Source organism: Podarcis cretensis, assembly GCF_951804945.1.
Source record: "Podarcis cretensis genome assembly, chromosome: 9".
In the NCBI taxonomy this organism is placed as follows: domain Eukaryota; kingdom Metazoa; phylum Chordata; class Lepidosauria; order Squamata; family Lacertidae; genus Podarcis; species Podarcis cretensis.
In genome coordinates this window covers 73,151,026-73,439,383 of record NC_137178.1, presented here as the reverse complement: position 1 = coordinate 73,439,383, position 288,358 = coordinate 73,151,026, and the positions used below count along the sequence as shown (strand labels likewise).

The 288,358-nt window shown below is 43.5% G+C and overlaps 5 protein-coding genes and 1 long non-coding RNA gene across 9 annotated transcripts; 3 read left to right on the top strand and 3 right to left on the bottom strand.

Annotated features, from left to right (window-relative positions):
• Nucleotides 1-71,649: 71,649 nt before the first annotated feature.
• Nucleotides 71,650-84,743, bottom strand: QDPR (quinoid dihydropteridine reductase). Its single transcript, XM_079991751.1, has 7 exons — nucleotides 84,575-84,743; nucleotides 83,571-83,663; nucleotides 82,460-82,556; nucleotides 78,758-78,898; nucleotides 76,541-76,649; nucleotides 74,497-74,580; nucleotides 71,650-72,836 (listed from the first exon to the last, which is right to left on the bottom strand). The coding sequence occupies exons 1-7, from the start codon at nucleotides 84,665-84,667 to the stop codon at nucleotides 72,731-72,733; spliced, it is 723 nt and encodes a 240-aa protein (XP_079847877.1). The 5' UTR covers nucleotides 84,668-84,743; the 3' UTR covers nucleotides 71,650-72,730.
• On the bottom strand, nucleotides 71,650-218,273 carry LOC307224693. Its single transcript, XR_013842689.1, has 2 exons — nucleotides 217,596-218,273; nucleotides 71,650-72,663 (listed from the first exon to the last, which is right to left on the bottom strand). It is a non-coding gene; the product is annotated as an uncharacterized lncRNA (long non-coding RNA).
• Nucleotides 86,284-94,211, top strand: CLRN2 (clarin 2). Its single transcript, XM_079991753.1, has 3 exons — nucleotides 86,284-87,257; nucleotides 92,647-92,826; nucleotides 93,611-94,211. Exons 1-3 carry the CDS (start codon nucleotides 87,005-87,007, stop codon nucleotides 93,874-93,876), a joined length of 699 nt encoding a protein of 232 aa, XP_079847879.1. The 5' UTR covers nucleotides 86,284-87,004; the 3' UTR covers nucleotides 93,877-94,211.
• LAP3 (leucine aminopeptidase 3) lies at nucleotides 101,657-128,825 on the top strand. 2 transcript variants are annotated; one of them, XM_079991595.1, is made up of 13 exons: nucleotides 101,657-101,807; nucleotides 107,959-108,074; nucleotides 108,250-108,304; nucleotides 113,867-113,972; nucleotides 115,676-115,835; nucleotides 116,816-116,980; nucleotides 117,826-117,984; nucleotides 119,473-119,597; nucleotides 121,791-121,879; nucleotides 122,989-123,091; nucleotides 124,344-124,423; nucleotides 125,545-125,654; nucleotides 128,283-128,825. In XM_079991595.1, exons 1-13 carry the CDS (start codon nucleotides 101,703-101,705, stop codon nucleotides 128,482-128,484), a joined length of 1,575 nt encoding a protein of 524 aa, XP_079847721.1. In that variant the 5' UTR covers nucleotides 101,657-101,702; the 3' UTR covers nucleotides 128,485-128,825. The 2 variants fall into 2 exon arrangements, with proteins under 2 accessions (XP_079847721.1, XP_079847722.1); XM_079991596.1 differs by lacking the exon at nucleotides 101,657-101,807 and adding an exon at nucleotides 104,632-104,755.
• On the top strand, nucleotides 131,140-140,186 carry MED28 (mediator complex subunit 28). The gene is made up of 4 exons (XM_079991763.1): nucleotides 131,140-131,354; nucleotides 135,225-135,291; nucleotides 137,339-137,451; nucleotides 139,000-140,186. The coding sequence occupies exons 1-4, from the start codon at nucleotides 131,169-131,171 to the stop codon at nucleotides 139,195-139,197; spliced, it is 564 nt and encodes a 187-aa protein (XP_079847889.1). The 5' UTR covers nucleotides 131,140-131,168; the 3' UTR covers nucleotides 139,198-140,186.
• On the bottom strand, nucleotides 139,265-217,589 carry FAM184B (family with sequence similarity 184 member B). 3 transcript variants are annotated; one of them, XM_079991518.1, is made up of 18 exons: nucleotides 217,409-217,589; nucleotides 181,262-182,017; nucleotides 176,578-176,713; nucleotides 176,137-176,273; nucleotides 172,954-173,154; nucleotides 165,876-165,986; nucleotides 164,094-164,195; nucleotides 157,476-157,588; nucleotides 156,945-157,074; nucleotides 155,726-155,938; nucleotides 154,214-154,367; nucleotides 152,377-152,477; nucleotides 150,253-150,437; nucleotides 148,728-148,874; nucleotides 148,470-148,587; nucleotides 146,702-146,809; nucleotides 145,188-145,393; nucleotides 139,265-142,717 (listed from the first exon to the last, which is right to left on the bottom strand). In XM_079991518.1, exons 1-18 carry the CDS (start codon nucleotides 217,547-217,549, stop codon nucleotides 142,627-142,629), a joined length of 3,150 nt encoding a protein of 1,049 aa, XP_079847644.1. In that variant the 5' UTR covers nucleotides 217,550-217,589; the 3' UTR covers nucleotides 139,265-142,626. The 3 variants fall into 3 exon arrangements, with proteins under 3 accessions (XP_079847644.1, XP_079847645.1, XP_079847646.1); XM_079991519.1 differs by having other exon boundaries at nucleotides 145,188-145,390; XM_079991520.1 differs by lacking the exons at nucleotides 164,094-164,195; nucleotides 165,876-165,986.
• Nucleotides 218,274-288,358: the final 70,085 nt, after the last annotated feature.

Here is a 288,358-nt window from a genome sequence, read left to right as displayed (position 1 = left end):
AAGCAAGAGAGAGATAAAATACTAGGCCTTCATTTTGGAAAATCACTTGTTATTCAAGGCATCAAGGCAGAAATCTACAAAGATATCCTGAAACAACTTTTGGACCTTAGAGATATTTATATAGAATTAACAAGACTACTGAGAAGCAACTCAATTCCCTTTAGGTGGGAGTTCCCTCAAGGACTATCCTTCAACTTCAAAGGAAAGAAAGTTAAAATCAAAACAGCAGAGGATCAACAAAAGTTTTTGAACGACCACGAAGAGGACCTACAGAAAGGAACAACAGGATCTTGGCCACCACCTCCACCTATACCTACACCTGCACCTACACCCTCGGGACCAGAGGACCAAAAGAAAGAGACGCCACCACAGGACTAACAGACTGATCCAGGATGTCTCTGCAGCTTCTTAGTTGGAATATAAATGGCGGAAATTCCCCAGAAAAAAGAAGAAGAATTTTTCATATATTGAAAAAAGAACAATTGGACATTATTTGCTTGCAGGAAACACATGTGACTAGGCTTCATAGAAAAGTGTTAATTAATAAAAGACTAGGCCAAGAATTTATTTCATCGGATAAAGTTAAGAAAAGAGGAGTGGTGATTTATGCAAAGGAGAGCCTGTCACCAAAACTCTTATTTAAAGACGAGCAAGGAAGAATTTGGGCAATTGAAATACAGGTCCAAGGAGAAAAGTTTTTAATATTAGGAATTTATGCGCCGAATGAGGGGAAATCAGAATTTTACAGGAAACTGCATGAGACAATTCTGGACTATCTGGACTATACCAACATCATTATGATGGGAGATATGAATGGAGTGGTCTCTACAAATATGGATAAGTCACAAAATCAAAATTTAACAAATGACGGCAGACTACCTAAAACTTTCTTTGAACTAACTGACAATATGGATTTGATTGATATATGGAGGACAAAGAACCCCTTAGGCAGAGAAGGAACTTTCTTTTCTGAAGCCCACCTGTCATGGACAAGAATCGACCAAATATGGATAACTAGAGGACTGGCACCTAAGACTAGAAAAGTGGAAATCTGCCCAAAAACCTGCTCCGACCATAATGCTATGAAAGTGGAAATGAGACTTATTCCAACCGGTTCCTTCAGATGGAAAATGAATGACACCCTATTAAGAGATCAGGAGATTGTCAAGAAGGCCCAAAAAACTTTAAAAGACTATTTTGAAATAAATTTGAATACTACGGTGGAAAAAAGAATAATCTGGGACGCAAGTAAAGCAGTTATGAGAGGGTTTTTGATACAACAGAACACAATAAAGAAAAGACTTTGGAATGAAAAAAAGGATAAGATTTTAGACAAGATAAGAGATGGTGAGAAAAAATTGAGATCAAAACCTAAATCACAGGAGGTTCTGAGAGAAATTAAATTTTATCAAGCACAATACGCTAAATTGATAAATCGAGAAGTTGAGTGGAAAATTAAACAGATGAAACAAAGATCATTTGAATCAGCGAATAAGTGTGGGAAACTGCTGGCATGGCAGTTGAAAAAGAGACAAAAATTGAACACGGTTACCAATTTAGAGATTGAAGGGAGGAATATCTAGAAACCAGAAGAAATTAGAAAGTGCTTCCAGAGATACTTCAAACAACTTTATATGCAAGGGCCGCAGGAAGAGACTGAGATAGACCATTTCCTAAAAATTTAGGGACTACCAAAATTATCCCAGGAAAAGAGAACAATCCTAAATGATAAAATAACGCAACAAGAAATTGAGGGCGCCATTCAGAATATGCAACTAGGCAAATCTCCAGGACCCGATGGTCTTACCTCCAAGTATTACAAGACATTGAAAGATTTTTTGACACAACCACTAATGGAGGTCTGTAACCAGATCATGGAGGGGAAGAAGGCGCCAGAATCGTGGAAAGAAGCTTTCATCACATTGATACCTAAAGTGGAATCTGAAAAGACTCAACTTAAGAACTACCGTCCCATCTCACTCCTAAATGTGGATTATAAAATCTTTGCGGATATTTTGGCAAGTAGATTTAAAAAAGTGCTAAATGAAGTAATTCATAAAGATCAGGCAGGCTTTCTTCCAGGAAGACATTTGTTTGATAATACCAGGAACATTATAGACATTTTGGAACTTTTGCAAACTAATATTAACACAAAAGCAGTGTTAATTTTTATTGATGCGGAGAAGGCCTTTGACAACATTTCTTGGAGGTTTATGAAGAAAAACTTGGAAGGGATGGGAGTGGGACGGGGGTTTGAAAATGGAATAGAGGCAATTTACTCAGAGCAAAAAGCTAAATTGATAGTTAACAATGTGGTGACAGAAGAGTTTAAAATTGAAAAAGGAACACAACAAGGTTGCCCCTTATCCCCTCTGTTATTTATTTCAGTCCTAGAGGTGCTTTTGAACATGATTAGGGAGGACCGGTTGGTGTAAGGAATACAGGTCGGAGTGAAACAGTATAAACTGAAAGCTTTTGCAGATGACTTGGTAATAACATTACAGGAGCCAGAATCTAGTACGAAAAGAGTTTTGGAACTGATATATGAGTTTGGTCGGGTGGCGGGATTCAAATTGAATAAGCAAAAAACTAAGGTTTTGGTAAAAAATCTGACATCTTCGGAAGCAGAAAGGTTTCAGAATGAGACAGAGTTAAATGTGGTTAAAAAAGTGAAGTACCTAGGGGTTAATTTGACTGCTAAAAATTTGAATTTATTTAAAGATAATTATGAAAAATGTTGGTCAGAAATTAAAAAGGATTTAGAAATTTGGTCAAGATTGAAACTTTCCTTGCTGGGTCGAATTGCAGCTATAAAGATGAATGTATTGCCAAAGATGTTGTTTTTGTTTCAAACTCTACAGATTGTGGACAGCGTGGAATGTTTTGGAAAATGGCAGAAAGATATTTCTAAGTTTATCTGGCAGGGCAAAAAGCCCCGAATAAAATTTAAAATATTAACTGATGCAAAAGAAAGAGGGGGGTTTGCCCTGCCAGATTTAAAGTTATATTATGAAGCTGCAGCTTTCTGCTGGATGAAAGATTGGTTACTTCTTGAGAACACTGATGTCCTGGATCTGGAAGGGTTTAACAATGCTTTTGGTTGGCATGCATACTTGTGGTACGACAAGGTAAAGATTCATAAAATGTTCAAAAACCATATTGTCAGAAAAGCAATATTTATTGTTTGGACAAAATATAAAGACTTACTAGAAAGTAAGACCCCGAGATGGTTATCACCAATGGAGGCTAAGGCCCGGAAGAGACTCAATATGGAGGCCGGCTGGCCGAAATATTGGGAATTAATAGAAAAAATTAGAGACAAATGGAGGTTGCAGAGCTTGGAGAAATTAAAGAATAAGGTGCAAGATTGGTTACATTACGCCCAAATCCAAGAGGTTTTTAAATTGGACAAAAAGATAGGATTCCAGGTGGAGAAGTCGAAATTAGAGACAGAATTGTTGGAACCAAAGACTAAGGTATTGTCGAGAATGTATAACTTGCTGCTTAAATGGAATACACAGGATGAGACTGTTAAATCAGCCATGAAAAAATGGGCTCAGGATATAGGGTATAACATTATGTTTGAGGACTGGGAAAGGTTATGGACCACCGGAATAAAATTCACGGCATGTAATGCTTTGAAGGAGAATATTATGAAAATGATATATAGGTGGTACATGACCCCAGTCAAGCTTGCAAAAATATATCACCTGTCTGATAATAAATGTTGGAAATGTAGAGAGGCTGAGGGGACATTCTTTCACCTCTGGTGGACATGCCCTAAAGTGAAAGCCTTCTGGGAAATGATCTATAATGAACTAAAAAAGGTATTTAAATATACCTTTGTTAAGAAACCGGAGGCCTTCCTCTTGGGCATTGTCGGCCAGAAAGTGTTAAAGAAGGACAGAAGCTTCTTTATGTATGCGACAACAGCAGCAAGAATACTCATTGCAAAGTACTGGAAGACACAAGACTTGCCCACACTGGAAGAGTGGCAGACGCAATTGATAGACTATATGGAATTGGCTGAAATGACTGGCAGAATACGAGACTTGGGAGAAGAAACAATGGAAGAGGACTGGAAGAAGTTTAAGGATTATCTACAAAAATATTATAAGTTGTATGAATGTTAAGTATTTGCACGATTTAGAAAATACCAGCTCCAGCAAATAGGCTTTGTAAAATAGAAAATTAAGTTATAAGTAAGAAAAGGTCAAAATTTAAGGCAATATTTTGTTTAATTTTAAGGTATGAGCAATTGATAAAAATTATTTTAAATTTAGAAGTATAATATTTGGAAAGTACAAAATAAGGTATGAAATAAGGTAATAATTTGCTGACATTCTGATTATAAATAATGCAGGGTAAGGAGATGCGAGGAAGCCCAGTTAGTTATATAAGAAAAGTTATATTGAATGGTTGGTTATATTTTTCTCTTTTTTCTTCTTTATTTTTTTTTTTATTTCTTTCTTTCTATATGGTTTCTTGGTGTATTTGTTCTGGTTTTTTGGTGTAGGGATCTTGTATTATGTATTTTGAAAATTTAATAAAATATTTATTTAAAAAAACCCAAAAACTAGGTGCGTCTTATGGTCTGGTGCATCTTATAGAGCAAAAAATACGGTATCTAGATGTGTTTAGTTTAAACGACAGAGTGATGTCGATGTATTTAATGTCAGCATGTTATTGATAACATTCAGTGAGGAGACTAGCAGCAAAGGGGCAACTTAGCAGAGCTCTTAAAGTTCATGCTTACTGCATGGTGTACTAATGCCTTCTTAAAAACGCAACTGCTCAGCATATCTGGCTCTGTGCTGAGCAAGAGATGTGGATTATTCGTTATAATTACAAAATGCTTGCTTACTGTCGGGAATAATGGAAAGAGCTGGAGATTATGTACTTGAAAGCCACCCTGAGGAGAGGATGTACCACTGAGAAACTGTTGTTGCAATGGAAAAAAATATTTAAAGAACAATAGACACCCAGAGGAGATACAGCAGCAGATACAAGATTGCCATTGACTCTGGCAAAGAGAGAGAGATAAGCAACACAAAAGAAGGGGAACCTCAAGCTATATACTGGAGTCATTCTAAATTGAAAAAACCTGCTTGTAGATTATACGCTGTACACAAAGGGGAGGGCAAATTGCAGCCTTGCAGATTATTTGATACAAAAATGAAATGAAATGAAATGAAAGAAATTGCTGGCTCCTGGTGTGGACAGGGGCCGTTTGTCCACAGTGCAAGAAATGGAAGGTCTTGTGATGGCAATCTGGTTAAGCACATTGCTAAAGATGCTTCTTCAATTCTGTACTAATCACTAGAGCAGGAAGGGAGCAGTCATCCCTCCTCATCAGAGGCATAAGAAGGTCAGGTGGTACCCAGTGAGAAAAATTTCTTGTCAAGCCCCCCCCCCCCATTGATTATTATTTTCTGCTTGCAAAAATGGTTTTACATTATTTCATATTTTCTTAAAAGGCACCATGTCTTCTCCTGGGGCTAGAAACAACAACAACAACAACAACAAGAACAACTTTTATTTATATCCTGCCCTCCCTGACCAAAGACGGGCTCAGGGCAGCGAACATCAAATACATAACATTGGTATAAAATCAAAAAATAATAATTATTATTTTTAAAATGCTTTTTATTGGTGTTTCATTTAATAAAACAAACAAAATACAGTAAAATTCAACGATCATTTACCCACATTCTTTCCCCACACTCTGCTGAGCATTGACTTCCTTCCCTCCCTTCAACAGGTTTTCTTATGTCAGTTACTTTTCCACAGTTTCTTACTGTATCCAATCCTATCTACATCGTAAGATTTATTTCAGTCCTACCAGAGTCTTCAGATTTCTACAGTTATTATTTATGTACTCTATAAATTTACTCCAATCTTTTTGGATTTTGGGGGGAATAAAAAAATAACTAAATTACCTCCTAAAAACATGTCAAAATCAAATTAAAGTCTAATTAGATGGCTTTCCGCAGGGTTACGTTTGAGAACAGTAAGTGCTCCACTGACTTGAAATTTCAGCCTCCATGACATAGGAAAACGGCCAAGTAAACAGCTATTTTCATGGAGGAGGGTCAAGATATTAACTGATATGCATGAAATTTCATGTATAGCTATATAATCCCTAGTGTAGTAGGCATTTTCAAAAAAAAGTTTTTTTATGAACCGCCCTAGTAGGGCAGTAATTGTTCCTTGATAATTTGTCACACACACCCCATGATGGCACCCGGGGCTGACCGACCCCCTGCAGCCAATCGGAAGCCGCACCTCTGTTTCCAAACATTTTGGAATTCGGACGGACTTCCAGAACGGATTCCGTTCAACTTCTGAGGTACAACTGAAGTGTTTGTGTGTGTGTGTGATTGCTTAAACATCCTTGATTCAAAGATAATATTGCTATTTGACCAAACCTTGAAGAACCAGTGAATTAAAGTTTATTTGGAAAACGAAAAGATCAGGGGCACATGGTGGGGTTTTTGGGGGAGGTGTGGACTCAGTTTCTCAGTTGTTCTTTAAGTATATCCCCTCCTGCTCAGAAATATCACACTCACAACAGTCTGTCTTCTTCACAGTTCTTTGCCAACACAGCCAAAGTGGAAGGATGGACCCCGAAGCAATAAGAACGGTAAGAGCAATGTGATTTGGAATCCCAGGAACCACAGTCTGTGATGCCCAGGAGGCAGAGCCTGGGACGTAACGAAGGGTATCTATCAGAAAGCGGTAGGATGGGGGCAGGGGGAAGCCTGTAGATATTTGGTAATTTTTCTAAAGAGATTTGAAGGCTCTCCTCTTAGCTGACCTACAGTGCAGGATCACTGCCTTTCCCCTCCTATTTTCAACCAAAGATTTATTATGCCTGGATTCCTACCCATGAATAGTTACTCTCTCCCACAGAAACGTTGCAATACGAAGGAACATGTTGGAAAAGGATTGTCTTCCTGACATCCTGCTTCCTTAACTGCATTTCAATTTCTCTCGGTTTCTCTTTTCTCTCTTAAATTTCCACGTTTGCAGTTAAAAAAAACACCACTCGTTTGCAAATATTTTTTTTAAAAAAATCACCTAACAGAATATGAAAAAAATAATGCAAAAAGAATATAAAGGATGCATTTTTTAAAAAAATGTACTTTCACAAATATATGCATTTTTGCATGCACTCTCTGGGGAACTGCGCTGCAAAACTGAGAGACGTGCAAATGTTAAAGGAATGCTGTGTTTCGGTTCCTGCACTCGTTCAGGAAGTGTGAACCCGTTTGCATTAAATGTTTGCATTCAAATGTGAACCACATCTCCTCCATCCCTTTTAATGGCAACCATCTCTCTGGTGGCTAGGTGTACGGAGAATTATTAACATTTCTTTTCCCAGGAGGACCACAGAATCTCATATGCAGTGAATTGTATCTTCATGCAACATAGGAGACTCTGCACAGATCGGGACAAAGAGCTGTAAGATTGTATTAGCAGTACTGTTTCTGGCTTTCCCTCACTCAGTCACCACTGCCGCTTGCCCTGGTAATGAGGCTCCCCTTCATATTCTAGCAATTGACCAGATGGGACACCAAAATTATTCATGTCCTAGGCTCCACTCTGTAACGCCTGTGAGCTGAATGAGGACATCTGGGCCAGGGAACTGCAGGCATCTATAGACCTCTGCATTGTTCTGTGGGAGCTGTGCAGGATTCTCCAAACACAGACATGGGAACTTCAAATTGGGAGGGACATTGTCCTTTTCAGCTTCCTTTATGTGATTCAGGTGTGAAAGGGGCCAAAACAAGGCTGCCCAAGTTCTTGGGCCAAGTGGGCCACAAAAGGGCTTCAGCATGTACTGGGCAACACACCGAATTAAATTTCCATATTGTCAGATGCTGGTGTGGTTGCTCGAGAGTAAACAGGCAAGACTCCGACCTGTCTTTTCCAGGCTTTATTCTTGGTGCAAACTATTTACAGTGAAGAGCGTTGTAAGTTCATGTCTGGCTCAATCGCTAGCAGAATCTGGGAGTGGTCGGTCTTTGTACCTCCCCCAACATAAAAGTCGTGTCACCCCCAGCCTTTTCTGCCCCTCCCTGCGCCGAAGCCTGCTGCGCAGAATGGGTGCTGGCAAGGGCATACTTCCCACCTCTCTGGTTTGCTGAGGCTCTCCCTAGTATCCCCTGGTCCCTGCACCTCTTCCCCACTGGAGGTGGGGCTTTCCTCCTCACCGGAAGAGGAACTGCTTCGCAAGATTTTCGGAGGCTCCCTAGAACACAACTGCCCTTCCATCTCTCACCTCTGAGCTGATGGCAGTTCCCTGACACATATCGTAAAGTGTGCACAATATAGTTAATATTATCTAATACACACAATTGCATGTGTTGTTGTTGTTTAGTCATTTAGTCGTGTCCGACTCTTCGCGACCCCATGGACCAGAGCACACCAGGCACTCCTGTCTTCCACTGCCTCCCGCAGTTTGGTCAAACTCATGCTGGTAGCTTCGAGAACACTGTCCAACCATCTCGTCATTTAATACTAGAAAAAAATTACCACTGATTCCCTGCCTCCACCTCAGTTCTGACTGCCACTTGCAAGGAGCAGGTAAATTCTGAGCATAAAGCAAATCCTGACCATTAGGTCCAGTCACGGACATCTCCGGCGTTGCGGCACTCATCTCGCTTTACTGGCCGAGGGAGCCGGCGTAAAGCTTCCGGGTCATGTGGCCAGCATGACTAAGCCGCATCTGGTGAACCAGAGCAGCACACGGAAACGCCATTTACCTTCCCGCCAGAGCAGTACCTATTTATCTACTTGCACTTTGATGTGCTTTCGAACTGCTAGGTTGGCAGGAGCAGGGACCGAGCAACGGGAGCTCACCCCGTCGCGGGGATTCAAACCGCCGACCTTCTGATCGGCAAGCCCTAGGCTCTGTGGTTTAACCCACAGTGCCACCCACGTCTGAGCATAATGGCATCACAAATGCAGGAGAAGTCAGGGAGCAGTGGACAAGCAGGCACAGAAACGTCCCATTTCAGCAAAGCTTGTTGTTTTTGAAATGTACGCATGATATACATGCTTCAGCAATATAGCACCCCACAGATATCAAGTTGGAGGTGCACAGTATATGAACCATTTCCTTTGGCTCGGCTCCGATTTTCGAAACTTGGGTACATTCCTGACTTTTGAGAATTAGAGCCATTCATCATTGTTCATGCACTAGCTTGGAGTGCACAAAGTGAAACAAAGCATTCAGCATTCACAATGGCATTCGGCTTCAAGCGGAGGTTCTGCAGCTCAGCAGATTGCTGAACCTTTTCAGTGGCGAGTTCCAGAACCCCGAAAACATACACTAGAAACAGTGAGCTGGATGTTGGGCGGGGAGGGGGGAAGCTAGTCCTACATATATATGCATCATATTAGCCACGAACTAATCGTTTCATAAATCCCATTACCCAGGTGCTAATATTTAGATTAGTTTTCGTATAATTTCCACATCCAAAACCCCACCATAGGTTATCAGAAATATGTACCATACTGTAGCTAATAGATAAATAAATAAATGGGAGGACAAGCCATCAATATTCTGGTGTAGTAAGAGAGATTGCCTTCTCCAATGACAATCAGCTCTGCATAATTAAAATAGCTTAGAGTGCTGAACTAATTTTCAGACTGGAGGTTTCTTCCGGTAGTGGTTCTTTACATACAAAGTTTCTACTGCGACTGAATTTAATTGTGAGTCTAATTACAATTTTAATGAATATCTTCAGCACTGCATGTAAAAATCGCACTCCACAGCAAAGCTATATTAGCACCAGTAAAAGCTCTTTCTGATCGCAAATACAGATGATGCAAAAAAAAAAAAAAAAGTGGCTCTGAAATCTAAATATATTTAGATGCAGTATTTTTTCTGTTTCTGAAACTGGCTGAAGCTCTGGGACATATTCCTTATGACATATATTTTGCAAGGAAGATACCTGTGCAATTTGTTTGCTTATACTGCCCATCAGAGCAGATTTTAGGACGGTTTACAAAAACAACCTAATTTTCAGTACAATGTAAAAAAACAAATTATTTGCATGGGTGCATATATTTCGAGTGCAATCTACATTTATTTATTATGATGTTGATATTCTGTCCTGCTTTTCTGACAAAACTGGCTCCCAGTGCGTCTTTCGACAAATTAAAATCCACCACAATGATAGCAACATGCAATGTCAAGCATTCGTGGGGGCGATAAGGTGGGGGAGAAGACATGGGAGGAAGAGATGACTGCAGCTCAAAATATCTTACTTCAAATTATTTGCTTCTTCCATTTTACCTGGCTGGCTGGTTCATTCCGCTTTCAGAAAGAAGGAGGGAAAAAATGGCTTTGCTTTTTGAACACAGTCAGCCCTGGGCAAAAGATTGGAGGGTTTTTTCTTCCCAAATAAAAATAAAAATTTACCCCCTCTTTTTCCTTCGTCATCTCACTTTCAATTAGTGTTTCACTGTTATTGGTTATTGCATGTTGCTGATCTTTTGGGTTCTGGCAGATCAGGGCTGGGAATAAACCTTGTTTATAAACACCACACTTTCAAGACACACACACACACACACACGCCGAAGGAGAGGAGGGAGGAAGTGAGACAGATAAATAAAATATTTATTTGCGTCAGCCACAAGCCATAGCAAAGGAATCAAATACAATAAAATACAGATATAGCTGGATGGTTGGCTATACAAAATACATTCTGAGAATTTACAACTATACAAATGAAAAGCTAATAACTGTCCTTGACCACAAATAAAACCTATGAATGAGTGGGTTTATTTACTAGACATTAAAGAGGTTAGTCAGATGGTAGATCTAATGCGAATTGTTCCAGCTAAAAAATTTGCCGCGTTTGGTGTCACCTGGTAATCTTGGTCTGCAAGAAGGAAGGACAATGTAGCAGTGGATGAACAACCTGGTTTGGATGACAGAAGAGAGGTAATAACCTTGTGATGCAGATCTTTACAAAGAGCAAGCTAGGAGTACATGAGCTACAGATTCGATACTGCCATCTCCACATGGGAACAATAGTTTTTCAAGCAGAATTTGACGGAAGCAACCCTCGAGAACCGCTGACGGTAGTACGTCCAATTTTGCCTAGGTGAAGGCAAGTCTGTAGTTTAAAACTTAAGTTTTGCAGATAGGATGTTGATGTTTGGAGGAGACTAGGTGGGAATTAATAATAATAATAATAATAATAATAATAATAATAATAATAATAATAATTTATTTATACCCTGCTTATCTGGCTGGGTTTCCCCAGCCACTCTGGGTGGCTTCCAACAAAGTATTAAAATACAGTAGTCTGTTAAACATTAAAAGCTTCTCTAAAGAGGGCTGCCTTCAGATGTCTTCTAAAAGTCTGGTAGTTGTTCTTTTCTTTGACATCTGGTGGGAGGGCGTTCCACAGGGCGGGTGCCACTACCGAGAAGGCCCTCTGCCTGGTTCCCTGTAACTTGGCTTCCCGCAGTGAGGGAACCGCCAGAAGGCCCTCGGTGCTGGACCTCAGTGTCCGGGTAGAACAATGGGGGTGGAGACGCTCCTTCAGGTATACTGGGCCGAGGCCGTTTAGGGCTTTAAAGCTCAGCACCAACACTTTGAATTGTGCTCGGAAATGTACTGGGAGCCAATGGACAAAAATTTCTTGCAGTGGCTAGATTATTCTGTAGCTCAATGTCATATAGGCACTGCCTATTTAAATTATTTGCTTTATCGAAGCCCAACGTTGGGGTGATAAACCAGATGTATTACAGTATTTTAAAAAAATTTTGGCAGCCGCCCAGAGTGGCTGGGGAGGCCCAGCCAGATGGGCGGGGTATAAATAATACAGTGGTGCCTCGCAAGACGAAAATAATCCGTTCCGCGAGTCTCTTCGTCTTGCGGTTTTTTTGTCTTGCAAAGCAAGCCCATTAGCGGCTTAGCAGATTAGCGCTATTAGCGGCTTAGCGGATCAGCTGATAAACGGCTTAGCGGCTTAGCGGATCAGCTGATAAGCGGCTTAGTGGATCAGCTGATAAGCGGCTTAGCGGCTTAGCGGATCAGCTGATAAGCGGCTTAGCGGCTTAGAAAAAGGGGGGGAGGGGAAAAAACCTGCAGGAACTCGCAAGACATTTTCATCTTGCGAAGCAAGCCCATAGGAAATTCGTTTTGCGAAGCACCTCCAAAACGGAAAACCCTTTCGTCTAGCGGGTTTTCCGTCTTGCGAGGCATTCGTCTTGCGGGGCACCACTGTAAATTATTATTATTATTATTATTATTATTATTATTATTATTATTATTAAGAAGAAAAGCTTTTGAGTAACAGTTTTGGTCCAAGCACTCTTGTGACAGTCTTGCAATATTGAGTTCAGATGAAGTCAATAAGTAGATTTACTAAATTTGTGATTCAGCTGAGGAGAGGTTGGCCTCCAAGCACAATGAAGTGTTTGGAACACAAGATGGAACTGAGAAAAATTGCCCTAATAACTTGGACTGAACGGTTTCTATAGAGTCAAGCATTAGACCAAATCTGTGCCCCGTATAGCAGCGGGGCAAGGAGTTTAGCTTTGAACACCAATAGTGCTACCCCCTTTCATGTGCAAAAGACGCGATAAAATGTAATAATACCTACGGGACCGCATCTCCTGGTATGCCCCGCGAAGGACCTTAAAGTCCACAAATGACAACACTTTGGAGGTCCCAAGTCGCAAGGTGTTTAGATTGGTCTCAGCTAGGGCCAGGGCCTTTTCAGCACTGGCCCCGACTTGGTGGAACACTCTGTCACAAGGGACTAGGGCCTGAGGGACTTGACATCTTTCCGCTGGGCCTGCAAGACAGAGCTGTTCCGCCTGGCCTTTGGTTTAGACCCAGCCTGACCCTTATGTTTTCCCTCCCCTTATGGTTTTGATCCATGAGCTACTTTTAAAATGAGGCTGCATTTTAAATTGCATTTTAACCTGTATTTTAAATTGCCCCCCCCCCAGGTAAAGGTAAAGGGACCCCTGACCATTAGGTCCAGTTGTGACCAACTGGGGTTGCGGCGCTCATCTCGCTTTATTGGCCGAGGGAGCCGGTGTACAGCTTCCGGGTCGTGTGGCCAGCATGACAAAGCCACTTCTGGTGAACCAGAGCAGCGCACGGAAACGCCGTTTACCTTCCCGCTGGAGCAGTACCTATTTATCTACTTGGACTTGCACTTTGATATGCTTTCGAACTGCTATGTTGGCAGGAGCAGGGACTGAGCAACGGGAGCTCACCCTGACATGGGGATTCAAACTGCTGACCAAGGCTCTGTGGTTTAACCCACAGCACCACCCACGCCCCCCCCCCATTATGTTTTAACTGTAATTTTACTGGTGTTAGCCGCCCTGAGCCTGGCTCTGGCCAGGGAGGGCGGGGTATAAATAAAATTTATTATTATTATTATTATTATTATTATTATTAAAGACTGCAAATACCAATGCTGGAGTGTTAATGGGAAGGGGAAACACCACCTTTACAAGCATGTCTGAGCCACGCATCTCTCCTGGGAGAGACGCGGTGGCTTGGGCACGCGCAAGCTCCGCGCTGCCCGAACAGTCTGCCCGCTGCCTCCCCCCTAGCTGTAGGGCAGCTGAGTGGCAGGAGGCAGGCAGACTCCAGAGGCCCTGTGGTGCACCCCACCCCTATGAGCAGCTTGTCCCACCCCCGCCCCTATGGGCAGTTCGTCCTGACCCTGGGCACACCACCCCAGGCACCCAAGCGGCTTCCTCCGCCGCTGTTTCCTGCTCATGTGCACCCAGCTGCATTGTTCTGCAAGGTTATGCAGTTTTTGTAGCCTTTTCACATGTAAGCAGACACATACGCACCAAGAGAGTGCAAGGCGTGCATACACACACATGCACATACATGGAGGCTGGAGACACCAGTTAAGCAGGTGAACGGAAGCGTCCCCGCACCTCCTGAGCACTGCCTGACCAGGGCCGTCTTGCCCATAGGTGCTAGGAGTGTGGGGCACTTGGGTGCCAGGCTCTCAGGATCTTTGCACCCCAGCACCGCATATGCTTAAGACCAAGCTTAAAATACCCCCCCCCCCGAACTCGGCTTGCTGCAATGCCCCCTTATTATAGACTGGCACAGCATACTAAACTCCATAATCCAGCCAATGGCTGACAAACCAGTAGACCTACAGCTTGCCTGGGTTCTTCAAGATGTGGATCCTTATATTACCCTACAGGTTGCTAAATTCCTAACAGCCGTCCTCTCATACAAGAGACGGAATGGAATGTTAGCTGAATATTGATAGTTATAAGAATTTTCTATAACGACATCAGATATTGATTTTAGTGTAGTGCAATTTTTTTTAAATTTTAATCTTAATCTTAAACTTTTCTTATGAATGGCTAATATTTGTCCTTGTGAGTTGTGAACTGTGTTATACTACTTGTGGCTTGTACGAGTCCGCTGTTTTATTTGATTTGTTTTGTTGTGTTGTGTTTCATGATGGGCGTAAAACCGAATAAACATTTTGATTGATTGACTGGCACAGTCATTTTCCTCCTCCACACTTCTCAGTGAGTTCCTGCATTTTTTTCCTAGGAAAAGAAAGCACCAGGTAAAAGGGGGGAAAAACATTTTGTTGCTGGAGAAAGTTTTTAAGGAAGGTATATGCTCAAGACATCCTAAGGGCAGACGCAGCTTGGGAAGAACAACTTTTATGTTCATGCTAAAGTTGTGAGAACAAGTGGTGGGGATCTAGCAGGATATTATGAAAACCTTGTTGTGCTTGAGAGAATATTTTTATTTCATTTTGTTGTTTAAAGGTAAGAACATTGCTACTAGCAATATATCACAGCCGGCCGGTTCTTTTTAAGCAGCAGTTGTTGGCTAGTGTTTGCAAAAAGGACTGGAAGAAAACAGGGGCAGGTTAACCAGTCCCCCCCCCCCTTGATACCCTAGTTGGCAGGAAGAAACATTTTTAAGGGGAACACATCAAGTAGGATAGTGATGAGTAGTTTGGCTACATATTTAGGCTACATGTTTAGGGAAGCTTTTAATGTTTGATGTATTTCTGTATTTTAATATTTGGTTGGAAGCCGGCCAGAGTGGCTGGGGAAGGCCAGCCAGAACACTGCAATCGGAAACGGAAGGCTTGAATTACAAGGGGGGGGGGGTGGACGCAAATTAGCAGTGCAACAGGAAACACAGGGGGACTCAAAGCAGAGCACATTTGGCTTCTGAAAAAGAGTTCGAAAACCGGTTTTGTAGTGTTCGGATTCCGAGTTATTCGTAAAACATTTTAAAACCAAGGTACCACTGTACTATGGGACGCAGGTGGCGCTGTGGGTTAAACCACAGAGCCTAGGACTTGCTGATCAGAAGGTCGGCAGTTCGAATCCCTGCGACGGGGTGAGCTCCCGTTGCTCGGTCCCAGCTCCTGCCAACCAAGCAGTTCGAAAGCACAAAGTGCAAGTAGATAAATAGGTACCGCTCCAGCGGGAAGGTAAACGGCGTCTCCATGTGCTGCTCTGGTTTGCCAGAAGTGGCTTAGTCATGCTGGCCACATGACCCAGAAGCTGTACGGCGGCTCCCTCGGCCAATAAAGCGAGATGAGCGCCGCAACCCCAGAGTTGGTCACGACTGGACCCAATGGTCAGGGGTCCCTTTACCTTTACCTTTACCACTGTACTATGAATCAAAGCCCCGGCTGTGTGTGAACCAAGTCTCTGAGTCTGACAGCAAACGTAGCATAATGGAAGGGCTGAGACTGCAGTTTCTTCGCACACTAACCTGCTCACAAGCCCCAGTGAACGCAATGGGAGGCATCTGGGAGTAAACATTCTCAGGGTTGTGCTGAATGAGCCAGGGCCAAAAACGAAGCCATTTCAACGAGACCCCTCCGTTTTATGCAGGCAGGATGGAAGGAGCTTTTATTGAATGAATCGATCTGATCTCTACCACCCATTAGAATTCTTGTCAGCAGCAGTACAATGCATGCCAAGGCTGGTTAAATAATAATTCAGTTGCATATGTTCGCTCTTGTCCCCGCCTCTTTGCTAGGCAAATGGTAATTTCGTTTTTGAAACCTCTTCTAGGAACCGTCATGACAGAAAAATCATTACCAATACTAGGAGATGATTCACACATGCAAATAACAACATTTTAGCGACAATGGATTACTAGTAGCTGCATGTGTGGAAAGAGTCCAATGAAAAGCTTGCTCTTTTTAGTTCCTCAGAAATGCTTTAAATTGTTGTTACCCTTCACCTGTCGGAGAAATTCAAGGAGTCGGTCTCTAAGTGAAAAGATAGGCCTTTATTGAAATACAAATGCATTTAGGGATAACCTCAAAAATAAGGAGGCTGAGAAAAGCCACACCCAAAGCCATGCTTCTTATACACTTCCAGATTATGCACTTGATTGCATTTCACCAGTCAAATTATCACAGCAATCTTAGCCATTGCAACTCAGTGTCACCACCCTGAACCTATCAAAATCATTTAGCTCTCCAGATCAGCCCTCAACATCTTTCTTTATTAAGACTTTGACTAATTTTCCTATTCATTAAATGTCTACCAGTGGCCTCTTACATTATTATTATTATTATTATTATTATTATTATTATTATTATTTTCAGTTTTAGACATTTCAGTCATTTTACAATCATTTTAACATTTGAAAACTCAACATCCTTCCCCCTCTTTCTGTGGTTCTTTAATTTTGTTTTTAATATTTTCTGCATATTCCAAATTAACTTAATTTACTCATTTATTCCTCTTCTTTAAATATACTCTTATAGAACTGCATGTTGTTACAATAATCCTGCCAATGTTCTTAACTGGTTGCAGTTTATTTGTAAATATTCACTAAACCATTTCCATTCTTTTATAAAAAGTTTGTTATCTTGATTTCTTATTTTTCTGGTAAGTTTCACCATTTCTGTGCAGTCCATAAGTTTCTGTACCCATTCTTCTTTCGCTTCAACTTCTTCTTTCCATTTTTGGGTAAGTAACATTCTAGCCGCTGTAATTGCATACATGAATAAATTTCTATACAGTTTGGGTAGTTCTGTCCCTATAATTTCCAAAAGGAAGGCTTCTGAGGTTGTTGTTTTTTACAAACGTTATTTTAAACACCTTTTTCAGTTCATTATATATCATTTCCCAGTAAGCTTTAACCTTACTGCAAGACCAATTCTTACATCTACCTGCAAACCAAATCAAGATTAATCAGAATTGCCAGGCCTAGCTGATTCTTTTCTGATGCATATACTTGCAGATCCTCCGAGTGTCCCTATTTTCCAGGGACATCCCTGATTTAGAGAAGCCATCCCGGTTTCTGATTTGATTCCAGAATGTCCCACTTTTCCTTTAGATGTCCCTATTTTCACTGGAGAAATGTTGGAGGGTATGGAGTTATCGGAACGGGTTACTTCCGGGTTTCGGGGGTTGCACATGTGCAGAAGCACTGAATCGTGCTTTGCACATGCGCAGAAGCGCCGAATCGCAACCCGCGCATGCACAGATGCGCCACTGTAGGTTGCAAACACTTCGGGTTGCGAACATGCATCCCGCAGAGATCACGTTTGCAACCTGAGCATCCACTGTATGCTGGAAACTGCTCAGAGTGGTTGGGGCAACCCAGTAAGATATGTGGGGGTATAGGAAGGTACATTCTTTCACCTTTGGTGGATGTGCCCAAGGATTGAGGCTTTCTGGGAAATGATTTATAATGAAATGAAGAAACCAGAGGCCTTTCTCCTGGGCATGGTTGGCCAATTGGTGCCAAAGAAGGACAGAACTTTTTTTATGTATGCGACAACAGCAGCAAGAATACTCATTGCAAAATATTGGAAGACACAAGATTTACCCACCTTGGAAGAATGGCAGATGAAGATGATAGACTATATGGGACTGGCAGAAATGACCGGCAGAATCCGAGACCAGGGAAAAGAGTCGGCGGAAGAAGATTGGAAGAAGTTTAAAGACTATTTGCAGAAATATTGTAAAATTAATGAATGTTAGGATGATGTTGGACAGAAATTAAGTGGTTTCCAGCTGTAATGCTTAAGAGATATGAAAAATAATGTTCAGAAAAAAGTATAAATTAATGGTGAGGATTTGTTGAACTAACAACTTGAATTGGAATACAAGAAAGTGAGGTATGAGGAGGTCAGGAAAATAAGTTAAAAGAAAATAAGTGATGGAAATTTTATGTGTTTTTAACTATTTCTGTATTTTTGTGTTGTTCTTTTATGTATTTTTGCTATCTTTTTATTTTTTCTTACTCTTTTTCAGTTTATTTTGTATTATTTCTTGAAAACTTTAATAAATATTCTATAAAAAAAAAGATATGTGGGGGTATACACAGTAACATTACAGTGGTACCTCAGGTTACAGATGCTTCAGGTTACAGATGCTTCAGGTTACAGACTTCGCTAACCCAGAAATAGTACCTCAGGTTAAGAACTTTGCTTCAGGATGAGAACAGAAATCGTGTGGCAGCGGTGCAGCGGCAGCGGGAGGCCCCATTAGCTAAAGTGGTGCTTCAGGTTAAGAACGGTCCTCCAGAACAAATTAAGTTCTTAACCTAAGGTAAGGTAAAGGTAAAGAGAGCCCTGACCATTAGGTCCAGTCGTGACCGACTCTGGGGTTGCAGCGCTCATCTCGCTTTATTGTCAGAGGGAGCCGGCGTACAGCTTCCGGGTCATGTGGCCAGCATGACTAAGCCGCTTCTGGCGAACCAGAGCAGCGCATGGAAACGCCGTTAACCTTCCCGCCGGAGCGGTACCTATTTATCTACTTGCACTTTGATGTGCTTTCGAACTGCTAGGTTGGCAGGAGCAGAGACTGAGCAACGGGAGCTCACCCTGTCGTGGGGATTCAAACCGCCGACCTTCTGATCAGCAAGTCCTAGGCTCTGTGGTTTAACCCACAGCGCCACCCAAGGTACCACTGTATTATTATGGAAATGTTGGAGGGTGTATATGCAATGGCTACCATAGAGACTAACAGTTTTTGTTTTTTTCCAGCCTTTCTACAACAAAAGCAGATTCTCCTGTCATTGCAGCACTTCCATGGGGAAAAATGTGCATCTTCCAAAATTCTCCCTTCTTCAGCCTCAGTTTCCATCTCCCGAGAGTGCCAAAAAAATTAGCACAGCAAAATTATCTTAATAAATAATAAATACGTTTGGCTCATATTCCCTCATGTATGTGATAAAGAAAAAAGAAAAAAAATCAAGGCAGTTCAGAATTTTCCATATTTGAAAGTTTAAAAAGTAGATAGGACTGACATTATTTTTATTGTGATCTCTACATTGCAATAGTTTGTAATGCGTATCTTGGCTGTGCTAATTAATGCATGTTAATTAACCTGCTGAGGAACGGGGCTTTGATCTACCAGTTGAGCCCTTGCAAATCATATCTTACTTAACCTAAATGTCAACAACATTGTTTAGAAAAGCCTCCGTTTAAAAATAATTACCTTTAAAGCACTAATCAGTATAAATTCAGACTACAAAGTAGTAAATGCAAGATTCAAATAAAGAAGGGGATAGAAAGCAGTTTTTGTCAAGATGGTTTGCAACATTTGGAGGTGGCAGCAGCAATTCAACAGGTGCATCTTTTGCCGGTGCATAAATGAGATCTAATGCTCAGCAAATCTGGAGACTAAAAAGAAAAGATTTTAGTTTTGAAAGAATTTGACATTTGATATTTCAACAAAGCATCAAAGTAGTCGTAATGGATAAAATCAGTACTTTGGTAGATTTCCTTACATTGCACTACACACACACACACCTTTTTTCTGTTCTTTTTTTTTTACTTTTCCCCATCTAAACCTGGGAGCATTCTACAAAGATAGATTGAAATAACGTGGGGAAATCAGACCCTGTTGTGTGCCCTGATAAATCTGAGTTCTTGAGTCATTTTTATTTCATATACACAAAAGAATAATGTAGTCATGTTGTTCTTTAAACCACATATTGGGGCACTATAATCTTTTCAGTGCTTAGACCTCTAAAGGTCTTAAGCCAACTCTGATGATCAGGGAAAGCTGTGGCCTTTCAGTTTCTGGTTGTCATAAGCTGTTAAATGCTTACAGGTTCTGCTGGAGAAAAGGTGTCAATGGTAGCAGGTTGGTTTATTCACCTCAAATCTTCTAGACTGGATATCCATCATTTTTTAATCCAGGGCCATCTTTAGAATATGCACCGTCTGTGTGCAAAAATCCGCCCAGCGCCCCCCCCCCCCAATTTTTTGGGGGGGTCATGTCAAAGTTGTTGAGCTTTTAAGGATGGGAACAGCGAGGACCACTGACATGGAAGAAGAAGAAGAAGAAGAAGAAGAAGAAGAAGAAGAAGAAGAAGAAGAAGAAGAGTAGTAGTAGTTTGGATTTGATATCCCACTTTATCACTTTTTTAAGGAGTCTCAAAGCAGCTAACATTCTCCTTTTCCTTCCTCCCCCACAACAAACACTCTGTGAGGTAAGTGGGGCTGAGAGACTTCAGAGAAGTGTGACTAGCCCAAGGTCACCCAGCAGCTGCATGTGGAGGAGCGGAGACGCAAACCCAGTTCACCAGATTACGAGTCTACCGCTCTTAACCACTACACCACATGGGGGGGGAGGGGAAGGCTGCAGCAATAACTCCATCTTCCATTTTTGCGATTATGCGAAAATGAAAGACAACACTACGAGGTGCCGCCAGATACATTGATTCTGCAGCTCTTCCGCAAAAGAGAACCGAAATGACCCATTCGCGGTCGACCGGTTGGACATCCCTGAGGTAGATAGTTAAGAGATTAGGCGGCTTCGGCACCCAGCGCCCCCCGGAATTCAGCACCCAGGTGCCATGCACCCCTTGCACCCCTGTTTAAAGATGGCCCTGGCAAGACTGGAAGCCTTTTTAATACACCTAAGAACAGATTTGTAAGATTTAACTCGGGTTTCCGTTGGCGAGGCTCAACTAAGTCTCATGAAATCAATGGACTTAGGTTACTAGGACTGCTGTTGGACATCTGCCCATGTCTTCATAACTTGAACTGATACGAAGAAGTGAAATCTGCTAGATTTTACCCACTGTCTGCATTTATCCATGCTAAGCTGCTGTTAAATGCACATGAAAGGAACCATTGAAAGAAGTTGGAACCTTATTTAGAATGACTTCAATGTATGCAATGAAAGTGAAGTGAAATGTGGCTATTAAAAATATGTATTTCTTTTAAAATTCCTGCTTTTATAAAAGATTTGTTGGAGTTTTTATCGACAGAGCAGTTGTAACTAGACACACTTCAGTTGTTGTTTTTTAATGTACTATTCTGTATTTTTTTTAAATGTACTATTTTTAAACTTACTGTTCTGATCAATAGACTGAGCTTTGTTATTCAAAAGCAATAATAAGTGCTAAGATGGAAGCCAACTCCATGCCAATTGTTTCCACTCCTTTAAAAGCAGTGGTTCTCAAACATTTTCCTCTGGGCCACAGTTTCTGAATAAAAATTTGCTTGTGCCACGCTGATTTTATAAAAAAATAAGAAATACATTGGGAAACATTGGGGGAAGAATCAACTTCTAGCAGTGCTTGACTTATAACACAAAACACAACTACTTTATAATATGATAATGGGACACCCAGAAAGATGATGACGATGATGATGATTTTTAAACTTACTATTCTTTTTTAATTTTTAAACTTACACCCATCAGGCTTACAACATATCTAAAAATATAATAAAAACATCAGTCCTTAAAAAACATTCCGATACAGGGATGCCTTCAGATGTCTTCTAAAAGTTGTGTATCTTTTTGACATCTGATGGGAGGGTGTTCCACAGGGATGGAGCCACTACTGAAAAGGCCCTCTGCCTGGTTCCCTGTAACGTCGTTTCTCACAATGAGGGGACCAGAAGAAGAACCTGGGAGGAGGACCTCAGTGTCCAGGCTGAACAACGGGGGTGGAGACACCCCTTCAGGTACACTGGGCCAAGGCTTTAAATTTAGGGCTTTAAAGGTCAGCACCAACACTTTGAATTGTGCTCGGAAACTTTGCAACGTTGCTGTTAAAAATGCAAACATGCAAAAAGAATGAAGAGCAAAAGGATTTGCCTTAAATTTTCCAAATATATTCTGGCAGAAAACATTTATAAACCCACACTATAAAACTCGTGTGTGTGTGTGTGTGTGTGTGTGTGTGTGTGTACACACACACACACACACACACAACTTCCTAAGTTTCCGTTTCAATATATATCCAGACATGGAAGGACAAAGTCTTTGATAGATTCCTATTTCACCAAGAGAGTGAGGACTTACTTTCTAAAGCTTAAAAGCATGTTCTGAAGTAAAGCCAGCCAACATCTACCCGTATATTTTTTTTGCTGCTACGCAGCTAGGCATCCGTCAGCTCAGAATCCCAGAAAAAAACAGCTTGACCTTTGATTTCCTGCCATAAAGGAGAGAATGAAATGAAAGGCCCCTTCCGTGCTGTCTCACCTGGTTGTGTCTTTAATTATCAACTCTCTGCACCTGCGGTGAGCAAGAGAAGAGAACTTCTAAAAGAACCTTCTGTAGTGTTTCAGCGACCCCATATCAAACGACGGAGTACTTTTCTCTGTTGGTTTGAAACACAAAAGATGATCTGTAGGTGCACAGATTTGGGTTGGCACCGTTTCCCCCGTGTTTATAGCTTTATGTCTGTCTTGTTCCAGGGTATGACCCATCATAAAATCATAGAATCAAAGAAATGTTGAGTTGGAAGGGATCCCCAAGGGTTATCTAGTCCATTTGTCCCATGTGGGACTCGAACCCACAACAGAAGCCTTAAAACCAGCACTCTATACTGGCGCAGCATAGCCTCCAACATTTCTCCGATGAAAATAGGGGTGTCCCAAGAATAATAATAATAAATTTGTATGCCACAACAGCCGCCCGAATATTACTTGCTAAAAATTGGAAAACACAAGAAATACCAACAGTGGAAGATTGGCAGATGAAGATGATGGACTTTTCGGAGCTAGCTGACCTGACTGGAAGAATCCACGACCAGAAAGAAGAGGAGTTTCAAGAGGACTGGGGGAAATTTAAGGACTATTTGAATAAATATTGTAATATTAAAAATTAGAAATTACTTGAAAGAAACAAATAGGCCTAGGATTAAACTAGCTTATTGTAATGGTTCTAGGGGTTGCTCGTGTGTAAACCGGTGCAACACCTGGCTGGGTTGCCTGAGTGAACCTTTTCTGTCCGGACAGCCACTCACCCGTGGCTGTCTCAATCGCTGGCAGAATCCGTCAGTGGGCGTTTCTTGAACTTCTTCCAGCAAAGAAGCTCTTTGACGCCTAGTCTCCTCCTACTCTCCCTGCGCGGAAGCCTTCTGCGCAAGGAGGGTGTAGGCAGCGGAGGACCCTTACTATCCCCGCTGGTCCCCAGCAAGGAGTCATGGGACTGCCTCGCCGATTCCCCCATCTGCCCCCCTTCTCCACTGGTGCTACGCTGATTCTCTTCCCCAGAAGATGGGCTGCCTCTCCCCATCCCGGGACGCTCTCTGGGACCCCTCCGGAGCCCGCTCTCTCCCTCCAGCCCTGATGGCAGTTCCCTGACAGTTATAATTAAATAAATGGGATTTGGAATATTAAGAAATGTGAATAAGATGGACTATAATTGGAAATTATTTTAGTTTAATAATGATAATGGAAAGCTGTTACTTTCAACTACAAGGAAACTCAGAAGGGAGGGACTAGAGGAAGTCAACCAAGATGTTTAAAAGGTTGGATTTGTAAAGAATTAAGTTTGTTGTTATTGTTTATCTGTTCATTGTTCCTTTTTTCTTCTTTTGTTCATTGATGTATTTTTCTTTTTTTCTGTTTTTGTGTGTCATTCTGCTTTGTGGTTTTTGTTATTATTGTGGAAAATCTAATAAATTTTTATATATATAAAAAAGAATAATAATAAAAAGGGGCGCGTTGGCGCTGTGGTCTAAACCACAGAGCCTAGGGCTTGCCGATCAGAAGGTCGGCAGTTCAAATCCCCGCGACGGGGTGAGCTCCTGTTGCTCTGTCCCAGCTCCTGCCAACCTAACAGTTCGAAAGCACATCAAAGTGCAAGTAGATAAATAGGTACCGCTCCGACGGGAAGGTAAACAGCATTTCCTTGTGCTGCTCTGGTTCACCAGAAGCGGCTTAGTCATGCTGGCCACATGACCCAGAAAAACTGTCTGTGGACAAACGGTGGCTCCCTCGGCCAATAAAGCGAGATGAGCGCCACAACCGCAGAGTCGTCTGCGACTGAACCTAATGGTCAGGGGTCCCTTGAAGAAGAAGAAGAAGAAGAAGAAGACTTTTAATAATAATAATTTTATTATTTATAACCCGCTCATCTGACTGGGTTGCCTAGCCACCCTGGGCAGCTTTCAGCATATATAAAAATATAGTAAACATTAAACATTAAAAAACTTCCACATACAGGGCTGCCTTCAGCTGTCTTCTAAAAGTTGTATAGTTAGTTATTTCCTTGGTTTGGTGGTTGCCTAACTTCACACCCTGCAACAGTTCTCCAATGAAAATAGGGACAACCTAAGGAAATAGAGATGTCCTATTTTAGGATAAAATAGGGACGTCCTAAGGAAAAGTGGGACATTCCGGGATTAAATCAGAAACCGGGATGGCTTCTGTAAATCCAGGACTGTCCCTGGAAAATAGGGACACTTGGAGGGTCTGGTGTAGCCCCAGTCTGGCCTCTGCTGATAATTCCAACTGCCTAATTAACAGACGGCAGGGGCATTAGATAACTAAACCCAGCTTCTGCACTTTCTCTTCTTGAACAGATAGTTGAAGCTATTGCCACCGGTTTCATCAGGTCAATTGCAATTCCAGTTTGTTTTTTTCATTGAGCTGAGAAAACATGCCTACTTCTATGATGTACATCCTAGCTGAGGTTAGGGTCGGGTATCTGTAGTGTTCCAGTTGTTGCTGGACTCCAGTTCCCATCAGCTGGACTCCAGTTCCCATCAGCCCCAGCTAGGATGGCCAATAAATAGTATGGCATGATGGGAGGTTCCAGTTCCATAACACATGGAGGATAAAAGATTCATCACTCAGGGGTAACCAACATGGTGTCCCCAAGATGGGAACCTTTGGCCCTCCAAATGTTGCTGGACTGCTGGGATAGCTAAGCTAGGAGAGCTCAGTCGGTCATGGGTTCGAACCCCACATTGGGCAAAAGATTCCTGCATTGCAGGAATGACCTCTGAGGTCCCTTCTAACTCTACAGTTCTATGATTCTCTTCTATGCTACTCCCATCATGTTGCCAACCCAAATCCGTACACAACTCAGGACCTCAATACCTTGAGGACCGCCTCTCCCCATACGATGACCCTGCGCTTGTCGTCTGAAGCCCTTCTCTGTGTCGTCTTTCCCTGAGAGGTTTGGAGAATGACAACATGAGAATGGGCCTTTTCTGTGGTGGCTCCCCATTTGTGGAATGCTCTCCCCAGAGAGGCTCACCTGACACCATCATCGCATGCCTTTACGCACCAGGCGTAAAACAATCTATGGCCTTTTAAAAGTGTGTGGGGGGGGGGACTTATTATGATTTTTCTTTCGATTGTTTTATTTTTATTTTGCTATGTACAGTGGACGCTCGGGTTGCGAACATGATCCATGCGGGAAGCACATTCGCAACCCACAGCATTCGCAACCCGCAGCACCGCATGTTCACATGTGTGGGTCGCAATTTGGCGCTTCTGCGCATGCGCAAGGTGCAAGGTGCAATTTAGTGCTTCTGTGCATAGAATCATAGAATCATAGAGCTGGAAGAGACCACAAGGGCCATCGAGTCCAACCCCCTGCCAAGCAGGAAACACCATCAGAGCATTCCTGACATATGGTTGTCAAGCCTCTGCTTAAAGACCTCCAAAGAAGGAGACTCCACCACACTCCTTGGCAGCAAATTCCACTGTCGAACAGCTCTTACTGTCAGGAAGTTCTTCCTAATGTTTAGGTGGTATCTTTTTTCTTGTAGTTTGGAACCATTGGTCCGTGTCCGCTTCTCTGGAGCAGCAGAAAACAACCTTTCTCCCTCCTCTATGTGACATCCTTTTATATATTTGAACATGGCTATCATATCACCCCTTAACCTCCTCTTCTCCAGGCTAAACATGCCCAGCTCCCTTAGCCGTTCTTCATAAGGCATCGTTTCCAGGCCTTTGACCATTTTGGTTGCCCTCCTCTGGACACATTCCAGTTTGTCAGTGTCCTTCTTGAACTGTGGTGCCCAGAACTGGACACAGTACTCCAGGTGAGGTCTGACCAGAGCAGAATGCAGTGGCACTATTACTTCCCTTGATCTAGATGCTATACTCCTATTGATGCAGCCCAGAATTGCATTGGCTTTTTTAGCTGCCACGTCACACTGTTGGCTCATGTCAAGTTTGTGGTCAACCAAGACTCCTAGATCCTTTTCACATGTACTGCTCTCAGGCCAGGTGGCACCCATCTTGTATTTGTGCCTCTCATTTTTTTTGCCCAAGTGCAATACTTTACATTTCTCCCTGTTAAAATTCATCTTGTTTGTTTTGGCCCAGTTCTCTAATCTGTCAAGGTCGTTTTAAAGTGTGATCCTGTCCTCTGGGGTGTTAGCCACCCCTCCCAGTTTGGTGTCATCTGCAAATTTGATCAGGATGCCCTTGAGTCCATCATCCAAGTCGTTGATAAAGATGTTGAATAAGACGGGGCCCAAGACAGAACCCTGTGGCACCCCACTAGTCACTCTTCTCCAGGATGAGAAAACGCTTGCATGCCCAACGTTGAAACCTGGAAGTAACCTGTTCCGGTACTTCCAGGTTCGGCATGGTGCGCAACCCAAAATCGCACAACCTGAGGCGCCTGTAATCCGAGGTATGACTTTTTATATTATATTATTATTTTTAATGTTGCACACCACCCTGAGATCTTTGGTTAAGGAGTGATATATAAAATAATAACAACAATAAAATAATAATAATAATAATAATACTGTAATAATCAATGCTTTACTATTGATCTCCCTGTTTGGGTCCGATGGGGGCACAGCCTTGACCTCTCTGCTGTACTCCTGTTTAGACATAACCTTCGTTCGGAAACATGGAACATTCCTGCATTGCAAGGGGTTGGACTAGATGACCTTCGCGGTACCTTCCCACTCTCCAATTCTATGACTCTGTGCCTCAGCTGCCATTGCATATAGTGCTGCAACATAGCAATAGGCAGGCAAAACCTGCCCAGGAGGGGTTCCTGTACCAAACGATGGCTTACCTTTGTGTTTCCAGGTGCACAGGAATATTGGGGTGTGAATGGGTGTTTCATTCCTCTCCTGCCTCCAGCAACAATTTCTGGAAGTTCTATACTAGCAACAGTGGCGTAGCGTGGGTTGTCAGCACCCGGGGCAAGGCAACTAATTTGCGCCCCCTAACCCGTGGATTTGCGCCCCCTAACCCTAACCCCCAGATGTTGTGCCCGGTGTGTCCGGGCCCCCCCCTGCACCCCCCACGCTACGCCACTGACTAGCAAAAGTGAGCTGCTGGATTGTGCATTCATGTGGGTGTGTTAACACAGCAGCTCAGCTCTCTGAAGCAGGCAACAGCGAAATAATTTAGGACTGAAGCATAAGCTTGCCATGGTTATCAGTGGCGTAGCGTGGGGGTGCAGGGGGGGCCGGCCGCACCGGGCGCAACATCTGGGGTTAGGGTTAGGGGGCGCAAATCCACGGGTTAGGGGGCGCAAATCCATGGGTTAGGGGGCGCAAATTACTTGCCTTGCCCCGGGTGCTGACAACCCACGCTACGCCACTGATGGTTATTCCATCCCAAATAGCTGACCTCTGATGACTGATCCTTCTTCCCACAATAACGTTTGAAATTATTTACCCAGTAGGTTCAGGTGACTATCCTACGACTTGGCTACCTCATCCATGCGATCAGTTCTTCCGAACTGAACAGCAGGGAAGGGGTGATTAGTCACCGCAGAGAAGCTAGAAATTTAAACCAGTTTCAACCTGTTTTGACTCATGAACCCTGGGAATTTTAGTTCCATGAAAAGGCTGGGGATCTCAAAGAAGGAAGTGCCTGAATTTCCTCAAATAAGGTTCTTTGGGGAAAGCTGTGACGTATCAGACAAATTTGAAATTGGTATCAGGGCTGGATACAAACATATTGGTCCCTGAAACCCAACTCAAACGACATCACCACCATAGGTCAACACTTTAGCATCTCTTAACGTTGCTGTTCAGATAACGCTTTCTGCCTTCATTGGCAAACACACACACACACCCCTTTTTATGGTGTTGTCTGAAGCAAGTCACCTCACTCTGCCCTGTGGCAGGGCCTGTCCGTTATGGTTTAGATTTGTTGTCAGGATCTCATAAAAAGGAACATGTACTAATTGATTATAAATGTGATTATACATTTTATTGCTGTAAGCCACCTTACAAAAAGGCTTTGGTCTTTCAGTCTTGAAGGATGGCGCAGAAATGTCCGAAACAAAAATATTAATTATATTGCAAATCCCTACGATCTCTTTAGTGGGTTGTTTTCCTTTGTTCCTCTATCTTTGGGCTTTGATCAATTTCTGCCAAGATTACTTCATTCATTTTCAGGCTTGAGATAGCCCAGTTTATTGTCTCATTCATCATGCTGCCAGCACTTTAGGGTTTCCCTTTGAAATTTTGCTAAAGCAGATTCATTCAATCTACCCTGAGTAATTGGGCCATTGGCAGCTCTTACAGTGATTGGCTTGTGCCATATATTGGTTTGGACTTCAGTCGTTTTGTTCCCTCCGTTCCATTTGTTGAATTGTGGGCGCCTTTCTTTGCTTAAAGGACTTTGCTGCACAGGGGATGGACCAGAAGAGCAATTCAGATTTGTTTTGTAACAGTTTTGGTTTCCCTTTGATCTTTAGCTTCAACAATCTAACTGCCCAGTTTATATACTATACAGGGGGATGCGGGTGGCGCTGTGGTCTAAACCGCTGAGCCTCTTGGGCTTGCTGATCACAAAGTCAGTGGTTCAAATCCCCGTGACGGGGTGAGCTCCCGTTGCTCTATCCCAGCTCCTGCCAACCTAGCAATTCAAAAGCACGCCAGTGGAAGTAGATAATAATAATAATAATAATAATAATAATAATAATAATAATTTATTTATATCCCGCCCTCCCCAGCCAAAGAGCAGCTAACAACAATAAAAGTAACACAGCATTCTAAAATCAATTCATTCTAAAATTAATTCAGAAACAAATTAATGGCAAACATTGGGCTGGAGTTCTATGAGGATTACCGAAGGAGGGGGTCAGACTGTGCCTTGGCCAAAGGCCTGGTGGAACAGCTCCGTCTTGCAGGCCCTGTGGAAAGATGTCAAGTCCCGCAGGGCCCTAGTCTCTTGTGCCAGAGCGTTCCACCAGATCGGGGCCACAGCTGAAAAAGCCCTGGCTCTGGTTGAGGCCAGCCTAACCTCCCTGTGGCCCAGGACCACCAAGATGTTTTTGTTTGAATACTGTAAGGTCCTCCGTGGAACTTACCAGGAGAGGCGGTCCCAAAGGTCCCTCAAATTGTGGGATGCTCCTCAAATGACAACAAAAACCAACCTCTTTGCATGTAATAAAGAATTCTGCATGTAAGAAAGAATTGGACTACACAGAAACATTCTTCCTGATGTGCTAGTTTACTACATACAAAGAGTTTCTTAGGGGGGGAAATAAGCAGGGACACTGTTGACAATTCTACCCCAGTCCCCAGTCTTCCAGTTAATTCTCCTTGACTAGGGATAATTATGAAGGCAGACAGAGACACCTGAAGGGGATTGTTATCACTGCAAATATTATTTCTTCTTAGTAGCTAATCACGCCTTTCCTCCTCCTAATTCCTTCAAAATAAAATATCCACTAAAGGAAAGTGTAGCAGCAATAAACAAGAGATGGTCTAGGAATTCTCTGCTTGTTTCTGGGGACTTCAGAATTCAAAGCAGGGCTTGGCCAGGACAGCAGAGTGAATGAAGCACAGAGCCTTAGCATCTAGATGCTTTGCCTCTTTGTCAAGCAACTTGCACTGTCCAGTTTACTCAATCTCATCCTCCCATTACTTAATTACTCAATCCTTTCTTTCATCGTTTACAGCACAATATATTCTCAAACTAATGTTGGATAAATAAATCGCAAAGCAATGAAGGAGCTTTGCATGACTGGTGCCCAACACAATGTCACTTCATGGCAAACTGAAAAGTTAGAGTCATACTGACCAGACGGATTTGTTTTTAAATGAAATTATTCTACTGCATTTCAACGCAAATTGGCCGCAATCTGAAAAACTAAATACGTAAAATTGGCCATTAATCTTGCCATTAATTTTAGACAGGTCTTCTTGTTCTCCTGTAATCAGTTCCCAGGAACAGTAAATGTATGTACTACACATTAAGCAGCAGAAATATCCTTCCCTCTTTTTATAACGAAAAACAGAATCGGCTTCCCGAGTCGAATTTCCAAAAAGAATTAATGGCTCCACAATATAGAACATTTCTTCTACTGCCTTGAAAACACATCCATTTGTTTAACAACATGTCCTTCATTTCTTAAAAAAACAGAAAACTTCAAGGCATCTTACAATAAGTTAAAACAAAAATAAATTACTAAAAGTATCAGAACGCCCACATCCACCTTTAAAGCAGCTATTTTAAATACGGGCATTTTCTAGTGGTCAGAAACAAGTACAGGGGCTTAAAAACCATTTGTAGCACAAAAGCCCACCCCACCCAAAAAGAAGGGTCCAGCCATTTAGCAGAAATTTGGAAGGGGTAAGATGTGTCTCCTCTGTGAGTTCCAGAGCCTGGCCACAACCATTGAACAGGCTTTCTCCCTGGTCCAAACTCAGTGTACTTCTGGGGAATCTGGGACACCCAATAGGGTCTTTGATGAGGATCTTAGTAAACAGAAACAAAAATATTCGATATTTTTTAACCCTACAATCCTGTGCCCATTTACCTGGGTGGAAGCCCAATGAGACCTGTGTGGGCTTGCAACCTTACTTTTTTATTATTACTTTATTATTACTATTACTTGGCTGTGGTTATGGTAGACCAGGGTAACATAAATGGGTTTCTTCCTGTTTTATCCTCACACAACTGTGCAGTAACTTAGTCTCAAAGATGCCTGTGGCGTTTGCCCTCCTAGGTGTGTGACATCATACTGGGTCATAAGGAAAGGGTTAACTAAGTGTAAAATGACTAACCAATAGGAACCCAAGGGGAGGAAAAACAAAATAAAAAAATTCCTTCCAGTAGCACCTTAAAGACCAACTAAGTTAGTTCTTGGTATGAGCTTTCGTGTGCATGCACTCCTCCAAGGGGAGGAGTTGGAGTTGTTAAGAAGTCTGTCTGGAGTTAGAGAAGGGAAGGAGAGAGGATAAGTGTGTGGGTTGGGCTAGTCTGATGTGAGAGAGGGAGAGAATCTGTTAAGAGGAGTCAGTCAAACAGTTGAGAAAATCAGTCAGAAGGTATTAGGAAGGTATAGGCCGGTAAAGAAACTAAAGTTAAGATACTGACAGGAATATTATCTGAGAAACCATAAACTTGTTAATACTTATAAAATAAACTTGTTTATTTGGTTCCATTTAAACAACTGTCTGGACTCAGTGTGTACCTGAGAGTAATGGGTTGGTGGCAGCGGGGAAGCGAGCACAGTGGTGGCACAGGGATCAATAGACCGTTAAGCGTCCAGAGACCTTGTGTGATCGCCACAACGCCCAATAAGTTTCAAGGCTGTGAGGGGATTGAAGCTCAAGTTAGCTCAGCCCAGATCCAGTGTGTTGGACTCCATTGTCATTCAATGCATTACATGATGCCTGTTTTGCACCTGAGAAGATGCAACAATCATCCCACTCTAATTGCACCTCTTTATTTAGTACAGTGATATCTTGGTTTACAACCATAATCCGTTCCAGAGGTCCATTTGTAAACCAAAACAGGTTGTAACCTAAGGCACACTTTCTCCAATGGGGCCTCCCAAAAAATTTGTTCGTAATCCCAAACAATGGGTTGTAAGCCAAAAAAAGGTTGCAAACCGGGACACGCACTTCCGGGTTTGATATGTTTGTAATCCAAAATGTATGCAAACCAAGACATATGCAAACCAAGGTACCACTGTATGAGTCTTCGTTCCTTTTGTCACCAGCCTTCTTCCAAAGCTCACAACATAAAGCAGGTATGGGAACCTCTGGCCTTCCAGATGTTCCTGGACTACAATTCCCATAATCCATGCCTATTGGCTATGTTTGCTGAGGCTGATGGGAGTTGTAGTTCTGCAACATCTGGAGAGTCAATGGTTCCCCAAGCCTGCCACGCCTTTGTGATAAAGATATCTTGATCTCTTGATAAAAGCAGATATTTTTAAGCTTAAGTCTGGATTCTTAGAACTATGCCCAAAGGCATATTCCATGTCCCCATCCATGCCAAACCTGGGACATAACTGTAGGGTGCAGTCTGTGGTGGTCCAGCTGCCTCAGACATACTTCTGATTCCTTTCCCGAATTTTCAGTTCTCAATAAAACACACGAAAGTGCTGATCTCTGCATGGAACAGAATGTTGTTGTTTAGTCATTTAGTCGTGTCCGACTCTTCGTGACCCCATGGACCAGAGCACGCCAGGCACTTCTGTCTTCCACTGCCTCCCACAGTTTGGTCAAACTCATGCTGGTAGCTTCGAGGACACTGTCCAACCATCTCGTCCTCTGTCGTCCCCTTCTCTTTCCCAACACCAGGGTCTTTTCCAGGGAGTCTTCTCTTCTCATGAGGGGGCCAAAGTATTGGAGTCTCAGCTTCACGATCTGTCCTTCCAGTGAGCACTCAGGGCCGATTTCCTTCAGAATGGATAGGTTTGATCTTCTTGCAGTCCATGGGACTCTCAAGAGTCTTCTCCAGCACCATAATTCAAAAGCATCAATTCTTTGGCGATCAGCCTTCTTTATGGTCCAGCTCTCATTTCCATACATCACCACTGGGAAAACCATAGCTTTGACTATACGGACCTTTGTTGGCAAGGTGATGTCTCTACTTTTTATGTAGAACAGAATAACGTGGTATAATTGTGAGGGAGTTTCAGGTGCAGGGTACCCCCTTGTCAGTCTTCTTGCATGTTTTTTTTTAAAAAATGCTATGGATCATTACAGCTGTAGGACTAGAGGAGGATTTCATTTTGCACTGTGACTGGAATGGCTCTGCTTCTGGGGAAGAGGCAGATGTGGCAGGGGCAAGGTTATTTTTGTTCAGTCTATAAGGGTGTGTTTGAAGGAGCTTCCAAATTTTACTTCATGATTGAAAAGCTGCTTGCTCATTAAGCTTCCTTTTCAAGACAAAGAGTCAACAATTTTGCCTAATCTTCCTTTTGCATCGTTTCTGACCACTAACTTAATAGTCTTTAATAGTCTTTGTTAGTTATAGGTTCCTAAGAGATTTTACTTTCTTGGGCTCCATGATCACTGCAGATGGTGACAGCAGTCACGAAATTAAAAGACGCCTGCTCCTTGGAAGAAAGGCGATGGCAAACCTAGACAGCATCTTAAAAAGCAGAGACATCACCTTGCCAACAAAGGTCCGTATAGTAAAAGCTATGGTTTTCCCAGTAGTGATGTATGGAAGTGAGAGCTGGACCATAAAGAAGGCTGATCGCCGAAGAAATGATGCTTTTGAATTATGGTGCTGGAGGAGACTCTTGAGAGTCCCATGGACTGCAAGAAGATCAAACTGATCCATTCTTAAGGAAATCGGCCCTGAGTGCTCACTGGAAGGACAGATTGTGAAGCTGAGGCTCCAATACTTTGCCCACCTCATGAGAAGAGAAGACTCCCTGGAAAAGACCCTAATGTTGGGAAAGATGGAGGGCACAAGGAGAAGGGGACAACAGAGGACGAGATGGTTGGACAGTGTTCTCGAAGCTACCAGCATGAGTTTGACCAAACTGTGGGAGGCAGTGGAAGACAGGAGTGCCTGGCATGCTCTGGTCCATGGGGTCACGAAGAGTCGGACACGACTAAACAACTAAACAACAACAAAAAGTAGCTGCCTGCGACAATAGCTGGTATTTAATTTTTCCAGGTGGTGGCTGGTTACATGTGCAATGGTGGAAAATGCAAATGTGGAAGTGTCCAAAAAATTTGGCAATGTATGCAAGGAGGCATCATTTTGTAATTTCATATCTTCTTTCATTTCCAGACTGTCTTCAAATGTATTCCCACAAAGAGCACATTCGTTTTTTTCATTAAGGTAGAGCTGAAAAGGTGCTGAGACAAAACCCAAAACCTCATGTGTAAGGCTTGGTGAATAAGCACAATACACCCCCAACTTCCACAAATAATCCTTTAAGGCAGGAAAGACAGCTATGTTTCTGTACTGAAAATCGCATACAAGGGCACAGTTCTACATAACAACCACAAAAACATGCCGAAAGGCACACCGCTGGAAAAACCATGTATTGACAATACAAAGAAGTAGACCAAATAGTGATGCAATAGCAAAGTTAAAAATTCCAGCAAGATTTGCAAAGAACCACGATTCTGTGATTCTGTATAGCACAAAGAATATATTGAAGAATACTCTCAGCAACTGAGAACAGACCGGCTTTCGGATAAAGTCCTGTTTCAAAGATCTTCCTCAGATGGTTCTTCCTCAAAATTCTTCAAGTGTTTGCAAATGATTGCAGCGTTCACAACTGGGAGGACTTTTCATAAGAGGCTACTTAAATTCCAAAAGGTTCTGCAAGTGTCCAGAATTATAGGCAGATGGGCAGAGGAGTACCAAGAGTCCCTTTTGCCTTTGGCAGGAGTATTAGCAACTGCAAAATAATATATCAAAAAATCACTTTACCACAATAGCCGCATTGGAAATTACTACATTTTATGTGACCCAAGTACTTGAAGCATCTGAAAATGATGTATAAATGGTATATCACACCAGTGAAAATGACAAAGATGTTTAGGAAAGAAAATAACAGGTGTTGGAGATGTAAGGAAAAGGAAGGAACATTTTATCATATGTGGTGGGAATGCAAATGCCTTAAGAATATTGGGAAATGATACACAATAAATTGAAGAAAATGTTTAAAATGAATTTTGTTAAACACCCTGAAGCCTTTTTGTTAGGTATCTGAAATCAGGATCTACCAAAAGAAAAATGGACATTATTTATATATGCTACAACAGTGGCAAGAATCTTGATTGCACAATATTGGAAGACAGAAGAAATACCATCAAAGGAACAATGGCAAGAAAAGCTGATGAACTATGCAGAATTGGCTAAGCTAACTGATAAACTATGAGAGAAGGACAAAAAGGACTTCAAAAGAGTCTGGGAACCATTTACAGTTTATTTGCAGAAACAACAGAATGGACTGGATTCACTGGCAGGGTTTGAATAAACTTTCACAATTTCATTTGAGTAACAGATATTTCAGAGAAATGATAAGGGATTTTACTTTTGTGTAGGAAAAGCAGGATACGAAAAATAAAACTAAATAACTCAGCAGAGGGGGAGTTGAGGGAAGTCCAGAGGAGGGGAGGGAGAATAATTGTAAATAATATGATGAATGAGATTTGTATCATTATTTGTTATAAAATTCAAAAAATATTCAAAAAACAACAACAACCAAACAAGTACTTGAAGCATCTGGAGTGAGGGTGAGGTGAGGAGGAAGGGGAGAAAAAATGCACACTTTTGTGCCACCGTGCAAGAAGGACAGGAAGATTGATCTCGCAGCAACAGTGGTTGCGTATCACACACACATACTTTGCTAGAGAAGTGCATTGCAAAATTCAGAAAAGGGCAAATTCCGAAAGATGGCCATTTTCCCGATTCACATAATTTTGGGAAGTATGACTGATGTAGGTTCATCTCTAAATGTGAAGCAAATCAGATTTATCCCACACGAGGAACGAATTCTCTGCCTATTCTCCACCACATCATAAGTTGTGGCATATTCACTTTGTACCACAAGATTCAGTGAGAGTCACTGTGAACCAAGCCAGTTCTGCATATTCTGCAGTTCTGTTTACAAATAAACAGGATGCCTGTGTTTCAACCATTCCTGTATGAATGAATGAATGAATGAATGAATGAATGGAAATATATGCTTAAAAGCTCTGTGAGCCCTTCAGTATATCATCAGAATAAAATCTGCAAAGCATTTAAACTATTTCTGCTTTACAACTAACGATGGAGCTATAACCCAGATTTTCTCTGGTTATTGCATTAGGTAGAAGGAGTTATGAAACTTCACGCCTTTCTACATTCTGTCGAGCTTGCAATCTCGGTTGAAGGGGAGAGCAAATTCTCAGGTGCTAAACGTCAAATTGCTGATTGGAACAGATGCTGGAGCTAGCTGAGTAAGCAAGACTTTCGAGGGTGGCGTTCCCAGCCACCCACCCAGCCCCATCAGAGCTGGTCAAGAGCTAGATGCTTTTAAAAACTATTATTGTTGAATGGACTTCTCAGGAGTCATGGTATGGTTGCTTCAACATATGTAGACGGACAGAAACCAGCAGCATGGTCTAACTAGCTCTGACCAGCATAGATGAGTAATTTCTCATCACATTTCAGGGTACCACAGGGTTCTTAGATAAGGTGCCCATATACTCAGAAAGAACAATCAAAAATTCTATACAGAATGGGAATGCATAGGTGAATACATGAAGAAATATGGTGTTAAAGCAGAGCTCTTAATAGGCAATTGTTAAGCTTGTAAGGACAAAAGGAGTAATTATAATTTATCAGTTTTCATGTTATTTTATTTTGTTACAGCAACTAGAAAAAAATATTATGTTGGGGAGATCTCACACAGGTGAAGGGAAGCAGTGGGGAAGAGTGGGGGTTAGGTTGAATTTGGGGAATAAAATAATATATGGGACAGCAAAGGATATAATAGATGCTTATAGAATAGTAATATATTGTAACCAGAATAGAAGTTTAAAAGGGGAAGTAAATGTATTTTTAGTATTTTCATTATTGTAATAATTATTATTATTTCCTATCGGTAGAAGGCAATGTTAACTTAGACTTCTTCGTTTGCTGTCTGTATAATTTTCTTAAGTCAATAAAAAAAAACCTCAGAAAGAACAGCATCTCTCGCTGTGCATGGATATTTGTGAAAAAGTCTTATTAGTTTGAGAGAGGCAAAATGGATGGTGATGGCCCTACTGGAATAGAGCTCCACTGTCAGCTATGTACTACATGTTGTTTACCGTTTATTGATTGATTGATTTTTTTAAAGGATAGAAATGGTTGAACAACCTTCAGGGGAAAACAGTTTGCCCAGCATTTTGAACCTTCTGGTTCCAAAGTAATAAAAAGCTATAGTTAATGTACGGGTGTGTTCTAGATCTCACTCTTCGTTCTAATGGCACAACACTGTGGTCCAACTAGCTGGGCCGTTGCTCCACATGAATTGAATGTGTGCTGTAAACTGTCCTAGAACCCTCTGCAATGATCTGGGATTCTGGGGCAGAGGTACAGGTGTTCCTCTTCAGATGAGTCCCTGTGGAAAAGGCTCCCTGAAAAGGTAGGCATTCTGAAAACCACTGGCATAGTTAGTTCTTCCAAGATGGAATTCAATCAATGTCACCTTATGTCAGGGACTGGGAAGAGGAAGAATGGTGGAGACCGCCTCCCCCATCCTGACCCTTCCAGGGAGGAGGAAGAGGAAGACAGTATAGATTTACAACAGGGGTTTGAGGGAGGTAGCAGCTCAGAAGCAGATGAGGGGGGGGGACTGGGCAATCATGGGAGAGCCAGAGCAACACCCAGAGCAACACGTTGTCATTAGAAAGCATTCCAAACCCTCCATCACCCTGAACCCGGTGAGCCTTAAAAGTAGGAGAGCAAAGAGCTCAAAGACAGAAGGCACGTAGCAGCACCCATGTTGTTGTTGTTGTTGTTTAGTTATTTAGTCGTGTCCGCCTCTTCATGCCCCACGGACCAGAGCATGCCAGGCACTCCTGTCTTCCACTGCCTCCCACAGTTTGGTCAAACTCATGCTGGTAGCTTTGAGATCACTATCCAACCATCTCGTCCTCTGTCGTCCCCTTCTCCTTGTGCCCTCCATCTTTCCCAACATCAGGGTCTTTTCCAGGGAGTCTTCTCTTCTCATGAGGTGGCCAAAGTATTGGAGCCTCAGCTTCAAGATCTGTCCTTCCAGTGAGCACTCAGGGCTGATTTCCTTAAGAAGGGATAGGTTTGATCTTCTTGCAGTCCACGGGACTCTCAAGAGTCTCATCCCATCCATAGAGGAGATGGTAAGAATGACGAATGAAGAAGTGAGAGAGACTGGGGGATGGAGAGTGCAATGAATGTATGGGGGTTACTCGTGCATAAATTGCCACCATGCCTGGCTAGTTAGCCTGGTTAAACCTTTCCTGGCTGGACAGCCCTTCACTTCGTGGCTGTTCAGTCGCTAGCAGAATCCGTCAGTGGGCGTTTCTTAAACTTCTTCCAGCACAAAAGCTCTTTGACGCCAAGTCTACGCCTACTTTCCCTGCACGGAAGTCTTCTGCGCAGGGTGGGTGTGGGCAGAGGAGGACCTGTGCTCTCCCCGCTGGTCTCCAGCGAAGAGTCCTGGAGACCCCTCTCCGATTCCCCCAACCGCCCCCCTTTATCCCTGGTGTTACGCTGATTTCCTTCCCCAGCCGATGAGTTCCCTCTCTTCCTGCTTGTCCCTTCTCTGGCATTGCTTGGGAGCTCTGCCTCCACTGCTGGCTCCGATGTCAGTTCCCTGACAGAGAGTCACTCAGGACAACACCATTATCCAAGAGGCTGTGTTCTATAGCCTCTCTCTGTAAAGATTGAAATAAAAAAGGGCGGTAAGAAACGTTTCCTTGTCTTTATACTTTCCTGGGCAACCAGCTGGGAGCTGCTGACAGCATCCTGACACCTTAGCTCCAGGCAGTAGCCCATTGTATACAATTGTCATTGTATAATATTCAGAATGATGGCTTGACAACATTCAACACTGGTATGCCATTACAGTGGTGCCCCGCAAGACGAATGCCTCGCAAGACGGAAAACTCGCTAGACGAAAGAGTTTTCTGTTTTGGAGGTGCTTCGCAAAACGAATTTCCCATGGGCTTGCTTCGCAAGACGAAAATGTCTTGCGAGTTCCTGCGGGTTTTTTCCCCTCCCCCCCTTTTTCTAAGCCACTAAGCCGCTTATCCGCTAAGCCGATAAGCCGCTAAAAGCCGCTAAAAGCCGCTAAACCGCTAATAGTGCTAATCTGCTAAGCCATCAATGGGCTTGCTTCGCAAGACTAAAAAACCACTAGACGAAGAGAATCGCGGAACGGATTCTTTTCGTCTTGCGAGGCACCACTGTACAACAAAGCAAGCCTCAATTACCTGCATAGGTGTCTCTGTGGGAGCTGCATGTAAGCCAATTCAGCCTTCCCTAAGGAAGAGTTTATATATAATGCTTAGAATAAGCAAATCAAAAACAGGCCATCTTAGTATACTTATTTGTTTGAGTATGCATTCTATGCAATCTAATGAATTCACAGTTTCTGAAACCATTTGCTAACCACAGCTAACCTTTGAAAGTCACACTCATTTGATTTTGCAATGCAGTTCTCCAAACAATGTTTCAAAAAATGCATGTATGGGTGAGAATAATACACAAAAATGCATTACATTAGGGGAAATCCCTTACAAAATGTGTATATTAGCCCAAACTGTGTTTATTGGGGAAAATTGCGCTGAAATCCAGAAGAATTTTCATGGTTATTTTTCTTAATCGCAAATTACTGCAAAATGTGGAGAGCTAAATTTAAGACTGGAAAAATGAGAAAACCAAAATTGGCAGGTCCTTCCATCCCTAGTTTTGACAAAGGAAAGTGAGTGTGTATTTCCCTTTTCAGCACAGGTTCTCGTGCATTCATGTCCATAAATCCCGAACAGAAGGTAAAATATTTATTTGCCTTCTCAGGATAATGGACCACGTGATCCTATTTTCTTCCTTTGTATGTGAACCTCAATATAAAAGAAACTGAAGCAGCATGAAATCAAAACTTTATTACAGAAAATCTGTATAAAAGGTTGATTTATATAAAACTACCCTATGCGTTTGAGGTATACATGTTGACTCCAGCTAAGGGGGAAAGGAGGCTTTGAACCCATGGCCCTTATGACACAATCTGAGGACATAATTGTGATTACACTACCAGAATTGGCACTTTTAAATTCCTGTACGGCCCATGTGCCATTTTGTTTGTTGTCATCAATGCCAAAGGCAAACATTTCCAGAAGGTCTGCCACAGTCCCTGTTGAATTTGTTTGCGTCAGTGATGTGTTGGCCCATTAGCACTTTTCTTCATCTTTAATGTAATCTGTCAAAGAACGTGGCAAAATGCACCGTTGATCAGTCTCTCTGGTTTAATTTAGCAAGACAGGTCGCAATGACTGTGTTCCTCGGCCAGCAAAGTCAAAATGCTGTTTCCCCATATTTAATGTGACACAACTTGGATGGCTGTAATTTCTATGACAAGATAAAGAGAATTAGTTAAGACTTAATTAAAACCACATGACTTGCAACTCTGACACTGTACATATTTAGTAACTTTAATACTTTGTTTCTGGTTTACCGAGAGGGGAAAGGGTCCATGTGAATTTTTCTTGGCATTAGTAGTGGATCAATTAAGGGAGAAAATTAAAACACTGATTCTGAATAACCAGATAAGAAGCAAAATTAAAATTAGGTATATGCTTTGGCTCATGGAGCAGTAATGAGCTTCCACAGGGATACTTGTTTGCTAAAGTAATGGTAAAGGTGGTCAAATATTTCATGTTATTTATTGCTTATCGCCCATTTTTTCTTCCTGAGGGAAGCCCATCACGACAAAACCATGGTCGTGCTACAACCCCTTTTTGTGGGATTTTTGGTGTCAAGTGAAGCCTTTTTTGAGTCACCTCAGACCTTTTATACTTATCTTTTGAAACAAGCTCCAGAGCCCTCACATTTTTAATGTGGCTTCAGATAAATCTTATGCTTTCAGTCTTTTAGGGTCTGTCCCTATTGAATATTATTTTGCTGTTAATCCACTCTCCCACCAAGGGCCGTCTTAATCATATCTGGCACCATGGTGCAAAGATCCCTCCGGTGCCCCCTTTCCCAGACTTGTTGACCTTTTCTTAGGGCTGGAGGAGGTGGGCAGTGGCTGGAGAGTGGCTCCTCCAGCAGGGAAGAGGCGGAGGCTGGATGTGGCGCCTCGTGGCTCAGCTAGTCGCTTCGTGCCGCAGTGGCCACGCAGGCAGCACACCAAGCGAGCAGGCCTACGCCAAGCGTCGGCTCAGCTTTTTCCCTTTTAGCCTTCTGTCACCCCGCAGAATTAGGAACCTGCAGACTAAAAGGGAGAAAACTGAGCCGGTGCTCGGTGGGAGCGGCGCATGCACCCTCGCTCACTCAGTGCGCTCGTTCAGTGTTCTCACCTGGTGCCCTTCAGAACATGCCACTCTGGCGTCCCGCGCCACTAGCCTCTATGGGTAAGGTGGGCCTGCTCCCACCATACATATCACAATGGTACCTCGGGTTACAGATGCTTCAGGCTACCGATGCTTCAGGTTACAGATTCCGCTAACCCAGAAATAGTACCTCGGGTTAAGAACTTTGCTTCAGGATGAGAACAGAAATTGTGCGGCAGCAGTGGGAGGCCCCATTAGCTAAAGTGGTACCTCAGGTTAAGAACAGTTTCAGGTTAAGAATGGACCTCCGGAACGAATTAAGTTCTTAACCCAAGGTACCACTGTACACCAGAATAGTCTATGAGGAGCAACTTGGGTCTTTCCCTTTCATACCTGTAATGGTTCTAGGGGGTTGCTCGTGCGTAAGTCGTCGCCACACCTGGCTGAGTCACCTGGGTGAACCCTTTCTGTCCGGATCGCTGGCAGAATCCGTCAGTGGGCGTTTCTTGAACTTCTTCCAGCAAAGAAGTTCTTTGACGCCCAGTCGCCTCCTACTCTCCCTGCGCGGAAGTCTTCTGCACAGGGAGGGTGTGGGCAGCAGAGGACCCGTGCTCTCCCCGCTGGTCTCCGGTGAGGAGTCCAGGAGCCTTCTCTCCGATTCCCCCATCTGCCCCCCTTCTCCACTGGTGCTACGCTGATTTCCTTCCGCACCAGATGGGCTGCCTCTCTCCCTACTGGGACCCTCTCCGGCATCCCTCTGGAGCCTTCCCTCCGTCTTTGGCTCCGATGGCAGTTCCCTGACAATACCCATAGGCGGGAAACCTATAACAGATTGGAAAACTGGGCCCAAAATAACAAAATGAATTTCAGTCAGGACAAATGTAAGGTTCTGCACTTAGGCAGGAAATATTAGTTGGGGGACACCCGGCTTGCAAGCAGTACATGTGAAAAGGAGCTAGGGTTCTTTGTAGACCAGAAGCTTATCATGAGTCAATAGCAGCAAGTGGGGGGGGAGCTAATGCTGTTCTAAGCTGCATCAACAGAGGTCTATTGTCCAGGGCAATGGAAATAAAAGTACCTTGGTCTATTCTGCCTTGGTCAGACCACACCTGGAGTACTGTGTTCAGCTCTGGGTGCCAGAATTTAAGAAGGCTATTGATAAACTGGAACGTGTACAGAGGAGGGCATCCAAGATGACCAAGGGTTTGGAAACCAAGCCTCATGAGGAATTCTTAAAGCAGCTGGTTAAGTTAGGATAGTAAAGGGGAGACTGAGAAGAGATACGATCGCCATCTTCAAATATCTCAAGGGCTGTCACATGGAAGGTGGAGCAAACTTGTTTTCTCCTGCTCTGGAGGGTGGAATTCAAACCAATGGCTTCAAATTACAAGAAAGGAGATTCTGACTAAACATCACAAGGAATTTCTAACAGTAAGAGCTGTTTGACAGTGGAACCAACTCCCTCGGGAGGCTGTGGACTCCTTGGAACTTTTTAAGCAGAGGTTGGGTGGCCATCTGTCATAGATCAGGCATAGGCAAACTCAGCCCTCCAGATGTTTTGGGACTACAACTCCCATCATCCCTGACCACTGGTCCTGTTAGCTAGGGATGATGGGAATTGTAGTCCCAAAACATCTGGAGGCTAAGTTTACGTATGCCTGGTCATAGATGCTTTAGCTGAGCTTCCTGCCTGGCAGGGAGTTGGGCCAGATGATCCTCAGGGTCTTTTCCAACTCTACAATTCTATGATTCTGCGTTTTTGTTGTTGCTTTCCCTGTCCTTCTAATCGGTTGATTCTATTGTGCAGGTTAAGTACTGACGGAGCCTTCTCAGCAGAAGTTAAAATGCTTTAAATAAAAAAATTGAATGACTTAGTTCCCTATGGTTCACATATGTTTTAAGAACATGTATTGTGTGTGTGTGTGTGTGTGTGTGTGTGTGTGTGTTCAGTGCCATACTGTAATTCAAGAGATCTTGAAGCTCTTCTTGGTTCCTTGAAGTGCTCAGAGTTGCTATTGATTTTTATTTATATTTTTCCCCCAGAATGAATATATGAATCACATTCCACTCCATTAGTGCCCTGAAATCAAGCTTGCTTTGCTTGTGGGTCACCCCTCCTTTAAGGCTGTCTGAAGGGGAACCAGGGAGTCAGACTGCAGCATCTGCTGTGCAAAGGCTCTTCTGAAAGCATTGGCTGAGCTGGCATGCATAGATCCCTTCTCTTTCCCCTGCCCGGCTTGCTGAGCCTTCTGATGCCCCTTGAGATTTCCCTTCAACAGAGAGATCCTTCAGCAAATCCGCAACCTCTTCCTCTGGCAAACATCCCACCCCTGGGACATGTGCTGGGATTTATGCCAGAGAAAGCTGGCAGCGATCCACGGAGAAGGCAGCTCAGTGTTTTCATGTGTCTCTGTTCCAGCTGAGAGAATGTGTTTTCCAGAAGCCTCTGTTTAACACGTTGAGGCTGCCATCCTATGCACCCTCCCCTGGGGGGGAAAGTCCCGCCCATTGAATTCAGTGGGTCGATATGCATGGGATTGCATTGTGTGGACAGGCAGAGTCCCCCCTGTCATGTGGAATAACGACTCGACAACGTGCTATGGGATTAAATTGGCCACAACTTTATTATATTTCAGATGTGGACAGACCTTGGCTCAGGCATTGGGCATGATTCCTCCCCAGTCCCCCGCCAGGGATCTGGGGAACATCAGGGTTATCCAGTGGGGGGGGGGATGGGCCGGCTCTGCAGAACATATGTTCAAGCAGAGATAGCCACCCCCGTTACGCCGCAGTCACAGGGGAGTGCAATGACGACCTCTCGGCATACGGACAAAGCCTCCCCTCAGAAACCCCTTTAATGGGGAACCCTGATATCGCCGCTACAAAGAGGAAGGGGGCGTGGGCCACCGCTGCAACCCCCCCCCCATTCAGGAAGATAGACTAAAGCATTCCACCCAAGGCCTGATACTGCCAAAGTTGTGACGTTTTGCTACAGGAAAGGCAAAACCTGCCAATGCAGGGGAATTCCTTTCCGGCTCTTCAACAGTGACCTTGACGTAGCAGTGCCCGCATACCTGTGAAGAAAAGGTTAACCTGCAAAATAAAACTTAACTGACGGTGGGTAGGGTGGGAGAAGCTCTGGAGCCAACTGAGGATTCCCAGGTAAGATCCTCCCTCTAATGTGTGGGCAGGTAATCCCTCCCCTACCTGGCCTGGTCTCCTTGGCAACGCTTCCCCCAGGTGGGATTGGACAACTGACTGAGGTAGGCGGAGACCTCCAGGTATCCCACCTGGGGGAAGGCGAAGCCAAGCCTGTGCTGATGGAGCCGCTCCATCCAGGGGCTCCATCCAGGGGCTGCGCGCGTCCACGCAGGTGAGTGGTCATTCTCAAATGTAACATTTTGGAGCTAGAAAGCAACTTCTGAGGCCACCACCCTTTAAAACGGGAATCATGTCAGAGTGAGAAGTTACCTCCATTATTATTTTTTCAGCCGCTCTTTTACTCACGGATGACCAACGTGAACTGCAAGAGCTGACTGTACCACATTTAATTACCTGAAAAGGCTGTCCTCCGGGCCATGCGAGTGCTTGCCAGCCCTGTGCTATGCAGAATTGGAAAACAGTCGATGGTGGAAATCTAACATCCGTCGTTACTTGAACTCTGATTATTTCCACAAGCTAGAGGAGATTATGTCCACAAACACCAATTAAGGGATTGGTGTCAGACCTGCCAAAGAAATTTAAAAATATTTTTATGTATGCGACAACGGCAGCAAGAGTCTTAATAGCACAAGGATGGAAGAATGAGGAAATCCCGACGAAATAACTGTGGCAAGGAAACCTGATGGACTATGCAGAATTGCAAAATTGGCACACAAACTACGTGACAAGGCAAAATAAAAGAAAAAAATTCCTTCCAGTAGCATCTTAAAGACCAGCTAAGTTAGTTCTAGGTATGAGCTTTCGTGTGCATGCACACTTCTTCAGATACACTGAAACAGAAGTCACCAGACCCTTCTATATAGTGAGAAGGTGGGGAGGGGTATTACTCAGAAGGGTGGTGGGAATGGGATAAGGATAACTGTGATTTCAAAGATGAATGGAACCTTTTACGAAATATTTGAAGAAGCAACAAAATGATCTGGACTCTTTGGCTTGAATAAACATTCAAGCGATCTGCAAACGATCAAATCCTCTAAATGCTCTCTCTCTTTCTCCCTTCTAAAAACGGTCCATTTTAGAGCCAGTTACCTGTCAAATCGCCAGCCAGCCTCACTCAGATTCGCTTTTACTGAGCTGCTTTTTCAAGCTATGCCCTCTACCTTCCTAGATGGACCATATAACAGGATACCATACAAAAACAGACTCTGTATATGTGGGCAACCGCAAATGGAAGACATCTTGTATTATTTGCTATATTGCCCACTATACATTGGACCCAGGCGGCGGTTTCTCACTTTACCATCCATATAGGAAAGATGTCTCTCCCTGGCAAAGAAAGTCCTATGGCTTCTTAGTCATATAAACACTTCAGTGACTCATAAAGTTGCTGTTTTTTGCTTTGGTGGCCAAAAAGATCAGAAAGACGGCCCTGGACAATATAGCAGTGAACTTTAAGGAAGATGCAGAGATCTCAATAGAGACCATTATTTGTGGCTCGGCATCCCTTTTGCTTGTATTTATTTATTTTATTCAGATTTGTCCTGGCCAATTGATAGCATAATAAAGTTATTTGGATTGGATATTTTTTTCAATGCCTATCACACTTTTCTCCAACTTGAGATGGAACCAAGGCAGGTTATAACCAGAACAAAGAGAATTGCTATGGAATGAGCAGAAATGTATACAGAGCAATATAAAGACCAGCATCTTAAAATATTTTCTCATACTATTTAAAAAAAACGTATTCTGGCCTCAACTCATTTATTTACTATTATCTCACCTTTCATCTTAGAATCTCAGGGCGCGATACAAATTGATTAAATTAAAAGCAAGCTAAGAAACAGAGCAGATAAAACATACCTAAAATTAACTGAAGAGACTAACCAAACCTTACAACGAGGAAAAAAAACAAAGACAGCGATCAGAGAGTGAGGGAACCCCTGGACAAACAGGTTTAACCTGGCGCCAGAATGTCAGGAAAGAGCACATATTGAACACGAATACACAGTCAAGTGAATACAAATAGGCCAAAGGGAAGATTTTCTGCTGCTGCTGCAGTGCAAACAAGAGAGAACCACAAGAAACCTCGGTGAAATATACTCAGAGTCAAGAGTGGATTTCATGCTCTTTATTCAGCTCATAGTGGTGAGGAGGAATGGAAGTTCCCCCACAGTATCTGCTTTATATACATTATTTACACAATGGGCTGCACAATTGGCTAATTCCGGAATTCTCCTGTAGGCCAATCAGGTTGTGGATTCACTTCCACCTGGAGCTGGATTGGGTGGCTCCTGCAGACCAGTCATACTGCTGCATTGTTCTAGGACCAATCAGACTGCTGCATTCTGAATCCTATTGTTCCAGGACCAATCAAACTGCTGCATTCTGAATCCTATTGTTCTAGGACCAATCAGACTGCTGCATTCTGAATCCTATTGTTCTAGGACCAATCATACTGCTGCATTCTGAATCCTATTGTTCTAGGACAAATCAGACTGCTGCATTTTGGATCCTATTGTTCTAGGACCAATCAGACTGCTGCATTTTGGATCCTATTGTTCTAGGACCAATCAAACTGCTGCATTCTGAATCCTATTGTTCTAGGACCAATCATACTGCTGCATTCTGAATCCTATTGTTCTAGGAGCAATCATACTGCTGCATTCTGAATCCTATTGTTCTAGGACCAATCAGACTGCTGCATTTTGGATCCTATTGTTCTAGGACCAATCAGACTGCTGCATTTTGGATCCTATTCAACTCAGTACATAACACTCGGAAAAAGAGCCAGGTGCAAGAAAGGACCACAGCCCAAGGTTCCTGACACATTTCTTTATCAAGGGAATCTATAAAATGTATATTAAAAAAACTGTATACTTGAAAAACGTTCAACCTCTAAGAATTTTCTGCAGCAGAGCTTTCTGAACTGCTCTTGTAGCAACCAGAGGTGCCTGTTTGAGAACCAAAACATTTGCCAAGAATGGAGCTTAAGACGATGGGACTAACTGAAATGCTACTCTTGGGGCATAATGTTGATTTACAGTTGTCTGGCCTCACATTAATGTAGAGGCAGCCGCATGAAATTCTCCCCGTCCCAGTGTTGTTCCACTATTTAAATGCAGTTTTTTTCAATCCTAGAAAAGTCTGGAGCAACCAGGGTTTATTTTATTTTAATTTAATTAAAAAAAACAACTTTTAAAGAGGGAAAGATCTGGGAAAATACTGGGATGGGAAATTTTTGTTCTGGTGGGGACAAGCCCTGGCTGAGAAGCAAAAGGGGTAGGGATAGATATAAAACATATGTTCAAAAATACAGTAAAGGTTTGCTATCTATGCTAGCATTTGATTGACGTTGGAGTGAGACTGAGTTGAGAAATAAAAATAAGAGCACATATTGATATAGGAATGTATTAGATAAAATGTAAAGAAATATACAATAATAAGAGTACATTCATTTGTAAAAAAGGAATATACAACGGGATAGACAGGAAGTCTAGTGTGTTGGTATGTATATGATTGGGGGGGGGTTGTTTTTGTTTTTTCTCTTTGTTTTTTTTTGGTTTCATTTTCTTTCTAGGTATATAAAATTTGTATATAATTTTTGCATACATGTTGGAAATTATATTATAGTAAGTCCTGTAATGTAATTTGACAACGTTTACTGATGTAATATAAGAATGTTAACAAATAAATAAAATGCAAAATCAAAAAAGAGAGAGAGAGGGAGAAGCAAACGAGGTCAAGATGGAGAAAGCTGTAATGGTAAATTCCTGGAAAGAAACAGTATTTCCTTATTACAGCCATGTTCTCCTAATCAATTCCATCTCAGACACCTATATGGTTCTGTGGGTGTGTACATCAAGACAGCTTCTCTACATAGCTGTCAAGCGTCCCTTATTTGGCGGGACAGTCCCTTATCATAGCGCCATGTCCCGCTGCTGTCCCTTATTGATGAGGCTTTGTTTGGCTGATGGCTGGGCTTTCTGCCTTTGGCTCGGAGGGGCTCAGAAGTTGAATATACCTGTGCCCGGAAAATCCCTTATTTTGACTGCTGATCCCTTATTTTCAAGGCTGCTGGTCCCTTATTTTCAAATCTGTAAGTTGACAGCTATGCTTCTCTATGTCACAATGTTATCTACCCATTTGTGTTTCATGATGTTTAAAATGCTAGGCTGAATTCAACACCTAAGGAGCAAGCCAGCCAGTTGCCTTCCAAACATGTGCATCTGCTTCGATGGCAATCTGCCCACTTGAAATGTACATTTCATTTTCATTGAAACCTTTTATTATATCCAAGGTACTAATGCAGCACACATTTAGACAGATGATCTGTATGTTGTCACGGGTGGAATTTCCTTCGAAAGAAGCCCTAAGTTTTAGACAATGGAGATGGAACAATCTTCAAGATCTCCCTTATCATTTCATCGCACTGACTGACAATTCATCACTTAAAAGGAAAGGGAATACAGAGGTTGACCCCAGGTTTCCAGAGCCAGTTCAGATGTCCCAGCTGCACAATATGAAACATGCCTTGCTAAGAGATGCTGAGGCGAATCCATGACACATAATGTTACATGGGCATAAACTAAATCAAGGCTAAATCATTTGCAAGGAGAAAGATTTCATAGGAAATCTGCAGTGTTATAAAACAGTTCTTTTCCCAATAAAGTCTTACAGGACTCCAGAGATTCATAATAGCTTTCCCATAAATTTCTGCTTTAAAAAGTGTGGGGGGGGGGAGGAGAAGGAAGTATTCTTCTCAGCCTTAGAAATCAGTATTATTTGCCTGTGTTTCTGTAAAAAAAAAAAAAAGTTAAAGAATAAGCACACTGCTTATTTTGAAATGAACTTGACAAAATTTCAGAGGTTCTTTTCAAGAGTGGCGTGGAGGACTTGCTGAGTTAGTTATGACAATGGCCACTTCCTTTCCCAAATAGGTATTTTAGGGAAACAACAAATGTGTTTGTTGGATGAGCAGATCAGATCAAAGAGATCACCTGTTAAGAAAAGTTTGTTGAACAAGCTGCTGAAGTCCAACAACTGCCAGATGTGATGCCGTATCTCAGAGACAGTCAATGTGTTATGCAAAACACAGTGGAAGAACTTTGGACTGGACAAATCCAACTCAATGGTGTAACGCTGGAAAATGTCGATCACTTCTCCTACCTGGGCAGGTATAATTCCCCAAGGGCAGACACTGATGACGAAATTCAGCATCACCTAAGCTCTGTGAGTGCGGCTTTCTCCCAGTTGAAGTGCAGAGTGTTTGAGGGCTGGGGCATTCGCAGGGAAACCCAAATGCTTGTTTACAAAGCTATTGTACTACCAACCTTACTGTATGCTTGTGAAACATGGACCACTTATAAACGGCATCACCAACCCCTCGAAAGATTCCATCAACGATGTCTCTGAAAAATTTTACACATCACTTGGGAAGACAGGTGAACTAATAACAGTGTACTGGAAGAAGCAAAGATCACCAGTGTCAAAGTGATGATTCTTCAATATCAACTTTGTTGGACTGTTTATGTTGTGTGGATGCCTGATGATCATCTTCCAAAGCAACTACTCTATTTTGGTTTAAAGAGGTTTAAAGACTGCCTCAAGGCAAATCTTTAAAAATGTAGTATAAACATCAACAATTGGGAAACACTTGCCTGTAAGCACTCCAATTGGAGAACAGCCTTTACCAAAGGTGTCATGGGCTTTGAAGACACTCAAACTCAGGACGCAAGGGAGAAACATGCTAGGAGGAAGGCACGCTTGGCAAATCCATACCATGATCAACTCCCACCCAGAAACCAATGTCCCCACTGAGGAAGGAGGTGTGGATCCAAAATTGGCCTCCACAGTCACTTACAGACTTATTGTTAAAACTGTGTTTATGGAAGACAACCTTACTCGGCTACGAGGGATTGCCGAAGAAGAAGAAGAAGAAGAAGAAGAAGAAGAAGAAGAAGAAGAAGTAGAAGTATAAAGATAGGTTTTTTTTTGTTATTTTAAATGTTAGTTCATATTTTATTGTTTTGGATGTTTGTATGTGATGCCAATAAAAGGTTTGATGATGATGATATTTTAAATGCTTTCCTTATAAGCAATAAACCAGCAGAGAGTAAGGTTAAGCCTGGATTGCTAAATTCCCCCCTTGGTTGCTAGTTTTCTACACACAAGTGACTTTTCTACGCAATGAAAGCATTCAAAAGTATGACACGTCAACTGCAAAATCTTATTGCAGTGTAGAAAATGAGAGGGTCTGACAAAAACTGTTCTGCTAACTGACTTGATTTTGAGGTTAAGCTTCTGAAAGAACGCCCCAGCTATGAGAAACAGGTACATCTCATTTGTAAACGGTGTGTGTCATGGGGCAGGGCAGAAAGTGGGGTGGAGAAGGCTGTCAACTGAGAAATATTGAAAGTTCTCTGCAGGCAACCAATGAGACAGGCCTGCCTGACTTAAGACCACACTAAGCCCAGCTCACCAGCAGTGGCGTAGCGTGGGTTGTCAGCACCCGGGGCAAGGCAAGTAATTTGCGCCCCCTAACCCGTGGATTTGCGCCCCCTAACTTGAGGATTTGCGCCCCCTAACCCTAACCCCCAGATGTTGCGCCCGGTGCGGCCAGCCCCCCCCTGCACCCCCCACGCTACGCCACTGCTCACCAGCCATGTAGGAATGGCCGCTAGGGATTTAACACAGAGTTCCTTGGCAAAGGCTCCTGGGTAGATGTAGCAGGATAAGCGGACAAGGTTTTTTTTTTTTCATGGATCAATAACTGCTTAAAGAACAGGAAACAGAGAGCAGAATTAAATAAATGGACAATTCTCATGATGGAAGGCTATATTAAGTGGTGTTTCCTCCCTTCCCCGGAACCTGATTTCAGACTATTGCATAGGGGTGTTCATCAGCCACAAGATTTGACTTATATCGGTATCTGTAGCTTGACATCCCATCCCATCAGGTCTGGGGGGGGGGGCACCTGCCTGCACTTGCTCCACAATGCACTTTGGTGCTTTTGAGAAATTAAAGCAAAAGAAAGAAGCCGAAATAAAAGTAGTAGGTGGTTAAGAGCGAATGAGAAACTTGCATCTCAGTAGTTTTTTGAAAAGTCAAGGCACAACAAGGATTGATTGTAAGTCAAGGCTAAAATGAATGATTCTGTGCCCTAGGCAGAATAACTCTCAACAATCCTTGTAAGTATATACCTCTATTTTTTTATTTTAAAAAAATATTTAGTTTTTTCATATTTTGAAATTTTCAAACAATTATCAAACAACCCAAATAGAATGAGAATTCCAAAGAATCTCCTGGATTTCCCTCCTCACCTTTGTGGGTCCTTAGATTAAACTATAGTTAAAGCCATGGTTTTCCCAGTATTGATGTATGGAAGTGAGAGCTTGGCAGGGGGTTGGACTCGATGGCCCTTGTGGTCTCTTCCAACTCTATGATTCTATAAAGAAGGCTGATTGCCAAAGAATTGATGCTTTTGAATTATGGTGCTGGAGGAGACTCTTGAGAGTCCCATGGACTGCAAGAAGATCAAATCTATCCATTCTGAAGGAAATCAGCCCTGAGTGCTCACTGGAAGGACAGATTGTGAAGCTGAGGCTCCAATACTTTGGCCACCTCATGAGAAGAGAAGACTCCCTGGAAAAGACCCTGATGTTGGGAAAGATTGACGGCACAAGGAGAAGGGGACGACAGAGGACAAGATGGTTGGACAGTGTTCGCGAAGCTACCAGCATGAGTTTGACCAAACTGTGGGAGGCAGTGGAAGACAGGAGTGCCTGGCGTGCTCTGGTCCATGGGGTCACAAAGAGTCGGACACAACTAAACGACTAAACAACAACAACAAGATTAACCTTTTCCTTCTGCATCTTGCCTATTAGTCCAAATCTATTAAATCTCCATTATAACCAAAATTCAACCTTAGACTACAAGTGTTATTCCAATCCCACTAATACTTTTAATTGTTTGCAATACGTATATACATCTATTCAGATGGTAAAGGTAAAAGTAAAGGACCCCTGGACAAATTCAACTATGGGGTGTGGCCGAAGGAACCAGCATTTTGTCCACATGCAGCTTTTCCGCGTCATGTGGCCAGCAGGACTAAACCACTTCTGGTGCAATGGGACACCGTGATGAGTGCCAGAGCTCCCAGAAACACCATTAACCTTCCCACCACAGCGGTGCCTATTTATCTACTTGCGCTGGTGTGCTTTCAAACTGCCAGGTTGGCAGGAGCTGGGACAGAGCAACAGGAGCTCACCCCATCACGGGGATTTGAACCTTGCGATCAGCAAGCCCAAGAGGCTCGGTGTTTTAGATGGAGGACAGCCTAACAGGGCCTTCGTATGGCTGCATCAGGAAAATAACACATTATCAGTGTAGGCTATGCCGCTTAATTTGTACTTTTTATATTATTACTATTATTATTTTTATTATTTGTTGAGCCAGATAGGAATGTAAAAAACAGAATGTATTTAAAAGCAACGAAGCATTTTTAATCGAAGAAAGATGGGGATTTCTTTTGTGAGACTCCAGTCTTGCATCGTCTCCTAGAAGCATCCCATATTCTTAGATGTGACGTTGCCTTGGCAACCACACTTGGTGACCTCGTTATTTCAACCTAATCCTGCTTTGAAATTATAGTTGCTCCACCCTTTTGCCTGGCTAGGCTGATAACATAATCATTGTAAATGAGGATGGGGGGGGGGTCACCAGCAAGATACCATTTCCCTTGTGACATAGGACTAGTCTCACGTTATCAAGAAAATATACCAACAATTAAAGTGCATAAATCTCAATGCCCCAGAAAAGGTAGCATTTGGAGATTATTATATTTTTTTGTGTGAAGTTTTGCCATTCTGCTTTGCAAAATGCTACTGCAGTGTTGTGTTGCTTTAATTGGAAACTAATATTCTTTTTCGTTTTGTTTCGTGTTTCCATTCCTAGAACCACAAATCTAACAGAATTAAAGTGTAGGCGTCCATTATGCATCTGATTGACTACGGATAAATACACGGTGCATGATTAAAAATATACTTTTGTGGGGAGGGTTGCTCTCCTTTATTTAAATTTTTTTTTTTAAGAAACTCACTGGCTACTTAGCTCTTTGGCCACGGTGGGAAAGAAATATATGTGCTCATCTTATGTCCATGTTACATGATGTTGCAGTAGACTGATTTGACTGAAGAACATATTTCATTGTTGTCTCTTTTTCATTTCTGTAATTTTTAGCTTGATCCCAACAAGTTAAAGACTTCTTTTTTTGGTAATTGTAAGTTTTTACAAACTGTGTTTAATGTTGTATTTTAAAATCTGTTAACACACCCTGGGAGCTTAGGATGAAGAGCAGGTAACAAATTGAAGTGAAATCATCATCACCATTCCAGGCAAAAAGAAAATGTTTACAATCTGATCCTATGATGAATTCAGTGAAACCAAGGGCCCTCGTGTTAATATGAATTGTGAAACCCTTGTGGCACATGAAGCACAGTGAACCAACACCAGCTGATGACATGGCTCCCCAAATCAACACCGACTGTGGAAACTTCACACTGGACTTCAAGCATCTGGCATTGTGTGCCTCCCCATTCTTCCTCCAGATTCTGGGACCTTGGTTTCCAAATGAAATGCAAAAGCTGCTCTCATCAAAAAAGAGATTTGGGGAGCCATGCCATCAGCTGGTGTTGGTCCACTGTGCTTCATTAAGTTCAGGGTCAACACAGCCATCTACCAGGAGATTTTGAAGCACTTCATGCTTCCTTCCACAGACGAGCTTTATGGGGATGCTGACTTCATTTTCCAGCAGGACTTTGGCACCTGCCCACACTGCCAAAAGTACCAAAACCTGGTTCAGTGCCCATGGGATTACTGTGCTTGATTGGCCAACAAACTCGCCTGACCTAAACCCCATTCTTTCTTTTTCTAGAGTAGGTCTCAGGAGGGCCTTAAAATTTTTTGGATCATACTGTAACACAAATTCCCTTACAATTAATTATGGAAAATCTAAGATCCTGATTTTCTCAAAGAGCCGGAAACTCCATAATTGGAGAATGGGAGAGTCATTGAACAAGTCTACAGATTCCAATATTTGGGAGTTTGGTTTCAACATAACCTCAGATGGAAGGCCCATGTAGCCTATGTTACAAATAGAGCCAAAGCTATCTCCTTGGCGATCTTGCGATTCTTCTTCACCAATGGGGCCCTTCATATCCCATCGGCGCTGAAAGTCTTCAAGGCCAAGGTGATCCCGACAATTGCTTATGCCATCTCTATTTGGGGGACTTTTGTCAACCTATCTCACCTGGAGATCATTCAAAATCAGTTTTTAAGAGGGATATTGAAACTGCCCAACTGTGTAAGTAATACAGCGTTACACATGGAACTTAATATTGTATCCCTGGAAAATGCTCTGTGGAAGCACATACTTTGTTACTGGTTATCTCTATGGCACAATCTCCCAAACTTGTACTTGATACAATGTATGTGGAGAGATGATTTCCAGAGCCCATGGGTAAAAAATTTACAGCTGAAAATCACGGCAATGGGAATCTCCCCATCCAAATTACTAGAGCAGGACATAGTCCCAGCTAAAAGATCAGTAACCTGTAAGCTAGAGGAGATGGACTTACAGCAGAAAATGGTCTTCGGCAATGGTACCTGCTCACCTCTAAATCTAGGTTTATTACCCCTCTTAAGGCTCCCAAACTATTTGAATTCCTTAACTTCCTCAGCTCATAGATATGCCTTTGTAAAGGCAAGATTCAACACCTTCCCATCGAACGTGCTGAGAAATAGATTCTCCAATGGACAGACATCGCTCTTATGTGATTGTAAGTGTGGGGCACCGGAATCGTTACATCACATAATTTTTGACTGTGCTCTTCACTTACCGGCTAGGAGCAAGTTTCTTGCTCAATATCTTAAGGGAATTGCCGATGATATGATTGAAGCCAAACTGAGATATCTACTAATTGATGATGACCCCCTAAGATCACTCATGGTTGCCAGATTCTTGATCAGCGTCCTATCCCTAAAGAAGAGAAACGGTCTCCTGTGTGGCTCGGATAACCCTTTTAAACCATGATCTATGTTTTAGGTGATATCACCATTGTTTTAAACCATGATCTATGTTTTAAGCGATATCACCATTGATATCCGTGATTAATTTATGAGCAGAGGGCGATGTATAGGTTACAAATTTACTGTAATGTATGATGGTCATCCTTGTTTTTGTTTTGCTTCGGTTCCTGTTTGTCTTTTGTAAGTTTAGGCGATTTTAAATCTGGAGGTCTAAGTATAATATGTTGGTATGGGAAACTGTCGTGTAACGGGCCAATGGCCGTAATAAAGATCAATCCAAAAACCCCATAGAGAATCTATGGGGCATTGCCAAGAGAAAGATGAGCGACATGAGACCGAGCAATGCAGAAGAGCTGAAGGCTGCTATTGAAGCTTCCTGGTCTTCCATAACACCTCAGCAGTGCCACAGGCTGATAGCATCCATGCCATGCCGCCTTGAGGCAGTAATTGATGCAAAAGGGGCCCAAACCAAGTACTGAGTACATATGCATGCTTCTACTTCTCAAAGGTCCAATATTGCTCTATTTGCAGTCCTTGTTTTGCTGGTTTCATTTAATATTCTAATTTTCTGAGATTGTTAATTTGGGGTTTTCATCAGCTGTACGCCATGATCATCACAATTATAACAAATAAAGGCTTGACATATCTCGCCTTGCATGTCATGAGTCTATCTCATATATTAGTTTCACCTTTTAAGTTGAATTACTGTAATAAATGAACTTTTCCACGATATTCTAATTTTCCGAGTTTCACCTGTAGGATTGCATTGCCAACCAGTTGTATTCATCTGCTCTGAAGTCTGCCATTTTGTTTCTTTACTTGTTTTGCTTTATTAATAGTGCTGTTACCATCATCATCATTGGGCAGGCCATTGGCATGGACTGCAAGGGTTATAAAGCAATTCAATCAAATCAAGTTCAGTTTCACTTGCCTGTTAGAACATGGGTCCTAATCCTGCAAAGTTTTATGTCCTGTTTTGTCTTACAGTAGACCAGTAGAAATTGTTATTATCTCCATTCAGTAAGGCTATGGTGGAAGACCTTCTTATGTGGGTTCAAGCAAAAATCATGTTAGTAATTCATGGTCAAACTGGATAATTTTGCTGGAGTATCTGCAGTTTTGAAGGAAACTGGTGGCTGCCTAGTAAGTAAGATACAGTTATTAAACTTGGAGGAACATCATCAAGCATACACCCTAGTAATTCATATTCTACTGGGACTATCACAGTTTTTAAAAATTCCCAGTTTTGCAAGTCTCCTGCTACATGGATTGCCTAGCTGTGGAAGACTATGATTCTGGTATCACAGAGAGGCTGACAAGATATTGCAGAAGATGCTGCCATCTTAATAAAACATCTCTAGGATTCTAATGTCATTGGAGCTATCCCAAGAAAAGCAGCAAAAGTGAAGTGAAATCTGGGACGAAAAGGTCATGGGGTAAAAAGCTTTTATTGCAAATATATTGACTTTAAAAAAAAAGTTAAAATGTTTTAAAATGTGCCTGCAAAAAGCATGTCACCTAACTTAGGGAGTGCCTCTTCTAAGATGGCTATCTCATACCCTGATTTGTCCCAGTCTCTGTTGTTGCATGTTTGCTTGAGAGCTGGCACAATTGTTCAACTGCTGTTGCTAACACGCTGCAAACTCATGGATCCGCAGAGCAGATTTAAGGAACTGCTTAGAATTTTTGAGTCACAAATTGTGAAGAGAAGTCAAAGATGGGGGGGGGATGGAGGAGGTAAGAATATCTTCTTTAAAAGAAAGTCCTAGTGTCTGTGGCAAGAGTGTACAGCACAAATGGGAAGTGTGTGTGTGTGTGTGTGAGAGAGAGAGAGAGAGATGCCTTCTTACAATATAAAAAGAAGCAAAGGTAAGGAAATTGTTGATGGGTGAAGAGCCAGCAGCACAAAGTACTTTGTATAAATTGGTACGCCAAGTGCAGCTGCTCCTAGCAAGAGGCTAACCACAGTAATGGATATTCTCAGGATCAGAGCTGGATGCTGGGACCCCTTTATCTTACCGGCACCCCTTTGCACTGAGAAAATCCAGGAGTCCGGAATTCTCTGATGCTGCTGCCCACCCAGTAAGCTTGGCATCAGCCTTTCATGTTTCCTGCATCATGTGAAGTGCTGCTCTTAGAAAGTCCAGAAACTGCAGCTGTTCAGAATGTGGCTGCTTAACATTTTAACAGAGAACGTATAATTGATCAGTTCTGAAAGGGCTTCAGCGGTTGCCAGTTCCTGAGTACAGGTACAGGTACCAGTGCTTATCCGTAAATAGCTCAGCCCTGAATAGTTTGGGATCCAGGAATGCCTGCTCTCGCATATCGATCTACTTGGCATCTGCCAATGCTTTCCTTGGGTGCTTCTGCCATTGGAAGAAAACAAGAGGACCTATTTGAATATTTTGCCTTAATTGTGGAATTCCTCACCCAGAGAAACTTGCCTGATCCCTACTTTGCTTTCCATTTTTGCCACTAATCAACTCTCAGGTCGTGTGTGGGGGGTGTGTGTGTGTGTGTGTGTGTGTGTGTGTGTGTTTAGTTTAATAACCCAGCCTGCTGTTTTTAATTACTATGCTGTTTTGTAGCTGCTGCTGTTATCCAGTGTTTCAGAGAGTACGCAATACCGGCACCTCTTTTGTGGCTCTTACTGTAACAACTTAATGGTGTGTGCTGGCACCTGTTTTTCTAGGGAACGAAAGCTCTACTGTTATCTTTGGTCCGTATTGTATCTTTTAATTTGTTGCAAACTGCCATGGGATCACTCAGATCAAGAGTGGTATACAGTACAAGCCTTTTTAAATAAGCAAAATAAGTTGTAAGAGAAGTTTTGAGTAAGATGGGAAATGTTTGTACAGTGTCAGAAATGTCAGCCTACCATGGCACAAAGACTCTCCTCCCTGAAAGAGAGGGGAGTGGTTGTGGGCGGGAGCCTGAACACCGCCCCTAGCAGGGGGCGTAGCCCCCTGCCTCCAGCTCACCTGGCTGGCGCTCACGCCCCCCCCCCGGTGGCCGTCCAACCAGGTGCCGTGGGGGGGCATGTCCAGCAGCCTTGATGCTGCAGCATCAGCCTCTCCCCGGCCTCATTTCTCTTCGTCGTCCTGTGCGAGTCACCCACCCTCCACTCCCATTGAGTTAGGGCTTAGGTCATTGGCCTTGCTATGGACCTTAGGTTGGTCACCCCGGTTGCACGGGGGGCCTGGTAGGAGTTTTTCCATTTGGCATTAGGCTTTTTGGTTTTTTCGCCTACCTCGTAGCAATCGTCACAACTTTTGTGGTATTGGTGGGTAGGTTAGGCATTGGAATAATGTGCTGTGGTGTGTCAAAGTGCTAGGTGTGGCCATCGCCTATGCCTTCAATGTTTAGGGGTATTCCGTTAAAGGAATCTGGCGGTCGTGTATTCTGTCCGATGCCTGCTTGGCGGGAGGCCATGGCACGACCCTCGGTGACAGCAGGGGTGAGCCTATAGTTGGATTAGCATCAACAGGTGATGAACCCCTGGTGAATAAGCCCACTTGTTTCGCGATCCAATGCCTAAGCCAATACCTTTTCATTGCTGTAATCAATAAAGTTGTGGCCTTTTCTAGCCCATTAACCTTATATCACGTGTCCCTGTGTCTTCTTTTCACGTCGCGGTGGTCGGGTCCTCGAACCACAAACAGATGCCGTTCTGTATATCAGCAAACAGAAAGAGAAGCTATGGATTAATTCATAGATTTTGGCTAATTGTCTCACCTTCAGTGTTTCCCATTTTGCAAAATGGCACAAACTCCTTAGATGATGTCTTTCACGTTCTTAATTCCACAACAAAAAATGTATATATGTGTAATCTGACAAATCATTTGTGGCTGAGCAACACATGCTTGAACGATTTATTCTGTGCGACTTATCACTTTCTGCTTTATATCTTTATATCCTGCAAAAAAAAAAAAAACTGAATTGGAAAAACATTTGTGAGTGTTTGGCGCCACTTTGGAGTAAATCGGACGATGTTGGGTTTTGGGTGAAATCTTGACCCTGCGCAGGTAAGGGTGTCGAGGGCTCATTTTGTGGGGCACTGTGAAACATAGTGTTTTCACCGCCAAATGTCGCAGGGAGCCTTTTGCCGACGTTTGGTGCTGCTTGGCAATGAATTGGATGACATCAGGTTTTCCATGAAACCGTGACCCTGTGGGTTAGGGGGCCGAGGGCTTGTTTTGTTGGCTGCCTTGAAACATGGGGTCTGTACATACTTGTAGGAGCTCCAGTATTGGAGACAGTGTGCTTCTGAATTCCAACTGCTGGGCAGCACAAATTCAGAGAGTGCTGTCACATGCCTGTTCTGTTTCTGGGCTTTTCTTAGGGCTCTGTTTGGCCACTGTGAAAATAGAATGCTGAGCCTTTGGTCTGATCCAGACAGACTCTTTAATGTTCTCCTAAGACCAGCCTATAAACAGTTATGTACCAGGACACTTTTGATGAGAAAGAATGCTGGCATCTGTCCATCTTGAGAGACAATGGAGAAGTGCACCTTTGGGAATGAGCTCAAGCTGTTGGAAGGTTGCAGTACCTTTAGAGACCAATGCAGGAGAGACATGTTTTGTTGCAGCTGGGAGAGCTGAAGGCGTCCAGTTGTGTTGCCGCAGCGCACTTGAGGTTGCAGACAATTTTGTCTACCTGGGTTCCACCATAACCAGAAACTGCTCCACAAAGCTAAGCTGGACAAGCATATTAGCAAGACAGCTACACAATGGATTGCCTCTCCGAAAGGGTATGGGAGAATGTAATTCAATTAAGCAGACAATTTGGTTGATTTTTATTTATTTGTTCATCTGATTTCCCTTGGAACAAATTGGACCGCTACATCACCCCCAATGACATTTGGTTTCTTCTCTCATTTTGTCTGGGCTCCCACTCCTCCATTATTTTAGTAGTTTTTAGTTTTTAGTTTTTAGTTTTTAGTTTTTAGTTTTTAGTTTTTAGTTTTTAGTTTTTAGTTTTTAGTTTTTAGTTTTTAGTTTTTAGTTTTTAGTTTTTAGTTTTTAGTTTTTAGTTTTTAGTTTTTAGTTTTTAGTTTTTAGTTTTTAGTTTTTAGTTTTTAGTTTTATCATACCCTGCCTTTTTCCCCTGACAGAGACTCAAGGCGGCTTAAGGATACGATAACAACAGCTAAAACACATAGGGGGGAAATCGTTTAAAAACATATTTAAAACGTAATTGACATAAAAACAGCACAGCACCAGCCCTTTCCAAAAGCCTGTTGGAATGAGAAAGTCACCTGCTGGAAGAAGGACAATAAGGAGCCAGTCTAGCTTCTCTAGGGAGGGAATTCTAAAATCTGGGAGCAGCCACCGCCAAGAAGGCCCTCTTCTTCATCCCTACCAAGCATGCCAGTGGGTGTGGTGGGACCAAGATTAGCCCCGTCCCCCAAGATCTCAGAACCCAGGCAAGCTTGTATTGCATGTTTGATCAGAATTAGGTGGCTATAGATCTGCAATGCTTGTCTGTTATAATTATGTATTTCTTTACATACATTTTCTGTTGATTTAATTATGACTAAGGGCCATACTAGACATGTACAGTGGTACCTCTGGTTGCAAACGGGATCCGTTCTGGAGGCCTGTTCACAACATGGAAAGAGCGCAACCCGCAGCAGCGTGTCTATGCACGCGCTGATTGCGATTTGTCACTTCTGCGCATGCGCGTGATGTCATTTTGCACTTCTACACATGCACAAGCAGAGAAACCCAGAAGTAACCCTTTCCGGTACTTCCGGCTTGCTGTTGGACGTAACCTGAAAGAGTGTAACATGAAGCGGACATAACATGAGGTATGACTGTACTTAAATGAGTAGCAGGTAAAAACGTATCTTCATTTATCCTTAAAAAATTTCATGCCATGGGGTAAAGGAACCAACTCCTATGGGCCAGGGTCCCTTCAACTCTCCTAATAAAGTATTTGAGAGGGCTTGGCTCCCCCAAAGTTGAAGGGCATTCCCGTTTAATTTTGTGTGCGCCTTGTGATCTATTATGTGAAGTGGGGCTTACCTGCCCCCACCCCATATTTAATTCAAGTTGGCACCCTTGCCTGCCCCCCCCCCCAATTCACCCTGTGAAGGCATTTCCTCAACAAGAGTGGAGGGCCTCCGTTCTTATCTCAGTGCAGGAGGGAACAGATGAGCTTCCCCTTTGCAATGAAAAATGAAACTCCCTTGTGCTTGGAACCAGTTAAGACACACCATAATTGCCTCACTACATAAATCATGTTCAGAATACCACAACACACACGTAACTGGCTGTAAAGTAACATAACATTACATATAATAAAACCGTAATCATCATATCAAAAAAATTGCAAAGCACAGTTCCTGATAGCAATAACATATCATATTACTTTTAACCATCTATATGTTTTTATTGTTGTGAAGTCCAAGGATAGTCAAGTCCAAAGATTGTCAAGTCCAACAATTACAATGTACAGTTCCTGTTGGCAATGCCATTTCATACTGATATCTTCCTTCTGCATCGTCCTATGTCTTAAAAGTGTAACAAATGAACTTGCCTTCTGCATAGTCTTATGTCTTGAGACTTTAACAAACAGAACTAGGTAAGGTAAAGGGACCCCTGACCATTAGGTCCAGTTGTTACCGACTCTGGGGTTGCGGCGCTCATCTCGCTTTACTAGTCGAGCTTCCAAGTCATGTGGCCAGCATGACTAAGCCACTTCTGGCAAACCAGAGCAGCACACGGAAACACCATTTACCTTCCCGCCAGAGCGGTACCTATTTATCTACTTGCACTTCAACGTACTTTCGAACTGCTAAGTTAGCAGGAGCTGGGACTGAACAACGGGAGCTCACCCCATCACGGGGATTCGAACCGCTGAACTTCTGATCAGCAAGTCCTAGGCTCTGTGGCTTAACCCACAGCGCCACCCGCGTCCAACAAACAGAACTACTTAGTAACAATAAGGCAGCTGATGATAGATCAGTTCTCAGGATACACCCTTGTTTTGCCCATTGGGCTTCTTCAGCAACAAGGTTTCCAGGAGATTTTTCAGCAAGTTTTTTCAGCTAAAATAGTCCACAGGAACGCAGAAGTTGCCAGTCAGAGACGCTCCGTATCAATGATCATTGAAACTAAGCTATACAGTGGTACCTCGGGATGCGAACGGGATCCGTTCCGGAGCCCCGTTCGCATCCTGAACAGAACGTAAGACGTGACAGTGCGTCTGCGCGTGTTGCATTTCGCCGCTTCTGCGCATATGCGTGACGTCATTTTGAGCGTCTGCGCGAGCGGCGAAACCCAGAAGTAACGCGCTCCGTTACTTCCGAGTCACCGTGGAGCACAATCTGAAAATACTTATCCTGAAGCGTATTTATCCCGAGGTATGACTGTATAGGAGCAATCCCTGCACTGGGGCAGGTGCAGGCAATTAGAATTAAATATTCTTAAAGAGACCTAATCGCAATGATACCCCAACCGATGGAAATCTAATATGTTAAGTATTCCACATCTTCATTTCTATACGCTATTAAAACTTTATCAAACTTATGCAGTGAGGCTTAATCATCAATGCATCCCATCTGGCAAATCGTCATTGCAGTCTCCACAATGGCAAACAAGATACATAGCCCACCACGCCAAGCCCACCAATTTATGCTGTGGCTGCCAAGACAGACAGAAAAACAGACAGAAAGACAGACAGACAGACAGACAGACAGACACACACACACACACACACACACACACAATATGAGTTAGTCCTGACCAATGCCTTGAGAGGGTGTTTGCCTTTGTTGACTGATGTTATTTCAGAGGGCACTAGCATATGGTATAGAAGGGTATCTGCCCAGTTTGCACGTCTAAGAATTATTTTTTTTAAGGTGTGTATGCAGGGTTTGGATTCATAAACATTAAATACCAGATCGGGTTAGCTTTTGTGAACACGTTGCTAACATTTTAGAAGTACATTTCTGCTTTAATAAATAATCAGATTTGCAAAAATCATCCAGCGAGTCGTTTTCCTTATTGACATTCTGGGGCTGTAGGACTAGAATAGCAAATAATTAAAAGAAATAATGATATTATTTTTTTAAAAAAAAAACCACCTTGCTTAGTACAGGACATTTTTACAACAGTGAGGATCGCAAGGCGGTTGGAGAAATTGTTATCTATTTGCTAATCATACAGTGGGTACTTGAAGGGGGGAAAGGGGAAGAGGAGAGATTTAGAACAACAGAAGGTCTCTGCTGTATTTTGGTAAGATGGAAACTATATATATATATATATATATATATATATATATATATATATAAAATCCTTCTTTTAGATCACTAGTGACTCCCAGTGGTGAAATTTAACAGCTGCACAGAAACCTATGAAAAAGAAATAGCTGTTATCACAACTGGACATTTGATCAGTGGGGAACCTAGCCTCTCCATAAACTTTTAGTGAAATAAGTGCCAAATATATGTTTCAGATAAATTAAATCATCTATTGAAATATACTCAGAGTCGAGAGTGGATTTCATGTTCTTTATTCAACTCATAGTGGTGAGGAGGAATGGAAGTTCCCCCAGAATGTCTGCTTTATATACATTATTTACACAATGGGCCCCACGTGATTGGCTAATTCCGGTATTCACCTGTAAGCCAATCAGGTTGCGGATTCACTTCCACCTGGAGCTGGATTGGGTGGCTCCTGTGGACCAATCAGACTGCTGCATTCTGGACCCTATTGTTCTAGGACCAATCAGACTGCTGCATTCTGAATCCGATTGTTCTAGGACCAATCAGACTGCTGCATTCTGAATCCGATTGTTCTAGGACCAATCAGACTGCTGCATTCTGAATCCTATTGTTCTAGGACCAATCAGACTGCTGCATTCTGAATCCTATTGTTCTAGGACCAATCAGACTGCTGCATTCTGAATCCTATTGTTCTAGGACCAATCAGACTGCTGCCTTTTGGATCCTATTCAACTCAGTACATAACATCTATGTTTCTCTTGTTGTGGTGGGGGTGGTTAGCAACAGCATTTTATTTAGTAGTATGCAAACTGCCATTTTCCTAGCATTGCCTGAAGACCGCAATACACTGGGTCAATACTTACCAACTTGCAGGGTACAGTATGTCTCCTGTCCTACTAATGCTGAACTGTCAGAGGGGGGCAGAGTTCCGGGGACAGGGCTGTGCTGACATCAGCAGGAAGGCCAGCAGGTATAGTCCATCTCATCCTTTCAATTTGGATTGGGCATACGTGTCGTGGCAAAGATCTGGAACGGCCTTTTATTTTTTTTTTATAAATATTTATTGAGATTTTTTTAAATACGAAATGCAAAAATGATAAACAATATAACATGTATCATAACACATTTTTCAAAACTTCTTTGGACTCCCTCACGTCTCCCACTCCCACTTACATCATTGTAAATTTTTTCCAGCAATTTATCATCTTATTTATATTCTTAAATCTTGTTCAATTAATTTAATCTAATCTCCAAAAGTTTTATGTTTTCCTCAATCTCACTTATCGTCAAATTCAAATCTAATTCAATGGTAGGCAATTATTTATGATCTAGCATCCTTCTTAGCATTCGACCAAATTACAATACTTTTGTAAATAAATCTTGAATTTCTTCCAGTCTTCTTCAACCCTCTCTTCTCCCAGGTCTCGAATTCTACCAGTCATCTCGGCCAGTTGCATATAGTCCATCAGCTGCATCTGCCACTCGGCCTTTTAAATGAGGCAATATCTCTTTTTAAAAAATATTTTTTATTACTTTTCCATTTAAACATATATAATCACATGATTATATTATATTATATTATATTATATTATATTATATTATATTATTTATTATTTATACCCCACCCATCTGGCTGGGCTTCCCCAGTCACTCTGAGCGGCTTCCAAAAAATATTAAAATACTGTAATACATCAAACATTAAAAGCTTCCCTAAACAGGGCTGCCTTCAGATGTCTTCTAAAAGTCTGGTAGTTGTTGTTCTCATTGACATCTGGTGAGAGGGCGTTCCACAGGGCGGGCGCCACTACCGAGAAGGCCCTCTGCCTGGTTCCCTGTAACTTGGCTTCCCACAATGAGGGAACCGCCAGAAGGCCCTCAGAGCTGGACCTCAGTGTCCGGGCTGGACGATGGGGGTGGAGACGCTCCTTCAGGTATACTGGACCAAGGCCGTTTAGGGCTTTAAAGGTCAACACCAACACTTTGAATTGTGCTCGGAAACGTACTGGGAGCCAATGTAGGTCTTTCAAGACCGGTGTTATATGGTCTCGGCGGCTGCTCCCAGTCACCAGTCTAGCTGCCACATTCTGGATTAGTTGTAGTTTCCGGGTCACCTTCAAAGGTAGCTCCACGTAGAGCGCATTGCAGTAGTCTAAGCAAGAGATAACTAGAGCATGCACCACTCTGGCGAGACAGTCCGCAGGCAGATAGAGTCTCAGCCTACGTACCAGATGGAGCTGGTAAACTTCTTTGGCTCTTTAGAGCCTGTGGACTTCCTTTCCTCCCACCTCTTGGCTTTCAAAACTAACCATTATATCACAGCCTTTTATATATTTTCCAATTCTAATATAACTGCAAAAACGCAAAACAAATAGCAAAAAACCGACAGACCTCGGCGTAACACCTCAAAGCGGAGCACGTTCTGCTTCCGAAAAAAGTTTGCAAACCGGACACTTACTTCCGAGTTTGCAGTGTTTGGTTTCCAAGTTGTTTGAGTACCAAGGCGTTTGAGAACCAAGGTACCACTGTACCCCCCATATGAATGGGGTAGCAGATTTTGTTAAAGACTTGAGCTTATTTCAAACATTTCACTAATTAACATATTAATCATGTAATAGTCTGCAATCCGTTTTAAAAATCTGAAGTGGCTTTTGTTGTGCATCTATAATTGCGGCAAACTGAACTGCAAAAAATGCTAAAGATTTCTTTCAATAAAAAACCAGAGGCCTACCTCCTGGGAATAACAGATTCAGATATTCCGCAAAAGAGGAAGGGTATCTTTTTATATGCGACCATGGCAGCAAGAGTTCTGATCGCGGCAAAATGGAAGAGTAATGAAATCCCCTCTATACAAGATTGGATCCAAAAGCTGACAGAATATGCCGAATTAGATGGTCTATCAGAAAAAAATAAAGAATAAATCAAAACAGGAATTTGTTTCAAAATGGGAGGTTTTCAAAGAATATCTGAAAAATAAATATAGTAGTTTAAATTCTGTTGCAGTCAAGGAACTTCAGTAATAGTTGCAAGGTAGATATAAGAAATTAGATTTATTAAGAATAACTTTAATTATGATAAAAGTGTGTATGGGCAATAAGTAATATGAAATTGAAATATGGAATAGACAGGAGGTCGGGTCTTTAGTGTTAAGACCAATATATGTTTTTTTGTTTGCTAAGAAAATTATGTGTCTATGGTTATTCCTGTGTGTAATTTGGTATTTGTGTTTTTTTTCTTTTTTCTTGTTGTATCAATAAAAATCTTTTATATATATATATATATATATATATATATATATATATAATAGCTGCAAACCACTTTGTGTGTATGCACGTGTGTATTTGTGGTATACAAGTATTTTTAAAGTAAATAAATAAATGTTTCTAAACCACCCTTCATCAGAACATAAGGAGATCCTTTGCAGTTTGTTCTCTCGGTGGCTAACCAGAAGAGTATGGAAGCCCACAAACAAGACCCGAGTACCACTGAGTCTTCCTAGCAACTAATATTCCGAGGCATAATGTCTCCAATAGTGGAGCCAGAACATAACCACCATATCTAGTAGACATTGATAGCCTTAGCTCTTCCAAGTCTTTTAAGTTGAAGTCTTCAGTTTGCATCTGTACCGGAATTGTTTAAGAAGTTTTTTATTGTTTTATCATTTGTTATGTGTCATCCTGGGCTCCTATGGATGGGCAGAACATAGATGTAATAAATTAAATTAAATTAAATTCGCTAGACTTAACAGCAATTAATTAAATGATGTTGATTTCCTTAATGAACGCAAGGGCAGGAAAGGGGGTATTTGACAAGGAAGGTAAAACAGAGGAGAGAACGAATGTTTCCTATCTGTTCTGTTGCACAGAAGTTGTTTGAGTTGTACTGTCAGTTTTCTGGTAGGGCGAATATCGAGTTTGGTTACCACTGCGCAGTTCTGACATCACTAGTGTCAGCTAGTGCTTGTGCCATCACTAAAAAGCACAAACGTTTTGCCACTTGGGGCTCCAACATACATGCAGCACAATCTTAGGAATGTCTCCTTAAAAAGCCAGTCAAATCCCACTTGTTCAATGGGGCTTAGTCCTAGCTGTGTTCAGAGCCTTAGGCTACTCAAATCCCATTGACTTCAGCCCATGTTTGCACATAATCCACATTCTGTTAGAACTGCTTTTGTTTTTATTTAAAATGCATTTTTGACCACAAGGTGTCACTGTGCGGTTTAACAGAATTCCTTAAAATGACATGGAAGGATCTGTAGTCAGAGAGAAACAGAGAATTGTAGAGCTGGAATGCATCTTCAGAGTCATCTAGTCCAACCCCTGAAGTGCAGAAATCTCAACTAGATCATACATGATTCTATGACCATTGGCTCAGCCCACCAAAGTCTGCACAGAGGGGCATTCGAAGGCTATGCATGCTTGCTTGGGAGGCTAGATTTAATCTACCAAATACCTACAATGTACCGTATTTTTTGCTCTATAAGATGCACTTTTCCCCTCCTAAAAAGTAAGGGGAAATGTGTGTGCGTCTTATGGAGCGAATGCAGTCTCCATAGCTTCAGCGAAAGCAACGTGAAGCCTCCGGAGCGGCTATCCCTCTAAAATTGCCCCTCTAAAACTAGGTGCGTCTTATAGAGCGAAAAATACGGTAATTATGGAACTTCCACTGCTCTGTGTGTGTGTATGTGTATGTGTATGTGTGTGTGTGTGTGTGTGAATGCACATTGCCCTTCTCCTCTTCCATTTTAAAATTTGCTCAGCCCATCTCCCTTCCCTTCAGAGGTATCCAGTGGTATTCAGAAGGCCAGATTTGATGAAGTGAAGGGCCATGAGGCCCATCAGGATTTTACCCCAGGAAATAAACTGCCACAGGGGCTGGATTAAACCAACCAGCGGGCCGGATTTGACCCTCGAAATTGACTTTGCACATGCCTGCCTTACTTAGATAACAGGAGTGAAACAGAGGTTCTCTTTCATGCTAGGGCAATTTCTGGCAGTGAGGCCCAAAATCTAGAGGCAATCTCTATGCAACATAGAGATTGGTCTCCAGTTCTCTATTACCATTGCCACCACTTGATTCGCTAGATGTGTTTTTTTAAGATGGGGTGGGGAGATTATCTCAGTAAACCCTACAACAGTCGTGTAAGGCAGGCCGTTATTAAACCCATATTACGTGGGAGGGTGATGTGAAGAGTTGTTTAGTACCCAAAATTATCTGTTGATTTCCCAGTTTACAGTCTTCACTGCTCCACACCACAGCTATAGTGACAGAGGTTGAATGCCCAGTAAAAACTAAATGTTGCCACTGGCTATTATTCTCTATGAGGACCACTCCCCCCACCCCCATCGCTTGGTAATGGCTTCCTATACTTTGCAATCTTGGGTGCCCTGCTCGGCATAGTTCATAGCTTCTCTGAGTTCTTCAAGCCCCTTCGCCACGGCAAGGCGAAGGCAAGGCCTGATCACCTCATCTGTCTCCTGAGAAATCTCTATGTGGGACAAGAAGCTACAGTTAGAACTGGATATGGAACAACTGACTGGTTCAAAATTGGGAAAGGAGTACGACAAGGCTGCATTTTGTCTCCCTGCTTATTTAACTTATATGCAGAATTCATCATGCGAAAGGCTGGGCTGGATGAATCCCTAGCCGGAATTAAGACTGCCGGAAGAAATATCAACAACCTCAGATATGCAGATGACACAACCTTGATGGCAGAAAGTGAGGAGGAATTAAAGAACCTTTTATTGAGGGTGAAAGAGGAGAGTGCAAAATATGGTCTGAAGCTCAACATCAAAAAAACGAAGATCATGGCTACTGGTCCCATCACCTCCTGGCAAATAGAAGGGGAAGAAATGGAGGCAGTGAGAGATTTTACTTTCTTGGGCTCCATGATCACTGCAGATGGTGACAGCAGCCACGAAATTAAAAGACGCCTGCTTCTTGGGAGAAGGGCAATGACAGGCCTAGACAGCATCTTGAGAAGTAGAGACATCACCTTGCCAACAAAGGTCCGTATAGTTAAAGCTATGGTTTTCCCAGTAGTGATGTATGGAAGTGAGAGCTGGACCATAAAGAAGGCTGATCGCCGAAGAATTGATGCTTTTGAATTATGGTGCTGGAGGAGACTCTTGAGAGTCCCATGGACTGCAAGAAGATCAAACCTCTCCATTCTGAAGGAAATCAGCCCAGAGTGCTCACTGGAAGGACAGATTGTGAAGCTGAGGCTCCAGTACTTCGGCCACCTCATGAGAAGAGAAGACTCCCTGGAGAAGACCCTGATGTTGGGAAAGATGGAGGGCACAAGGAGAAGGGGGCGACAGAGGACAAGATGGTTGGATAGTGTTTTCGAGGTTACCAGCATGAGTCTGACCAAGCTGCAGGGGGTAGTGGAGGACAGGAGTGCCTGGCGTTCTCTGGTCCATGGGGTCACGAAGAGTCGGACACGACTAAACGACTAAACAACAACAACAACAACATACTTTGCAATGGAATTATAGAAAACCAACTGTTCAATTTTAAGACCTCAATTGCCATAAAATCTGCCGTGGCATGTAACTCTAATCCCTCTATCAGATCTCATATTCTGGATATAAAGGATTCACTAAAATGCCACCATCTGTGTGATATTTGCTCTTACAGAAAGGTTCCATCAAAAAACACAAATGGTGTAACCGCCAGAAGGGAAGTTTTTAGTAGATGACATGTGAATGTGTTATCAGAGACTGAACGAACACAGGGACAAATTCACTGAAAACCCATGTTTCAGTCTGTGTAGGACAACATGGCAGTCCATTTTAGAAGGCCCAAAAAATCTCTGGAAAATGGTATGAGGTGGACTCTAACCAATGCATGTACAGTTTGAATACGGGCTTCAGGAAGCCATTCCCTTTCTTCTGGGGGTGGGGGAATCATAATGCCCTAATTTGCACACACAAATCTACTTTATTATAACAACATTCTTGTAGTTTGCTTCCGAAAAGATCATAGACATTCACCTCAAATACCATGCTTTTCAGCAGAACTGGTTCATACATTAAGCCGCAAGTAATCGAGGGATGTGGGATGCGGGTGGCGCTGTGGGTTAAACCACACAGCCTAGGACTTGCCGATCAGAAGGTCAGTGGTTCGAATCCCCACGACAGGGTGAGCTCCCGTTGCTCAGTCCCTGCTCCTGCCAACCTAGCAGTTTGAAAGCACGTCAAAGCGCAAGTAGATAAATAGGTACCGCTCCAGTGGGAAGGTAAACGGCGTTTCCATGTTCTGCTCTGGTTCGCCAGAAGTGGCTTAGTCATGCTGGCCACATGACCCAGAAACTGTACGCCGGCTCCCTCAGCCAATAAAGTGAGATGAGTGCCGCAACCCCAGAGTCGGTCACGACTGGACCTAATGGCCAGGGGTCCCTTTACATTTAAATCAAGGGATGTACAAGCCAACAGGCAGCCTTGGAAAAAAACAACACCCTGGAAAATTGGAGTAAACAAATTCAGATGTCAAGGAAAACAGCAGAAGAGGCTGAGCAAATCTAGTGTTCAGAAGCAGATGCAGTTCCTTAAGTGAAAATGAAGTTTTCCTGGAGAAAATGCCCTTTGCTTCAGTTATCTAAATCTTGAGGTCTAGCACCTTTGTTGCAGATTCCTGTACTAGACTGTCCATCTATTAAAAGGAGGGGTCAGTGAAGACCCACAACTTGCTTTGGAGACAAAAACTGACAGCATTTGATGTAAGAGTACATAAGAGACCACATAAAATGTACAACTTGCGGGCTTCTAAACAAGTTTATTGAAGACAAAATTCAATATATGTCAACATCCGCAACTGGGGCTATTTTAGAGCACTTTTAAAAATCACCGTATGAAATTACAAGAGGCATGATGTGCATGACAAGTAATGAAGCGATTTGCTGGTTGGTGCACACAGCTGACTGAAGGTGATGTTGCTGTACATACCATAAGCAAACATCCAGCTACATCTCTTTGTACAATAAGGCTTTGGACGACAACCTATGCCCCACCCCACAAAATCTTTCCCATAGCTTTGGTGAACTGGCTCCCTTTCGGAAAAGGTCTGAACTGTGCTGAATAGCTTTTAAGGCAAAATAATGTTTCCTCATTCAACCTCGTCACTTACAAACAGCTCCCTAGGCAGTTGAGAGTTGGGGATAAATGGCTGGATCTTTTCTCGAGGGAAAAGCTCTGCACACATGTGTGTTGTATAGTGTATTGTTTAGCGAGAAGTCTGTCCAGGTAGAGGAGCATTTCAACACAGCCGCCTCCCGCAACACAGACAACAGCTTGCTGTGGTACAGTTTACAACCAATACTGTCAATTGTATGTTTTTGACCCACAGATTTCTATGGATCTTCTTTATTTATCACACAACATCCAGAAGGAAAGACAGCAAGACTGCATGTTTGGTCTGTGTTAATGTGACGGTTCATAATTACACCTGACGTAACTGACTACCTAGGCAGCATTCAAGTGGGGGGGGGGGACCCCGAGGCAGCAAAACTTCCGCAACAGTGAAATATATGCATTTCATATAATTAAAACACAGTTTTACTGCTCACTGTTTGCTTTTCTTAAGACTCAGCATAATTCTGTAGAAAATGCTGCAGCGAGGCCATCAGTGAATCTTCAAATTCACAGCCCTGATTCACAAGACGCTTTGTACCTTTGGATAATTAAGTGCACCTGGTTAACAAGAAGCAACACAAATATGACCTCAGGACTTGCTCGACGAATAAGACCATTTTACCGGCAGAAGAAGAAGACTGCACAAACTACACACACACACACACTTTGCATCTCCACTTCACTGCTGTTTGCACGTGTGACCGCTCAGAGATGAGAAGCAGACAGCTCCGTCTTTCCTCCTGTGGTTACTACTTGGATCAGACTCCCAGAACATGGACGGTTTTTTCCAGTGATCCAGTCATAAAACGTTCTGTTAAAAACAGAGATCAACATTTTGTGAATTAATTCAATTCCTAAAGCAGGCTGCCTCAACCTCGGCCTTCCCGATGTTTTCAGACTACGATTCCCATAATCCCTGACCACTGGCCCTGCTAGCTAGGGATCATGGGAGTTGTAGGCCAAAAACATCTGGAGGGCTGAGGTTGAGGAAGCTTATCCTAAAGCTTCATGTTATAAATCAGCCTTTCTCAACCTGTGGGTCCCCAGATGTTGTTGAACTACAACTCCCATCACCCCTAGCTAGCAAGGCCAAAGCTCAGGGATGATGGGAGTTGTAGTCCAACAACATCTGGGGACCCACAGGTTGAGAACCACTGTATTTGAACTGCTTAAAAAAAAAAGTGTAGAAGCTTCTCAGTTCAGAGATTTTGTGTCCAACACTCCTCCTAAATACATTTCATACTGCAGTTCTATGCATGTTACCCAGAAGTAAATCCAGTGTTCAAAGGAGCTGGCTCCCTAGCAAGTGCTTAGAACTGCAGTCCTAACCTTGTCATTTTAGAATATTCAACATCTATCCATTCTTTCTTCTCTATTATACATTTATATCCCACCTTTCTTCTGCCACGGAACCCACCTGAGGCCCTGACCAAGCCCATGACTGGCCTGGTAAACTGATTACAGATAGGTAGCCGTGTTGGTCTGCCATAGTCAAAACAAAATAAAAAAATTCCTTCCAGTAGCACCTTAAAGACCAACTAAGTTAGTTCTTGGTATGAGCTTTCGTGTGCATGCACACTTCTTCAGATACCTTCTTCAGATACCTTCAGATACCTTCAGATTTAAATCACAAGTCAGTAAGACTTGATTTCTTTTTCTTTTTACAGAAATACTCGTTCTTGCTGGTATAATCTTAATATTTACAACCAGATGAAGGTTTCATTTTTGGAATAATAAATTTTCAGAGTAGTTTTTACAGTTATATCAAAAATTACTGATTTGGTTATACTATTATAAATACATAAGACAGATAATTATGAAATTATTGTGAGGTTTAATAAGTTAACTGTTTATGTTTGGACAACTTTTCTGCTGTACTTTATTGGAAGGAAAAAAATAACCATTTCCTTAATAACAATTTAAACAATTTATTTAACGAAAGCAATACAGTAACATTATATCATATGTATCCATGTTTGTTAACTGATGTGGTTAAACTTTTTTTTAAAAAGCACACACCTTAGACTGAGTTTTAGCACACATGAAAAACTTAAAACAAATCCTTATTTCCTGATGAATAGCCTTTGGACTATAATATAAACTAAACAGAAAACTATCTTTAGAAAGATTTTTCCTCCAAAAGCATTTTATTTAAAAAATCCAATTTAATTTTTTTTAAAAATCCGATTTTGGGGGATTTTTTTTTTAAAAAAAAATCATTTATTTTTATCCACTCTGATGCTGCCTATGCACAGGCCATAAAGGCAATTTTGAACTGATCTGGCATCCATCAATTCCCACAACCCATGCTTTCAGAATCACTCTCCCAAGCCATGTTCAGCCACTTCCACTTCACAGAAGGGCATTTAACTTCCAGTGACTGAGGATCTGCACTCCAGAACTTGAAGGCACAGGCAACCTGGACGCCCTAAAGCAGCAGCTGTTGAGCAAGGAAGCCTCTGTTTACTCACTCGGCAATGAAATCTAACGGTGTCCAGGAGCTGACATCCGCATCAGGCATAGATTTCCTGTTCATTGGTGTATCCAAGGTAACCCTGGGGCAAAGAAAGATAAGCTCTTCAGTTGTACACTGCTGCATCTGATAAATGTTGCCTGCGTTTCTTCTCCGTCACAACGCACGCAGAACGTTGAGGACAGTGGAAGGTGGAGACTGCTCTTTGTATTAAGATGTTGCCTTCTCGGTGACTACAGTGGTGCCTCGCAAGACGAAATTAATTCATTCCGCAAGTTTTTTCTTCTTGCGAGTTTTTCGTCTTGCGAAGCATGGTTTCCCATAGGAATGCATTGAAAATCAATCACTGCGTTCCTATGGAGACCGTCCGGGGACAGAGGGGAAGCGCCAAGCGCCTTCCCCCCTGTCCCCGGACCTGTTTAAAGCAAGGGGCGGCGGGGAGAAGATTGCTTCTCCCCGTTGCCTGCCCCGCAATCTCCGGGGACAGAGGGGAAGGCGCGCGCCTTCCCCTCTGTCCCCGGACCTGTTTTAAAGCAAGGGAAGGGGCAGCGGGGAGAATCGCTTCTCCCCGTTGCCGCCCCTTGGTTCAAAAGGGGTCCGGGGAGAGAGGGGAAGGTGTGCGCGCCTTTCCCTCTGTCCCCTCTTTTGAAGCAAGGGGCGGAGGGGAGAAGATCGCTTCTCCCCGTTGCCGCCCCTTGGTTCAAAAGGGGTCCGGGGACAGAGGGGAAGGCACGCTGCGCTTCCCAGCTATCCCCGGAGCTTGCGGGGCAAGTTTCGTTTTGCGAAGCAAACCCATAGGGAGATGCGTCTTGCGAAGCGGCTAAGAAAACGAAAAACTACTTTGTCTAGCGAGTTTTTCGTCTTCCGAGGCGTTCGTCTTGCGGGGCACCACTGTAAGCTGAAACTGACTGCGCACCTTTGAGCAATAGGTATTTCTCACTTGCGTGCAAGCATCTTTTATCCAGAGGCAAAATGGCGTCTCACACAAATGGTGGCTGGGAAAAGATTAGGCACCTCTTCCAACTGCTCCTGTGAATAACATTATCTACAGTGGTACCTCGGGTTATGTTACCTTCGGGTAACGTAATTTCGAGTTATGAATGCGGCAAACCCAGAAGTCTGTACTTCTGGGTTTCGCCGCGCGCGCATGTGCAGAAGTGCTCTATTGCACCGTGCGCATGCACAGAAGCGCCACCTCCAGATACAGACTTTTTGGGGTAAGTACGGGCCCCCGTGATGAATTAAGTTCGTATCCGGAGGGTCCACTGTATTTCCAAAGCTGCTTTGCAGCATCCCACCTAGGACTGTCTCTCACATGCATGCTTGCTACATGCAGTTTGACCATCAGATGGTCAGTATCATGTCACTGCCACATAAATACACCGTGGCTGCAGTCCCCAAACAGGTGGCCAGGAATAGTTGCCACTGATTTCAGGCGCTAATTAAATACCATTTTCAAAGGAAAGCATCAGACTGAAACTTCAACCTTATTCTGATAACAGCAACATACATACTCTAAAAAGTGTATTTCGAATAATGACCACCCAGGTATGAACAGAATTAACATATGCATTCATGGCCCGATAAACAGGACACAAGAATTTAAGCTGCAATCTGACCTATGCTTACATAATAACATGGTTGCCTAAAGTCCCGTGAAGAGTTCAAGATTCAAAGCAGGACTTCCCAATCTGTAGTTCGGTCCCTTAGCAACTATACCACTCAAATTATAAATTAATGCAAAACAAGAAAAGAGAAAGAGAGGGAGAGATACAGAGAGAGAAATCCAACACGTTCAAATTAAAAGTATTTGCTTTCAGCAGAGGGAAATTTAACGTTAATGAAATGTAAAAGTTAAATGGCATGAATCCATCCCTTGTCCATGATTCTCAAGCAACTGCAATTTCGAGTTGAAAGGCCAAGAGTTCACGTAGACCGCAAACCACTGATTTCAGAGGTTGCTTCTTCAACATGGCACAAACTGGGCGTATGAAAAAACCTAAAGCAAAGGGTGCTGTAGGGATTAAAATGCCACCACTTACGGGAGAATGGCAACGGCGGCAGACCCCGGTGGCAGCCCACTGTTTGTACCCGAGAGGCTCTGGCAAAGCTGGTGGACTGCTCCCTTGGCCATGCCATAACCTATCATTCCTAAAACAAAAGGAAGAAAACATCAGCTTTGTGCAATAAAAGGGAAGCAGAACTGTTTGAACGAGACACCAAAATATTGTCACAGTTTCACAGTGCATCAGGAGAATAAACCCAAACTTTTCTGGCTTCTGGAAGGGAGCCGTCTAATGTGGTACAATTGTGAGGATCCATCCCAGCAGTCCACGGTGTGCATATATCCACATGGGCACCTCTATGTGCAGTGGGACACCAGTGGCTGGCTCAGCTGTAATTTTGCAACAAGGAAGTCAGCCAAGAAACGGTGGGAGCAAAACCTAGTTGCCGCTGAAGCCCCAAAAGTCTCTGTCCCAGGATTGTACCACTTCAGACTGCTACGGTTGGGGGGGACTGTCAGGGATTGTTGGTAGGGGAAAGAGGCTCCTGACTCAAACTTTCCAGGGTTTAAGCTTCAGGGAAACAGTGACACAAACAAGTAGCAAGACTACAATCAGAACAATGTGACTGAAAATGACCACCCAGTTTATTAGAGCCAATAGCCTCTGATAAGGGACGTGGGTGGCGCTGTGGGTTAAACCACAGAGTCTAGGACTTGCCGATCAGAAAGTCGGCGGTTCGAATCCCTGCAATGGGGTGAGCTCCCGTTGCTCGGTCCCTGCTCCTGCCAACCTAGCAGTTCAAAAGCATGTGCAAGTAGATAAATAGGTACCGCTCCGGCGGGAAGGTAAATGGCGTTTCCATGCGCTGCTCTGGTTCGCCAGAAGCGGCTTAGTCATGCTTGCCACATGACCCGGAAGCTGTATGCCGGCTCCCTCGGCCAATAAAGCAAGATGAGCGCCGCAACCCCAGAGTCGGGCACGACTGGACCTAATGGTCAGGGGTCCCTTTACCTTTACCCTCTGATAAAGGAAATGAAGGGAACAAATTACATAACATCCCAACAAACAGAGATGCAATAATATAGTTCCAAACTATCCGTATTTGTATATCAGCAGAGAGCCACTGCTCTTCACAACTTTCGTCAAAGCATCTAACATGATGATCTATTGAAAAGGTTCGTCGCTGGAAACTCTCAGCAGTTTTAGTCTCCGATAGCCTTCAGATATGCCAACTATGGTGCACAACATGAGTCGTGCCTGTAGATTATAGGGTTGCCTTAATTTTTTTAATTCCCAGCCCATAAACATCCACCATGCCAGGGAAAGACCCCTTCTCCGCAGGATAGATTTTTTTATCTGCAAGGTTTTCTTGGAGGTGTGGGCATGGTATGAAGGAACATCCCATAATGCTGGCCTTCACATGCACCCAAACACAAGTTTACTACCTCAAAGAGAGGTTCCCATTGAAGCCCACCTCTTTACCTTCTTTCCCCAGTTTTCATTATATGTACAACGAAGTGTCAATCCCAGTGGCAGGTGGTCAGGTTTCTAGTCCCTACACTCTGCCACTTGTGACGATTGCCAAAAGCAGAATAAATTAAGCAACCCGTTCAGCTTACATAATTTATTCAGGTCACAGAATTCATCATTTCCAATGCAGAATTTGGATTCCATGGTTAGAAGTTTGATTTTTAATGCAGAGTACACAGATGTCCTGTGACTGACATCCAGCATACTCAGAACAGACTGATTTATATCAATAGACTAAAGTTCATTGATTTCACTGGGTCTGCTCAGATTATAGCTAGCAGTGAATATCCTCCAGTTTCCACACTCTTTTCTGTGTCAATAGTTACGAAATGGACCAGGAACATTCGTAGCTATTGACAGAGGTTTGAAGGTCATTGGTCTTTGAAGAAGGCAGGTTAAAGGTAGGATCCATTGTAAACAAGCAGAGCTGCCACTCATTTTGAAGAAATAAAACAGCAGCCTAGTTTTACTGGGTCTCACAACTTAGAAATAACAGTGTGCTTATGAATCTTGTGCTTTTTCACCCTCCAAATTTCTCTAGATTGTGGCTCTCAAGTGTGGATCCCCTTACTGGTGTCAAAATGTCCTCTGAAAAGACCTTAACAGCTAGTCAACAAACACACTGCAGGACAAGAGAATTTGAAAGACCCTCGGTTGGTTTTTCCTCAAATTGGAATAATTGACACCACAAAGAATACTGGCAAAGCACATGACAATATTTACCTGGAGTTCCAGCTAATGCTGCTTTGGCCCCTGTTAGGGTCAACAACCCCCCTTCCTTCAGGTGCTTGGTGGCCAAATGGCTAGAGATTGTTGACGTCCAAACACTTTGTTTCCACATCAGGTCAGTGTTTTTGTATAAAGCTGGTGAGCAGAGAAAACCCAGGACACATTAGGTATCAAGACAGAACCAGCATGTGCTATTCCTTGCTCAAAACTGCAAATCTCCCTTAGTTTGTCAGATTTCAGATCCTTGTTTTGATTCCTTGTTTTGCAGCAGAAACTAAAAAAAAAAAACAACCCACCCTACCCACTTCAAAGTTACCTTCTGAAGGCAAGATCCTCACTGGTCATCTTTTGTATTCTTTTCACTATATGCTTAAAACCTGGCGACTTAAGAGACCTATTCCTTAGGAATCTTGGTAGTAGTAGTAGTGGTAATAACAACAACAACAACAACAAATAATAAATAATACCCTGCCCATCTGGCTGGGTTTCCCCAGCCACTCTGGGCGGCTCCCAACAGAATATTAAAGCACCATCGAAGATTAAAAGCTTCCCTAAACAGGGCTGCCATCAGATGTCTTTGAAGGTCTGATAGTTGTTTATTTCCTAGACATCTGATGGGAGGGCGTTCCACAGGGCAGGTGCCACTACTGAGAAGGCCCTCTGCCTGGTTCCCTGTAACCTCACTTCTCACAGCGAGGGAACCGCCAGAAAGCCTTCGGAGCTGGACCTCAGTGTCTGAACAATGGGGGTGGAGACGCTCCTTCAGATATACCGGTTGGTTTCTTGTTCTCTTTAATGTTTTACTGTATGTTTGTTTCATTATATTCTTGCATTGGTTTATATTGTAACAACATGGTGAAAGTACGATGATGTTTTAAGGTGAGCTTCCCAGATAAAAGACTCCAAATTATCTGGAAGACTCTGATTTGAGCTGCCCTGAATCTAAAAAACAGGGGGCCCAACACTAGCTCCCGCTTCCCAAAGAGAAAGGGAAGAAATATGTAGCAATGTTCTGTTCTATACTTGCCCAGCTCGAACGACATATTTTTGGTCCAGCAAACCATGGTTTGCTGAAGGAGAAGTGAGCAATGAGCTTAAGTGGTTCCTCCTCTCTTAATCTACTTCTCTTGCACACCTGGCTTCAGAGGAGATTTCCTGGTTTGCTAGATGAATGGCATCCGAACTGTGGTTTAAGAATTCCCTATAAACAAGATTGAAGGGACGTGGGTGGCGCTGTGGGTTAAACCACAGAGCCTAGGACTTGCCGATCAGAAGGTCAGCGGTTCGAATCCCCATGATGGGGTGAGCTTCCGTTGCTCGGTCCCTGCCCTGCTCCTGCCAACCTAGCAGTTCGAAAGCACGACAAAGTGCAAGTAGATAAATAGGTACCGCTCCGGCGGGAAGGTAAACGGCATTTCCGTGTGCTGCTCTGGTTCGCCAGAAGCGGCTTAGTCATACTGGCTACATGATCCAGAAGCTGTACGCCGGCTCCCTTGGCCAATAAAGCGAGATGAGTGCCGCAACCCCAGAGTCGGCCACGACTGTACCTAATGGTCAGGGGTCCCTTTACCTTTACAAACAAGATCAGAATGTGTTTGGCAAATCCTATCTGGAATGGAGCACACAGACCACAATTGCCTGGTGGTGACGTCACAGGGAAGCTGTGGTTTATCAAACTGGGAGGTCTTCTCTGAAGCCAAGCATGGAAGAAAAGAGATGAGGGAGGTGCTCAAACTTACATGTGCTCCAAAAAACAATACTTTGTTGGAGCAGGAAAATCATGCTTTGAACGCTTTTAGACACAAAGCATCTCAGAAATATTACGCTCATAATTGAGACTTATGGAGCTGTTTAGGATCAGTTAGCTCTTTGAAGAATAGTCTCCTATTCTAATATGTTTCTAATATGTAAGTGAAAAAAAGCCTGTCCTGAAGTCTTTTATAATCACTGGAAAGTGCTTTGTAGTACCGTGCAAAAACCTGGGTTTCATTTTAGAAACCATTAAATCTTTTCCTGGAATTTAATGGAATCGACCACCAAACCACTAAAAAACAGAGAATATTTTCCAATGGTCTCCTTAAATGCCAGACATAACTGGATTGTAGAACATGCAGAACTTATGTTGCGAAACTCTGTGAAGCAGTATTTTCAACCGAAGTTTCTTTTATTTTGCATATATAGTACAGGCAACCCCCGTTTTGCACGGGTTCAAAGCGTGAACGACTGTGCATGTGTTGGTTGTTTCTGGAACAGGAACGGCAGAACGGGACAGAACGGAGCTGGGTGGGCTTATGCATGCTCCGCCAACACGTGCAATGACCAGGAATGCAACCCCCACACAAATAACTCTTAAAGACACAGCAAACAGGAACTTATTCACTTTAGGATCACTGGCAGGGTTAAGGCCTGGTTCAACAGAAGCCTAGTTCTCCATCTGAAGCAGCTCCAGGCCACAGCTGGTCTATTTGCTTTAAAGTCCACAATGCATCCTTTGGATGGAGAAAACCAGCTTCTGACCTAGTGCAACAATGGACAAGGTAGAATCCAGTCAATTACTTCCTCCAGGTGGAGGATTTTAAAGCCTTTTAACTGGGCTTTTTGGGGGGAACGCGGGTGGCTCTGTAGGTTAAACCACAGAGCCTAGGACTTGCCGATCAGAAGGTCGGCGGTTTAAATCCCCGTGATGGGGTGAGTTCCCATTGCTCGCTCCTTGCTCCTGCCAACCTAGCAGTTCAAAAGCATGTCAAAGTGCAAGTAGATAAACAGGTACTGCTATGGCAGGAAGGTAAATGGTGTTTCCATGCACTGCTCTGGTTCTCCAGAAGCGGCTTAGTCATGCTGGCCACATGACCCGGAAGCTGTACGCCGGCTCCCTTGGCCAGTAAAGCGAGGTGAACGCCGCAACCCCAGAGTCAGCCACGACTGGACCTAATGGTCAGGGGTCCCTTATCTTTTTAACTGGGCTTTAACAGCACAACCCTACCATTTCCCTAAAAAAGCTGATGACTTGGCGGTGGTGGTTAGGACTCTGCCTGGATTTTTTCTCTGCCAGGCTCTAGAAGCAGAAGGAGAACCGGGGGGGGGGGGAGGAGGTGTCGCAGGGCCCCTCCATGCCAGAGGTCCCAAGCTACGGCCAAGTGGGTGGTCAACTCCCCCTGGCAGTTCTTCCACTGGCAGTAATGTGCGAAATAGGGCCCTTTGGCCTTGATTCTCAAAATTGGGTCTGCAGCAGTTGTTGGGACTACAACTCCCATCATCCCTAGCCAGCAGGACCAGTAGTGAGGGATGATGGGAGTTGTAGTCCAACAACTTCTGGAGACCCAAGTTTGAGAAACACTGGTAGGGTATTGGTGGTTTTGGGATCACTGGAGATGACGTGCTGGGGGAAAACCTCCTTCCACCACCTTCTGAAAAATCAACAGGGTTGCCAAGGGTCAGTTTTGCATCTGGATACAGCCACTTGGGCACCCCCGGCTTAAAACATCATAAAATGAATGCAGGACAGTGACCCTTAGCAAGATACTAACTGCTTAACAATTTAACAAACTTCCATCAGGTTTCAATATTGGTTGGACACAGTTACTATACTCGATTTTCCGATCACACACAAAAAGGAAAGAAGCCGTTCTGAAAACTCTTATTGGAAGACAAAGAATAAATGATTTCTTCCCTGGCATTCAAGGGTTTGTTGCTTACATTTTGCTTTCGCGCTGCCTCCAGCCCATCCACCGGCGACACAAAGTATAGCATCGACTTTTTCTTCGCCCAGGAGTTTTCCAACATCTTCTGTCACCTTTAAATATGTGAAGACAAAAAAGTAGTGGGGGGGGGGTTCAGTTCCAAGAGATCCTTAATAGGATCCACCCGCATTAGGATTTGAGCAAGGCAGGCAAATCAACAAACAGACACACAACCACCTCTTGTCATGTCAAGTTTAACCTTCAGAACCAGGCTTTAGAAATCAGGGAAAGAATATATAATGGAATATAATGGAACTAGGCTTAATATAAGCCAGTTCTTGCTAGGACTAAATCCCGAATCCTGAAATCTGTTTCCAATGCACAACCAATGCGTGGGTTTGACCGCAATACGTGAAGATGGTTTTGGGTCGATAAAACCTCCCACACCTCAAATTAGAAGGCAGGGCTTCTAGAACAGTGGATACTGGTTCCAAGCAAATCGGAGGTAATAGACTCCTCTTTTTAGAACAGAACCAATAAATATGGAGGAAGGAAGAACAAGTGACAGAAAAACAAGCATGGGAGTTGATGTACCAAGATCACCAGTCCATTTTATCTTAACATGCATTTAAAATGATATACCGCAAAATATTTCAACAATATATATCTCTCTCTCACTCACACACATTCATGCTACCCAGGCCCTTTTGACTTGAGTTTGTTATCACACAACTCAGGCAGACCTTTAAAAGGGATAGCCAGCATCTTGAGCCAAGATGTTCCCACCTAAATGTTCCCCAGAGGTAAAGTTATTGCACCCCTGCCCTAATGTTGGCAGCTGAACCTTTAACAACTGTACGGCAGGCAGAAATTAAGTCAGTATGGCCCCTCCTAGTGATGGGGCAAATGGAAGAAAACGCACCGACTGAATTTTCTGCCTTTCATAAATAAAGCTGAGAAGCTGAAGAAACTGTCAGTCTTTCCCAAGAGGAAAGAACTTTTCACACACAAACAGGATCTCATTTTAGGCAACTGCTATTATTTTGCAACCCAGAAGCTGCCCGGACATCTTTCTGCTTTCATTTTAATTGCTTCCAAAATGGCACAAACAATACCATGCACGTTACCTGATCTGCTTGTTCAACGAAGGAATCACTCATTTTCACAACAACATTGGCACTCGCTTCATCGTTTTCTCCCAAGTCAATGCTGGCCACCCACTGATTTAAAAAGAAAAAAGTTTTCTGTTTAAAAAGCGATTTACTGTACTTATTTCATGTTTTTGTTTTTTGCACCAGAAAACAAAAGTATTTCCTAAAATCGTTTCAAAGGGAATCGGGGAGTAGTGTCAATGCTTTCATCGCAGATTTATTTCATGTATGTTGCCCATACAGTGGTACCTCGGGTTAAGCACTTAATTCGTTCCGGAGGTCCATTCTTAACCTGAAACTGTTCTTAACCTGAAGCACCACTTTAGCTAATGGGTCCTCCCGCTGCCGCCGCGCTGCCGGAGCACAATTTCTGTTCTCATCCTGAAGCAAAGTTCTTAACCTAAAGGACTATTTCTGGGTTAGTGGAGTCTGTAACCTGAAGCGTATGTAACCCGAGGTACCACTGTACTTCGTCAGGCTCAAGCCCAAAAGCAGGACAGCTTTTCCCCCAATTTCGAAAGAGCCTTTTGTTCCTTCCCATCTCCCCAACAAGTATTGCAAGTGTCCCCTTGCGATTCCTTAACGCGCTGCGTAAAATTGCTGTTTCGGGGACGCGCGGGGATAAGGAGCGCTGGCAGCGCCTGACAACCTGCAGCTTCGTCTACCGAGAGCTAAAGAAAACCTTTCAGGGAAAGGACAGGACCAAGGGCCGCCGGGCAAAGGCGTGGCAGAGCGAGCGGCTGCGGAGACGCGCAACCCGCGCGCCTCCTTTTGCAGCGAGGCGGATGGAGATCTTTGCGCACCCGCACGCGTTGCGCGTTGCGCGTTGCGCCGGGAAGGCCCGGAGAATGCAAAGCCAGGGGTTAGGCTTGGGAACGGCGCTCCGTGCAGACGCAGCCGATCTGCAGAAACGCCAAGCGCGCCTGGTTCCCCCCCCCCACCTCCCCCTCGATTCTTCCCCACGGGGCTACTGCCCTTACCCAGTTCTTCCCTCGGAAGTAGCGCACGCATTGGGAGCCCAGGGCGCCCCGGCCGCCATACACCAGGACCCGGCGCGCTTCCGCCGCCGCCATGGCTCAGCCTCGCCTGCAGCCGCCTTTCGCCTCCGGCCCGGGATCGGCGAGCGGCCGCAAACACTCCGCCTTCCCAAGAAGGAAGGATTTTGCGCGGAGGAGGAGGAGAGAGAGAGCCAAGCGCCTCCCTCGCTGCTGCGCCGATGGCGCAAGCGCCCCCTGCCCTGGAAGCTGGGAGCAGGGTTTTCCCGAGGAAAAGAGCTGCGTTTGTTTGGAAAGGGGAAACAAACAAAAAAGTATAACCGCATCAATGAGTTCAGAAGCGTAACAATGTACCAATATTTCCTTAAACTGATGCGACCCTTTTTTGTGTGTGTGAGACTGTGGAACCCACTTCAGCTACTGATTGTTTGTTTGTTTGTTTGTTTGTTTGTTTGATTGATTGATTGATTGATTGACTGAGTGAGTGACTGCAGTACATTGTTTATTGTCAGGGCCGGATTTAGGTTTGATGAGTCCCTACTGAAGGTAATGAGGCCCTTTATATGTCAACAACAAATTGTCACTTTTTTGTGTTGAATATATATTATATGGTAATTTATGGATCTAATAGGTATCTGAAGCACATGCAGAATGTAGGCACCCTATATATAGAAATGAGCAAACCAGTGATATTTTAGAGAGCAGGCTAGCAGGCAGGGCCTATTACTTACATCATAGGAGCCTACCCAACATAAAACACTGTTGCTGTATGTAAATTTTATTTATTTGTTTTTTATTTATTTTATTTATTGTTATTTTGGAAATGTACATCCAGTTTTTCCCCCTTTTAATTTTTTGGTGCCCCCCAAGAGAGTGGGGCCATAGATTATTTAGCTTATATGCCGAATAATTGGTGCTTTTGAATTATGGTGCTCTTGAGAGTTCCATGGACTGCAAGAAGACCATCCATTCTGAAGGAAATCAGCCCTGGGTGTTCACTGGAAGGACAGATCCTGAAGCTGAGGCTCCGATACTTTGGCCACCTCATGAGAAGAGAAGACTCCCTGGAAAAGACCCTGATGTTGGGAAAGACTGAGGGCACAAAGAGAAGGGGACGACAGAGGACGAGATGGTTGGACAGTGTTCTCGAAGCTACAAACATGAGTCTGACCAAACTGCGGGAGACAGTGGAAGACAGGAGTGCCTGGCGTGCTCTGGTCCATGGGCTCACAAAGAGTCGGACACGACTAAACGACTAAACAACAACAACATCCAGCACTGTTTATTGCTTTCATTTTATGGATCAGTGGTCTCGTTAGATAGTAAAATTCATGCTGAATTGCTGTTTTAGGGGTTGTTTTTAAAAGTCTAGAACGGATTAATCCATTTTGCATTACTTTCTATGGGAAAGCGTGCCTTGGTTCTAGAACGCTTTGGTTTTGGAACGGACTTCAGAACGGATTCAGTTTGAGAACCAAGGTACCACTGTACAGAAGTTGTATATGGTGAAGCAGACCATAACTCAGGCTGATGCTGTGCTAGCTGCCAACTGAGGCATATTCGTGCTACACCTATCAATTGCCAAACTGTTGTCTTCATTCCCATTCCAAACAGGCGAGGTGTCTTCAAAAGCTAACCTGCAGCCATAAGAGACATTGATGCTCATTAAGCAAGCTTCAGCTTTATGAGGTTATTTTGCATTTCCGAGCAATATGCTTGGGCTTGCAACTGTGCAATGCAGGAAAAGCACGTGCTTCTCCAAGCTGCAACCAATTTGCGTTCCCCTTTACGCCCAGAAGATTGTTCTAATTGCAAGCCCAGGCATCCAGAAATATTGTGTATCTGTTTCATTTAATAGTATTGGAAAGCAGAGTATCATTAATTTGGGAGAGATGACAGTAATGACATTTAGGAAATGCAAACAAACTCAAGGAGATGGCCGCTTGGTGCCATACAGCCAGTGGAATTCTGATGTCAAATTCTAACATATCCATCCTAGTTTGCTTCCTAGCAATAATTAGAGACTTGGCAACAAATTGAACAAGCATGTGCAATTGCACAAGCAGCTAAACATCTCCCAGGTCAGAAATGGAAGTCATTTGACTATTTAAAACAGGTAAAGAATTTGAGCCTTTGAATGAAACACTAGTCATGTAACAGATATGGTGTTTCTCTCTCAACAACAAGCACCGTTGCCGTGCAGAGAGATGACGCTCTTCTTTGTCATCCTTGTGGATTATTGTACAAAATTGATCTTTTGGAGCTGGTTTTTGATCTGCACATCTCAGTTTGTGAATTAGAAAAGATGCTGAGGGGAAAGGATGTTTTTGAAACGACAAGCGTTGCCTGAAAAAGATCCAACAACTATAATTACTGCTGGGAGATCCTGAAAGATGTTTTATTTGAGACATTAGAATGCCCAGCTACTTCAAATGGGCTGTCTTTGCTTCCATCGCGGTGTTGAGCTTTGCGTCTTTCATCTTGATCCTCGTTGCCATGAGCACCCAGAAATGGATGACTGGAAAAATCCTTTGCAAAACTGGAGCTGAGCTGGTCAATGCCACAGACCCAGAGCTAGTCAAATTCATGGGGGAAATTTACTACGGACTCTTTGCAGGTGGCAAAATACGCCAATGTGGATTAGGCGGGCGGCGATCCAAATTCACAAGTAAGTAACACTTTTGGTTCATTTCTCGAACGTGCGCGTATTGACCGTACATTTTATTTATGTTTTCTTTGTGCTAAACATTGGAATTTTACTTCTGTGGCTTGTTTTACAAGAGTTGTTTTATTTTTTTCTTCTCAAATTGGAGTAAAAAATGTAGGTAAATTTTAAAAACTGCTCTCCTTGACTGAAATGTGGGGACTTGAAGAGGACCCCCACCTTACACATGGCCCTTAGATGCTGAAGTAGGATCCTGATGAGGAGAGGAATAAGAAGATGGGGGGGACCATGTTGAGATAGGGGTCATGGGGGAAGAAGCAACTCAGGCGCTGAGGGCAAGACTGGTTCCCCGCTTTGGCAAAGCAAGGGGAGAATGAGTGGCCTAAAATGAGTCCTTTGGGTTGGACAAAGGTCTAGGTAAAGGTAAAGGGACCCCTGACCATTAGGTCCAGTCGTGGCCGACTCTGGGGTTGCGGCGCTCATCTCGCTTTATTGGCCGAGGGAACTGGCATACAGCTTCCGGGTCATGTGGCCAGCAGGACTAAGCCGCTTCTGGCGAAGCAGAGCAGCACACGGAAACGCCGTTTACCTTTCCGCTGGAGTGGTACCTATTTATCTACTTGCACTTTGAGGTGCTTTCAAACTGCTAGGTTGGCAGGAGCAGGGACTGAGAAACGGGAGCTCACCCCGTCGCGGGGATTCGAACCGTCGACCTTCTGATCGGCAAGTTTTAGGCTCTGTGGTTTAACCCACAGCGCCACCCGCGTCCCTAGGACAGAGGTCTACTTATAAGTAAAATCAGGACTGGAAGTGAGGGCAAGGGAGGCAGGAAACAGATGTGGTCAGTGGAGGAGAAAAGGTGCTTCCAGGCCACTCCTATTCTGAGAATCATATACTGGCCAATTGAAGCTGTGCAATTTGGAATTCTGTTGAGATACGGTAAATGTCTGGCTAGGCCAAAGAGAATCCTCCTTCTCCCACTACTTTCCTGACACACTTTGCTAACAAAAGACAAAAAACAGCCCTTTGATAAATTAAGGCTCTGTGTTCCCTTTAAATCTTCTGTAGGGGAAAACCTTTCACCTATTTCTCTTTTTAATAAATGTGTTAGCAGCTGCAGCTGTAAAGAGGCACACCAGTGGAATTTGCAAACCGAGATAAAAAGGCAATGATATAAAAATGGTTAAGAAAGAAATGGAATTTGGGAACAGGGGGGAAGTGTTGCTTCAGGGTAGCTTGAGAATTAAACTGTTGCACATGGGCTCTGCTCTTTGACACGTCCACAGAAGAGAAACTGAGTGAGTACAGTGGTACCTTGGTTCTCAAACGCCTTGGTTCTCAAATGCCAAAAACCCAGAAGTACTGTAAGTGTTCCAGTTTCTGAAATTTTTTTGGAAACTGGACGTCTGTGTGGTTGTCGGCTATTGTTTCTGGGACACCTGCACCAATCAGAAGCTGCTCCTTGGTTTTTGAACATTTCAAAAGTCTAACGGACTTCCGGAACGGATTAAGTTTGGCGCTTTTGTTTTTGCCATTTATTTTGCGTTTTTGAGGCTTTTTCAGTTAACTTGTTTTTGTGACCGTGTGGAACCCAATTCAGCTACTGATTGATTGTGTGACTGCAGAAATGGATAAAAGCCCCCCGTCCAAACAATGACTACCCTCAGTGTAGGAAAGTAAAAAATTAATTTTAATTTTTATCATCTACAACACTGTCTTTTTTATAGTACAGAACATTGATTATTGCTTTCATTTTATGGATCAGTAGTCTCGTTAGATAATAAAATTCATGTTAAATTGCTGTTTTGGGGGTTGTTTTTAAAAGCCTGGAACGGATTAATCCGTTTTGCATTACTTTCTATGGGAAAGCGTGCCTTGGTTTTGGAATGCTTTGGTTTTGGAACAGACTTCCGGAACAGATGAAGTTTGAGAACCAAGGCACAACCGTAATCCCACTCCAGTGGCATCAGCACTGGAGGGAAAACCAGGCGTAATGTGGTGCAGCAATAAAACTGCTACCACCTTTGCAAAGCTAAGGAGGGTCTAACATGGTTTCAAATTGGATGGGGGGACCATGTGTTGAGATTTCTGAATTGCAGGAAGTCCCACAGGGTCCATTCCGGCTCTACAATTCTGTGATTATGTTGTTCAGTGGCTCTACGTGGGATCTCCCTGACAATTAGTTTCATAGTCTGCAGGTTCTCCTAGATCCAGCTTGGTCTCTGGAGACCAAAATAGCCTATGGAGCTTCGGGGGGCTAAGGCTGGTGCAGCTGTGGCCCCACAGGCAGTATGGGCACGGTTATCTGTGCACTGGTAGCATCCAGGGTTGATTATGGCAATACCTTTGAAGATACCTTGGATACTCCAGTCAAAATACATCTGCTGGCTTACTCTGGGAATAGGTGTATGTTTCTGTTGGGGATAATTCAGACTGAAATTCCCAGATGTCAAAAAAAGTTATTTATGTCTGCTACTACTGCAGCCCGTGTTTTGTTAGCCCCAAAATGGAAAATGAGTGAGGTCCCAACCAAAGACTGGCAACTTGAGTTGACTGAATATACACAACTTGCAGACTTAACATATAGAATAAGAGAACAAGAAGAACCTACGTTTAAAGAAGATAGGAAAACGTTTATTGAACATATGGGAAATAATTGTGTACAGCTGAAAATGCTGGCAGCATTAAGATAAATGCAACAGTGTAAGCAAGTTTTGATGGATGCAATAATGGAATACTGAAAGGTATAGTTTTGGTAAAATATGCAGGAATTTATGATATGTAAAATGAACCATGGAAAGAGAAGAAGGGAAGTCGTTGATATCTCAAGGTTGTAAAATGAATACTGTATTTTAGATTGTAAAACAGAAAATTTAATAATATGTATATATAACTCCACTGGTTGCTGGTCCACTGTTGTGCATAATTCAAAATATTGTGCTTGCCTTAAGTGCGCTGCATAGTTTTGGACCTAGGTACCTCAAATAATATATGTTTCCATGCAAATGTGTCCATATATTAAGACAAGCCCAGCCCTATCATTAGGCAGAGTGAGACAACCACCTCAGTCCATAAATGCTGGGAAACACTGGAGACAGCCCTCCCAGCTTAGTCCCCTGGCTGGTACCCCTTTCGTTGGTCCTGAGGACTTCCTTGCATTTGCATATCTAGCCTGTTTCCTTGGGTATTGAAATAAGATTCAGCTGCCAACCCAATCAGTTTCCATACATGGAATTGGAAGTGGTGCCGTTCAGGGCCGGCCCAAGACATTTTGGCACCTGAGGTGAACTTCCCTGCCAGGGAAGAAGGGATGAGTGAGAATCTACACTGGGAACAAGAAGGGAATAAAGATTTACATTGGGAAGGAGGAGAGGAGGGCGACCAGACGATTGCAAAGCCACCTACAGAATTAACACATATGTGAATAACTTAAAAGTACAGTGAGGGGGGGGAGAGAAGTATTTGATCCCCTGCTAAATTGGCCCGTTTGCCCTCTGACGAAGAAATGACCAGTCCATAATTTTAATGGTAAGTTTATTGTAGCTGTGAGAGACAGAATAACAACAGGAAAAGCCCCAGAAACCCAGAAGACAAAAGTCAGAGATTGATGTGCATTATAATGAGTGAAATAAGTACAGTGGTAGCTCGCAAGACGAACACCTCGAAAGACGAAAAACTCACAAAACGAAAGAGTTTTTCGTTTTTTGAGTTGCTTCGCAAGACGGATTTCCCTATGGGCTTGCTTCACAAGAAGAAAACGTCTTGCAAGTTTGTTTCCTTTGTCTTGCAAGTTTGTTTCCTTTTTCTTAAAACCGTGCATTCACTTCGAGGAGCAACTCATAGCACGCGGCGTGGTAGCCTTTTTTGAGGTTTTTGAAGACTTTGGTGATTTTTGAAGCTTTTCCAAAGTCCGTGCTTCGCAAGACGAAAAAATCGCAAGACGAAAAAACTCGCAGAACGAATTAATTTCGTCTTGCGAGGCAGCACTGTATTTGATTTCCCTATCAACCAGCCAGATGTCAGGCTATCTGGTATCTTCACTGTATGTAATGAGCTGAGATTAGAAGGACCTGCTGTAAGGGAGAGGTCTTACTGCTTTTATATTGTTTTTATCTTTTTTTGTACACCACCCTGGGACATAGCTGTCAACTTACAGATTTGAAAATAAGGGACCAGCAGCCTCAAAAATAAGGCATCAGCAGCCAAAATAAGGGATTTTCCGGGCACAGATCTGTTCAACTTCTGAGCCCCTCCAAGCCAAAGGCAGAAAGCCCAGCCAGCAGCCAAACGAAGCCTGAAGCCTCAAGGGAAACCACTGTCACCTCTCCGCTGGGAAGCGCTGAGCAAAGGCGAGTCCCCAGGCAACGCAGCCGATTTGATTGGCACAAGGCATGCAAGCTCCACCCCCCAGTCGTTCTTAGACTCCTTATTGGGTGAGCAACGCAGCCAAGCAACACAGTTGGAGCCTCCCTCCTCCCTGGCCGGCAGGGAAGGAGGGAGAGGAGCTGCTTCCTTTGAAACCCGGGAAATTTAAGGGACATCATCAATGCGGGACACAGCGCTGGGATAAGGGACTGTCCCGCCAAATAAGGGATGCTTGACAGCTATGCCCTGGGAACAATTTGACAGAAGGGGAGCATGAGAAAGAGAAGGAAAGAAAGTTTAGGCATCTTTAGAAAGCTAAGATAGTCAAGGCATCTAACGAACTTTGGAAACCACACCCAAAAATGGGGGGGGGGCGGCATGGAGCTGTCAGTAGTAGGGTCCAAAATTGTGTATTCCTCCCCTCCACAGGGGTGACACACTCAGATTTGATCCTAGCTCCTGAAATATTTCATTGCAATGAATATTAATTCTAATATTTTTTGATACTTACTGCTGCAATCCTATACACACTTAGCTGCAATCCTAACCCCACCGAGGACTGCATTCAATGGGACTGAATTCTGAGTAGACATGGTTAGGATTGCACTGTTAGTGGATTAATAAAACACTAAACAAGGCCCATTATCATTTTAATTACTACCTGAAACTAGAACCTAAAAAGTTCACCTGACTTTAGTTGCTGCTTTTCAGGTCACTGAAAATGGGTCCCATTGTCACCACAGAAGCAATTGATCTATTACTCCACATCTCTGGTGCTTGGTTAAATTACCTTGACCTGTCATAAACAGAGCTTAAACATGCAGTCAGAGCACAGGAGCATTCTCATTCTCATGGTGAATAGCAAGTACTCTTCAAAATCTAACGCTTTTATATCATCTGAACAGATGAAACATCTTCCAAGGAAGGAATTTCCCATTAATCTTGAATGGAAAATCTTCACAGCCTTTGTGGGTCCTGCCACATTTACACAACCCAAAACTCAATGTTGTTTTCTTTTCCATGTCAGTATTTCCGCACCTGGTGAAGAAGTTGAACGCAGCTCTCCACGTGGCAATTATCCTTTTCCTCTGCGTGGCGTTTTCTTTTGCTCTGGTCAGTTTGGCATTCTGCATATTCAACATAATTAAAGTTCCCTATCGGGCTATTAAAGGCCCAGCTGGAATCGCCTTGTGGAACGTCCTTGCAGGTAAAATGTCTGATGGCACCCACCTTTTCCTTTTGCTAGATTAAGGGTTTGCTTTCCATTATCTCTGCATGTCACTAAATGCTCTTGGGGAAATTTCCATTGGCGTCTTTGGGTATGTATAGTCTGGACAAGAGGAGACTGAGAGGAGATAGGATAGCCATCTGCAAACATCTAAAGGGCTGTTACGGGGAAGATGGAGAAAGCTTGTTTTCTCCCATTCCAGAGGATAAGTTACAAAAAAGAAGATTCAGACTAAACATCAGAAATAACTTTACGTTGGCAAGAGCTGTTTGACAATGGACCAGACCCCCTCGGAAGGTACTAGACCATGGGTAGGCCAACTAGGGCCTGGGGGCCGGATCCGGCCCAATCGCCTTCTAAATCCGGCCCGCGGACGGTCCGGGAATCAGCGTGTTTTAACATGAGTAGAATGTGTCCTTTTATTTAAAATACATCTCTGGGTTATTTGTGGGGCCTGCCTGGTGTTTTTACATGAGTAGAATGTGTGCTTTTATTTAAAATGCATCTCTGGGTTATTTGTGGGGCATTTTTATTTTCATTTCATTTCATTTTTATTTTTATTTTCAAAATATAGTCCGGCCCCCCACAAGGTCTGAGGGACAGTGGACCGGCCCCCTGCTGAAAAAGTTTGCTGACCCCTGTGCTAAACTCTCCTTCCTTGGAGGATTTTAAGCATGGAGCAAAGTGACTCTACAATTCTCCGTTTCTAAAATATTTTGCGTTTCAGTGTATTAATGCCTTTGTGTTTTGAATTGTCTTGCAGGTGGCTTTGCAGTGCTGGGTGTGACTAGCTTCATGGCTGCCGTCAAACTGCACAATCTGACAGAAAGGATTGCCAATTTCCAGGAAAACGTCTTCCAGTTTGTAATCCTGGAAGAACAGTATGAACACTCTTTTTGGCTTTGCGTGGCAAGCGCGACCATTCACGGTGTGAACTTACTGCTAGTTGCCATCAGCACAATTCATTTCCCTAAGCGGAAGACAAAGACAGAAGAAGCAAATGTTGCAGCCGAAGACATCATGTACTGAATACCTAACTGGTGGGCCCACCACTTGGCTGGCCCCAAGCTTTAGAGTTGCATTATCTGTTTATCTGCACTATGTGAAAGAAGGGTAACACCACAGTGTGGAGAGGGGTGTGGAGGAAGAGCATGAGTGTGGAGGAAGTGCAGCAAGAGCCACAATGCCCCTGGAGGGTCCACCAAGCCAAGAAGAAGACCATTCCCACATTCCATTAAACTCCCGGGAAGCTTGAGTCCTTCCCACACTGGGTCAAAATTTCCTAGGAGGCCAGCACAAAGCAAGAACACCCCTTTCCATTCTCTCACTTGGACCTTGCCCATAGAACTCCAAAACCGTACAGCCCACCTCGGGTACAATGCTGTGCAATGGGTAATTTATCTCTGGACTCATTTAAAGGTAATTTAAAACACAGAGGAAAAAGCACATACCACCTCAGAATGTGGGTGTGACATTTTTCTGAATGCTCCCAGCCTAAAAATCCTTATGTGCAAAGTTAACATGGCGGGAGAAGGGCTGTGCAGAAATCTTTCTCCCTTGACCACCTGGCTTGCCACAAAATTTTTGATGTAGGGAAGCATTTAGAGTGAATGGGGTACTGCCCCACCAACCCTAGTTGGCCCAGGGGGTGGGATGCATGTGGCAATTAAAAATAATAATAAAAGGGGGCGGGGTTCCAGGAAAAATGACTTTGGCAATCCCACCTGCCATTGACAATATGCAATTTTGGCTTTTGGCACAATCACCAGAATGCAAATTGCGGGCTTACTGGGAGCACATTCTCATGTGATACCAACCTGTGGTTTGTGTCAGAAGCTTCTTCTGACGATTCAGACGGAGATTTGAGCTGATGGTGGTTGTTTCTCTGCAGGCTGGCTCAAGCTGTTTTGCTCTCCTATACAAAAATCATGACAGGCCTGGCACACAGATACTAGTCACATCGTACTGTATAACATGTGGGGAGGGCAATTGCGATTTGTCTGAGAGTTTTCCCACCCCCTTTTTCTGCTGCCCAGAAGTGAATGGAGTCAAGAAAAAGCGCCGTAATTGATGTGTGTGACACATTTCACAAGTCCCAGGCTCTGATAGTACAAGGGGTTTTTTTGCTCCATAGAAGTGAATGGAGCAAAAGTCTCAATTTACTTGAATGAAGCCAGGTTTTAAAAAGACTGCAATGGAGGGGAAATGTACATACAGTGTGACAAAGCACACCAGATATATTGTTCCAAAGGTGGGCAGGGGTGAATTGTGTGTTTCCAGTTATCTTGGTGCTCCTTGGTCTACTGCTCCAAGCAGTGGATTTTTGGCTGATATGGTATGTGCTTGAGAAAACATATTACCAGAATACTTGCACATTACCAGAATATTCAGCCAACAAAGCTTTGGCCATGGTGATTTTAAGGTGGGCGTGGTCTGTTGGTGTTACTTGATCTCTCAGCAGAACCAGCAATTAACATAAAATTCATTGTAAAATCTGTTTCAGAGAGGATTATTTCAAAATGGACTAGTAATGGCATGTTTTTTAAGATTGTTTGCAATTCTAAATATGCAACACAAATTGGAAGGAAAAGACCTTTACTGCTTTTTTTAAAAAATGGAAACATTGTATTTGGGCATGTGAGTAACTCAACTTCCACTGTTAAAAATTAGTATGAAAATATAGTGGATACAACATTTCTATAAAGACTATGAGACTGTTTTTAATTAGCTGCAAAAATAGGGTTGCCGTACTACTGCTCAACAACTTTGCCAAAAAAGGCACAACGACTTTTCTGTGCGGATTTTCACTTTTTGAAATATGGCAATTCTTTGCAAAAATGGAATGCTTCCAGGATTCAAGAGGAAAAACTTCCAAGGAAAACTTCTGAAAATAATTTGGAAAGCCTTTGAACCTTTGTCCATTCTGAGAACAAAAGTATTAACTGAAGAGAAAAAGTTTTAGGAGCAAAATTTGTTACCAAAAGGGGGATTAGCTTACCCATTTTTCCAAGAAGTTGGAATTTCCAGGGTAGTCTTTTTCAGAAGCTGATTCCTTGTGATGAGAGAGAGCACTTCCAGTATTATTGTATTAGCTGTTTATTTACAAAAATACATACACTACTTAGTAGAAGAAAACAGACTTGTACAACAGACAGCACAACTGCTAATCCTGTCTCACATTCCTAATGAATACTTGCATTCCAACTCAGTTTAAATTATCCATTCCAAATTGAAATTACCTTTTGATTGTCTCTCTGTCCTTTCTTCTCCCGCTGCCCCACAGTGTGACATTCTCAGGCCTGTAGATTCCAGACCATTAAGAACCACCAAAAGCTCCTGTTGGCTATACAAGCAGAACCATCATGCTTGGTAAAGGTGACCCCTGACCATTAGGTCCAGTCACGGACGACTCTGGGGTTGCAGCGCTCATCTCGTTTTATTGGCCGAGGGAGCCGGCGTAATGCTTCTGGGTCATGTGGCCAGCATGACTAAGCCGCTTCTGGCGAACCAGAACAGTGTGCGGAAACACCGTTTACCTTCCCGCTGGAGTGGTACCTATTTATCTACTTGCACTTTGATGTGCTTTTGAACTGCTAGGTTGGCAGGAGCAGGGACCGAGCAACGGGAGCTCACCCCGTCGAAGGGATTCGAACTGCCAACCTTCTGATCGGCAAGCCCTAGGCTCTGTGGTTTAACCCACAGCGCCACCCGCGTCCCTATGTCATGCTTGATAGTCTTCCTTATTGACCTACCGTAACTCATAACAACATAAAGAGATGATGGCCATTTTGAGAACTATAGTATACCATTGTGGCAGAGACAGATCTGTGTACCAGGGAAGTCCCCAGGTGACAATTTGCTTTTGCCAAAGACTCACTGGGTAAGTGTTTGAAAATCCCCCCACGGCCCCACCCCAGAACCTCCAGTGTGAGAATAATGATACGGACATACCCTATGGAATGTTATGGCAGAATGCCTTGAGGAGACTGACATAAATTACTGGCAGAGCTAGTTCCCACACCATTCCAGTATGATGGGTGACGCTCCTGCTGGCTCTACGTAGCAGTTCTCTAAACACTGCAAGACAGCAGTATGGGAAGTTGCCTTGGAGACCTGACCCTGAACCCATAGTAGTATTGTGGTATTCGTGTCAGTGGCAAAACCTTCAAAAAGCAGCTTCAGTAACGGATACCTTCAATTAAATGTGCTACATTTCGCCATCAAGACAGTGGAATATTTGTAAGCACTAATACTGGCGTCGGCGGTTCGAATCCCCGCGGCAGGGTGCGCTCCCGTTGTTCGGTCCCATCGCCTGCCAACCTAGCAGTTCGAAAGCACCTTCGGGTGCAAGTAGATAAATAGGGACCGCTTACCAGTGGGAAGGTAAACGGCGTTCCGTGTGCTGCGCTGGCTCGCCAGATGCAGCTTGTCACGCTGGCCATGTGATCCGGAAGTGTCTGCGGACGGCGCTGGCTCCCAGCCTATAGAGTGAGATGAGCGCACAACCCTAGAGTCTGGCAAGACTGGCTCGTACGGGCAGGGGTACCTTTACCTTTACCTTTATACTGGCGTACTACAAATTCACCTGCATTTGAACGAGCAGAAAATGGTGGGTTTGCAGTACGGTGTGTAATAAACAAAAATCTGCCCTTATTCCCTTATGGGGAACACAAGAGCTCTTATAGAGTCCTTTGTAGATTCTCCATTGGTCAGAGAAAATAACAGAGGCCAACCAGAGAATATTGAGAAGCAAAGCAGCTAGTAAGCCTGATCTTTATTGAAACTGTTGCAACAGGGTGCTCCCCTCACACACAGGAAAGGAGGAGGACCCCGAACAAAGGTGTGCCCGCCCTTATATAGATATTTTAAATTGCCTGCCCTGGAGTCCAAGACCACCCCCAGAAACATCATACATATATCACAGAAAGGACGGTCTACAACAGAAATCTGAGTGCGTTGTTTATCTCCTGTCTGGCAGGTTACCTGTTAATGCTTACTTGATTGGATACCCTGAGGAGCCTGGCCAGTCCTTTGTAATGACAAATACTTAGTTCCTGAGCCAGGTCACAGGCTCACCCTGTTCATACACAGACATACCCTTAAGTCCGGATTTGTGAAGGCAAAGACAATGGGGAGGCTTTTCCATTTTCCTTCGACCTTGCAGAGAAATATTTGAGGTCAATTTGGGAGGGACAAAATGGTTTCAGGACTTTTTCTGTGGGGTTTCAGACATGTGGTTTATATATGCAGTTATGAACATTTATCACACACACACACACACACTTTTTTATTTCAGGTGCTACACCATTTCTAGTGTGGCTGATCAGGTGTGCAGTGGGCAGGAAAGGTTTGGGATTGGAGATACCTTCCTTGTGCACATTTTGACAAATATTCACATGTCCATTTAAACTACTTGGTCATTAATCACTTGGTTACTCAACACTTATAGAATCATAGAATCATAGAGTTGGAAGAGACCACAAGGGCCATCGAGTCCAACCCCCTGCCAAGCAGGAAACACAATCAGAGCACTCCTGACATATGGTTGTCAAGCCTCTGCTTAAAAACCTCCAAAGAAGGAGACTCCACCACACTCCTTGGCAGCAAATTCCACTGTCAAACAGCTCTTAGTGTCAGGAAGTTCTTCCTAATGTTAGGTGGAATCTTCTTTCTTGTAGTTTGGAACCATTGCTCCATGTCCGCTTCTCTGGAGCAGCAGAAAACAACCTTTCTCCCTCCTCTATGTGACATCCTTTTATATATTTGAACATGGCTATCATATCACCCCTTAACCTCCTCTTCTCCAGGCTAAACATGCCCAGCTCCCTTAGCCGTTCCTCATAAGACATCGTTTCCAGGCCTTTGACCATTTTGGTTGCCCTCCTCTGGACACGTTCCAATTTGTCAGTGTCCTTCTTGAACTGTGGTGCCCAGAACTGGACACAGTACTCCAGGTGAGGTCTGACCAGAGCAGAATACAGTGGCACTATTACTTCCTTTGATCTAGATGCTATACTCCTATTGATGCAGCCCTATTGATAGTTCCTAGCTGACTGTGTGAACTGCCTTTAAGTGACACCCAAACAAGATGTTTACAGGGATGGTGAGGCTGCTGTGTCCACTGACCAATGTCACTCTGGAAATGTCCTCATCCCTGAGTTAAAGAATCTGAGGATGTGAAAGACCTTTGCCTACCATCCTGGCATTTGGAAACCTCTGCCACTGCCACTTAAAGTTGATGGGAGCTATGCAGAAATGGTGAAACTTACCAGAAGAATAAGAAATCAAGATTACAAAGGTTTTTTTTAATAAAAGAATACTGATAAACAACCACTTTTATTACAGACCTCCGACGTACAACGTGCTTTTCGGAGCATTAATATTAGGAAGGCAGCTGGACCGGATGGAATTATGGGACGAGTTATTAGGGACTGTGCTGCAGAATTAGCTGGTGTATTTACGGACATTTTTAATCTATCCCTGTTGCAGGGTACTGTCCCTACCTGCCTGAAGACATCGATTATAGTGCCAGTCCCTAAACAGTCAGTGGTGGTATCTCTCAATGACTACAGACCAATAGCCCTAACATCTGTCGTTATGAAATGCTTTGAGAGATTGGTGCTAGATTATATTAAGGCTGGTCTTCCATCCACTCTAGATCCGTTCCAGTTTGCATACAGAAGGAATAGATCTACTGATGATGCTATTTCCATCGCTGTCCATACTGTACTGAGTCATCTAGAACGACAGGGAACCTACGCAAGGCTGTTGTTTGTGGACTACAGTTCTGCCTTTAATACAATTCTACCAGACAGGTTATTCCTTAAAATGACCAATTTGGGTATACATCAGAAGATCTGCTTGTGGGTAAGGAATTTCCTGACCGATAGGCCGCAGACAGTGAGAATGGGACCTTACCACTCTTCTACTCTAGTATTAAGCACAGGAGCCCCTCAGGGGTGTGTGTTAAGCCCCTTCCTCTATTCCCTGTACACATTTGACTGCACCCCACTGTATAAGTCCAACAAAATCATCAAATTTGCGGATGATACAACAGTGGTGGGGCTCATTAGTGAGAATGATGAGGCTGCTTATAGGAAAGAAGTACAGGGGTTAATTCAATGGTGTAAAGAAAATAATCTTATGCTTAACACCAAAAAAACCAAAGAACTCATAATTGATTTTAGGCGAAAGAAAAGTGTATTTTTACCATTGCACATAAATGGCGAGGAGGTGGAGAGGGTTGGTAGTTTTAAATACCTGGGCACTTACATCTCTGAGGACCTCTCATGGACTGCAAATATTAATATGGTTGTGAGGAAGGTACAGGGGAGGTTGTATTTCCTGAGAATGCTCAGAGGATTGAATCTATCTCAGCACCTACTTCTGTCCTATTATCATAGTACCATTGAGAGTGTCTTAACCTATAGTATATTATCGTGGTATGGGAGCAGCTCTGGAATGGATAAAAAAGCCTTACAGAGAATAATTAAAATTGCCCAGAATGTTATTGGGCTCCAACTACCAACCCTGGATGAGATCTTCACGTCTCGCAGCTTGAAGAAGGCACACAATATCCTGAGAGATCCCACCCATCCTGCTCACAACCTCTTTGAACTGTTGCCTTCGGGCAGAAGATATAGGACAATGAAAACACGAACCACACGCCTTCTGAATAGTTTCTATCCAAGAGCTCTGATTGCACTAAACAATGATCTCAGGGCCAGTTGTAAGAAATAGCAAGCAGTGAGTAGTAAGGAATGAGATAGGTTTTAGGTTATGCTATGCTTCTAATAGGTTGTGTTATATTCTGGATTATGTATGTTTTAATAGATTATGTCTGAATAGGATGAGAGTGTTGGAGATACGTGCAAATGTGTATGTGAATCCGGTCTTGGGTGTTTGATTTTCGTTGTTGTGTATACTGTGTATATACGGACAATGACAATAAATTTATCTAAATCTGAAATGGTTGATTGAATATTTACAGATAAATTGTAAACAGATAAAAACATTGGCAGGATTATTGTAATGACCTGCAGTTTCATAAGATTATTTAAAGATGATGAATACAGTGGTACCTCAGGTTACATACGCTTCAGGTTACATACACTTCAGGTTACAGACTCCGCTAACCCAGAAATAGTACCTCGGGTTAAGAACTTTGCTTCAGGATGAGAACAGAAATTGTGCAGCGGCGGCGCAGCAGCAGCAGGAGGCCCCATTAGCTAAGGTGGTGCTTCAGGTTAAGAACAGTTTCAGGTTAAGAACGGACCTCTGGAACGAATTAAGTTCTTAACCCGAGGTACCACTGTAAACGAATAATGAAATGAAAAGATGAATAAATGAGCAAATTAATTTGGATATGCAGAAGATATTAAAAATAAATTTAAGGAACCACAATAAAAGAGGGAAGGAAGTCAATGTCAAGATGACTGTAAAACTAGTGAAATGTATAAACTTGAAAAGTATTTTTAAAAAATTAAAAGGGAAAAAAAATAAGGTTGATGGGAGCTAGATCAACTAACGCGCCAGGAATTGGACTGGCTACTAATCGGTGCTTCTTATTTTATTTCCCCTCTTTACGCGGAGGGAAAGTTGACTCTTTTTATTTTTATCATCATCACGATTTATTCAATGCGTATACCGCCCTCCAGCCGAAGATCTCCGGGCGGTTCACCGAAATACATAGCAATACAGAGACAAAGAGGCGCATCGGCGAAAGAGCCAGCGGCGCGCCCGGCCCAGGGGAGGCGCGCGCGGAGGAATGCGCAGCCCGCGGAGCCGCTCTCCTCGAGGCGGGCCTTCCTCCTCGCGGCGGCCCCGTGATCGCGGCTGGACGGCGGCGGGTGACCATGCTGCTGCTGGCGAGCGGGCGGCTCCTCCTGGTCCGCGGCAAGGAGCTCCGCGTCCCGGTGGCCACCTTGTCCTCGGGCGCCCGGCGCGCCAGGAAACGGCAGGTAGCGAGCCCCGGGCGCCCCGGGGAGATGCGGGGGGAGCTGGTGGGTGCCGGGGAAGGAGGGGAAAGCGGGCATGCCGGGAGCAGTAAGGGAGGGACTAAGCGAGGGGCGGAGAAGCATGGCGGAGCAACGGAGAAAGGTCTGGGCGCGCAACGCGGGGGTAGCGTGCGTCTTTGCGCGCGTCTTTGCGCGCTTGGGGTGGGGAAGGTCGGCTGGGGCGCGCGGTTGGTGGCGCAGCAAATGCTGGGCTTGCCCCGGTGGGGCGCCTTTGGCCTGCCCGGCATGAGAAGGAAGCGGCTTTATGGGCCAGAAACTGCGCTTCCGTGGAATCCTAGCATAGTTGGAGGGTCATGTAGTCCAGCCCCTTGCGCTGCAAGAATTTTGCATGCCAGAAATAACCCCTGCCTCCTATTAGTTGAATTAAATAGCTGCTCCTTCTCATGGAAAAAAAAGATACTCTGCACATGGCCAAAGACACTAGGGAGGAGGCAGTGCCTGTCCTTGGCTTGTCTTTGCATCCTAACCAGGAACCGTGGTTTGTAAGAAACTCCAGTAGTCTGTTAAGCAAGGCAGCTTCAGAGCTCACAGGTTGCAACTGCTAGGTTTTGAAATGGACTAGAGCAGGGCTGGGGAACCTGTTACCTGCCAGGTGTTGTTAGACTAAGGATACCAGATTTTTTTCCAAAGAATCTGGGGACAATTTAAAAAAAGGGGGGGGGGGGAATATTTAAAAAAGAAGAAGTAATATCTTCTCTTTTGTGGTCTCCTCTGCCACGTGGCCTTCCTCTGGGCCAGCCTGCTCTCTTGGAGTGCTAGCCACCATGGAGTAGGTTTGGGTCAGGCCTGGGCTCGGTCACATGTCCTTGCCGTCCTGGTGTTCTCCTACCTCTCCTCAGTGGTGGCGATGTGGCAAGGTTGGGGCTCCCCTCTTTTTTCTCCTTCCTCTTTCTCTGCCTTCCTTCTCCTCCTCCCTGCATTGGCTCTGGGGTTTTTACTGGCCTTGGAGCACCACTGGGCAGTCAGCCAGGTGGCCGGGCGCTCTCTCTCCTGGCTCTATTTGGGTCGTGGTGGGGGGGTCAGCGGTTCCCCCCAGTTGATGTGCCAGGCGTTCCCGGTTCCCCTGTGGCAGTGGCAGTCTCAGCAGCCCAGAGCCAGCCTGGTAGCGCAGTTGGCTCTGGCTGGCTTCTGGAGCTGCTTGCTGCTGTGGCGCCCGCCATTTTGCCTCGCCGGAAGTCCCCCATATGATGTGTCTTGTGCCGTTGAACCAATCACACAACATTCATTCCCTACTAATAAATATACAACACTTAAAATAAAAATCCGGGGACATTAAATGAAATCCGGGGACATTCCGGGGACGGATTTTTGTCCAGGGACAGATTTGTAAATCCGGGGACTGTCCCCGGGAAACAGGGACGATGTGTTAGACGGCACCTCCCATCCCATGAGGCACTGTGGAAGTCGTACTGCAGAAACATCGGTAACAGCCACAGACAGTTTCCCCACCCCTTGAGGTACAGTTTATTTTGAAATTTAAATCATAATTCCAGGTTCACACATAAAGACAACTTGGGAATCGGGGCAAGTAACATTGAACCCCACACCTGACTGCGTGGGAGGAGGTTAGGGTGAACTGTGCAAGTCTGCTGTCTCCATTTTGTTTCTGTGGGTAGTGCTAACCTTGGTTTTAGCATTTTGTGTGAATGTATCAACCCAAACAGAGGGTTGTATCCATTGCATATGTGGAACAATTTCTGTGAGCCCAGCGGAACTCCCCTTTATGCCCTAAGTCCCTCTGAAATGAATGGGGAAATAAGGCTCTCAATGGCTCCATGTCACAGTGGATATATATTACTTCCATTGTGCCTCTGAATTTCAATTACTGGGGATCATGCATGCTATTCTGCTCATTCCCACTTTGTGGGCTTCACATAGGCTGGTGTGATCCAGCTGGGCGCTTGCATTTTTATGTAATAAAGGCCATTCAGTAGCTACGGAGGGGCTTTTGTGTCCTGGGTCTCTGTAACATGAGCAGTATCCTGTGGGCCTACTGTGTCCTTGTCAGGAGCCAGAAACCTTTTGAAAATAATCCTGCTTGGTTTGTTCCATTTGGTTTGGGCCAACCTAAATTGAGATGAGGGACGCGGATGGCACTGTGGGTTAAACCACAGAGCCTAGGACTTGCCAATCAGAAGGTTGGCGGTTCGAATCCCAACCTAGCAGTTCAAAAGCATGTCAAAGTGCAAGTAGATAAATAGGTACCGCTCCAGTGGGAAGGTAAACGGCGTTTCCGTGCGCTGCTCTGGTTTGCCAGAAGCGGCTTAGTCATGGTGGCCACATGACCTGGAAGCTGTTCGCTGGCTCCCTCAGCCAATAAAGTGAGATGAGCGCTGCAACCCCAGAGTCGGCCACGACTGGACCTAATGGTCAGGGGTCCCTTTACCTTTACCTTAAATTGAGAGAGCAACAAGGTACAATCATACCTCGGGTTGAAGTAGCTTTGGGATACGTTAAGTATTTTCGGGTTGCGCGCTGCGGCGACCCGAAAGTAACGGAGTGCGTTACTTCCAGGGTTCACTGCATGCGCAGATGGTCAAAATGACGGCATGCGCAGATGCGGGTTGCGTTTGCTTCTGGATGCGAATGGGGCTCCGGAACGGATCCTGTTCGCATGCAGTTACCACTGTATATCAGAAACACAACACAAGGCTTTTGCCTGCCTGTTGGAAAGGAGCCAAATCTTCCCCCAAACTTCCACCTCTTGGTTGCGCTCAGCCTTAAAGAGCTGCGTTTATGGTTAATGAAGTGGGCAGGACCTGTTAGGAGACTTTGCAGAGGAGGGACTAAGGTTCCCTCTTCTGCTATAAAGGCTGCAGACTCTGCCGAGTGCATAGCTTCAAATACAGCTGGCAACGGATCAACACGGCAGTGCCATGGGTGTAAATAAGGTGCGTGGTAAGGGGGGAATTGTGGAAAGTGTTCAGTTAGCTGGTTGATGGCATGTTTGCAGAGGGCTGGAGAGTGGGCAAACCATGTGCATTATGTCCGTGCTATGAATAGGAGTTTTCTAATAATAATAATAATAATAATAAGAAGAAGAAGAAGAAGAAGAAGAAGAAGAAGAAGAAGAAGAAGAATTTATTTGTACCCCACCCATCTGGCTGGGTTTCCTCAGGCACTCTGGGCGGCTTCAACAAAGATTAAAAATGTGCCTGCTTGTTTTAGATATTTTCCTGAAGCATTGCTCTTGTCAGAAAGCTGGCATTTTATGAGCTGGCTTAGGCAGAGATGCACTTTTATGGGCAAGGCCATCTAAAATTGTGTTTTTAAAGGTACCCAAAAGGCAGCTCAGGTTAAAATTGATCTAGTAATAAAAAGTGCTTAGTTGGAACAGGGTCGTGCCTTTTTATTTTTATTTAGCTTGAAAAACATTGACTCAGAGAGTCTGGAGACGCAGGATACAGAATGAAGTGAAGGATGTGGAATGAGTGCTGGGTACACAGCGAAACAAGGATAAATTAAACCTTTTGTTCTGCAATTGCTTTCATTGTTTGTGGGCCCCTTGAGTTGGTCAAACTGGATATTACATTTCACCTGTTGTTATAATTGCTCTCTATGTTTTATATACATTATAAAATGAAATAATAAAAAACGACGAAAAAGAATATTGGATATTACAGGGCAGTCTCTCTTCCCTTTCCCAGTATAATGATTTTTTTATTTAATTTTTTAAGCAAAAGCAATCTGGGCAGGGGGCAAGTTTGAGATGGAGAGTCTGCTTGCTTAAGCTATTTGTCTCTGTAAAATATTCAGTCCAAGGATGTGAAAAGCAGCTCAGGGAGTATGATTTTGGGGTTGTGCCTCTTCAGGCTGCTTTTCATATCTCCCCCATCCCAGACAGGGAAGAAAAGCAAGTTGAATTCAGATTTTGAGCTGAATATTGATTGAGAGGGAAAAGCTCTTCCAGCCACTTGTCCTCTCTTCAGGTCTGTATCCTGACAAGGCCATTTTGATTTCAGGATACAAAACCGAGAGGAAGGAAAGAATAATGAAAGGACCCCTTGTAACATCTAGTTTGGACTTAGGAATGCTGCTGAGGCAAGCTGAACAGCTGAAGGGAGAAACCGGGTCAGATCAGATGATATTTTCCCCTGTGAAGGGGGCAGGGTGGGCAAGATCATGTCTTCTTTCCCATTGAGTGTGCCTGTCCTGCCAGGATGTCTGTGTCTAATGTTCAGTGTGCATCTTCCTGAACAGCGCAAAGAGTGTGGTACTTCAATTAGTTTGGATGTGTAGGTAAGTTCAGATGTGCAGATATACAGTGGTACCTCAGGTTACATACGCTTCAGGTTACATACGCTTCAGGTTACAGACTCCGCTTACCCAGAAATAGTGCTTCAGGTTAAGAACTTTGCTTCTTCAGGATAAGAACAGAAATCGTGCGGCGGCAGCAGGAGGCCCCATTAGCTAAAGTGCTGCTTCAGGTTAAGAACAGTTTCAGGTTAAGAACAGACCTCCGGAACGAATTAAGTACTTAACCCGAGGTACCACTGTATATGCCTTACCATTTCCCATCCTAAAGACTTCCATATTGCTTTACACGTTATATGCAGACTACTTGACTACTTGCAGATTAGCATGTTCATTCCAGAATAAGTTTCGCACAAAGGTAGTTTTTCAGTGGTTCATTCAGTGAAGTCGAGGTGTGTGCACAGACTGGTTTTCCAAAGCCCTTTAAGGCAAAGTGCACCATTTAAAAGTTGACAAGTGGCTTTTTCTTGCTCAATAAATAACCAAGCGGACTTTGGTATCATTCTTCTCATCATCTTCCTTGGTTTTCCCAACTGGTTCTTCCACTCATTATTTTTTCCCCTACTATACTTATCCATGAATAGCTAACTAGTTTAAACTTGTGCTGTTGCAGGCTGCGATATAGATCGCCCATCCAGTATTTGCCATGACACAGAATATTGCTACATAAGGAACAGTCTTTAGACCCACAAGGGGAACTTGCAATAGAAACTACAGTCTGCAGTCTCTGTTTTCTGATGAATCGGGGGCATGCAATAATAAATTAGTCAAATGGACCAATTAAAATCCATCTCCCTGATGTTACAATATCCCATTTTACATTTCCGTTGAGTTTCGTTTTGCCTGCAGGTCTTGGGTTCAACAGGATGCAGAATGTTTTATGTCCCAACTTGTGCAATGCTCTTCTTACCTGGTTTTCTCGTGCTTGGCTCAATCTCAGCGCCAGCCGCCTTAATTCAGCCACAGGGCTACGACTTTTTTTAATCACAGCCTTCTGCTATCTGTGCTCGAATCCAAATCACACCTCCAAAGGGACAACTTCAAAGAGTTTGCCGTCTTCGGCAAACCCCACTTGCCAAGGAACAATCAGGAGTGTGATTGAAACCTTTGCAGCTGTGTTACTCCCTGCCCCACACCTGGCTGTACATATGGCGGCCGGATGGAGCAGTTGGCCATGGTTATGGAAAAACTGCCTCTTGGTCCTGCATGATGGAAGTTGCCCCCCACTGTTTTGCAGTCTAGCCCAGCCTTTCTCAACTTTGGGTCTCTAGATGTCATTGTACTACAACTCCCATCATTCCTATCTATCATGGCCAATGGTCAGGGATGATGGGAGTTGTAGTTCAGGAACATCCAGGACCCGAAGGTTGAGAAAGGCTGGTCTTAGACTGTTTTCTGAATTGCTTTGTTCTGTTTCTGGGATGAGGAGCTTGTGACTCTCTGAAAGTTGTTGGGCTGCTTCTCCCCTAATCACTGACCATCGCATAGCTGTCAACGTTCCCCCTTTTTAAAGGGGAATTCCCTTATTCCGAATAGGATTCCTCGCAAGTAAAGGGAAAAGTTGACAGCTGTGGACCATCGGTCAGGCTGGCTAGGTCCGGGGCTGTTGATACAGCATTATAGTCCATAGGGAAGTTTTTAATGTTTGATATTTTATCCCTTTTTTTGTTCTGTTGGGAGCTCCCCTGAGTGGCTGGGGAAACCCAGGCAGGTGGGCAGGGTATAACAACAACAACAACAATTAAAAGCTCCTCCTTCATCACCCCACAAACCCCTGGAGGTAATTTGCAATTGCTTTGTAGGACAGCATCTAAAAAGTAACCCTTTTTTCTTTTTTAAGGGCCTTGTCCTAGGAGTCTTTGTCGGCAAGAAAGAAGAAGGGCCTGTCCAGTTTACCGAAGCAGGAGACGCTTTTGACAAAGTCGTGTCTGGGAAGCTCAGAGAGTTGCTGGCAATGTACGTACCAAAACAGGTTCCCTTCTGTTTATCTGGCAGTCATGAAATACCATGAGACCATCCAGGGAGAACCAAGACTTGTACATAGCTGAGAAGCAGGTACCTGCTTACAATGTGGGATAGCTCAGTCGGAAGACCATGAGACTCTTAATCTCGTGTTTGTTTTGTGTTCTAGTTCAGGACCTCCACTGAAGAAAGGAAAAACCCGCATCTTTCATGGCTTGCATCAGGTACGGAGTTACTGTTTCCTTAAGTATGTTCATCTAACTTATGCCTCCAAAGCTGTTGTTTTAAAATAGCAGTTCATCGAATATTTCAAAGTATTTCATTGCATTCAATGAGACTTATGAGTATCAGGTTGCAGTCAGCATTTTTTTCAACTCCCCAACACTTTCATATCTGAAAATTTTCGTGTTTTATATGATATTTCGCGTGACTTTTGGAATTCTAGTGGAAGCTAATGGAAGTTTAGCACTAATTTTCATGTCAATTGCTTCCAGGAAAAAACCCACTTGAAACCAAGTGAAGGGAAAACTCATATTAAGAAAGAAAGAAAAAAAATCCCTTTTACTGATGAGTTTCCATTTACCTTGGTTTTGCTGTGCTCTCTGTAAGTATGAAGGGAATGGCAGTGGCTTTGGTTAAACTGCCTGTCTGCTACATGAAGAATTTGCTATGTGCACTATTTCGCTAGTTATGTGAGGCAAAAAGGTGCAGAAGTAGACACTCGGATGATTGGAGTTCAATATTTGGGTAATGCTTGCTTAAGCAAAGTATGGTGAAATAAGGAGTCGCAATGGGCAGTTGTCTTTGAGATGGCTATAACTGCAGTTCCTGTGTGGTGTGTTGTTATTTCCAGCAGCGCTCTCACCTTTTGTGATCACAAAATAAAGTCTTTCTTGACTTAACCATCTCTCTCTTTGGTGACTGACTTTAACCCGGAGAATTGTGGGAGTTTTGTTGTATTATTTTCCCCTGGTTTTCATGGCTAGTATAGTCCATATCTTTCTAACTGACTTAATTGCTTCAAGAGTTGTTGGAACTTTCAGATATTTTGATTCTAATACTGCTCACCCAACCAAAGGCTATATTATATGTATGGTTGTCCAACTCGGGAGATTAAGAACATCAGCAGGTCTCCAGTGTTTGATACTTGTCAATAAATAAGCATGATGGTATCATTGCAGCTTTGCAATTCCAAATTCACCTTTCTTAATTTGTAATTGCATTTTTCTGCAATGATCTTCTCAGTACATTTTAAACCCAAAGACATTTCTTAAAGATGGGGTTTCATGGCCCACATTCGCATGTCAAAATTAGGGGGCAGTATTGAGGCACACAGTTCTTTCTTCCCATTCTCTTGTTTGAACAGGGGAACAGAAGCACACCTGCCCAGGTAAGGTGGTGACTTGTCTGAAGACATGCACTGCTGTGTCATGGGTGTGAATGGAAATAAGCATGACATGGCAGTATAGCAGTCAAAAAGCCATAGCTCCACAATTCATCAGGTAAAAGGTAAAGGTAAAGGTAAAGGACTCCTGAGAGTTAAGTCCAGTCGCGAATGACTCTGGGGTTGCAGCGCTCATCTCGCTTTACTGGCCAAGGGAGCTGATGTTTTGTCCACAGACAGTTTTTCCAGGTCTGTGGCCAGCATGACTAAGCTGCTTCTAGCGAAACCAGAGCAGCACATGGAAATGCTGTTTACCTTCCCACTGGAGCGGTACCTATTTATCAACTTGCACTTTTTGGCATGCTTTTGAACTGCTAGGTTGGCAGGAGCTGGGACCGAACAACGGGAGCTCACCCCGTTGTGGGGATTCGAACCGCCGACCTTCTAATCGGCAAGCCCTAGGCTTTGTGGTTTAGACCACAGCGCCACCCGCCAATGTTTGATACTTGTTAATAAATAAGCATGATGGTATCATTCCAGATTTGGACTTCCAAATCCATCTTTCTTAATTTGTAATAATAATAATAATAATAATAATTTATTATTTGTACCCCGCCCATCTGGCTGGGTTTCCCCAGCCACTCTGGGCGGCTTCCAACAAAGATGAAAAATACACTAAAATGTCACATATTAAAAACTTCCCTGAACAGGGCTGCCTTCAGATGTCTTCTGAATGTCAGGTAGTTGTTTATCGCTTTGACATCTGATGGGAGGGCATTCCACAGGGTGGGCGCCACTACCGAGAAGGCCCTCTGCCTGGTTCCCTGTAACTTGGCCTCTCGCAGTGAGGGAACCGCCAGAAGGCCCTCGGAGCTGAACCTCAGTGTCCCGGCAGAACGATGGGGGAGGAGACGCTCCTTCAGATATACTGGACCGAGGCCATTTAGGGCTTTAAAGGTCAGCACCAACACTTTGAATTGTGCTCGGAAACGTACTGGGAGCCAATGTAGGTCTTTCAAGACCGGTGTTATATGGTCTCGGCGGCCGCTCCCAGTCACCAGTCTAGCTGCCGCATTCTGGATTAGTTGTAGTTTCCGGGTCACCTTCAAAGGTAGCCCCATGTAGAGCGCATTGCAGTAGTCCAAGCGGGAGATAACCAGAGTATGTACCACTCTGGCGAGACAGTCTGCAGGCAGATAGGGTCTCAGCCTACGTACCAGATGGAGCTGGTAAACAGTTGCCCTGGATACAGATTTGACCTGTGCCTCCATGGACAGCTGTGAGTCCAAAATGACTCCCAGGCTGCACACCTGGTCCTTCAGGGGCACAGTTACCCCATTCAGGACCAGGGAATCCTCCACACCTGCCCGCCTCCTGTCCCCCAAAAACAGTACTTCTGTCTTGTCAGGATTCAACCTCAATCTGTTAGCCGCCATCCATCCTCCAACCGCTTCCAGACACTCACACAGGACCTTCACTGCCTTCACTGGTTCTGATTTAAAAGAGAGGTAGAGCTGGGTATCATCTGCATACTGATGAACACCCAGCCCAAACCTCCTGATGATCTCTCCCAGCGGCTGCATGTAAATGTTGAAAAGCATGGGGGAGAGGACAGAACCCTGAGGCACCCCACAAGTGAGAGCCCAGGGGTCTGAACACTCATCCCCCACCACCACTTTCTGAACACGGCCAAGGAGGAAGGAGCGGAACCACTGTATGACAGTGCCCCCAGCTCCCAGCCCCTCAAGACGGTCCAGAAGGATGTTATGGTCGATGGTATCAAACGCCGCTGAGAGATCCAGCAGAACTAGGAAACAGCTCTCACCTTTGTCCCTAGCCCGCCGGAGATCATCAACCAGTGCGACCAAGGCAGTTTCAGTCCCATGATGAGGCCTGAATCCCGACTGGAAGGGATCCAGTGCATTTTTGTAAGTGCATTTTTCTGCAGTGATCTTCTCAGTACATTTGAAACCCAAAGACATTTCCTAAAGGGGGTGTTTCATGGCTCACACTTGCATGACAAAATCTGGGGCAGTTTTCAGGCACACATTTCTTTCCTCCCATTCTCATGGTTGTGGTGTAAAAGGAACATTAGAAATCGAGATGGAAGCACTAGCATTGTAACCAGGGAAACTGACACAATAATCCCTGTGCTAAAAGGCACTATACCATATTAACACTGAGAAAGTGAAATCTCACCATTGCTTTTCCAGTAGCTATTGGTTTTTGATTCTCTGGAACCAACGGGATGCAGCCAAACTAGACAGGACTGTGGCAGGTCCATGTGCAGAGTGGGGTTTCCTGCTGAATCCTTAAAAGGTGGCACTGAACCTAGGATGGGAAAAAGAGAATTAAAATCCCACCTTCATCCCAAACCATTTCAGGTTCAAACGGATGTGGGCAGTGGAAGAAAATAGTTCCTCCAGGCAGCCCATGCTGTGTTTTAAAATCTCCCCATCCCCACTTCATGGGGAATTAGCAGAACCTACTGATGTTCATAGGGACGCGGGTGGCGCTGTGGGTTAAACCACAGAGCCTAGGACTTGCCGATCAGAAGGTCGGCGGTTCTTATCCCCGCAACAGGATGAGCTCCCGTTGCTCGGTCCCTGCTCCTGCCAACCTAGCAGTTCAAAAGCACGTCAAAGTGCAAGTAGATAAATAGGTACCGCTCTGGCGGGAAGGTAAACGGCGTTTCCGTGCGCTGCTCTGGTTCGCCAGAAGTGGCTTAGTCATGCTGGCCACATGACCCGGAAGTTGTACGCCGGCTCCCTCGGCCAATAAAGCAAGATGAGCGCCGCAACCCCAGAGTCGGGCACGACTGGACCTAATGGTCAGGGGTCCCTTTACCTTTACCTTACTGATGTTCATAGCTAGGTGCTCTCTGAGACAACCTCAAAAGTAAGGCTTCAGACATAATAAAGGGCTCTTGGTTGCATGTGGTGGTTCAGAGATAAGAGCAGTTGAACAGTTAATGCTGAATTGGCAAGATAGGGACAATTAATGCTGAGTGAGCAAAAGAAAACTGGAATACTGAGATAATGAGGGTTTAAAAAAATAATGAAGAGGAACTTGGCCTGAATGTCACTGAAACCAGCGTTTTATCTATTTATTCTGAGGTGTTCTACAGCTGCTAATCAGCATTTATGAGTAACAGTATTATGATGCAATCTCCTTTAGAGTGGACCTGAGGTGCTTAGAGCAGCATCGGGGAATCTGTGGCCCTCCAGAGGTTATTGGATTCCAGCTCCTCTCAGCTACAGCTGGCATGACTAATAGTGAGGAATGATGGGAGTTGTAGTTCAGTAACCGCGGGGGGGGGCACAGTCTTAAAAGTCCTGCACACATTGAAGACTAGATCTTTGGTGTGAACACAGAGCACTGCATTAAAGCTTTGGAGCAAGCGTTTTCTTGGCAGGGAATGTGTAACAGACCCTCAGGATCTGCACCGAGTTCTCCTGAAGTCATTTTTAGGAATCCTGTGCTTGGTGCTAATCTTTTATATATGACCCTTTGTGGTACATTTCATCATTGGGCTTACTGTCGTACTTCTTAAACATCAAATTGGGTGGATGTGTGTGTATTTAAAAACAGTTTTTATGTCCTTCCCACTATTCCTCTTCATCATTTTTGAAAGGGAAGAATCTTGCAAAGGGTTTCAGTTACTCTCTGTGCTGAGAGTTGCTTCAAGAGCCCAGTGGCAGAAGTTTAAGTAAATATCTAAAGAAAGGAAGTATGCATGGGTAATTTAAAAGTTTGGAAATCATGGCTGGTGCAAGATCATGTGATGTTTGTGTGTAGGAAAAAGTTTGGATGTGAAGAGTAGATTTGAGGTTGCTTGTGATCATGTGGCATGTTATACTTTGCAGTGTCCTGAATGTCTCTTGTTTCTTACCTCTTGTGATTTCCAGTTAAATGGCCGTGTCAGATTCTTATTTTATAAAATGTGTATCTCCTTTATTCAAGGTAGTTCGTCATTCAAACAACACCTAAATGATACAGATGAAAAGAAAACTCGAATCTTAAAAAGCAGTTTCTTAAATATGCTGAGTTACATTTTCTTAAAAATTAAAAAGGGAGGTGCTTTGTTGCGCTGCCTCAAAGTGACCACCTAAAAGCCAGGCCGGGGCTGATAGAAATTGAAGTCCAACATCTGGAACCCTACAGTTTCCTCCATCTCATCTCCAGGGATGGACTCTTAAGACATTCAGATCCCTGTGGAGCCTTAAATATAAGCTTCCCATTAATTTCAGTTGAGCTTCTGCAAGGGAACATTAGTGTATTCTGGCACGCTAATAACGAAAAAGCAACACAAACATATTTCAAAGTATTCTTCATAATTACAGGGTGCCGTTGGTTTTCCAGAAAGGATTAAATAAGTTTCTTTGCTGTTGGATTCCTGCAGGACTTTTCAAGCGTAGTTGTTGTTGGCTTGGGCAAGAAGGCAGTCGGAGTGAATGACCAAGAAAACTGGAATGAAGACAAAGAAAACATACGGGCAGCTGTTGCAGGTTAACTTTTTTCTTTTCCTTTCTTGTGAGTTGTTCTGTAATCTATTAAATGGGACATGCTGCATTCTGAAGATACTTGCTGGTTTCAGAGCTCGTGCCTCTTAGAGCTAGTGACCCAGGCTGCACTCCTGTACCTACTTGTTGTTGTTGTTGTTTAGTCGTTTAGTCATGTCCCACTCTTTGTGACCCCATGGACCAGAGCACGCCAGGCACACCTGTCTTCCTCTGCTGGTAGCTTCGAGAACACTGTCCAACCATCTCGTCCTCTGTTGTCCCCTTCTCCTTATGCCCTCCATCTTTCCCAACATCAGTGTCTTTTCCAGGGAGTCTTCTCTTCTCATGAGGTGGCCAAAGTATTGGAGCCTCAGCTTCAGGATCTGTCCTTCCAGTGAGCACTCAGGGCTGATTTCCTTAAGAATGGAGAGGTTTGATCTTCTTGCAGTCCATGGGACTCTCAAGAGTCTCCTCTAGCACCATAATTCAAAAGCATCAATTCTTTGGCGATCAGTCTTCTTTATGGTCCAACTCTCACTTCCATACATCACTACTGGGAAAACCATAGCTTTAACCTTTGTTGGCAAGGTGATGTCTCTGCTTTTTACCTACTTACCCCAGGGTAAGTCCAAAAGATTTCAGTAGAAATTACTTCTGAGTAGATGTGGTTAGGCCTGCGCTGCAAATCAAACCGCTCTCAGGCATTGCGTGCAGATGTGGCTTTTTAAAATGCCAAATAAGCATTATTAGCACCCAAGGTACTAATAATGGCATAAGCTCAAAATAATGGCTGCAGACTTTGGCCTGTTGTAACTGCTCAGTCATCACTGTGCCACAGGCCAATTGTGGGTGAGGCACTCTCTCACTCTTGCTGAATTGCCTGCAGGTAGAAGTTGCTTGATAAATGTATCCGAAGTGCACTAATGGGCCATATATTAATAAACCAGCTTCTCCTTTGAGTTGCCTTAACTGGTGACATGAACTTTACCGAGTTGCAGTTACAGATAGGTAGCCGTGTTGGTCTGCCATAGTCAAAACAAAATAAAAAAATTCCTTCCAGTAGCACCTTAAAGACCAACTAAGTTAGTTCTAGGTATGAGCTTTCGTGTGCATGCACACTTCAGATACACACTTCTTCAGATACTTCTTCATGCACACTTCTTCAGATACACAGTATCTGAAGAAGTGTGTATCTGAAGTGTGCATGCACACGAAAGCTCATACCTAGAACTAACTTAGTTGGTCTTTAAGGTGCTACTGGAAGGAATTTTTTTATTTTGTTTTTACCGAGTTGATTTGTAATACCGGATAGACGGAGCCAGATTAAATTTTAAAAATCTGCCTGTTCCCTTCCTTTCTCTTTCCCCCACCCCCTCCAGTTCTTAATGTTGCAAACGTGTATATTATTTTTCAGGCTCAGAATAAAAAATGTAAGCAATAACAAAAGAAAGAAAGAAAGATCAGACAAAAAATAATTTATTATAGAATGCAAGGGGGAAAAGGTAGAAAGAAATATACAGAAGTCGAATTGCTGTGGAGGGAAGTAGAGGGTGGGTGATGGGTTTTATAATTAAGTGTATAATTATGCAAATGTTGTAATTTAGACATTATATTTTATGTGAGGGAATCATTGGGAATTTTGGTTATTATGTATATATGTTAAGTTTCAATAAAGATATTTGAAAAAAAAATTAAAAATTATTTTCCAGCTGGATGCAGGCAGGTTCAGGACTTGGAGGTCCCTTGTGTGGAAGTCGATCCTTGTGGCGACGCTCAGGCTGCGGCGGAAGGAGCTGCCCTAGGACTCTATGAATACGATGAACTGAAGCAAAAGAAGAAGCCTGTGGTGGATGTTCAGCTCTACGGGAGGTGATTGGCTGAGAAATAACATTTGTATGGTGCTGGGATCAACGTGCCGGCTCCTCTTTCCCTTAAAAAGGGCTCATCACATGCTGAAAGAATATGTAAAGGGGGCTTGGGAGGGGAGAGACATGGATTAGCCCCACCTGCTGTCGGGGATGTCCACAACAGCCATGCCCCCTCCCCCAGTATGTGGGTTCTGTGTGTGTCGACAAAGGGGCAACCGTGCCCAGTCAGGCTGGCTTCTACATAAAGGAGTTGTATGTGCATATATTGGCATACTTATGGGCCCTCATCACATGCCAGCTTAATGCAGGGGGCACTGTGGGTGTTGCTGGTTCACACATTCTTTCATTGCATGGAGGGTGTAATCTGAACCCCCTTTTTTGAGTTCAAAAACAAAATGCACGGGTCTTATTTGTGAAGACTTCCTTTTTATAGGAAGGTGAGGCATAGAGGGACGCGGGTGGCACTGTGGGTTAAACCACAGAGCCTAGGACTTGCCGATCAGAAGGTCGGCGGTTTGAATCCCCACGACGGGGTGAGCTCACGTTGCTCGGTCCCTGCTCCTGCCAAGCTAGCAGTTCGAAAGCACGTCAAAGTGCAAGTAGATAAATAGGTACCCCTCCGGCGGGAAGGTAAACAGTGTTTCTGTGTGCTGCTCTGGTTCGCCAGAAATGACTTAGTCATGCTGGCCACATGACCCAGAAGCTGTCTGTGGACAAATGCTGGCTCCCTCGGCCTATAGAGCGAGATGAGTGCTGCAACCCCAGAGTTGTTCGCAACTGGATTTAACTGTCAGGGGTCCTTTACCTTTATCTTTTAAGGCCTAGATAAAGTAAGGTACTCTTTAATGAGATCTGTACGAGAAGTGAGAATCAAGCCTTCCAAATGAAAATGAATTTGCCAGTAGAAAGAGAGTCACTGATTTATGGCATTTCAGTTCTGTGATGATATTTTATTGATTATCCTCCTGTATTCCTGTTTAGCGATGGAGCTGAGGCCTGGCGGAAAGGCCTTATCTATGCCAAGGGACAGAACTTGGCCAGATCCCTTATGGAGGGTCCAGCCAACCACATCACACCTACCCGATTTGCTGAAATTATTGAAAAGAAACTTAAAAGTGTCAGTAGCGATGCAACTGTCCATATAAGGTGAGTTCAGTTGAAATAATTCTCTCACAATGGCATTGAGTGAGAACTCTTAGATTTGTGCCTGCTTTCAGTTGCTTGCTGTGAGCTAGTGATGGGTCAGCGCTGCTTCACAAACCTCTCCTTGGGTTATCTTTGCTGGTAGCATTAGGGAATTGGCGTGTATTGGTCCTCCATTGGAAAAGGATAAATTTCCTCACTTCAGCTACAGTAGTCCAAAAAAGTTTGATGCAATGTGTCAAACCACTGGGACCTGATAGCTGTTGTCAAGTTATCATTTTAAGCTTAAAAACCACAAATACTGCAGCAATTAAAATCCACCAAGCTTCCAACTGCTATGAAGTCTTATGTAAATACATCTTTCTCTGCTTTTTGCTGTCTGGAAAGTCCTGGCTTTCAGTTCAGTTTTGGTGGTTCACCCAATCAAAGCAGAATTTTTGGGACTGTTCTTTACTAAATTGGCTCTAGGTGGTTTGCCAGAAGCTTCAAAAGGGCAACTGCCTATGTTACTTTACCATCTATGTTTCTTCCCCTGCCTCTTTCCTTTCCTGCCCCAAGCTTGCTTATACAGAGAAGCTGCTTTTTTCATATACAGAACTGTATCCATCACCAACTTCATTTAAAGAGAAGGCTGTTTCGATTTAACTTTTGTGGTCAAAAACCACAGGAAAATCACTTTTAAAATGCCTTATAAACAGAATAGAGCAAAAGGTTAAGCTAGGTCTTTTGCTTTGTAATTGCCCTATAATTTGGGGGGCAGGGGGAGATACTGCTTTGCAGATAGACTGAGACTCTGCAATTGAATTTGTGCCCTTTTGCAAACTGGGGATGCTTTTCCATTGTTCCAGGGATAATTCCTGGATAGAAGCACAAGAGATGGGATCGTTCTTGAGTGTTGCCAAAGGCTCTGATGAACCACCCGTCTTTTTGGAGCTCCACTATAAGGGAAGCTGTGATGCCAATGAAGCTCCAGTGGTGTTTGTTGGGAAAGGAATTACTTTTGATAGGTAAGTATTGTGCATACCTTGGAAGCAAAATCTGAAAATCCAGTCAGGTGTTATGTTTAGTCAAGAAGGAAAAGAAGCAAACAGAGAACTGCCTTTTCTCCAAAGTACACATAGAATATTTCAGTTAGAGCTGTTGATTTATTTGCAAGGTTACTGGGTGATTAACCACCTTTAATGATTAATCAGTTAGGTGATTCAACATTACTTTGACCCAGTATTGGAAAAACTAATCATCCAATAGTTAGCATAGATGTTGGTTTTATTTGTTATAATTCTATCCCCATTCACACATGTTAATCGCTCAACCTGAAGCGGTGACTTGCATGTGTGAAAACAGATTTTTTTGTATCGCCTGGAAATCAATTCTTTATGTGCTGCCCTGAGAACTTCTGGCTTTTGTTGTATAGTTGAACACAGGCAGTTATCTAGTATCTGCTTCCAGATTTTTCCTGCCAAGTCTGTGGACTTCATAGCACAGTGGGTAGCAGTAATCTCTGCCCTTGCATTCCTGAAAGGCTCTTGGATCCAGCAGAGGCATCTGCCAATAAAAGGTGGGAGTTGGATTTTATTACCGTATTTTTCGCTCTATGGGACGCACCCGACCATAGGACGCACCTTGTTTTAGAGGGGGAGAACAAGAAAAAAAATTCTCCCCCTCTGCACAGCGCCCCTTCAGCGAAGCGGCAGGAGAAACGGAGCCCCTTCCATTTCTCCTCCTGCTTAGCTGAAGGGGCGCTGCACCTTAGCTGAAGGGGCACCTGCCCTTCAGCGAAGGCAACCTGAAGCCTTCGGAGTGCAGCGGGAGCTCCCGCTGCGCTCCGGAGGCTTCAGGCGGCTCTCTGGAGAGCGAGAGGGGTCGGTGCGCACCGACCCCTCTTGCTCTCCAGAGAGCCTCGGGTTCCTTTCGCTGAATCCTGGAGAGCAAGACTCTCCTGGCTTCAGCAAAAGGAACCCGAAGCCTCCAGAGCACAGCGGGGAGTGCTCCCACTGCGCTTCGGATGCTTCGTGTTGCTATCGCTGAAGCCAAGGAGCCTGCATTCGCTCCATAAGACACACACACATTTCCCCTTAATTTTTGGAGGGGAAAATGTACGTCTTGTAGAGCGAAAAATACGGTAATTCCTGTCCTCTTTGTGACCCCCCCCCCCATTTTGTTCCAGAGTCTGGGGGGACTCTTGGAACAGGAGAGGTGGTACAAGCAGCTGCAGGAGAAGGGGGGGGGGGTTGTGAAAACAGCTTCCCACCCTCCTTCCATTCACAGATGCCTCTGCTGGATTTGTAAATGGAGGGACACAGCTGCACACAACGCAATTCCATGTTTTCCATGGGTGTGCCTTTTTTGAAAGGGGAAAATGGGTATTTTCTAGCAAAGGTATATTTGGGCAAGATGTGGGAAGGGAGGTGTTGGTAGTTACAACCGTTTGCGTTCAGAAACCGGAGCCTTCCGTTGATACCTGGTTATGGTAATCTGTGACCGCTTCTCTCCAGTGGTGGCATTTCCATTAAGCCGTCTGCCAACATGGATGCCATGAGAGCCGATATGGGAGGAGCAGCTACTATCTGCTCTGCCATTGTGACAGCTGCGGAACTGAAGTTGCCCATTAATTTAATCGGTAAGTGGAATAGGAGGAGCAGGTGAAGGATGCGTAAAAGGAGCCAGGCACAGAAAGACCCGTGGGGATATTTGTGGGAATGTTTAGGGATGTTGGGGAGGATATATTGTCTAAGATATCCTATCCCAACTTGTCTTTACAAGTTCAACAAAATCAGCAGAGTTAACATTCCCCCTTTTTTTAAACACATGCACAGCAGATAGCTTGCTCAGACTTGTTAGGCGTCTCTGTAAATATTTCCTGGTATTTCCCCCGTTTAATCCCTCCTAAAATAAAATGCTACGCAGTCTTCTGTAAAGTATAAAACGTTTACTCACAAGTAATCATCTGTTCACACAAAGGTTCGCAAAAGGCAGACTTGAAAGGTTAGAACATACAGTGGTACCTCGGGTTACATACGCTTCAGGTTACAGACTCCGCTAACCCAGAAATTGTACCTCGGGTTAAGAACTTTCCTTCAGGATGAGAACAGAAATCGTGCTCCAATGGCGTGGCGGCAGTGGGAGGCCCCATTAGCTAAAGTGGTGCTTCAGGTTAAGAACAGTTTCAGGTTAAGAACAGAACTCCGGAACGAATTAAGTACTTCACCCGCGGTACCACTGTAGTTTAAATGGGGTGACTGTCTCTTTATGAGAGAAAGCCCCCCTTTTCTTCTCTTGGCCTGGAGCCAAGGCTGCATCTTAGTAGTGCTGTTATTAAGATGGCATCGATAGAGACAAGAGAGACAAGACGGTCGCCAGCCTGTGGTTCTGGTTGTAGCAGCTTCTTGAGAGGCTGCGCGCATCTCAAGTTACACATAGGAAGTTTCCTCTCAGTCCTGGAAAGGAGGAATTTCCGGCTGGAGGACTGAAATAACCTTCATGTCTACTCTAGCCATGTTGTGTTTGACTGCACCTGATTCTTACATCCCACAGTATTTCAGTAACACGCTTTCCAAACATGCCTTATATTTTGAGGCGTGCGGTAGCTCCACCTAGCCCAGATTTTCTGCTCTGACTGGCAGTGTGACTCTCCAAGATCTTAGACAGAGAAGACATTCCCTGATCTGCTGTCTGGAGAGCCTAGGGGTTGAGCGTGCACACGAACAAAGCATGCATTGCCTACCACAGCTATGGTCCTTCCCTGAACCTTCCTGCAGCCTTGGTTTGCCCCATGGCTGCTTGCTTGTTCTCCAACCTAACTGCAGTTTGTTAGGGGTGCTGAGAGTTGTACAGTGACCCCTGTTCCCCTCGCAAAGGTAGAGTTTCTAGAGTGGTTTAATGTGGAACTCTTGGAACTGTAGATCTCTGATGGGAATAGGGGACCCCAAGCAACTCTCAGCTCCCTTAACAAACTGCTTTTCCCAGGATTCTTTGGGGGAAGAAGCCATGATGGTTTAAAGTGTCTTAAGTGCATGGTACAGGTTGGGCCTTGGTTTCCAATAACTTGGCACCAAAGGATGAGCACATCTTCAAAATAAAATGTCAGTACAGTCAAACCTCTATTTACCTTTATCTTCTTATGGTTATTCCAAGCCACGACTGCGGAAGTAACCGGCGGGTTTGCCGTCATTGGCACATGCGCAGGAGCAACAATCGCCGCTCGCACATGCGCAGAAGCAGGCAATTGCCGCCCGCGCCTGTGCACAATGGCGCCTCTCCCAACGACCCGTTTTGACCTCTGGAACATATTATGGTCGCAAATAGAGGTTCCACTGTAGTAGAAAAGGTTTCATCAAAGCTTTGAGGTAAACCTTCAAAACAGGATTAAAGGTAAAGGGACCCCTGACCATTAGGTCTAGTCGTGACTCCGGGGTTGCGGCGCTCATCCCGCTTTATTGGCCGAGGGAGCCGGCGTACAGCTTCCGGGTCATGTGGCCAGCATGACTAAGCCACTTCTGGCAAACCAGAGCAGCGTACGAAAACGCCGTTTACCTTCCCACCACAGCGGTACCTATTTATCTACTTGCACTTTGACGTGCTTTCGAACTGCTAGGTGGGCAGGAGCAGGGACCGAGCAACGGGAGCTCACCCCGTCGCGGGGATTCAAACCGCTAACCTTCTGATCGGCAAGTCCTAGGCTCTGTGGTTTAACCCACAGTGCCACCCGCGTCCCTTCGAAACAGCATTACTAAGCTTTTAATAACAAACACCAAATAATGTCGGAGTGTGATGTCAAATTGCAACAGCAGTTGACTTTCCCCCCCAATCTCAGGCTTGACACCCCTTTGTGAAAACATGCCCAGTGGGAAGGCAAACAAGCCTGGAGATGTCGTGAAGGCCATGAATGGGAAAACAATTCAGGTATGTTTTTAAGATGCTTGTGTAAGCAAAGGAGGTTTGAGCTGCATTTGGACCAGTGGTATCACATAAGCTGAGCGAGACAATTAGTTTTTAATGCTCTCTTGTGCATTAAAAATTCAGCCCTTCCTGCAGCTGGAACTAGAGCACCAAGGAATGGGCTGGTTTCAACCCTTTCTCTCTGATGAGTTGGATTTCGTTTTAAAATTAGCAGTGAGTTTTTAGCGCAAGGGGATGCTGTAGAAGCAGCTGCACCCAATCACATGCAGTCTAAATTGACTCGGTCCCATTCTGCCACCTCATTTTGCTTCCAAGGGCCTATGCTAGGAGCCCTTAGGCTCTCCATTCACAGTGTGAGTGGAAAAGAATACTGGTGCTGGCCACCATTATAGGGCTACTGTCAGATTGCTAAGAGAGTATGTGTGAGGCATCTTGAACGCTATAAAGGGCTATTGAAATGCTAAGCTATTGGCTGGTTAATTAATTTTTTTATGGCATATATTACTTTTAATTAAATCATCAAAACCAGAGGCTTTCTTATTGGGAATCACATGATCGGATATTCCTCCGAATGCGAAATATATTTTTCTATATGCTACTGTTGCCGCGAGAATTTTAATTGCGAGTAATTGGAAAAGTGATAAAACCCCTTCGAGGTCAGAATGGCTACAGAAACTGGTAGAGTACACAGAATTAGCCAAGTTAACTGAAAGAATGAAAGATAAGTCCAAACAAGTATTTATTACAAAATGGGAACCTCTTAAAAACAACTGTGGAAGTCTAAACTCGGTCGCTGCTTTTGAATAACCTCTGTAGTTGTACTAAGTAAGAAATAAAGATACAGGAGAAATGATATTTTACTGTAAAATGAATAGATAGGTTTATGCAAATAGTTAGTAGACTGTAAATGAAGTATGGAGAAGATGGGAAGTCAATGAATTACAAGAAGATTTATTGTCAATTATATAAATTTATCTTGTTTGGTTAATGGTGTAATTTGTAACAAATGACGTAAATACTCTCTTTTTTGTATTTTGTTGGTTTGTAAGCACAAATAAAGCAAAAAAAAAATATCATTCTCTTATTTTGGGGTGCGTTCCTCATCTTGAAAGGTTGACAACACAGATGCAGAAGGAAGGTTGGTTCTGGCAGATGCCCTTTGCTACGCACACAGTTTTAATCCACGAGCCATTGTAGATGCTGCTACATTAACAGGTACCTATTTTTATTTATTTCTTTGAAGTTTCTGGCTTCCACATTCAACTCCAGATGTGGAATAGCATTGGGATGGTCCTCAGGCCATGCCAAACTAGTTTAGCGCTACATGTATGGTTTCAGCAAGCATGAAGTGTCCGTCACCCGAGCCTCTTCTGGGGAGGATAAAACCTAAACACAATGCAGAATTCCCCCAAAATAGACCAGAGGTAATAGTACTTCATCCAGCAGAGCTTTTACTGCTGCTGAAGGCAAATGAACATAATGGTCACAAATCCAGTACATTCAGGATTGGCACAGTCCATAAAAAATCCAGTTGCAGCACTTACAATGAAACTTAACAATACTTATAATAAGACTAAACCTTAACACTACAGCACACCAGAACAAAGAGATAGAAAAAGTGAGTGAGTGAAACCCAGGCTCCTTCTGGCCTGATTATTATACAGTAGTAACTCAGGTTGCATATGCTTCAGGTTACAGACGCTTCAGGTTACACACTCTGCTAACCCAGAAATAGTACCTTGGGTTAAGAACTTTGCTTCAGGATGAGAACAGAAATCGTGCTCCAGCGGCGCGGCGGCAGCAGGAGGCCCCATTAGCTAACGTGGTGCTTCAGGTTAAGAACAGTTTCAGGTTCAAAATGGACCTCCAGAACAAATTAAGTACTTGACCCGAGGTACCACTGTAGTCAACATGATCTTGACAGAAAGATAACAGAACCAGTTTAAAGCAGCTGTACTCAGCTTCCCAGAAGAAATAACCCAAACAAAAAGCTTCTGCCTGTTTCTTTCACACTTTCTGTAACCCTCTTGAATCAAGTACAATGAGAAGCACATCAGATCAGTACGAAGAAATGCAAACTGACAGTATCAGGCTCACATGCTCTGCTCTTCTCCCATGTAGCCAAGAGGATTTATGCCAAGTTGACTTTCTTCAACAAATCTTGACTTAGCATTACTCGCAGACCAAGAATCCTGGTTTAAAACAAAAGTTACTTAAACAAGCCAAGATTACAACCCATAATTCAGCGTGTTTGCAATTAAGCATTATTTGTTTTGAACTAGACTGTAGATAGGAATGCATTGCATCTTCAGGAACAAACCAAAGTCTGACACAACCGTGTATAAATATGTAAGATTATGCCTTCTGTAGGTCATAGAAATCTGTTTAGAAGCAGAGAGCAAAAGAGATTGTTGTCACTCCCTATGAAATGATGGGTTAATAACTTGATCCGTGTAATATTGTATAGGTGCCATGGATATCGCACTAGGATCTGCAGCGACTGGGGTTTTCACCAATTCACACCAGCTGTGGAACTATCTGTATGAGGTATGTTTGCAGCACAGATAAACAGATGTGAAGATGGCTACTAACTTAAAGGGCTTTAAAGAAAGGACTAGTGTTAAAACTTGGGTCTGCAGCTGTTGTTGGACTACAACTCCCATCATCTCTAGCCATCAGGACCAGTGGTCAGGGATGATGGGAGTTGTGGTCCAACAACAGCTGAAGGCCCAAGTTTGAGAAGAAACACTGTATTAGACCAATATTATTGGGAACCTGTCAACAACTGTTAGCCACAAAGGCTGAAAAAATGGAACCTTCTGTTTGGAAGGTTATAAACCTCTTGTGAACTAGGTGTTGGGAGCAAGCTCCAGGCTTGTTTTAGCCATTCCCAGAGTGTTGTACGAGATTAATCTTTTTCCCCTATTATGTTTTACTAAGTTTCAACATTCTAAACATAAACAATCAAAACGCAATTTTGTCTTTTCTGTTACTTTTATTGACTTCCCACCCCGTTTTCCATGGAGTTTTGTTTCTTTCCTTCGGCTACACACTATCTTCTATCAACTAATTCATAACCACAATGTTATAATCTAATTTCTTCTGTTGCTTATAGCTCAAACATGCTCACATCATTACTATATTTCTTTAAATAGTCCCCAAAAAAGGCATCCATTTTTCCACAAGGCACTCAATATTAGATTCTCTTAATTTTGCTGTTAATTTTGCCAGTTCTGCATAGTCTATTATCTTACTTATCCATTCTTCTTTGGTTGGAACTTCTTCCTTCCGTTTTGTGCTAGATTAATCTTTTACCTGATGCACAAGGCCATTCTAAAATGCTATGCAAGAACCTTTTAATTGTGAAACATAATTATATAGCACTATAGTATTAATTACAGTTTTTAAGGATGTTTTGACACCATGCTCAGGTCTCTTTGATCCTGTCTCATTCATTGATGTCGGGGATAAAATGGCAGTTAAAATCATTTTTAAATGTTGCTAAAAGTGTTTCTGTTTTTGTTGATGATTTTAATATTTCATTGTAAACTGCTTAGGTTTCATTACAACCAAGTAAGTGGTTTATGAACTTAAAGTGAAACAATCGTATCTGTTGAAGTTTTTCATGCTACTGACTTCCTTTACTCACAAGGCATTTACATTTGTAGGCTAGCATCTTGACAGGAGACCGTGTTTGGAGGATGCCTCTCTTTGAACATTATACAAAACAGATGACGGACTGTCAGCTTGCAGACATCAACAACCTTGGAAAATACAGGTAAAGGTAAAGGGACCCCTGACCATTAGGTCCAGTCGTGGACGACTCTGGGGTTGCTGTACTCACCTTATTGGCCGAGGGAGCCAGTGTACATGTGGCCAGCATGACTAAGCCGCTTCTGGCAAACCAGAGCAGCGCACAGAAACGCTGTTTACCTTCCCACCAGAGCGGTACCTATTTATCTACTTGCACTTCGTGCTTTCGAACTGCTAGGTGGGCAGGAGCAGGGACCGAGCAACGGGAGCTCACCCCATCGCGGGGATTCGAACCGCCAACCTTCTGATCGGCAAGCCCTAGGCTCTGTGGTTTAGACCACAGCGCCACCCGCGTATGAAATATAATCATCCAGTGTTGTTGCTGCTCCTACATTTAAACCACTCTTGCCAGTGCATACAATTTAGGAAGAAAAAGAGGAAGTGCATAAGGAGATGACTCTCTGGCTGACCTTTTATTCCACAGGTGAGGAACCTGTGGCTCTTCGGATGTTGGACTCCCAAGTTCCAACATCCCCAGCCAAACATGACCACATGATCAGGAATGATGGGAGTTGTGCTCCACCATTTCCCCACGCTTGTTTTATTCCTGCTCAGACTAGGGGGAGAGTAATAACTCCAACTGGGTCATGGTTCATGTAGGAATGAATTGGTGAGCAGAGGCAATGCAGCTGACCCTTTGAAATTTGCTCAGTACAAGAAGAAATGTCACTACACACCAGACCAGAGTTAAGGAAGCTAACTGTGGTTTTATGTCTGAATTGAAAACGGCTATACCAGGGGTCGGCAGCCCCGCGGCTCCGGAGCCGCATGCGGCTCTTTTACACCTTTGCCACGGCTCCGCAGATCCTCGGGGACCCTGAGCAGAAAAGCAGAAGCGCCAGAAAGAGGAGGGGGATGGAGCTGGGCAGCCGAGCCGGGCAAAGCAAGGCGGCGGCGGCAGTGGAGCTCGAGAGGCGGCAGCTGCTGGGATGGAGGAGGCAGCGGCGGCCGGAGAAGGGCTGCTGCTGCTGCTGCTTCTGCCGCCGGAGGGAAGTTCTGCCAGGCGGCTTCATGGCTCATAGCTTCCCCCGGGGTAGGACGGGCGGCGAGGGGGATGCCTCGTCTGGAGGCCGGTGAGGAAGCGGCCGAGCAGCTCACGGCGGCGCCTCTTCCCTCATGGTGCAGGGAGCGAGGAGGAAGAGGAGGAGGGCGGTGGCAGGAAGGTGTGCTAGGGCGCAGCGACGGTTCTCCCCTCAGGTGGACGCGGCTGCCACTGCCACTGCCACCGCCGGCGCGCTTGCTTTCGCCGTCGCGGCAGCCCGCCCGCCCTTAGGCCCCGCGCACCGCACCGCGCGACATCGAGAGCCGCCCACCCAGGCCACGCTCTCCTCAGCCCCGCGTGCGAGGCACCTGAGGCGAGGGAGAGAGAGCGCGCGCGCTTGAGGGAAATGGCGGGGCGGGGTTTTTTTGTGTGTGTTTGTGTGGGGTGGCGGCGAGTTGAGGGAGAGCACCTGAGGTGAACCACAAAATGGGCCCGCCCTCCCTGTCAGGGAGGAAGGGGTGAATTACGTCAGTGACGAGGAGGGGGTCCAGAGGTAGCCAGCAGGAGAGGCGGGGGAGCACGAGAGCAATTGCAGAGGGAGGGGGGGCTGTTAGGCACCAAAATCTTGCATGCGGGATTTCCCCCCCCCCTTCTCTCGTGCCTATGCAATTCCTGCCCTTCTCCCTTCCCCCTCGAGATTTGCTGCAGAGACAAGCAAATGAAGAAGAAAGGGAAGAGTATTAGCTGACATGTCCCCGGATCCCATGGAAAGCACCACAGATTCCTTTGCTTACCAGCTCTTTTTGTTTTAAGTTGGCTTCAAACCTGTAATTGTGTAGGTGTGTGTATGTATACATATACACACATTAATAATTCATATCTCTTCCCTCTCACCTTCCTTTCACCCAGTTTCTCTGGCACTGGTTTATAAATGCTGCTATGTAGAAATGAGGAGAAAGTTGAACTGCAGGGAGGGACAGACACTTTTCTATGTATTAATTTGTATAATGCCCTCTATGCACATGGTGCTTTGCAAAAAATGGATATGAGAGGTACCATACCCCTCTTTGCTATCTGAAATAGACTCAGGGAAAAGAGAGAGAATGGGGGAAGGGGAGCTTCCTGCAGCCAATCGGAAGCCGTGCTTTGTTTTCCGAACATTTTGGAAGTTGAACGGACTTCCGGAAACGATTCCATTCGACTTCCAAGGTACAACTGAAACTTGCAATCAGCCAATATTTTTTTTTTAAAAAGGTGTTTGAGGTGGGTTTGCAAATCATGGCTTGTGTTAACTATGGCCTGGCATCGTGATAAACCATAGTTACAGCTATTAACTCTGCTTCCGGAGGCTACTGTACCATGAAGATGAGAGTGTACTTACAAAGTTGAACGCTGAGAGAAAATGAAAGCAGGCAAACCAGTATTTCTTTTGCACTTTTGGAAGCACAAGTTATGCTTTGAATTTGAAACTATTGCTGGTGCAAACCATGGTCTGATGATATGTCTGAATTGAGCTTCCTTGGTGCTTTACAGTTTGGTTTATAATTCTTTACTCCTATAAGTAAACAGATAAAAGTAATCTACTCATATTTTATGTTTCTTTCCCATTAGATCTGGTGGCGCATGTACAGCTGCTGCATTCCTGAAAGAATTTGTGACTGCCCCTCATTGGGCTCACCTAGATATTGCAGGTGTGATGGGAAATAAAGATGAGATTCCCTACCTCCGTAAGGGCATGGCAGGACGGCCCACAAGGACTCTAGTAGAGTTTATTGCTCGACTGAGTCAAGACAAGCAGGCATTCAGAAAATAGTTAGATGTGCAATTATAGAACCTCCCAGCCTTAAAATCAGTTTGAGTTAATTTCAAAACTGCTGAAGCAGTGTGTGTATTAATTAAAGAGAAAGGAAAAGAAAAATATCCACAACATGGATTTTTCAGCGTATTTCTAAATGCAATGATGAACTGTAAATTTATTTTGTTTAAAAAAACCCTTACTGAGCAAGGATCTCTTATACTTCCCTTTTGTATGATGAACAGACATATGAATATTCTGTTTAGACATTTAATATTGAAGGAGAGATCACTTTGAACTATCATGTTTTGCAACTTGAATGGAAACTAAAATTGTCACAATAAATATCTATTTGAAAACGTCTTGTTGTTCATACATTGGGAAGCGGGTTTTGGGGAGGATGCGTTTATAGGCGTTATATAATACGTGGGGGGTGGGGATGAAAGACCTGTATTGAGAATTTGTATCGGCATCCCTCACAAATCAGAACCAATTCCAAAAGGAACTGCCTTTTCCAATAATAGGTAAAGGGACCCCTGACCATAAGGTCCGGTCGTGGCCGACTCTGGGGTTGCGGCGCTCATCTCGCTTTATTGGCCGAGGGAGCCGGCGTACAGCTTCCGGGTCATGTGGCCAACATGACTAAGCTGCTTCTGGCGAACCAGAGCAGCGCATGGAAACGCCGTTTACCTTCCCACCGGAGTGGTACCTATTTATCTACTTGCACTTTGAAGTGCTTTTGAACTGCCAGGTTGGCAGGAACATCCCGTTGTGGGGAAAAGAACCGCCGACCTTCTGATCGGCAAGTCCTAAGCTCTGTGGTTTAACCCACAGCGCCACCCGCGTCACTTTTCCAATAATAGACCCAAGTAAAATTGGATTCCAGGATTCCCAAGACATCTTTAATAGATTTCCGTAAGATACAGAGGGGAAACTGGTAGAGGACATGCTTTGTCTCCAGGTGGTTCCAGAATCAATCCCTGGCACTTTGGCAAAAAAACCCTCTGTTAATAGAGCTAAAAAATGCCTCCCTACCCAAGACTTTGGAGAGTAGCTTGCTAGTCTGAACAAACAGTACTTGTCTAGAAGGGCCAAGGATCTGAGCTTGAATAAGGCACTTTAATACACTAGTTCAACACTGGCAGAGTGGGGCACTTCTATTTTCTCAACCAAAGATTATTCTTTCCTCTGATCTCTAAATGGTTTGCATGTATCTACCTCATGAGTAAATCCTGGAATCTGTTGCCAGAAGCACCTGCTTTTATCTTGCTTGGTAAGGTATTGCAGCAGTCCAAGATAAAAGACACCTAGTAGCTACAACTTTTGCCATTGAGCTCACAGTCAAATACTTCCTTTAAAATATATATATATATTTATTAAAAGTTTAAAGGTTACAGAAAGAAAAAGTAAAAATACCACATTTAACAAAAACACATCACAATATAAGAAAACAGAAAAATAAAATCCATTAAACAAAAACAAAAACACAAAGAAAAATATATCAAATCTCCTCGTTACTTATCTTTCATTAGCTTATTTCCTTGACCTCCTCACACCTCCCTTTTTTGTATTCTAGGTTAATTATCAATTTCAGCAAATCCTTTCCCTCTTTTAAGATTTTAATCCTATAAATTATCTTAATATAATGTAACTTTACTTTTCGTCCTTTCACCAATTAACAGTCAATTATTCCCAAATCCTTTATATCATTTCTGCTAAAATCATATAATATTATTCCAACATTCTTCTAACAGTTATTAATTTTACAATGTTTCTGTAAATAGTCTTTAAATTTCTTCCAATCTTCCTCCACCGACTCTTCTCCCTGGTCCCGGATTCTGCCAGTCATTTCCCACAGTCGAATACTTCCATATGTGCATCATAACATGAATTGGCAGCCTGGCTCAGATGAGATATTATTTAATCTAAGGGCAAAGTGATGTACAATGTTGCATAAAGCCCCAAACTGCCAACTAGCTGCAGCTCCCTGAGAAAGTGATTTTGGAACTGTGATGGTGGCTTTCACTGAAAATAACAAACTAGCTGCATTGATCGAGACAAAAGCAAACTCCGTACTGGAAACATACTCTTATCATTACTCAGCGCTTTTAAGGAAGCGAACATATGCATGGAATTAAAAACGGACCCATTCAACACTGAAAAATATAGGGATGGGATTTAAAAATATGGATACTTGAAAGCTACTTGTATGTTTGCCTTAGGACCAATTAAAATTATAATTATACTCTGCCATTTCCCCTCGCAGTGACTTATGGATAAAATAAGAACATAGCTAAAACATGGGTAAAAACCACAGCAATAACAAAAAAAAAACAATATAAGCATGAATAGAAATAAATATACATAGATTTAATTCTATTAATTTTTTTTTTAATGATTAGCTAAACCATGGGTAAAAACCACAGCAATAACAGAAAAATATATAAGCATGAATAGAAATAAATATACATAGATTTAATTCTATTAATGTTTAATTTTTTAAAAAATGATTAGCTAAACCATGGGTAAAAACCACACTAATCACAAAAAAGCAAGCGGAGGGGGCGGGGCCTCCAAATCCAAGTCCAAATGCAAAGGTACCAAGGTCCCGCCCCCTCCGCTCACGTCACCCCGCCCCGAGCGTCACCGCGTTCCCAACTCGCGCCTGCGCACTGGCTACTTCCGGCCTGCGCTCCGTTGCCATGGCGGCCAGCCTGAGCGGGATGTTCGGGAACCAGGGCCCGGTCCCCCCTCCTCCTCCTCCTCCGCCGCCTCCTCCGCCCGTGGCCCCCGGTGTGTCGGGGCCAGCCGGCCTCCTCCCGCCGAACCCCGCGGGCCCGCGGAACCCCAACAGCACCCTCGTGGACGAGCTGGAGGCGTCTTTCGAGGTAGGCCGCGACGGGAGGTACCATGATTGTAAGGGGAGGAGGGGGGATGAAGGAAAGTGAGCGGGAGAGGGCCGTTGCCGGGTCCCTCCCTCGGACGGGGAGCGCTTTGAACAGGAGGCCTGCCTAACCATAGAGACGGGGACAATGGTAAACAGAGCTGGTCTTTACTTCCGGTTCCTGTTTCAACAATCCCCCCCCCTTTTAATACGGACATGTTTAGTCGTGTCCAACTCTATGTGACCCCCATGGACCAGAGCATGCCAGGCACTCCTGTCTTCCACTGCCTCTCTCAGTTTGGTCAAACTCATGCTGGTAGCTTTGAGAACACTGCCCAACCATCTCGTCCTCCGTCGTCCCCTTCTCCTTGTGCCCTCCATCTTTCCCAACATCAGGGTCTTTTCCAGGGAGTCTTCTCTTCTCATGAGGTGGGCAAAGTATTGGAGCCTCAGCTTCAAGATCTGTCCTTCCAGTGAGCACTCAGGGCTGATTTCCTTCAGAATGGAGAGGTTTGATCTTCTTGCAGTCCATGGGACTCTCAAGAGTCTCCTCCAGCACCATAATTCAAAAGCATCAATTCTTTGGCGATCAGCCTTCTTTATGGTCCAGCTCTCACTTCCATACATCACTACTGGGAAAACCATAAGGTAAAGGTAAAGGTACCCCTGCCCGTACGGGCCAGTCTTGACAGACTCTGGGGTTGTGCGCCCATCTCACTTAAGAGGCCAGGGGCCAGCGCTGTCCGGAGACACTTCCGGGTCACGTGGCCAGCGTGACATAGCTGCTCTGGCCAGAGCCAGAGCCGCACACAGAAACGCTGTTTACCTTCCCGCTGGTAAGCGGTCCCTATTTATCTACTTGCACCCGGAGGTGCTTTCGAACTGCTAGGTTGGCAGGCGCTGGGACCGAGCAGCGGGAGCGCACCCCGCCGCAGGGATTCAAACCGCCGACCTTTCGATCGGCAAGCCCTAGGCACTGAGGCTTTAACCCACAGCGCCACCTGCGTCCCAGGGAAAACCATAGCTTTCACTATACGGACCTTTGTTGGCAAGGTGATGTCTCTGCTTTTTAAGATGCTGTCTAGGTTTGTCATTGCTTTTCTCCCAAGAAGCAAGCGTCTTTTAATTTCGGGACTGTTGTTACCATCTGCAGTGATCATGGAGCCCAAGAAAGTAAAATCTCTCACTGCCTCCATTTCTTCCCCTTCTATTTGCCAGGAGGTGATGGGATATAGCCTTTCAAAAACTGTAGACTCGGACATGTCCTGTGTGCAGAGCAGCTTTCGGGCTCACATTGGAGGATTTCCACCCCCTTGTCAAATCCCAAGAGCCAGAAGGGGATCTTGCCCGTGCAAATCCTAAAAACGCTCTTTCTAGCTCAGGTCTTGCATGCCTTTTCTAATTCAGGCCTCATTAACGACTGACATTAAACATTTTAAGGATGTACGTTGTTATTGTTGCACATTTTAGTTTTTGATTATTATTTTTAAATTGGGTTTTATAAACAAGAATAATTCTGTACAGATAAGTAGACCAAGTTTTCTCATGTCATTTGTGTATCACAAAAATAGCATAATAAATGTGGAAAAATATCTGCAACATATGTTTCTTTATTAGTGGTCAATGTATAAATTCTTGGTTCATGAGTTGGTTTAAACAATTAGGAAGAAGAAGAAAAAGGGGAAAGTGCTCTGCCAAAGCAAACACGTGATCACTTTGCAGTGCACGTCGCTTGATGGCGGCTCTGCAGTGTTAACTACTTTCCGGGGGGGGGACAGCTGTTCTGGCCTGTTGCTGCCAAAACAACCAGCTGTCTTAGCAGCACCTCGAAAGATCAATATACTTGTGATGGCCTATGCTTTTGGGAACAAGGGTCCACTTCAGAACAGAATAATGTTTGTTAGCCTTGAAGCAGTGTTTCTTAAAGTTGGGCCCCCAGCTCTTGTTGGTCTACAACTCCTAGCATCCTGGACCACTGGTCCTGCCACCTAAGGATGATGGGAGTTGTAGTCCCAACAACAGCTGGGGACCCTAGTTTGAGAAACACTGCAATGCACCAGAAGACCCTTAGAATCATAGAATCATAGAGTTGGAAGAGACCGCAAGGGCCATCAAGTCCAACCCCCTGCCAAGCAGGAAACACCATCAGAGCACTCCTGACATATGGTTGTCAAGCCTCTGCTTAAAGACCTCCAAAGAAGGAGACTCCACCACACTCCTTGGCCGCAAATTCCACTGTCGAACAGCTCTTACTGTCAGGAAGTTCTTCCTAATGTTAGGTGGAATCTTCCTTCTTGTAGTTTGGAACCATTGCTCCGTGTCCGCTGCTCTGGAGCAGCAGAAAACAACCTTTCTGCCTCCTCTATGTGACATCCTTTTATATATTTGAACATGGCTATCATATCACCCCTTAACCTCCTCTTCTCCAGGCTAAACATGCCCAGCTCCCTTAGCCGTTCCTCATAAGGCATCGTTTCCAGGCCTTTGACCATTTTGGTTGCCCTCCTCTGGACACGTTCCAGTTTGTCAGTGTCCTTCCTGAACTGTGGTGCCCAGAACTGGACACAGTACTCCAGGTGGGGTCTGACCAGAGCAGAATACAGTGGCACTATTACTTCCATTGAATGTAATCACACCCTGATAACTTTTCAGGTGTGGAGGCTGCGGCTCCTAGCCCAAAATCCTCCATGCACGCATATTTGCAAAGCTAAGCGGGGGCTGTTTGGGTTCCATATTGGATTGAGGACCGCTTGATTTCCGCACTGCAGGGGATTGATTTCCGCACTGCAGGGGATTGGACTAGATGACCCTTGGGGTGCCTTTCAGCGTAGTCAAAAATGAGAAAAGGCATCATTGCTTGCAACACAGCCTGGATTTTTGGATGACTTTTAAAGTCCCTGCTTGCCCCTATTCCTATTGACAGAGAGTGACATTGATCTGAGATCTGCTGCTTTGCGCTGGGAAGTTGTCAAACCAGTTTTGGACTGGAAGTGGCCAGAAGGGTCATAGTAGTGGAGTGTGTTTCTAGACTCTAGCATTTGTTTCTCCAGTGGAGCAGCCCTCCCTCTAGGGGCCCTCCAGCTGTTTTGGAACTACAATTCCCATCATCCCTGACCACTGGTCCTGTTAGCTAGGGATGATGGGAGTTGTAGTCCCAAAACAGCTGGAGGGCCAAGTTTGGCCATGCCTGCTCTAGAGCCATTAACAAGAAGTGTGCTCTTGCCTATCAAGATATTTATTGTATCCAGTCCTGCTTGGTTGTTGAAACCAAAACTGTTTATATTGTTATACAGTGGTACCTCAGTTTACGAACTTAATCCGTTCCAGAAGTCCCTTCTTAAACCAAAACGGTTCTTAAACCGAGGCGCACTTTCCCTAATGAGGCCTCCCGCTGCTGGTGCCCTTCCACCATTCGGCTTCCGTTCATAGACCGAGGTAAAGTTCACAAACCAGGACGCTACTTCTGGTTTTGCGGAGTTTGTAAACTGAATACTTTGTAAACAGGGCTGTTCTTAAACCGAGGTACCTCTGTAGTATCTATTAGCCCTGAGGATTCAGTTGGATCTCGCAATACTACATTTCATGGCCCCTTCCCCCCTTCACCATTCCCCCCCCCTTCTATATACTTGTGTTTATAAAATCACAGTTGATGCCATTAAGGCAGATATAATCTCTGTCAGTCGAGGAGAAAGATGCTTCATTTATTGGCGTGTGAAATAAAAGCCCACGAGTTTTTTCCTAGAAAGCCAAAATGCATTTGATGGTTCAGCTTTGCTCATGGGAAACAAGAGGAAGCTGTATACTCATAATGGCATGTTTGTGAACGTCCTTCTGTTTCTAGTAATTGCTTGTATATATTTCTCTAATTACCCAGGCTTGCTTTGCTTCTCTCGTGAGTCAAGATTATGTCAATGGTACAGACCAGGAAGAAATTAGAACTGGTAAGCCTGTACCTCCATCTTCATTTTAACTTAGATTTTATTTTATTTTATTACTTACTTACTTATCAAACCTTTATTAGGCATTATGCAGGTAAAACCATAAAAGGAAAATAACATATAAAAGCCTTGAGATATATATAAAAAGGCAGGAGTTGGCTACATACAAATATAAATATATACATATAGAATCAGTGGTTTTCCTTGTTAACCTGCTCCTTGGAGGACTGCTGCCAAAAACTCGGCTACCCCCGCCGTTACCCTTTGGTCAGCGTCGGATAGGTAGAGTCCCACACATTCAGCTTGCTGGGGTTCCAGACCACCCGAAAGGGGGGACAGCACGCGTTGACGGAGCGTACTGTACAATGGGCAATGAAAGAGGATATGCTCTACAGTGTCCGGGACATTCATAGAACATCTGCAGAATCTCTTGCTTCTAGGAATGTTTTGATATCTTCCCCAGACAAATGCTGAGGGAAAAACATTCAAACGGGCCAGCATAAAAGCCCTACGTTGGGCTGGGATTATTAATTTAGAGACGTAATTGGCTCTGCAATCTAAGATATTTAAATCGTAGAATCTGGGGGAGCAAATTTTGTTTACAGCTGCCATAATATTTTGTCTCTCGACATCCTTTAGTCTAGTTAGGATATTATGGAGAATATATTGCTCATTAGAATTGTACAGGAGCTCCAGCTCGATGCCTAAAGATTCAATTTTTTTTTCAAGGTGCTGATACCATCTTGATTTATAAGGGTCTTTGAGCAAATCAGCGAGCAGACTTGATGGAGGGCAGCGAAAATGGCAGCGTAGCCAATACTTTATTGAGGTGGACCATGCCCAGTATTCCATTGTGTGTATGCCTATTTCTGCACACATTGTTTCATATTTGATCATAAGAGGGAGTCCAAGAATACGTCTCAAAAAGCTGGAGTGAATCTTTTTTATATCACTGTTATATGCTTGGACCCATAGCGGGATACCATAGAATATCTGGGATTGCACTTTTGCTTGAAATATCTGATTGGCCGCAGGAATAAATTGATTACCTTTCTGATAATAAAAACGGGCAACTGCTGATGAGATGCACTTTGCCTGTTTTATGGCATTTTGCTGATTTAGTTTTTATCTCTTGTTGCTTTTTTATGATGTTGCTTGGTTAAATGGTTTTTAAATTGTAAACTTTTTTGAGACTCCTCTGGACTAATCCAACCAATTATTAATTGCTTAAGGTAAAATAAATTAGATTATGCAAAATCAGCAGGGCTGGAAAGTTGTTCACTTAGTGTTTTCCAAACCATTGGTAGCTAGACCACATCTGGTGCTCCCAATTAGAAGCATATTTTACTTGGGCACATTTTACTGATTATCTTACAGGAGGGCTCCATCAGGGAATCCTGTTACATATTTATTATTGCCCTTGGGATGATGCTCATACTTACATATTGACATCCTGAGGGACATAGATTGGCAGATGCATCTGATATGCATTGGCTTAAGTTTTCAAGATGTTGTTTAGTCCTCTTTGTGATACAGTTTGTGATACAGTTTGTGATACAGTTTAGTCTGTGATACAGATGGTGTTACTGTGCACTTAAACTCCATTACTTGAATTCTATTGAGGTAAAACTTCTTATGCATGTGGTAAAATCACACATGTGATTTCTATTCAAAAACTGAAGGATTATTTTTCCTCTCATCCAAATTTTTGTTTTAATTACCTTTTTCACATGACTCTTTTGTTCAAATGGTTATATTTTTAGCAGACTATGTATACAACATGCAAAATCAAGGTTCCTATATATTCTTTATCAGCCCACTGCCTGACTTTGAACATTCTGTTTTTTCCCTTTTAAAAAAAAGATTGTTAAACTATGAACTACTTTATACAAACCTCATTTTTGCAAGTTTTTAAGAATGCAGTAATTTTAGCCAAAAAAATTCACTTTGCTCGTATCACAGCCTGGTTGGTAACTGGTTTGTAAAGTTATGAATGTTCAATTTTCCTGTGGAATAACTTTAAAATCTTGTTGCTCTCTCTGTGTATTAGGCGTTGACCAGTGTATCCAGAAATTTTTAGATGTCGCACGGCAAACAGAATGCTTTTTCTTACAAAAAAGGCTGCAGCTATGTGTCCAGAAACCAGAGCAAGTAATTAAAGAGGTACGTGCTGGGTTTTCCTCTAGGCTTGAACATGACATCTAAATCTATACACAGAGGTATGACAAAGTAAGCAGATATATGTTGACTGATACTTTGGTCTTTGATTCATTCGTTTAGTTCAGTCTTAAATGGATAAAAATAATTTAATAAATACAATGGAGTTAAATCCACATAGGGACGCGGGTGGCGCTGTGGGTTAAACCACAGAGCTTAGGACTTGCCGATCAGAAGGTCGGCGGTTCTTATCCCCGCAACGGGATGAGCTCCCATTGTTCAGTTCCTGCTCCTGCCAACCTGGCATGTCAAAGTGCAAGTAGATAAATAGGTACCACTCCGGCGGGAAGGTAAACAGCGTTTCCGTGCGCTGCTCTGGTTCGCCAGAAGCGGTTTAGTCCTGCTGGCCACATGACCCAGAAGCTGTACACTGGCTCCCTCGGCCAGTAAAGCGAGATGAGCGCCGCAACCCCAGTGTCGGTCACGACTGGACCTAATGGTCAGGGGTCCCTTTACCTTTGACTCCACATACAGTTTACTTGGCCAGTAACAGACAGATGAAGGTTTTTTCCTGTCCAAACAATCTCATAACTGTATGTGTTCAGATTAGTGCAGCACAATCCTGACCATGGTTTCCACAGCAGTAAGTCCTGTTGAATTCAGTGGGCTTACTCTCAGGTATGTGGGGTTAGGAGTGTCATTTTAGGGAACATTTGCGTTGTGTAGTAGTTTTAGAACTGCTGGGGAAAATTAATCAACTGCAAAATTTGCAGAAAACCTTGGTTAGAGCATGTTGAAAATTTGTTGTTGGGCCTCCTTCCTGAGGAGCATAATTTTAACCCTGTGACCACACTAAAGCAATTTATGTTTTAATCAACTTTTAGCAGGCAGGCGCTGCTTTAAAGTTGCAAGGTATGCATTCCAATATAGTCTATCATAGTTCTTGATGGTAACCAAGAAAAGGACAAATGTTCATTTTGTGTGGAGAGTTAAGTGCAATTGCTTAACTCTCAGCAGCTGAGCTGAGCACCAGGAATGCCCATGGTCCTCATTTTGCCTCTGCCATGGTCTCAATGTTGTAAAGATAACTGCAGGAATATGGGCAAAGTACACTAAATACTCAAAATATTATATATGTGCTGGGGGGAGGAAACATAACTGGATGTTGGAAAACACTGCCTTGCTCCAAGCACTCGTCCTTTATGTGTCTTGTCATCCTTCCCTTTTTCAGAGCTTTGTCCAAAGGTTGAAAGTCTGTTTCAGAGTCATTACAAGCGCACTTAAATAGTAACTAAAGTACAGAGGAAGTACAGAGGAAGAGATTGACACTTATCAAAATCCCTATAAGAAATGCATTGTCCAGAGAGGGAAATAGATGTTACTTTTTCTTTTGAAACTTGCATCGTACAAATATTTAAAAAGAATATAACCTCTTGTGACAACAGAAAGGATAGCTTGCTGTGAGAATTATTTCTTCAGTTGCATAGGAACAGATCTTAAATAAAAGAGATTCCTTGTTGCTTGTAATTTCCTGTGTACCTCTCTCTCCTGTAGGATGTTTCAGAACTGAGAAATGAACTGCAGAGGAAGGAAGCACTGATTCAGAAGCACTTGGGTAAACTGCGACACTGGCAGCAGGTTCTGGAAGACATCAATGTCCAGCACAAAAAGCCTGCTGAAATGCCTCAAGGATCCTTAGCCTATCTAGAGCAGGCGTCGGCTAACATTCCTGCACCGCTCAAGCAAACGTGAACAACGCAATTGACTTCCTATTGTCTGTACGGTGCAATTTCATATGGATATTTTTTAGGTGACAACAAGAAGCATAACAAAATGATGACAAAGCCATTTGCCCTTGCAGAGCTCAGAATGGGGGCTTGGTTTAGGTTTTGTACTTTTATTAATCACCTGGCCCAACAAATTACTTATGGGGCAGACTGAAAGCAAGCATATCTCTGAGCTGTTAAAATGCTTTCTGCTGAAGAAACGGCAAATAGGTGTTTTTGACATATCACATGGGTAGTTTTGTCGGAGTAATGAATAAGTGTGTTTTTATTTTAAAAAAAACCCAAACTTCACAGGTAGTGTGCCATGTTCCCAAAATATAGTGGCTGATCTGTGGAACAAAATATTGGCTGAAATTCAGAGGGTTACTTCAGGCATGCAGTTTGGGGCTTGTCTGCTTTTGAAATTTGCATTGGTGGTCAGTGGGGAAGGGGAAGGGGCTCTGCTGAAAACGGTAGCTGAGCCTTTGGATGTGCTCAAAATAGCCTTTTGGGTCGCTGCACTTGGTCCTGGGGTTTTTCTTTCTGCTACTGCCTCTTTTTCATGGTATAAGAAATTCAACAAAGGGCTCTACAGCACATACTCTTATTTTTTATGTTCCTTCTGCCTAAGGGAGGAGACTCAGAGTGGCCACTTTATTATTATTATTTTATTTTGCAACCTCAATTGCTTTCTTAATGCCAGCCATCACAGCTTCCTATGTATTTTTCTTTTGTGTCTCAAGCCATGTCTTTTTCTTTTGTCCCCGGAAGCATGTTGCTCTAAATTATCTCTTCAAAACAGCATCAGCGTTGCTGTTCAAGGTTCCTGTTTTATAATGGAAGAACAGAAAATACTCATGACATGTATGTAGCTAGGCACAATTTCTTTAATTTCATGGATCTGACTATAAATCAACAAACTACTTTCTCTAGTTTGAATCAACAAAATGATAATAAACCACACATGGGGGAAAATAGTGTACTTAGTTTTATTTTGATAGCATCACCAAATGAGTTTTAGGTTATGTTCATTTTTTATTTTGATCACGTAACAATAAGTTTGTTTTATATATACAAAGCACCCTCGGCTTATTTTATTCAGAAAATTGTTTGGCTTTCCTTCAAGTACACTGTTTTGCTTCTGACATTTCCCAAAGATTCTAGTTCCAAATGGGTTTGGTAATCTGACATAGGATATTGACATTGCTGGCTGAAATTATAGGTGTTCTTGAATTTGCTTCTTGAAAACTGAACAGTTTGAACACTAACACTTGGCTTTGATGCTGTATGTATTTAAATGTGACAATCCAAATAATGCAGATGTTCTGAAGTTAGCTTGATTTGATGTTAAGGTAAAGACAATAGAAGAACACTATTTCCTAACCAAGGAAAAACATATTTTGTAACCTGTCACTACAGGGCACAGATGCACCATGAAATATTGGCATCCAAAGAACCATAAAGCTGTTGGTGGATGGGCCTTTGGCCTGATCCAACTGGACCCTTCATGTATTCTTATGATATAGAGATACAGTCATACCTCGTGTTGGGTCCGCTTCACGTTGCGTCTTTTCGTGTTACGTCCTGCAGCAACCCGGAAGTACCAGAACAGGTTACTTCCGGGTTTTGCCGCATGCACAGAAGTGCTAAATCACGCTTTGCGCCTGCGCAGAAGCACCAAATTGTGCCGCGTGCCTGCACAGACGCAGCACTTCGAGTTGCAGGCATTTCACGTTGCGGCCGGGCCTCCGGAACAGATCCCGTCCGTAACATGAGGTACCACTGTCCTTGTGTTTCTCAGCTTTCTGGCAAACTGCTTTTGGCACAAAGATGTTTTCAGAAGCAGTTCATTACATGGTGTTTGGGTAGGTAGAAGACAACCGTTTTTAAAAAATTAAAAGCAAGCATATACAATGGGGAGCAGAAGCTTTTCCCGTATGCGGCCTTACTGACCTCGACTCACTAGACCAGGCACCCCCAAACTCAGCCCTCCAGCTGTTTTGGGACTACAGTTCCCATCATTCCTGACCACTGATCCTGTTAGCTAGGGAAGATGGGAGTTGTAGTCCCAAAACAGCTGGAGGGCCAAGTTTGGGGAAGCCTGCACTAGACACAGCAATATTTATGCGCCGTTTGTGCGAAATCAAGGTATTTATTTTCAAATGGATTTAATATTTAGGCTTCTGACAGATTGGTGTGCGCAGGCAGTAATGCCTGAAAGAAGTGCCTCATTACCAAGAGTCTGGTGGTGGTTTTAAATAAGTAACTGCCGTAGCCAGTTGACTATATTGTAAAAGGGATAATGCAGAGGTGTAGCAGGCGACAAGGGTACAGGACACTTGCCTGAGCCACTTGCCTGAGCCACGAAGAGTTTGGATTTGATATCCCGCCTTTCACTCCCCTTCAGGAGTCCCAAAGCGGCTAACATTCTCCTTCCCTTCCTCCCCCACAACAAACACTCTGTGAGGTGAGTGGGGCTGAGAGACTTCAGAGAAGTGTGACTAGCCCAAGGTCACCCAGCAGCTGCATGTGGAGGAGCAGAGACGCGAACCCGGTTCCCCAGATTACAAGACTACTGCTCTTAACCACTACACCACACTGGCTCTCATGAAATGGTGGGCTTGGACACCTGCAGGCTCTGCGATGCCCAAAACGGCAGTGTGGGGCTTGCGTCTTCCTGTCACTTCTCGGGCCCCCGAGAGGCTAGCTACACCGCTGGGATAAGGCTTCTGTCTCTGAAGTATGAAGTAGGGTAGCATTAAGTTTCCAGCATCGTGACCCTGGTAGGCTGCGCTGCATCTGTGACATTGTCCTCAATTCCTAATAGAGCTGAAGAACATTCTTTGGAGTTGGATATCCCTGCTATTTCAGACTGGAATGAATATAGAGCTAAAAAAAACCCCATCAGACTAGAAACTGAAGTGTGCCATCACCAAAAGCGCAATTTTCAGTGTCACCGTGCATTTGGTATAAATGCAAATACATATAATTTAACTTCTCGTCCTATGTTGCTTTCTTTGTTTACTGTGCTACCTAAATGTGTTTTAGTGTTTTGGGTTGTAATTCTTTTGTAAGCTGCTCTGGGAATCCTATTGAACTGAAGCTGATTAGAAATAAAATATTAAGAGGGGTCTTAAATTAACATAAATAAAATAGTATATACATGAAGATTGGTCATCCATGTAAAAAGCACTTATTTATTTATGGTAATGTTTCAACCATATGGTGTGTTTTTTTAAAAAAAAATCATGTTAATTTCTTGCTGTGTCAAATCAAATTTAATGGTTCTCTCACTAACAAACCTCGTGAGTTTATGGTCCTTGTGTTATCTTGCTTATCTTACTCTGCAAAGCACTATATAAATAATTAACATCAACAGTACTATCCGTGTAGGATATTCTATAAATAGTTTCTCTCAGAAAGAGAAGTATTTTGTAAACCACTCCTGATGGCGAGGGTCCGGTTTCTGAGCATCTTTGGGTTCTGATGTTTCATTACTTTGCAGCCTGAAGAGAAAAAAAAAATACAAATAAAGTAAAAAATGAGTTGGAAGATAGAAGTAATCAGAGGTAGCAGTAACTGGCACTCTGTGTAACTGGCATTACTGTGTAATATTGCCCATGAACTGGAAATCACTTGGAAGAGAGAAGTTTGCATTTTGAGTCCTGACCAGAGTCATGAGTGGAAGAAGAAATGGCTGCAGAGGGCAAGATTCTTCCCTCTATTCCAAAACAATGCTATTCCTAACTGCCAATTGCCCTGGGACTGCAGAATCGGAAAGGAGGTGTATGCTGGGCACATCTCTTGACAAAGAGGGCTGTTTTTTTAACACCGACACAATATTGTTGCAATCTTGTAAGCCACTTTAGGGACCATACAATCAAAAGGCAAGGCAACTCATCAAAATACATGCATAAACAAGGACTGGAACAAGGGTTTGGCAACTAAAGATATTCCGCAAAGCAGTCCAGCTCCACCAGCTTCGCTTTGGCTTGAAGTTCAAGCTACTGTACGTTGAAATATTCCAGAGAGCAAATCCCGTGAAATGAAGAAGGTACGCTGAATGTTCAGCTTGTCTTAAAAAATGACGCAAGAAAGACGTGAGGTTTTACTAAAGCAGCTTTAATATAATCTGTTTTCTGTCAGCAACTTCTTACTCACTGACGTCTTTATTTGAATTTTGTATTCTCAAAATATGTAATACATCTGTGCGTACAGCAGGAGCTAAGAAATAAATTCTGCCACATCAAACCACTATCCCTGTCAGAAAAATCTTATACCAGGAATTATCTTGATCTAAAATGCCACCGGATGGGACCCAGGTTAAAGCCTCAGCGCCTAGGGCTTGCCGATCGAAAGGTCGGTGGTTCGAATCCCTGCGGCGGGGTGCGCTCCCGCTGCTCGGTCCCAGCGCCTGCCAACCTAGCAGTTCGAAAGCACCTCCGGGTGCAAGTAGATAAATAGGGACCGCTTACCAGCGGGAAGGTAAACGGCGTTTCCGTGTGCGACTCTGGCTCGCCAGAGCAGCGATGTTACGCTGGCCACGTGACCCGGAAGTGTCTCCGGACAGCGCTGGCCCCTGGCCTCTTAAGTGAGATGGGCGCACAACCCCAGAGTCTGTCAAGACTGGCCCGTACGGGCAGAGGTACCTTTACCTTTACCTTTAAAATGCCACCACCAATGAAATGAAATATTTCATAGGTTGTAATCTTGCTACCTCCTATTTGTTAAAAGATACTGCTGTTTGCATAGGCCTTAAGTTACACTTAAGAGTTACACTATTGTCTATACTGACTTCCATTGATTTTAGGAAGTCTACTCAGAGCATGACATAATTGCTTGTGCCCATTTCTTCATATAGGTCATATAATATAAAACACCCAAAAAGGTCAGTCCTAGCACTTCAGAGCTCGCTTGAGTCTCTAGGAAGTTGCTATGGGGAGTTGTTATGGGGAGAAAGACCCAAACTCCCAACACTCAAATAAACCTTGTGTGGTTTGGGGACGGTAGCCATTAAACAGGTGCTAAACAAGCCTATTTTGCTGGGAAACATGTCTTTCTAAATAAGCTGACAAACTTCGTGACTATTTCGTTTCCTTTATTCCTGTTTACTCTCTCATCGTCGTTTCTATTCTTCCCCAAAATTCTGGAGCTCCACTTGGTATTCAGCAAGAGATTCTAGGCACTGCTGAACTCATTTTACAGGAAGTAACATTTTTGATCTTGTCCACACGACTCATTTTAGAGAGCATAGAATCTTAAGAGTTGGAAGGGACCCAAGGGTCATCTAGTCCAACCCCCTGCGATGCAGGAATCTCAGCTAAAGCATCTATGACAGATAGCCACCCAACCTCTGCTTAAATACCTCCAAGGAAGGGGAGTCCACTAAGAGAGTCTGTGTACTGGTCCAGTAAACGCTTCCGCTGCGCAACCAGCAACAGTTCTCTTTGCAGAGCATTGATTAAGTCCAGTGCAGAGATTCTTGTTGCAGTACAAGCTTCAGAGTCTCAGCAGCAAAGAAATAATGACACAGGGAAGCCTGTCTTTCCAAAGACAGGTTTATTGCAGAAAGATAACAGAAACACCTCCGGAGCTTTCAGACATTTTTGCTTCACGCCCCCACAAGCAGAGAAAACAAACACTCTTTATATACTGAGCAACTTAACAACTTAACGAGCTTGACTACTTAAAGTCACATGACATTGCTAACTTGCCAGCGTCTTAGGTTTCACACCCTAACATCCACAACCTCCTGAGGGAGCTGGTTCCACTGTCCAACAGATTAGAATGATGTTTTGTTATTGAAGTCTAAGAATACTTTGGTTAAATGAACAGTAGTGACTCAGAAGTAAATACCAGTGGGTTCAATAGGGCTTTACTTCCAGGAGGAACTTTACCAGGAGGAATGGTACAGGATTGTAGCTTTCTTATACAGGATCACAGCTTTCTCTCCGTAAGTACAGACTGATGACTTACCTTGGGGCTGGCTTGGTCTCCAAGGCTTGTACTGATGGATAGCACACTCTGACACAGCCAGGATTCTGATCCAAACTTGTAGATTTTGTAATCTGAGGTGGATTTCTCTTAGGCCTCAAGTCACCACTCAGAAAGCTTTTTGCATAGGAAGCTAAATTCGGAACGCTGACAATGCGGCTGGGAGCTTCATTCATTTTCTTCTTCTGCTTCATGAGGAGAACAGAATTGCTTATCTCATTATTATTAATATTTAACACTGTGAATTAATATATCGCCCTATACCCAGAGGTCTCAGGGCAGTTCGCAGAATAAAATAAAAATATAAAACCACAAGAAAAATAAAAACAACAACCCAATAACACCCCCCCGCCCCCCACAAAACCCCACATTTTATAAGGGAATAGGATGTCAATCAAATCAACCAAAGGCCTGGTTAAAAAAGAATGTTTTTGCCTGCACCTAAAGTGTATAATGAAGGCGCCAGGCAAACTTCCCTGGGGAGAGCATTCCACAGGTGGGGAGCCACTGCAGAGAAGTCCCTGTTTTGCCACCCTCTGGACCTCTCAAGTAGGAGGCACACGAAGAAGGGCCTCAGAAGATGATCTCAGCGTCTGGGTAGGTTCATACGGAAAACAGTGGTCTTTGAGGTATTGCGGTCCTGAGCTGTTTAAGGCTTTATAGGTCAAAACCAGCACTTTGAATTGGGCCCAGAAACTAATTGGTAGACAGTGCAGTTGGACCAGGACTGGTGTAATATGCCCAAACCGTCTTGCTCTGGTGAGCAACCTGGCTGCTGAATAGCTAGTGTTTCTGAACTGTCTTCAGAGGCAGTCCTTGTTTCCTTGTACCTTATGCTTTCTTGTCATTGAATATTATTAAAATAGGTTGTACCCTCTCCTCAAACCCACCTTCACTGCTCAGAATGTAATAACGTTCAAGGCACATACGTTCTTCAGCAATATTTACAACAGCCCAAGAAAGTAGGTCAGTTTTATCATTCCCCATACAGCAGATGTGAGATTAAGGCTGGGAAACTTGCCAAAGACTACCTCATGAGTTCATGGCTGAGGGAAGAGAAGATTGGACTTGGGGACTTCCCAGCTGACAGTATTTATTGGTTTCACCAATATGGAGACAGAGGCCTGATATTGTAAAATAAACTTAATGAGTTGCATGCAAAATTAACAGGTCCATTAATGCCAGTGGCTCTACTCAGAGTAAAACTTCATTTACTAACAACCCACAATGTGTATCATTCTTTATTGCCTGGCATTAGGCATATACCATAGCAAAATATGGCTATGAATCCATAACTACTGGTTGCACCCAATCTAATCACTCTGTGAAAGGAAAGAGATATGTGCTCAGAAAACAGGCAGTTGGCTGCAGCTCTCTGCAATTAATATCCAATGCTGCTCAAACTCATTGTCTGTTGATTTCAAGGGAAAGTATCACCCATGGCCTTTAATATTACCTAGGTATTTAATCATTTAATAGACTTTTGTTTGTATTACCTTTGCAATAGGAGTCAAACACGTAGTGGGGTTTGTGTTAAAAGAAAAGGACCGGTTGCGACATGGTTCTGTACTGGGCAAAAGTGAATGTTGAAGTTTGCTTCCGTCCTGTCAAGGAAAAAACACGTGCTGGTTATATAGATCATCCGCTTTAATATTATTTTAGAGCACTTAAATCAAAACCCCTGATGGAGTCTGAACCAAAAAATAAACACAGTCTGAAATGATTAATCGTGTCCTCCCTTAAAGAGGGCACGTGTTGCGGTGAGACCTGGCAACCAAACCCTGTGTTGTGGGTGGGTACGTTTGGATAGCCACAACATCCGGTTGGTAGGTCCTTTGATACAGGGTTCAATCAGGCCAATGGAATGCAGGCTAAATGGATCAAGGGACCTATATATACCTATGCATGTGACCCAGAGCTTCCTCTTTCGGTGCATGCATCAGAACACCCGCCCACCTCTCTCTACTTTTAGGGCTTTGCGTTTGACCTTGCTATGCCATCGTCTGTCGTCTGTCGTTGGGACAGGGGCACGGCAGGAATTTCCCCACTTGGCTGACTGGCTGGTGCCATTTGGGTTCCACCTGCTGCGTAGCAAATCATCACAACTTGTAAGGTTGTGGATAGGCTCTGGTTCAGGTGACAGGGATGGGAGAACGCTCTCACCATCCCTATGTGAAGAATATTCCGTTAAAGGAATCCAAGGACTTGATGGATTGGTCAACCTCTGTGAGGGGGTTGTGCCTGTGCCTGAGTCCAGGGGGGCATTTGGGTGGCAGAGATAGCCTGTTCCCAGCTTTCCGCTTATCCAGGTGTTCACCCTAGGCTGACCTATGCTGGAACCCTGGGTCAGCGCTACCTGCCATGGTGCAGGGAGCTAGTCGAACCAGAGCCTATGCAACCACTCACTTGCTGTAATCAATAAAGTTGTGGCCTAAATTCTGCCAAAAACCAAACCAAAATTTGAGTCTTGTGTGAATTTATTTAAGGGGGAGGTTTAAAGGTCTGAACACGCAAATCCTGAATGAGTGTGGGGCAAACTGGTAACAGAAATACAGAGCTGGGTGTTGAATGAAAAATTGAGGAGCATAGATTATTGCCTTCAGGTACACAGCTGGGCCTGTTGCACAGGGTTTAACAGAGGAGATCTATTCCCTCTCTCCTTCCCCCACTTTTCCATCATTCCTTTGGGCACCTCCTGGCAAATAGAAGTGGAAGAAAGGGAGGCAGTGAGAGATTTTACTTTCTTGGGCTCCATGATCACTGCAGATGGTGACAGCAGCCACGAAATTAAAAGACGCCTGCTTCTTGGGAGAAAAGCAATGACAAACCTAGACAACATCTTAAAAAGCAGAGACATCACCTTGCCAACAAAGGTCCGCATAGTTAAATATATGGTGTTCCCAGTAGTGATGTATGGAAGTGAGAGCTGGACCATAAAGAAGGCCGATTGCCGAAGAATGGATGCTTTTGAATTATGGTGCTGGAGGAGACTCTTGAGAGTCCCATGGACTGCAAGAAGATCAAACCTCTCCATTCTTAAGGAAATCAGCCCTGAGTGCTCACTGGAAGGACAGATCCTGAAGCTGAGGGGATTCCTCCCTCTCACTTCCCCTAATAACTCTAAAAAATTAAGATTGTTGTGTTGTTTGCAAGCAGGGCATTCAAAGAAATGTAAAGTTGTTATGGAAAGGAAGGGGGAAAAACATATCCAAAAATAGCTGCTTTATAGCATGTACTGTGAGTATTTTCTGGATAAAATCTCACCATTAATTCCTTGATCATCTCTTCTTTTTCATGTAATTTATCCCGCAGGCAGCCTATAAGATGTAGGTCTTCCAGCCTCGGCTCCCTCTTTCGCTCCCTCTCTTCTAATTCTTTAAGTCTGTGTCAATTACAGGATGAAAAGCACATGAGGAAGATCGCAGAACGCAAACACAAAGTCATATTATCAAAAATCACTATACATTAACATCTTCACTAGTCTAACACATATTGCACACTTAGGCACGTAGAGCCACATACTGGTTTTCCAAGGAGACAATCTTCGCATGAAGTAGGCCTTGTGAACTACTGAAATCAGACATCATGCTTTGAATCTCCTTGCGGTGTTCTTGTTCCAAGACGTCAATTTCCCTTTTATGTTTGATTTTAAGGTCCTCTTCCAATAACCTTAAATGGGGATATCAAAATGTATAATAAAAATAAATATCGAGGACACAATTGTTCAACATGCTGTAGCGGCTTGAAAATGAAATATGAAACATTCCATAGATCAAGTGAGATTTCATGAAGTATGATTGACATTTCATTTCACAGCTAACTATGCAATGAAAAAATGCACATTGTGTGTGTGTGGGGGGGGCAAAGGCTCTTCATTTGGAGAAGGCGAACTGAGCATTAGCTCAGCAATGCTTCTCTACTGCTGCAGTCACACTGGCTATGGGTGATCTACACAAAGAAAACTGCCAAGACGGAGCGAATCTTTGAAAACTAGAGTGTTGCGAAGGAAAGCAGAAACACAATTGCTTCATTCTTCCTGTTCTTCTACATCTCACTTCACATCACGTTTGAATATAGGTTTGGGATGACTCATGGGAAGTGATTCATAAAATAAACAATAGGTCTCATTTCAAATGCATAATAATAATAATAATAATAATAATAATAATAATAATAATAATAATTTATTACCTATACCCCACATCTGGCTGGGTTTCCCCAGCCACTCTGGGCGGCTTCCAACAGGAGATTAAAAATACATTAAAACATCAGTCATTAGAAACCTTCCTAAACAGGGCTGCCTTCAGATGTCAGATAGTTGTTTATTTCTTTTTTCTTTTAAAAATATTTTTATTAACAATTTCAACATACAAGCTATCTAAACATATCATATTCATTTTTTTTCCCTTTCCCCACCCCTCAAACCCTCTCCCCAATACCTCCCTCAGCTCCCCTCTCTGATTTCTCAGCACATATTATTCTCTGCATGTTATAAAATTATACATATCCTTATCTATCTATCATGTTATCAACCAATAATTTGTGTATGTTTATTCAAACCCTGCCAAGGAGTCCAGTTAATTTGGTTGTCTTTTTAGGTAATTTGTAAAAAGCTCCCATTCTTCTGAAATGTTTAAATGATTGTAATATTACTGAAATGTATAAAATTGAAAATCATAAAAAATTGTTAATCATCCCCCCATATCCACAACAGGGCCTTCTCAGTAGTGGCACCTGCCCTGTGGAACACCCTCCCATCGGATGTCAAAGAGATAAACAATTATACAACTTTCCGTAGACAGCTCTGTGTTGTGGGTGGGGTACAAGAAATAAATTACTACTGCTGCTACTACTATTGGTGTGATAGGCCAAAGTCTTACCTCATTCCACACAAAGGGCTTTCAGCTAGGCCTAAGGCCACATAGTCCTATTCCCACTCTTCTAATGTCCTACCTCAACAATGGTGGTTGGGGACGAGATAGTATTCCTGAAATTTAGGGGGTGGATTGGGCCCTAGGGTGAAAGCAGCAAAATATCAGTGGTAAACCTTCTCTGCTGGCTCTCCTTGTCTTGAAGCTGTGCAGACGTTTGTTTCTGTCGTTCCACATCTACGGTCAGCAGATCCATTGTGTCCTTAAGAAGGACATTCTCCTTTTTGAGCCCAGAATTTTCATGCTGACATTTTTCCAGTTCATCTTTAAGAGACTTCATCTGATTCTGGCAATTTTCTTCCTAAGGAAAATAGCAAAAACTGAGGTTTGCACATTATGGATGTGGACGATACCATTCCATTTAGAAAATGCAGAAAAGGATAAAGATCTGTTTCGGGGGTCTTTTGCTGAGTAACAGAAAATAGCTGCACATGTCTATTCAACATGCAGCTGTATGAAATTCCCCCTTGCCAGAGCTTGTCTCTCTAAATCAGGGGTAGCCATGATGTCCTCTATATATGTTGTGGTCATCCCTGACCACTGGTCATACTGATGGGAGTTGTAGCTAACAAACATACAGTGGGCACAGCGTTGGCTACACCAGCTTTAAATTATCAGGTATATTCAATGATTCCACAGCAGTGCAGAAAAGGGTGTGGTAATGGACACAGGAATCAGCTTCCTGAGAATTTGAGCTTTCATTTAGCAAAAAAAGCAGACCGTTAGCCCTTATGGAAGCGATGGTCAGGCTTGAAAATGTGGCTGCAGGCAATGGCTGACAAAATCCATGCAATTTCTAGTGCTTAGCGTTCTCTATGGCTTGTTGACTCTCTCACACAGTGGCAGCACCAGAAAAAATATCTAGGGGAGCACATAAGGGGCAAAGTATACTTCTAGGAGGGACACGGGCAGCGCTGTGGGTTAAACCACAAAGCCTAGGACTTGCCGATCAGAAGGTCAGCAGTTCGAATCCCCGCAACGGGGAGAGCTCCCGTTGCTCGGTCCCTGCTCCTGCCAACCCAGCAGTTCGAAAGCACGAAGTGCAAGTAGATAAATAGGTACCGCTCAGACGGGAAGGTAAACGGCGTTTCCGTGTGCTGCTCTGGTTCACCAGAAGCGGCTTAGTCATGCTGGCCACATGACCCGGAAGCTGTACGCCGGCTCCCTCGGCCAATAAAGCGAGAAGAGCACCGAAACCCCAGAGTTGTTCATGACTGGACCTCATGGTCAGGGGTCCCTTTACCTTTTTATACTTCTAGGCGGTGATATGTGTGCCACATGTTAAGATATTTGAGAGAAATATAACAGTATATGTTAATGACAGGAGCCCAGCAATGGGGGTGAAAGGGAAGGCAGGCATGTTTGGGGGGAGAATTGCCCCCTGCTCTCCATGGTGCTGGCTATGCCCGAATACCCGAATACCCTAAAAAAGCACTAAGTAAAATAGCAAAAGAGACTCCACAAATTTGTTTCAATTGCATAATGTATACAAGTTATAGTATGTCTGGATTAGCAATGATTTATGGGTGGTTTTTATGATTTTATTGTCTCAAACTATGCCAATAAGGGACGCAGGTGGCGCTGTGGGTTAAACCACAGAGCGAAGGACTTGCTGATCAGAAGGTCAGCGGTTCGAATCCCCGCGACAGGGTGAGCTCCTATTGCTCAGTCCCTGCTCCTGCCAACCTAGCAGTTCGAAAGCACGTCAAAGTGCAAGTAGATAAATAGGTACCTCTCCGGAGGGAAGGTAAACGGCGTTTCCGTGTGCTGCTCTGGTTTACCAGAAGCAGCTTAGTCATGCTGGCCACATGACCTGGCCACATGACACCGGCTCCCTTGACCAATAAAGCGAGATGAGCGCCGCAACCCCTGAGTCATCCACAACTGGACCTAATGGTCAGGGGTCCCTTTACCTTTTTGCCAATAAAGGCTGAATGAATGAATGAGTATACAGGCTAGAGAATTCTGCTCTTGATGCAGAATCTGGGTGACTGGTGTAAAATTTGACACAAGTGCATGTGGAAACAATCCCAAAGTACTGTCAACAGTGGCAAGCTTATTATAATACACAGTAAATATAAAGTACACTGATGGGCTTTTGAACTGAGAACTCTGTACCAAAAACAAACAAACAAACAAACAGTAGAAGCCATTTAAAATCTTAAACAGGATTTGTTGCAACTGATCAAGAGTAGTTTATTGGTGGCATCTGGTCAATAGTAGAGAAATAAGAAGTTTACCTGCTGCCTCTTCGCAGTCATCATAGCCTTCAGTTCCTCTTGGAGATCTTCCTTTTCTTTATTCTTTATCTGTTGCTCAGACAGCTCCCTTCTCAGAGATTCTAGAAACAAACGCAAACATGTGAAGAAATGCAGGAAAGCTCTTCTGAAACAGGGAGAAGCTTTTAGGTACTAGTATCCTAGTAAGTGCTAAATGGACATCAAAGGAGCAGAGAACAATGTGATGTACACATGTGCATGTGTACACAGAATCATAGAATTGGAGAGTTGGAAGAATCCCAAGGATCAACCCCATGCAATGCAGGAACACGTGGCTCAGTTTAGTGAACCCAGATGGATATGTGCATCCAAACATATCTCTGTATCAATGCTGGCTGAGTGAAGCTTGTTTCTGCACATAGATCTCTCTGTATCAGGACAATTACCGTATTTTTCACTCCATAAGACACACCTGACCATAAGACGCACCTAGTTTTTAGAGGGGGAAAGCAAGAAAAAATATATTCTGCGCAGAGCATGTAAGTAGCTCTTGCTTTTCTTGCTTTAAACCCTTCCGTCCCTCCTCCCGCTTCACTGAGAAGTCAGCAGAGCAAGGTGCGCAGCTCTCGCTGAAGCCAGCAGAACAAGAGCGATAGCTGCGTAGCGCCTCTTCTGCTGGCTTCCCAGCAAAGCGGGATGAGGGACGGAAGGGAGCCCTTACAAGGGAGCGGTGAGCAGAGCCTGTATGCATCCCAGATGCGAATGCAGGCGGGAGGCTCTGCTCAGCGCCCCCTTTAAAGAGCCGCGTGGAGCGTGTGTGCAGCTCTTGGGGGTTTTCCGCGAGGTGGGAGAAGGGACTGACAGGCTGCCCTTCTCCCTCCTCAGGGAAAAGCCCCCAAGAGCCGCACACACGCTCCACGCGGCTCTTTAAAGGGAGTGCTGAGCAGAGCCTCCCGTCTGCATTCGCACACACATTTCCCCTTACTTTTTAGGAGGGAAAAAGTGCATCTTATGGAGTGAAAAATACGGTATATTAGGGCTGCACCCATTATTATTATTATTATTATTTTGGGGGCGTAATTCTACTAAACAACAGCTGCCCTTTGGAGGATAAGCCTTTTCTCCAAAGTCACTGGGCTTCCTTGAGGCCACTTTTTTGCTGTATAATTGTCGTCCCTCCCTCTCTTGCCAACAGGGAGATAATCTGCCTGCCGTACATCACACTGCAAACCCGCTCCTGAAAACTGGTGGTTGCCACTTGCAAAAGGAGGCAATGCATTTGCATTCTTGTTCACCTGGCCCCAAAAGGCGGCTGAAATGGAGAAGAGGGCTTTTCTGCATGGGCAGAAGATTTTGTAAAAGGAAAAAAAGGACCCCACCCCAAATTCCGACGATTTATTGACTTGCATAGTTGTAGTTATTATTCACAGACAATTGGCATTTAAAACAACAGCAGCAGCTTCATCAAAGAATCGTTCTGGGGCCTAGTCTCACAAGCACTTGAACATATTGTGTGAAAAACTTGCCCAAGGTGCTACTTGATCCATAGTAAGCAGCAATTTCCAACAATTTCCACATGGAAACTTTGGCAACTGTTATGTGTTAAGAAGAAGAAGAAGTGGGGAAATGGATGCCTCCTAGCATGGCAGAGAGCCAAACCTTCCATGTGGCAATAGTTGGAAGTGGCAGCTTTCCATGGATCAGGTACCATCATGGGCAGGTTTCATTAGTTAAGTCCATTAATTTCAGTGGGTCTACTCTGAGTAAAACTTAGTTGAATACAACCCAAGGGAAACAATTGAGTGAATAATTGTCAAGTGCCCTAGTCACTATCAAAGTGACTTGTTTAATGTTGTACCTATCAGCAGTGACTGCTGCTTCTGTATCCTCTCAAGTTTGCTCTCCAACTCTTCTCTCGCCTTCTCTTCCAATGCCTGCATTTCCAGGCTGTGCGACTGCTGTTGGATATTGAAGCCATCGTTATATTTCTGCTTCCAGGACTCCTCTGCTTCCTGCAAACAAGGAAAAATTCAAGCCTTAAACTCCTGTTGTAAGTGGAAGTGTTGACTGATCATGGATTTTTAGCGGTGGAATGTTTAAATTCGAACTCTGTTGGCTCAATCCTTTTGGTTCTCAAGTTTACCCAAATAACCCAAGTCTATTCTAGTTTACTCTTCTGTAACGGTTGTGGATTTCTGTTTTCAGATTAATGGTCTTACAGCCCTTGATGGGGAGAGAGTCAGATGGATTTGATTTGACACCATTGATTCAATCCCGAGTTGCTGAGAGAGGATTTACCCCACAGACCTCTCAGCCTTTTAATCGTGGTTAAGATCAGACCCAACCATGTCTGCACTAGCCTTCTCTTGCACTGGTTAGTTAGGAGGAGATTGGTCTGGAGAAACCAGGAAAGATCAATAAGGCTGCAATCCTCCATCCATTTACTTAAGAGCAAGTCCCAGTGATTTCCACAGCATTCTGAGTAGACATGTAAAGGAATACACTGTAAACCATCCAAATCTCTCAGAGCCAAATTCTTTTATATCTGTTGCTAGCTTTCATGTCCATCTCTATTCAAGAACACAACTGCCATGCCCAGAAGCTGGGGGAACATTTATCTGCTGTGACTTTGATCCTCAAATGGTTAAGGCTCAGAATAAAGGAAAATACCGTATTTTTCACTCTATAAGACACACTTTTTCCCTCCTAAAAAGTAAGGGGAAATGTGTGTGCGTCTTATGGAGCAGATGAAGGCTGCGCGGCTATCCCAGAAGCCAGAACAGCGAGAGGAATTGCTGCGCAGCGCTCCCTCTTGCTGTTCTAGCTTCTGGCTTAGCCCCTCTGTCCCTTCCCCCACCTCCCGGAAAAGCCCCCAAGATCCGCGGTGTAGTGGTTAAGAGTGGTAGTCTTGCAATCTGGTGAACCGGGTTTGATTCCCCGCTCCTCCACATGCAGCTGCTGGGTGACCTTGGGCTAGTCACACTTCTCTGAAGTCTCTCAGCCCCACTCACCTAACAGAGTGTTTGTTGTGGGGGAGGAAGGGAAAGAAGAATGTTAGCCGCTTTGAGACTCCTTAGGGTAGTGATAAAGCGGGATATCAAATCCAAACTCTTCTTCTTCTACTCCCTTTAAAGAGCATGTGTGCGGCTCTTGGGGGCTTTTCCCCGAGGAGGAAGAAGGGCAGCCCATCAGTGACAGGCTCTACGCGGCTTGTGAAAGGGAGCTCTGAGCAGAGCCTGGGATGCATACAGGCTCTGCTCAGTGCTCCCTTTAAAGAATATTTTTTTTTCTTGCATTTCCCTTCTAAAAACTAGGTGCCTCTTATGGAGCAAAAAATACGGTAAATCAGCACTGGCAGTACAAATCTAACCTCAAGCTCTTGATTTTTGCTTTTCTCCAGGAGATTTATGGCTCTTTGGTGAGACACCTCCAGCTGCACTTTAATATCTTGGCTTTGCTTAATGGTGTCCTGAAGATCTTGCAGAAGCTTTTCTCTCTCCTTGCTGGATAGTAGCTCCTGTTCTTCGAGGGCTTCCTTGAAAGCATTTGCTTGCTGTTCTAAAGCTTCCTTCAGCTGCGCAACCTTCAAATATTAGAATCCAACAAGACACAGTCATTAATCACAGCAGTTACCTCCCATCACAAGCCCTTTCAAAGAACAACTTGTTCAAAAGAAAATATCCTTTATTATTCTTTGAAAATGTATTCTCAGGTAAGCTAGGCTTACTTGCTTCTACCAGCCTTAAAAGGTAAAGGTACCCCTGACCATTAGGTCCAGTCGCGGATGACTCTGGGGTTGTGGCGCTCATCTTGCTTTATTGGTCAAGGGAGCTGGCGTACAGCTTCCGGGTCATGTGGCCAGCATGACTAAGCCGCTTCTGGCGAACCAGATCAGCGCACGGAAATGCCGTTTACCTTCCCGCCGGAGTGGTACCTATTTATCTACTTGCACTTTGACGTGCTTTCGAACTGCTAGGTTGGCAGGAGCTGGGACCGAGCAACGGGAGCTCACCCTGTCACAGGGATTTGAACCGCCGACCTTCTGATCAGCAAGCCCTAGGCTCTGTGGTTTAGACCACAGCGCCACCCGCATTACATGACACATCCCCTTTTCCATCTGTGTTCAACTCTCCACATAGCAATGAAGCCAAGTTAACCTGAAAGTTTCTCTCCATGAGCAAAAGAGATCACTGCTTGGAGCATCCTCTCGTAGCCAAAATGGAGAGGTGCCTGCCACATTCTTATGCTCCATGGATCCTGCCTATTCTACAAGGAGCTTGGGGCAATGTATTAGATCTTATTCCATTTTTGTCCTTGCAAAAGCTCTAGATGTAAGTTCAGCTGAAAGCTGATGAGTCATCATTTGCAGCTGATCTCAGATCTGACAAGGGTCTTTCTTTAACTTGTAGAGGCAGACTTCTATGTGTGACACAATTATAGCGCGGCTGAAGGCACAGGGCTTTCGGTCCCATGGCTGAGGTTTACTGTCATTTCTCTATGCACTGGGCTGAGTTTTACATATGTAGCTGGCCTGCTGTTCAAAGGAATGCATTTGTCATGAAATAGCAATACAGAATTCGCCACTGTACTTGAGCTTGCAATTCTGTCTTTTGGTAGTACCATTCCTCTTGCAAAGCTTGTATTTCTTTGGCCTTCTCCTTCTGGAAACTGGCAACGGTATGCCTGACTTCTCTTTTTGGTGCACCTCCAGAGTCCAACCTTGAAGAAAGAGTATTTGTTGCATTACGAAAAGAATACCAGTACAGCGGTGCCCCGCAAGACGAATGCCTCGCAAGACGAAAAACTCGCTAGACGAAAGAGTTTTCCGTTTTTTGAGTCATTCCGGAAGACGAATTTCCCTATGGGCTTGCTTCGCAAGACGAAACATCTTGCGAGTTCGTTTCCTTTTTCTTAAAGCTGCTAAGCCATTAATAGCCGCTAAGCCGCTAATAGCCGCTAATAGCCATGCTTCGCAAGACGAAAAAACCACAAGACGAAGAGACTCGCGCAACGGATTAATTTCGTCTTGCGAGGCACCACTGTATCTTCCGACACAATAATTACCAGACTTGAAGTTTACAGTCTTTAGAGTGGATTAGGACTCCCACCCCACTAAATACCTGGACTTCTCTTCATTTTTGGCACCAGAAGGAGCTGCTGGCTGTTCTCTGCCTTTTGCTCTCTCTTTATGTTGTTTGGCGATGTCTTTCTGTTTTACAAATGCGTCCTGGGACTAAACAATAAATGCCAAGATAAAGCTTCAGTTAGGATGTTATCGTACATACTAAGCCTTCTCTCCCAAGTTTTTCAAATGGAGTGTAATTGTTCCCCCTCCCATTACTACACACCCTCCCCCATTACCATTTCCCCTCTCAGAATGTATGTGGGGAGGGGGAATATTCTCAAAGTACTAGGTTGACGTTTCAAAGGCAGTGTGGCCAGTTAATAATAATAATAATAATAATAATAATAATAATAATTTATTTATATCCCGCCCTCCCCAGCCAAAGCGGGGCTCAGAGCGGCTAACAACAATAAAAGTAGCACAGCATTCTAAAATCAATTCATTTTGAAATCAATTCAGAATCAAATTAATGGCAAACATTGGGCTAGAGTTCTATGAGGATTACCGAAGGAGGGGGTCAGACTGTTCCTTGGCCAAAGGCCTGGTGGAACAGCTCTGTCTTGCAGGCCCTGCGGAAAGATGTCAAGTCCCACAGGGCCCTAGTCTCTTCTGACAGAACGTTCCACCAGATTGGGGCCACGGCCGAAAAAGCCCTGGCTCTGGTTGAGGCCAGCCTAACCTGCCTGTGGCCCGGGATCTCCAAGATGTTTTCGTTTGAAGACCGTAAGGTCCTCCGTGGGACACACCAGGAGAGGCGGTCCCGTAGGTACGAGGGTCCTAGGCTGTATATGGAAATGGAAGTGCCACTTTTTCCCAGCCTACTGCTGTTGCTGACTGTCAATCCCTTTCCACCCACTTGCCTCAAATTTGTGATATGCGGAAGCTTTTTGCCACATCCCTTTGATCAGTTTTAGGGGTGGTGGGGAAGAAATCAGTGCAGCCCTTTGAGCATAAATACCTCAGGGTTCTGCCGTATGAGTCTCCATGGCTCAGTTCTCCAAAACTTTCTTTGGTCTTCATTCCCCTCTCCCTGACACCCCACAGACCAGAATAAAAATGACTGCAACCATCTGACTTGTCAGACACACATGGGTTGACAGAATCAAATGCGGTTTCCTTAATTTAGTCAGGCACATAGCCAAATATTTAGCTTAAAATTACACTGGAAAGAGGTAGGGGAATCATGAACACAAACTAAACACGTAAGTCATCTGAGCCAACATTATCCATCCAATTTCAACCGTCTCGTTGAAAACAATTTTCATTTTTGTTGGGCTGGAGAGACTCACGGATACTTTCACTCAGCGCTATTTTTCTAGAAAAAGAGGTGCCAGAACTCACCACAAATGCTTCCCTTGTTCTCTTATAATGGCAATGATGCCCACCTGAGAAGTGCCAGAACTGAGTTCCAGCTTTGAAAAGCCCTGCTTTTACTATGGTATCCATGCCCAGGATACCAAATCACTTATCACAGGAAACAGAATGGGAAGCCCCAGAGACATGCTTCTTAAGGCTTCGGCGAATGTCCCGTCAAGTTAATCTGTAAGCTCAGGGAAGCTATCCAACCCAACTGAGCAAATTTCAGGCAGCCATCTGTTGACATACCCTTTTCAGACCACGGACCCATCTTTATCCAGTACAGACATCACAGGACCACACTCAATTTTGATGCCCTTAAGTAAGTTGATGTCAGGATCAGGGCAGAGGAGGAGGAGTGGTGAAGACTGCCTCTCCATCCTGACCCTTCAGACGGAGGCAGGGAGAGGGAGAGGAAGATAGTATAGTGTTATGTACTGAGTTGAATAGGATTCAGAATGCAGCAGTCTGATTGGTCCTAGAACAATAGGATTCGGAATGCAGCAGTCTGATTGGTCCACAGGAACCACCCAATCCAGCTCAAGGTGGAAGTGAATCCGCAACCTGATTGGCCTGCAGGAGAATCCTGGAATTAGCCAATCACGTGGGGCCCTTTGTGTAATAATGTATATAAAGCAGACATCCTGGGGGAACTTCCATTCCTCCTCACCACTATGAGCTGAATAAAGAACATGAAATCCACTCTTGACTCTGAGTACAGTGGTACCTCGGGTTACATACGCTTCAGGTTACATACGCTTCAGGTTACAGACTCCGCTAACCCAGAAACAGTACCTTGGGTTAAGAACTTTGCTTCAGGATGAGAACAGAAATCGCGCAGCGGAGGCGTGGCAGCAGCGGGTGGCCCCATTAGCTAAAGTGGTGCTTCAGGTTAAGAACAGTTTCAGGTTAAGAACGGACCTCCAGAACGAATTAAGTACTTAACCTGAGGTACCACTGTATATTTCATATAGATTTACAACAGTGGTTTGCGGGAGGTTACAGCTCAGAGGCAGATAAGGGGGAAAGCCGGGAAATCATGGGAGAGCCAGAACAACACCTGGCTGACACGTTGTCACTAGAAAGCACCCCAGACCCACCATCTCCCATAACCCGGCGAGCCTTAAAAGTAAAGAGCTCAATGACAGAGGGCACTTAGCGGTACCCGTAGAGATGACGACGACAAATGAGGAAGTGGGAGAGAAGAGGGACGGAGATTCACTCAGGACAACGTCATTATCCCAGAAGCTGGGTTCTATAGCCTCTCCCTGTAAAGTTTGAAATAAAAAAGGACCGCGACAAACTTTTTCTTGTCTTTATACTTCCCTGGGCAACCAGCCAGGAGCTGACAGCACCATGACAGTCTATACTGGTATGCTATTACCATAAAACTTTTATTCACTTGTTCATAAATATTATAATTGCAACAGCAGTGAGATTGTTGCCAGACTGGATCCATAGCAAGCATATTCCTATTGGTCTTGGCTAAATTTCCCAGACTAAGCAAGGTTATCCAAGCCACTGTGATTTATTTATTTATTTGAAAACCTATAACCTGCTGTTTCATAAAATACAAGGAGGCTTACAGCAATAAAACCAGTCCGTAAATATCCATAAATATCCAGAGCAGCGCACGGAAACGCTGTTTACCTTCCTGCCAGAGCGGTACCTATTTATCTACTTGCACTTTGACATGCTTTCGAACTGCCAGGTTGGCAGGAGCAGGGACCGAGCAACGGGAGCTCACCCCGTCGCGGGGATTCGAACCGCCAACCTTCTGATCAGCAAGTCCTAGGCTCTGTGGTTTAACCCACAGCACCATCCCTGCCCGGCATTTTTTTCTTCTTCCCCTGTTTGGAGCCACTGTGCAAAAGGCGATATAGAAATAAGCTGCATGTATAAATAAAGCAATGGAACAAATCAAGAAAAGGAAAGATGGTATTTCCTTTTCACTGGCAGTCCCAATTCTGATCACGCAAGAGAAAAACAAACAAATCCAGAGAGGCAGGGGGGCTTATTTCCTTTCAAAATTAGCCTAGAAAGCTGCTGATAGTTGTTACCCTCGTCTGTTTGTGTAGGTGTGAAGCACATAAATGTTAATGCACCCCCTGGGTGTCTCTCCTCCTCCTGAGCTCTGATAATGAAGGAACGGAAGTTGCACAGAATAACTTTAAAGCAAAATGTTAGGGATTAACAGTTCACATTTCCCTCGTTTAAAGGGAAAAAGGCTTTCATCTCAGATCCTGCAAATAAAACATTTATGGAGAATACTGAGCATCTGAACTCCACTTGTGCTTTTGTAGGTTAAGAAGGTACCAGGGGAGGAATCAATGATTGAAAATACTCTGAATGCCAACAGAAAGATCAAATTAGCTGGGTACAAATTAATTGAGCAAGTTCAGCTAAGCCTGGAGGCAGGCAGTGTTAGAGAAATAGCTGCTTGTGGTGCGTTTACTCATTTCACTTTTGTCTCTGGTAAATTGGCTTTGCAGGTTTTTATATGGTTTCAAAAACTTGCAAAGCCTGTTTGACCAGAGGTCTCTGCTTAAAAAGCAGAGACATCACCTTGCCAACAAAGGTCTGTATAGTTAAAGCTATGGTTTTCCCAGTAGTGATGTATGGAAGTGAGAGCTGGACCATAAAGAAGGCTGATCGCCGAAGAATTGATGCTTTTGAATTATGGTGCTGGAGGAGACTCTTGAGAGTCCCATGGACTGCAAGAAGATCAAACCTATCCGTTCTGAAGGAAATCAGCCCTGAGTGCTCACTGGAAGGACAGATCGTGAAGCTGAGGCTCCAATACTTTGGCCACATCATGAGAAGGGAAGACTCCCTGGAAAAGACCCTGATGTTGGGAAAGATTGAGGGAACAAGGAGAAGGGGACGACAGAGGACGAGATGGCTGGACAGTGTTCTCGAAGCTACCAGCATGAGTCTGACCAAACTGTGGGAGGTAGTGGAAGACAGGAGTGCCTGGTGTGCTCTGGTCCATTGGGTTACAAAGAGTCGGACATGACTAAACGACTAAACAACAACAAATGCAAACTGTGCTTTCCCAAAGGCAAATATTTCAATCTAATGGCTCTAACAGGATGTGATGGAAGGCAACAATCTGATCAGCCATGTCTGTAGGCACTGCTAGGTCTCCCAGAGACAACTTATTTCCCCTTAGGAAGCTTCCACACAGCAGTTTACTGTTGATTCATGGCTGCTCACACACACAAGTCACCCAGTGTCTGCATGACATTGTCCTCATCAAAATACCATTCCATATTATTTCCTCACTTCTTCAATGGTTACGGTTTCTGCAGAAATTCAGAAGGTAAAAACAATGATGGAAATGGCACATTTGGATTAAACGGGAGGGGGGGAGAGAATATCAGATGGCATTTTGATGAAGATGTCATCAGCTAGAATAGATGCTGAACAAAACTTTCATGAACGAGAAGTCCACAATAAATGCCATGTGGAAGAACCTAAGGTTGCTAGGATACAACCTGAAGATCAGCTCTACCACTTTGAACGAAATCACTTTATCACTTTAAAACCTGGAGCCATAGATGTTAGAATTGCTGCTCAATGACTGCAGTCATGGGATTTTTGTCTTTCACATGACGGTATATGTTTTGACTCCACATAGTGGGAAGTGACGGAGACAGGATGTTTGTGTTACTGTGTTCCATGAAGTGGGACTATTGTCCTTTGTTCTTTTTCCTCTTTGCTGTCTGATGCTAGAGAGAGGGGGAGCCATGTTGCAGTGCTCCATGTGTGTTTATATGTACATAAAGTAGATTAGCCAAAATGCTGAGTTGCTGAGGTCTGTTATGCAAGCTGCGAAGACTCTGCGGATCCCTAAGTGTGCCGGTGTCTGTTGGCATCTGTCGCTGTGATGTTCGGGCTGAAGAAAGCTTATGAAGCTACCGAATGATTGACCAGGAGGGAGGGAACATGCCAGTCATTATCAGCTCCATCTGGTACGCAGGCTGAGACCCTACCTGCCCGCAGATTGTCTCACCAGAGTGGTGCATGCTCTGGTTATCTCTCACTTGGACTACTGCAATGCACTCTATGTGGTCACCTTTGAAGGTGACCCGGAAACTACAAATAATCCAGAATGCAGCAGCTAGACTGGTGACTGGGAGCGGCCGCCGAGACCATATAACACCGGTCTTGAAAGACCTACACTGGCTCCCAGTACGTTTCCAAGCACAATTCAAAGTGTTGTGCTGACGTTTAAAGCCCTAAACGGCCTCAGTCCAGTGTACCTGAAGGAGCGTCTCCACCTCCATCGTTCCACCCGGACACTGAGGTCCAGTGCCGAGGGCCTTCTGGTGGTTCCCTCGCTGCGAGAAGCCAAGTTACAGGGAACCAGGCAGAGGGCCCTCTCAGTAGTGGCACCCGCCCTGTGGAACGTCCTCCCACCAGATGTCAAAGAGAAAAATAACTACCAAACTTTTAGAAGACATCTGAAGGCAGCCCTGTTTAGAGAAGCTTTTAATGTTTAATAGGTTATTGTATTTTAGTGTTCTGTTGGAAGCCACCCAGAGTGGCTGGGGAAACCCAGCCAGATGGGTGGCGTATAAATAATTGATTATTATTATTATTATTATTATTATTATTATTATTATTATTAGTCTCTGCCAGGGTCCTACTCAAGTGTAGGCTGAACTCCTGACAATAGGTGCAGAGCCTTATTTAGCAGTTTGTTATTGATAAAGCAAGACTCCCAAGTTCCAACCTGGCAATGAAATGGTGCTGATAAGTACAATCCAACCAGACTGAAACTACCTATCTTCCTTTGCTTTCTGACTAGCAAAGCAGTGTTACTTCACACACACAAGAGAAGTCATTAATTACAGCTTCTCCCTCCCTTGCAAAAGGAAACAGAAGCTGACATTTAATTACCCCAAGAGGGTACTCAGGTGACAATAATCCCCTTGTTGGAATCAACAGGAATGCAGGAAAAAACAGGTTGAACTTGCAAACAATAAACTTGTAATAGAAGTTGCCATAGACCTTATAGAATTAATGTGTGAGGGACGATTATGCGAGAATCTTTGCCATAGTGAGAGCACTGCAGAATAGTGTATTGCCAAATTTGTGCTGTGTGGAACCTCCATTTTGATTCCTATTAATTACAGAAAGCAATACTGTGGAAATGCTAACAGGCTCTAGTATGGAAGCAATTTAGGTTACAATATGAAGTCAGAAAAAGCTGGCTTGGCCCTTTAATGACCAACAAATGTCCACCCCTTACCTCCTGTTGCCGCTCATGAGTTTTTCTGGCATGGGATTTAAGAAATTCTGCATATTTGGGGATGTCTCGGTTTTCCCTGATGAAATTCTCTAGCCTTAAAACCTAAATTAGCAAGATAAAAAAGGCACATAACATGGGGAACACACACTGATGCAACATCTGCTTCTCTGATATAATCCTAATTGTTCCAGATGAGGCCCAGTTCACCTCTCATTATGAGCAGGGCAAGCCTGCAAGAGAGGATGCTTTTTATAGTGGAATCCTAACCATATCTACTCAGAAGTAATGCGTACTGATTTTAATGGGGCTTAAAAAGTAAAGGTAAAGGGGCCCCTGACCATTAGGTCCAGTCGTGGCTGACTCTGGGGTTGGCTTTATTGGCCGAGGGAGGCGGCGTACAGCTTCCGGGTCATGTGGCCAGCATGACTAAGCCGCTTCTGGCGAACGAGAGCAGCGCACGGAAACGCCGTTTACCTTCCTGCCGGAGCAGTACCTATTTAAATACAGTGGTGCCTTGCAAGACGAAAAGAATCCATTCCGTGAGTCTCTTCATTTTGCGGTTTTTTCGTCTTGCAAAGCAAGCCCATTAGCGGCTTAGCGGATTAGCGCTATTAGCGGCTTAGCGGATTAGCGCTATTAGCGGCTTAGGGGCTTAGCGGATCAGCTGATAAGCGGCTTAGCGGATCAGCTGATAAGCGGCTTAGCGGCTTAGCGGATCAGCTGATAAGCGGCTTAGCGGCTTAGCGGATCAGCTGATAAGCGGCTTAGCAGCTTAGAAAAAGGGGGGGAGGGGAAAAAACCCGCAGGAACTCGCAAGACATTTTCGTCTTGCGAAGCAAGCCCATAGGAAATTTGTTTTGCGAAGCACCTCCAAAACGGAAAACCCTTTCGTCTAGCGGGTTTTCCGTCTTGCGAGGCATTCGTCTTGCGGGGCACCACTGTACTTGCGCTTTGACGTGCTTTTGAACTGCTAGGTTGGCAGGAGCAGGGACCAAGCAACGGGAGCTCACCCCGTCGCGGGGATTCGAACTGCCAACCTTCTGATCAGCAAGTCCTAGGCTCTGTGGTTTAACCCACAGCGCCATCCGCGTCCCTTTTAATGGGGCTTGCTGCCAGCTAAATAGGACTGCAGCCTGAAATAATGAACATACACATTAGGTGTGAAGCCAAAATTTGGGCTGGTAAAAGCATACCCTCCTGTCCCTTTGTTGCCCAGTCAATAAACCATGGGAGAATCTCCCCTTATCTCTCCTCCCCATCCTCTCCCTGATGCACGCTCTGTTTATGTCAAGGCTTGGTTACCACAAGCAGAAAACAATATAAAATTTGACTTTTGCAAGGAATTCACGTATGATTGGCTGAGAATTGGTGAGAAATGCAGTTCATTTTCCTGGATTGTTCTCCAACCTTCATGGGAGATAAACGGTCAGAGTTTTGTACCTCTGATCATTTTAATAGCAAGAAATAAAACCTCCCAGCCATAAAGTTTTAAAATATACTGGGCAGATGATGCCTTGGAGAGAGCAAACCATTATTCTCTGGATCATATACTGCACAGAGTTGCTGGTACTATTACAGAACCAAGTCATTCTATCAATGAGGACCCTATTTAAATGATGATCAGCATAGTCATTTTTTTCAGGCTATAGTTTCAGGCTATAGTCCTGTGAAGTCCTTCTTGAAGAATAAGTTGAAGCTTATGAATCCCATCAAGAGTTTTTCAGGTAGGAAGAAAAACTAAAATGGCTTGCATGATCACAGATGGATTTATGCTTTACACACCTCCAGAGAACAGTCTTCCAGCTTTCCATTTATTGCTTCTTTTTCCTTTTGTAGCTGTCTTATATCATTCTCATATTTCTTTTTTATTTCCTCTATCTGTATCTGAACCTCCTAAAATTGAAAAATCAAGCGATTGTCATATTTGAGCACTATACAGCAAAACAATGTGTAGAGGCACAGGGAGCAATATTTAATATGTAAAACACACACTCAAAACAGGTACACCGAACCCAAAGGAACGAATAACACTTTTCTCATTTCTTAAATCTGGCATGTGGGAGAACATTAAAAGTATCTGAAATATCCCCATCTTCGCAAGAACACTCCGTCTTCTCAAAAGTGTGTGTGCATTAAGGGATTTTGGTGGGGTGGCTATATTTTTAGATTTTTTTGTGTGTGGCTGCCACCTACCACTCCAAGAATGCCCCTGGGAACAATGCTATACCATGACTTCCCAATGCTAAGAAATAACCTTGAATAAATTAAATAAAATCAGCTGCTGCTGCAGTGAAAACTGACAGGTTTGGGATAAGGCTAGGCCAGGTAGTTTAGGAGCAGTGGCATTCTTGGGAACAAATTTCTCAACCTAAGGATATTAGTTTCTCAAAGCTACCAGCATGAGTTTGACCAAACTGCGGGAGGCAGTGGAAGACAGGAGTGCCTGGCATGCTCTGGTCCATGGGGTCATGAAGAGTCGGACACCACTAAATGACTAAACAACAACAAGGATATTAGTACACTCCCACTTTCACATTCTACAAGATTTCATAGTGTTGCATTTAATAAGATTGCAATCCCTCTTATTAGGGAGCAAACCCCACTGAACTTGCTGGGACTTACATCTGAGTAAACATGCATAAGATTTAGATTTGTCTAGACAAGCCATCAAAAGAGAAGAAAATGGGAAATGCACCAGAACCGTTTTCTCTGAATCATTGAGCTCCCCCCACCCCGAGTAAAACCATTCACACATAGATGAGTATAATTAGGCTTGCCAAGTTGCAACTTCAAATAGAAGCCTGTATTTAACAGGTCAGACTGGTATGTTCTGTAGCAGTGCCCATGCCATAGCATTTGATCTGTAGAAAAAGAAAACTCAAGGTTCAAGTCTGGCTAAAAACCAGGCCACCTTCTGATTTGGAAGTCAATTCCTTTATTCCTCTATCTGTGATAGTTCTTCGCACTTTCCCAGTGGGACACAAAAACCTGCACTTCTCACTTGCCCAGTATACCTGAAGGAGCGTCTCCACCTCCATTGTTCAGCCTGGACACTGAGGTCCAGCTTCGAGGGCCTTCTGGCGGTTCCCTCCTTGAGAGAAGTGAAGTTACAGGGCCTTCTCGGTGGTGGTGCCTGCCCTGTGGAATGCCCTCCCACCAGATGTCAAGGAAATAAACAACTATCCGCCTTTTAGAAGACATCTGAAGACAGCCCTGTTTAGGGAAGTTTTTAATGTTTGATGGTTTATTGTGTTTTTAATATTCTTTTGGGAGCCGCCCAGAGTGGCTGGGGAAACTATTGTTGTTGTTGTTGTTGTTGTTTTTATTATTATTATTATTATTATTATTATTATTATTATTATTATTCATCCAGTCATTCAAGAGTTGATGGGAAGTTCTCCTGCATAAGGTTCCACTGAACTGAGCTGAGCAGAGCTGAGCACGAGGTGTGTGAAAGTGCTAGAGAGGCAGGCACACCTACCCCCTTCCTTCCCATGTGATGCTTGATGCTTCTCCTAGCACTCTGATTTTCTGGGCATACTGCTAAGATATGTATAATACCCAAAGCCAACAAGTATCATAAAGGTAAAGGTAAAGGTAAAGGGACCCCTGACCATTAGGTCCAGTCGTGACCGACTCTGGGGTTGCAGCGCTCATCTCGCTTTATTGGCCAAGGGAGCCGGCGTACAGCTTCCGGGTCATGTGGCCAGCATGACTAAGCTGCTTCTGGCGAACCAGAGCGGCACACGGAAACGCCGTTTGCCTTCTCACCGGAGCGGCACCTATTTATCTACTTGCACTTTGACGTGCTTTCGAACTGCTAGGTTGGCAGGAGCAGGGACCGAGCAACAGGAGCTCACCCCGTCGTGGGGATTCGAACCGCCGACCTTCTGATCAGCAAGTCCTAGGCTCTGTGGTTTAACCCACAGCGCCACCCATGTCCCAAACAAGTATCATGCTACCACACAAATCAGTTATTTAAACTTCTGAGCCCTGAGCTGAATGCCTAGCTCACAGAGTCCTTTGGGAAGCTGCAAAAGCTGAGAGCTCATTTACAGTGGAAAGAGCTGAATGTTCATCTTGTATGAATTGCCTTAGGATATCCCTATTTAGCATACTAGTGAACTTACTCTTCCTGCTTGAACCAACTTGCTGACGGAATACAATATTTCAGCCTGATCTTGAAAGACTATGAATTGGGGAGGGAAGTGGGGAGTGCCGATGACAAGGGCTTCGTCCCTAGTGGAGACCGATAAATTTCAAAGCAGAGCAGTTTAAGATGATTCAGAGCAACCAAGCAAGGCTCTAAGACGTACTGAGCAGAAGCAATAAAAAGGAGAGCCATAACACCCGCAAAGGGAATAAGTGATGAGAAAATTTAGATTTAATCTGAGGATAGCTGCAGTAAGCAACATTTCAAAGTAAGAAATGGGTTTCTTCCCCTAAAAAAACAAAGGTTCCTATTCAGCTAGAAATAATTTGCTCTTGACATTCCTGGATAAAACACAAAGATTCTTATACATAAAACTACCAGGGCTAGAAAACACACAAAAACAACTACCGATGTCTCCAATATCAGAAGCTGAGATTAGGGAAACAATCTCAAATATGGCAAATGGTAAAGCACCTGGGCTAGACTGCTTTCCAGTGGAATGGTATAAAACATATTATCTAAGTGACAGGAGATCAATATATCACTTATATGATGAGATCTTTAGAGAAGGAATCAGCTCAACACTATTTAACCAGGCTTATATTACTGTTATTCCAAAGCCTGGCAAGGACCTAATACAATGTGCCAACAATCGCCCAATTTCTTTGATAAACATTGATACAAAAATCTTAACAACGATATTGGCAAATAGACTGCAAAGAGCAAAATCAACTATTATTGAAAATGACCAAACAGGGTTTATACAGACGAGACAAGCTGCAGATAACATCAGACTGGTAGTGGATTTGATACATTTAAACAGGAAAGGTGAAGATTTAGCTATACAGTGGTACCTCTGGTTGCGAACGGGATCCGTTCCGGAGGCCCATTCACAACATGAAAAGAGTGCAACCTGAAGTGCCGTATCTGCGCAGGGGTGCGGCACGATTTGGCGCTTGTGCGCATGCACGAAGCATGATTTAGCACTTATGTGCATGCGTGAGTGGCGAAACCCGGAAGTAACCCTTTCCGGTACTTCCAGGTCACCGCGGGACGTAACCTGAAAAAAAGTAACATGAAGCAAATGTAACATGTGGTATGACTGTACCAGGGGTAGGCAAACTAAGGCCCGGGGGCCGGATCCAGCCCAATCGCCTTCTCAATCCGGCCTACGGACGGTCCAGGAATCAATGTGTTTTTACATGAGTAGAATGTGTCCTTTTATTTAAAATGCATCTCTGGGTTATTTGTGGAGCCTGCCTGGAAATGACTGGCAGAATACGAGATCAAGGAGAAGAGCAGGTGGAAGAAGATTGGAAGAAGTTTAAAAACTATCTACAAAAACATTGTAAAATTTCTGAATGTTGAGGACACTGAAATGAAACGAAGAGGTTCTAGTGAATAAGATAAATAAGAGTATGAAAGAAGGGATAGATATTGGACGAAAATCTGAACAATATCATATTTGAAGGAATTTTTAAAGGATTAAACTAATAAAAATGAATTTGCTGAATTAAATTTAAAGTGGAATACAAGAAAGGAGGGCGGGTGGAAGTCAGGAAAATAAGGCTATAAAGGATATGAATTTGAAAAGAGCTTTTTTTTCTTTTCTTTTTTATGTTAAATTTTTCTTAAGTCTTCTTAGGTGTGTAATATTGTTTTTTCCCCTCTGTTTTGGTTATGTTTTGATTGTTTTTGTTGCTTGAATGTTGGTGTTTGTTGATGTTTTGATGTTTATTGTTTTATTGTAAAATTAATAAAATATCATTAAATATATATACATATATTTGTGGAGCCTGCCTGGTGTTTTTACATGAGTAGAATGTGTCCTTTTATTTAAAATGCATCTCTTGGTTATTTGTGGAGCCTGCCTGGTGTTTTTACATGAGTAAAATGTGTCCTTTTATTTAAAATGCATCTCTTGGTTATTTGTGGAGCTTGCCTGGTGTTTTTACATGTGTAGAATGTGTCCTTTTATTTAAAATGCATCCATCTCTGGGTTATTTGTGGGGCATAGGAATTCGTACTCCCCCCCCTCCAAAATATAGTCCAGCCCCCCATAAGGTCTGAGGGATGGTGGACCGGCCCACGGCTGAAAAAGGTTGCTGACCCCCAAGTTATACTATGTCTAGATGAAGGGAGCAGGCAGGAGTAGACAGCAAACCAGCCCAGAGGTCATTTGCTCCATCGCCTGAAAAACTTAGGCTGCTGAGACACAGCCTACCTGAATTTCCAAGGTCATTTGCCTAATAGTCCCATCAGTTGACAAGATAGTTCAGTTGTGGAGAGTGGTGCGGATAACGCCAAGGCTGCAGGTTTGATCCTCGTAAGGGACATATTCCTGCATTGCAGGGAGATCAGGGATAGGCAAACTCGGCCCTCCAGATGTTTTGGGACTACAATTCCCATCATCCCTGACCACTGGTCCTGTTAGCTAGGGATGATGGGAGTTGTAGCCCTAAAACATCTGGAGGGCCGAGTTTGCCTGTATCTGGACCCTCAGGGTTCGTTCCAGCTCTACAATTCTATGATTCTAGTCAGCAAACCACAAACACCCAACGGAAGCCAGAAAGACCCAGCCAAGGGAAAAAACCCCAATAGCCAAATATCAGTACACGTTTGTAAAAAAAACAACCCCTATGGCGTGTAAGGTGCAGAAACCCGTTATGGACTCTTGAGACAAATCCACAGCTGGACTTGTGGTAGGGCAGACTTTGATTAATGGCTAGTCCCTGTTCCAATGCACGTGAAAGCAGAATACTGCCCAGACTGACACTTCCCTCTGTGTGATTAATTTCTGTAGCCACCGGGTGCTGGAGAAAGCCCATGGCTTCAGTTAAAGCACACTGCAAACTCCTACCTAGCATTTCTGCATGAATGTTGGAGTTACCAGGGCAACCAGTTTGGAATAAGTGGAAAGAAAGTCGACCTGGCTGGCTGGGAATGAACTATGGATATAGGCATCAGCTCACTTTGATCACACTTTGCAGCTGGTTGGCCAGAGATTTCTGCGCAGTTGGACAACAATCTTGCAGTGGCATATGTAGAGAGAGACCAGGGCTACAGTACAACTTTCCACTATTACTTATGTATTGTACATGTACTGAACTCACAAAAAAAAAAAAAAATGCCATTCCAATACAGAAAGCTCTACATCACGTAAGACCAAGATTTCTAAATCCCCTCTGACAAAACCACCACCAGCATCAGTATTACTAGGTGGGAAAAGCTTCTGGGTATATAAAGTGGGTTTGCCTGTTGGTGAACCAAGAAGAGGGAGCTGACAAGGCAAATCTCTGTGGGGACCACTAAAACAGCCCATCCAACACTGACTAATTTCATTTTCAATAATGATGATGATTTGTTAACCCCAGGCACTCGGGCGGCTTCCAACATCTATAAAAACATAATAAAGCATTAAACATTAAAAAACTTCCCTATACAATTGCTGCCTTCAGATGTCTTCTAAAGGTTGAATAGTTACTCATCTCTTTCCCAAGAACTAGGGGACACTTCTGGTGGGGAATATATTCAATTCTTCATGAGTTTCTACTTTTGGCTTGGTCTCCACGGCAGATGACAATAACAGATTTAAAGATTCAGGGCCTGGGCCCCACAGACAGAAATAGGCATCACATTTGTGTATGCTAAAATATAGACATATATAGATGCAAATTTAAAACTTAAATGTCACCAGCCAACTCATTTCCCATTCAAATCTCTCCAGACCAATTTTTCAATTACTTTGCATCCCACTTCAGATCATCTCCAATTAGTTTCCCAGCAGATCTTTCCCTCAATCAATTACATTCCCCATCAATTTCCCATATTAATTACCCCCCCCCAATAACTTCCAGGTGTCTTAAATTCACTTATTTCCCCAAATAAACAGCATAACCCAGATCTTCTTTCAATTCAGGTCCTGTCCCTCCGCCATTTATTATCTATCTGGAACCACTTAGGACACTCGAGGCAAGAAGGGGGCCTGTGAATAAGGGCAAGCCAGGGCTGGCCCAAGACATTTTGCCACCTGAGGCAAACCACAAAATGGTGTCGCCTCCTATCCATAGAAGAAGAAGTGAGTGAAGATCTACAAGAGGAACAAGAGAGGAATAAATATCTACATTGGGATTTCTGCTCTTGGGGATCCTGCGGCCTGAGGCAGTCGCCTCACCTTGCCCCATGCATGGGCCGGCCCTGGGGCAAGCCTCTCTTGCTGCTTATGCTGAAGAGGAAGGAGCTAAAGAACCCTTTGCCCCATCCAAGGGCAAGTCAGTGCTGCCACTTCCTCGCTTCTTGTTTTGAAAAACAAGCCAGGAGGATCATACCAGGCTTGAAAAAGCAAGGACCCTAAAACCTGTAGTTTGGAGCACACATTTCCAATCTGCATTGTTTGTTGCGGCAGCGATTACATTAATCACTGCACTGTCATGACGAGAAGCACGGGCGAGCAACAGCAATGCCGGGAATACAAGAATCCTGTCAAGGGTAAGCTAACCTTCCTTCCTTCCTCTCTTGCAAAAGCTTTCATTTCATAGGAAAACATCAGCTCAGCTCCTTTTTTAAAAAAGAAAAACACAGCAATAAAATCCTCGTTGTGATTTAAAGCTCCCCGTCTAGTAAGAACAATTTAAATGATGTCACCATGACTAAAGAGATTTAAAGGAACAGATGAATCACAGCACACTATTAATAGAACAATCCCACCTTGTGCAGTTTTTTTCTCTCGGCGTCCATGGAGGCTTGGGCTGATTTGATTTCAAGGCTGTGCTTCTTCACAAGGTCTTCCAGACCTTTCACCAGCTGTGCTTTCAAACGAATCTTCTCCTCGCCTGGCTCGTGTTTGCTTTTGCGGAACTCTTCCCTCTGCTGCGGCTTAACGGCGGCTTTTTCCAAACCTGCCGTTACCTGGAGTGACAAGGCGCAGCCACATCAATTAAAGTGACCACAGAGAAAGGCCAAAGGGTTAACTCAAGGAATAAAGCAAATGCACACATATAAATGCAAGCTATGCAGGTAAACATTTATCAACATAGGGGAGGCTATTGAAGACAGGCAATTAAATAAGAGACACTACAACTAAAGCAAGAGGTTTTAAAGCATACATTGGGGTGAGATTGGAATACAGTGGTACCTCAGGTTACATACGCTTCAGGTTATGTACACTTCAGGTTACAGACTCTGCTAACCCAGAAATAGTACCTCGGGTTAAGAACTATGCTTCAGGATGAGAACAGAAATTGTGCTCTGGCGGCGCAGCAGCAGCAGGAGGCCCCATTAGCTAAAGTGGTGCTTCAGGTTAAGAACAGTTTCAGGTTAAGAATGGACCTCCGGAACGGACCTCCGGAACTGTACAGTGGTACCTTGGGTTAAGAACTTAATTCATTCTGGAGGTCCGTTCTTAACCTGAGGTACCACTTTAGCTAATGGGGCCTCCTGCTGCTACCGCTGCACGATTTCTGTTCGCATCCTGAAGCAAAGTTCTTAACCCGAGGTACTTTTTCTGGGTTAGCGGAGTCTGTAACCTGAAGCGTCTGTAACCTGAGGTACCACTGTATACAGATAGATCTCAGGGTGATTTGCAGGAGATTGCCAAGTGTTCCTGATTCCCAATCGTTTAACAGCAGCAAGAAAATTATTTCCATCACCTAAGTGAGGCTGCTGGAATGAAGGGAGCCAACCAAGGACAGCCCTCTGTTTGAAAGGACTGCGAGCTCAGCTTAGTTCTGGTACTGGCAACCAATTCCTAGCTCTTTCACTCTAACTTTCACCCCAAAAACAGAAAAGCAGATCCAACAAGCTGGAAGTCTGCACACCCCTAAACATCAAAGGGGAGAAATGTCTGCAGAAAGCTGGACTGTCACAAACTAGACCAGAACCCTTGTTCCTGATGTGCTAGCACGCCACATGTAGGTGGAAGGCACCGGTAGTCTCGAGATGGAGATAATAATTTATAATAATAACAGTTTATTATTTATATCCCACCCATCTGGCGGGGTTTCCCCAGCCACTCTGGGCAGTTCCCGATAAAACATCAAACATCAAACATTAAAAATTTCCCTAAACAGGGTTCCCTTCAGATGTCTTCTAAAAGTCGGATTGTTGTTTATTTCCTTGACATCTGATGGGAGGGCTTTCCACAGGACGGGCGCCACTACCGAGAAGGCCCTGTAACTTCACGTCTCTCGGGGAGGGAAGCGCCAGAAGGCCCTCGGAGCTGAACCTCAGTGTCCAGGCTAAACGATGGGGGTGGATATGCTCCTTCAGGTATACGGAGCTGGACCTCAGATAATTCCAGCTACAGCATCAATACTTTACTCCTTAAGCCATCATATTTAAACCATAGTGGCTTGCCAGTAGAGGAAGCCACTAGACCAGGGGAAGCCAACATCAATAACAAAATGGAGCCCAAGGGCATCAGAACATTCCAGAAGTGCAGAAAGAACTTGGGCACTTCCAGGTGGTTGCTAATTTTGATGGGATTCAGCCACATGCCAGCAAATTCATGTCTTGCAATTACGAGTTGGTTTGGAGATCTTGTGCCACAAACCCACTCCCACCACTTTTTACAATGAGGAAGGTGGCAGGGAAATGTATTTAAAAGGTAAAGGGACCCCTGACCATTAGGTCCAGTCGTGGCCGACTCTGGGGTTGGGGCGCTCATCTCGCTTTATTGGCCGAGGGAGCCGGCGTATAGCTTCCGGGTCATGTGGCCAGCATGACTAAATCGCTTCTGGCGAACCAGAGCAGCGCACGGAAACACCGTTTACCTTCCTGCCGGAGCGGTACCTATTTATCTACTTGCACTTTGATGTGCTTTTGAACTGCTAGGTTGGCAGGAGCTGGGACCGAACAACGGGAGCTCACCCCGTCGTGGGGATTCGAACCGCCGACCTTCTGATCGGCAAGTCCTAGGCTCTGTGGTTTAACCCACAGCGCCACCCACGTCCCACGAAATGTATTTACTTTATTTTTAAATTTGTATACCGCTCTTCATCCGAAGGTCACAGGGTGGTTCACAACATTAAAATACAAAGTAAGAACACAAAACACGTAACAAATAAGCAAAAACGAACCAATAACCCCCATCTTACAAACACATTTGAATGGCCATGGGTTGCTTAATCAGCCATCGGCCTAGATGTAGAGAAACACTTTTGCCTGGTTCCTGAAGATATGGAATGAGCAGGCGAGCCTCTTTAGACAGAAAACATCCCTAGGGAGATCATTCTGAAGGCAGCCCTGTTTAGGGAAGCTTTTAATGTTTAACAGACCACTGTATTTTAATATTTGGTTGGAAGCCGCCCAGAGTGGCTGGGAAAACCCAACCAGATGGGCGGGGTATAAATAATAAATTCTTATTCTTATTATTCCACAAAGAGGGAGCCACTGTAGAAAAGGCCTGTTCTTGTCATGAAGTGGGTATGAAAAAGGGTTGTTGGGCCCTTTTGCAGACCAGCTCCAATGAACCATGAGCAATTTACCTGGAAATGGAAGGAACGGCTTCCAGTTAACTTAGTCTGTCTGAAATATACTCAGAGTCGAGAGTTGATTTCATGCTCTTTATTCAGCTCATAGTGGTGAGGAGGAATGGAAGTTCCCCCAGAATGTCTGCTTTATATACATTATTTACACAATGGGCCTCACGTGATTGGCTAATTCCGGGATTCTCCTGTAAGCCAATCAGGTTGCGGATTCGCTTCCACCTGAAGCTGGATTGGGTGGCTCCTGTGGACCAATCAGACTGCTGCATTCTGAATCCTATTGTTCTAGGACCAATCAGACTGCTGCAATTTGGATCCTATTCAACTCAGTACATAACACTATCAAACTGCATCGTCATGTAGAACTTCATCTGCATAAAGTAGGAGAGATGTGAAGGCTATGCACCTGAATGTCTCCACCATCTTGCTTGCCTTGGCTCTGTTTGTTGGACACTGCTTGCTGAAAAGGTAAGATCTGATTCTTTAGTTCCTCCGCTTCGCTCCTGGTCTTGCTTTGGGAGTTCTGCACCGTTTCCATTGCTTCTGTGAATGTGAAAAATGCCATGTGATGTGCTGAGATTTTCATGTGCATGATGAAGAGGATGAATGTATTTAAAAGTGTTGCATTCACATAGTTCATTAAGGGCTGTTGCTGTGAGACCTGTAAGGCGAGGCCAGTATTATTATTCTCATGTTGCAGTTGGGACAGAAGCAGGGAGGGCAGCAGCATACATAACAAACCTACATACAAAATTCATAGCTGGGGTCATATTTGAACTGGGAATTTCCAAGTTCACGTTCATAAATGTTCTGCTTCTGCATCTCCCTGCACGGAAGCAAGTCCTACCTGTTTTATGCAGTATTTCATTTTCTTGCAACAGAAGCCTCTCTTTGGCAATAATCAGCTCCTCCTCCAGTGCTTTTGTGAGACTTTTTGCCTCCTTAGTTGTTTGATGAGCCTCCTTGAGCCGAATTTCCAGGTCCTGTAAATGCACCACACAATTACAAACTTAAGACTGCTGTTTTTGCTTTAAAAATAATAATTTCCATTATCTGGAAGCACCCCAGTTGTCAATGAATTACTTTCCTTCTTGATAATGAACCATTTGCACTTTCTGTTCAGGGCAGCAGCCCACAAGATTTCTCGTCTTGGAATATGGCGGTGGATTTGTTAGGAACTATTTGTTGAATGGTTACTTTAAATGTAAAGGTTCATCACTGTTCCACCTAATGTGTATGTCTTTAAGGGGCCAGAGCAAGGGCCAGAACAAGATAACGAGACCCAGCTTTACAGCTGTGAAACATAGCAGGTGCTGCTGAGTTGCATTGATTAAGGTGTGTCAGCATTTGCATGTAGTATATAAGGAGCAGCACCTAGCTCTCCCATTACCCTGGGGGTTGGGTCTGGTTTGTTGTTAATGTATTCAGTGTATAAGGAGTTTTTTTTTTTGGTAATTAAAACCTTGTTTAAGTTATTTTTGAGTCCCTTTCTTTTTAATGCGTGGTCTCCCCAGCAAGCTCTCTGCAGCGCTACCATACTGCAAATAGCCAACACTATTACCCTAATCAGGGATGCAGGTGGCGCTGTGGGTTAAACGTTTTTTCATACTGCTAGGTTGGCAGGAGCAGGGACCGAGCAACAGGGGCTCACCCCGTCGTACGGATTCGAACCACTGACCTTCTGATTGGCAAGCCCTAGGCTCTGTGGTTTAGACCACAGCGCCACCCGTGTCCCTTCAGGGGTCCCTTTACCTTTGCCTTTATTACCCTAATCAATTGTAAAAGGGCTTATGTGATGAGAGCAGGGATTTGCTCACAAGCTCCACCCTTTCAATGCTTCAGTCCCACCCCTCTCCACCTGCTGAAGAGTAACGGTCTGGAGGGGTGTGTGTGTACAAAACCAGCTAAATGGTGCATTTCCCTGTGGGCGCTTGCTTGATCTGTGCAAGTACTGTAGGATTTTGCCCTGACAAGTGTGATGCATCCAACCTCTCTCACACACATTACAAGGAAGTATTGCAGATACACAGACAGGCAGACAGAGTCAAGCTAGATGTGAAGGCTAATACGTTTAACATTCAGGTGCTCGTCTTCTTTTTAAAGTGGCTTATAATTATTGGGATTGCAGCAGGAGTAATGTGGGAACTTAACACTTTCCTCCATAGCTGCAGTCCAGGCAAAAAAGGTAAAAGGTAAAAGGACCCCTGGATGGTTAAGTCCAGTCAAAGGCGACTATGGGCTTGCGGTGCTCATCTCGCTTTCAGGCCACAAACAGCTTTCCAGGTTATGTGGCCAGCATCACTAAACTGCTTCTGGCACAACGGAACACCGTGACAGAAACCAGAGCGCGGAGAAATGCCATTTACCTTCCCACCACAGCGGTACCTATTTATCTACTCGCACTGGCGTGATTTCGAATTGCTAGGTTGGCAGGAGCTAGGACAGAGCAACGGGAGCTTAGGCCATCGCGGGGATCCGAACCGCTGACCTTCTGATCGGCAACCCCAAGAGGCTCAGTGGTATAGACCACAGCGCCACCCGCTTCCTTTACCTTTTACCAGGCAAAAACCCTCTACTGCAGTAGGTATTTGGTTTAGGGCAAAATCCGGCACAAACGGATTCCGTCCCAGTGCTTTCTGGTGGTCCTCACTTCACAGCTGATCACTTGGGAGCTATCAACAACCAACATCATCATCTGTGTTTTAGCATCATGATAGGAAGTACGATAAGTAGAACACTTAGCATCTGTAGAGCACTTTAGAGTGCTCCAAGGTGGTTTGCTGAAATTTTCTCAGCAAGCCTTACCATCTTTACAAGGTAGGCTGGTATCGTTATGCCTATTTTGCAGGGAAAGGTGCTAGGGTAATATGGCTTGCCAAAGCCATTGAGTGAATTTTAAGCACATATGAGTTTTGAATCAGGGGTTTTCTAGCTGCCACTCTTAGCCACTCAATACATCAGCTTAGCAATTAATAATAATTATTCATTTGCAACAAGAATGTGCCTTTCAGTCACCTTTCTCTAACAACTTCATATTCACATGAAGGAAAACACATCCGGAAAATCGTGGAAATGTGTCAGTCCTCTCTCTATAACTTTGCCTTAAGAATTAATTAATGATCCCAAGAAACACCCCTTTCATTTCATCCTTTCATCCTACGTAAATTTTTGGGGGAACAAAATCTCATGCTACTCAAAGAAGTTTCTGCCAACTGAGAATTCCGCCCTAAGCAAAATAAGCTTTCATAAGAAATCAAAAGAAGCTTCCATGATAAATGTGTAAAGTATGTTCCTTTTGTTCGCGTTGTCCACATTTTTTTCTGGAGAATGGCTGCTTTCTTTTGACACCCCGTGTTAGCTTGTGAATTGGAATAAAATAGGAAGTTTCTAGTTATTTCAGTTGTGTAGTGTTGTTTTCCACTATTGGAAAGCTAGCTGTTGGGACAGAGCTTTCTAGCATAGTCAATTCTCTGCAAGATTTATTCAATCAATAACAAATACATATGGCACACTTTTCAAGGCGGGGGCAACACAGCAGACACTGCCCCCCCCCGCCCCTGACAGTATAAAGCCTTCACTTGACTAAATCGCAAATGCCTAAAGCAACCTGCTCATGTATAGACACAATTAGCACGTGCACAATTTATGTTTTTGTATTGTAGATTTTAAATTCCCAAGAATACCGCCTTGAAATCCATTTGTTGATGAAGATATGGTTGATTAATTAGTAATAAACAAGAAAAATGTCAATCGTAATGGCAACTGGGTTGTGCGCCTGCGAGGAAGAAAGTAAAGGATGAGTGCTACTTAGATGGCTTTTAAAGCAGATGACACAAATCCATTAAACTGTTCCCATTCCATCAGCCCCAGCCAGCATGTGCCATGCCTTGAGGCTGATGGCAGCTGGAAGGCTGCACTAAAATATGATGCAAGTGGGCAAGAAGAATATAACTCTGTGGTTTTGCACAGGCCCAGCATCTAATTTAAAACCAGACCCTGAGCCACCAGGCATGCCGTATCACCACTCGAGAGATCTGGAGTCCAGCTGAGTGCTGCTTGTGGTGTGCTAACCCCATGGATAGTAAATGAGGGCCTGATGCAACAAAAACAGGTAGCGCCCAGCACCACATCATTTAAATCAAGCCCATAAAGCTTTGCAGGTGGAAAAGAATGTAGATTTCCATCCATTTTTCAAACCCCACTTACTACAAGTTCATGCGCCCAGCCAGTGCCAAACTACACATTACTCTTAATGTGCAGCTTGTAGTTACCGTATTTTTCGCTCTGTAAGATGCACCTTTTCCCTCCTAAAAAGTAAGGGGAAATGTGTGTGCGTCTTATGGGGTGAATGCAGGCTTCACACGGCTATCCCAGAAGCCAGAACAGCAAGAGGGATTGCTGCTTTCACTGTGCAGCGATCTCTCTTGCTGTTCCGGCTTCTGGGATTCAGAATATTTTTTTTCTTGTTTTCCTCCTCCAAAAACTAGGTGCATCTTATGGTCTGGTGCGTCTTGTAGAGCGAAAAATACGGTAACTCTTCTTTGAAAACAAATGAGCTTTTATCAATACAGTGGTGCCTCGCAAGACGAAAAGAATCCGTTCCGCGAGTCTCTTCGTCTTGCGGTTTTTTTCGTCTTGCGAAGCAACCCTATTAGCAGCTTAGCGGATTAGCGCTATTAGCGGTTTAGCGGCTATTAGCGGCAAAGCAGCAAAGCGGCTATTAGCGGCTTAGAAAAAGGGGGGGGGAGCGAAAAAAATCGCAAGAACTTTGCTTTAGGATAAGAACAGAAATTGTGCTCCGGCAGCGCGGCAGCAGGAGGCCCCATTAGCTAAAGTGGTGCTTCAGGTTAAGAACAGTTTCAGGTTAAGAACGGACCTCCAGAACGAATTAAGTTCTTAACCCGAGGTACCACTGTATTGGTCTCCTCAAATGTAGTATTTTATATATATTTTCCCTAAACGGCAGCCATATACTTTGAATGGCTCTGGTGAGAGCTGCACACAGCCCTTTCATGAATTTTCACTCTTGGCCATCCTTGGCTGCCAGGAACTCGTTTCATAGATTTAGAAGCATGCTGATGACTTGACGACTCAAGGTGCAAAGCAATAAAAAGCTTTGTCACTTGCTCTAGCGTTGGAGAAAGACTATGCAGCAGGGTGGCACTGTGGGTAAAACCTCAGTGCCTAGGGCTTGCCGATCGCATGGTCGGCAGTTCGAATCCCCGCGACGGGGTGAGCTCCCGTCTTTCGGTCCCAGCTCCTGCCCACCTAGCAGTTCGAAAGCACCCCTAAGTGCAAGTAGATAAATAGGTACCGCTTTATAGCGGGAAGGTAAACGGCGTTTCCATGTGCTGCACTGGTGCTGGCTCGCCAGAGCAGCTTCGTCACGCTGGCCACGTGACCCGGAAGTGTCTCCGGACAGCGCTGGCCCCCGGCCTATAGAGTAAGATGGGCGCACAACCCTAGAGTCGGACACGACTGGCCCGTATGGGCAGGGGTACCTTTACCTTTACCTAGCGTTATGGTCCTACCTGCATCTTCTCCTTCTGCTTCTGGCAACACTTATTCATTTCACAGATTCGCTGGCCTTTTGCCACCAGGTCAGCCTCCAGTTTCTTCACCTGCTGCTGGGAGGCAGTTTCTCGGGCCTCGTAATTTTTCCTCTGCTCCAGTTCCCTTTGCTGCCATTCTTTGTATGAATCAGCCAGGGACTGCTGCATAGTCTTTCTCCAAGTTTCTTTCTCCCTCTCGTGGGAGGCTTGGAGCTGCCTGACTTTCTCGGCAAATTCACTGGCCAGTTTCTGGTTCTCCCACTTGAGGTGGGCTGCCTGTGTTTCCACGCTGGCCTTTTCGCTTAACTCCTCCTTGCAATCCTGCATGTCTCCTGCAAATGCCCAATGTTTGTTGACAAGCTCATTGGATTCCTCACTTGAAGACTGGATTCCATTTTCGAAGCTGAGCTTCGTGTGTGCCATCTGCTTGGGGAGGACAACCTTCTCATCTACTAGATTGTCCTCTCTTTGTGGTTCCCTCTCTCCTATCTGCCTTTTGCACATGGTGAACTCTGAAGGTACCATCTCTTTCAGCCTCCTGTGTTTTTCCAAAGTTTCTTCGAGGGTCTGGATTTGCTTCTGGAGCGCCTCTGCTTCCTCCACTTTGCTTTTGTACTGGAGGAGAGTTTCCCTTGTCTCATCGAGGATGTGCTGAACCTCTTCTTGGTGGGCCTCTTTGAGAACTTGGATGCTGGCCTCATACTCATCATTTTTAGTGTTCAAGGCATAGATCACCTGTACCCAAAAGGAAAGAACAACGTAATGTCATACGTGTGGAGGAAAAACTTAAACATATAGAAGAGTTCCCAAAAATAGACCAGAGGCAAGAGTAGCAACACCCTAGTGGTCCCGGGCCCTAAGGAAGTCAGATTAGCCTCAACCAGAGCCAGGGCCTTTTCAACACTGGCTCCGATCTGGTGGAACGCTCTGCCTCATGAGACCAGGGCCCTGCAGGATCTGATTTCTTTCCGCAGGGCCTGTAAGACAGAGTTGTTCTGCCTGGCCTTTGGCTTGGAGCCAATTTGATTCCCTCCTCCTCTTTCTTTTTTCTTTTCCTTCTCCTCCTGCAATGAGGCTACATTTTAATATTTTAATGTTTCAATATTTTAATGTTGTATTTTAATTTTGTTTTTTTAAGTTGTATTCATTCAACTTGTTTTCATTATTGCTTGATGCTGCCCTGAGCCTGGCCTTGGCTGGGGAGGGTGGGGTATAAATAAAAATTATTATTATTATTATTATTATTATTATTATTATTATTATCCAGCAGAGCTTTACTTTTGCTGAAGGCAAATGTGTGTAGTGATCACAAATCCAAATACATTCAGGATTGGCACAGTCCATAAAAATCCAGTTGTAGCACTTACAAAATCTTACAAACTTATAACAAGACTAAACCTTAACACTATGTACAGAACACCACACCAGAAGGAAGAGAGAGAGAGAGAGAGACCCAGGCTCCTTCTGGCCTATATTTATAGTCAGCATGGCCTTAATTGGAAGAGATAAGAGAACCAGCTCAAACCAGCTTTCCAGAAGGTATAACCCAAACAGTCATGAAGCTTCTGCCTGCTTCTCTCACACAGAAAAACTTCTAGTAGCTTCTAGAATCCCATTGTATTAATCAGAATAGAGAAGATCTCCACACATCAGATCAATACTTTCTGCACCAAGAAATGCAAACTGACACATAATGCGTGTGTGCGTGACCTGTTAATATATTATAGTGAAGATTCCATGGTTTTACTTCTAAGTAGTCCTGAGCACACTTGACTGGGAGCAACCTCTACTCAACCAAATTTATCTTCATTTATTTAAAGAAGTGTTTAGAGACTGCCCTCTCATAAAGTATCACGACAGTATACAGCAATATAGAAGCATTTTGTTGTTCGAATGATGGAATGCACAAGGAAATGTTAAACAGTTGTGTAGGCCAGTTTGCATTTAAAAAATCTTCAAGAGATGCCTGAAAGTCTAAAGGATGTCAAATCTCTGCTAGAAGTGTTGTCTGCAGTCTGCTGGTGCCACTAAATTTCTGGTCCAAGCCAGTTGGACCTCTCTACTGTGTGGGGATTGGATTTATTTCCAACAAACATGGTTTGCATTGCAGTTTATGCATTTTTTAAAAGTTCAGGGACACTTGTGTGCCCCAAGCGGTGACAACTGAAGGGATTAATAGGCAATAAGGGCAAGGACCAATAGTAAAGATTGGAGGGGGGGGGAGCAAATGAGATGTTTCTAATGAATGTTCAGAGGCAAAACCATTTAAGCTTTTTCTCCAAATGTATGTGGGAGATTACTTCCTTCTGGTTATGTGTAAGGCATGAGTAGGGACCAGAATAATAGGCAGCCATACCCCCACAAAGATTAACCACAGTGTGGGGAAACTGAAAATTTAGCAAGCTTAAGCTGTGGGTTCTGCCAAGCCAGGAGAATGATGCCATTCCTCTGTTTTCACAGATTTCTCATCAGTGACACAGATGTTACAGATGGCTATAGGGTCCTACACAGTGTTTTTTCCTTTAAAAATGTTTAGGGGTACTCTCATTTTCCTACTCCTATTGAAATGCTGCCCCTCAATGAGGCCAAACTGTGTTCTGGGCACCACAGTTCAAGAAGGACACTGACAAACTGGAACGTGTCCAGAGGAGGGCAACCAAAATGGTCAAAGGCCTGGAAACGATGCCTTATGAGGAACGGCTAAGGGAGCTGGGCATGTTTAGCCTGGAGAAGAGGAGGTTAAGGGGTGATATGATAGCCATGTTCAAATATATAAAAGGATGTCACATAGAGGAGGGAGAAAGGTTGTTTTCTGCTGCTCCAGAGAAGCGGACACGGAGCAATGGATCCAAACTACAAGAAAGAAGATTCCACCTAAACATTAGGAAGAACTTCCTGACAGGAAGAGCTGTTTGACAGTGGAATTTGCTGCCAAGGAGTGTGGTGGAGTCTCCTTCTTTGGAGGTCTTTAAGCAGAGGCTTGACAACCATATGTCAGGAGTGCTCTGATGGTGTTTCCTGCTTGGCAGGGGGTTGGACTCGATGGCCCTTGTGGTCTCTTCCAACTCTATGATTCTATGATTCAAACCTAGATCCACAAAATGTTTAGGGGTATGCATACTCCTGTGTCCCGTCCCCCCCGAAAAAAGCACTGGTCCTACTCACCTGGATCAAGCACACATAAATTTATCTGTGATGGTGTTTGAAATTAGCTGGGCCTTTTGTGTCTTTTCCTGCCGCACTACCCACACCAAACATCTGATTAGCCCAACAGTGGAGCGGCAAAAGATGCGTCTTTTTTGCTGTTGTGTGAATCAGGTGTTTGGTGGGGCAGACCAGTAGCAAAAGTAGCATCATTTGCTGCCCCGATACCCTGCAGATTCTCCCAGCAGCATTTTTTTTTTTTACCTGCAGAGCTCCCTGGTCTGGTAGCAGGGCAGAATTCCAACCCCAAAAAAATCCCCGCTAACACTGCTCCAGAAATCGGACTGGCTGATATCTGGTTTTCAACATCATGATATATCACCAGCTAAATATCACAATACGTCATGAAACATATCTGCGGCGGGGGAGGCCCTTGCTGGGTCTCCCCGTGGCAGCAGAGGGTCCCGCTATAACTCCCCACAGTGGCGGAGGGTGAGTCACATTTCTTTGAAGCAGCAGAAGGCCTTGCCAGGCCTCCCCACAGCGAACAAGGGCGTACTGCGCTCCCCCCCAGCAGCAGAAGCCTTTGTTGCACCTTCCCACAGTGCAAAGGGTCCTGCCGTACCTCCCTGCAGTGGTTAACCGCGCTTCCCTGCAGCAGCAGAGGGCCTTGGCAAGGCACCCTGTTGTTTTAAAGGTAAAGGGATCCCTGACCATGAGGTCCAGTCGTGGCCGACTCTGGGGTTCCGGTGCTCATCTCGCTTTATTGGCCAAGGGAGCCGGCGTACAGCTTCCAGGTCATGTGGCCAGCATGACTAAGCCGCTTCTGGCAAACCAGAGCAGCGCACGGAAACACCGTTTACCTTCCTGCCGGAGCGGTACCTATTTATCTACTTGCACTTTGATGTGTTTTCGAACTGCTAGGTTGGCAGGAGCAGGGACCGAGCAACGGGAGCTCACCCCATCGCAGGGATTCGAACCGCTGACTTCTGATCGGCAAGTCCTAGGCTCTGTGGTTTAACCCACAGTACCACCTGTGGTTGTAGAGAGCATTAAATGCAAGGAAGTAGTGTGGTGGTGGCCCAAAGGGCCACAATAAATATGATAATGTGAACCCCTATAAATCCTTGAGTGTGCTTCTAATAGAGAAGTTATGGTAACCTGTTGCTTTATGAAACTGATGGTTTTGCATGTTGCCGCCACCACCCACTGGTGCAGAAGTACAGCTCATATGTGAATCCCAAAGATACAGCTCATAAGCTGGAACATAAGTTGCTACATGGTGCAAACGGCTACATGTAACACAGGTTCCCAACATGAATACTAACACAATGTAACAAGCTGTGGGAATCAGAGCTGAATCAACAGAAATTGCTAACGCTTATTGCGCGTGTGTATTAAACATGAAATGAGGTAATGATGTACCTAATAGGTGAAAAGTGAAATCCTTTGTTTGAAATGTTATAAAGCCCTTGAGCGGGGTTGCAAAAAGATTCGACTGTAACCTATTGCTTTGCAATAAACAACAATGGACTCTTAACTCCTCTTGTCTCTGAGTTTTATTGGCTTAAACTCAGAAGATAAGCCATTTTTGGCTTACAACATTAGCAGAGCTACCCCCTGGGAAGCTGTCAAGTCTCAGCCTTTTGTTCACCAGTACAGTGGTACCTCGGGTTAAGAACTTAATTCGTTCCGGAGGTCTGTTCTTAACCTGAAACTGTTCTTAACCTGAGACACCACTTTAGCTAATGGGGCCACCTGCTGCCGCCACACAATTTCTGTTCTCATCCTGAAGCAAAGTTCTTAACCCAAGGAACTATTTCTGGGTTAGCGGAGTCTGTAACCTGAAGCGCCTGTAACCTGAGGTACCACTGTATACTGCCTTGTTGAAACACTTATCACAATGCTATTTCAACAATATGGCAATTAATCGCATAGCCCTACAGAGGAGCAGACCCTGCTTGTGCATTCTCTTCTCTGCAATGCAGGAGGTTAGTCTAGATAACCCTCGGGATACCTTCCACCTCTACAATTCTATGAATTAAACAGGCTGACTCAATATATATAGCCATGCATGTAGGTCCCATTACTTATTTATTTGTAAAAGTAGTTATATACTGTACTACCCTCTCATAAAACAATATGGGAGCAATGTGAAAAATAAATAAATGAAACACTATTAAAAGCAGGACAGATAAATTATAAAAATGACTGGCTATTAAATAAAATAAAAAATCACATTAGAGAGTCTGCAGGCAGCTGAGGAAGATGCATGAACTTGAAGAATGACCCAAAATCCTGCTGTCTACAACCTGCAACAGCTAAGTCTATCAGTGCAAACAGCTTAATATTACTTGACTTGAATACACAGGCTAAACGACAGCCTCTAGGAGTATTGAGGCCAAGCCGGTTATGCACACACGCACACACACACCAAGACGGCACATCAAGAGATAGTGGTGAACATTATCTGTCTCCTCTCCTTGAAACCATTTCCCCCTCTCCTTTCCCTTCCAGGCATCAACGATGGTTTTCATATTGCCTATGCACCGATGTGGGTGGCGCTGTGGGTTAAACCACAGAGCCTAGGACTTGCCGATCAGAAGATCGGCGGTTCGAATCCCCGCGGCGGGGTGAGCTCCCATTGCTCGGTCCCTGCTCCTGCCAACCTAGCAGTTTGAAAGCACGTCAAAGTGCAAGTAGATAAATAGGTACCACTCCGGCAGGAAGGTAAATGGCATTTCCGTGCACTGCTCTGGTTCGCCAGAAGTGTCTTGGTCATGCTGGCCACATGACCCAGAAGCTGTACACCGGCTCCCTTGGCCAATAAAGCGAGATGAGTGCCGCAACCCCAGAGTTGGCCATGACTGGACCTAATCGTCAGGGGTCCCTTTACCTTTTTATGCACTGATGCAAAGCACGGCCGAGCGCTTGTCCACACTTCGGCTCAGGCTGCATCTAAAAAGCACAGGTCTGTGCTCTTTACTGACACGCTTTCTGGGCAGGGGTCCAAGAGGTTTTCCCCTTTCCGAGGGAAAACCTCTTTAGCAGTAGATTGGAACAAATGGTATTCTCTGAATTGCCGTTTGCTCCGACTGAGTGCTCAAGAGCAGTTTTCCCCGGGGATGGGGGGGGGGGGACAGAACAAGAGGAAAGGTGGATAAGCCCTGAGCTGAGGGGGGGGGGGGAGACAAAAACACATCTGAAAAGTCTCTGCATGCAGAGCAAGAGATGTCCACACTAGGGCTGGGCAATAAATCAATATATCATCCAAAACCGGTCTGAAGTCTATATCGCAATATCTGTTTCATAATTTTTGACCTGGCAATATATTGCAAATCATGATGTATGTATGTGTATGCTATGCAAAATCACAATGAGGGGGAAACTGCGAAGCCAGCCAATACCTCTACATCGCTCCATCCTTGTTTCAGACATTGTGATTTTTCACAATGTTTAGCTGGTGATATATTGTGATGCAGAAAACCAGGTATCGCCTGGTCTTAGACAACACATGCCTTCCCAAAGGGGGCACATGCCACAGAAGGCTTCTGACATACCAGTCAGGAAACCAAATAAAAACTTTGTTTATCTTTCTCAAACGAGAACAGAAGAAAAACAAGAAACTGATACAACAACTAAGTCCAGTGACATAGTGATACACAATGCGCACGTGGGCAGAAGTGAGATAATGGAATGGGTACATGGGAGGTGAGCAGAATTTCTGGAATTACCCATAAGACGGCTCAAGAGTCATGGGGCAGCTGCTGAAACCGGGCTGTGCACCCTCTGGGGTTGGGTGGTTGATGCTAAGTGATGTTGCTGCAGTTAAGATTCCACATGGCTGCTGCCCATTAAGCAAACGGCATCAAAATAAAAGCCAGGCACATGCTCACTGCTTGGTGATATTTGAAGACTGCAGTCTTAAAAATAACAGGAGTATCCGTGCTGTGTCTGAGAACATTCCAGATAAATATGCAACAGCAAAACATATTCTGGGAACTGAGCAAACAAACACCCTAAAGCTATATTGGTTGAGGGAGTTTCATATTACTTCTTGTGATTTCTATGTACAGTGGTACCTCTGGTTACGAACCTAATTCGTTCCGGAGGTTCGTTCTTAACCCGAAACTGTTCTTAACCTGAAGCACCGCTTTAGCTAATGGGGCCACCGGCTGCCGCCGCTGCACAATTTCTGTTCTCAACCTGAAGCAAAGTGCTTAACCCGAGGTAATATTTCTGGGTTAGCGGAGTCTGTAACCTGAAGCATATGTAACCTGAAGCATATGTAACCTGAAGCATATGTAACCCAAGGTACTGTAGCACGTGAAAGTAAAGTAGGTACCCACTTAGAGTGAACAAGGATCAGGCAGACACAGCTTTTTGGAAAAAGAGGTGAGGTTTTATTGCTGAGCAATAAGGACCCAGTTGGAATCTTTCCAAAAGGACTGGGACCCCGAGAAACGCAAATCCTGAGGTCTTTATACCTGAGCAAATCACAGCAAATCACAGATCATGAGACAATCATGAGACAGTCACGAACGCCAGTGAAAATTAGCCAATTAGCATGCTTCTTGCCATGCTCCCAGCTCCTGGTCAAGCGCAGAGTTCTACTCCCAACTTCTGCTTTCCGTTGTCTGCACAAATGATGCACAATGATGCACAATCTAACCTTTTCCCTAGTTCTGACAGAACAGGGAGTTTTGGAGTTTTTTGTGGTTTGGCCCTTCCTGTTCTGTGGACTATTTTAGCCTGCATTTGAGGGGGATTTTGTACCAGTGTCTCTGATTCATGTCTTCCCCTTTGTTCAGGGTACAGGGATGTTTTCTAGAGGAAAGGTCGGTTCTAAAGTTGCTGTTCCAAGCAGTTTGCAGTTAGCTTAGGCAAAAGCTTTCCTTTGATTCAAAATGGATTATAAAAATACTGTAAGCCCTGATTATGTGTGAGCATATGTGAATATATTGATTACTGATAACTGATTATATGAATAGCATAAGGGTAGCCCTTCTTTCCTTGCCTCAGTACCACTGTAATATCAACTCTTCTCTTTTCTTTTTAGCCAGAGAAAAGGGTCTCCCATAATCCTTCCTCCTAGAGGAGCACTAATGAACCCAGATGTTGCTCAATTATTCAACGACTGCTGTCAAATTGGCGGAAATGGAATTAAATAATTCTGCATGTTGCCAATTAGAAGCAATGGCTCAGATCCTGGGCAGGGGTGCTCTTCTTTAGAAAGGGACAGGAAGCCATTTCATCTGAAGGATGAGATTACTTGGGAAGAAAGCTCATGGAGTCACACTCCAGCAGTGGCCAGGCCAGATCCGTAGGGAATGGGGCCAAGTCAGTGTCCCTCCCCAACTTGTTCAGCTCAGCTGAGAAGGGGGATATTTTCATCCCTACTGCGGTGGGCAAAGCAGCGAGATTTAAAGCAGGATGAAAGCCTATCTCTCACTCAGATGATCCGTAACAATATGGTGAATAGTAGTGAGGGCCTGACTTCTGGGTTTAAAGCTTCTTGCCCCACACACCATCAGATCAGCCGAGAAGCAGTCAGCTGTTTTCTTCCAGTTCGTGCTTACTGGGTTGGGAAGGTTTAAACCTGTCTGCCCAGTGGGCTGTGCTGGCGATGACATTGGGCCCTCCCTGCCCCTCAGTTAATCCAAACTGCCCTTCACTGCACACATCCTGTAGTTTCTGCACCAGCAGAACAGTGATGGGAAATGGCTGCACCAGCCGAATTTCCCATACACATTATTATTATTTATTCTGTCAAAAAAATATTTAGAAATGCAGTTTGCTAGCACAGAGGCAGAAATGAAAGCATCTATTCCTTGAAGCCGAGGAATGAGCCCCCTGAGCTGGGGTTCATGAGTTCACTTCATTTTTAACATTAAAAACAACTTGGAGAAACGGATCCTGCTTTTACTGTCTTTTGTTCTCTCTGCTGTCTCAATTCTGGTTTTTTTACTGTGTTGTAAAATGTGTCCTTCGCTGGTTTGTCATCTTTTGTCTGTCTGGATCTGTTTTAGAAACCTCTCTGCTAAGTAGGGATCTGTTGGTTTTAAGAATTACCGTATTTTTCGCCCCATAGGACGCACTTCCCCCCTCCCAAAATGAAGGGGAAATGTGTGTGCGTCCTATGGGGCAAATGCAGGCTTTTGCTGAGGCCTGGAGAGCGAGAGGGGTCGGTGCGCACCTTGCGGAGAGTTGCCTGCATGCCGAAGGCTGGGCGCGCTGTGCTCAGTGCGCCCAGACTTTGCGCAGCTCTCCGCAAGGCGCAGGAGCCCTGCGCTGGGCTCCCACGGCTTGCGGACAGTTGCCTGTTCTGGGGGCTGGGGTCAGGGGAAGCTCGGGCTTCCCCCACCCCAGCCCCACGCCTGGGGGGGGGGAATACATTTTTTCCCCTTTATTTCCTCCCCAAAAAACTGGGTGTGCCTTATGGGACGGTGCGTCCTATAGGGCGAAAAATATGGTACCTCCAGGATGAAACCAAGGCAGGTCCACAAACCCACTCAGTTGAATGCAACTCATAAATCATATACCAGATTGTGATGTAAGAACTTTACTGCTTTCCTAGTCCTAGGCATCAACAATACATGACTGCTGAGCTGTGTTTAGCTCTCTCTAGTCCTCAAGATGTGTTGGTCTGGACTGAGGGTCAGGTAGGATGTACGTTCTGGATGCACTCATCCTGCTTGTTTGTCTGGTTCCCCCATACTGCCTCATCCACCCATCCCCCTTATTTCAGAATGTACAAACCACTTCCCAACGAATGTTTGCACAGCAGTATTCGATAAAGATACCAAAAGAACCAAAATGCATAATAGAAATAAATATATAAAGGTAAAGGGGCCCCTGACCATTAGGTCCAGTCGTGGCCGACTCTGGGGTTGTGGCGCTCATCTCGCTTTATTGGCTGAGGGAGCCGGCTTATAGCTTCCGGGTCATGTGGCCTGCATGACTAAGCCGCTTCTGGCAAACCAGAGCAGAGCACGGAAACGCCGTTTACCTTCCCACCGGAGCAGTACCTATTTATCTACTTGCACTTTGACGTGCTTTTGAACTGCTAGGTTGGCAGGACCGAGCAACGGGAGCTCACCCCGTCGCGGGGATTCGAACCACCAACCTTCTGATCAGCAAGTCCTAGGCTCTGTGGTTTAACCCACAGCGCCACCTGCGTCCCTCCCAGAAATAAATATATGCCCAATCGCGATGACAACACTATACAAGATGAGCAAGCCTTTACTCAGACAAGATGTTGGAACCTGATCTTAAATCCCCAAAAATTGGTATTTACAAACTTTCCAAAACCAAAGGGCTTTCTTACAGGGAAAGATCGAAGAATGAGCTCCTTGAACATTCTGAATGATATATTGCCAGGAGCAGTAAAGCCAAATGATATTACTTCTGTAGATTATATGCATCATGATGGCTGTTCTATGAGAGCAATGATCACATTTAGAGATCTGAACCTGGCCAAGTTTATTTACAGATCAAGATATATATTCTTAAAGGCCCAGATACAAATTCTCAGATTTTTTGAAAACAAGGCACCACTGAATCCCCTTCTGGAAGCTAAGCACGCAAACCCTAGTAAGGAGAAACAACCTCCCAAAACCCGGCCTGGTCCCCAGAAACAAGTGCCTCTAAAACTAAAAAGGAAAGACGCTCGCCTGCAAGACCCGCAATTTCAAGCGAACGAAGATGAGGACCCCTTCTCTGTGGAAGAAAATACCTTAATCAGGCAATTTTGCCAATTTCCATCTCCAATACAAACTGAAATATTAGAAAGATTAGACATGGTAAGAATTAAGCTGGCTGGGAGAGATATAAATAAGGAAATCAATGTGGACGCCCACAAAAAGGACCAGACTTCCTTTAATTTGAACTCTATACAAGAACAAAACCCGTCGGCCTGTCGGCCACGTTACTTTCAGACAATGGCTGAGATTAATCTACTTTCAATTAAGGAAGCCCAGCACACCGAAGAGTACACTACACCACCTCCAATAGGGAGAACCATCCCCAAGGTGAACTCACCAGGCTCTTGGGACAAGCTGAGGTACCTAGACGAGGCAGAGTTAGGCCACAATCAGGTCCCGGAAGAACACCTACGGAAAGAGATAACATACTTCAAAGGCCCGGTGACCGCTAATGTCAGTATTCAACATTTACCAGCCGAAACTATAGAACATTTGGCCAGTTTGCCATGCACGGAGAACAATGGGCCGGCTCATAAAAGAGTAATCCCTAAAAGTTCCTTGGGAAATAATTGACAAAGATCAGACCAGAGGCAAACACCAGCAGGCTCCCTATCTCCGCGGAAATTCGACACCATTAGAAACAAACAGACTCAATCCTTACCCACAAATCAAGCAAAAGTAGTTCTTTCCCTGAAAGGTGCATCCAACCCACCCCAGAGCCTTAAAATTGTTAACGGCTGGGCGACAAAGCAAATGGATCCTGAGGCAATAAACTTTATCTCTTCCTTTGACATTGTGTGCCTCCAAGAGACCTGGTCCCAACAAAGTATCGCTCTCCCAAATTATTGTTCCTTTAGCTCCTGTGCTCGCAAACTAGCTAACAGGGGTCGCCCTCAAGCTGGCCTCGCCTGTCTTATCTCAACCAGCTTATCCCTCACTATCTGCGAGGAACTTAAATCTTCCCCTTACTTTCTTACTATAAAGATCCACCTTCCAAAGACCAAAAGCCCATGGTTGATAACTACAGTATATCTGCCTCCAGCAATTAATGATTCCGACCGTAATGAAAGGTGGTCTGAACTTTCGTCTTGGCTTCATGATCTTCAAACAACTAACCCAGGACTTCCTCAAATCCTCTTAGGCGACTTTAACGCAAGAATAGGTTTCAACGACGATGCTATATTATCTTCCGCAGCACTCCTGGACAATCCCCTGCAGCCCCCCTGGGGAAACAGATGCTCTCTTGATCCCATAACAAATGCGTCGGGGAGGCTGATGGCCCAATTGGCCATCGAAAATGATCTTTGCATCGCAAATGGCAACGTTACTCCCTTGTCCTCGCAGCAGTTAACGTGCATCTCTTCCCGGGGAACCAGTGTTGTCGACTACATTCTATTGACGCCGGAGCTATTCTCAATTTCTACAAAAATGGAAGTGGCTGAATATTTTGGTGGTGACCACCTTCCATTGACTTTAATGTTAAACCTAATAGAACCATTCTCAGTCCCCTCAAACTATAGTTCCACAGCACAAAGCTACCCTGTATATAAAACAAAGAAATGGACAAGCCTCAGCTCCTCTCTTGCCCTGGACATACAAAAATCACTTGATATGCCTACAGTTCTTTCTGACTCAATTCCGCCCGCTGACCAATACCGGAAATTAATTGATGCTTTTTCAACAACTTACATAACCATCACCTCACCTACCCACCAATGCTTCTTCTCTGAATCACCCTGGTTTGACAAGGAATGTAAAGTCCTAAGAAGGCGAATTAGGAAAATGGTCAGAATCATCAAATTTTCCAACGACCCCCAAACCTGTGCAGAGCTTCTAGTTACTAAAAGGACATACAGAAACATGATTCATTGCAAGAAACAGCAACACATCCTTGAGGCTTGGTCCACTCTTCGTTCAGCTGTAGAGAGGCATGACTCCCGCTCCTTTTGGTGCTTAGTTAGGCCTTCGGCACCACTCAATTCAGCTATCCTGATTTCCGCTGACGAATGGATCGCTTATTATTCAGCCAGTTTCGCTTCTCCAAATCATCTCACAGATCACCTTCAATCCCCGATGGACCTCTGTTCCTGTTCTCTTAGTTCCACCTCCTCAGTAAATTTTACCTCAACCCGCATCTTCAACATCATAATGTCCATGCGAAGGAATAAGGCCCCCGGTCCAGACATGGTCCCGTTGGACCTTTTCCTGACTGATCCTCTTTGTTGGAGTGAACAGCTGACTCCTGTATTCACCGCTATCTCCTCCGCCTTAGACATCCCCGACTCCTGGAGAGAAGCTACAATAGTTCCGATTTTCAAAGGCGGCCAGCCAAACATCCCTAGGAACTATCGCCCCATCAGCTTACTATCTATTCCGGGGAAAATATTTGCCGCTGTCTTACTGGAAGAACTTCTTTCATGGGTCCATGAGAGAAACATTCTACCGCCAGAACAGATTGGCTTCCGGAAGTCAGCATCAACCATGGACCACTGTCTAACCCTTTATCACCTTGCCAGTAAATACACCGCACCAAGGCAAGGCCACCTGTTTGCCGCTTTCATGGACCTGTAGGCCGCCTTTGATTCCATTCCTAGGCAGAGATTATGGTCCAAACTTGCCCATCTGGGAATTGATCCGCACCTCCTTTCCCTAATTATTTCCCTTTATTCAAACACCACAGCTCGCGTTCGAATTGGTCCCAACGGCTCCCTTACCACTCCATTCCCAACGGCCAGGGGCGTCCGACAAGGTTGTCTCTTGGCCCCTTTACTGTTTAATCTTTATCTTCATGATGCCCCTTCCCCTTTGAAGCTAGTAACTAAGTACCCTCCTCACTTAGCAGGCCACCCCGTTGCTTCCCTTTTCTATGCGGATGATGCCGTCATCTTATCCAGAACAGCTGCGGACCTAGCAAATGCAGTTAATGCATTTATCGCCTATTGTAAGGCGGAAGCTCTTAATATTAATTATAAAAAATCGAAAGTTCTCCACTTCACTCGTTCCCGCAAACTCAAGCTGGAGCCGCTTAAGATCACAGGTGGCTACTTAGAAAAGGTAAAAGCCTTTAAATATCTAGGCTTAATATTTACTTATAATCTCTCCTGGACCACCCATCTACAATCTGCCTCTCTTGCTGCAACCACGACCTCTAATGCCATTGTCCCATTTTATCACCAGAAGGGCGGCAAACACCTTCCAGCAGCAATTCAAATATTTAATGCCAAAGTTGTCCCCAAACTATTATATGGCTGCGAAGTATGGACTACAGCAATATCAGGCAACTTGGATCACCCACTTCACATGTTTCTGAGATCTCTTTCCGGCGTCCCGAGATGTGTCTCAGGTGCAGCCCTACGACTTGAGTTCGCCCAGCCCTCAATTGTAAAATGAGCATGGAGTCGAGCCATTTCCTATAGCTCCCACCTACTAGCATCGGATGCTTGAATTAGAGGTGGTTTCTCCAATTTGATCCTAAGAGATATTCATAATTCTCCTTGGAAAACTACAATTAATCTCAAATTCCGCTCTCTTCTCAATTTGAACCGCAAAACTGCTTTTAACTTAGAGTGTATTAGCCCGGCGGCCCTACCTCTAATCAAAAAGAAGCTACAGCAACTTGACTTCTCTAACACAGCTTCCCATGCAAGAGGGCCGTGTTCAGGCTTAGCCCTAGCTATTCCACCCCCTGAAGGGATCCCTCTATACTGCTTTACAATTCCTTCGGAGGCTAAACGAAGGGCCTTTACCTGTGCCCGTCTCAACTGTTTTCCTACAGCAGTTCTGTCGGGTCGTTACTCCAAAGTTTCCATCGCAAATAGAACATGCTCCTGCAATGACATGGCTCTGGAGACTATGGAACATGTAATGCTCTTCTGTCCCAACTGGACAGATGAAAGATCTCGGTTTCTAACTCCTCTCGTGAACAAGCTTCATCTCCCAATCCAGCCTTGGATAGTGTCCCTTCTTCTGCAGGATTCTGACTGTTGGATTACCAAGATGACAGCTAATTTCCTGCTTAGTGTGATGAAGAGGAAAGCGACACCAACTTCTTCTTTAATACCACAGATGTAGTCGATATGCCGCACAATCGAACCTGTTTTTTGTATTCTCTGTCACTCGATGTTTTAAATCCCCCGTTACTTTTGTTATCCCCATTTTCTCAAAGTATTCGCCCAGGGCGACATCCACTTTTATCTCCCCACCCCCATTTTATGTTGTTATTTCTATGTATATTATGCTATGGCCGCATGGCTAACGCAATAAAAACCACAAATAAATATATACGCAGCCAATAGAAAAACAAATCTTTAAAACACCACATTATACAAACACAGTGGTGCTATAGACCTAAGGGGGGATTCCCCAAACCCTAGAAATTAATAAATGCTAGGATTTGGGGATATGGATTTAAGTACAAGCCAGTGGCGAAGCGCATGTTTCTGGTGCCCGGTGCAAACGTGCAGGGCGCATCCCAAGGGGGGGGCAGGGCACAGAGGGAGCCCATTGTCCCTCACCGCAGCCCAACTTCACATGCCAGAGCCTGCCTGATGGGAGCCTGTTGTGGGGGCATCTGGTCGCAACCCTCACCCAAATGTGCCCGGGGTGACAGCCCCCACTCCCTGCGATGCCACTGATATACAAGCTGCAGAGCTCTGTCAGACAGGGAATTCCTGGGCTTTCTTATGGAAACCAGCCTGGTTGGCTTAGTGAAGAGCAAACCTGTTAACATGGCAAAAGGTGTTGAAAGGCCATTGAGGAGGAATCCTTTGGCCTGGGGAGTCAGATGTTATCGTGAGGGCGAGGCGGTGAAAAGAGGGCAAGCCGCCTCCGCACCGGCCCTAAATAGGGCAGGCCACGCCCCCCAGCCAGCTGATTGGCTGGCTGGGGGGGGGGCAGACCCGACCAGGATTCCCCTGCTCTCGCGCCCCCGCTCACATGGGGTGGGCGTGAAGCCCGCAACCCCACCTCCTGGGCAGGCCGGAAGTGGCTATGTTACCAAGGTGATGGGGTGTGTGTTTGAGGGGACAGGAAAAGGGAGTTTTCGAGCAAGGGTGCTGGGAAGGAGAATCAGGAGGAAGAGCTGAGATCCATTTTGGGGGAAGCTGGAGGCAAGTCCCTCTTGAAACAACCATGCTGTAAGATCTGTACTTCCTCCATGCAGACTGAGGGTGTAAATAGGTGAATAGACCATATTTCATGACAGTCTCCTCCATGTATTCCTTTCTCCAAAGGGAGACAGACCCTGTGTGGGTGCCTGGTACCCCATGGCTCTTGCTACCGCTCGGCAGAGAGAGGGGCAGGCACCTGACTTTTGTAACATGATACATTACACTGGTCAACAACAAATTTGTTGTCTGCATTTTTGCAGTTGATTTAGGATGAATCTGATGCGCTGAATCAAAAAATCACATTGGTTTTGCTCAATCAGGTCAAGTTTTTGAGGTATGGCCACATTTTTTTTACGTTTTTGTTCACATGTACGCTTGTGTGGAGCATTTTAGAAGAAGTTGGTGGGGGTAAAATGCCATGTCGAATAATTGTTTTGATTGGAAATGATTATTTTAATGACAAAAAGTATTCAGGTCCCATAGTTCTGGGTGATTATGTTGAAAAGGGATCAGTTTGAAGTCATAAAACCTCGAAATCTTCCATAAATTGGTGCGGCAAAGCATAAAGTTGCTTACCATGCTTATTTTGGTATTAAACTTGGTGACCAGGATAAAGCTTGGGCGCCACACATGGTGTGCAAGGCATGCACCGAGACTCTACATGGGTGGACCAATGGCAAGAAGAGTCTGAACTTTGGAATTCCCATGGTTTGGAGGGAGCCAACAAACCGTGTAACTGACTGCTACTTCTGCACTGTTGATGTGACTGGGATCAATAGAAAGAACCGGAGCAGCCTCAAGTATCCTGATCTTCAATCAGCACGTCGTCCTGTAGCTCATTGTGATGAAATTCCAGTGCCTATCTTCGGAGAACTTCCCGACATTAGTGACGAAGATGCCTCCAGTGTTGAAGAAGAAGAAGAAGTGGTTCTTGAAGATGATGCTCCACATCCATTTTCCCAAAAGGAGTTGAATGATCTAGTTCGCGACCTCAGCTTGTCAAAGGACTCTGCCGAACTGTTGGCATCCAGACTGAAGGAAAAAAACCTCCTCTCTGACAGTGCTCGCATCAGCTTCTTCCGCAACAGGCATCAAGAGTACCTCCGTTTTTTCTCGTAAGAGAAGGACTTGGTGTACTGTGCAGATATTGCACAGCTTCTGCTCAAGCTTGGAGTGCCACAGTACGAACCCAAAGATTGGAGACTGTTCATTGACAGCAGCAAGCGATCACTGAAATGTGTTCTGCTACATAACGGCAACCAGTTTGCCTCTATACCCCTGGCTCACTTGAGTACACTGAAGGAGAACTATGAAGTGATGAAGTATGTGCTGAAGAAAATTGGTTATGATCAGCATAAGTGGTTTATTTGTGTTGATCTGAAGATGGTGAACTTTTTGTTGGGACAACAGTCTGGCTTCACCAAGTACCCATGTTTTCTGTGCATGTGGGATAGTAGGGACTGTGCTCAGCATTACACAAAGAAGGACTGGCCTGTGCAGGAGGAATTGGTGCCTTGCATAGAAAGGAACGTCATCAATGACCCTCTGGTGGACAGAGACAGAATACTCTTCCCACCGCTGCACATCAAGCTCAGCTTAATCAAGCAGTTCACCAAGGCTCTGGACAAGGATGGTGACTGCTTCACTTACTTGTGCCAGGCTTTTCCAGGATTGACCATGGAGAAGTTGAAAGCTGACATCTTTGACGGTCCTCAGATCTGTCAGCTTATCAGAGATCCAGAGTTCGGAAACTCAATGAACGAAGTGGAACTGGAAGCGTGGAAGGCATTAGTTCTGGTAGTGAAGAACTTTCTTGGCAACAATAAGGCCAGAAACTACGCAGCACTTGTCAACAACATGCTGACTGCTTTCAGAAACCTGGGCTGCAACATGAGCATCAAGATGTACTACCTATTTTCACATATGGACCGGTTTCCTGAGAACCTGGGTTCAATGAGAGACGAGCAGGGGGAGAGATTCCATCAGGACATGAAAGAGATGGAGACCAGGTATCAGGGTCGCTGGGACGCAGTCATGATGGCTGACTACTGTTGGACTCTGAAGAGAGACCTCCCTGCCGCTGAGCATTCCAGGAGTTCCAAGAAACGGAAGTTCAAGCCCTGAAGTTTGAAAAATGGTGAAGCAACATGCAATTTACGTATACTTACCTTTATCAATGCCCACCATTCAGTTTACAGTAATCAATGTTTCTATCAGGTAATCAATATATGTTGTTGGAAAAACATTATTTTCTCTTAAAAACATATTTAGGATGATATGTGTTGACAAAAATCAGCTGATAATGCCACAAAAATGTCACAAGATCTGATTTTTTTTCAAATCAACATAGCACAAAAACCTGACCTGATGGAGAGAAATGGATGCCATTTCCTGATTCAGCAGTGCAAAAATACCCTAAAGCAGTTGTAGAAATCTAGACAACATTCAAAAAGTAAAAAATTGTTGCCCAGTGTTATCAAATGGCAAATTCACACTTCAGGGAAGGCTCTGATGCTACTCTTTTGAGCATCACCATATACCTGAAAATACAGCAGTACCTCTGTATGCGAACGGGATCCGTTCCTGAGCCCCATTCACATCCTGAATAGAATGTAAGACGAGACTGCGCATCTGTGCGTGTTGCATTTTGCTGCTTCTGCGCATGCGCATGACGTCATTTTGAGCATCTGCGCATGCGCGAGCGGCGAAACCCAGAAGTAACATGCTCCGTTACTTCTGGGTCACTGCGGAGAGTAACTAGAAAACGCTCAACCTGAGGCACATTTAACCTGAGGTATGACTGTATAAGTGGGACGCGGGTGGCGCTGTGGGTTAAACCACAGAGCCTAGGAATTGTTGATCAGAAGGTCGGCAGTTTAAATCCCCACGACGGGGTGAGCTCCCGTTGCTCGGTCCCTGCTCCTGCCAACCTAGCAGTTCGAAAGCATGCCAAAAAGTGCAAGTAGATAAATAGGTACCACTCTGGTGGGAAGGTATAAAGACTGTATAAATAAAATAATAATATGAGAAAAGGGCTGGTCAGATACTGGACCTTATCTAGGGAAAATCCAGCAAGTAAAAAACAACAACAATCCCCAAAACTAATGGACCATGTGCAGATTAAAATCCTGCCTAGAAGCACCCAGCACTGATAGATCTGAATCTTCCTGAACTCTCACATGCAAAGGCACACACCTTTAAAGTCTTTGGTGAGGCTGTTCATTCCCTGCTGCTAAATCTTGTACTAAAAGTTATGTGTTCGTCTTGGCAGCATAAAACATGCAGTGGATGGGGCTGGGCAGAGAGATGTTAAGTGATTCTTGGAGAAATGTCCTGATTTATGTTTGTTGTTCCTGTCCCATTAGTCTTGCAGGAATCTGCTGTCAGCACTAAAAGAGCTGTTCCAGCAGCCAGACTCATTAACTGTGTAAAAGGTGTCATGAGAAGGTGTGAGGAAGGATAGAAAATAGAGGAGAAAACCCAAAGAATGAGAAAGCTTTCTGAAAGGCAGCAGGCAGAGATTTATCTTATTTATACCCAACCTTTCTCTCCAGATATGTATATGGAAAATAGCTAACAGGAACTAACAGCAGGACAAACATGCATGAGTAGTAATCAACATATGACGAAGAGATTAATAGCAATTTAAGGGAAACATCTAGATTACAGGTGTCATTTTTGTATGTGTTGTAATTTTTGTATGTGTATGTGTGTGTAAACATTTATACTATCCTTTTCTGACTTTTTAAAAACAAAAACAACATTTGTTTGCTTGGAAATAATCCCCACTGAGTAACTGGATTGCAGTCATCTATATACCATTTTAGGGACGCGGGTGGCGCTGTGGTTTAAACCACAGAGCCTAGTACTTGCCGATCAGAAGGTCGGCTGTTCGAATCCCCACAACGGGGTGAGCTCCCGTCGCTTGGTCCCTGCTCCTGCCAACCTAGTAGTTCGAAAGCACGTCAAAGTGCAAGCAGATAAATAGGCACCTCTCTAGCGGGAAGGTAAATGGCATTTCCGTGCGCTGCTCTGGTTCGCCAGAAGCGGCTTAGTCATTCTGGCCACATGACCCGGAAGCTGTACCCCGGCTCCCTCAGCCAATAAAGCGAGATGAGCACCGCAACCCCAGAGTCGGTCACGACTGGACCTAATGGTCAGTGGCCCCTTTACCTTTACCTTTATATACCATTTACCCAGAAGTCATATTGAACTTAATGGGGCTTACCTCTGAGTATACAGTGGTACCTCCAGTTGCAGACGGGATCCATTCCGGTGTTCTGGTCGGATCCCAAGGTTTCCGCAACCAGAGGGACCGCTTCTGCACATGCGTGTGTGGCGGTAGAGCGCTTCTGCGCATGGGGCAAAACCCGAAAAAATACTTCCAGGTTTGCCGCGTACGTATCCCAAAGGATACGTAACTAGAGGTGAACACAAGTAGAGGTACCACTGTATATTTCATGGAATCATAGAATTGTAGAGTTGGAAGGGACCACGAATATCATCTAATCCAACCACCTCCAATGCAGGAATCTTTTGGCCAATGTGGGAATGTGCTGTTAGGTTTTATTGTATTTTATTGTTTTAAAATCCATCTTCAAAGCTGAATGTAGAAATGCAGAATGGAAATGGAGGGTTACCAACAAGATCGGCAAAGAGAGACTGATAAGGCCTCAGATGTGAGGAACCCAGGCTAAAAACTGTTGTTATGGATGGGGGGACATTTGGAAGGGACAGAAACCGGGGCTGGGGGGGGGGGGAAAGAGAACTTGTTTTTAAATCTTTATGACTTTTGTGTTTGACTATTATGACCTATTTTTAAGATTAAAGGGAAATTCGTGGAAGGAACTCGAGACGACCTTAGAAAAGGTTTTAATGTTTTATAAGAAAATTGGATAAGTAAAATCTGGCCAAGTAAATGGTCTTTTTTATAAAAAAAAAAACATATATATATAGATATAGTAATAATATGTAATGGATGAGAGATTTGAATTTGCTGAGTTAATGTAATTGAACTAGGATGTATGGAGGGGGGGTGGGGGGAGGTCAAGAACTGGGGTTAGGAAAGTAAGGTTATGAAATTTTATACGTGTTGTCTTTGTCTTTGTGTGTGTATGTTTGTCTTTATAAAATGTGAAAATTTAATAAAAATATTATATATATAAAAAAAAGGAAATACTCGTATTTGTAATGCATAAATACAGTGGTACCTTGGGTTAAGTACTTAATTCGTTCTAGAGGTTCGTTCTTAACCTGAAACTGTTCTTAACCTGAAGCACCACTTTAGCTAATGGGGCCTCCTGCTGCTGCTGTGCCGCCGCCATGCGATTTCTGTTCTCATCCTGAAGCAAAGTTCTTAACTAGAGGTACTATTTCTGGGTTAGCGGAGTCTGTAACCTGAAGTGTCTGTAACCTGAGATACCACTGTACCTGGTGGGAAACGGGTTCGGTTTCGATCTGACCTGAACAACTTCTGATTATGCACCATGTCAAATGCAGCCCACTGGCCACATCAAGTAGCTCAGCTCCTGGAAGTCACAAACCTCCTGGTCTTGCTACCTGCAACCACGTGGATTTTCTTGACCTCGAGATGAGTCAATGAGGAAAGCTTCATCTACTGAATATCTGCCTACATGCCCAGACTGCTCTTAAAGGCGCAGTCCATAATCATAGTCTACAGTGGTTGGTGTTCATTTACTAGCTTGGCAGCAATTACACAAATTCACATTAAAGCTTTATAAATAATTGTCAGGGAACTGCCATCAGTACTGGAGGGAGAGTGCAAAAGCCAAAGGGATTCCAGAGAGCGTCCAGGGATCGGGAGAAGCAGCCCATCTTCTGGGGATGAGAATCAGCGTAGCACCAGTGGAGAAGGGGGGCAGATGGGGGAAGTGGCGAGGCGGTCCCATGACTCCTTGCCAGGGACCAGCGGGGAGAGTAGGGGTCCTCCATTGCCCACGCCCTCCCTGCGCAGAAGGCGTTCGCGCAGAGAGGGTAGGCGGAGACTAGGCGTCAAAGGGCTTCTTTGCTGGAAGAAGTTTAAGAAACGCCCACTCACGGATTCTGCCAGCAACTGAGTCAGTCACGGGTGAGCGGCGGTCCGGACAGATAAAGTTCACTTTGGCAGCCCAGGCAGGTGTTTGCACCCAGCCAGGGAGATAGGTGCCTGCTTATGCACGAGCAACCGCTTAGAAACCATTACAATAATCTTAAAACTTCTGCAGATTCCATATGTTTTACCTGCTTGTTCTGGATCTGTATACACAGCAGGAAGAGATGCAGTAAAACATTTTCAGCCTTCCAAAATGTAACTGTTGTCTTGAGTTTTCTGTTGCTGGTGCCTGGATTGTTCTTTAAATATAGTTGGAGAGACTGGAGCTCAGATGCCAGCTTGGGGGGGGGGTTGTGTCCTTTTATAAAAATGACATACTCTAGTTAAAAACAACAACCTAATTTCACTTTTTCTCTTTTTTTAGCCATTACTGGATTTTTCTTTCTTTCTTTTTTTCACCCCACTTATCTAAGATTACATGGTCTGGCATTCCTGAGATGCACAAAGCTCAGGTTTTACTTCCTACATTGTTCTACTGGTCACACAAGGGGATAATCACAAAAGGAATGAAAAGTAGGGCAACAGATTGTCTGTCCTGTGAAATATATAGATGCACTAAACCAGGGGTCAGCAAACTTTTTCAGCAGGGGGGCGGTCCACTGTCCCTCAGAACTTGTTGAGGGCTGGACTATATTTTTTTTTTGGGGGGGGAATGAACTAATTCCTATGCCCCACAAATAACCCAGAGATGCATTTTAAATGAAAGCACACATTCTGCTCATGTAAAAACACCAGGCAGGCCCCACAAATAACCCAGAAAGGCATTTTAAATAAAAGGACACATTCTACTCATGTAAAAACGCACTTATTCCCGGACCGTCTGTGGGCCGGATTTAGAAGGCAATTGGGCCAGATTTGGCCCCCGGGCCTTAGTTTGCCTACCCATGCACTAAACCACAGTGGACTGCCCATTTAAGGGATAGTGAAGTCAATATGGCTGGAAGTGGAAGCAGATTTTACCAGTGATATCAGGAAGGTTTGCTTAGCTAGCCCAGAGATGGAAAGAATAAGAGAGTCCCTAACAGAGAGGAATGGCAAGCTAAACTGATGGGACTATGCCAAAATGGCAAAGCTGGCTGGAAAGCTCAGAAACCAAGAAGACAAAAAAGAATGGGAATTTTAAAAAAATTATTTGAGTCCACTGCAAGCAGATGTAAACATGAGCAGGATTTTAATCTCACTTGTAATGTAACAAATACTATAGATAATATGGATGGATGCAAAATATAGATCAGGCATCCTCAAACTCGGCCCTCCAGATGTTTTGGGAAAACAGTTCTCATCATCCCTGACCACTGGTCCTGTTAGCTAGAGATGATGGGAGTTGTAGTCCCAAAACATCTGGAGGGCTGAGTTTGGGAATGCCTGAAGTAGATTATGGAACAATATGCAGTTGTAAATGATGACAACAGGACCCATGGAAGGGTTGGGGCGAAGTCGAGAGATTCAGAGCAGCAATCTCTATATATGGATATGCATTTGGATTGTTAGAAACTTATATTTGTAAAATCAAATAAAAATGCTTTTGCTTTTTGTTTTTAAAAAGGAAGGTTTTGCTTAGGTTAATTTATAAATTGTACTTACCCACCTTTCTTCCAAGGGGCCAATGGTGGCATACGGTACATCAGAGCTTTCCAAACTTTTCGTTGTTGGCGACACACTTTTTAGACGTGCATCATTTCGCGACACAGTAATACAGTTTTACTACCAAACCGGAGGTTAAACTAACCCCTTCCCAGCCCCGGAAGGAGCGCAGGCATCATTCACACAACACACCTAAACACTGCAGCCAACACACTAACATGTCACTACACACAGTTTGGAAAGCTGTGCTATCCTTTTTGTTGAGCCTCTCATCAACCTTTGTGACGGAGGTATGCCATAGACACCCATGGGGAGGTCAGATGAAAAAAGAGGATTGTGTTCTACCCTGAAATAGGTTGTGTAGACGAAGGAATTATATGCATCTTTTCTATACAAGTAAAGGCGCAGGCGCTCTCGTCATCCTGTCACTCAGAGTGCATTATAGTTGAGTGGGGATTTGAACATGAGCCAATCTAGTCCAACACTGCCTTTCCTTTCTGCCTCTTGTTGTATGAAGAAACCATTAATGAGGATACTCACAGGAAGCTGATGAATGGCTGATGTTAAAGGTAAAGGTAAAGGGACCCCTGACCATTAGGTCCAGTCGTGACTGACTCTGGGGTTGCGGGGCTCACCTTGCTTTATTGGTCGAGGGAGCCGGCGTTTGTCCACAGACAGCTTTCGGGTCATGTGGCCAGCATGACTAAGCTGCTTCTGGCAACCAGAGCAGCACACGGAAATGCTGTTTACCTTCCTGCCGCAGTGGTACCTATTTATCTACTGGCACTTTGATGTGCTTTCGAACTGCTAGGTGGGCAGGAGAAGGGACTGAACAATGGGAGCTCACCCTGTCCCGGGGATTCGAACCACCAACCTTCTGATCAGCAAGTCCTAGGCTCTGTGGTTTAACCCACAGCGCCACGCGTGTCCCTTATGGCTGATGTTAGAGGCAGGGAAAGGAAGATCTCCAAGGTAGAGACAGCAGTATTCCGGATGTGTCCAAGAAATTCCGAGCATATGGCAACCCTAGTCTTAAGAGTACAAAAACGGAAGCCTCTCTGCTGACCTTTCTAAAAGAAGATTCTATCTCACATATCTTGGTGACACTTCAGCTTTTAGTGTTCTTGTGCTCAAAACTGAAATGACAAAATACCTGCAGAAAGGATCGCAAACTTTACTAATTTAATTCTCTATTTCCTGTATAATTAACTGAACAAAAGTGGTCCACAAAGCAAAGCAGAAATGTATCGGATACCATAAACCTGATTTATAAGGGTAACTGAAGGCTCTAAGTGTAATTGCAGGAGGCTTTTGAAAGATCAATATACTACAATATAGTAAATGATGTGAAAGCACTTTTGGAGGATCCTAGAAGAGAACAAATACCAGATGATTTCCTATTTATTTTTACTCGTCCTTTAAGTCAGAACAAAAGAATTCTTAGGGAAGCTCTCAAACCTTTTTTGTATGATGAACTAAACATGTATTGATAATCATTTGTTGTCCTACACACCAGCAAAATAAATATGTGGAAATTTAAGGTTTGGGAGATGGACATGTTAACTTCACTGAAAGTTCAGTTTGAAGAGGAAATGGCTGATTAGAATTACCTCCATAAAAGAGGCAACTGAAATATTTTGCATTATTTTTGTTCTAAAGAATAAGTAATCCCATTCCAAGGAATCAGGACAGTTAACAATACAGAACAATCATTAATTAGAGAAACTGTAACTAATTTCAAGCACTGGAAATGAAGTTTTTACAGTGCTCTTTCAATAGTGTTAATTGATTATTGTTTTTATTGTTCTGTTGTATATCTTACTGTTTTAATTTACACTGTGAACTGCTCTCAGCTAAACATTATGAAGTGGCATTTAAATTTCTTAATAAAACTTGGCGTACTTCTGGACTGTCTTTTTTGGGTGAGATTCAATCACATATTGGCAAATTTAGATTGCTGCTTTCAGGCACACATTATTAAATACTGCGTCTTGATGAGTTTTCTCCCAAACAAGCTTTGATCTGAATTGGAAAAAATAATGACCTAGTTGCATTTTAAGCCAGTGTTGTGTACGCAGCCAATGTGTGGAAAGAATTGTGGCCTTAGAAGGCAATCCTGCATTATACTGACCATAGCTATCAACTTTTCCCTTTTCTTGCGAGGAATCCTATTCGGAATAAGGGAATTTCCCTTAAAAAAGGGGAAACGTTGACAGCTATGATACTGATGGACCTGGAAATAACATTCAGTGAGATAAACAAATTGTGTTTTCAAATAAATAGGCTTAGGATGTAAGGGCATGGATACTTAAAAGATGGATTTGCACAACAAATGGAAGAACTTGACATTTTCGCGATTATTCTAGACCAAAGGGAAAATCAAAAATGCAAATTATGCGCGGCTTGGTTTTCTATGTTTATGACCTAAACTCACCAAGTGTTATGCAAAGGAGATTAGTCGTGATCTGTGGTCCTCGGTGCACTTTGCCAAATTGGGGTGCCAAGCTTTCGGTTAGCTTTTCAAGTGCAGCATGCAAAGTTTGACACACAACTTCCTCTAACCACAATAAAACCCGATAATCTCATTATCCATGTACTGGTTTCTCTAATGGGTCCATAAATTATGTATTCCAAAGAATCCGGAAATTCAGAGCTCAGGAGAAAGGCAAAGATAACTTGCTTTTGAGATTCAGTTCATCTAGGAAACACACAGCCTGCTGCTTCAAGCTTCATTAGCTCCCTTATTTGTCTGCTCCTCCTTCGAAACAGCTGCAAGCGCAGAGACTTCTGCTGCTAGGCCCTGTCTGTGCATTGATATTGCCAGCACACTTGTCTTCTCTCGAATCTCTGCCTGCTCTGTGTCTTTTTCTCCGTTTTCAGCCACTTTCCTCTGCTACTGTATTTTTCGCTCTATAGGACGCACTTTTCCCCCTCCAAAAATTAAGGGGAAATGTGTGTGCGTCCTATGGAGCAAATGCAGGCTCCTTGGCTTCAGCAATAGCAACGTGAAGCCTTCGAAGCGCAGAGGGAGCGCTCCCTCCGCACTCCGGAGGCTTCAGCGATAGCCGCCTGAAGGGTTCCTTTTGCTGAAGCCGGGAGAACAAGACTCTCCCGGCTTCAGCAGAGAGGGAGAGCTGCGCAGCGCCCCTTCAGCCAAGCGGGAGGAGAAATGGAAGGGGCTCCGTTTCTCCTGCCGCTTCGCTGAAGGGGCGCTGAGCAAAGAGGGGGAGAATTTTTTTTCTTGTTCTCCCCCTCTAAAACAAGATGCGTCCTATGGTCGGGTGCATCCTATAGAGCAAAAAATACGGTATTTACTCAGGGTCAAAACAGGTGTGGCATGAAACGTGTGAATGCATGGAAGGTGTCTTGTCTTGGACTTGTAGTGTCGGGTTTAACCCTCTGCGCCACCCACCATGTTCTGCATTGGGTCAACCACCCTTCTTCTTTCCCTCCCCAGAAGCACCAGTGACCTGCTGTGCTGGGAAGCTAGGAGAACAATGGCACCCCACCTGTGGTACCTCACAGCCACTACTGTGATGACATATGTGTTATTGGACTGGGATGGTGTGGGATGTATCATCACTGAAGCAGCCAAATACAACATTTCCTGTTGCCCAGAGTGGACACACAGGGGAATGTTGTTCCAGACATGGAGGACTTTCATTCCTGCTCTGGAGCATCTGCCCCCTGTGTGTGGCCAGGTAGATGGGCGTGACCCTGGCAAACCCTATAAAAGGGCTAGTCACACAGCCATCTTCTTCTTTTGCCATCCTCCTCTCTGCTGGCTCTTAGCCAGCAGCACGTGGCTCAGGCTTACAGAGGATGGAAGTCACAAGGTAGAAAGTCTGAGGCCCGGCTCAGACTTCTTTTCTCTACAAATGAAACTGTAACCACAAGATTAAAGCCTGCCTTCAGAATACAGTGGTAAAAGGTAAAGGTAAAGGGGCCCCTGACCATTACGTCCAGTCGTGGCCGACTCTGGGGTTGCGGCACTCATCTCACTTTATTGGCCGAGGGAGCCAGCGTACAGCTTCCGGGTCATGTGGCCAGCATAACTAAGCCGCTTCTGGCGAACCAGAGCAGAGCACGGAAACGCCGTTTACTTTTCCACCGGAGCGGTACCTATTTATCTACTTGCACTTTGAGATGCTTCGCCACTCACGCATGCGCACAAGTGCCAAATCGCGCCGTGAACCTGAGCAGATACAGCGCTTCAGGTTGCGCTTTTTTCCTGTTGCGAATGGGCCTCCGGAACGGATCCCGTTCACAACCAGAGGTACCATTGTAATTTCTTGGAGTTGCCCTGGTCCTGAAATCTGCCCTGGAGTAGGTTAAAATTCCCACAGATTGAAGAACATCCAGGAATATCCTGGTCAGTGCTTCTGTGGGACCTTCTGCTGCCTAGCAAGGCCCTCCGCCATCATAGATATATATCATGATATAGCAAGATATTTAGCTGGTAGTATATCTTGAAGCTGAAAACGGGCTATTGCCCAGCCCCAATTTCCACTATTGATTATATTGTACTACTGCACTGATAGCTTTACGTGTTAACCAGCTTATTCCTGAAAATTGCAGGGTGTGTGTCTGTGTGTTTCCTTTAGAAGTTTTAGCTTTCCTTGCTTGCTGACAACTGTTATGTGTTTTGGCAGTTGGACAGATGGTTGTTCACAGAAGGTGGCACAGTTCTACTGAATGAGTCTTGGGCAGATGGAGGTATAGGAAAAGCAGACAAGGAAAAGGAGATCTAAATTGGGGTGGGGATTGAGATACTGCAAATTAATTAATAAAGCTGCAAGCATGAGGAGCACCTGTCTCCCAAAACACACCTGCCTGGAAGTGCCACTAGGTACAGTGGTACCTCGGGTTAAGAACTTAATTCGTTCCAGAGGTCTGTTCTTAACCTGAAACTGTTCTTAACCTGAAGCACCACTTTAGCTAATGGGGCCTTCTGCTGCCGCCGCACGATTTCTGTTCTCATCCTGAAGCAAATAGTACCCGAGGTACTATTTCTGGATTAGCGGAGTCTGTAACCTGAAGCATCTGTAACCTGAGGTACCACTGTATTATGGGCAGGGAGCTCTGGTGAAGAAGAAGACGAAGACGAAGACAAAGAAGAAGAAGAGGAGGAGGAGGAGGAGGAGGAGGAGGAGGAGGAGGAGGAGGAGGAGGAAGAGTTTGGATTTGATATCCTGTTTTATCACTACCCTAAGGAGTCTCAAAGCGGCTAAAATTCTCCTTTCCCTCCCTCCCCCACAACAAACACTCTGTGAGGTGAGTGAGGCTGAGAGACTTCAGAGAAGTGTGACTGGCCCAAGGTCACCCAGCAGCTGCATGTGGAGGAGCGGGGAATCGAACCCAGTTCACCAGATTATGAGTCCCCTGCTCTTAACCACTACACCACACTGGCTTATTTTACACATTTCCTACTCTCTTCCCAGGTGCCCTGCTTAGTAGTTTGCTGGCTTTTGATATTTGCACTTGAGGATGGCCAAAGAGACAGAAGAGGGATTCTGTTAGTCTCACCCACTGTACAATAGTCTCCTTGCCTGAGCCTGGGACTTACTGTTTCAGGGCAGTTCAGCATCCATACTTTTCAACTAAGCTACATTTTACTGCCTGTGCAACCTTTCTGACTAATGTATGGAAAAGCACATAAACCTGACCTTTGGAGTGTTTGTAAGTAAACCATCTTTTAACTTACCAAATGTGTGGTATTTTCGTATTCTGGGGGAGAAAGGAAACTTTGGAAGGAGCTTGGAAGGGCATCTTCTAAAGGTCTAACAGCCTATATTTCCATGCTTTGCTTTGATGCATATTTTATGGGTTTTAAATTTCTGCTGGAGTTCTCTCACCAAAGAGTACTTGCCCAAAACTTGGATCTTGGCATCCAGGAATTATGCTTTCTATACTTCGTTTTGCACCAGCACCATGTTGACAAAGAAATGTTATCACATGGGAAATCTCAGCAAGGTGAAGGCTAAAAAAATGCTGCAACGAAGAGTTTTGATTACTCTAGAATAAATTGTGGTGGGCATGGCATTGCTGTTTCAGATGTGACTGCCTTTCTATGTGTGGTTGCTACTGCTGTTCCCTTTAAAGCAGCTGTGGTCGTGAAGAAGGCTCTAATTTGGATCAGGGCCATAGCTGTCAATGTTTTCCTTTTTTTAAGGGAAATTCCCTTATTCCGAATAGGATTCCTTGCAAGAAAAGGGAAAAGTTGACAGCTATGATCAGGGCAAGGGTGCCCTACCTGTCTCAACCCTACTCTGCCTTCAGTGCCAAGATTTTGTCCCTCCATAACAAAAAATGTGATTTTAGCTAAATTTATACACACACTCATCCTGATGGAAGCATTGAGTTAGGCTATCTGCTTCCAAACTCGCCTTATAGTCTGGTGAACGAGGCACCAGGATGCAGGTTTATAATGAAATTAATACTTCACCCGGCCAATCTGACATCCTTTAAAATATCCCATTGGTAGTTATTAATAGCTGTCACTGATCCTGTGTGACATTTTCGATTACAGCCTTCCTCCCATGGAATCTCAAAGGCCTTTACAGATATCCTAGCAAAATGCCTAGCAGGTGGGGTTTTTACAAAGGGAAGGGTTGCATATCCTATGAAGTACATCACAGTTCTGCACAACCAACATAGAAGGACACATTGCCTTCCTTTTGGGGATCTCTCTCAGCAGGTATCCAGGCCATCGAGTATCAGGGAAGCAGGAAGTTTCCCTCCCAAATGCATTGCTTAAAGTTTCATTGGGATGCGGGTGGCGCTGTGGGTTAAACCACAGAGCCTAGGACTTGCCGATCGGTGGTTCTAATTCCTGCGACGGGGTGAGCTCCCTTTGCTCGGTCCCAGCTCCTGCCAACCTAGCAGTTCGAAAGCACATCAAAGTGAAAGTAGATAAATAGGTACCACTTTGGCGGGAAGGTAAACGGTGTTTCCGTGTGCTGCTCTGGTTCGCTAGAAGCAGCTTAGTCATGCTGGCCACATGACCCAGAAGCTGTACACCAGCTCCCTCGGCCAATAAAGTGAGATGAGCGCCGCAACCTCAGAGTCGGCCACGACTGGACCTAATGGTCAGGGGTCCCTTTACCTTTAAGGTTTCATTGAGAGTGTCTGCTTGGTCAAAATGTTTACTTGAAATGTGACGATTCCTCTTGTTCTGTGTTCCTCCTGCTGGGTAGCTACTAGGGAAATGGACTTTTCAGTGGTGGCACCCTGGCTACCTAATGCCTTCCCAGGAGAGGCTTTGCAGGTGCCTAGCCAGGCGCCATTTTGGCACCAGGTGAAAACCAGGCATTTTAATCTCTGCTACCTTTAATCTATTTTATCTTTGCCAAATGTTTTTTAAATTCTGTTTATGATCTATTGTGTTTGTTTTATTGTATGCTTTACTCATTTTTAACTTTAAGAAGACACGAATCCTTCTGGATCAGACCAAGGCCTACTAGTCCACCATTTTATTTCCTACAGTGGCCAACCAGATGCCTCTCCCACAACACAACTGGCCTGTCCCACCAGTGATATTTTTCTAGAAAAAGAAGTGCCCAAACTCACAATGAATGTCTGCCATGTTCTCTTAGAATGGCATTGGAACCCACCTGAGAGGTGCCAGAACTGAGTTCTGGTGAGTTCTGGCTGAAAAGATGTCCTGATTTTAACCTGTTTTAGTATTTTAACTTCTGTGCGGCTGTTAATTTTTCTTGTTTTATCTTCTTGTAAACAGTTGGAGGCTTGTTTGTTTTTTATGCAATAAAAATATGAATTACTGCACTTACTTAATGGTGCTGGCAACAAAAAGAACCCAGTAGTTATCGCTCATATTCATTCTGACCTGGGTTGTGCCATGAGTGAGCACAGTGCGTCTAAGTACACGGCACAAGTGTCACTTGTTGTGAGTGATATTGACAAGGGCCTTGGAGGAGTTTGAATGACGTGTTTGCTTGAACCTTGCCAGCCATGTCTGCTTACTGGTACGTCTTGCTGCCTCCAAACCAGGGAACTATGGTCTCCAGTTTTAATCCCAAATAGGGTCTGAAGTTGTTTTCATACTGTGCCTTGGTAGCCTGGCTTGTTCTGAAGCTGATAGCCATACATTCCCAGTTCAGATGAAACATGAAACTGTGGTTAATTAGAGGCTTCCTAGTTTAACCTAGTGCTTGCCGATGGGAAGGTTGGCGGTTCGAATCCCCGCGACGGCGTGAGCTCCCATTGCATGGTCCCAGCTCCTGCCAACCTAGCAGTTCGAAAGCACATCAAAGTGCAAGTAGATAAATAGGTACCGCTCTGGTGGGAAGGTAAATGGCGTTTCCATGCACTACTCTGGTTTCGTCAGAAGCAGCTTAGTCATGCTGGCCACATGACCCAGAAAAGCTATCTGTGGACAAACGTCGGCTCCCTTGGCCAGTAAAGCGAGATGAGTGCCGCAACCCCAGAGTCATTTGTGACTGGACTTAACTGTCAGGGGTCCTTTACTTTTAAAGCTAAAGGGACCCCTGACCATTAGGTCCAGTCGTGGCTGACTCTGGGGTTGGGGCTCTCAACTTGCTTTATTGGCCGAGGGAGCCGGCGTACAGCTTCTGGCTCATGTGGCCAGCATGACTAAGCTGCTTCTGGTGAACCAGAGCAGCACACGGAAATGCCATTTACCTTCCCACCGGAGCGGTACCTATTTATCTACTTGCACTTTGATGTGCTTTCGAACTGCTAGGTGGGCAGGAGCAGGGACCGAGCAATGGGAGCTCACCCTGTCGCGGGGATTTGAACCGCCAACCTTCTGATCGGCAAGTCCTAGGCTCTGTGGTTTAACCCACAGCACCACCCGTGTCCCTTTACCTTTAGTTTAACCACAGCATGTGGTGAAAGGGCTGAATGGTGGGTAAAAGGCCACACTTTCTAGGCACTTTATAGATCTGTGTTTTAAAGCGCCATGTCCAGCTGCTTCCCTTAGAACGGTAATGTGTTCTTTACAGACCTATAAACTTTAACTAACCGTGTATTTGGCCTTTTAGCTCATGTTTCCTGTAGAATCAAGGTTTATTCATGTGTGAAGTTTGTGCATCCATGCATATAGATGGAACTATTACAAAATACATACTTGGTTTTCTGAAAATGTATAAAAACTCACTCGTGTATACATTTCTACGTACTGTGTATTATCCATGCACAAAACACATGGTTTGTCATTATTAAGGCATGAGTGGAAATCACAAGCAGCAGATCGCAGAAGTATGCGATGTTCATATCCCTGAGCCGTAAGCATCTAAATAGGGTTGTTGTTTTCACTTTTGCATATTCATGACAAAATCTAAACTTAAGAATAGAGTTGCTTGTGTGGAAATTACAGGTCACGTACTACCTACAGACCATCAATAGTAAAAAGCTCCTTTTAAAACTGATCACAAGCAGCTAAATTATATGTTGTGTGTAATTAAATGTTGTGTAACATAACTGAAAACCTTCCTATGTCCCATCAATTGCAGAGTATGGGATATGGTTCTTAGGGTGTGGGGAAAAGTAACTAAGTAGTATGAACATCAAAATGGCTACAAAAATGTAACAATTGTTTTTAGTCCCATTTCTAGCACACCCAGACCAAAATGAGTACAGTCGTACCTTGGTTTTCAAACAGCTTAGTTCTCGAATGTTTTGGCTCCTGAATGCCGCAAACCCGGAAGTGACTGTTCCGGTTTGTGAACTATTTTTGGAAGCCGACAGGGCTTCCGTGGCTTCTGATTGGCTGTAGGAGCTTCCTGCAGCCAATTAGAAGCTGCTCTTTGGTTTCCGAATGTTTTGGAAGTCGAGCGGACTTCTGGAACGGATTCCGTTCGACTTCCAAGGTACGACTGTATTCAGTAGGGAGGTCAGAGCTATGTGGTATATAAAAACACTTGCATGCTACAAGGTTGCTGTTAGCAAGATTGTGTATCCATGGCTGAATTAATTGACAGGTATATTTTATTTTCTACTGAGATGAAGAGACAAGGTTTCAATGGCACCCATGTGGAATTTTTGGAGAGGAGATGGTATGGGATGAAAAGGTCAAACCACTCTTCCTTCATGCTGAAATCTTGATATTCATCCTCACAAATGCTATTTCTATTAAAATGCAAGAAGCCCAAGGGGATCTCAAATGGTAAATGTATCCTTTAGTCTGGTTCACTGAGCAGTTGAATTTCACTTACGGGAGTTAGAACCCACAAGTAAGCATAGAATTAAAGGATAGGCTGACAAAATATTTGAAATGTGCTGATCTTGTTCAGTTCCATATTCAGGCAGAAACTACCATCCACAAACCAGATCTATTAAGTTAATTAGCATGGACTATAATCAAGCAATATTATCCTAAGCAGAAACAGCAAGGCTAAGCATTTTTTTAAAAATTTTTTTTGGGAAAGTAGATAAATTTGAGGGGCAGTGCAAAAAAAAAAAAATAGAAAACACAATTTTTTTTTTACAACTGATATATTAATTATACTTTGCATTGAGCTAGGAAACAAATAAAATGATGGGAGAGAGGAAGGCTATCCACTATAATATACTATATTAACTAAATGTCCAGTAAAAAAACTAAATGACTATTTTCAGTTCACAAATGTCTTGCAAGAAGTGCAACATATTAAAATGGTAGCATCTCCTTCAGGACACTCCCAAATCCCTGTGCTAAAATAGCATACTTTATTCACATAGGGTGAGGCAATTTATGTATTTAGTGGTATCTATGCCCAGGACCAACTCCTCTCCACCAAGAACCAGAACTGTTGCTGTGGAGATGACAAGATCTCACTGCTCAGAATCCTGCTCAGAATCTATTGTGCAAAATCGGAATGAAACCGAAACACCAAAAGAAAACCCTGCTATTTTCAATTCTCAAGTTTTCTTCTCCACCACCGAAAGATTCACTTCTTGATGTGTTAGGCTGCAAGCATTGGGCCAATAAGAAGATACAGCTGCATCACTCTGCCTGTCCTGCTGCCCTCACCAAGCCTCTGAGAAAGTTCGCTGCTATCATCTGCCACCAGGGCCGGTCCAAGACATTTGGGCACTTGAGGCAACAACCCCCAAAATGGTGCCCCCTCCTTGCCAGGGAGAAAGGGATGAGTAAATCTCTACATTATGCATGAGTGGACAAGAAAGACTGATGTTGGGATCTGCTGCCCCTAGGGGTCCTGCCGCCTGAAGCGGTCACCTCACCGGGCCCCTTGGGTGGGCCGGCCCTGTGGCCACCTTGAAAACCTACTACGTTGCTTCACCCTGGAACAGAATACAGTGGTACCTCGGGTTAAGAACTTAATTCGTTCTAGAGGTCTGTTCTTAACCTGAAACTGTTCTTAACCTGAAGCACCACTTTAGCTAATGGGGCCTCCCGCTGCCGCTGTGCCGCCGCTGCATGATTTCTGTTCTCATCTTGAAGCAAAGTACTTAACCTGAGGTACTATTTCTGGGTTAGCAGAGTCTGTAACCTGAAGCGTATGTAACCCAAGGTACCACTGTACAAGACGCAGCTGAGCAGCATTCCAGTACAGTGGTACCTCAGGTTACATACGCTTCAGGTTACAGACTCCGCTAACTGAGAAATATTACCTCGGATTAAGTACAGTACTTTGCTTCAGGATGAGAACAGAAATCAGGCTCCGGGGGCGAAACAGCAGCAGGAGGCCCCATTAGCTAAAGTGGTGCTTCAGGTTAAGAACGGACCTCTGGAACGAATTAAGTTCTTAACCCGAGGTACCACTGTATTTCTATTAAACATTCTATTTCCTCATTTGCGCCCTTATCCCCCACTGAAAGGACAAGCTCTCCGTTCTCTCCACGACAGCTACAGGTTTGCAGGCAACATCCAATATTAGCACTGCAAAAAAAGAGAGAGCAAAACTTCCCTGGCGGTTTGTTGGAGATCGACTCCACCACGTCGTTAAAAGCAGGGCTAATTTCATCATGCAACCTGCAACCAGCGCTGGCTGCTGTTTTCCCCCCATTGTTTTAAATCGCTAGACTAGAGAGGATGGAAGCGGTCAGGCGTCCAAGACGGCCCGATCTGTTCCATCCCAAGGGGGAAATCACAAGACTCTTGGAGAGAGTTGAGGAGGTACCCCTGGGGTCATCTAGTCCAACCCGCTGCCATGCAAGGATCCCTCTCTGTCTCTCGAACCCACGACCCTGCGATGAAGAGTCTCGCGCTCCACCGACGGAAACGAAAGTTTCTAGGCGTTTCCCTTCCTTGGGAGATGGGAAGGACGCGTAAACTTCTCCTTGCCTGCAGTAGCAGCTGCCAGCGACCCTCAACACCCACCCACCAGTGGCGTAGCGTGGGTTGTCAGCACCCGGGGACCTGGGGCTAGGCAAGTAATTTGCGCCCCCTAACCCTAACCCCCAGATGTTGCGCCCGGTGCGGCCGGGCCCCCCTGCACCCCCCACGCTACGCCACTGCCACCCACCCCGTATTGTATTGTATTTATTTTACCTTGGTGAGCTGGGCGATCTTCTTACACATTTTCACCTGCAGGTCCGGGTCGCTTTCCTCCGACGCGCTGCGCGCAGGACGCGCTCCCGGAGCCCCGTTGCAAGTCCGGGGCTGGGGGTTTTGGCTGGCGCCGGAAGCCATCGGGGAAAAAATATCTCCGCGTGCTGCGATCGCCTTGTCGTGCCACACACACAAACAAACACACACACACACACACACACACACACAGCCTTCCCTCGCTAGCTAGAAAATAAAAGAAACACGGGGAGCCCTCAATTTCCAATTGCGCCTGGCATGCCGGCTAAGCTTCCCTGCTGCGCCCGATCCACAACACAAGGAAGCCGCGCGCAAGGAGAAGGCGAGCCCGTTGATCATGGCCCTCCCCTCTCGGCGAAGGGATCGTCCTCCGCCCCCGAGAGACGAGACCACGCGGGCGGGATGCTGCGCATTCCCCGGCGGAGACGCCAAGCCGCTTGCCCGCCCCCGGAGAAGAAGGAGCGAAAAAAGGATGCAGCCGCGCCGGATTAAACCCGGGAGAGAGTGAGTTTGTCTGGCGCAGCGTCCCGCTTCGACAGTGACCGGGCGGAGACGTCCAGGGCGAGCCAGGATCCTGCCCACCCCGCTTGGGTTCCCAGCAGCACCCCTCCTCCAACGCCTCCGCGCGCCGAGGTTGCCTACGGCTTGGTGATGCGCTCCCTGGATCTCGGCCTTTTCTGCCTCCTCGGAAGCTGCTGGGCAACTTCTGGCAGCAAATGATCCCATCACTTTAATAGCGCAGGGGAGAGACACTCTCAGCAGCAGGCAAGCAAAAATGCAGCCAAATGAGACTGTGGGTTTGGGGCTTGGCTACCAATTGGTGGATGGGACGCGGGTGGCGCTGTGGGTCAAACCACAGAGCCTAGGACTTGCTGATCAGAAGGTCAGCGGTTCGAATCCCCGCGACGGGGTGAGCTCCCGTTGCTCAGTCCCAGCTCCTGCCAACCTAGCAGTTCGAAAGCACGTCAAGGTGCAAGTAGATAAATAGGTACCGCTCCGGTGGGAAGGTAAACGGCATTTCCGTGCACTGCCTGGTTCGCCAGAAGCAGCTTAGTCATGTTGGCCACATGAGCAATACGCCGGCTCCCTCGGCCAGTAAAGCAAGACAAGCGCCACAACCCCAGAGTGTCACGACTGGACCTAATGGTCAGGGGTCCCTTTACCTTTACCAATTGGTGGTATTCAGGACAATATAAGGGAGCGGGTGGTGCTGTGGTCTAAACCACTGAGCCTCTTGGGCTTGCTGATTGGAAGGTTGGCAGTTCAAATCCCCGCAACAGAGTGAGCTCCCGTTGTTCTGTCCCAGCTCCTGCCAACCTAGCAGTTCGAAAGCACGCCCGTGCAAGTAGATAAATAGGTACCGCTGCAGCGGGAAGGTAAATGGCTTTGGGTGCGCTCTGGCTTCCGCCATGGTGTTCCGTTGTGCCAGAACTGGTTTAGTCTTTCTGGGCACATGACCTGGAAAGCTGTCTGTGGGCAAATGCCGGCTCCCTCAGCCTGCAGCAAGATGGAACACCACATTCCATAGTCGCCTTTGAATGGGGGGTCCTTTACCATCGCCACCGCAACACCTTGAAGGGTGCCATTACAGCCTCGCAGGCTGCCACCTGCCACGAGGACTCACAGGCCACCATCACCAGGCCTTGCAGGTTGTTGCTGCTACTGCCAACACGTACTGCGGTTATGGCAAGCTGTTTCTGCCACTACTGCTTCTGCATCCTAGCAAGCTTCTGCCTGGCAGTCCCAGATTATTTGTGTTCACTATGACTTATCGCTGTCCTTTGGATTGTCCTGAACACCACCATTTGGTAAAGGTGCCTTTGGTAAAGGGACCCCTGACCATTAGGTCCAGTCGTGACTCATCTCGCTTTATTGGCCGAGGGAGCCGGCGTATTGCTTCCGAGTCATGTGGCCAACATGACTAAGTTGCTTCTGGTGAACCAGAACAGCGCACGGAAACTCTGTTTACCTTCCCGCCGGAGCGGTACCTATTTATCTACTTGCACCTTGACGTGCTTTCGAACTGCTAGGTTGGCAGGATCAGGGACCGAGCAACGGGAGCTCACCCCGTCGCGGGGATTCGAACCGCCGACCTTCTGATCGGCAAGTCCTAAGCTCTGTGGTTTAACCCACAGTGCCACCCACATCCCTTACCATTTGGTAGCCAAGCCCAAAACCAAAGTCCTGTTTCGATGCATTTTGGCTTGCCTGCTGATGAAACTGAGTGTGTGATGATTGATAATATTGTCATTTATCCATTTTAGACCCCCAAGTAGTTGCAGTTGCCAGGACGTTGTCCTGTTCGCCTCTGTACAGTTCCATCCTTATTTCAGACATTGTCATAGATTGCAATATTTAACTGGTGATAACATTGCAGTGTTTAGCTGCTGAGTTACTGCGATGTTGAAACCCAGATATCGCCTAGCCCTTACACACACTGTGATGCGCAATATATTGCCAGCTCAAATATTATGAATCAGTTATCATGATATGAACTTCAAACCGGTGCTGGACGATATATTGATATATTGCCCAGCATAGAATTGTGGCGTTGGAAGGGACCCTGAGGGTCATCTAGTCTAGCCCCCTGCAATGAAGGGGTCTTTTACTCGAACCCACAACCAACTGAGCTACCCTGGAAATGAATGTTGTTTAGAAAAAGAGAGAAGGTTGCACGTGTTTGAGAATTTAACATTTTAAAAATAAAAATGCCAACGGTCTTTTTAAGCAAAAAGCGCTTTATTTATTTTGGAGGCGGGCTGGATTTTCCACAATAAGGAACTCAGGTGTGCAGGAAAAACACCCCCCCCCCAAGACTGGAGGATGTGAAGGTTAATGTCCATGCATCACTTTTGTCTGCAATTGTTCAGCAGTCAATGGATTCCAACAGAAGTCCCAATGGAAAATTCACGGCTGCCACATTGTCAAGTTCTTACCAGCATCGTGGACGGTTGCAGTCCCATGCGCATCTATGTGGGCAATCTACTGCAGTGACCTCTGTACAACTTATTCCCACTATACACATGTAGGATTGGGTGGCATAGTGGCCAACCAGTACACCCACGCACCCACCTCATGCAAATTTTCTCGGAAATAGTTTCCGAGTTCATTGAACACATGCTGTAGTAAATGTGCACAAAACGTCAACTTCAAAGGAAGTTTTACCTGTCCCATGTTACAGAAAGAACAAGAAAATTGGTCAGCGGGGTGGGTAAAGGTAAAGGGACCCCTGAGCGTTAGGTCCAGTCGCAGACGACTCTGGGGTTGCGGCGCTCATCTCGCTTTATTGGCCGAGGGAGCCGGCGTACAGCTTCCGGGTCATGTGACCAGCATGGCGAACCAGAGCAGCGCACGGAAAAGCAGGGTGGGTAAGTGGATCTAATGCCTAGCTGGAACCCTGTATAATAGAGGAGCGATTTAGCCTTTCAAACAATATAAATTTCAAGCGAAAAATGTTTGGGCATATGGCACGCCCCTCCCCACTTGGGAGGAAGTGTTGCTCAATAGTACACATTTTCCAGGTGTTGCTCAAATAATGGCACCTTGGATCACATGAGGATTTTGGTCTTTCATGTTTAGCAAATCAGAGGTACGACTGAGAAGTGGCGAACCGCTTTGCAATAAATAATAGCACAGCCTTGCAAATGCCCATGATAATTGCTATCCCACAACACTTTTGTAAGCCTGCCTACATGCGTGTATAATAGTCACTATGAATTTCCCCTATCCTGTTCCCCGCTGGTGACCAAATGAATGCCAGTTTATAAGTCGGAAACAATATTTCAATTATTTTTATGCAGTTATACCATAATAACCATTTATATTATTTTCTAAAACGAAGTCCAAAACTATTGTTACAAGTTTTGAGGGGGTCAGTCTGGATGATGTGCTGAGTTCCTTCCAATCAAAATAGGAACTGAATAAAACAAGGAACCACCTTTTCAAACAGAATTAACTTTTAGCCAGTGAGCAGTGTGAGTGGCCTCTTGGTCTCTAATGTCTGCTGCCCTTGTTGCTTTCACACTGTGTTGTATTCTTAATTTACTGTTATTAGATGCCCCTGAGAAAGACTTTTTGCTGAAATATGATGGGCAGTGCATTTGAATCCATAAACTATCCCTCTGGCAGTTGGGGGCTTCTTTGCCTTTTGAATCTCTGGCCAAATTATTTCTTCCCTTCCCACTTTATTCCTGTTTGCTTTGGTTTACACCTTCACACCTCAGCTCTTTTAACCATTACAACATTTGCCTCCAAATATTTACCAATCTCCAAATATTTACACCCCAGTGCTGAGTAACTGACCTCTGCATACTTTGAATGACCAGGCAGGGTTTCATTTCAGAGCACATAGCCCCATATAGTTCTCCTTTTTTGCTTTGTCTGTATTTGACAGTGTTCTGTGAATGCAATCTAAAATATTATTTAAAACTTGTAAGGTTGTAGCTTGTAGTGATACTCCCACACCACTCTGTCCTTGGCTAGATTTACTCACTCACTGTGGGCTGTAAAATGCATTAATTCTTGCAAAACTACGTGAAATCCAAACTGGATCCTAATTGGCTTCTTCAATGGGAAGCCAGGGGATTACAAGATCCAGAGTTTATTTTGAATACGAAGGAGACTTCTGCTGCTGTAACTGCATGCATCTGCAACAGTGGAAAGAATAAATATAGCAGATAACCAGAGTCAAAGGAATGTTGGCAGCAGTTTGCCATATCTTAGTATCAGAGGCACATATACATTCCTGAAAATTATGGCTCAATAACGGTAATGGAAACCCAGTTTGATTAAAGAGTAGAAAATTACATTTCATAAAGCTTCCCATTAACTGATTAACATTAGGACAGGCATAAAGCTACCACTGTTCCATGAGTAATTTAAATAATGTTAAGATGGGAAGGATGGAGAAATAATGAAAGGGAGACTGGCAAAGGAGACGTAAGAAAGAGGTAAGCTGCAGGGAGGAAGTAAGAAAATTCTGGGAGTTTTTGACAGAGAGGTCACTCCTAAGAGATTAACAGAGCGTGTGGGGAGTGTTTGCATCTCAGCCCCTCAATGAGAGGGGGAAATAGTTTACTGTGGTAGCAGTTTGGTTCAGCTGTTCCTAAGATTACATGCTCTGATAACTGGACATTTGTGGTATAAGTGTAGGATGAGCGTGGTGTGGGGGTATTGGTATCATGTTGCAAGTTATTTCTGGGAGGGGAAGTTGCAACATGGTGAATGGCAGGGATCAGAAAAACCGGGGTGGGGGGGGTGGGGGTGGGGTGGTAGCTGCAGGCCATTCTCTCTACTGATCCAAATTTGCAAGTGACTGGTGGCTACAGAGGCTGCAAGCCTGCTGGTGTTGGTGCTCAATGCCAGGTCAGTACATAATACGACCAACCAAACCCACGATTTAATTGCAGGTGAGGAAGCTGGCTTGCATAACTGAGACCTGGGTGGGTGAATTTGGTGGCACCTCCCTTTCATTGCCCAGTAACATAGCTGTCAACTTTCCCCTTTTTAAAAGGGAAATTCCCTTATTCCGAATAGGATTTCTCGCAAGAAAAGGGAAAAGTTGACAGCTATGCCCAGGAAGGACTTTAAAAAGGAAAAGAGACCCCTGACCATTAGGTCCAGTTGTGGCCGACTCTGGGGTTGCGGCGCTCATCTCGCTTTATTGTGTAAAGGTCACAGCCCAAAATGTATCTGCCTGGGTTTGCATATTTGTGTCAATAAAAGGAGGCTCCACAGAGCTGGCCGGCAGCTTGTGTGCAGCTCACCTGCATTATCAATTCCTACCTCATGTCTGTTACTTCATCCCATTGTGCCAGAAGTGGTTTAGTCATGCTGGCCACATGACCCAGAAAGCTGTCTGTGGACAAACGCTGGATCCCTCGGCCTGAAAGCGAGATGAGCGCTGTAACCCCATAATCACCTTTGACCATCCAGGGGTCCTTTACCTTTTTCTTTTTCTTTTTACCTTATCAGCTTTTAGTAACAGGAGCTTTTTTCATTGATGTTTGTCTGCTGAGATACAAGAGCCCCCATCTGCATAGAACTGCAATAGTTTTGAAGGTGCACTCGTTTACACAAGCATTTGCTCAGTCTCCTGACCCAACTTTCCTGCTTTAATTGCTATGTTCCTTTTAATGGGAATGTTTTATTGCATATTTTAATCACAGAAGTTTAATTTTGTTTGTTTAATCATGTATTATTATTATGGTGTATTTTGTTATTATTCTGTATTTTAACGATGCTGTGCCATTGCTTTTATGTTTTTGTAAACCGCTTAGGAGCCATCTGGGTATTTAGTGGTATATACATTAATTAGCTAGTTAAAGGTAAAGGGATCCCTGACCATTTGGTCCAGTAGCAAACGACTCTGGGGTTGTGGCGCTCATCTCGCTTTACTGGCCGAGGGACCCGGTGTACAGCTTCTGGGTCATATGGCCAGCATGACTAAGCCGCTTCTGGTGAAACCAGAGCAGTGAACGGAAACACTGTTTACCTTCCCGCCGGAGTGGTACCTATTTATCTACTTGCACTTTCACATGCTTTTGAACTGCTAGGTTGGCAGGAGCAGGGACCAAGCAATGGGAGCTCAACCCATTGCGGGGATTCGAACCGCTGACCTTCTGATCGGCAAGTCTTAGGCTCAGTGGTTTAGACCACAGCGCCACCCGCATCCCAATTAGTTAAAATAATATATGTATAGATTTGTACTTTTGATAGGATGTTTGCCACAAAGCAATGATGTGATCCAAACATGCCTGATTGAGAACTCTTAACATAGCATAAATATTATTTGTGCTTGTATGTAATTTGCCTGGCTTGCTTCCTAATGCATATATGAACTGTCCATTCGGAAATGCTGTATCTAAAAAAAGAAGGGGAAAAAGAGCGCACCGGGAGATATATTGCAGTATTTGGTAAGCCTGGCTTTGATCCACAGCCATTTTGTCTACCTGACTGATTAAGAGGTCAGCAAACAATACAGTGGTGCCTCGCAAGATGAAATTAATTCGTTCCGCGAGTTTTTTGTCTTGCGATTTTTTCATCTTGGGAAGCACGGACTTTGGAAAAGCTTCAAAAATCACCAAAGTCTTCAAAAACCTCAAAAAAGGCTACCACACTGCATGCTATGAGTTGCTCCTCGAAGTGAATGCACGGTTTTAAGAAAAAGGAAACAAACTTGCAAGACAAAGGAAACAAACTTGCAAGACGTTTTCGTCTTGCGAAGCAAGCCCATAGGGAAATCTGTCTTGCGAAGCAACTCAAAAAACGAAAAACCCTTTCGTTTTGTGAAATATACTCAGAGTCGCAAAGTGATTTCATGCTCTTTATTCAGCTCATAGTGGTGAGGAGGAATGAATGAAAGTCCCCTCAAAGTATCTGCTTTATATACATTATTTACACAATGGGCTGCACATGATTGGCTAATTCTGGAATTCTACTGTAAGCCAATCAGGTTGTGGATTCACTTATATCTGGAGCATGATTGGGTGGTTCCTGCCAACCAATCATACTGCTGCATTGTTCTAGGACCCATCAGACTGCTGCAGTTTGGATCCTATTGTTCTAGGACCAATCAGACTGCTGCAGTTTGGATCCTATTCAACTTAGTACATAACATTTTGCGAGTTTTTCGTCTTACGAGGCATTCGTCTTGCGAGGTACCACTGTACTTTCTAGCAGGTAGGTCACTGGATACAAATCTTCTGAAGACACTCTAATCAATGCTAAGAGTATATACAGGGAACTTCCTGCATTCCCCTATCCAGGTCTGTCTGAGGAGAGTCCTGGGGCATGTTAACCAACATATTTTTGCAGTAGCAAACAGCATAAAATCAACAATAACATCACATTCGTTACACATCACAAATCAGTAGATTGGCTTAATATGTCAACATAGCAGGATTGCCCCTCAGCGAAATTGGGAACACTGGGGTCTAGTGGATATTCAAGAGTGGCTCGGTTTTTCCCCTGCAGGCAGGCTAGCACCAGTGGGAGAAGCCGGTCCACCCATGAGGCAAAGTGAGGCAACCACCTCAGGTGGCAGGATCCACAGGAGAAGCACAGGAGCTCCTTCCCTGACTAAACCGCTTCTGGTGCAACAGAACACCGTGACAGAAACCAGAGCGCATGGAAACGCTGTTTACCTTCCCACCGCAGTGGTACCTATTGATCTACTTGCACTGGTGTGCTTTCGAACTGCTAGGTTGGCAGAAGCTGGCACAGACCAACGGGAGCTCACTCACCTTCCGATTGGCAAGCCCAAGAGGCTCAGTGGTTTAGACCACACCACAGCTCCACCCGCTACCCTTGTCTATATATGTAAATGACCTGAATTGTGGGATTTTGTATAATTCTTCAGGATTTGTAGACACTTGGATTAATGGTGTGGAATTCAATGGAACTTCACATTTTGCATGTGTTTTGACAACAGCTGGTTACAAAAAAAACTGCTTTCGGTAAATGAAACTATTTTAAATTGATCTTCTGAAAATGTCATGTAATGCTAAATAATAATAATGATAAATAAAAATATTCATTTATAATACAACTGCAAGTACTTGAGAGGTGGTTGTTGTTATAAGTGCAGCCTGTTTACTTAGAAGCAAATCCTCAACATTCAATGGGGCTTGTCTTTCAGACACATGTGGTCAAAATGTGATAAAGATCCCAACACCCTCACAATCCCACTTGGCAGAGACATGGAAAAGGGCCTTCTCGGTGGTGGCTGCTTCCAGACTCTTCAATTCCCTCTATGGAGAAGCTGGACTGGCTCCTTCCTTGCTGTCCTTCCACTGGCAGGTGAAGGACCTTGTTCCAACAGATTTTTGGGAAGTGGCTGCTTTGAATGACAGGGCTGGTGCCGTGCTGTTTTTATTGTCATCATTTGTATGTTTTAAACAGATTTTATAGGTGTGTAACATTTTAATTCTCTTAATGCTCAACTGTTAACATTTTTTAACGTTTTTGTTTTTTCTTATCTGTAATTGCCTTGAGTCCTGTCAAGGGAAAAAGGCAGAGTATAAATAAATATATCATATTGATAAAAATCCTAATTCGCGTGTGATTAAGGGCAGAGGAGGATTAAATAATAATAATAATATTTTAAAAAATTATACCCCACCCTTCCCATTTTAAAAACCAGGCTCAGGGTGGCTAACAGCAAATATAAAACACTGATTAAAATGCAACTTAGAAACAGCATAAAACAGCATTAAACGCATCATAAAATGCAGCATCAATATCAATAAAATTCAAAAATGCAGGGGTCATTTTGGAAAACAAAAACAAAAACAACCCAGTCTGTAGACATCAAATGATCACCAGGGCTAACTGGCCAAGTTGGTCCTACTAGGGCCAGCAAGGGAAGAATTTAAATGTGGGGTCCCAGAAAGGGTTTCTTCATAGAAGAGCAAAGGGAAAAGGGAATAGAGGATCAGGCTAATTCAAATTGAAGGCCAGGCAGAATAGCTCTGTCTTACAGGCCCTGCGGAAGGAGATCAAGTCCTGCAGGGCCCTAGTCCCGTGGGACAGAGCATTCCACCAGGTCGGAGCCATCACTGAAAAAGCCCTGGCCCTGGTGGAGGATAGTCTGGCTTCCTTAGGGCCTGGGACCTTTAAGCTATTATTATTCATTATTATACAAAAATGAAGATCATGGCCACTGGTCCCATCACCTCCTGGCAAATAGAAGGGGAAGAAATGGAGGCAGTGAGAGATTTTACTTTCTTGGGCTCCATGATCACTGCAGATGGTGACAGCAGTGACATTAAAATTAAAAAGATTAAAATTAAAATTAAAAGACGCCTGCTTCTTGGGAGAAAAGCAATGACAAACCTAGACAGCATCTTAAAAAGTAGAGACATCACCTTGCCAACAAAGGTCCGTATAGTTAAAGCTATGGTTTTCCCAGTAGTGATGTATGGAAGTGAGAGCTGGACCATAAAGAAGGCTGATCACCGAAGAATTGATGCTTTTGAATTATGGTGCTGGAGGAGACTCTTGAGAGTCCCATGGACTGCAAAAGAAGATCAAACCTCTCCATTCTGAAGGAAATCAGCCCTGAGTGCTCACTGGAGACTTCCAGGTTAGCGCCATCGGCAATGGCGGAATTCCTCTGACTCAGAGGAACCCACTCCGCCAAAATCGGGTCTTGCCGCCGCGGCGAAGGCGGAGACCCTTCAAAAATCCCAGGCGGAGGAAGCCTGGGAACGTGGGATTCAGCTCACACCAAGAGCGCCCCCCCCCTACTCACATGGAAACCCCTTTTCGGGGCTTCCGAAGTGACGCGGGGTGAGTGGCGCGGTGTCTCGAATCGACCGCTATTTTCACGGAGTGAAGCCGCACAGCCGTTGCCGGAGAGCGCTGACTTCTTTTTGTGGACATTCGGATTTCAAACAACCCATGAGTAGTACGGAAATTGGATTTTTAAAAAACACTTTTAAATTCGGCATGATCGGGGAAGGTCCAAACAGGAAGTCCGCCTCCCCTTTCTGTAAATAATTTAAAGCAAAGGACTTGTTAACTAAGGTCGTGGAGAGAGGTTTTTTTTTTCCTGTAAAGGACTTTAATTCTACGGATTGACACCATAAGAAATTTTATTTGGAAGCAGGGGAGCCTGCAGGAAAGGAACTGAATTTGGGAAATGATGTGCCACCCCCCCCCCCGGACCTGGGAGTGGTCCGTGAGAGCCCGTTGATGAAGTATAGAACAATTTGACAGCTGTCAAACTAGCTGTCAAGACGCAAAAAGAGGACTTTGTTTCTGTTGCCTACATTTGTTGCAAGCTTGTTATTGAAAAGAAGGAGGGACTGTTACAATTTAACTGGACTTTTGGATCTGTGCTGAAAGGAGTAAAAAGTAACTTAAATTCCCCTAGAGGGAGTTTGAGGATATTGCAGAGAATGGCTGTTGGAGAGGAACTGAATAGGGCATTCTTTCTCTTGGGAAAGTTGCAAGCTCAAATTGATGTTTTGACTACAAATGTTACAACTTTGGACACAAGAGTGAATACCATCATTGAACCTGATAAGAACTCGGCACAGGAATTTTATTCAATTGAACAAACAGGGAAATTTGAGAAGGAGAACCATGTTGTCTTTGAAGAGAAGAGGGAGCTGTAACCCTGCAGATGCGAAAGGAGAGCTGCAACTTCAGGCCTGATATGATGACAACAAAGGGAAATAAATTTTTGAAGATGGAAGCTTGGCCTGAATTGGAAAGTGAAAGATGGAGAGATCATCTTATGTGGAGATCAGATGACCCTAGGATTACAAGTATGATTCAGGTGGAAGTTGGAGCTTTGGGGACATTTAGATTTGAAAGGAGAATGAAACAAGATTTGGAATACCCCATAGGCATTACTTTTAAGCACGGAGGTTTGGCTGGAAGGAATGTCGATGCTGTTGGGTTGGAGCTTCCCCGAGATTTGGTTTTCAGTACTAAGGACTATCAAAAAGACTGGCAGAGGGTACATGAGAGAGACTTGAGAGCCTCTGATGTAAGATCTCCAGGCTGAGGGCTTCTTGAGATTGATGGACTTATGTTGGGGACTGAAACCGGGAAGGGGGTATGGGTGGAATGGAAATTGGGAACTCAAAGGGTATATAATATAACTTGCTTTTTTGTTTTGTTTTGTATGAGAGTTGGGAAATTCATGGAAGGGATTCTTTTTCGACCTTAGAGAAATGTCTTAAGAATAAGTATTGATATATAGGTTTGGATGAGAGCTAAGATTGGATAAAGTAAAAGTGGTTTTCAAAATAAATTAAATTATTTAATGAAAATAAGGTTGGAAGAATTTGCAGAAATAACGATTTGAACTAGAATACAAAAATGGGAGGTGGTAGGAGTTCAAGGAAATAAGTAAAGGAAGAAAGTGATGCAAAGGTTTAATCTGTTTTTTTTTTGTTTTTTTTTAAGTGAGTATATTTTCTTTGTTGTTGTTATATTTTTCTTGTATATTGTATTTTTCTTTTTTGTTTTTCTTTGTAATTCTTAAACTTTGAATAAATATTATTTAAAAAAAGAAAAAGAAAAAGAAGGCTTTTTATCACAGGACAAGAAAGCAGCCCTCAACAACTTAACTGGCGAAAAAAGATTTTTTTGAAAAAATCCCTAAGCCCCGGGGTCACAATTTCAGCAAAAATCTGACTTCTGCCAATTCAGTCAAAAATGGTGCCGAACGGTTGCAAATGATCCCCTGAAAAGTTTGGCAGTCGAAACAGAAGGCTTTTTATCACAGGACAAGAAATCAGCCCTCAATAACAAAACCAGCGGAAAAATTTTTTTTTGAAAGAATCCCTAAGCCCCGGGGTCACGATTTCAGCAAAAATCTGACTTTTGGTAGTTCAGTCAAATATGGTGCCGAACGGTTGCAAATGATCCCCTGAAAGCTTTGGGAGTCAAAACAGAAGGCTTTTTGTCACAGGACAAGAAATCAGCCCTCGACAACTTAAAGGCGGAAAAAGATTTTTTTGAAAAAATCCCTAAACCCCGGGGTCACAATTTCAGCAAAAATCTGAATTTCGGGAATTCACTCAAAAATGATGCCAAATGGTTGAAAATGATCCCCTGAAAGTTTTGGCAGTCAAAACAGAAGGCTTTTTATCACAGGACAAGAAATCAGCCCTCAACAACTTAACCAGCGGAAAAAGGTTTTTTTGAAAAAATCCCTAAGCCCTGGCTGACTTTTGCCAATTCACTCAAAAATGCTGCCAAATGCTTGCAAATGCTCCCCTGAAAGTTTTGGCAGTCGAAACAGAAGGCTTTTTATCACAGGACAAGAAATCAGCCCTAAACAACTTAACTGGAGGAAAAAGATTTTTTGAAAAAATCCCTAAGCCCCGGGGTCGCAATTTCAGCAAAAATCTGACTTTCGGGAATTCAGTCAAAAATGGTGCCAAACGCTTGCAAATGCTTCCCTGATAGTTTTGGCAGTCGAAACAGAAGGCTTTTTTATGACAGGACAAGAAAGCAGCCCTCAACAACTTAACTTGCGGGAAAAGATTTTTTTAAAAAAATCCCTAAGCCCCGGGGTCACAATTTCAGCAAAAATATGACTTTCGGGAGTTCAGTCAAGTATGGTGCCGAACGGTTGCAAATGCTCCCCTTAAAGGTTTGGCAGTCGATACAGAAGCCTTATTATCACTCGAGAAGAAATCAGCCCTGAAAAACTTAACCGGCGGAAAAAGATTTTTTGAAAAAATCCCTAAGCCCCGGGGTCACAATTTCAGCAAAAATCTGACTTTCAGGTATTCAGTCAAAAATGGTGCCAAACGCTTGGAAATGCTCCCCTGAAAGTTTTGGCAGTCGAAACAGAAGCCTTATTATCACTCGAGAAGAAATCAGCCCTGAAAAACTTAACCGGCGGAAAAAGATTTTTTGAAAAAATCCCTAAGCCCCGGGGTCACAATTTCAGCAAAAATCTGACTTTTTCCAATTCACTCAAAAATGGTGCCAAACGCTTGCTAATTCTCGCCTGAAAGTTTTGGCAGTCGAAACAGAAGCGTTATTATCACTCGAGAAGAAATCAGCCCTGAAAAACTTAACCGGCGGAAAAAGATTTTTTGAAAAAATCCCTAAGCCCCGGGGTCACAATTTCAGCAAAAATCTGACTGTTGCCAATTCACTCAAAAATGGTGCCAAACGCTTGCAAATGCTCCCCTGAAAGTTTTGGCAGTCGAAACAAAAGCCTTATTATCACTCGAGAAGAAATCAGCCCTGAAAAACTTAACCGGCGGAAAAGGATTTTTTGAAAAAATCCCTAAGCTGCGGCGTCACAATTTCAGCAAAAATCTGACTGTTGCCAATTCACTCACAAATGGTGCCGAAAAGTTGCAAATGCTCCCCTGAAAGGTTTGGCAGTCGAAACAAAATTTTTTTATCACAGGACAAGAAATCAGCCCTGAAAAACTTAACCGGCGGAAAAGGATTTTTTGAAAAAATCCCTAAGCTGTGGCGTCACAATTTCAGCAAAAATCTGACTGTTGCCAATTCACTCACAAATGGTGCCAAACCCTTGCAAATGCTCCCCTGAAAGTTTTGGCAGTCGAAACAAAATTTTTTTATCACAGGACAAGAAATCAGCCCTCAACAACTTAACCGGCGGAAAAAGATTTTTTTTGAAAAAATCCCTAAGCCCTGGGGTCACATTTTCAGCAAAAATCTGACTTTTGCCAATTCACTAAAAAAGGGTGACAAATGTTTTCAAATGCTCCCCTGAAAGTTTTGGAAGTCGAAACAGAAGGCTTTTAATCACAGGAGAAGAAATCAGCCCTCAACAACTTAACTGGCGGAAAAAGATTTTTTTGAAAAAATCCCTAAGCCCCGGGGTCACAATTTCAGCAAAAATCTGACTTTTGCAAATTCACTCAAAAATGGTGCCAAACGCTTGCAAATGCTCCCCTGAATTTTTTGGCAGTCGATACAGATGGCTTTTTATCACAGGACAAGAAATCAGCTGTGAAAAACATAACCGGCGGAAAAAGATTTTTTTGAAAAAAATCCTTAAGCCCCGGCGTCACAATTTCAGCAAAAATCTGACTGTTGCCAATTCACTCACAAATGGTGCCGAAAAGTTGCAAATGCTCCCCTGAAAGGTTTGGCAGTCGAAACAAAAATTTTTTATCACAGGACAAGAAATCAGCCGTGAAAAACTTAACCGGCGGAAAAAGATTTTTTTTGAAAAAATCCCTAAGCCCCGGGGTCACAACTTCAGCAAAAATCTGACTTTTGCCAATTCACTCAAAAATGGTGCCAAACCCTTGAAAATGCTCCCCTGAAAATTTTGGCAGTCGAAACAGAAGGCTTTTAATCACAGGAGAAGAAATCAGCCCTCAACAACTTAACTGGCGGAAAAAGATTTTTTGAAAAAATCCCTAAGCCCCGGGGTCACAATTTCAGCAAAAATCTGACTTTTGCCAATTCACTCAAAAATGGTGCCAAACGCTTGCAAATGCTCCCCTGAATGTTTTGGCAGTCGAAACAGATGGCTTTTTATCACAGGACAAGAAATCAGCCGTGAAAAACATAACCGGCGGAAAAAGATTTTTTTGAAAAAATCCTTAAGCCCCGGGGGTCACAATTTCAGCAAAAATCTGACCTTTGCCAATTCACTCAAAAATGGTGCCAAACGCTTGCAAATGCTCCCCTGAAAGTTTTGGCAGTCGAAACAGATGGCTTTTTATCACAGGACAAGAAATCAGGCGTGAAAAACTTAACCGGCGGAAAAAGATTTTTTTGAAAAAAACCCTAATTCCGGGGTCACAATTTCAGCAAAAATCTGACTTTTGCCAATTCACTCAAAAATGGTGCCAAACGCTTGCAAATGCTCCCGTGAAAAGTTTGGCAGTCAATACAGAAGGCTTTTTATCACAGGACAAGAAATCAGCCCTGAAAAACTTAACCGGCGGAAAAAGATTTTTTTGAAAAAATCCCTAAGCCCCGGGGTCACAATTTCAGCAAAAATCTGACTTTCGGGAATTCAGTCAAATATGTTGCCAAACACTTGCAAATGCTTCCCTGAAAGTTTTGTCAGTCGAAACAGAAAGCTTTTTATCACAGGACTAGAAATCAGCCCTGAAAAACTTAACCGGCGGAAAAAGATTTTTTGAAAAAGTCCCTAAACCCTGGGGTCACAATTTCAGCAAAAATCTGACTTTAGCCAATTCACACAAAAATGGTGCCAAACGCTTGCAAATGCTCCCGTGAAAAGTTTGGCAGTCGATACAGAAGGCTTTTTATCACAGGACAAGAAATCAGCCCTGAAAACCTTACCGGCAGAGAAAGATTTTTTTGAAAAAATCCCTAAGCCCCGGGGTCACAATTTCAGCAAAAATCTGACTTTTGCCAATTCACTCAAAAATGGTGCCAAACGCTTGCAAATGCTCCCCTGAATGTTTTGGCAGTCGAAACAGATGGCTTTTTATCACAGGACAAGAAATCAGCCGTGAAAAACATAACCGGCGGAAAAAGATTTTTTTGAAAAAATCCTTAAGCCCCGGGGGTCACAATTTCAGCAAAAATCTGACCTTTGCCAATTCACTCAAAAATGGTGCCAAACGCTTGCAAATGCTCCCCTGAAAGTTTTGGCAGTCGAAACAGATGGCTTTTTATCACAGGACAAGAAATCAGGCGTGAAAAACTTAACCGGCGGAAAAAGATTTTTTTGAAAAAAACCCTAATTCCGGGGTCACAATTTCAGCAAAAATCTGACTTTTGCCAATTCACTCAAAAATGGTGCCAAACGCTTGCAAATGCTCCCGTGAAAAGTTTGGCAGTCAATACAGAAGGCTTTTTATCACAGGACAAGAAATCAGCCCTGAAAACCTTACCGGCAGAGAAAGATTTTTTTGAAAAAATCCCTAAGCCCCGGGGTCACAATTTCAGCAAAAATCTGACCTTTGCCAATTCTCTCAAAAATGGTGCCAAACCCTTGAAAATGCTCCCCTGAAAATTTTGGCAGTCAAAACAGAAGGCTTTTAATCACAGGAGAAGAAATCAGCCCTCAACAACTTAACTGGCGGAAAAAGATTTTTTTGAAAAAATCCCTAAGCCCCGGGGTCACAATTTCAGCAAAAATCTGACTTTTGCCAATTCACTCAAAAATGGTGCCAAACGCTTGCAAATGCTCCCCTGAATGTTTTGGCAGTTGAAACAGATGGCTTTTTATCACAGGACAAGAAATCAGCCGTGAAAAACATAACCGGCGGAAAAAGATTTTTTTGAAAAAATCCTTAAGCCCCGGGGTCACAATTTCAGCAAAAATCTGACTTTTGCCAATTCACTTAAAAATGGTGCCAAACGTTTGCAAATGCTCCCCTGAAAGTTTTGGCAGTCGAAACAGAAGTCTTTTTATCACTGGAGAAGAAATCAGCCCTGAAAAACTTAACCAGCGGAGAAAGATTTTTTTGAAAAAATCCCTAAGCCCCGGGGTCACAATTTCAGCAAAAATCTGACTTTAGCCAATTCACACAAAAATGGTGCCAAACGCTTGCAAATGCTCCCGTGAAAAGTTTGGCAGTCGATACAGAAGGCTTTTTATAACAGGACAAGAAATCAGCCCTGAAAAACTTAACCAGCGGAGAAAGATTTTTTTGAAAAAAACCCTAATTCCGGGGTCACAATTTCAGCAAAAATCTGACTTTTTGTTTTGGCAGTCGAAACAGAAGGCTTTTAATCAAAGGAGAAGAAATCAGCCCTCAACAACTTAACTGGCGGAAAAAGATTTTTTTTTGAAAAAATCCCTAAGCCCCGGGGTCACAATTTCAGCAAAAATCTGACTTTTGGGAGTTCAGTCAAGTATGGTGCCGAAAAGTTGGAAATGCTCCCCTGAAAGGTTTGGCAGTTGAAACAGAAGGCTTTTTATCACAGGACAAGAAATCAGCCCTGAAAAACTTAACTGGCGGAAAAAGATTTTTTTTGAAAAAATCCCTAAGACCCAGGGTCACAATTTCAGCAAAAATCTGACTTTTGCCAATTCACTCAAAAATGGTGCCAAACCCTTGCAAATGCTCCCCTGAAAGTTTTGGCAGTCGAAAGAGAAGGCTTTTTATCACAGGACAAGAAATCAGCCCTGAAAAACTTAACCAGCGGAGAAAGATTTTTTTGAAAAAATCCCTAAGCCCCGGGGTCACAATTTCAGCAAAAATCTGACTTTAGCCAATTCACACAAAAATGGTGCCAAACGCTTGCAAATGCTCCCGTGAAAAGTTTGGCAGTCGATACAGAAGGCTTTTTATAACAGGACAAGAAATCAGCCCTGAAAAACTTAACCAGCGGAGAAAGATTTTTTTGAAAAAAACCCTAATTCCGGGGTCACAATTTCAGCAAAAATCTGACTTTTTGTTTTGGCAGTCGAAACAGAAGGCTTTTAATCACAGGAGAAGAAATCAGCCCTCAACAACTTAACTGGCGGAAAAAGATTTTTTTTTGAAAAAATCCCTAAGCCCCGGGGTCACAATTTCAGCAAAAATCTGACTTTTGGGAGTTCAGTCAAGTATGGTGCCGAAAAGTTGGAAATGCTCCCCTGAAAGGTTTGGCAGTTGAAACAGAAGGCTTTTTATCACAGGACAAGAAATCAGCCCTGAAAAACTTAACTGGCGGAAAAAGATTTTTTTTGAAAAAATCCCTAAGACCCAGGGTCACAATTTCAGCAAAAATCTGACTTTTGCCAACTCACTCAAAAATGGTGCCAAACGCTTGCTAATTCTCCCCTGAAAGTTTTGGCAGTCGAAACAGATGGCTTTTTATCACAGGACAAGAAATCAGCCGTGAAAAACATAACCGGTGGAAAAAGATTTTTTGGAAAAAATCCTTAAGCCCCGGCGTCACAATTTCAGCAAAAATCTGACTGTTGCCAATTCCCTCAAAAATGGTGCCAAACCCTTGCAAATGCTCCCCTGAAAGTTTTGGCAGTCGAAACAGATGGCTTTTTATCACAGGACAAGAAATCAGCCCTCAACAACTTAACCGGCGAAAAAAGGTTTTTTTGAAAAAATCCCTAAGCCCCGGGGTCACAATTTCAGCAAAAATCTGACTTATGGGAGTTCAGTCAAGTATGGTGCCGAAAAGTTGCAAATGCTCCCCTGAAAGGTTTGGCAGTCGAAACAGAAGTCTTTTTATCACTGGAGAAGAAATCAGCCCTAAACAACCTAACCGGCGGAAAATGATTTTTTGAAAAAATCCTTAAGCCCCGGGGTCACAATTTCAGCAAAAATCTGACTTTTGCCAATTCACTCAAAAATGGTGCCAAACCCTTGCAAATGCTTCCCTGAAAGTTTTGGCAGTCGAAACAGAAAGCTTTTTATCACAGGACTAGAAATCAGCCCTGAAGAACTTAACCGGCGTAAAAAGATTTTTTTCAAAAAATCCCTAAGCCCCGGGGTCACAATTTCAGCAAAAATCTGACTTTTGCCAATTCACTTAAAAATGGTTCCAAACGTTTGCAAATGCTCCCCTGAAAGTTTTGGCAGTCGAAACAGAAGGCTTTTTATCACAGGAAAAGAAATCAGCCCTAAAAAACTTAACCGGTAGAAAAAGATTTTTTGAAAAAGTCCCTAAGCCCGGGATTACAATTTCAGCAAAAATCTGACTTTTGCCAATTCACTCAAAAATGGTGCCAAACGCTTGCAAATGCTCCCCTGAAAGTTTTGGCAGTCGAAACAGAAGCCTTATTATCACTGGAGAAGAAATCAGCCCTAAACAACTTAACCGGCGGAAAAAGATTTTTTTGAAAAAATCCCTAAGTTCCGGGGTCACAATTTCAGCAAAAATCTGACTTTAGCCAATTCACTCAAAAATGGTGCCAAACGCTTGCAAATGCTCCCGTGAAAAGTTTGGCAGTCAATACAGAAGGCTTTTTATCACAGGACAAGAAATCAGCCCTGAAAAACTTAACCGGCGGAAAAAGATTTTTTTGAAAAAATCCCTAAGCCCCGGGGTCACAATTTCAGCAAAAATCTGACTTTCGGGAATTCAGTCAAATATGTTGCCAAACACTTGCAAATGCTTCCCTGAAAGTTTTGTCAGTCGAAACAGAAAGCTTTTTATCACAGGACTAGAAATCAGCCCTGAAAAACTTAACCGGCGGAAAAAGATTTTTTGAAAAAGTCCCTAAACCCTGGGGTCACAATTTCAGCAAAAATCTGACTTTAGCCAATTCACACAAAAATGGTGCCAAACGCTTGCAAATGCTCCCGTGAAAAGTTTGGCAGTCGATACAGAAGGCTTTTTATCACAGGACAAGAAATCAGCCCTGAAAACCTTACCGGCAGAGAAAGATTTTTTTGAAAAAATCCCTAAGCCCCGGGGTCACAATTTCAGCAAAAATCTGACTTTTGCCAATTCACTCAAAAATGGTGCCAAACGCTTGCAAATGCTCCCCTGAATGTTTTGGCAGTCGAAACAGATGGCTTTTTATCACAGGACAAGAAATCAGCCGTGAAAAACATAACCGGCGGAAAAAGATTTTTTTGAAAAAATCCTTAAGCCCCGGGGGTCACAATTTCAGCAAAAATCTGACCTTTGCCAATTCACTCAAAAATGGTGCCAAACGCTTGCAAATGCTCCCCTGAAAGTTTTGGCAGTCGAAACAGATGGCTTTTTATCACAGGACAAGAAATCAGGCGTGAAAAACTTAACCGGCGGAAAAAGATTTTTTTGAAAAAAACCCTAATTCCGGGGTCACAATTTCAGCAAAAATCTGACTTTTGCCAATTCACTCAAAAATGGTGCCAAACGCTTGCAAATGCTCCCGTGAAAAGTTTGGCAGTCAATACAGAAGGCTTTTTATCACAGGACAAGAAATCAGCCCTGAAAACCTTACCGGCAGAGAAAGATTTTTTTGAAAAAATCCCTAAGCCCCGGGGTCACAATTTCAGCAAAAATCTGACCTTTGCCAATTCTCTCAAAAATGGTGCCAAACCCTTGAAAATGCTCCCCTGAAAATTTTGGCAGTCAAAACAGAAGGCTTTTAATCACAGGAGAAGAAATCAGCCCTCAACAACTTAACTGGCGGAAAAAGATTTTTTTGAAAAAATCCCTAAGCCCCGGGGTCACAATTTCAGCAAAAATCTGACTTTTGCCAATTCACTCAAAAATGGTGCCAAACGCTTGCAAATGCTCCCCTGAATGTTTTGGCAGTTGAAACAGATGGCTTTTTATCACAGGACAAGAAATCAGCCGTGAAAAACATAACCGGCGGAAAAAGATTTTTTTGAAAAAATCCTTAAGCCCCGGGGTCACAATTTCAGCAAAAATCTGACTTTTGCCAATTCACTTAAAAATGGTGCCAAACGTTTGCAAATGCTCCCCTGAAAGTTTTGGCAGTCGAAACAGAAGTCTTTTTATCACTGGAGAAGAAATCAGCCCTGAAAAACTTAACCAGCGGAGAAAGATTTTTTTGAAAAAATCCCTAAGCCCCGGGGTCACAATTTCAGCAAAAATCTGACTTTAGCCAATTCACACAAAAATGGTGCCAAACGCTTGCAAATGCTCCCGTGAAAAGTTTGGCAGTCGATACAGAAGGCTTTTTATAACAGGACAAGAAATCAGCCCTGAAAAACTTAACCAGCGGAGAAAGATTTTTTTGAAAAAAACCCTAATTCCGGGGTCACAATTTCAGCAAAAATCTGACTTTTTGTTTTGGCAGTCGAAACAGAAGGCTTTTAATCAAAGGAGAAGAAATCAGCCCTCAACAACTTAACTGGCGGAAAAAGATTTTTTTTTGAAAAAATCCCTAAGCCCCGGGGTCACAATTTCAGCAAAAATCTGACTTTTGGGAGTTCAGTCAAGTATGGTGCCGAAAAGTTGGAAATGCTCCCCTGAAAGGTTTGGCAGTTGAAACAGAAGGCTTTTTATCACAGGACAAGAAATCAGCCCTGAAAAACTTAACTGGCGGAAAAAGATTTTTTTTGAAAAAATCCCTAAGACCCAGGGTCACAATTTCAGCAAAAATCTGACTTTTGCCAATTCACTCAAAAATGGTGCCAAACCCTTGCAAATGCTCCCCTGAAAGTTTTGGCAGTCGAAAGAGAAGGCTTTTTATCACAGGACAAGAAATCAGCCCTGAAAAACTTAACCAGCGGAGAAAGATTTTTTTGAAAAAATCCCTAAGCCCCGGGGTCACAATTTCAGCAAAAATCTGACTTTAGCCAATTCACACAAAAATGGTGCCAAACGCTTGCAAATGCTCCCGTGAAAAGTTTGGCAGTCGATACAGAAGGCTTTTTATAACAGGACAAGAAATCAGCCCTGAAAAACTTAACCAGCGGAGAAAGATTTTTTTGAAAAAAACCCTAATTCCGGGGTCACAATTTCAGCAAAAATCTGACTTTTTGTTTTGGCAGTCGAAACAGAAGGCTTTTAATCACAGGAGAAGAAATCAGCCCTCAACAACTTAACTGGCGGAAAAAGATTTTTTTTTGAAAAAATCCCTAAGCCCCGGGGTCACAATTTCAGCAAAAATCTGACTTTTGGGAGTTCAGTCAAGTATGGTGCCGAAAAGTTGGAAATGCTCCCCTGAAAGGTTTGGCAGTTGAAACAGAAGGCTTTTTATCACAGGACAAGAAATCAGCCCTGAAAAACTTAACTGGCGGAAAAAGATTTTTTTTGAAAAAATCCCTAAGACCCAGGGTCACAATTTCAGCAAAAATCTGACTTTTGCCAACTCACTCAAAAATGGTGCCAAACGCTTGCTAATTCTCCCCTGAAAGTTTTGGCAGTCGAAACAGATGGCTTTTTATCACAGGACAAGAAATCAGCCGTGAAAAACATAACCGGTGGAAAAAGATTTTTTGGAAAAAATCCTTAAGCCCCGGCGTCACAATTTCAGCAAAAATCTGACTGTTGCCAATTCCCTCAAAAATGGTGCCAAACCCTTGCAAATGCTCCCCTGAAAGTTTTGGCAGTCGAAACAGATGGCTTTTTATCACAGGACAAGAAATCAGCCCTCAACAACTTAACCGGCGAAAAAAGGTTTTTTTGAAAAAATCCCTAAGCCCCGGGGTCACAATTTCAGCAAAAATCTGACTTATGGGAGTTCAGTCAAGTATGGTGCCGAAAAGTTGCAAATGCTCCCCTGAAAGGTTTGGCAGTCGAAACAGAAGTCTTTTTATCACTGGAGAAGAAATCAGCCCTAAACAACCTAACCGGCGGAAAATGATTTTTTGAAAAAATCCTTAAGCCCCGGGGTCACAATTTCAGCAAAAATCTGACTTTTGCCAATTCACTCAAAAATGGTGCCAAACCCTTGCAAATGCTTCCCTGAAAGTTTTGGCAGTCGAAACAGAAAGCTTTTTATCACAGGACTAGAAATCAGCCCTGAAGAACTTAACCGGCGTAAAAAGATTTTTTTCAAAAAATCCCTAAGCCCCGGGGTCACAATTTCAGCAAAAATCTGACTTTTGCCAATTCACTCAAAAATGGTTCCAAACGCTTGCAAATGCTCCCCTGAAAGTTTTGGCAGTCGAAACAGAAGGCTTATTATCACAGGAAAAGAAATCAGCCCTAAACAACTTAACCGGCGGAAAAAGATTTTTTGAAAAAGTCCCTAAGTTCCGGGGTCACAATTTCAGCAAAAATCTGACTTTAGCCAATTCACACAAAAATGGTGCCAAACGCTTGCAAATGCTCCCCTGAATGTTTTGGCAGTCGATACAGAAGGCTTTTTATCACAGGACAAGAAATCAGCCCTGAAAAACTTAACCGGCGGAAAAGGATTTTTTTGAAAAAATCCCTAAGCCCCGGAGTCACAATTTCAGCAAAAATCTGACTTTCGGGAATTCAGTCAAATATGGTGCCAAACACTTGCAAATGCTTCCCTGAAAGTTTTGGCAGTCGAAACAGAAAGCTTTTTATCACAGGACTAGAAATCAGCCCTGAAGAACTTAACCGGCGTAAAAAGATTTTTTTCAAAAAATCCCTAAGCCCTGGGGTCACAATTTCAGCAAAAATCTGACTTTTTGTTTTGGCAGTCGAAACAGAAGGCTTTTAATCACAGGAGAAGAAATCAGCCCTCAACAACTTAACTGGCGGAATAAGATTTTTTTGAAAAAATCCCTAAGCCCCGGGGTCACAATTTCAGCAAAAATCTGACTTTTGCCAATTCACTCAAAAATGGTGCCAAACGTTTGCAAATGCTCCCCTGAAAGTTTTGGCAGTCGAAACAGAAGTCTTTTTATCACTGAAGAAGAAATCAGCCCTAAACAACCTAACCGGCGGAAAAAGATTTTTTTGAAAAAATCCCTAAGCCCCGGGGTCACAATTTCAGCAAAAATCTGACTTTTGCCAATTCACTCAAAAATGTGGCCAAACGCTTGCAAATGCTCCCCTGAAAGTTTTGGCAGTCGAAACAGAAGCCTTATTATCACTGGAGAAGAAATCAGCCCTAAACAACTTATCCGGCGGAAAAAGATTTTTTTGAAAAAATCCCTAAGCCCCGGGGTCACAATTTCAGCAAAAATCTGACTTTTGCCAATTCACTCAAAAATGGTGCCAAACGCTTGCAAATGCTCCCGTGAAAAGTTTGGCAGTCGATACAGAAGGCTTTTTATCACAGGACAAGAAATCAGCCCTGAAAAACTTAACCGGCGGAAAAAGATTTTTTTGAAAAAATCCCTAAGCCCCGGGGTCACAATTTCAGCAAAAATCTGACATTTCGAAATTCACTCAAAAATGGTGCCAAACCCTTGCAAATGCTCCCCTGAAAGTTTTGGCAGTCGAAACAAAAAGATTTTTATCACAGGACAAGAAATCAGCCGTGAAAAACTTAACCGGCGGAAAAAGATTTTTTTGAAAAAATCCCTAAGCCCCGGGGTCACAATTTCAGCAAAAATCTGACTTTTGCCAATTCACTCAAAAATGGTGCCAAATGTTTGCAAATGCTACCCTGAAAGGTTTGGCAGTCGAAACAGAAGCCTTATTATCACTCGAGAAGAAATCAGCCCTGAAAAACTTAACCGGCGGAAAAGGATTTTTTGAAAAAATCCCTAAGATGCGGCGTCACAATTTCAGCAAAAATCTGACTGTTGCCAATTCACTCACAAATGGTGCCAAACCCTTGCAAATCCTCCCCTGAAAGTTTTGGCAGTCGAAACAAACAGACTTTTATCACAGGACAAGAAATCAGCCCTCAACAACTTAACCGGCGGAAAAAGATTTTTTTGAAAAAATCCCTAAGCCCTGGGGTCACATTTTCAGCAAAAATCTGACTTTTGCCAATTCACTTAAAAATGGTTCCAAACGTTTGCAAATGCTCCCCTGAAAGTTTTGGCAGTCGAAACAGAAGGCTTTTTATCACAGGAAAAGAAATCAGCCCTAAAAAACTTAACCGGTAGAAAAAGATTTTTTGAAAAAGTCCCTAAGCCCGGGATTACAATTTCAGCAAAAATCTGACTTTTGCCAATTCACTCAAAAATGGTGCCAAACGCTTGCAAATGCTCCCCTGAAAGTTTTGGCAGTCGAAACAGAAGCCTTATTATCATTGGAGAAGAAATCAGCCCTAAACAACTTAACCGGCGGAAAAAGATTTTTTTGAAAAAATCCCTAAGTTCCGGGGTCACAATTTCAGCAAAAATCTGACCATTGCCAACTCACTCAAAAATGATGCCAAACGCTTGCAAATGCTCCCATGAACGTTTTGGCAGTAGAAACAGAAGCCTTTATATCACAGGACAAGAAATCAGCCCTCAACAACTTAACTGGCGGAAAAAGATTTTTTTGAAAAAATCCCTAAGCCCCGGGGTCTCAATTTCAGCAAAAATCTGACTTTTGCCAATTCACTCAAAAATGGTGCCAAACGCTTGCAAATGCTTCCCTGAAAGTTTTGGCAGCCGAAACAAAAAGATTTTTATCACAGGACAAGAAAACAGCCTTCAACAACTTAACCGGCGGAAAAATTTTTTTTGAAAAAATCCTTAAGCCCCGGGGTCACAATTTCAGCAAAAATCTGACTTTCGGGAGGTCAGTCAAGTATGGTGCCGAAAAGTTGCAAATGCTCCCGTGAAAAGTTTGGCAGTCGAAACAGAAGGCTTTTTATCACAGGACAAGAAATTAGCCCTGAAAAACTTAACCGGCGGAAAAAGATTTTTTTGAAAAAATCCCTAAGCCCCGGGGTCACAATTTCAGCAAAAATCTGACTTTTGCCAATTCACTCAAAAATGGTGCCAAACGCTTCCAAATGCTCCCGTGAAAAGTTTGGCAGTCGAAACAGAAGGCTTTTTATCACAGGACAAGAAATCAGCCCTGAAAAACTTAACCGGCGGAACAAGATTTTTTTGAAAAAATCCCTAAGCCCCGGGGTCACAATTTCAGCAAAAATCTGACTTTTGGGGAATTCAGTCAAACATGGTGCCAAACACTTGCAAATGCTTCCATGAAAGTTTTGGCAGTCGAAACAGAAAGCTTTTTATGACAGGACAAGAAAGCAGCCCTCAACAACTTAACTTGCGGAAAAAGATTTTTTTGAAAAGATCCCTAAGCCCCAGGGTCACAATTTCAGCAAAAATCTGACTTTTGCCAATTCACTCAAAAATGGTGCCAAACCCTTGCAAATGCTTCCCTGAAAGTTTTGGCAGTCGAAACAGATGGCTTTTTATCACAGGACAAGAAATCAGCCCTGAAAAACTTAACCGGCGGAAAAAGATTTTTTGAACAAATCCCTAAGCACCGGGGTCACAATTTCAGCAAAAATCTGACTTTTGCCAATTCACTCAAAAATGGTGCCAAACGCTTGCAAATGCTCCCGTGAAAAGTTTGGCAGTCGATACAGAAGGCTTTTTATCACAGGACAAGAAATCAGCCCTGAAAAACTTAACCGGCGGAAAAAGATTTTTTGAACAAATCCCTAAGCCCCGGGGTCACAATTTCAGCAAAAATATGACTTTCGGGAGTTCAGTCAAGTATGGTGCCAAAAAGTTGCAAATGCTCCCCTGAAAGGTTTGGCAGTCGAAACAGAAGGCTTTTTATCACTCGAGAAAAAATCAGCCCTGAAAAACTTAACCGGCGGAAAAAGATTTTTTTGAAAAAATCCCTAAGCCCCAGGGTCACAATTTCAGCAAAAATCTGACTGTTGCCAATTCACTCACAAATGGTGCCAAACCCTTGCAAATGCTTCCCTGAAGGTTTTGGCAGTCGAAACAAAAAGATTTTTATCACAGGACAAGAAATCAGCCCTCAAGAACTTAACCTGCGGAAAAAGATTTTTTTGAAAAAATCCCTAAGCCCCGGGGTCACAATTTCAGCAAAAATCTGACTTTCGGGAGTTCAGTCAAGTATGGTGCCGAATGGTTGCAAATGCTCCCCTGAAAGTTTTGGCAGTCGAAACAGAAGGCTTTTTATAACAGGACTAGAAATCAGCCTTCAAGAACTCAACCGGCGGAAAAAGATTTTTTTGAAAAAATCCCTAAGCCCCGGGGTCACAATTTCAGCAAAAATCTGACTTTTGCAAATTCACTCAAAAATGGTGCCAAACGCTTGCAAATGCTCCCATGAATTTTTTGGCAGTCGATACAGATGGCTTTTTATCACAGGACAAGAAATCAGCCGTGAAAAACATAACCGGCGGAAAAAGATTTTTTTGAAAAAATCCCTAAGCCCTGGGGTCACAATTTCAGCAAAAATCTGAATTTCGGGTGTTCAGTCAAGTATGGTGCCGAACGGTTGCAAATGCTCCCCTGAAAGGTTTGGCAGTCAAAACAGAAGCCTTATGATCACAGGACAAGAAATCAGCCCTCGACAACTTAACCGGCGGAAAAAGATTTTTTTGAAAAAATCCCTAAGCCCCGGGGTCACAATTTCAGCAAAAATCTGTCTTTTGCCAATTCATTCAAAAATGGTGCCAAACGTTTGCAAATGCTCCCCTGAAAGTTTTGGCAGTAGAAACAGAAGGCTTTTTATCACAGGACAAGAAATCAGCCCTCAACAACTTAACTGGCGGAAAAAGATTTTTTTGAAAAAATCCCTAAGCCCCGGGGTCACAATTTCAGCAAAAATCTGACTTTTGCCAATTCACTCAAAAATGGTGCCAAACGCTTGCAAATGCTCCCGTGAAAGGTTTGGCCGTCGATACAGAAGGCTTTTTATCACAGGACAAGAAATCAGCCCTGAAAAACTTAACCGGCGGAAAAAGATTTTTTGAACAAATCCCTAAGCCCCGGGGTCACAATTTCAGCAAAAATCTGACTTTCGGGAATTCAGGAAAATATGGTGCCAAACACTTGCAAATGCTTCCATGAAAGTTTTGGCAGTCGAAACAGAAAGCTTTTTATTACAGGACAAGAAATGAGCCCTCAAGAACTTAACCGGCGGAAAAAGATGTTTTTGAAAAAATCCCTAAGCCCCGGAGTCACAATTTCAGCAAAAATATGACTTTCGGGAGTTCAGTCAAGTATGGTGCCAAACACTTGCAAATACTCCCCTGAAAGGTTTGGCAGTCGAAACAGAAGGCTTTTTATCACAGGACAAGAAATCAGCCCTGAAAAACTTAACCGGCGGAAAAAGATTTTTTTGAAAAAATCCCTAAGCCCCGGGGACACAATTTCAGCAAAAATCTGACTGTTGCCAATTCACTCACAAATGGTGCCAAACCCTTGCAAATGCTCCCCTGAAAGTTTTGGCAGTCGAAACAGATGGCTTTTTATCACAGGACAAGAAATCAGCCCTCAAGAACTTAACCGACGGAAAAAGATTTTTTTGAAAAGATCCCTAATCCCCGGGGTCACAATTTCAGCAAAAATCTGTCTTTTGCCAATTCATTCAAAAATGGTGCCAAACGTTTGCAAATGCTCCCCTGAAAGTTTTGGCAGTAGAAACAGAAGGCTTTTTATCACAGGACAAGAAATCAGCCCTCAACAACTTAACTGGCGGAAAAAGATTTTTTTGAAAAAATCCCTAAGCCCCGGGGTCACAATTTCAGCAAAAATCTGACTTTTGCCAATTCACTCAAAAATGGTGCCAAACGCTTGCAAATGCTCCCGTGAAAGGTTTGGCCGTCGATACAGAAGGCTTTTTATCACAGGACAAGAAATCAGCCCTGAAAAACTTAACCGGCGGAAAAAGATTTTTTGAACAAATCCCTAAGCCCCGGGGTCACAATTTCAGCAAAAATCTGACTTTCGGGAATTCAGGAAAATATGGTGCCAAACACTTGCAAATGCTTCCATGAAAGTTTTGGCAGTCGAAACAGAAAGCTTTTTATTACAGGACAAGAAATGAGCCCTCAAGAACTTAACCGGCGGAAAAAGATGTTTTTGAAAAAATCCCTAAGCCCCGGAGTCACAATTTCAGCAAAAATATGACTTTCGGGAGTTCAGTCAAGTATGGTGCCAAACACTTGCAAATACTCCCCTGAAAGGTTTGGCAGTCGAAACAGAAGGCTTTTTATCACAGGACAAGAAATCAGCCCTGAAAAACTTAACCGGCGGAAAAAGATTTTTTTGAAAAAATCCCTAAGCCCCGGGGACACAATTTCAGCAAAAATCTGACTGTTGCCAATTCACTCACAAATGGTGCCAAACCCTTGCAAATGCTCCCCTGAAAGTTTTGGCAGTCGAAACAGATGGCTTTTTATCACAGGACAAGAAATCAGCCCTCAAGAACTTAACCGACGGAAAAAGATTTTTTTGAAAAGATCCCTAATCCCCGGGGTCACAATTTCAGCAAAAATCTGACTTTCGGGAGTTCAGTCAAGTATGGTGCCAAACGGTAGCAAATGCTCCCCTGAAACGTTTGGCAGTCGATACAGAAGGCTTTTTATCACAGGACAAGAAATCAGCCCTCAAGAACTTAACCGGCGAAAAAAGATTTTTTTGAAAAAATCCCTAAGCCCCGGGGTCACAATTTCAGCAAAAATATGACTTTCGGCAGTTCAGTCAAGTATGGTGCCGAACGGTTGCAAATGCTCCCCTGAAAGGTTTGGCAGTCGATACAGAAGGCTTTTTATCACAGGACTAGAAATCAGCCCTGAAAAACTTAACCGGCGGAAAATGATTTTTTGAACACATCCCTAAGCCCCGGGTTCACAATTTCATCAAAAATCTGACTTTCGGGAATTCACTCAAAAATGGTGCAACACACTTGCAAATGCTTCCATGAAAGTTTTGGCAGTCGAAACAGAAACCGTTTTATCACAGGACAAGAAATCAGCCCTCAAGAACTTAACCGGCGGAAAAAGATTTTTTGAAAAAATCCCTAAGCCCCGGGGTCACAATTTCAGCAAAAATCTGACTTTTGCCAATTCACTCAAAAATGGTGCCAAACGCTTGATAATTCTCGCCTGAAAGTTTTGGCAGTCGAAACAGAAGCCTTATTATCACTGGAGAAGAAATCAGCCCTGAGAAACTTAACCGGCGGAAAAAGATTTTTTGAAAAAATCCCTAAGCACCGGGGAAACAATTTCAGCAACAATCTGACTTTTGCCAATTCACTCACAAATGGTGCCAAACGCTTGGAAATGCTCACCTGAAAGTTTTGGCAGTCGATACAGAAGGCTTTTTATCACAGGACAAGAAATCAGCCCTGAAAAACTTAACCGGCGGAAAAAGATTTTTTTGAAAAAATCCCTAAGCCCCGGGGTCACAATTTCAGCAAAAATCTGACTTTCGGGAGTTCAGTCAAGTATGGAGCCGAACGGTTGCAAATGCTCCCCTGAAACGTTTGGGAGTCGATACAGAAGGCTTTTTATCACAGGACAAGAAATCAGCCCTGAAAAACTTAACCGGCGGAACAAGATTTTTTTGAAAAAATCCCTAAGCCCCGGGGTCACAATTTCAGCAAAAATCTGACTTTCGGGAGTTCAGTCAAGTATGGTGCCGAACAGTTGCAAATGCTCCCCTGAAAGGTTTGGCAGTCAAAACAGAAGGCTTTTTATCACAGGACAAGAAATCAGCCCTCAAGAACTTATCTGGCGGAAAAAGATTTTTTTTGAAAAAATCCCTAAGAGCCGGGGTCACAATTTCAGGAAAAATCTGACATTTGCCAACTCACTCAAAAATGATGCCAAACGCTTGCAAATGCTCCCATGAAAGTTTTGGCAGTAGAAACAGAAGGCTTTTTATCACAGGACAAGAAATCAGCCCTGAAAAACTTAACTGGCGGAAAAAGATTTTTTTGAAAAAATCCCTAAGCCCCGGGGTCACAATTTCAGCAAAAATCTGACTTTTGCCAATTCACTCAAAAATGGTGCCAAACGCTTGCAAATGCTCCCGTGAAAAGTTTGGCAGTCGATACAGAAGCCTTATTATCACTCGAGAAGAAATCAGCCCTGAAAAACTTAACCGGCGGAAAAAGATTTTTTGAACAAATCCCTAAGCCCCGGGGTCACAATTTCAGCAAAAATATGACTTTCGGGAGTTCAGTCAAGTATGGTGCCGAACGGTTGCAAATGCTCCCCTGAAAGGTTTGGCAGTCGATACAGAAGGCTTTTTATCACAGGACAAGAAATCAGCCCTGAAAAACTTAACCGGCGGAAAAAGATTTTTTTGAAAAAATCCCTAAGCCCTGGGGTCACAATTTCAGCAAAAATCTGTCTTTTGCCAATTCATTCAAAAATGGTGCCAAACGTTTGCAAATGCTCCCCTGAAAGTTTTGGCAGTAGAAACAGAAGGCTTTTTATCACAGGACAAGAAATCAGCCCTCAACAACTTAACCGGCAGAAAACGATTTTTTTTAAAAAAATCCCTAAGCCCCGGGGTCACAATTTCAGTAAACATCTGACTTTTGCCAATTCACTCAAAAATGGTGCCAAACGCTTGCAAATGCTCCCCTGAAAGGTTTGGCAGTCAAAACAGAAAGATTTTTAACACAGGACAAGAAATCAGCCCTCAAGAACTTAACCGGCAGAAAAAGATTTTTTTGAAAAAATCCCTAAGCCCCGGGGGCACCATTTCAGCAAAAATCTGACTTTTGCCAATTCACTCAAAAATGGTGCCAAACGCTTCCAAATGCTCCCCTGAAAGGATTTTTTTGGAAAAAACCCAAAGCCCCAGGGTCACAATTTCAGCAAAAATCTGACTTTTGCCAATTCACTCAAAAATGGTGCCAAACGCATGCAAATGCTCCCGTGAAAAGTTTGGCAGTCGATACAGAAGGCTTTTTATCACAGGACAAGAAATCAGCCCTGAAAAACTTAACCGGCGGAAAAAGATTTTTTGAAAAAATCCCTAAGCCCCGGCGTCACAATTTCAGCAAAAATCTGACTTTTGCCAATTCACTCAAAAATGGTGCCAAACGCTTGGAAATGCTCCCCTGAAAGTTTTGGCAGTTGAAACAGAAATCTTTTTATCACAGGACAAGAAATCAGCCCTGAAAAACTTAACCGGCGGAAAAAGATTTTTTGAAAAAATCCCTAAGCCCCGGGGTCACAATTTCAGCAAAAATCTGACTTTTGCCAATTCACTCAAAAATGGTGCCAAACGCTTGCTAATTCTCGCCTGAAAGTTTTGGCAGTCGAAACAGAAGCCTTATTATCACTCGAGAAGAAATCAGCCGTGAAAAACTTAACCGGCGGAAAAAGATTTTTTGAAAAAATCCCTAAGCCCCGGGGTCACAATTTCAGCAAAAATCTGACTTTTGCCAATTCACTCAAAAATGGTGCCAAAGGTTTGCTAATTCTCGCCTGAAAGTTTTGGCAGTTGAAACAGAAGCCTTATTATCACTCGAGAAGAAATCAGCCCTGAAAAACTTAACCGGCGGAAAAAGATTTTTTGAAAAAATCCCTAAGCCCCGGGGTCACAATTTCAGCAAAAATCTGACTTTCGGGAATTCAGTCAAAAATGGTGCCAAACGCTTGGAAATGCTCCCCTGAAAGTTTTGGCAGTCGAAACAGAAGCCTTATTATCACTCGAAAAGAAATCAGCCCTGAAAAACTTAACCGGCGGAAAAAGATTTTTTGAAAAAATCCCAAAGCCCCGGGGTCACAATTTCAGAAAAAATCTGACTTTCGGGAATTCAGTCAAAAATGGTGCCAAACGCTTGCAAATGCTCCCGTGAAAAGTTTGGCAGTCGATACAGAAGGCTTTTTATCACAGGACAAGAAATCAGCCCTTAAAAACTTAACCGGCGGAAAATGATTTTTTGAAAAAATCCCTAAGCCTTATTATCACTCGAGAAGAAATCAGCCCTGAAAAACTTAACCGGCGGAAAAAGATTTTTTGAAAAAATCCCTAAGGACCGGGGAAACAATTTCAGCAACAATCTGACTTTTGCCAATTCACTCAAAAGTGGTGCCAAACGCTTGGAAATGCTGCCCTGAACGTTTTGGCAGTCGAAACAGAAGCCTTATTATCACTCGAGAAGAAATCAGCCCTGAAAAACTTAACCGGCGGAAAAAGATTTTTTGAAAAAATCCCTAAGCCCCGGGGTCACAATTTCAGCAAAAATCTGATTTTTACCAATTCACTCAAAAATGGTGCCAAACGCTTGCAAATGCTCCCGTGAAAAGTTTGGCAGTCGATACAGAAGGCTTTTTATCACTGGACAAGAAATCAGCCCTGAAAAACTTAACCGGCGGAAAAAGATTTTTTGAAAAAAGCCCTAAGCCCCTGGGTCACAATTTCAGCAAAAATCTGACTTTTGCCAATTCACTCAAAAATGGTGCCAAACGCTTGCTAATTCTCGCCTGAAAGTTTTGGCAGTCGAAACAGAAGCCTTATTATCACTCGAGAAGAAATCAGCCCTGAAAAACTTAACCGGCGGAAAAAGATTTTTTGAAAAAATCCCTAAGCTCCAGGGAAACAATTTCAGCAACAATCTGACTTTTGCCAATTCACTCAAAAATGGTGCCAAACGCTTGGAAATGCTCCCCTGAAAAGTTTGGCAGTCGATACAGAAGGCTTTTTATCACAGGACAAGAAATCAGCCCTGAAAAACTTAACCGGCGGAAAATGATTTTTTGAAAAAATCCCTAAGCCTTATTGTCACTCGAGAAGAAATCAGCCCTGAAAAACTTAACCGGCGGAAAAAGATTTTTTGAAAAAAGCCCTAAGCCCCTGGGTCACAATTTCAGCAAAAATCTGACTTTTGCCAATTCACTCAAAAATGGTGCCAAACGCTTGCTAATTCTCGCCTGAAAGTTTTGGCAGTCGAAACAGAAGCCTTATTATCACTCGAGAAGAAATCAGCCCTGAAAAACTTAACCGGCCGAAAAAGATTTTTTGAAAAAATCCCTAAGCTCCGGGGTCACAATTTCAGCAAAAATCTGACTTTTGCCAATTCACTCAAAAATGGTGCCAAACGCTTGCAAATGCTCCCGTGAAAAGTTTGGCAGTCGAAACAGAAGCCTTATTATCACTCGAGAAGAAATCAGCCCTGAAAAACTTAACCGGCGGAAAATGATTTTTTGAAAAAATCCCTAAGCCTTTTTATCACTCGAGAAGAAATCAGGCCTGAAAAACTTAACCGGCAGAAAAAGATTTTTTGAAAAAATCCCTAAGCCCCAGGGTCACAATTTCAGCAAAAATCTGACTTTTGGCAATTCACTCGAAAATGGTGCCAAACGCTTGGAAATGCTCCCCTGAAAGTTTTGGCAGTCGATACAGAAGGCTTTTTATAACAGGACAAGAAATCAGCCCTGAAAAACTTAACCGGCGGAAAAAGATTTTTTGAAAAAATCCCTAAGCCCCGGGGTAACAATTTCAGCAAAAATCTGACTTTCGGGGATTCAGTCAAAAATGGTTCCAAACGCTTGGAAATGCTCCCCTGAAAGTTTTGGCAGTCGAAACAGAAGCCTTATTATCACTCGAGAAGAAATCAGCCCTGAAAAACTTAACCGGCGGAAAAAGATTTTTTGAAAAAATCCCTAAGCTCCGGGGAAACAATTTCAGCAACAATCTGACTTTTGCCAATTCACTCAAAAGTGGTGCCAAACGTTTGCAATTGCTCCCCTGAAAGTTTTGGCAGTCGAAACAGAAGGCTTTTTATCACAGGACAAGAAATCAGCCCTGAAAAACTTAACCGGCGGAAAAAGATTTTTTGAAAAAATCCCTAAGCCCCAGGGTCACAATTTCAGCAAAAATCTGACTTTTGCCAATTCACTCAAAAATGGTGCCAAACGCTTGGAAATGCTCCCCTGAATGTTTTGGCAGTCGATACAGAAGGCTTTTTATCACAGGACAAGAAATCAGCCCTGAAAAACTTAACCGGCGGAAAAAGATTTTTTGAAAAAATCCCTAAGCCCCGGCGTCACAATTTCAGCAAAAATCTGATTTTTGCCAATTCACTCAAAAATGGTGCCAAACGCTTGCAAATGCTACCATGAAAGTTTTGGCAGTCGAAACAGAAGCCTTATTATCACTCGAGAAGAAATCAGCCCTGAAAAACTTAACCGGCGGAAAAAGATATTTTGAAAAAATCCCTAAGCCCTGGGGTCACAATTTCAGCAAAAATCTGACTTTTGCCAATTCACTCAAAAATGGTGCCAAACGCTTGCTAATTCTCGCCTGAAAGTTTTGGCAGTCGAAACAGAAGCCTTATTATCACTCGAGAAGAAATCAGCCCTGAAAAACTTAACCGGCGGATAAAGATTATTTGAAAAAATCCCTAAGCTCCGGGGAAAAAAATTTCAGCAACAATCTGACTTTTGCCAATTCACTCAAAAATGGTGCCAAACGTTTGCAATTGCTCCCCTGAAAGTTTTGGCAGTCGAAACAGAAGGCTTTTTATCACAGGAGAAGAAATCAGCCCTGAAAAACTTAACCGGCGGAAAAAGATTTTTTGAAAAAATCCCTAAGCCCCAGGGTCACAATTTCAGCAAAAATCTGACTTTTGCCAATTCACTCAAAAATGGTGCCAAACGCTTGGAAATGCTCCCCTGAAAGTTTTGGCAGTCGATACAGAAGGCTTTTTATCACAGGACAAGAAATCAGCCCTGAAAAACTTAACCGGCGGAAAAAGATTTTTTGAAAAAATCCCTAAGCCCCGGGGTCACAATTTCAGCAAAAATCTGACTTTTGCCAATTCACTCAAAAATGGTGCCAAACGCTTGCTAATTCTCGCCTGAAAGTTTTGGCAGTCGAAACAGAAGCCTTATTATCACTCGAGAAGAAATCAGCCCTGAAAAACTTAACCGGCGAAAAAAGATTTTTTGAAAAAATCCCTAAGCTCCGGGGTCACAATTTCAGCAAAAATCTGACTTTTGCCAATTCACTCACAAATGGTGCCAAATGCTTGCTAATTCTCGCTTGAAAGTTTTGGCAGTCGAAACAGAAGCCTTATTATCACTCGAGAAGAAATCAGCCCTGAAAAACTTAACCGGCGGAAAAAGATATTTTGAAAAAATCCCTAAGCCCCGGGGTCACAATTTCAGCAACAATCTGACTTTTGCCAATTCACTCAAAAATGGTGCCAAACGTTTGCAAATGCTCCCCTGAAAGTTTTGGCAGTCGAAACAGAAGGCTTTTTATCACAGGACAAGAAATCAGCCCTGAAAAACTTAACCGGCGGAAAAAGATTTTTTGAAAAAATCCCTAAGCCCCAGGGTCACAATTTCAGCAAAAATCTGACTTTTGCCAATTCACTCAAAAATGGTGCCAAACGCTTGGAAATGCTCCCCTGAAAGTTTTGGCAGTCGAAACAGAAGGCTTTTTATCACAGGACAAGAAATCAGCCCTCAAGAACTTAACCGGCTGAAAAATTTTTTTTTGAAAATATCCCTAAGCCCCGGGGTCACAATTTCAGCAAAAATCTGGCTTTTGCCAATTCACTCAAAAATGGTGCCAAACGCTTGCTAATTCTCGCCTGAAAGTTTTGGCAGTCGAAACAGAAGCCTTATTATCACTCGAGAAGAAATCAGCCCTGAAAAACTTAACCGGCGGAAAAAGATTTTTTGAAAAAAGCCCTAAGCCCCTGGGTCACAATTTCAGCAAAAATCTGACTTTTGCCAATTCACTCAAAAGTGGTGCCAAACGCTTGGAAATGCTCCCCTGAAAGTTTTGGCAGTCGAAACAGAAGGCTTTTTATCACAGGACAAGAAATCAGCCCTGAAAAACTTAACCGGCGGAAAAAGATTTTTTGAAAAAATCCCTAAGCCCCGGGGTAACAATTTCAGCAAAAATCTGACTTTCGGGAATTCAGTCAAAAATGGTGCCAAACGCTTGGAAATGCTCCCCTGAAAGTTTTGGCAGTCGAAACAGAAGCCTTATTATCACTCGAGATGAAATCAGCCCTGAAAAACTTAACCGACGGAAAAAGATTTTTTGAAAAAATCCCTAAGCCCCGGGGTCACAATTTCAGCAAAAATCTGACTTTTGCCAATTCACTCAAAAATGGTGCCAAACGCTTGCAAATGCTCCCGTGAAAAGTTTGCCAGTCGATACAGAAGGCTTTTTATCACAGGACAAGAAATCAGCCCTGAAAAACTTAACCGGCGGAAAAAGATTTTTTGAAAAAATCCCTAAGCCTTATTATCACTCGAGAAGAAATCAGCCCTGAAAAACTTAACCCTGCGGAAAAAGATTTTTTGAAAAAAGCCCTAAGCCCCGGGGTCACAATTTCAGCAAAAATCTGACTTTTGCCAATTCACTCACAAATGGTGCCAAATGCTTGCTAATTCTTGCCTGAAAGTTTTGGCAGTCGAAACAGAAGCCTTATTATCACTCGAGAAGAAATCAGCCCTGAAAAACTTAACCGGCGGAAAAAGATTTTTTGAAAAAATCCCTAAGCCCCGGGGTCACAATTTCAGCAAAAATCTGACTTTTGCCAATTCACTCACAAATGGTGCCAAATGCTTGCTAATTCTCGCTTGAAAGTTTTGGCAGTCGAAACAGAAGCCTTATTATCACTCGAGAAGAAATCAGCCCTGAAAAACTTAACCGGCGGAAAAAGATTTTTTGAAAAAATCCCTAAGCCCCGGGGTCACAATTTCAGCAAAAATCTGACTTTTGCCAATTCACTCAAAAATGGTGCCAAACGCTTGCAAATGCTCCCGTGAAAGGTTTGGTAGTCGATACAGAAAGCTTTTTATCACAGGACAAGAAATCAGCCCTCAAGAACTTAACCGGCGGAAACAAATTTTTTTTGGAAAAATCCCTAAGCCTTACTATCACTCGAGAAGAATTCAGCCCTGAAAAACTTAACCGGCGGAAAAAGATTTTTTGAAAAAAGCCCTAAGCCTCTGGGTCACAATTTCAGCAAAAATCTGACTTTTGCCAATTCACTCAAAAATGGTGCCAAACGCTTGCTAATTCTCGCCTGAAAGTTTTGGCAGTCGAAACAGAAGCCTTATTATCACTCGAGAAGAAATCAGCCCTGAAAAACTTAACCGGTGGAAAAAGATTTTTTGAAAAAATCCCTAAGCCCCGGGGTCACAATTTCAGCAAAAATCTGACTTTTGCCAATTCACTCACAAATGGTGCCAAATGCTTGCTAATTCTCGCCTGAAAGTTTTGGCAGTCGAAACAGAAGGCTTATTATCACTCAAGAAGAAATCAGCCCTGAAAAACTTAACCGGCGGAAAAAGATTTTTTGAAAAAATCCCTAATCCCCGGGGTCACAATTTCAGCAAAAATCTGACTTTCGGGAATTCAGTCAAAAATGGTGCCAAACGCTTGGAAATGCTCCCCTGAAAGTTTTGGCAGTCGATACAGAAGGCTTTTTATCACAGGACAAGAAATCAGCCCTGAAAAACTTAACCGGCGGAAAATGATTTTTTGAACAAATCCCTAAGCCCCGGGGTCACAATTTCAGCAAAAATCTGGCTTTTGGGAATTCAGTCAAATATGGTGCCAAACGCTTGCAAATGCTTCCATGAAAGTTTTGGCAGTCGAAACAGAAAGCTTTTTATCACAGGACAAGAAATCAGCCCTCAAGAACTTAACCGGCGGAAAAAATTTTTTTTGAAAAAATCCCTAAGCCCCGGGGTCACAATTTCAGCAAAAATCTGACTTTTGCCAATTCACTCAAAAATGGTGCCAAACGCTTGCTAATTCTCGCCTGAAAGTTTTGGCAGTCGAAACAAAAGCCTTATTATCACTCGAGAAGAAATCAGCCCTGAAAAACTTAACCGGCGGGAAAAGATTTTTTGAAAAAATCCCTAAGCTCCGGGGTCACAATTTCAGCAAAAATCTGACTTTCGGGAATTCAGTCAAAAATGGTGCCAAACGCTTGGAAATGCTCCCCTGAAAGTTTTGGCAGTCGAAACAGAAGCCTTATTATCACTCGAGAAGAAATCAGCCCTGAAAAACTTAACCGGCGGAAAATGATTTTTTGAACAAATCCCTAAGCCCCGGGGTCACAATTTCAGCAAAAATCTGGCTTTTGGGAATTCAGTCAAATATGGTGCCAAACGCTTGCAAATGCTTCCATGAAAGTTTTGGCAGTCGAAACAGAAAGCTTTTTATCACAGGACAAGAAATCAGCCCTCAAGAACTTAACCGGCGGAAAAATTTTTTTTTGAAAAAATCCCTAAGCCCCGGGGTCACAATTTCAGCAAAAAACTGACTTTTGCCAATTCACTCAAAAATGGTGCCAAACGCTTGCTAATTCTCGCCTGAAAGTTTTGGCAGTCGAAACAAAAGCCTTATTATCACTCGAGAAGAAATCAGCCCTGAAAAACTTAACCGGCGGGAAAAGATTTTTTGAAAAAATCCCTAAGCTCCGGGGTCACAATTTCAGCAAAAATCTGACTTTCGGGAATTCAGTCAAAAATGGTGCCAAACGCTTGGAAATGCTCCCCTGAAAGTTTTGGCAGTCGAAACAGAAGCCTTATTATCACTCGAGAAGAAATCAGCCCTGAAAAACTTAACCGGCGGAAAAAGATTTTTTGAAAAAATCCCTAAGCCCCGGGGTCACAATTTCAGCAAAAATCTGACTTTTGCCAATTCACTCAAAAATGGTGCCAAACGCTTGCAAATGCTCCCGTGAAAAGTTTGGCAGTCGATACAGAAGGCTTTTTATCACAGGACAAGAAATCAGCCCTGAAAAACTTAACCGGCTGAAAAAGATTTTTTGAAAAAATCCCTAAGCCCCGGGGTTACAATTTCAGCAAAAATCTGACTTTTGCCAATTCACTCATAAATGGTGCCAAACGCTTGGAAATGCTCCCCTGAAAGTTTTGGCAGTCGATACAGAAGGCTTTTTATCACAGGACAAGAAATCAGCCCTGAAAAACTTAACCGGCGGAAAATGATTTTTTGAACAAATCCCTAAGCCCCGGGGTCACAATTTCAGCAAAAATCTGGCTTTTGGGAATTCAGTCAAATATGGTGCCAAACGCTTGCAAATGCTTCCATGAAAGTTTTGGCAGTCGAAACAGAAAGCTTTTTATCACAGGACAAGAAATCAGCCCTCAAGAACTTAACCGGCGGAAAATTTTTTTTTTGAAAAAATCCCTAAGCCCCGGGGTCACAATTTCAGCAAAAATCTGACTTTTGCCAATTCACTCAAAAATGGTGCCAAACGCTTGCAAATGCTCCCGTGAAAAGTTTGGCAGTCGATACAGAAGGCTTTTTATCACAGGACAAGAAATCAGCCCTGAAAAACTTAACCGGCTGAAAAAGATTTTTGGAAAAAATCCCTAAGCCCCGGGGTTACAATTTCAGCAAAAATCTGACTTTTGCCAATTCACTCATAAATGGTGCCAAACGCTTGGAAATGCTCCCCTGAAAGTTTTGGCAGTCGATACAGAAGGCTTTTTATCACAGGACAAGAAATCAGCCCTGAAAAACTTAACCGGCGGAAAAAGATTTTTTGAAAAAATCCCTAAGCCCCGGGGTCACAATTTCAGCAAAAATCTGACTTGCCAATTCACTCAAAAATGGTGCCAAACGCTTGCTAATTCTCGCCTGAAAGTTTTGGCAGTCGAAAGAGAAGCCTTATTATCACTCGAGAAGAAATCAGCCCTGAAAAACTTAACCGGCGAAAAAAGATTTTTTGAAAAAATCCCTAAGCTCCGGGGTCACAATTTCAGCAAAAATCTGACTTTTGCCAATTCACTCACAAATGGTGCCAAATGCTTGCTAATTCTCGCTTGAAAGTTTTGGCAGTCGAAACAGAAGGCTTTTTATCACAGGACAAGAAATCAGCCCTGAAAAACTTAACCGGCGGAAAAAGATTTTTTGAAAAAATCCCTAAGCCCCAGGGTCACAATTTCAGCAAAAATCTGACTTTTGCCAATTCACTCAAAAATGGTGCCAAACGCTTGGAAATGCTCCCCTGAAAGTTTTGGCAGTCGAAACAGAAGGCTTTTTATCACAGGACAAGAAATCAGCCCTCAAGAACTTAACCGGCTGAAAAATTTTTTTTTGAAAAAATCCCTAAGCCCCGGGGTCACAATTTCAGCAAAAATCTGGCTTTTGCCAATTCACTCAAAAATGGTGCCAAACGCTTGCTAATTCTCGCCTGAAAGTTTTGGCAGTCGAAACAGAAGCCTTATTATCACTCGAGAAGAAATCAGCCCTGAAAAACTTAACCGGCGGAAAAAGATTTTTTGAAAAAAGCCCTAAGCCCCGGGGTAACAATTTCAGCAAAAATCTGACTTTCGGGAATTCAGTCAAAAATGGTGCCAAACGCTTGGAAATGCTCCCCTGAAAGTTTTGGCAGTCGAAACAGAAGCCTTATTATCACTCGAGATGAAATCAGCCCTGAAAAACTTAACCGACGGAAAAAGATTTTTTGAAAAAATCCCTAAGCCCCGGGGTCACAATTTCAGCAAAAATCTGACTTTTGCCAATTCACTCAAAAATGGTGCCAAACGCTTGCAAATGCTCCCGTGAAAAGTTTGCCAGTCGATACAGAAGGCTTTTTATCACAGGACAAGAAATCAGCCCTGAAAAACTTAACCGGCGGAAAAAGATTTTTTGAAAAAATCCCTAAGCCTTATTATCACTCGAGAAGAAATCAGCCCTGAAAAACTTAACCCTGCGGAAAAAGATTTTTTGAAAAAAGCCCTAAGCCCCGGGGTCACAATTTCAGCAAAAATCTGACTTTTGCCAATTCACTCACAAATGGTGCCAAATGCTTGCTAATTCTTGCCTGAAAGTTTTGGCAGTCGAAACAGAAGCCTTATTATCACTCGAGAAGAAATCAGCCCTGAAAAACTTAACCGGCGGAAAAAGATTTTTTGAAAAAATCCCTAAGCCCCGGGGTCACAATTTCAGCAAAAATCTGACTTTTGCCAATTCACTCACAAATGGTGCCAAATGCTTGCTAATTCTCGCTTGAAAGTTTTGGCAGTCGAAACAGAAGCCTTATTATCACTCGAGAAGAAATCAGCCCTGAAAAACTTAACCGGCGGAAAAAGATTTTTTGAAAAAATCCCTAAGCCCCGGGGTCACAATTTCAGCAAAAATCTGACTTTTGCCAATTCACTCAAAAATGGTGCCAAACGCTTGCAAATGCTCCCGTGAAAGGTTTGGTAGTCGATACAGAAAGCTTTTTATCACAGGACAAGAAATCAGCCCTCAAGAACTTAACCGGCGGAAACAAATTTTTTTTGGAAAAATCCCTAAGCCTTACTATCACTCGAGAAGAATTCAGCCCTGAAAAACTTAACCGGCGGAAAAAGATTTTTTGAAAAAAGCCCTAAGCCTCTGGGTCACAATTTCAGCAAAAATCTGACTTTTGCCAATTCACTCAAAAATGGTGCCAAACGCTTGCTAATTCTCGCCTGAAAGTTTTGGCAGTCGAAACAGAAGCCTTATTATCACTCGAGAAGAAATCAGCCCTGAAAAACTTAACCGGTGGAAAAAGATTTTTTGAAAAAATCCCTAAGCCCCGGGGTCACAATTTCAGCAAAAATCTGACTTTTGCCAATTCACTCACAAATGGTGCCAAATGCTTGCTAATTCTCGCCTGAAAGTTTTGGCAGTCGAAACAGAAGGCTTATTATCACTCAAGAAGAAATCAGCCCTGAAAAACTTAACCGGCGGAAAAAGATTTTTTGAAAAAATCCCTAATCCCCGGGGTCACAATTTCAGCAAAAATCTGACTTTCGGGAATTCAGTCAAAAATGGTGCCAAACGCTTGGAAATGCTCCCCTGAAAGTTTTGGCAGTCGATACAGAAGGCTTTTTATCACAGGACAAGAAATCAGCCCTGAAAAACTTAACCGGCGGAAAATGATTTTTTGAACAAATCCCTAAGCCCCGGGGTCACAATTTCAGCAAAAATCTGGCTTTTGGGAATTCAGTCAAATATGGTGCCAAACGCTTGCAAATGCTTCCATGAAAGTTTTGGCAGTCGAAACAGAAAGCTTTTTATCACAGGACAAGAAATCAGCCCTCAAGAACTTAACCGGCGGAAAAATTTTTTTTTGAAAAAATCCCTAAGCCCCGGGGTCACAATTTCAGCAAAAATCTGACTTTTGCCAATTCACTCAAAAATGGTGCCAAACGCTTGCTAATTCTCGCCTGAAAGTTTTGGCAGTCGAAACAAAAGCCTTATTATCACTCGAGAAGAAATCAGCCCTGAAAAACTTAACCGGCGGGAAAAGATTTTTTGAAAAAATCCCTAAGCTCCGGGGTCACAATTTCAGCAAAAATCTGACTTTCGGGAATTCAGTCAAAAATGGTGCCAAACGCTTGGAAATGCTCCCCTGAAAGTTTTGGCAGTCGAAACAGAAGCCTTATTATCACTCGAGAAGAAATCAGCCCTGAAAAACTTAACCGGCGGAAAAAGATTTTTTGAAAAAATCCCTAAGCCCCGGGGTCACAATTTCAGCAAAAATCTGACTTTTGCCAATTCACTCAAAAATGGTGCCAAACGCTTGCAAATGCTCCCGTGAAAAGTTTGGCAGTCGATACAGAAGGCTTTTTATCACAGGACAAGAAATCAGCCCTGAAAAACTTAAACGGCTGAAAAAGATTTTTTGAAAAAATCCCTAAGCCCCGGGGTTACAATTTCAGCAAAAATCTGACTTTTGCCAATTCACTCATAAATGGTGCCAAACGCTTGGAAATGCTCCCCTGAAAGTTTTGGCAGTCGAAACAGAAGCCTTATTATCACTCGAGAAGAAATCAGCCCTGAAAAACTTAACCGGCGGAAAAAGATTTTTTGAAAAAATCCCTAAGCCCCGGGGTCACAATTTCAGCAAAAATCTGACTTTTGCCAATTCACTCAAAAATGGTGCCAAACGCTTGCTAATTCTCGTTTGAAAGTTTTGGCAGTCGAAACAGAAGCCTTATTATCACTCGAGAAGAAATCAGCCCTGAAAAACTTAACCGGCGGAAAAAGATTTTTTGAAAAAATCCCTAAGCCCCGGGGTCACAATTTCAGCAAAAATCTTACTTTTGCCAATTCAGTCAAAAATGGTGCCAAACGCTTGGAAATGCTTCCCTGAAAGTTTTGGCAGTCGAAACAGAAGCCTTATTATCACTCGAGAAGAAATCAGCCCTGAAAAACTTAACCGGCGGAAAAAGATTTTTTGAAAAAATCCCTAAGCCCCGGGGTCACAATTTCAGCAAAAATCTGACTTTTGCCAATTCACTCATAAATGGTGCCAAACGCTTGGAAATGCTCCCCTGAAAGTTTTGGCAGTCGAAACAGAAGCCTTATTATCACTCGAGAAGAAATCAGCCCTGAAAAACTTAACCGGCGGAAAAAGATTTTTTGAAAAAATCCCTAAGCCACAATTTCCCTAAGGTCACAATTTCAGCAAAAATCTGACTTTCGGGAATTCAGTCAAAAATGGTGCCAAACGCTTGGAAATGCTTCCCTGAAAGTTTTGGCATTCGAAACAGAAGCCTTATTATCACTCGAGAAGAAATCAGCCCTGAAAAACTTAACCGGCGGAAAAAGATTTTTTGAAAAAATCCCTAAGCCCCGGGGTCACAATTTCAGCAAAAATCTGACTTTCGGGAATTCAGTCAAAAATGGTGCCAAACGCTTGGAAATGCTCCCCTGAAAGTTTTGGCAGTCGAAACAGAAGCCTTATTATCACTCGAGAAGAAATCAGCCCTGAAAAACTTAACCGGCGGAAAATGATTTTTTGAACAAATCCCTAAGCCCCGGGGTCACAATTTCAGCAAAAATCTGACTTTTGCCAATTCACTCATAAATGGTGCCAAACGCTTGGAAATGCTCCCCTGAAAGTTTTGGCAGTCGAAACAGAAGGCTTTTTATCACTCGAGAAGAAATCAGCCCTGAAAAACTTAACCGGCGGAAAAAGATTTTTTGAAAAAATCCCTAAGCCCCGGGGTCACAATTTCAGCAAAAATCTGACTTTCGGGAATTCAGTCAAAAATGGTGCCAAATGCTTGCTAATTCTCGCCTGAAAGTTTTGGCAGTCGAAACAGAAGCCTTATTATCACTCGAGAAGAAATCAGCCCTGAAAAACTTAACCGGCGGAAAAAGATTTTTTGAAAAAATCCCTAAGCCCCGGGGTCACAATTTCAGCAAAAATCTGACTTTTGGCAATTCACTCAAAAATGGTGCCAAACGCTTGGAAATGCTCCCCTGAAAGTTTTGGCAGTCGAATCAGAAGGCTTTTTATCCCTCGAGAAGAAATCAGCCCTGAAAAACTTAACCGGCGGAAAAATATTTTTTGAAAAAATCCCTAAGCCCCGGGGTCACAATTTCAGCAAAAATCTGACTTTCGGGAATTCAGTCAAAAATGGTGCCAAACGCTTGCTAATTCTCGCCTGAAAGTTTTGGCAGTCGAAACAGAAGCCTTATTATCACTCGAGAAGAAATCAGCCCTGAAAAACTTAACCGGCGAAAAAAGATTTTTTGAACAAATCCCTAAGCCCCGGGGTCACAATTTCAGCAAAAATCTGACTTTTGCCAATTCACTCAAAAATGGTGCCAAACGCTTGGAAATGCTCCCCTGAAAGTTTTGGCAGTCGAAACAGAAGTCTTATTATCACTCGAGAAGAAATCAGCCCTGAAAAACTTAACCGGCGGAAAAAGATTTTTTGAAAAAATCCCTAAGCCCCGGGGTCACAATTTCAGCAAAAATCTGACTTTTGCCAATTCACTCATAAATGGTGCCAAACGCTTGGAAATGCTCCCCTGAAAGTTTTGGCAGTCGAAACAGAAGCCTTATTATCACTCGAGAAGAAATCAGCCCTGAAATACTTAACCGGCGGAAAAAGATTTTTTGAAAAAATCCCTAAGCCCCGGGGTCACAATTTCAGCAAAAATCTGACTTTTGCCAATTCACTCAAAAATGGTGCCAAACACTTGCTAATTCTCGCCTGAAAGTTTTGGCAGTCGAAACAGAAGCCTTATTATCACTCGAGAAGAAATCAGCCCTGAAAAACTTAACCGGCGGAAAAAGATTTTTTGAAAAAATCCCTAAGCCCCGGGGTCACAATTTCAGCAAAAATCTGACTTTCGGGAATTCAGTCAAAAATGGTGCCAAACGCTTGGAAATGCTTCCCTGAAAGTTTTGGCAGTCGAAACAGAAGCCTTATTATCACTCGAGAAGAAATCAGCCCTGAAAAACTTAACCGGCGGAAAAAGATTTTTTGAAAAAATCCCTAAGCCCCGGGGTCACAATTTCAGCAAAAATCTGACTTTTGCCAATTCACTCATAAATGGTGCCAAACGCTTGGAAATGCTCCCCTGAAAGTTTTGGCAGTCGAAACAGAAGGCTTTTTATCACTCGAGAAGAAATCAGCCCTGAAAAACTTAACCGGCGGAAAAAGATTTTTTGAAAAAATCCCTAAGCCCCGGGGTCACAATTTCAGCAAAAATCTGACTTTCGGGAATTCAGTCAAAAATGGTGCCAAACGCTTGCTAATTCTCGCCTGAAAGTTTTGGCAGTCGAAACAGAAGCCTTATTATCACTCGAGAAGAAATCAGCCCTGAAAAACTTAACCGGCGGAAAAAGATTTTTTGAAAAAATCCCTAAGCCCCGGGGTCACAATTTCAGCAAAAATCTGACTTTTGGCAATTCACTCAAAAATGGTGCCAAACGCTTGGAAATGCTCCCCTGAAAGTTTTGGCAGTCGAATCAGAAGGCTTTTTATCCCTCGAGAAGAAATCAGCCCTGAAAAACTTAACCGGCGGAAAAATATTTTTTGAAAAAATCCCTAAGCCCCGGGGTCACAATTTCAGCAAAAATCTGACTTTCGGGAATTCAGTCAAAAATGGTGCCAAACGCTTGCTAATTCTCGCCTGAAAGTTTTGGCAGTCGAAACAGAAGCCTTATTATCACTCGAGAAGAAATCAGCCCTGAAAAACTTAACCGGCGAAAAAAGATTTTTTGAACAAATCCCTAAGCCCCGGGGTCACAATTTCAGCAAAAATCTGACTTTTGCCAATTCACTCAAAAATGGTGCCAAACGCTTGGAAATGCTCCCCTGAAAGTTTTGGCAGTCGAAACAGAAGCCTTATTATCACTCGAGAAGAAATCAGCCCTGAAATACTTAACCGGCGGAAAAAGATTTTTTGAAAAAATCCCTAAGCCCCGGGGTCACAATTTCAGCAAAAATCTGACTTTTGCCAATTCACTCAAAAATGGTGCCAAACACTTGCTAATTCTCGCCTGAAAGTTTTGGCAGTCGAAACAGAAGCCTTATTATCACTCGAGAAGAAATCAGCCCTGAAAAACTTAACCGGCGGAAAAAGATTTTTTGAAAAAATCCCTAAGCCCCGGGGTCACAATTTCAGCAAAAATCTGACTTTCGGGAATTCAGTCAAAAATGGTGCCAAACGCTTGGAAATGCTTCCCTGAAAGTTTTGGCAGTCGAAACAGAAGCCTTATTATCACTCGAGAAGAAATCAGCCCTGAAAAACTTAACCGGCGGAAAAAGATTTTTTGAAAAAATCCCTAAGCCCCGGGGTCACAATTTCAGCAAAAATCTGACTTTTGCCAATTCACTCATAAATGGTGCCAAACGCTTGGAAATGCTCCCCTGAAAGTTTTGGCAGTCGAAACAGAAGCCTTATTATCTCTCGAGAAGAAATCAGCCCTGAAAAACTTAACCGGCGGAAAATGATTTTTTGAACAAATCCCTAAGCCCCGGGGTCACAATTTCAGCAAAAATCTGACTTTCGGGAATTCAGTCAAAAATGGTGCCAAACGCTTGGAAATGCTCCCCTGAAAGTTTTGGCAGTCGAAACAGAAGCCTTATTATCACTCGAGAAGAAATCAGCCCTGAAAAACTTAACCGGCGGAAAAAGATTTTTTGAAAAAATCCCTAAGCCCCGGGGTCACAATTTCAGCAAAAATCTGACTTTTGCCAATTCACTCAAAAATGGTGCCAAACGCTTGCTAATTCTCGCCTGAAAGTTTTGGCAGTCGAAACAGAAGCCTTATTATCACTCGAGAAGAAATCAGCCCTGAAAAACTTAACCGGTGGAAAAAGATTTTTTGAAAAAATCCCTAAGCCCCGGGGTCACAATTTCAGCAAAAATCTGACTTTTGCCAATTCACTCACAAATGGTGCCAAATGCTTGCTAATTCTCGCCTGAAAGTTTTGGCAGTCGAAACAGAAGGCTTATTATCACTCAAGAAGAAATCAGCCCTGAAAAACTTAACCGGCGGAAAAAGATTTTTTGAAAAAATCCCTAATCCCCGGGGTCACAATTTCAGCAAAAATCTGACTTTCGGGAATTCAGTCAAAAATGGTGCCAAACGCTTGGAAATGCTCCCCTGAAAGTTTTGGCAGTCGATACAGAAGGCTTTTTATCACAGGACAAGAAATCAGCCCTGAAAAACTTAACCGGCGGAAAATGATTTTTTGAACAAATCCCTAAGCCCCGGGGTCACAATTTCAGCAAAAATCTGGCTTTTGGGAATTCAGTCAAATATGGTGCCAAACGCTTGCAAATGCTTCCATGAAAGTTTTGGCAGTCGAAACAGAAAGCTTTTTATCACAGGACAAGAAATCAGCCCTCAAGAACTTAACCGGCGGAAAAATTTTTTTTTGAAAAAATCCCTAAGCCCCGGGGTCACAATTTCAGCAAAAATCTGACTTTTGCCAATTCACTCAAAAATGGTGCCAAACGCTTGCTAATTCTCGCCTGAAAGTTTTGGCAGTCGAAACAAAAGCCTTATTATCACTCGAGAAGAAATCAGCCCTGAAAAACTTAACCGGCGGGAAAAGATTTTTTGAAAAAATCCCTAAGCTCCGGGGTCACAATTTCAGCAAAAATCTGACTTTCGGGAATTCAGTCAAAAATGGTGCCAAACGCTTGGAAATGCTCCCCTGAAAGTTTTGGCAGTCGAAACAGAAGCCTTATTATCACTCGAGAAGAAATCAGCCCTGAAAAACTTAACCGGCGGAAAAAGATTTTTTGAAAAAATCCCTAAGCCCCGGGGTCACAATTTCAGCAAAAATCTGACTTTTGCCAATTCACTCAAAAATGGTGCCAAACGCTTGCAAATGCTCCCGTGAAAAGTTTGGCAGTCGATACAGAAGGCTTTTTATCACAGGACAAGAAATCAGCCCTGAAAAACTTAAACGGCTGAAAAAGATTTTTTGAAAAAATCCCTAAGCCCCGGGGTTACAATTTCAGCAAAAATCTGACTTTTGCCAATTCACTCATAAATGGTGCCAAACGCTTGGAAATGCTCCCCTGAAAGTTTTGGCAGTCGAAACAGAAGCCTTATTATCACTCGAGAAGAAATCAGCCCTGAAAAACTTAACCGGCGGAAAAAGATTTTTTGAAAAAATCCCTAAGCCCCGGGGTCACAATTTCAGCAAAAATCTGACTTTTGCCAATTCACTCAAAAATGGTGCCAAACGCTTGCTAATTCTCGTTTGAAAGTTTTGGCAGTCGAAACAGAAGCCTTATTATCACTCGAGAAGAAATCAGCCCTGAAAAACTTAACCGGCGGAAAAAGATTTTTTGAAAAAATCCCTAAGCCCCGGGGTCACAATTTCAGCAAAAATCTTACTTTTGCCAATTCAGTCAAAAATGGTGCCAAACGCTTGGAAATGCTTCCCTGAAAGTTTTGGCAGTCGAAACAGAAGCCTTATTATCACTCGAGAAGAAATCAGCCCTGAAAAACTTAACCGGCGGAAAAAGATTTTTTGAAAAAATCCCTAAGCCCCGGGGTCACAATTTCAGCAAAAATCTGACTTTTGCCAATTCACTCATAAATGGTGCCAAACGCTTGGAAATGCTCCCCTGAAAGTTTTGGCAGTCGAAACAGAAGCCTTATTATCACTCGAGAAGAAATCAGCCCTGAAAAACTTAACCGGCGGAAAAAGATTTTTTGAAAAAATCCCTAAGCCACAATTTCCCTAAGGTCACAATTTCAGCAAAAATCTGACTTTCGGGAATTCAGTCAAAAATGGTGCCAAACGCTTGGAAATGCTTCCCTGAAAGTTTTGGCATTCGAAACAGAAGCCTTATTATCACTCGAGAAGAAATCAGCCCTGAAAAACTTAACCGGCGGAAAAAGATTTTTTGAAAAAATCCCTAAGCCCCGGGGTCACAATTTCAGCAAAAATCTGACTTTCGGGAATTCAGTCAAAAATGGTGCCAAACGCTTGGAAATGCTCCCCTGAAAGTTTTGGCAGTCGAAACAGAAGCCTTATTATCACTCGAGAAGAAATCAGCCCTGAAAAACTTAACCGGCGGAAAATGATTTTTTGAACAAATCCCTAAGCCCCGGGGTCACAATTTCAGCAAAAATCTGACTTTTGCCAATTCACTCATAAATGGTGCCAAACGCTTGGAAATGCTCCCCTGAAAGTTTTGGCAGTCGAAACAGAAGGCTTTTTATCACTCGAGAAGAAATCAGCCCTGAAAAACTTAACCGGCGGAAAAAGATTTTTTGAAAAAATCCCTAAGCCCCGGGGTCACAATTTCAGCAAAAATCTGACTTTCGGGAATTCAGTCAAAAATGGTGCCAAATGCTTGCTAATTCTCGCCTGAAAGTTTTGGCAGTCGAAACAGAAGCCTTATTATCACTCGAGAAGAAATCAGCCCTGAAAAACTTAACCGGCGGAAAAAGATTTTTTGAAAAAATCCCTAAGCCCCGGGGTCACAATTTCAGCAAAAATCTGACTTTTGGCAATTCACTCAAAAATGGTGCCAAACGCTTGGAAATGCTCCCCTGAAAGTTTTGGCAGTCGAATCAGAAGGCTTTTTATCCCTCGAGAAGAAATCAGCCCTGAAAAACTTAACCGGCGGAAAAATATTTTTTGAAAAAATCCCTAAGCCCCGGGGTCACAATTTCAGCAAAAATCTGACTTTCGGGAATTCAGTCAAAAATGGTGCCAAACGCTTGCTAATTCTCGCCTGAAAGTTTTGGCAGTCGAAACAGAAGCCTTATTATCACTCGAGAAGAAATCAGCCCTGAAAAACTTAACCGGCGAAAAAAGATTTTTTGAACAAATCCCTAAGCCCCGGGGTCACAATTTCAGCAAAAATCTGACTTTTGCCAATTCACTCAAAAATGGTGCCAAACGCTTGGAAATGCTCCCCTGAAAGTTTTGGCAGTCGAAACAGAAGTCTTATTATCACTCGAGAAGAAATCAGCCCTGAAAAACTTAACCGGCGGAAAAAGATTTTTTGAAAAAATCCCTAAGCCCCGGGGTCACAATTTCAGCAAAAATCTGACTTTTGCCAATTCACTCATAAATGGTGCCAAACGCTTGGAAATGCTCCCCTGAAAGTTTTGGCAGTCGAAACAGAAGCCTTATTATCACTCGAGAAGAAATCAGCCCTGAAATACTTAACCGGCGGAAAAAGATTTTTTGAAAAAATCCCTAAGCCCCGGGGTCACAATTTCAGCAAAAATCTGACTTTTGCCAATTCACTCAAAAATGGTGCCAAACACTTGCTAATTCTCGCCTGAAAGTTTTGGCAGTCGAAACAGAAGCCTTATTATCACTCGAGAAGAAATCAGCCCTGAAAAACTTAACCGGCGGAAAAAGATTTTTTGAAAAAATCCCTAAGCCCCGGGGTCACAATTTCAGCAAAAATCTGACTTTCGGGAATTCAGTCAAAAATGGTGCCAAACGCTTGGAAATGCTTCCCTGAAAGTTTTGGCAGTCGAAACAGAAGCCTTATTATCACTCGAGAAGAAATCAGCCCTGAAAAACTTAACCGGCGGAAAAAGATTTTTTGAAAAAATCCCTAAGCCCCGGGGTCACAATTTCAGCAAAAATCTGACTTTTGCCAATTCACTCATAAATGGTGCCAAACGCTTGGAAATGCTCCCCTGAAAGTTTTGGCAGTCGAAACAGAAGGCTTTTTATCACTCGAGAAGAAATCAGCCCTGAAAAACTTAACCGGCGGAAAAAGATTTTTTGAAAAAATCCCTAAGCCCCGGGGTCACAATTTCAGCAAAAATCTGACTTTCGGGAATTCAGTCAAAAATGGTGCCAAACGCTTGCTAATTCTCGCCTGAAAGTTTTGGCAGTCGAAACAGAAGCCTTATTATCACTCGAGAAGAAATCAGCCCTGAAAAACTTAACCGGCGGAAAAAGATTTTTTGAAAAAATCCCTAAGCCCCGGGGTCACAATTTCAGCAAAAATCTGACTTTTGGCAATTCACTCAAAAATGGTGCCAAACGCTTGGAAATGCTCCCCTGAAAGTTTTGGCAGTCGAATCAGAAGGCTTTTTATCCCTCGAGAAGAAATCAGCCCTGAAAAACTTAACCGGCGGAAAAATATTTTTTGAAAAAATCCCTAAGCCCCGGGGTCACAATTTCAGCAAAAATCTGACTTTCGGGAATTCAGTCAAAAATGGTGCCAAACGCTTGCTAATTCTCGCCTGAAAGTTTTGGCAGTCGAAACAGAAGCCTTATTATCACTCGAGAAGAAATCAGCCCTGAAAAACTTAACCGGCGAAAAAAGATTTTTTGAACAAATCCCTAAGCCCCGGGGTCACAATTTCAGCAAAAATCTGACTTTTGCCAATTCACTCAAAAATGGTGCCAAACGCTTGGAAATGCTCCCCTGAAAGTTTTGGCAGTCGAAACAGAAGCCTTATTATCACTCGAGAAGAAATCAGCCCTGAAATACTTAACCGGCGGAAAAAGATTTTTTGAAAAAATCCCTAAGCCCCGGGGTCACAATTTCAGCAAAAATCTGACTTTTGCCAATTCACTCAAAAATGGTGCCAAACACTTGCTAATTCTCGCCTGAAAGTTTTGGCAGTCGAAACAGAAGCCTTATTATCACTCGAGAAGAAATCAGCCCTGAAAAACTTAACCGGCGGAAAAAGATTTTTTGAAAAAATCCCTAAGCCCCGGGGTCACAATTTCAGCAAAAATCTGACTTTCGGGAATTCAGTCAAAAATGGTGCCAAACGCTTGGAAATGCTTCCCTGAAAGTTTTGGCAGTCGAAACAGAAGCCTTATTATCACTCGAGAAGAAATCAGCCCTGAAAAACTTAACCGGCGGAAAAAGATTTTTTGAAAAAATCCCTAAGCCCCGGGGTCACAATTTCAGCAAAAATCTGACTTTTGCCAATTCACTCATAAATGGTGCCAAACGCTTGGAAATGCTCCCCTGAAAGTTTTGGCAGTCGAAACAGAAGCCTTATTATCTCTCGAGAAGAAATCAGCCCTGAAAAACTTAACCGGCGGAAAATGATTTTTTGAACAAATCCCTAAGCCCCGGGGTCACAATTTCAGCAAAAATCTGACTTTCGGGAATTCAGTCAAAAATGGTGCCAAACGCTTGGAAATGCTCCCCTGAAAGTTTTGGCAGTCGAAACAGAAGCCTTATTATCACTCGAGAAGAAATCAGCCCTGAAAAACTTAACCGGCGGAAAAAGATTTTTTGAAAAAATCCCTAAGCCCCGGGGTCACAATTTCAGCAAAAATCTGACTTTTGCCAATTCACTCAAAAATGGTGCCAAACGCTTGCTAATTCTCGCCTGAAAGTTTTGGCAGTCGAAACAGAAGCCTTATTATCACTCGAGAAGAAATCAGCCCTGAAAAACTTAACCAGCGGAAAAAGATTTTTTGAAAAAAATCCCTAAGCCCCGGGTTCACAATTTCAGCAAAAATCTGACTTTCGGGAATTCAGTCAAAAATGGTGCCAAACGCTTGGAAATGCTCCCCTGAAAGTTTTGGCAGTCGAAACAGAAGCCTTATTATCACTCGAGAAGAAATCAGCCCTGAAAAACTTAACCGGCGGAAAAAGATTTTTTGAAAAAATCCCTAAGCCCCGGGGTCACAATTTCAGCAAAAATCTGACTTTTGCCAATTCACTCATAAATGGTGCCAAACGCTTGGAAATGCTCCCCTGAAAGTTTTGGCAGTCGAAACAGAAGCCTTATTATCTCTCGAGAAGAAATCAGCCCTGAAAAACTTAACCGGCGGAAAATGATTTTTTGAACAAATCCCTAAGCCCCGGGGTCACAATTTCAGCAAAAATCTGACTTTCGGGAATTCAGTCAAAAATGGTGCCAAACGCTTGCTAATTCTCGCCTGAAAGTTTTGGCAGTCGAAACAGAAGCCTTATTATCACTCGAGAAGAAATCAGCCCTGAAAAACTTAACCGGCGGAAAAAGATTTTGTTAAAAAATCCCTAAGCTCCGGGGTCACAATTTCAGCAAAAATCTGACTTTCGGGAATTCAGTCAAAAATGGTGCCAAACGCTTGGAAATGCTCCCCTGAAAGTTTTGGCAGTCGAAACAGAAGCCTTATTATCACTCGAGAAGAAATCAGCCCTGAAATACTTAACCGGCGGAAAAAGATTTTTTGAAAAAATCCCTAAGCCCCGGGGTCACAATTTCAGCAAAAATCTGACTTTTGCCAATTCACTCAAAAATGGTGCCAAACACTTGCTAATTCTCGCCTGAAAGTTTTGGCAGTCGAAACAGAAGCCTTATTATCACTCGAGAAGAAATCAGCCCTGAAAAACTTAACCGGCGGAAAAAGATTTTTTGAAAAAATCCCTAAGCCCCGGGGTCACAATTTCAGCAAAAATCTGACTTTTGCCAATTCACTCATAAATGGTGCCAAACGCTTGGAAATGCTCCCCTGAAAGTTTTGGCAGTCGAAACAGAAGCCTTATTATCTCTCGAGAAGAAATCAGCCCTGAAAAACTTAACCGGCGGAAAATGATTTTTTGAACAAATCCCTAAGCCCCGGGGTCACAATTTCAGCAAAAATCTGACTTTCGGGAATTCAGTCAAAAATGGTGCCAAACGCTTGGAAATGCTCCCCTGAAAGTTTTGGCAGTCGAAACAGAAGCCTTATTATCACTCGAGAAGAAATCAGCCCTGAAAAACTTAACCGGCGGAAAAAGATTTTTTGAAAAAATCCCTAAGCCCCGGGGTCACAATTTCAGCAAAAATCTGACTTTTGCCAATTCACTCAAAAATGGTGCCAAACGCTTGCTAATTCTCGCCTGAAAGTTTTGGCAGTCGAAACAGAAGCCTTATTATCACTCGAGAAGAAATCAGCCCTGAAAAACTTAACCAGCGGAAAAAGATTTTTTGAAAAAAATCCCTAAGCCCCGGGTTCACAATTTCAGCAAAAATCTGACTTTCGGGAATTCAGTCAAAAATGGTGCCAAACGCTTGGAAATGCTCCCCTGAAAGTTTTGGCAGTCGAAACAGAAGCCTTATTATCACTCGAGAAGAAATCAGCCCTGAAAAACTTAACCGGCGGAAAAAGATTTTTTGAAAAAATCCCTAAGCCCCGGGGTCACAATTTCAGCAAAAATCTGACTTTTGCCAATTCACTCATAAATGGTGCCAAACGCTTGGAAATGCTCCCCTGAAAGTTTTGGCAGTCGAAACAGAAGCCTTATTATCTCTCGAGAAGAAATCAGCCCTGAAAAACTTAACCGGCGGAAAATGATTTTTTGAACAAATCCCTAAGCCCCGGGGTCACAATTTCAGCAAAAATCTGACTTTCGGGAATTCAGTCAAAAATGGTGCCAAACGCTTGCTAATTCTCGCCTGAAAGTTTTGGCAGTCGAAACAGAAGCCTTATTATCACTCGAGAAGAAATCAGCCCTGAAAAACTTAACCGGCGGAAAAAGATTTTGTTAAAAAATCCCTAAGCTCCGGGGTCACAATTTCAGCAAAAATCTGACTTTCGGTAATTCAGTCAAAAATGGTGCCAAACGCTTGGAAATGCTCCCCTGAAAGTTTTGGCAGTCGAAACAGAAGCCTTATTATCACTCGAGAAGAAATCAGCCCTGAAAAACTTAACCGGCGGAAAAAGATTTTTTGAAAAAATCCCTAAGCCCCGGGGTCACAATTTCAGCAAAAATCTGACTTTTGCCAATTCACTCAAAAATGGTGCCAAACGCTTGTTAATTCTCGCCTGAAAGTTTTGGCAGTCGAAACAGAAGCCTTATTATCACTCGAGAAGAAATCAGCCCTGAAAAACTTAACCGGCGGAAAAAGATTTTTTGAAAAAATCCCTAAGCCCCAGGGTCACAATTTCAGCAAAAATCTGACTTTCGGGAATTCAGTCAAAAATGGTGCCAAACGCTTGGAAATGCTCCCCTGAAAGTTTTGGCAGTCGAAACAGAAGCCTTATTATCTCTTGAGAAGAAATCAGCCCTGAAAAACTTAACCGGCGGAAAAAGATTTTTTGAACAAATCCCTAAGCCCCGGGGTCACAATTTCAGCAAAAATCTGACTTTTGCCAATTCACTCAAAAATGGTGCCAAACGCTTGCTAATACTCGCCTGAAAGTTTTGGCAGTCGAAACAGAAGCCTTATTATCACTCGAGAAGAAATCAGCCCTGAAAAACTTAACCGGCGGAAAAAGATTTTTTGAAAAAATCCCTAAGCCCCGGGGTCACAATTTCAGCAAATTTTGCCAATTCACTCATAAATGGTGCCAAACGCTTGGAAATGCTCCCCTGAAAGTTTTGGCAGTCGAAACAGAAGCCTTATTATCTCTCGAGAAGAAATCAGCCCTGAAAAACTTTACCGGGGGTAAATGATTTTTTGAACAAATCCCTAAGCCCCGGTGTCACAATTTCAGCAGAAATCTGACTTTCGGGAATTCAGTCAAATATGGTGCCAAACGCTTGCAAATGCTTCCATGAAAGTTTTGGCATTCGAAACAGAAAGCTTTTTATCACAGGACAAGAAATCAGCCCTCAAGAACTTAACCGGCGGAAAATTTTTTTTTGGAAAAAATCCCTAAGCCCCGGGGTCACAATTTCAGCAAAAATCTGACTTTTGCCAATTCACTCAAAAATGGTGCCAAACGCTTGCTAATACTCGCCTGAAAGTTTTGGCAGTCGAAACAGAAGCCTTATTATCACAGGACAAGAAATCAGCCCTGAAAAACTTTACCGGCGGAAAAAGATTTTTTGAAAAAATCCCTCAGCCCCGAAACAGAAAGCTTTTTTATCACAGGACAAGAAATCCGCCCTCAAGAACTTAACCGGCGGAAAAAATTTTTTTTTGAAAAAATCCCTAAGCCCCGGGGTCACAATTTCAGCAAAAATCTGACTTTTGCCAATTCACTCAAAAATGGTGCCAAACGCTTGCTAATACTCGCCTGAAAGTTTTGGCAGTCGAAACAGAAGCCTTATTATCACTCGAGAAGAAATCAGCCCTGAAAAACTTAACCGGCGGAAAAAGATTTTTTGAAAAAATCCCTAAGCCCCGGGGTCACAATTTCAGCAAAAATCTGACTTTTGCCAATTCACTCATAAATGGTGCCAAACGCTTGGAAATGCTCCCGTGAAAAGTTTGGCAGTCGAAACAGAAGCCTTATTATCTCTCGAGAAGAAATCAGCCCTGAAAAACTTAACCGGCGGAAAAAGATTTTTTGAACAAATCCCTAAGCCCCGGGGTCACAATTTCTGCAAAAATCTGACTTTCGGGAATTCAGTCAAATATGGTGCCAAACGCTTGCAAATGCTTCCATGAAAGTTTTGGCAGTCGAAACAGAAAGCTTTTTATCACAGGACAAGAAATCAGCCCTCAAGAACTTAACCGGCGGAAAAATTTTTTTTGGAAAAAATCCCTAAGCGCCGGGGTCACAATTTCAGCAAATTTTGCCAATTCACTCATAAATGGTGCCAAACGCTTGGAAATGCTCCCCTGAAAGTTTTGGCAGTCGAAACAGAAGCCTTATTATCTCTCGAGAAGAAATCAGCCCTGAAAAACTTTACCGGGGGTAAATGATTTTTTGAACAAATCCCTAAGCCCCGGTGTCACAATTTCAGCAGAAATCTGACTTTCGGGAATTCAGTCAAATATGGTGCCAAACGCTTGCAAATGCTTCCATGAAAGTTTTGGCATTCGAAACAGAAAGCTTTTTATCACAGGACAAGAAATCAGCCCTCAAGAACTTAACCGGCGGAAAATTTTTTTTTGGAAAAAATCCCTAAGCCCCGGGGTCACAATTTCAGCAAAAATCTGACTTTTGCCAATTCACTCAAAAATGGTGCCAAACGCTTGCTAATACTCGCCTGAAAGTTTTGGCAGTCGAAACAGAAGCCTTATTATCACAGGACAAGAAATCAGCCCTGAAAAACTTTACCGGCGGAAAAAGATTTTTTGAAAAAATCCCTCAGCCCCGAAACAGAAAGCTTTTTTATCACAGGACAAGAAATCCGCCCTCAAGAACTTAACCGGCGGAAAAAATTTTTTTTTGAAAAAATCCCTAAGCCCCGGGGTCACAATTTCAGCAAAAATCTGACTTTTGCCAATTCACTCAAAAATGGTGCCAAACGCTTGCTAATACTCGCCTGAAAGTTTTGGCAGTCGAAACAGAAGCCTTATTATCACTCGAGAAGAAATCAGCCCTGAAAAACTTAACCGGCGGAAAAAGATTTTTTGAAAAAATCCCTAAGCCCCGGGGTCACAATTTCAGCAAAAATCTGACTTTTGCCAATTCACTCATAAATGGTGCCAAACGCTTGGAAATGCTCCCGTGAAAAGTTTGGCAGTCGAAACAGAAGCCTTATTATCTCTCGAGAAGAAATCAGCCCTGAAAAACTTAACCGGCGGAAAAAGATTTTTTGAACAAATCCCTAAGCCCCGGGGTCACAATTTCTGCAAAAATCTGACTTTCGGGAATTCAGTCAAATATGGTGCCAAACGCTTGCAAATGCTTCCATGAAAGTTTTGGCAGTCGAAACAGAAAGCTTTTTATCACAGGACAAGAAATCAGCCCTCAAGAACTTAACCGGCGGAAAAATTTTTTTTGGAAAAAATCCCTAAGCGCCGGGGTCACAATTTCAGCAAAAATCTGACTTTTGCCAATTCACTCAAAAATGGTGCCAAACGCTTGCTAATACTCGCCTGAAAGTTTTGGCAGTCGAAACAGAAGCCTTATTATCACAGGACAAGAAATCAGCCCTGAAAAACTTTACCGGCGGAAAAAGATTTTTTGAAAAAATCCCTAAGCCCCGAAACAGAAAGCTTTTTATCACAGGACAAGAAATCCGCCCTCAAGAACTTAACCGGCGGAAAAAAATTTTTTTTGAAAAAATCCCTAAGCCCCGGGGTCACAATTTCAGCAAAAATCTGACTTTTGCCAATTCACTCAAAAATGGTGCCAAACGCTTGCTAATTCTCGCCTGAAAGTTTTGGCAGTCGAAACAGAAGCCTTATTATCACTCGAGAAGAAATCAGCCCTGAAAAACTTAACCGGCGGAAAAAGATTTTTTGAAAAAATCCCTAAACTCCGGAGTCACCATTTCAGCAAAAATCTGACTTTCGGGAATTCAGTCAAAAATGGTGCCAAACGCTTGGAAATGCTCCCCTGAAAGTTTTGGCAGTCGAAACAGAAGCCTTATTATCACTCGAGAAGAAATCAGCCCTGAAAAACTTAACCGGCGGAAAAAGATTTTTTGAAAAAAGCCCTAAGCCCCTGGGTCACAATTTCAGCAAAAATCTGACTTTTGCCAATTCACTCATAAATGGTGCCAAACGCTTGGAAATGCTCCCCTGAAAGTTTTGGCAGTCGAAACAGAAGCCTTATTATCACTCGAGAAGAAATCAGCCCTGAAAAACTTAACCGGCGGAAAAAGATTTTTTGAAAATAATCCCTAAGCCCCGGGGTCACAATTTCAGCAAAAATCTGACTTTTGCCAATTCACTCAAAAATGGTGCCAAACGCTTGCTAATTCTCGCCTGAAAGTTTTGGCAGTCGAAACAGAAGCCTTATTATCACTCGAGAAGAAATCAGCCCTGAAAAACTAAACCGGCGGAAAAAGATTTTTTGAAAAAATCCCTAAGCCCCGGGGTCACAATTTCAGCAAAAATCTGACTTTTGCCAATTCACTCAAAAATGGTGCCAAACGCTTGCTAATTCTCGCCTGAAAGTTTTGGCAGTCGAAACAGAAGCCTTATTATCACTCGAGAAGAAATCAGCCCTGAAAAACTTAACCGGCGGAAAAAATTTTTTTTTGAAAAAATCCCTAAGCCCCGGGGTCACAATTTCAGCAAAAATCTGACTTTTGCCAATTCACTCAAAAATGGTGCCAAACGCTTGCTAATACTCGCCTGAAAGTTTTGGCAGTCGAAACAGAAGCCTTATTATCACAGGACAAGAAATCAGCCCTGAAAAACTTTACCGGCGGAAAAAGATTTTTTGAAAAAATCCCTCAGCCCCGAAACAGAAAGCTTTTTTATCACAGGACAAGAAATCCGCCCTCAAGAACTTAACCGGCGGAAAAAATTTTTTTTTGAAAAAATCCCTAAGCCCCGGGGTCACAATTTCAGCAAAAATCTGACTTTTGCCAATTCACTCAAAAATGGTGCCAAACGCTTGCTAATACTCGCCTGAAAGTTTTGGCAGTCGAAACAGAAGCCTTATTATCACTCGAGAAGAAATCAGCCCTGAAAAACTTAACCGGCGGAAAAAGATTTTTTGAAAAAATCCCTAAGCCCCGGGGTCACAATTTCAGCAAAAATCTGACTTTTGCCAATTCACTCATAAATGGTGCCAAACGCTTGGAAATGCTCCCGTGAAAAGTTTGGCAGTCGAAACAGAAGCCTTATTATCTCTCGAGAAGAAATCAGCCCTGAAAAACTTAACCGGCGGAAAAAGATTTTTTGAACAAATCCCTAAGCCCCGGGGTCACAATTTCTGCAAAAATCTGACTTTCGGGAATTCAGTCTAATATGGTGCCAAACGCTTGCAAATGCTTCCATGAAAGTTTTGGCAGTCGAAACAGAAAGCTTTTTATCACAGGACAAGAAATCAGCCCTCAAGAACTTAACCGGCGGAAAAATTTTTTTTGGAAAAAATCCCTAAGCGCCGGGGTCACAATTTCAGCAAAAATCTGACTTTTGCCAATTCACTCAAAAATGGTGCCAAACGCTTGCTAATACTCGCCTGAAAGTTTTGGCAGTCGAAACAGAAGCCTTATTATCACAGGACAAGAAATCAGCCCTGAAAAACTTTACCGGCGGAAAAAGATTTTTTGAAAAAATCCCTAAGCCCCGAAACAGAAAGCTTTTTATCACAGGACAAGAAATCCGCCCTCAAGAACTTAACCGGCGGAAAAAAATTTTTTTTGAAAAAATCCCTAAGCCCCGGGGTCACAATTTCAGCAAAAATCTGACTTTTGCCAATTCACTCAAAAATGGTGCCAAACGCTTGCTAATTCTCGCCTGAAAGTTTTGGCAGTCGAAACAGAAGCCTTATTATCACTCGAGAAGAAATCAGCCCTGAAAAACTTAACCGGCGGAAAAAGATTTTTTGAAAAAATCCCTAAACTCCGGAGTCACCATTTCAGCAAAAATCTGACTTTCGGGAATTCAGTCAAAAATGGTGCCAAACGCTTGGAAATGCTCCCCTGAAAGTTTTGGCAGTCGAAACAGAAGCCTTATTATCACTCGAGAAGAAATCAGCCCTGAAAAACTTAACCGGCGGAAAAAGATTTTTTGAAAAAAGCCCTAAGCCCCTGGGTCACAATTTCAGCAAAAATCTGACTTTTGCCAATTCACTCATAAATGGTGCCAAACGCTTGGAAATGCTCCCCTGAAAGTTTTGGCAGTCGAAACAGAAGCCTTATTATCACTCGAGAAGAAATCAGCCCTGAAAAACTTAACCGGCGGAAAAAGATTTTTTGAAAATAATCCCTAAGCCCCGGGGTCACAATTTCAGCAAAAATCTGACTTTTGCCAATTCACTCAAAAATGGTGCCAAACGCTTGCTAATTCTCGCCTGAAAGTTTTGGCAGTCGAAACAGAAGCCTTATTATCACTCGAGAAGAAATCAGCCCTGAAAAACTAAACCGGCGGAAAAAGATTTTTTGAAAAAATCCCTAAGCCCCGGGGTCACAATTTCAGCAAAAATCTGACTTTTGCCAATTCACTCAAAAATGGTGCCAAACGCTTGCTAATTCTCGCCTGAAAGTTTTGGCAGTCGAAACAGAAGCCTTATTATCACTCGAGAAGAAATCAGCCCTGAAAAACTTAACCGGCGGAAAAAGATTTTTTGAAAAAATCCCTAAGCCCCGGGGTCACAATTTCAGCAAAAATCTGACTTTTGCCAATTCACTCAAAATTGGTGCCAAACGCTTGCTAATTCTCGCCTGAAAGTTTTGGCAGTCGAAACAGAAGGCTTATTATCACTCGAGAAGAAATCAGCCCTGAAAAACTTAACCGGCGGAAAAAGATTTTTTGAAAAAATCCCTAAGCCCCGGGGTCACAATTTCAGCAAAAATCTGACTTTTGCCAATTCAGTCAAAAATGGTGCCAAACGCTTGGAAATGCTCCCCTGAAAGTTTTGGCAGTCGAAACAGAAGCCTTATTATCACTCGAGAAGAAATCAGCCCTGAAAAACTTAACCGGCGGAAAAAGATTTTTTGAAAAAATCCCTAAGCCCCGGGGTCACAATTTCAGGAAAAATCTGACTTTTGCCAATTCACTCATAAATGGTGCCAAACGCTTGGAAATGCTCCCCTGAAAGTTTTGGCAGTCGAAACAGAAGCCTTATTATCACTCGAGAAGAAATCAGCCCTGAAAAACTTAACCGGCGGAAAAAGATTTTTTGAAAAAATCCCTAAGCCCCGGGGTCACAATTTCAGCAAAAATCTGACTTTTGCCAATTCACTCAAAAATGGTGCCAAACGCTTGCTAATTCTCGCCTGAAAGTTTTGGCAGTCGAAACAGAAGCCTTATTATCACTCGAGAAGAAATCAGCCCTGAAAAACTTAACCGGAGGAAAAAGATTTTTTGAAAAAATCCCTAAGCCTTATTATCACTCGAGAAGAAATCAGCCCTGAAAAACTTAACCGGCGGAAAATGATTTTTTGAACAAATCCCTAAGCCCCGGGGTCACAATTTCAGCAAAAATCTGACTTTCGGGAATTCAGTCAAATATGGTGCCAAACGCTTGCAAATGCTTCCATGAAAGTTTTGGCAGTCGAAACAGAAAGCTTTTTATCACAGGACAAGAAATCAGCCCTCAAGAACTTAACCGGCGGAAAAAAAATTTTTTTGAAAAAATCCCTAAGCCCCGGGGTCACCATTTCAGCAAAAATCTGACTTTTGCCAATTCACTCAAAAATGGTGCCAAACGCTTGCTAATTCTCGCCTGAAAGTTTTGGCAGTCGAAACAGAAGCCTTATTATCACTCGAGAAAAAATCAGCCCTGAAAAACTTAACCGGCGGAAAAAGATTTTTTGAAAAAATCCCTAAGCCCCGGTGTCACAATTTCAGCAAAAATCTGACTTTTGCCAATTCACTCACAAATGGTGCCAAACGCTTGGAAATGCTCCCCTGAAATTTTTGGCAGTCGAAACAGAAGCCTTATTATCTCACGAGAAGAAATCAGCCCTGAAAAACTTAACCGGCGGAAAATGATTTTTTGAACAAATCCCTAAGCCCCGGGGTCACAATTTCAGCAAAAATCTGACTTTCGGAAATTCAGTCAAATATGGTGCCAAACGCTTGCAAATGCTTCCATGAAAGTTTTGGCAGTCAAAACAGAAAGCTTTTTATCACAGGACAAGAAATCCGCCCTCAAGAACTTAACCGGCGGAAAAAAATTTTTTTGAAAAAATCCCTAAGCCCCGGGGTCACAATTTCAGCAAAAATCTGACTTTTGCCAATTCACTCAAAAATGGTGCCAAACGCTTGCTAATTCTCGCCTGAAAGTTTTGGCAGTCGAAACAGAAGCCTTATTATCACAGGACAAGAAATCAGCCCTGAAAAACTTAACCGGTGGAAAAAGATTTTTTGAAAAAATCCCTAAGCTCCGGGGTCACCATTTCAGCAAAAATCTGACTTTCGGGAATTCAGTCAAAAATGGTGCCAAACGCTTGGAAATGCTCCCCTGAAAGTTTTGGCAGTCGAAACAGAAGCCTTATTATCACTCGAGAAGAAATCAGCCCTGAAAAACTTAACCGGCGGAAAAAGATTTTTTGAAAAAATCCCTAAGCCCCGGGGTCACAATTTCAGCAAAAATCTGACTTTTGCCAATTCACTCAAAAATGGTGCCAAACGCTTGCTAATTCTCGCCTGAAAGTTTTGGCAGTCGAAACAGAAGCCTTATTATCACTCGAGAAGAAATCAGCCCTGAAACCTTAACCGGCGGAAAAAGATTTTTTGAAAAAATCCCTAAGCCCCGTGGTCACAATTTCAGCAAAAATCTGACTTTTGCCAATTCACTCAAAAATGGTGCCAAAGGCTTGCTAATTCTCGCCTGAAAGTTTTGGCAGTCGAAACAGAAGCCTTATTATCACTCGAGAAGAAATCAGCCCTGAAAAAATTAACCGGCGGAAAAAGATTTTTTGAAAAAATCCCTAAGCCCTGGGGTCACAATTTCAGCAAAAATCTGACTTTTGCCAATTCACTCATAAATGGTGCCAAACGCTTGGAAATGCTCCCCTGAAAGTTTTGGCAGTCGAAACAGAAGCCTTATTATCTCTCGAGAAGAAATCAGCCCTGAAAAACTTAACCGGCGGAAAAAGATTTTTTGAAAAAATCCCTAAGCCCTGGGGTCACAATTTCAGCAAAAATCTGACTTTTGCCAATTCACTCATAAATGGTGCCAAACGCTTGGAAATGCTCCCGTGAAAAGTTTGGCAGTCGATACAGAAGGCTTTTTATCACAGGACAAGAAATCAGCCCTGAAAAACTTAACCGGCGGAAAAAGATTTTTTGAAAAAATCCCTAAGCCCCGGGGTCACAATTTCAGCAAAAATCTGACTTTTGCCAATTCACTCAAAAATGGTGCCAAACGCTTGCTAATTCTCGCCTGAAAGTTTTGGCAGTCGAAACAGAAGCCTTATTATCACTCCAGAAGAAATCAGCCCTGAAAAACTTAACCGGCGGAAAAAGATTTTGTTAAAAAATCCCTAAGCCCCGGGGTCACAATTTCAGCAAAAATCTGACTTTTGCCAATTCACTCAAAAATGGTGCCAAACGCTTGCTAATTCTCGCCTGAAAGTTTTGGCAGTCGAAACAGAAGCTTTATTATCACTCGAGAAGAAATCAGGCCTGAAAAACTTAACCGGCGGAAAAAGATTTTTTGAAAAAATCCCTAAGCCTTATTATCACTCGAGAAGAAATCAGCCCTGAAAAACTTAACCGGCGGAAAATGATTTTTTGAACAAATCCCTAAGCCCCGGGGTCACAATTTCAGCAAAAATCTGACTTTCGGGAATTCAGTCAAATATGGTGCCAAACGCTTGCAAATGCTTCCATGAAAGTTTTGGCAGTCGAAACAGAAAGCTTTTTATCACAGGACAAGAAATCCGCCCTCAAGAACTTAACCGGCGGAAAAAAATTTTTTTTGAAAAAATCCCTAAGCCCCGGGGTCACAATTTCAGCAAAAATCTGACTTTTGCCAATTCACTCAAAAATGGTGCCAAACGCTTGCTAATTCTCGCCTGAAAGTTTTGGCAGTCGAAACAGAAGCCTTATTATCACTCGAGAAAAAATCAGCCCTGAAAAACTTAACCGGCGGAAAAAGATTTTTTGAAAAAATCCCTAAGCTCCGGGGTCACAATTTCAGCAAAAATCTGACTTTCGGGAATTCAGTCAAAAATGGTGCCAAACGCTTGGAAATGCTCCCCTGAAAGTTTTGGCAGTCGAAACAGAAGCCTTATTATCACTCGAGAAGAAATCAGCCCTGAAAAACTTAACCGGCGGAAAAAGATTTTTTGAAAAAATCCCTAAGCCCCGGGGTCACAATTTCAGCAAAAATCTGACTTTCGGGAATTCAGTCAAAAATGGTGCCAAACGCTTGGAAATGCTCCCCTGAAAGTTTTGGCAGTCGAAACAGAAGCCTTATTATCACTCGAGAAGAAATCAGCCCTGAAAAACTTAACCGGCGGAAAAAGATTTTTTGAAAAAATCCCTAAGCCCCGGGGTCACAATTTCAGCAAAAATCTGACTTTTGCCAATTCACTCAAAAATGGTGCCAAACGCTTGCTAATTCTCGCCTGAAAGTTTTGGCAGTCGAAACAGAAGCCTTATTATCACTCGAGAAGAAATCAGCCCTGAAAAACTTAACCGGCGGAAAAAGATTTTTTGAAAAAATCCCTAAGCTCCGGGGAAACAATTTCAGCAACAATCTGACTTTTGCCAATTCACTCAAAAGTGGTGCCAAACGTTTGCAATTGCTCCCCTGAAAGTTTTGGCAGTCGAAACAGAAGCCTTATTATCACTCGAGAAGAAATCAGCCCTGAAAAACTTAACCGGCGGAAAAAGATTTTTTGAAAAAATCCCTAAGCCCCGGGGTCACAATTTCAGCAAAAATCTGACTTTTGCCAATTCACTCACAAATGGTGCCAAACGCTTGGAAATGCTCCCCTGAAAGTTTTGGCAGTCGAAACAGAAGCCTTATTATCACTCGAGAAGAAATCAGCCCTGAAAAACTTAACCGGCGGAAAAAGATTTTTTGAAAAAATCCCTAAGCCCCGGGGTCACAATTTCAGCAAAAATCTGACTTTCGGGAATTCAGTCAAAAATGGTGCCAAACGCTTGGAAATGCTCCCCTGAAAGTTTTGGCAGTCGAAACAGAAGCCTTATTATCACTCGAGAAGAAATCAGCCCTGAAAAACTTAACCGGCGGAAAAAGATTTTTTGAAAAAATCCCTAAGCCCCGGGGTCACAATTTCAGCAAAAATCTGACTTTTGCCAATTCACTCAAAAATGGTGCCAAACGCTTGCTAATTCTCGCCTGAAAGTTTTGGCAGTCGAAACAGAAGCCTTATTATCACTCGAGAAGAAATCAGCCCTGAAAAACTTAACCGGCGGAAAAAGATTTTTTGAAAAAATCCCTAAGCTCCGGGGAAACAATTTCAGCAACAATCTGACTTTTGCCAATTCACTCAAAAGTGGTGCCAAACGTTTGCAATTGCTCCCCTGAAAGTTTTGGCAGTCGAAACAGAAGCCTTATTATCACTCGAGAAGAAATCAGCCCTGAAAAACTTAACCGGCGGAAAAAGATTTTTTGAAAAAATCCCTAAGCCCCGGGGTCACAATTTCAGCAAAAATCTGACTTTTGCCAATTCACTCACAAATGGTGCCAAACGCTTGGAAATGCTCCCCTGAAAGTTTTGGCAGTCGAAACAGAAGCCTTATTATCACTCGAGAAGAAATCAGCCCTGAAAAACTTAACCGGCGGAAAAAGATTTTTTGAAAAAATCCCTAAGCCCCGGGGTCACAATTTCAGCAAAAATCTGACTTTTGCCAATTCACTCAAAAATGGTGCCGAACGCTTGCAAATGCTCCCGTGAAAAGTTTGGCAGTCGATACAGAAGGCTTTTTATCACAGAACAAGAAATCAGCCCTGAAAAACTTAACCGGCGGAAAAATTTTTTTTTGAAAAAATCCCTAAGCCCCGGGGTCACAATTTCAGCAAAAATCTGACTTTTGCCAATTCACCAATAAATGGTGCCAAACGCTTGCAAATGCTTCCATGAAAGTTTTGGCAGTCGAAACAGAAAGCTTTTTATCACAGGACAAGAAATCAGCCCTGAAAAACTTAATCGGCGGAAAAAGATTTTTTGAAAAAATCCCTAAGCCCCGGGGTCACAATTTCTGCAAAAATCTGACTTTTGCCAATTCACTCAAAAATGGTGCCAAACGCTTGCTAATTCTCGCCTGAAAGTTTTGGCAGTCGAAACAGAAGCCTTATTATCTCTCGAGAAGAAATCAGCCCTGAAAAACTTAACCGGCGTAAAAAGATTTTTTGAAAAAATCCCTAAGCCCCGGGGTCACAATTTCAGCAAAAATCTGACTTTTGCAAATTCACTTATAAATGGTGCCAAACGCTTGGAAATGCTCCCCTGAAAGTTTTGGCAGTCGAAACAGAAGCCTTATTATCACTCGAGAAGAAATCAGCCCTGAAAAACTTAACCGGCGGAAAAAGATTTTTTGAAAAAATCCCTAAGCCCCGGGGTCACAATTTCAGCAAAAATCTGACTTTTGCCAATTCACTCATAAATGGTGCCAAACGCTTGCTAATTCTCGCCTGAAAGTTTTGGCAGTCGAAACAGAAGCCTTATTATCACTCGAGAAGAAATCAGCCCTGAAAAACTTAACCGGTGGAAAAAGATTTTTTGAAAAAATCCCTAAGCTCCGGGGTCACCATTTCAGCAAAAATCTGACTTTCGGGAATTCAGTCAAAAATGGTGCCAAACGCTTGGAAATGCTCCCCTGAAAGTTTTGGCAGTCGAAACAGAAGCCTTATTATCACTCGAGAAGAAATCAGCCCTGAAAAACTTAACCGGCGGAAAAAGATTTTTTGAAAAAATCCCTAAGCCCCGGGGTCACAATTTCAGCAAAAATCTGACTTTTGCCAATTCACTCAAAAATGGTGCCAAACGCTTGCTAATTCTCGCCTGAAAGTTTTGGCAGTCGAAACAGAAGCCTTATTATCACTCGAGAAGAAATCAGCCCTGAAACCTTAACCGGCGGAAAAAGATTTTTTGAAAAAATCCCTAAGCCCCGGGGTCACAATTTCAGCAAAAATCTGACTTTTGCCAATTCACTCAAAAATGGTGCCAAAGGCTTGCTAATTCTCGCCTGAAAGTTTTGGCAGTCGAAACAGAAGCCTTATTATCACTCGAGAAGAAATCAGCCCTGAAAAAATTAACCGGCGGAAAAAGATTTTTTGAAAAAATCCCTAAGCCCTGGGGTCACAATTTCAGCAAAAATCTGACTTTTGCCAATTCACTCATAAATGGTGCCAAACGCTTGGAAATGCTCCCCTGAAAGTTTTGGCAGTCGAAACAGAAGCCTTATTATCTCTCGAGAAGAAATCAGCCCTGAAAAACTTAACCGGCGGAAAAAGATTTTTTGAAAAAATCCCTAAGCCCCGGGGTCACAATTTCAGCAAAAATCTGACTTTTGCCAATTCACTCAAAAATGGTGCCAAACGCTTGCTAATTCTCGCCTGAAAGTTTTGGCAGTCGAAACAGAAGCCTTATTATCACTCGAGAAGAAATCAGCCCTGAAAAACTTAACCGGCAGAAAAAGATTTTTTGAAAAAATCCCTAAGCCCCGGGGTCAAAATTTCAGCAAAAATCTGACTTTTGCCAATTCACTCATAAATGGTGCCAAACGCTTGGAAATGCTCCCGTGAAAAGTTTGGCAGTCGATACAGAAGGCTTTTTATCACAGGACAAGAAATCAGCCCTGAAAAACTTAACCGGCGTAAAAAGATTTTTTGAAAAAATCCCTAAGCCCCGGGGTCACAATTTCAGCAAAAATCTGACTTTTGCCAATTCACTCAAAAATGGTGCCAAACGCTTGCTAATTCTCGCCTGAAAGTTTTGGCAGTCGATACAGAAGCCTTATTATCACTCCAGAAGAAATCAGCCCTGAAAAACTTAACCGGCGGAAAAAGATTTTGTTAAAAAATCCCTAAGCCCCGGGGTCACAATTTCAGCAAAAATCTGACTTTTGCCAATTCACTCAAAAATGGTGCCAAACGCTTGCTAATTCTCGCCTGAAAGTTTTGGCAGTCGAAACAGAAGCTTTATTATCACTCGAGAAGAAATCAGGCCTGAAAAACTTAACCGGCGGAAAAAGATTTTTTGAAAAAATCCCTAAGCCTTATTATCACTCGAGAAGAAATCAGCCCTGAAAAACTTAACCGGCGGAAAATGATTTTTTGAACAAATCCCTAAGCCCCGGGGTCACAATTTCAGCAAAAATCTGACTTTCGGGAATTCAGTCAAATATGGTGCCAAACGCTTGCAAATGCTTCCATGAAAGTTTTGGCAGTCGAAACAGAAAGCTTTTTATCACAGGACAAGAAATCCGCCCTCAAGAACTTAACCGGCGGAAAAATTTTTTTTTTGAAAAAATCCCTAAGCCCCGGGGTCACAATTTCAGCAAAAATCTGACTTTTGCCAATTCACTCAAAAATGGTGCCAAACGCTTGCTAATTCTCGCCTGAAAGTTTTGGCAGTCGAAACAGAAGCCTTATTATCACTCGAGAAAAAATCAGCCCTGAAAAACTTAACCGGCGGAAAAAGATTTTTTGAAAAAATCCCTAAGCTCCGGGGTCACAATTTCAGCAAAAATCTGACTTTCGGGAATTCAGTCAAAAATGGTGCCAAACGCTTGGAAATGCTCCCCTGAAAGTTTTGGCAGTCGAAACAGAAGCCTTATTATCACTCGAGAAGAAATCAGCCCTGAAAAACTTAACCGGCGGAAAAAGATTTTTTGAAAAAATCCCTAAGCCCCGGGGTCACAATTTCAGCAAAAATCTGACTTTCGGGAATTCAGTCAAAAATGGTGCCAAACGCTTGGAAATGCTCCCCTGAAAGTTTTGGCAGTCGAAACAGAAGCCTTATTATCACTCGAGAAGAAATCAGCCCTGAAAAACTTAACCGGCGGAAAAAGATTTTTTGAAAAAATCCCTAAGCCCCGGGGTCACAATTTCAGCAGAAATCTGACTTTTGCCAATTCACTCAAAAATGGTGCCAAACGCTTGCTAATTCTCGCCTGAAAGTTTTGGCAGTCGAAACAGAAGCCTTCTTATCACTCGAGAAGAAATCAGCCCTGAAAAACTTAACCGGCGGAAAAAGATTTTTTGAAAAAATCCCTAAGCTCCGGGGAAACAATTTCAGCAACAATCTGACTTTCGGGAATTCAGTCAAAAATGGTGCCAAACGCTTGGAAATGCTCCCCTGAAAGTTTTGGCAGTCGAAACAGAAGCCTTATTATCACTCGAGAAGAAATCAGCCCTGAAAAACTTAACCGGCGGAAAAAGATTTTTTGAAAAAATCCCTAAGCCCCGGGGTCACAATTTCAGCAAAAATCTGACTTTTGCCAATTCACTCAAAAATGGTGCCAAACGCTTGCTAATTCTCGCCTGAAAGTTTTGGCAGTCGAAACAGAAGCCTTATTATCACTCGAGAAGAAATCAGCCCTGAAAAACTTAACCGGCGGAAAAAGATTTTTTGAAAAAATCCCTAAGCCCCGGGGTCACAATTTCAGCAAAAATCTGACTTTTGCCAATTCACTCAAAAGTGGTGCCAAACATTTGCAATTGCTCCCCTGAAAGTTTTGGCAGTCGAAACAGAAGCCTTATTATCACTCGAGAAGAAATCAGCCCTGAAAAACTTAACCGGCGGAAAAAGATTTTTTGAAAAAATCCCTAAGCCCCGGGGTCACAATTTCAGCAAAAATCTGACTTTTGCCAATTCACTCACAAATGGTGCC

Coding starts and splice junctions, on each gene's coding strand:
- QDPR (XM_079991751.1), bottom strand. CDS start 84,667: ATGGCGGCGGCGGAAGCGCGCCGGGTCCTGGTGTATGGCGGCCGGGGC. Junction 83,664..84,574: donor ACTTCCGAGGGAAGAACTGG/GTAAGGGCAGTA, acceptor TTTTTAAATCAG/TGGGTGGCCAGCATTGACTT. Junction 74,581..76,540: donor GCCGCCGTTGCCATTCTCCC/GTAAGTGGTGGC, acceptor TCTTTGCCCCAG/GGTTACCTTGGATACACCAA.
- CLRN2 (XM_079991753.1), top strand. CDS start 87,005: ATGCCCAGCTACTTCAAATGGGCTGTCTTTGCTTCCATCGCGGTGTTG. Junction 87,258..92,646: donor GCGGCGATCCAAATTCACAA/GTAAGTAACACT, acceptor TTTCCATGTCAG/TATTTCCGCACCTGGTGAAG. Junction 92,827..93,610: donor CTTGTGGAACGTCCTTGCAG/GTAAAATGTCTG, acceptor ATTGTCTTGCAG/GTGGCTTTGCAGTGCTGGGT.
- LAP3 (XM_079991595.1), top strand. CDS start 101,703: ATGCTGCTGCTGGCGAGCGGGCGGCTCCTCCTGGTCCGCGGCAAGGAG. Junction 117,985..119,472: donor AAAGGAATTACTTTTGATAG/GTAAGTATTGTG, acceptor GCTTCTCTCCAG/TGGTGGCATTTCCATTAAGC. Junction 124,424..125,544: donor TGTGGAACTATCTGTATGAG/GTATGTTTGCAG, acceptor TTACATTTGTAG/GCTAGCATCTTGACAGGAGA.
- MED28 (XM_079991763.1), top strand. CDS start 131,169: ATGGCGGCCAGCCTGAGCGGGATGTTCGGGAACCAGGGCCCGGTCCCC. Junction 135,292..137,338: donor CCAGGAAGAAATTAGAACTG/GTAAGCCTGTAC, acceptor TCTGTGTATTAG/GCGTTGACCAGTGTATCCAG. Junction 137,452..138,999: donor CAGAGCAAGTAATTAAAGAG/GTACGTGCTGGG, acceptor TCTCTCCTGTAG/GATGTTTCAGAACTGAGAAA.
- FAM184B (XM_079991518.1), bottom strand. CDS start 217,549: ATGGCTTCCGGCGCCAGCCAAAACCCCCAGCCCCGGACTTGCAACGGG. Junction 157,075..157,475: donor AAAAATGAAGAGAAGTCCAG/GTATTTAGTGGG, acceptor TCTTTCTTCAAG/GTTGGACTCTGGAGGTGCAC. Junction 145,394..146,701: donor GTTTGACTCCTATTGCAAAG/GTAATACAAACA, acceptor CTCCTCATGAAG/CAGAAGAAGAAAATGAATGA.